Genomic DNA, 287,975 nt, shown 5'->3' on the forward strand with positions numbered 1-287,975 from the left:
CTTGTCAGCGCTTTCTATTTGCAGCCCATAACCCCTTTTCCCCTAAGACAGCAGATTTATTGCTGGGGATGTGAAAAATGAAGAACATGGCTGGGACAGTTGACGAGTGAGCTGGGGCCTTGGCAGCATGGATGAGGGAGAGTTGTCCTGGCTATGTAAAGGACATGGCTGGCTCAGTCCTAGGGGCACAAAAAAACTGGTGGTGATTAAAAAAAAAAAACCAACATCCCCCCATAAATACATTTTTCAGGAACTTTAAAGTGCCTCCGGCCATGCTGTGAAATGCACCACCCAGGCAGGTATTCCTTCCCCAGCTCTCCTCCCCTGGTTCCCCCAGGGCTGGGTGTCTCCTGGACAGAAGGATGATGTCCCCAAGATATCCTCCTGATCACCTGGCATTCAGGATGGGATTTGGGGAAGAGCCAGATGTTCCATTGCCTCTTAGTGCTGTAGGTGCTGGCCCTAAGGCTGCTGGTGTTGCGCATCTTGCAAGCGAAGGAGATGTTTTGAAGCACCCAACCCAACTCTAAGGCGCTGCTTTGTGCCCATCACCCTGCTTCTAGGCCTGGTGGTATCAAGGGAACTGCTGACAGGACCCCAAGGCTGGACTTAGGCAGACCCAACGCGCAAAAACTAGTGATATGTATGCACTTCCTACTCTTAAAAGCACCCAGAATTCATGATTCCACCATTGGGGACCTCACTGAGGTGTTCTGGGGCTGCTGGATGTTACCACTGGAGCCCACACTGTCCCTGTAGCCACCACTGGCCCTCTTGGGACCTGTTTATTTTTTCCCCCCTCAGAGTTGTACTGCGGTCAGACTTTGGCAGGCCACCCTGTTCCTTGGGTGCTATTTGGGCACGGGGTGGTGTGATGGAGCAGGGCTCCTCCATGCCTCCCTGGAGCTGGGAGAGCACATACAGATGCAGCTGAATTTCTCCAAATCTGAATATTTTGCGCCCTCTCCTGGGTCCGGACAGCGTGGCCCGCCGTCTCCCACCCTGTCACCCTTCCTTTTGTCTAGGAAGAGCTAGTAACATGAGGCTGGGATTGTCCCACTGGCCACCACTCTCGCAGCCCCCAACATTTTGTCCTTCCATTATGGAACCCCAAAAATGCATTGGAGGAGACTTTGTCTTGGATTAGCTCCAGCCAAGGGAAAACCCGGGGCTGGTTCTGCCTCCTCTGTCACTTTCTGTGCTCCAACCCAAAGCCGTTGGCACCATGCCTGATCCTCCCTACTAGGACATAGCCACTGCTCCTGCAAAACCAGACGGCCTGAGCTAATGCTGTAGCAGGTTCCCTCTCTATTCCAGCCTGCCATAATGCTAAGGTCTTTGAGCATTATCCAAGACTTGACAACCACCCTGGGCACCCTCTTCATCCTCACGACAGTAAAAAGTCAGCTTGGGATCATCAACCCTGGATCGTGGTGAGGTCCTTGGGTGGCTGGGTACCCAAGGAAGATGCCATGCCCTTGCAGGGAGCAAGTTGGGATGAAGTCACATGCTTGGCAAGGTGCAAGAGGTATGTTCATCTCCACAGACTTGAAGAAAAATTCTTAAAATGGCTTAGACATGATTGCTACACAGGGGCAACCTGCAAGAAATGCAGCAAAACAGTTATCCCTGTACATATATATGTTTGCGTCTGTAGCATATATACATACATACACTGTATAGATACATATATTGTATTCAGGAAAGAGAATCATAGAATCATAGACTCATAGAATCATAGAATAGTTTGGGTTGGAAGGGACCTTGAAGATCATCTAGGTCCAACTCCCCTGACACCTCCCTGACTAGATCAGGCTGCCAGAGGTCCCATCCAATCTGGCCTTGAACACCTCCAGGGATGGGGCAGCCACAACTTTCCTGGGCAACCTGTGCCAGTGCCTCATGACTCATCATGAAGAAATTCCTGCTTATGTCTAGTCCAAATCTGCCCCTCTCCAGTTTATACCTATTGCCCCTAGTCCTATCACTACAAGCCTTTGTAAACAGTCCCTCCCCAGCTTTCTTGTAGCCTTTTCAGGTACTGGAAGGTCGCTATAAGGTCTCCTTGGAGCCTTCTCCAGGCCGAACAAGCCCAGCTCTCTCAGAGATGCTCCTCATAGCAGAAATGCTCTAGGCCTCTGATCATCCTTGTAGCCCTCCTCTGGATCCGTTCCAATGACTCCATATCCTTTTTATGTTGAGGATTCCAGAACTGGACACAATCTCTGCATCAGGTAGCCTGTGCTGGGCTACAAATCCTCCCGTTTGGATGCATTATATGTATGTATATATAGTGGGTGTATTTATGCACACACATCTTTCTGAAAAAGGGGAGGAGATTTATTCAATACATTCATTATTTTAAAGAAGACTCATAAAACAATTAGTGGTACATCCACCCTGCGCTGTGTAAGCAAATTCCTCCTTGCTGGGAAGAAGCAGCATCCCAACAGAGGCTGTGGGGAGCAAAACTCAAGCCCGAACACAGAGTGAGGGTGGTGGAGAGGCTAAGCCAATGGTGGGATGTGTGGTCATACAGCAAAGGACACCAAGTAGCTTGGTGGCAGGGTTTTCCCAACTCCTAGCATCTTGTCCAGGTGTGCCAACTCTGAGTTTAGTAGATCCTGGTTAGGAGGTGATAGCAGGATACCAAGGATGCCGGAGTGGGCCAGATTTGGGGTGCTGGGCTAAGGAGGGAACTGGACCCAGATGATGCTGAAGGTCCCCAGGGAGCTGACAACACTGCTGGCTTGTGTCTAACCCAGCCCACAGTCATCACTTGAGTGGGAAATCCTGCATGGAAGTCCCAGTTGCCCTCATGTACTCCTTTCCAGTTCCCGGTCTGGCCAGGGATGCTCTCCCACCACTCTGCAAAATGCCCCAAGAATGCCTGTGACACTGATCTTGAGCTGGAGAAACACATGACACCATGATCCCCAGGGAAGTAAAAGCAGATCCAAACCCTCCCCAGACTTCACATGGCCCCAGCAGGGAAGCTTTGAACAAGACTAAGAGAAATCACACCCCTGAGACAGTAACTGTGATCTCCACAGTCCCACTGTGTTCTCCATGGTCCCACCAATGGCTTTTATTGCATCAGTAGCTTAGCCACCAAGGAAATATGGTGCTAAGCTGCTCAAATTGAGCAACCCAGACAGACAGGGGACGCTGAATCTGTGCCATGACGGGGCTAATACTGTGCCGCTGCAGGCTGGGGGTGGGATGAAAGTGCTGAAAGCTTGGCAGATGCCATCCTCCTGTCCTCTACCAGGTCCCCGGCTGATGCCATTTCTGCTCCAAGAAGCTTAAAGCAAAATTGCTCCATGCTTAGTCCCAGTGACACCAAAGTGACCCTCATCCTCATCTAGGAGCCGTAGGTAATGCAATGGTCGTGCCGCCACTTGGAGCTCACCTTGTCAAGGAGGTAACGGGTGCTCTCACGAAACTTGCGTTGGGTGAAGTAGAAGAGGATGGGGTCGAGGACACTGTTCATGCTGGCAAAAGGGCGTGTGCACTTGTAGGCGATGGCAAATGCCTGCAGAGTTGGGCAGGACAGGCTGGGTGAGGAACGGACAATCAGGTAGATGGTCTTGGTGAGGTGGAAGGGGAAGAAGCTGATGGAGAAGACAATGACCACAATGATGATCATACGCACGGCTTTGTCCTTTCTCTTGTGCACCGCCAAGCCAATCAGCTCGTCCTTCTGGCACAGGATCCGAGCCATGCTGCAGTAGCAAGCGAGGATGGCCACAAAGGGCAGCAGGAAGCCGGTGACAGTGAGGGTGATGCCATAGGGGAAGTAGGCAGCAGAGTGATCCGGTGGGCTCAAGTCGTAGCAGACAGTGCGGTTCCTTTGGGTGCCGGTGGAAGCAAAGATGAAGGTGGGCAGGCACTGGGCAATGACAATGAACCACACTGCAGCACACACCAGCCATGTCAGCTTCTTCCCCTTCTTCTTGTGCCACGAGGCCAAGGGGTGGCAGATGCCCAGGTACCGCTGGATGCTAATGCAGGTGAGGAAGAAGATGCTGCCATGTAGGTTGGTGTAGAACTGGAAGCGGACAAATTTGCAGGTAAAGTCCCCAAAAGGCCAATAATCCTTCTGAGTGTAGTTGTAGATTAGGAGTGGGAGGGAGCAGACATAGAGCAGGTCAGCCATGGCCAGGTTCAGCATGTAGATCATGCTGCGGCTGAGAGCCTTACGGGCCACCCAGATCTGCCCGATGACCACGGCATTCAAGGGCAACCCCACAGTGAACACCACTGAGTAAACCAAGGGCAGAAGGACCTGTTTGAACTCCTCATGGAAGGTGCACGAGTTCCTTCCAGGCCCCACAGGGGCCGTCAAGTTGGCCATGGTGGTGGTCCTCTCTACCAGCGTACTCTCTGCTGGTGTGGTCACTCAGCTGATGCTTGCAGGTTTTTTTTTTCTTTTATTCTTGCAAACAGACGAGGTGCTGCAGTACAGCAGCCACAGCACCGATGTAAGACTTGTGTAGTTGCATACAATGTTTGACTCCGAATCTGGAAGAGAGCAAACACATTAAAAACAAGGAATTAGGAAAAGCAGTGCAGTTGACATACCCGAGGGATCGGAGGCTATTCAGAGGAATCTGGACAAGCTCAAGAAGTGGTCACAGGTGATCTAGCCCAGTATCAAAACAGATTGGGGAAAATAGAGATTGAGAGCAGCCCTACTGAGGACTTGGGGGTACTGGTGGATGAAAAGCTGGACAGGACTCAACAATGTGCCCCCGCAGCTCAAAAAGCCAGCTGTATCTTGGGCTGTGTTAAAAACAGTGTGACCATCAGGTTGAGGGAGGTTATTCTGCCCTTCAACTCTGCTCTGTTGAGACCCCACCTGGAGCACTGCATCCAGCTCTGGGGTCTTCAGCACAGGAAAGACATCGACCTGTTGGAACAGGTCCAGAGGAGGCCGCAAAAATGGTCAGAGGGCTGGAACACCCTTCCTATGAGGAAAAGCTGAGAAAATTGTGGTTGTTCAGCCTGGAGAAGAGAAGACTCCAGGGGGACCTTATTGCGGCCTTTCAGTACTTAAAGGGCACCTGGTCAGAAATATGGGAACAGAATTTTCAGTAGGACACTCCCCCTACCTTTTAGATAGGACAAGAGGTAATGGTTTTAAAGTAAAAGAGGGGAGATTCAGACTAGATGTAAGGAAGAAATGTTTTACTCTGAGGGTGGTGAGACACTGGCACAGGTTGCCCAGAAAAGTCGTGGATGCCCCATCTCTGGAAACATTCAAGGTCAGGTTTGCAGGGGCAAATGTCATCTAGCTGAAGATGTCCCTACTCATGGAAGTGCAGCTGGACCAGATAAAAGGTCCCTTCCAACCCAAACTATTCTATAGCTGTATGATTCTAAACCATAATGAGGGATTTAGGGGCTCCATCGGGAAGCTGAAGGTGGAGAGGACAGGACCGTGCAGGGTGGTGGCACATGGGACAGTGTGCTGGGCATGATTGCCACCATCTCAGCTCTGCTTCCTCCAGTGCATGCACCCCACAGAAAGGTTTGCACTAGGCCAAATCGCCCTCATCCTGCTGCAGGAGGGGAAATTGCAGCATGGTGAGCCGTTAGCTCCTGGCACGGCTTCTTGCTCCTCTGCAGGGGGTGCCAAAGCCCTATGGCCAGTCACTCGAGCTGGCTGTGTCCCCTGAGTTTTTGGGAAGTGCCACCTGCACCGAGCCCAGCACGACCCACAGATGTTTTGTGGTTACTTTCATCTGGGAATTGGGATGCTCTGGTCCTGGATGTTTTGGGGTTTGTGGGCTGAGAGTCCATCCATGTGGCCTCCGCACTGCTCTGAGCTGGAGCTTTTCTTAGAGGCTGAGACTAGCACGAAAGACGTGGTCCTACAGCACCTGTAGCGACACATGACTCCAACCATGTCACTTGGCCAGATCCCTTACCATGCCACCCATGAGCGCTGTGTGCCTATGGGTTGGAGCAGCTCGGAGGTGTGGGCAGAGCCATTTCTCTTTCCTTCTCTCGCTTCCTCCATAGCCTGCAGACCTGTCTGCAACCCTGGGCACCCGCTTCCCTTCACATGCCCTGGCAACAACCCCCATGCCTGGTAGGGAGGAGCTTGCCTGGAAATGGGGTGGCCGGTGTCCCCCGCTGAGGCTGGGAAGGGAAACTGAGGCACAGAGGGGGAGTCACCAAGCTCTAGCCAGGTGCATGGCGGAGAGGGTACCAGAGGTAGACACAGAGAGGGGAGAGTGTTAGAGCGACAGACAAGGATCCCCCATTTTTAGGGGTGCTTCAGGCTTGCAGATCAATTCTCCCTGCTCCTCTCCCTGCTGCTGTATAACTTTCCTACCCCCATGCACTGCACTGAGCCCTCTGCACCCCACTGAGCCCCTCTGCACCCCACTGAACTCCCCCTCACCCCACTGTGCCACTGTCACCCAGCTCCAGGCAGTCCCAGCACTCACGTCTGCCACTGCCAAGGCAATATGTGCCCCATCACTATGAACTGCCATATCCCCCGGTCCCCCCAAAACCTGTTCCAGGACCCGAGGCCAGGCAGCACCCATCCCAGCACTCACATCCCGGGCACCCACAGGAGCCTCTGCCATCCCATGAGTTCCCACAGGAACACCATAGTGATGTCGGGGATGAGGTGGACAGCAAGAGGTGGGTGGAGGAGTCCTAGAGGATCTAGGAGCTTGTCTTACCTGCTGGGGTGCCAGGGAGTGCTAGGGTGCCACAGGGTGCTGGGACCAGCTCTAGCCAGCACCCCAGAGTGCTGTGCTTGCCCTGTTGAGAAACACTTCCCCTTCCTACCCAGCACCCCAGGGCGATGGGGAACAGAAACGTGGGTGGCAGCATGGGCGCTGCACTGCACGGCACCGTGGGCACTGCATGGCACAGCATGACAGGGTGGGCATGGCACCACGCCTCATAGCACAGCACTGCCTGGCACTGCATGGCAGGATCATAGAATTACAGAACTATAGAATCACAGAATCACCAGGTTGGAAAAGACCTCTTGGATCATGGGGTCCAACCATTTCTGTCTGCCACTAAACAGTCTGAATCTCCCGTGGTGCAGCTTGAAGCCATTTCCCATTGTCTTATGACCTGTCCCTTGGGAGAAGAGGCCAGCTCCCTCCTCTCTACAACCTCCTTTCAGGTAGTTGTAGAGAGCGATAACATCTCCCCTCAGCCTCCTCTTCTCAAGGCTAAACAACCCCACTTCCCTCAGCCGTTCCTCATAAGACTTGTTCTCCAGCCCCTTCACCAGCTTCATTGCTTTTCTTTGGACACACTCCAGAGCCTCAACATCCTTCCTGTACGGGCACTGCCTGGCATGGTATTGTATTGCACAGCACCACGGGCACCGTGGACACTGCACGGCAGGTTGTGCACTGCACTGCATGGAACTGAACGGCCCTGCATGGCTGCACAGGCATGGCTTGGCAGGATCTGTGCCAGCACCTCCATCACAGCTCCACACTGTGTGCATACAACCCCCATCCCTTACACACACCCCCGCCCCTGCCCAGGCGTGTGTGCAGCCCCCCTGTGCACACACAGACAAGCGTCTGCACACCCCCCATATACACGCCCTACATGTGTGCACAGACATGCACTCCACACCACACTCCCGAAAAAGCCACACCAGGACACCAAGGGAACATACAGAGCTGGCAAATGCCGCTGGGGCAGGGGATGTATCCTAGACCCAGCTTGGTGATGCCAGGATATGGCCAGCTGAGGCCACCAGCTGTGTCACCAGACCTATGAATTTTGGGGTATTTTCCCCCCCTCTTTTTTGTCTTTTACCTCATTTTTGGTTTCTTCCAAGAGTGGGCATCTGAGGCAGATGCTGAGGACTGGGAAACATCCCAGATGATGGCACCAAGGGAAAGACATTACTTCTGTTGCCCCATCCATTCTCGCTGCAGCCACATAAGGAAAACTGTGACACAGGCACTGGGGTTTGGGGTTTGTGGCTCACACCCCATTTTAACAGATTTTCTCCCCAAAACACCCTTCCGAGGTGTATTTGATAAAGTGTGCTGAGACATATGGCGAAGGCTATGGAGGGCATTGGTGGTGGAAGGCACTCACAGCTAGAGCTGAACCAAAAATAAAAAGGTAAATTTCCTCTTTGCTAGAGGGAAATGGGGCACTGAACCAAATGATGCCAGGTTGGGAGGGATAGGAAAGCCAGAGAAGAGGAAAATCCCCTCCTGATCCCTGGAAAAACCCAGCTGTAGAATGCGCCAAGCGCAACCTTTCTATCAGAGGAGAATCCCCAGCCCAACTGTACCCACTACTTGCAGCTGCCCTTAATTGCAGCCTGCCATTGCTCATAGACACTGCTATTTCCGATTAATGAAATCACATCAAGACACTCAGCCTCATCCAGCTTCTCTGCTTTTGGTGTGTCTCTGGGACATGATCTAACCTAGTGGATTATCTAAAAAACTCCCCTTTTTCAACCCCAAAAGACATCACAGGAAACTCTGCCAGCCCTTGGGATGATGGAGTGGGTGCACTCCCTGCTCGGACTTCCCTAAATGCAGACATCCATGGATGATGGAGAACCGTTCTGGTGCCCTGACACAACAGTGATGAGCACCCAGAGAAACTTAGCATGAAACGAGATTTGCAGGGGGGGAAATGGAGTGCCCTGATGTCACCATGATGGGCAGCAGGTGAAATCCACTGTGAAATGAGACTTGCAGTGGGAAAAATCGGATGCCTATGGTGTTGGGATGCTCTGTAGGATGGGGTCACCTCTATCCCATGGATTTAAGGTGCCTGAGAAGGAGGAATGGGGTTAAAAAAAGAGAAGTGTGGCTGCTCTGCAGCCAGATGGGGAAGAGATTAAAAATAATTGTTGGCTCCACTCACCAGCAGCCACAAGCTTCCTGCGGCACGCACTGGGGTGACTTTGCCCCTTCACTTTCAAACCATCTCAAGTAAGCCCTTCTCCAGTGAAATTAGCTTTAATTAACACCCTAATATTAATATGAAGGGGAGTTCTGCAAGCTTGCTACAGTGAGAAAATATTTTGGCTGTTGCTGTCCTCAAATAAGATATGGCGGATAGCTTCCTCCCTTGGAAACTTTCCTCCTTGGTTTGTCCTGCCATCGGAGGAAACCATGGTGGGGACATCTTGGTGGTTTGATGGCATGGCTGAGATGGTGGAGGTGGAAGCGAAAGCTCCAGCTCAGCAGATTTCAAATGGTATGAAGGGGGGATGCTCCCACTCCCTGTGAAGCTTGGCCAAAGCCACAACGTCTCTGTCCCCAGATATCTCCTGGCTGGTCCCAAAACTTCTTCAGGTGCCCATGGACATGTCCCATCTGTCTCAGGTTGTTTGGGGACCAAGGCTTGGTTGTGTTAAGGGAAATTTCCATTTATCAAAGTCTGAAGATGCAATGAAGTGAAGAATTGCACCAGAGCAGCATTTTCAGGTGCTTAACATAGACTCATGGGTACAAGGTGCAGGGATGGTCCCTCTGGTGATGTCAGGTGGCTCTGAGACCAACGTACTCTGTCCTCGGGTGACTCCCCTCACTTCCCCATGCTTTGGTGCCCCAGCTGCAAAATAAATCAGCATCTCAGGAACACTCTGAGCAACTGATGCAGTGCTTTCCCGCTGGAAATGGGAAATGCTTGTGACAGAGAAGGTGCAATGAGTCTGCCAGCTCTCAGCTAGCAGTGCTAAGGCTCTGTCTGAGCTCGTATAAACCCATATGTATATACACACAAACATATAGGCACATATACAGCCATGTGTTCTCAATACATACATAAAGATGTCTCCATTCACACCCACAGACTTATATATCTGTATACACAAATACATGTCTCTGTGCCCACATGGACTCACACATGTAAATGCATTCCTTGATCCATATATATATACAAATAAATTGATGCTTCTGTACATATGTCTATGCACACATGCTCATATATACAAATATAACTATACCTCTCTATGTATGTATGTGTAAATACATATAAATACATACAAAGGTGAAGGCCAGGCTCCTGGCACCCACAGCAGAAATGCTGGGCAAGACCAGGTCCGTTGAGCAGATTTGCAGACACTCCACATGCAACACCATCTCTGGCATGGGGCTTGTCTCTAGGGATGTCCTGGGAGATGCAAGCACATCCCAGGCACACCCCAGGCTGTGGAAGCAGAGGAACCAGGGCGAATGCACAACACTGAGCTTCATACCAGCCCTGTCATGGGAATCATGGTGTGGTTTTAGGCTCTGCTCCTCAGTAAAAGCCGCTAAACCTCCCTAAAAGAAAAGTCCAGTGGCTACCATTTGGGCTGGCTTTGTAGACCACCCCGAAGCCCAACCAAGGCAGTGATGCTTCGGATGGATCTGACCCAACGCTCTCTGCATCTGACTCCATCCTCTCCAGACCTGCTTCATCCTGTCCAGTTCGATATTTGCTTGGCTCCCATCCTGCCTAATTTGACCTGAACTTCTTGGATCTGACCCTACCCAGTCTGGGCCCATCCTGCCCAGTGTGGTCTGACCTGGTCAGGTCCCATCCTGCCTGGTTCGGTTTGACCCACTCAGGTCCCATCCTGCCCAGTTTGGTCTGGCACACTCGGCCTGATCCTGCCCTGTTCAGCCACAGCCTGCCCTGTTCACTCTGATCCTGCACCAATTCAGTCCTATCCTGTCCAGTCCAGTCCCATCCTTCCCAATTCACTCTGAATCTCTTGGGTCCGATCCTTCCTGGTCTGATCCGACTCTCTTGGGTCCCAGCCTGCCTGCTTCAGTGTGACCCTTTCAGGTCTCATCCTGACTCAGTTCGGTCTGACACTGTGGAGCCTGATCCTGCCTTATCTGGCCCCCATCCTGCCCAGTTCACTGTAATCCTCTCAGGTCCAGTCCTCCCCCTGGCTCGGTCTGACCCACTCAAGTCTGATCCTTCCCAGTCGGGTCTGACCCTTGGGTCTCATTCAGATCCGTGTCGGACTGACACGTGGGACCTGATCCTGTCTCATCCTGCCCAGCTCACTGTAACCCTCTTGGGTCTGGTCCTACCCTGGCTTAGTCTGAATCACTCAGGTCCGATCCTTCCCAGTTAGGTCTGACCCTCGGGTCTCATCTGGATCTGGTTTGGATTGACATGGTGGGACCTGATCCTGCCTGGTCTGGCCCCTTATCCTGCTCAGTTTACTCTGACCCTCTTGGGTCTGATCCTGCCCCACTTTGATCTGATCCACTCAAGTCTAATCCTTGCCACTTGGGTCTGATCCAGTTGGGTCTCATCTGGATCCGGTTTGAACTGACACAGTGGGGTCTGATCCTGCCTGGTCCAGCTGCACCCTGACTAGTTTGCTCTGACCCTCTCAGGTCTGATCCTGCCCTGGTTCGGTCTGACCCACTCAAGTCCCATTCTTCCCAGCTGGGTCTGACCCTTGGGTCTCATTCACACCCGTGTTGGACTGACACGTAGGACCAATCCTACCCGGTCCAGCCTCATCCTGCCCAGTTCACTGTAACCCTCTCGGGTCTGATCCTGCCCTGGCTTGGTCTGACCCACTCAATTCCCATCCTTCCCAGCTGGGTCTGACCCAGTTGGGTCTCATCTGGATCCGGTTTGGACTGATATGGTGTGACCTGATCCTGCCCAGTCCAGCCTCATCCTGCCTCGTTTTCTCTGACCCTCTCGGGTCTGATCCTGCCCTCCTCTGTCTGATCCACACAATTCCAATCCTTCCCAGTTGGGTCTGATCCTCGGGTCTCATTCAGACCCGGGCTGCACTAACACGTGGGACCGATCCTGCCCGGTCCAGCCTCATCCTGCCCAGCAAACTGTAACCCGCTCGGGTCCGGTCCTACCTCGGTTCGCTCTGTCGCTATCGGTCCCGCGCTGCCCGGTCCAGTCGCATCCTGCCCCGTTCACCTCTCGGGTCGGATTTTGCTGTGTCCAAACTGACCCTCTGCGTCCGATCCTGTCCCGGTTCTCTCGGTCCCTCCCGTACGCGGCACTCACCGACCCCGGGGATGCAGCGGCGCTGAGCGCCCCGGGCGGCTCCGCTCCGCCCCGCTCCGCCCCACTCCGCCCCGCTGCGCCCCGGCACCTGCGGAAGGGGCTGGGGAAGGGGCTCGGCTGGACTTGGGGGGGGGGAACGCGCACAGCTGGATTGGGGGGTGCACAGCTGGATTGGGGGGTGCACAGCTGGATTGGGGGATGCACATCAGGGCTGGTGGGGGCGACAGCTGCAGCGGGGGCGAACATCTGGCTTGGCATTATGGGCGAACATCTGGATGGAACAGGGGAATCTCTACCACTCGAAGAGTGGGATTTACAGGGTGGGGTGCTGGTGTGCCAGACAACAGCTGGATTGCTCGGACCAGAGGCTGGGAACCGGCCGAGCCGGCGGTGAGGGGCTGGGTGTTGGGATCAGGGTCTCAAGTGAACCCTAGAATGGTTAGGGTTGGAAGGGACCTTAAAGATCATCCAGTTCCAACCCCCTTGCCATGGGCAGGGACACCTCCCATTAGACCAGGCTGCTCGAGGCTCCATCCAACCTGGCCTTGAAACCTCCAGGGATGGGGCAGCCACAGCTTCCCTGGGCAGTCTGTGCTGGTGGCTCCCCACCCTCATTGTGAAGGGGTCAGTGGCTTTGGTACTCATTAACGAGGCGGTCAAGCCTCGACTCTTCCTGAGCAGAGCTATTAAAGAGCAATAAAGAAAGGAGCCTCGGGAAAATGTGTTGGATATGACAGGGCCAGTGCATAAACAGCCCAGGGATGCTGGAATTATGAGGGATGGAGGGCTTGGCCCTTCTTTTCCGTGGAAGTCCCATTAGCCCTCCAAAATTAGTCCACCCCTTCCTTTTCAGGCTTGTGATGGTTCTTTGGCGTAGGGCAAGGAGGTACCAACTGGCCTTGCCTGGATGGTGGAGCACTATGCAGGGGGCTACCTGGCGTTGCCTTGTTAAGTGAGGCATCTCTGGAGCTGGCACTCAAATATGAGGCAAGTAGTTTTGGGCAGGGGCTCAGCTGAATGTTGTGGGATGAGGAGGCTGAATGAGGTGCTGCAGCCTCCCGGGATCCCACTGGCGCCTGTGCTACAGCAGACAACATGGGCTTTCATCGATCCTGGCGCAAGCCTGCGGCCAAGCTGGGCAGCGGGGCCATGGGGAAAATGGACTCTGACAGAAACAGCCGTGAATATCTGCAACCACAGCCAGGCTGGAGCCATCACTCTCATCCTGGGGCTGCCCAGGCTTGTGGGGTTGGGCTGGCGGTGGCTCAGTGCCCTTGTGAAATTCCCCTCCCTCAGCCACCATAGGAGATGGAAACTGGGGAAAAAAGTGTCTTCCCTGGAGCAGAGCAGCAAACATGCCTTGTGCAAACAAGCCCAGCAGCCTGCAATGGGGAGCCCAGGGCTTTCCGCAAGCATCTAGAGAATGTAGCTGAGAATGGACACAACTCACTCCTCCCATGAGCCACTGGCATGAGCACTAATCCCATCTCCAGCACTGCCTCTATCTTCAGGGCGAGCTCCAGGCTTGCGAAAAGGAGCTGGTGTCCTCCTCTCTGTGGCACAGCAGGCGTCCTTGCAGGTCCCCAAGGTGAACGCCTCATAGCCAACTGTCCTGCTCTGGGGACACTGTAAATAGTGGAGGGAGTGTTAAAAAAAAAAACCAACAAGAAAATAAAATAGCATCTCCTGGCTGCCTGCCAGCCCCAACCGCCTTCACTGAACCCAGTAATTGGACCTGTAGCCTCAAGCCCAGTCCCACAGCACCTGGAATAAATGGGAACCCACCAAAAAACAGCATTCAGGAGGTTGAGCAGCGATGGGAGAGGCAAATTCGGAGGCAGTGGTGAGACTGAAAATGAGATTTCAAGCAATGAATTGTGTTTGCATCTCTTTTTATCCATGCAAAAGGCAGACAAAGCTCACTGGGAAAAATAAGCAAGGAAAGGGAAAGTCTAGGTAGCTCTTGGAGTCTCACTGATTGAATTAATCCCTGCCAGAAAGGTCTGGCATGGTGTCCGGGCTTGGCCTCACAAGTCTCTTGGGCTTTCTGTTTCTCTGGCTGGATGTTGCCAGTAATCGTGTTAGTGGTTGTGACCTTTGCCGCTTCTGCCCATGGTAATTGTGCCTTCCCACCAGGCTCCTGGTTTCCAGTCACTGGTGGGTTGCAGGATGGTGTGGATGGAAGACAGAGATTCTGTAGTCAAAGGCAGGAAGGCAGCCAGGAGCTGAGACCATGCTTCTCCAACTGATGCATAACTCTTGTTGGAGGTGAAAAGCAGCATTTTACACATACTGAATCTTTCTGAAAGCCTCAGGACAAGTATGTCCAAACCACCAGACACTGGACATCCCCATAGGGACAGTTCTACAGGGCTTTCAGGTTCTCTCCCAACCCAGACATACTGGGGATGCAGGCTGAGTCCTTTCTGCCTCAGGCTCTGACGTGGCTCACCAGACCGGAGATGTCTTGCATGAAAAATTTCATTACTTCTAAAAGCTATTTATAATGGAAATGGAGCTAATTTCTCATGTCCTCCTGACACCACCAGCCTGCCAGGGTGGTGGACCTGGTAGAGCTTGTTTATGAGGAAGTGACATTTGATGACAACTTTCTCTTTTTTAACCAGAGGAGGTGGTCACCCTAGGCTCACCTGCAGACATCTGCCACCACAGCACCGGCCTTTGGGTCCTGAAATTTTTGGCAAAGAAGGCAAAGAAGTCTCATTTCTTAAGGTCCACTCTGATGGTCCCCTCTGTCCTCTTGCTGCAATCAACATTCATCACAGTCAAATAGATGCAGATACCCCAAGAGAAGAAGCCAAGTCTCATTGCTGGGCATCTGCACTAGATAAACTGGTCTAACTTTCAACTCGAATTTCTATGATCGGTCCCAGGCCATCCAGCCTGAATTTCCTTCTAGAGGTGATGATGTGCCAGTAACAGTCTACAAGCCCAATGCACCTGTTATGCCAGGGCTCCACGGGAGTGTCGGGAAACCTTGGCTTTGATGGGATTTCAGACAAAAAAGCCTTGGCTTTGTTCCAAGTGGGATCTGACTCACCATTCCTATGACTCAACACTTTAGAAGCTGTGTGTTTCAGCTCATTTTCCTCTTCGACCCTCTTTCATCCCAGGGGATGAAGGGGTTGCTGACCTTCTTCTTCTCTCAGCATGTAGATGATTAATGTCTTGGTCTTCGCAGGCTTCCTTTCCTCTTGACAACATACCCTGGCGTAACTCGGGAGCTCAGGGCTGTTTCTGCTTATCACTTTTCTTTGCTTAGGAATCCTCAAGAAGCAGCATGGAGCACAAGGACCCAGGCATGGGTGATGTCTTGGGCTCCAGTTTCATTCACAACTTTAGCAGAAGGAAAGTAGTGGGTATGGGAGGTGGCATCTCATCTGTCTGCTGGTGAAGCAGGTGAGGAAGGGATATTCTGTGATTCACATTCATGCCTCTGTGCAGACAGGAAAACCCAGGGCTCATGGCTTAAGAGGGTCTTGTAACAGAGGTTTCGAAGTGCGCCTTCACACTTTCTAGTCACTTTGGAGAGGTCTTCTCTACCCTCACTGCTAGGAGGCTCTGCAAAGAGGGAGGCCATTGACTCATTCCCACAAAGATTGTCCTCCGCAAGGGTCTCCATGATCATGGTCCACTGTAAACCAGGGCCAAACACAAATGTCCCAACTTGCCACCACATGCTGCTGCAGGAGCACAGATTGTCATCTGCCTGATGGCCACCTGACACCTGGGTCTTATGAATGGGCTGAGGCAGTGTGAGCATGAGACAGGCAAATTTCTCACCCAACTGGGTGTGAGTTATCAGGAACTCAGACATTTTGTGCACTGAAAATTTATTGCTTTGCAATAAAAGCTACTTGTTGGTGCAACTTTTTGTTGCTTCCCCAGGAACCCCATGCTTGGTTCTGCAGCTCCTGCAACAAGTGATAAAGGTGAGTTCACTTGGGACTTCCAAGACTCAGATCAATTCTCCCAGCTCTATGGAAGTACAATTTTTAATTTGTGCAATTAGTCTGTGGCTTTCTGTAATGTGAATTTTAAGTCTTTTGCTGTTTTTTTTTTTGCTGAGTAACACACTTAAATGCAATGCTCTTGACTCAGGATGTCCACCTCCTTGCCAAGGATGTGGTGGGGACGTTGGGGACCCTTGACAAAATAACATCCAGACATGAGGCATCTTCCATAGGAATCAAAATCTTCCAGGAATTAAAACTCAGAGCATGGATCATTTTCTTCCCAGGAGCATGCAAGTACGTGCTCAACTCTTGGGCTTGTCCTCCTTTGCCTGCAGGTGGGTCCATCATACCTAGCCACTGGGGCAAATAGTTAAGCCATAGTTTCCTATTCCTTCCACTGCAAAAGCAACCAAACCAGACATTTATTTTGGGGAAAAATATGTGTTTCATGTCCTGCATGGTCAACAAAGTTTTCTGTGTGGAGCAACTCACATGTCCTCGCTTCTCACTTTCAGTTCTGCTTCTCAGAAGATCACACTTTGCCCTTGAAGAGGGCAAAAAGGGAAGCTGTGTCCCAAGTGTTGCTTTTTTAATTATTCCAAGAATTTGTCTCTTCCTTATAAGAAAGCAGCTGCTTGGTTTTTTTTTTTTTACTTTCTGGAAAAGAGCAGAATTACAGAAAGGAGGCAAAATTTAGATACAAGTTTTCTCTTCTGCCACTCACAGATGGGCAAAAACCCCACCAGTGCTTGAGGTTTCTGCTCAGCTAAACAAATCAAATAGGATGGTAACATTTTATAGGAAGATTTTTGACATTAATACTCATTGAATTATGGATCACAGGCTATTCCACACTGCTTTCTGCGAGATGATGGGACCATGACTAGCTAGAGGCTTTACCAGGAGCATTCCTCCAGGACTATTTGATATCCTCCATCTTCAAATGGAATTGATTCCCATCTTTTTTCTTCCTGGTTAATCCATCAGGAAAACACTCACAGCCTGTTTTCTGCAAGCAGAGAAGAGCTCAAAGCTCCAGCAAACCCACTTGGGGTTTGATATAGGATTTGCTTTGCATTATGGGCAACATAACCACACTAGAAGCAAGAATTAGGGGACTACGGCCAGCTTGATGCCCTGGCATAAGGAGGAGGACAGGAATAGCTTTCCTGGATGGGCTCAGTTTTTGTGTGGACATAAATAATCCTTATGCGGGAGTGCTGTGAGCAGCATTACCCTTGGCAGCATCTTCTAAACAAGTCTCAGAGCAGAGCTGGTGCCCAGACGTTTTGTACAAACACCAGGGTGAAAATATAACAAGAAAAATACAATCCTGGTGGGTCGTGGCCATCAGTTGTCTAGGTTTGGGCAAAACAAGGCATGGTTGCTGCACATTCTTTTTCTATGTGGTGACTTGCACGTGTTTGGGGTTTTGGATGCTGCAGAGAGTGAGGGTGATATTTGGGTATGCATCCAGCACTGATGCACAGCCAGAAGATACTCATGGATGCTCAAGAGATGTGGATGTGGAGTTCAGATCCACCCAGGGGGAGGGGAACGGAGTGTTAAGACTATCCTGAGGAAGGAGTTTTTAACTCATTGCTGTTGGGAGTGGGAGGTTGGACCAGGGAGCTCCCAGGGCAGTGCTGCGATGACTCCCAATCCACACCTCAGTTACCTCAGTTGCACAAGAGACCAAATGTCCAGCTTCTGTCTAACATATAGAAAACTATCTGGGACCCTCAAATAGAGGGTTGTACCCCATGTCTGCTATGGGTGAAACCTCCTGGATCACCAAGAAAGGCCCTCCTGCCCTTAACCTTCCTGTCCTGCACTGCCTGGAATGCCCAAGACCTGCCCAAGCCAAAAATGTTCAAGCAGGTCTGTCCCGTTGGGGATGTGTTGCAAAACCAAGGCAGCAGCAAAGCTCTGCACGTAGGGAGGGAGGGAGGGAGGGAGGGAGGAGGGGAATTTGACGGCAAACAAGATCAGGTCGTTCCCTCTGTGCTTGCATGTGCCGACAGGCAGAGCAGGCAGTGCTATGCTCAGGCAGAGCAGGCAGCAACAGGTGACAACTCACAACATCGCTCCAGCCTGCTATACGTTACCCTTTTTGCTGGGTATCAGCCTCTCTAACGTGTGTATTTTTTCATCCTTCTTCCTGCAAATAAGGTTATGTTATGTTATGTTATGTTACATCATATATCATATCATATCATATCATATCATATCATATCATATCATATCATATCATATCATGTCATGTTTTATATTTATTTTATTGTACTTACTTCTCTTCTCTTCTCTTCTCTTCTCTTCTCTTCTCTTCTCTTCTCTTCTCTTCTCTTCTCTTCTCTTCTCTTCTCTTCTCTTCTCTTCTCTTTCTTTTGTTGTATGAGCACTGTCAGACAGCTTAGACCCAGTGCCAGGCTCAGGGAAAGAGAGACATACAGAATTTTAAATGCCTTTATTTAGGCTTGGAGCTATCAGTGACTGGTTTCCTCTCTTTCCATGCACCTCAAACTGAAGGCCCTGATTTCAGCAGGGTGACAGCTGCTCTAACATAAACTTTAGCGATAAAGGTCCAGATGAATCTTTAGCATAAACAGAAAAAAAAAGGTGAAATAGGTTTAATTTAATATATCCAGTAATTCTAGGCATTGTCACTTCCTTCCTGTTATTATCTGACGCGATCCGTTATTTTTGGTTACTCAGATCTGTTCAAAGGAAAACTGAACAATAACAAACATGGGATTAAAATAGAACTAGAATAATAACGGGAATAGTGAACAAGAAGCTGGCTGGATTTTCAGGAAGGTTCAAAGGGAATGCCCCGCATAGGGATGTAACTATGTCATATTCCAGATCTCTGTTGAAGTGAAAGATGAAGGTGCTATGTTGCCTTCAAGACTAACTGCAATTGCAGCATCTGATGGGCTTGGACTTGTTTTGTTGGAGCCTTGGCACTTCTCAGCAAAGTGGCTGGAGAAAGATCCATGGGATTTTCTCTAAAATGTTTTGTGGTTGACTCAGTCCCCACACATGGCTCTGAGCACAATGTATTAGCAGTCAATAGGACCTTGTCTTCCAGAGGCCAAGGCAAAAGGCTGCAACTAGGTAGCTACAATTAAGCATACCTTTAAGTCTCTTTTTTCCTGGCACCTTGACACCTGCTTTTTAACAGAGACATAAGAGGAAATGCTGATTTTATCCATCAGGGTAAGAGTAGGTGCAAACAACTGTTGGCTCACCAAGACCTTTGGGCTGACACACCTCGCAGTCTCATCTTACCTTGGCACGCCTGAACGCGCCTCTCTGCTCCGTTCCTGTTTAAGGGCTGAGCTGTATCCCATGCAGTTAATTTCCTCCTGGGTGAGTGTACAAATGCCCACCACACAGCAATTATCCCTTTTGGCCATTCACAGGTGGGTAGTTCACTACCTCCAGAGACAACACTTACCTCCATAGTGTTCCTGTATGCCTACAAACAATCAGGACAGCTTGGTTCCCACCCTGCTGGCTCCTGAATGTATTCCTCTGTTTGCTCTTCTCCTGCTTCCTTGCTTTATATTTGAGCAGAACAGTCCAGTTCCTCCCTCCTCTGCATGCCTATTGCTTGCCAGGCGTTAACACAGGAGATCTCTCAGGTACTGCAGACATCACCAACCCACTCTTCAGAGGCGTCCTCGTTGGAATCTGTGTGCAGACAGGCTGATTTCTTTGGGCATCTTCCAAGCAGATATGTCCAGCAGGTTGCATATTAGGTTTACGGTTGGAATCGATGATCTTAAAGATATTTTCCAACCTAAACGATTCTGTGATTCTGTGACTCCTCCCTTACATCCACAGAAAGTCTCTGTAGGCATCGCGCAGGGCATAGCTGCTAGTACTGTCACATAGATGAGAGTGACTGTTGAGTGAGGAAGATGTGTTCACATCAGCAGACAATTTGAAATGGATCGCCGTTGTGGTGTTAATGTTGAACTGGCTAGTTTCACCTTTTCTTTCTCCTCCCCCTCAGGCAGTTAATATTGATTTGGTTTGTGAATTAACTTCACTCTCGGAGATTCAGTAGAGTCGGAATTGCTACGTTAAACAAACAGCAAACGGTTTATGAGTCATGTGATGGCTCTGTGCCAAGATAAGCATGAAAGCAGAGACCTCAGACACACTTTGGGAATTGTTCAGTGTTAAAATCTGCGTGGTTCTGGAGAAGAGAAAGGACAGATTCCTCTTTAAATTCATCTGGAGCAGGTATAAAACTTCTCTACCCAGCTCTGTTGCCCAGGAGCTGCTCATCTAGCAGAGCAGTCAGCAGAACAACCCTGCTATGGAATGCCACTGAGAAGATAAACATTGTCCCTGAGAGGCACATGGGTACCACAGATCCCATTCCCGGTTTAGGAAGGTCCCTCTTCCACACACCAGGCATCTCACCTGCTCCGGCATGGGATGATGCAACCCTGTCCTGCAGTCTCCCAGAGGTCTCTATTTTTGAGTAAATTGAGTAAGAGTTGATTGTTCTTTTGGGTGGGAATGTTTCAAGACACTTTAAATAGTAAACCTATCCTTTTCTATAGTTATCTCCCTCTTTATTCCCGCTCTTGGCTGCTGGGTGGTTTGTATACAGTTATTAAAACCTGCTTTGACATCTCTTGCAGAGTATTTCCTTTTGGCTAGCTTCTTACACATTTGTTTCCATCCAAATTCCCATAAAAGGACAATGGGGAACCAAACTACTTTTGTCTCTGACAGCCTGCCCAAAGTCCTCCTGAGCGTCACAGTTGGAGATCAGACAGGTTGAGACATCCCCAAGGTTCCACCTGAGATAGGTCCTTCTCACTGATGGTGCTGACCATGTACCAAGGAGGGAAAATGTCTCCCATACCTGTTTGCAAGAAAAAGATCTAAAGAAAATGGAAAATCTCTATCAGAAACAAGACTTCCATCACCTGGGGACACAGGGTCTTTTTGCATGAAGCCACTCTCATCTCAGCTGGAGCTGGTGTTGTGGGAGGAAATTGAGTCAAAGCCTCTGTGAAACTTTATATGGCCCAAACCAGGAGGGAAAAATCTCTTCTTGACCACCCACAGCCTCTCAGCTGTCATGATCTTAAGCAGATGACCAGTGTTCACTATCCAAGTCTCCAAGAGAACTGCAACTCATTATGTGCTCATTCATCCTGCCTGCTCCCTCCTCCTTGCGATCAGACCTGGCCACTCGGGAGAGAAGAAACAAGTGTTGAGGGCCTGAGGACGCTCATTCACTTTAATTGTCCTGCCCAGCCTCTCCTGGAGCTTCTCTCCAGTCTGCCCATGGGCCCAGGACCCCTATTTTAGCTCAGCCCAGGGCCATCAGTCCCTGCCCCAGTGACGCTGTAGGCATCTCCAGCCCCATCATGGCCCTGCTTGGCCATGAGCTGCCATGGATCAATGCTCTGGCTTGGCCTCAGACCTGCCTCATGAGCTAGCCTGGTGCTGAGAGGTTCCCCTGCCTGTCTCCTCTCCAGGTCTGCCCTAGTGATATCTCTTGTGGAGGGTGAGATGGGTTGTGGCTGGAAAGTTCCTCGCCCTACCAGTTCAGGAGTGCCCAACAGCTCCTGTCCTTCAGGAAGTCCTGACAAAGGGGAAAGTGATATGAAGCTGGGAGCAGGGGCTGATACAGTTGCTGGACATGCTGCCATCCAGAGGGACTGGCCAAGTATTGAGAAAGGGGCAGAGAGGAACTTCACGGAGTTCAGCTAGTGGAAATGGAAATCCCTGCCCCTGGGGAGGACTAACCCCAGGCACCAGCACAAGCTGGGTGCTGAGTAGCTGGGAAGAAGCTCTGCAGAGCAAGACTTCAGCATCCTAGTGGGCTTCTAGGAAAGATATGGACTTCCTGGAGCGAGTCCAATGAACAGCCGTGAAGATGTTCAAGGGACTAGGGCATCCTTCCTATGAGAAACAGCTGAGAGAGTTGAGACTGTTCAGCCTGGAGATGAGAAGGCTGGGAGGGATCTTATGGTGTATATAAATAGCTGGAGGGATGGGAATAGAGAAAATGTTGCCAGGGTGTTTTGAGTGGTGCCCTGTGACAGGACACAAGGCATTGAGGACAAACTGAAAAAATGAAACAATGAATGCTCTTTAAACATTAAAAAATTGTTTTGTTACTGTGAGAGTGGTCAAGCACTGGCACAGGTTGCCCACTGAGGTTGTGGGGTGTCCATCCTTGGAGATGCTCAAAACCCAACTTGACATGGCATGGTCACGCTGCTTGAGCACGTGGTTGGATTAGACGGTCTCTAGAAGTTCCTGCCAGCCCTAGCCATTCTGTGGAAAGGAAGGCAGGAAAGGACACCCTCTTAATAAACTCTTGTGTGGGAAGGTGGGAATTTCTCCTGTGCCTGGAAGATGACCAGGAAAATCCCTGAAACCACAGTTTGGCATAATATGGGCATGCCTGTCCCAGGCTTTGTCTACACCTTTGCAAGGTGGAGTGGCTGTTAATGCCAGCCTTTTCCAAGCCATTATACGAGCCTTTCTTCCATCTACCATAGTGCACTTTGGGATTGCAGGCAGGGCTACTTTTCCTCCTGCAGTGGACTTGTGAGGACATAGTGAGTTTGTCAGTTTCCTCCTCCCTCTCCAGTAAAATCTCCAGACATGCTGTGGAGAATGAGTACCATGTGTTTGGCATTAGATCAGAGATAAAGGATCTGGCTGAAACAGATGAACTTCTGTCCTCTGAAGAAGGTGCTCCTGCAGCATAGCAGAGCCCAGATGTTACTGCAGCTGGCAGAGATGTTAGGACTTCTGTGAGACGAGGGAGGGGGGTGCTCCTGGAGAAACATCTGCGCACAATGGCTGCTCAACCTGCTCTGCTTGGACATGGACCCTTTTCCAGCTGGTTTGGAGAGGCAGTACAGGCACAGCCAAAGATGAACAGCACTGGAAATCACCTACATTACTCCCAATGAAGAATCTGGGCAGTTACACTGAGTGGACATCCATCCTAGATGCCTAATTTTAGTCCGATGAGTCCAGGTGTATTTTACAAGGTTCACATCTATGTCTTGAGGCCTTTTCCGTAGACTAAGGGGAGAACCAGCTACCTCCAGGGGACCGGTTAACCTTCCATCTCTGGAGATGGTATCATCTGTCTTTTGGAAGAATCGTTCTCTCCAATGATGGAGACCTGGCTGAAATCTGCCTGCTGAGACCAGGACAGATGAACCCGCCCTTCCCCAAGGAGAGGGATCCACACTTAACCAGTAGCTCTGCCAAGCGAGGTTCACCATCCTGCTCACTTTAAAGATGTTCGCCAGACTGTGGAAAATCTTGAGGCTTTTGAAAGAATTAGATATCAACTCTCATAACCAATGTTCTGGAGAATGTTCACATGCATAGAAAGTAAGATGAGGATGAGGGTGGCGATGGAAGGATGGATGTGGTACATGGATCTCTACACACTACAGAAATGCTTCTCATGCCTACTTTGCTGAAGATATTTCCTCCCCAGTCTGTGACACTTCTATGGCTGCTGCCATTGATGGCAATTATCCTCCTCGGTTGGATCAAGTTAACCCCTGAATCTGGAGGCTGGTGGCTTAAGTGAAAAGCTGAGCATAAAGAGCACAAAAGTCATAGTGTTTGGGGGGAAAAAATTGAAATACTGGACTGGTGAGAAAGTAATTAGTGAAGTGGTGGCTGGAGAAGGATTTGTAGTATGAAAAGACACCTACGTTCTGCCACTCTTTTCTGCTCAAAACAGGCATCTCACACCTCACTGACACCATGGATATCCACTGGAGTGAAGAAGGGAGTAAGGTAGGGGAGGTTGCTCCAGATGGCAGACTCAAAGGGCTGAAGCTCAATCTTTTCCCGGGAGGTATTCAGGGGAATTGTGACGGTTGTGAGCCACATGGCTCTGGGCACAGAGTGCCACTGGTGCTCAAGCAGTGGTGCTGTGAGGGGGCCCAAGGAAGTTTTGGGGGATATAGAAGCTCACGAGTAATCTGGTTCCCAAAGAGCATTGCTGAGAATTTGAGGGGGTCTCAGGCAACCATAAATGCCCTAAAATCACTCTGTCCCCAGAAATCACAGCTAAAATGGACACTGGGCTACTTGACCTCAGCAGCTGGGACAGAGTGGATCCTATGTGTGTGGGAAGTTCAACACAAGCCCTCTGCTCCAGCTCCTCACCCTCACTGCTGCAGTAAAGTCAACTTTCTGAGAGCCTTGAGAAGCTCTAATCAGCCATTCCCTTAGCCCAAACAGTCCCGTTCTCACTGATTGCTGGCTCCAGCCTGTGCTTGCCCTCCAGGGCTGCTTGGCCTAGCGCTTTTGGGGGCATCTTGCACCTTTCACCCACTGCGGATAAGAAGAGAGAGACACTGAGCCCTGCATTGCTCTCTGCATCGGGAGCTGGAGGTCCCTCTCCTCCAGCAATACCTCTCAGCATGCCTCTCCCAATCCTCCAGGAATGCATCCAGCCTGGAGCAAACTGCCTCCCAGTTTGAGAAACAAAGCTACAATGTGAAAATAAAAGGTGAAAAATAGAAGAAAAATGTGTAGAACCATGTATTTACTGTCTCAAAGTACCCCTCCATGCCACCACTCTCACCGAGCCTGCAAAACCAGCTAGTAGGGAAAAGATATGCTCCCAGTTTAAAAGCAGTCCCAGTTTATAAGCACAGGGAAAATGTGAGCTGGTATAGACACGGGAAGCTGGGCTGAGATAAAATGCAGAACAGCAAAGCCCCACCAAGCTGCAAAGAGTGGAAATGTGAAGCTACACACAGTGTAGTGACTAGTGCCGGAGACAGGAATGGGACACATGCTGCAAGCCTGGGCAGCATAGACAAATCCTGCCCCTCTGGGACTAAGTCCAAAATAATATATGTTTAGACTAGATTACTTTGCTCTGCTACCCTTTGCATCCCTGGGGTTAAAAATCACCACTATAAATAATTATAACTGAGCATCCACTGGCATCTTTATCCAGGCAGGACTCAGGAGCTGATGGGAATTGGCATTAAGCGGTGTTAAGAGGTCAGAAAGGTGAAAAGTGACCTTTCAACAGGGCTTTTCCAAGCAGGTCAGTACCATATACATGCCATGCCATGCCCTGCATGTTGACACTGATCACCCTGTCACAGGGACCACAGTTCTTAGATGCGTCCTATCAATTTTGAGGTGCTTGGAGCAAAGTGCATTGCAGGGTGGAAGGGGTCTCCTCGGACGGAGCCACCAGGCTATCCAAGAAGCACAGTTGGCCAAAGAAACATCCGTGGGCTAGAAATAGCTCCCCTCTCTCATCTAGAGGGAGATGCAGATGACAAATACTCCAAACAGAGATGCAGAAGAGCTCCATGACCTGCTTGGAAGTATTTCTCCACTTTACTACAATGCCTTTGGAAAATCTCTTTTGTGTTTGAACACGCACACATAGGCAGGAGAGACCAATACATCTCTGCCCTTCCACCTATGGGATCCATGCTTTAGCCCCTTCTTCAGCTCTCTGTGGCACCGTGGCTGGATGCAATGCCAAGCTCAGTGTTGTTTGCCTTGGGAAATCACCCTGAGTGTTTCACCTCCATTGGCTTTTCCTTTGATGCTTGCAAGTCAGCTGCCCAGGTCCTTCTGCTTGATGACACATGCTGCAGATGGTTCTCTCCTCACTCTCTCCCCCCCTTCTTCCCTTCCTCCCCATCTCTTTTGATTTCTCTTTGCATTCTGGTTGATGTGCATTAAGCAGGTCTAAGCATCCCTGAGGATATCCCTTTGGCTCAAGAAAGATCTTGCATGGTTTATCCATTCTACCAGTGCCGAAGCTTGTTTTCAAAGGACAACGCAAGCACTTAATGCCAGTAAAGGGCATCAGCTAGCGATTTCTGAATGTCTGGGGACAAGGCTTGGGATTATGCAGAGCTCTCTGCTGCATACCGCTGAATTACAGTGACCTCCCACGATTGACGACAGTGGGAGCACTGGGAAAATAACAGTGCCATAGAAATAGTGCACACAAGCACGCAAACAACACATGCAAAGCCAAGTATTTGTCCTTTCACGCTCACCCAAGGAGGGTTTCTCCTGCAGAAAGCGGACCTATCCTGACACTAAACTGGGATGAAGGGAAAGGGAAAATGCAGAGAGGAAGAGAGGCTGGCGGGCAGCAAGTTGGCTGGGAAATAACAACAGGCAAACCACCAGCACCATCATTTTAGCCCGATCCTGAACAGCGAACTCCACTCCTCTTTGTGATGTTTCCTAGGACACCAAATCTTCTTCCTTGCTGGTTTAATGTATTATTTTAACCAAGCATTAATGTGTGTGGCTGATAACTGCCACATTTCTCACTTCAATGGGAGAGGCAGTTTAGTCAGGACATTTCAATGTGTTTGTGCTTGGGACACAATGTCAGAGAAGAGCAGGAAATGACAATGAAATATGGAACAGAAATCCCCACTGTGCCCACCAAGGAGCTTGGAAATAAGCAGACCTAGTTCTTCACCAGCATCTCTAACATCAGGTATCCATCCACTGCGTGGAGAGGAGTTGCTGGCTTTAGCAAGCTTGTCCCACTTCGCAGACTGGGAAGTTCTGGTTCCTGAAGTTTCAGCTTTCTGGCCCCTGTGAGGAAAAGGAATGCCTAGAAAATACTGAAAATACTGGTAAAAAAACATGGGATGAGAAGATAGAGAGAACCCAGTAAGAGAACATGTATTAAAAGATTTTGTGTTCTTGAAAGCAGCTATATTTTATTTTGGAGGAGCTTGATGGTGGATTTCCTAAGAAAACGAGTGCTCATAAGCACACTAGGATGAATAAATTCTGAGCCTGTTGGTCCATTTGGTCCCGTCTAGGGGAAGGTGAGAAGATCAGAGATGCTGATGTTTCTATCAGCATGTGGAAGAGGAAGGAGGCAGTCCCTGAATGATCCCTCCATGAGGGACATTGCAAGGGGAAACCCCTATTAGACCTCAGAGAATCCACCTATGATAAAACCTCCAGCTTCTCCAGCTCCACAGGGAGCACTTGAGCTGGGTGTTGCTGTAAGGCATGTGGTTACCTCTCTACTCATTCCCTTGCTAGCACAGCCAGACAGAGATTAAACAGTCCTCGTCTTCCTTCTCCTGGTTGCCCATGGTCTTGACAGCAAGATGCTAGATCAGGCATCCAGGATCTCATCCTGACACTGCCAGTCTATAATGTCAGATATGTCACTTCAGCCTCTTTTCACCTCTGCATCAGATGACCTCACCTCAGGAGCAAAGCCTGGTGAGATGTAAGCCATCAGGTCAGCCTGCCCTGGACTTGGTGTCCCTCTGGTCCTTGTGGCTGCACAGCTGGCACAGTCCAGGCTGCCTGGGGGAAGAAGCCACCTCGCAGCTGCCACAAGATTAGAAAACAGTCTCTCTCCATCCTCCTTCCCTCCATGCCCTGGGGAATTTCCATTTTTGCTTTCTCTCTGGATTACATTCAAAACCTCATGCCACACAGAACAACAACAAAGAGGCAAACTGGTGGCAGGGAATTGTATTTGGGGGAGAAAGGAGACATCCCCATCCTCTGTTCTCCATGAAGTCATAAAGTTGAGTTGTTAGGAAAGGAGGTAACTTCTGAGGACCCCCAAGATACCCACATGGGATTTTTATCTCTTGTTATATGCTCAGTCAGGCGAGAATTTATATATACTGTTCTCCCTGGAAAAAAAGGGGGCTGTCTGCATATCAGGGGCATCTACAGTTCCCCATAGCATTTTTGCATGAGAAATCATAGAATCATGGAATGGTTTGGGTTGTAAGAGACCTTAAAGCTCATCCAGTTCCAACTCCCCTGCCATGGTCAGGGACACCTCCCACCAGATCAGGCTGCTCAAGGCCCCATCCAACCTGGCCCTGAACACTTCCAGGGAGGTATCATCCACAGCTTCCCTGGGGAAAGAAGAAGAAGGTCTTTGGTGTAGCTGCATGAGATGGTGCTTTTGCACTCTTGTGTAAATTTGCATATTTTGAGTTTTCCTTGAAAAAAGGAAATAACTTGGCTTAGGGGTGCAGATACACCACCGAGTCAAGTCATTTTGTAGGTCTTGTACTACTAGAAGTTGAAATGCTTCTCCTTAGCATTTCCTCTTCTCTGTAGCAGACATGTGCAAGCTCCTGGTCCTGCTGCCGAGCTCTGAGCAGCCAACCTGTGATGGACAGATTCAGGGCAAAGTATTTGTCGTGCTGTCATAGTCTGACAGGTGACTCTCTAGGGATCAGGCTGAGAAGTTAAAATGTCCCAGCCAACAGCATGCTGCTCTAGGCAAAGCCAGAAACAAATATTCCTCTTAGACTAATTAGGCTGAGGCTATGTGTTGGGAAAGTCATTGCATGTCCAGATTCTGCTGGCTGGATCAGAGGTCTGGAGAGGTTGCCCCTAGAGGATTGTAGTCAGAGGGCACTGTCACCCCTAAGCTGGGTGACCACACTGTCTTTGTTAGTCAAAAACCCAACCTCCAGACTAGAAATGTCCATGAAAATGTGCTCCTGTCTGAAGAACTCTGATTCCCACCAGCTCTGGTTGTCCCAGAACTTTGTGTGTGTCAGGGAGGTTGCCTCAGGATGATCAGTTCAACCAGGCTCTTGCTATCTCCACCCTCCTTGCCCTGGGAAGATGTTGATGGTGGTGATATTCCCTGGACTCTGGCCTAGACCGTGATATATGTGAAAAAGGCATTTTCTGCAACAACATTTGCTTTCGAGATGATATTATTTCCTCTCTCTAATTGAAACAGTTACAAGTAGAGATGTCCACTGGACGTTGTCTGCTGCAAGATGCTCTGGACTTTTCTTTGTGGAGATCCACCACAATTCAACCTCTGTAAAAGCTTTTAAAGCACTCAGGTCCTGAAATCTCTCCTGATCTAGACCCAAGTGTGGGCTCCAACCTTGGAGAGGACAGCTGTACGGCCAGCCTATAGGGCTGACTGTGCTTGGGCTTTATCTTGGTGGGTTTGATTTGGCACAGGCTAAACCACTTCCTGGCCATGGTTAGCAATTAGTATGGATTTAGCAGAGGGGATTCAGTGACTGTAAAGTATTTGCAGTGAAAAAAAAGCTGCTACTGCAATGTTTAACTGCAAAAACGGAAATTATAGAGAAATGAGGAAGCGCCTCAGAATGAAGCAGCTGAACACAAGGATGAAATGTTTGCAGATAGAGTGGAAGTGGACTGAGCATGCAAATGCAAAGCACTGATTCCAAAATACTGTGAACAGGTTCCCCAGGGCAGGCAGAGCTAAACAGCAGGGTGAAAAATATCATTAGAAGAAAGAAAATCTCCTGCAGAAGGTCCATGCCATGTCCAAAGGGGAAGGGCATGGAAGAGGTCATGAACGCAGCAAGATGAATGCAAAAACCCACTTGAGAGTGCACGGAAGGTTTTGGGGAACAACTTGCTAAAAGCTGAAAAATTAGTTAATAGGAAACAAAGCCCACGGTGAAGAGCTTCATAGTGTTGAATAAAATTCATTGTGATGAATTGCGTGGTAGAAAGTAGATTCTTGCACCTCCTGTAAGCTGTCCCTGTCCTGGTCTCCCACCAGGAGATGGGCTGAAGCTGTAACGAGCCACAAGGTGGGGATGAAGATCTCCCCCAGTAATTATTCAGTTCCTCATGGTTTTAAGACCTGTCCAGATGCAGATTGTCATCACCAAGAAATGGAGGATGGGGATGAAAGCTGCTATGGCTCCATTACACACCTGGTGTTCTACCTAGAGGAGGCAGGCTGATGCATGGAGGTTATGAAAGTACAAAAGTTTCCAAGGCAGGGACATTTTTCAGACATTATTGAGCACATTAACCCCACCTCCATCTCACAAAATCCTGCAGCTGCAAAAGCAGAGTGTGATTCAGAGCAGCTATCACATTGCTCATTCCTTACCCTGTCCCTTTCCCAGTGGTCTCTGCCACTCCTGGGGCACTGGGACTTATGTAAATATATATATATGACACAACACTTTTTTTTTTTTTTTAAATATATATAACACGTTTCGCAACACATTTAAAAAGCGGTGCTGCTGTAACCAGGATATCTTCAGATACCTGTAGGAAATCCCCTGCAGGGAGGACATCTCCAATGACAGCCTGAGAAATACAAAAGAAGCCCTGTTCGGTGGTATTAAACCATGTTGTTAAACCTAAGATTACCTGGGGTCAGTTTGCATCGTGCAGGGTAAACATTTGCTCTCACTGGAAAAGGATTGCTTTATCTTATCCTGCTTTGGTGAATGCTTTATCTGCGGGGTATTAAAGCAACAAAGTCCTCCTCTCCCTCTTTTCCTACTAAATCAGGTTTCCCACAATCTTCTAACTGATTCCTCCTCCCACACAGGGTCAATGTCAAGCATGTGCCCATCAGTTTCACAATAATCCCATTAACTTGCAACCGGACAAAACCCACAAAGCCAGACTAAATAGTGAGGCTGGGGCAGGAGGCATTTTTTGACTGAGTGGTTGAACCAAAATTTGTGAGGAAAACACGATCCCAGTCAAAGGGAGGTCAAAATGAATGGTTTCTGTTGGAGTTTTTTAACTCTTGCCTATTTTGGTTTTCTTACTTAAAAACAAACAAACAAAAAATCCAAACAAAAAAACACCAGTATTTTTTTGTTAAAAAGTGTCTTTTTAAAGTGAAAAGTCAAGTGCTTTAAATTAGAAAACGGGAAAGGGGAATAATTCCATGCCTCCCAAACAAACCACTCCATTTTGGATGGGAAAAAAAAAAAATAAAACATATGACATGCTCTGGGAGTTGAGTTATTCCCCCTAAAATATCTCCATCCTCAACTAGCATTGGTCTCTGAGCAGCAGGAAAACTCTTTGGGGGAAATCTTTTTCTCCAACAAACCCTGGCATGACTCAGCACCCTTGGACATCATTGGCCACATCCCTGCCTCTGAGCTGTGAGTGTCTAGATTAATCATTGCACCATCACTGTCATGGTTTGGACCCAGACTCCTCTAAAGCAGCTTTTACATGACCTGCCCACCAGCGGGTTGGATGTGGCCACCTGGGTTAGGGTGGTGAGGGAGTAACCCCTGTGGAATGTGTACCCAGAAGATGGATCCCAGATTGTCCCACAGACTAGCACAGAAGCAGCTGCATTTGCTTATTCTGGCACCATTGCTTATCCTGGGGCCACGTTTCATGTGGCATCTCTAGAGTGTCTTAAGAGGGTACTTGGGCTCCTGGAGGGACCATCTCTTCCTGTGGTTTCTCATGGCATTAGGTAGCAGGGTCTTGCACAGGTCATCGTCAACGTCTTTCACAGGGCATTAAATAACCCAAGCCAAGCATCTGATGGGCCAAAGTGGGGTGTAGGAGAGCCTCAAAACACCACGCAACCCCATAAACCAGATCCTTGAGGAGGAAACTCAAGGGGGTGAAGCTCTCTTCCTCCATCTACAGGCAACCAAAAGGAAGAACAGCTGGTACAAATTAATTATTACATCACGTTTTAACCCTGCTGCCTTCTGGAGATGCTTGAGGAGTTACCACAACTTGGGAGTCCTTTGCCAACTGAGATAAAAAAATTGGAAATATTTTGGAGATTAGGGGTATTTCGATGCTACAAGAGGGTGTTGTAAATTCCTGCTCTTCCTCCAAGCTTTGCGCTGTGGACAAGAGAGCCTCACCTCACCAGCCAGATGCTGAAACGCAGAGACGGGTTGCAACATCTGGGAAGCATTGCCTGGGAAGGGAAAATGAATTTCTAGGAAATCATCCCAGAAAGTCTGGATGAGGCTCAGGACAGAGGGGTGTTAATCACCAGCTAGGACTGCAGCCATGGGACACGGGTGTTCGCCACTGCCCACAGCCCTGCTGGATGTATCATCCACAGGGATGCCACTCAATCCAGGGCCACAGTCCTGGAAATTTCACCTCCCTCCCAGCACTGTTGTTGCTTCCCACCCCTGACACATCACCCCAGAAGCCAGCCACAGAGGGGTCCCTGAGCCCAGACCACCCAGCCAGGAGCCCACAGCTCGTTTGCCTAACGAAGAGCAGATGGGGAGGCATCAGCAGTGAGGCTGTTCCAGGGCTTTGTGATACTTCCTTAACAAACCCCTGTGGTTTCTCAGATGCCTTCCCTCAGCCCCAGCGTGCCAACGGGGTTCACAGCCGGCATTGGTGTGCAGATGAGTTTGGGAAAACTGACATTAGTGAAGCTGCAGTGACAGCAATGCCCACCCACCCGCTGCCCCCATTGGGTTATTTTTAAGTCTTAGCCCTGCAAGCTAATCCTGGGAGGGTGCTAGAGGGGTAAGACATGGGAGTATCAGCATTTTGCTGCACACAGGGACCTGACAGTGCTGCAGATGCTCTTTGGGGGCAGTTTGTGTCATTTAACAACTTCCAGCTGGCCGGCCAGGCTTTCTTGATACCCAGTGGAGATGAAAAGTAATTTCTGGGTCATGCACCTATGGATCCTTTGAGATGCAGCTCTTGTGCCTTAAGTCATATCCAGGATGCTCTGATTTTGGAGCTAATCCTGTTCTGAGTAGCGGCTTGGACCTAAGGCCTCAATGAATTCCTTTCCTGGATCATGTATGATCCTATCCTGATGGACTCTAAGGCAGCTACCTCAATGGAGATGCCACCAATGCAGGTGGGTCTACCAGAATAGGTCTCCTGGTTACCCATAGGGCTGATGGAGGGACAGCTGGTCTCCTGTGCCCTCCACCAATACTGGTAGGTCCTCTTGGGAGGGATACATTACCCTAGGGAGCTGGACCATGGGGAATGCATCCTCCCCTTGTGATCATGGGTCCTGTGCAGAAGGATGAGGGCATGAAGGAGGTTCTGAGGTGTCCAACAGCTCCCCAAAAGCCACAGCACAGAAGTTGAGGTTGGTGAATCCTCTGCTCAAGGAAGACTACAAGCTTGTCTAACCAAATGTGGCCACTCTCTGAGCACCTTCCCCTCCTTGCAGCCTTTCTACTTGGCCCTGCAAATTGCAGTGTGCAGTGACAGGATAATACCAAAGAGCCAGCTGCCCCTCAGGAGTTACAACCTGCTTTGCAATCCCATCCTGTGGTGCTCAGGCCCGTCTGTTTGTTTGAGACTAGATGAACTTGTTCAACAGGTTGTGAGGAACAGCCATCATGCTAGGGCATTGCACCAGCACACTATTTGCAAACAGGCTGCGCTGGCACCCATGTGGCATCTCATCCTGCTGCCAGGCTGCAAAATGCACTCAGTCAAGAAGCAGCAGCAGGAGAAGAACTGCACCCAGCTGGGAGTGGTGGAGCTGTTCACCTAACAAAGGTTTTAAGAGAGGCATTACATACTCTTGCATCCTAGCAGAGGAGGTTTGCAGACACTTGGCAGCACTTGGCTTGCATCTCACATCCCAGTGCTGGGCTCACAACTTCACTAATAGCATTGCAGAAGTGCTCAGGCACCTGAGATGACCGGTCCGGTAGTCTGACGGTGGATGAAGTCGTGCAGAGAGATTCACAGCCCAGGTGAATGCCTGACATCCTTCCAAAATCCTCTGCATTTCCAAATGCAGAGATGGTGGCAAATCTCCATTGTGAAGAACACATACCAAGGTCTTTCCCAACATTGGTCCCAAACAGCCTCCACCTTCATCCACGCACTTAGGGTCCTATCCCAATGGTGGCCAGCAGGTTTCCAACCAAAAAGGATGAAAGAATGTTAATAAGCATCAGGCCTCTATGCGGCAGATAGGGATGGTGCTGGAGCAGCAGGTGGATGGCTGGATGAAAGGCAGATGGTGACCAGGCTGTATCCTTGCCCTTAAAATCAAAGGTCATGGGAGGAGAGGTTGATTCCCCAACCATCTCACATGCTGCGGCTCTGCTTATGCAAGGGGAACTTCAAAGGGAATATGAAACTTCTCCATCCCCTGGAAAATCCCGTGGATGAAAACCGAGACCCTGGTTTTGAGAGGCTGTGCGTATCAGGGTAGACATCCCAGCATGGGAACAGAGAACACTGCTGGTACCCCAGATTCTCCTACCACTAATCTGGGCCTTGCTCCCATCCCTTGTTGTGGTTCCGGGATGTTTTTAGGCCATCATTAGGAGTCTTATGGAGGATCACACTTTGCAGTGAAGACCTCTTGGTCCACCTGGGGACCCCTTGCTCCGTGCTGCCACATCCCCTTGGCACCAGCAGAAGACTCTGCTGCAGCAGGGTTCGGCCTATCCAGCTAAATGATTTACCTATTAAAAATCAGTGAAAGATGATGGCTGCATATGGAGACCACAACCTTCCATGCATCTGCCACCATCTTCCAAGATCTCCCACTGGTCACTCCACAAGCTAGAACCTCCCATCTCTTTCTTTCCAAGTTCAAGGGTGGAAGCTTGGTGGTTTGAGATCATCTCAGGGCTCGCCCAGGATTCACATTGGGGGAACTAGAAACTCTGCAAATATTGGTATTAAATCCATGAAAGCTTTAAAATAAACTCCTCACAAAGCTGCGTGATTGGTGTGTTATTTCAAGCACCCATTGGTTTGGCTTCTTCCAAAGAAAATGCTGCTGTAGCCCATCCACTTTTGAGAATGTCTGCAATAATATTACTAGTCTGTGGGATTTAGGAATCTTTCCTCACTCATTATTGATGATGGGATGGACACCTTCCCAAGCCACCTTGGCATGTAGCACAGGGAAAGAAGGTGTGGATTTTCTGCCGTTTAATATAAAGCTGGTGAGGGCTCCTTTGGCCTTTTCTTCTTTAATGGCTATAAACGGAGAGGGGCAGATTTAGATTAGACATAAGGAGAAATTTTTCCTTATGATCACACCTGAGAGTGGTGAGGCACTGGAACAGGTTGCCCAGGGAAGCTGTGCATGTTCCATCCCTGGAGGTGTTCAAGGCCACAGTGGATGGGGCCTTTGGCAGCCTAATCTAGTGGGACGTGTCCCTGCCCATCACAGGGTGGTTGGAACTAGATGATCTTTAAGGTCCCTTCCAACCCGAACTATTCCATGACTCTATGATTCTTTGTATCACAGGCCATTATCTATGAAACTTAGAGCCGCTCAACAGTGCAGAGACTTTGTCCATCTAGATCAGAAATTACTCAGAGGCAGACAAACAGGCTTGTTCCTTAGAAAATCAAGACCCAGGGAGGAAAACCAGAATCAAAATTAAGCCCAGATTCAATATTTGAAAAAGAAGTGGATGTACGCAGTGGCTTACAGTAACAACATGGCTCACTGCCTGCCTCTACCAGATTAACAGTCTGTTTCCTAGAAAGGCATGACTGAGGAGGGAAAGCTCTGCATGTGGCTTCTGGGAAGGTCTAGCAGAAGTGTGCATCCCTCCAGCCCACGTGGCAATTTTGTTTGCTTGGCAGGACATCCTCAGTGGTCTTCTCTTCCTGCTTCCAGTGCTAAGAGATGTTTAGAAAAAGTGGTTTGGGGTTGTTTTTTTTATTTGTTTCTTTGAAGTAACTGCACAATCTCTGTGTTCTCTGTCAATGGGTATTATTCTTGCTTAATTCTCATTCGTGGGTTTGACTGACTCACATGAACTGCAGAGAAGGCAGGAAAAGCCTGGGTGAGATGCTGTAAAACACAGCAACTGAAGCTACTCACCTGTCAGCCCTTTGTCCACATGGCATTCACTCCAGGTGGGACTCCAAAACCTGGGCTGAAAATCAAGAAGTGAGGTTTAAAATAGTGAAATTTGGGATGACTAATTTAGCAGTTTTGGGGCTTGCAGCTATTTCTTTGGCTTTGTGCTCTTGAGACTTCATGTTTTGGCAACTATAAGGGATAGAAAGTTTTTTAGATGAGAAACTAAAGCTGAGCTTTCTCCCTTGGTGCAGTGGGCACTTACCATGTCTGCATCCTAAAGACGTTGCTGGCAGGTTAGGTGCAGCAAAACCACACAAAACTAATTTGAAGGCTGGAGAAACCAGCCTTGGGATGAGATCAAAGGAATTAATGGCTATAAATTGGAGAGGGGCAGATTTAGACTAGACATAAGGCGGAATTTCTTCACGATGAGAGTTGTGAGGCACTGGAACAGGTTGCCCAGGGAACTTGTGGATGCCCCGAACCTGAAAGTGTTCAAGGCCAGGTTGGATGGGCCTTGGGCAGCTTGCTCTAGTGGGAGGTGTCTTTGCCAATTGCATGGGGATTGGAACTAGATGATCTTTAAGGTCCCTTCCAACCCTAGCTATTCTATGATTCCATGATTCTATGAATTACAGCTGCTCAAGGTTGTACCAACCATCTGAAAGAACTTAATTCAAGAGATGTTAGATAGCGGTTGAGATTCACAGAGGAAGTTTCACTTGGCAGATGAACTCCAGGAACAGTGGACTCTTGTGGGACATCTTCTGCTTGGCCTGTATCTTTGCCAGACCTTTAAGGGGTAAATCAGAGATTTTGAGTCAGCCCATTGCAGTTGTAAAGGGGTGCTGTAAGGGTCTGCACTGCAATGCCCGTGGGTACACAATAAAGAACTGATGAACTCACTGGGAATAGAATAAAGGGAGGTCTGAAGACCTTCCCGGTGGCTTTTGAGGTCCACAGGTTTACTTTGACCACCTATAAGGAGCCATCCTGGGGTGTACTAGGATGGTCAAACCTGTCTGCACAGCAAATTTTCACTTCTGACAGACTAGTTGCTTCTCCGCATCTCCCTCTCTATGGAATGCAAGGATGTGGAACAAGTACAGGTGTTACTCAGCTTTCTGGAAAAGGGGAGATAGCAGCAAGATAAAGTGAAACCCTCCCCAATGAGCTCCTAGGTTTGGGGTTGCTCCAGCAGCTCTCTCCATCTCAGCTCTATCTCACCATGCCCAAAAGAACTGTCTCTTGGGACAACCAGCTCTTCCATGGACTCCTACAGGAGTTTAGATGCTGGAGATACCTACTGTGGAGCCCACATGTGGACAGATGTATCTGGACCTTGAAACGTGTCTATGCTATTCAACAACCCAGTTTCTACCCCCCATATCCCCTCTTCTTAATTACATCAGAGGAGATGGTAGAAAAGGGCTCATAGTAGATATAAATTTATTTACAATAAGAAATCTGAGGTGTCTGCATTTTACAAAAATAAAAATGTACAGTTGTTGTCACAAACCTCACTTTTTTAGTGTAAGTTAGTGCTTTTACAAACAAAATAAAATTCTACATATAAATTTCCAGTTGGTACCTCTCCATCCACTCTTCAACTGAACAGTGCCACTATGTTGCGTGGGATCAGGATAACAGACGGACCCCCTTGATGTGACTGGCAGTGTTGTCCAAGACAGTAGTTTGAAAGTGGCTGATGCTAGCTCCAAGAAAGGTGGGATCACCGAGCAGGACAGCAGGAGTGAACTTTGAGCATGTTTTTGTTGAATTATTCAGAGCACGTAACTTCGTGTCTGTGCTGCTTTTTGGCAAGTGTGGCAGACCAGGCAAGACCTGGCCTGGAGTAATATTTGTACCAGTTCAGCGCGTTGGTTGAATTAACTTCTAGTTATTTGTCTTGCTCTGCTGACATGCTGTGACCCTTCACAGCAAAGCTCCTTTCACAGGCACAAGGAAAGAAAGGTGCTGCCATAGTGCAAATCCTATCTTAACCCAAATCTATCCACGAACCACCCTACAAATGTCCTCTTTTTCTTAACCAATGGTGCTCAGACGTGAGACAGTCCCCTCTCTTGCCTCCTGTGGTTGGGACATTGTTGGTTGGGATGAAAGCTGTCCATGAGACCATGATTCTACCAACCTGGGACCACAAGAACCTCCCAGTTGCCCTCGGCCAAACTCTGCCAGTTAAACTTTTATCTCCCCTGAGCCACTTCATAAGAAGGAGGGATGGGAGAAAATAAGAAGAGGTCTGAGGAATTGGTCTAAACCAGGATCAAATATTTTTTCCTCATCCTAAAATAGAGCCAGGACTACTTTTACAAACTACGACTTGCCTAGTGTTGCAGCACAAGCAATTTTCATTTTTGGGGTCAGGAATCAGCATCCTTGTGGCAAAGCTGGGCAAGGAAACCATGGACCTGGGCTGTTGGCTTTCTAACCCAACAATTACAGAGAAAAGGATCAAGTGAACCTTGTGAAGTATTTTGTGGCTATTTTCTCCAGTTTACTTTCAACTGTCCTGGCTGAGGGGGAATGCAAAGCCAGATCCAGATGGGACTGGAGTTAAGCTTAGCATCACTTTTATTGGTATGGTTCCTAAATCCAGGGTTTAACAGTGCCAAATTTCCCAGAGAAGGTCCACACTGTCAGTAAGGAATATACTGACTGCCTTCAGTGGACCACTGGAATTATTTAGATTATGAGGAGACCAGGCAGCAACACCCGGGCAGCATTTTGGGTCACAGCAAGCTGTTAAAGGTTGCAGAGGGCTGTCACCTCTGAGCAGCAATAAGGATGTGGCAGCACTCAGCCAAGGGGATGAGCAACAGTCTTTGCTTCTTTGCTGGAAATATGAGTCAGTATGGAGGCTAAAAACAAGACATGAAAAGCTCACCCTAAATTTTAATAAGCTGGAGATGATTATTAAAGTCAGCTATTGAAAGAAAGCTACAGGTTCCTAAAAGCTTTTCAAGGGTGAATGTTGCTCTTGGGAAGCACCAATGGGTCTTTTGGAAGATGCTGACCCCACTGCAGAATCCTAAAGGGAACCTGCTTTATGGTACCAGTAAAATCCAGTGGGGTGGTGCCAGTACATGTTAGTGGGATGAAAGGTCCACCAGCACCCTTCTTAAGGAGAAGCCAGCCCTTGGACTGGAGCTAAGGGTCCTCTCCTGGCTCTGTCAGCAGATGCTGGGATTTGAAGCTGGGACAACATTTCTTCAGGGATGCAGAGCTGTGGTAGACCCCCTCCCACTGTGGGTGGTGTTTGCACCTGACATTTTCATTAACTTGTTTAGCAGAACCACAGCTGACTCTTCTCATCAAGCAAAAGCCTCTTCTCCCTTGCCAAGGCAGAGAGAAACTACATTTCTGTTAGGGAACCCAGAGAAAGGCAAATGAAATTTCTTCACGGGGACCTTCTGCACACAAGAAAATTATCTAAGACATTCAGGATGTGGGGTTTTTTTAGCAGATTTGCCACCATGATAGAGGTCACCGAGCCTCACGGGTGGAGAGATGCCATTCAGCGTTGAACAGAGAGGCAGGCTTGGATGAACAGGCAGAGATCCAGGGCATGTGTATATAAGCACTGCAGCACTCTCATGAGAAAATTTGTTTTGAGATGGTGACAGGGAAGGAGCACATTTAACACAGACCATGATGAAGTGGGTGTAAACCAAAGCACCACAAACACCAAAAGCCTCGGGCCCCATAGCATCCTGACCTCCCTTCACATCTGGGGTAAACTCTTTTATGGTGGAGACAGTGCTGGCTGCGCAAGAGCAGAACTAGGATTTCACATCCTTGGATAATGTGTCTGTGTCATTGCTGGCTCCCAGGTGACTGCTGGGCACAATGCCCAGAGCCATTTCATTCTGAGTCTTCCATGGCATTTTGCTGCCCGCAAACTTCATAAATCGTTGTCCTGCTAAGAAATACAAAATAGGATCCAAGCAGCTGTTCGTGCTAGCTAGGGGACGAGTCACCTTATAGGCTAAATTGATAGCATTAAGAGTCTGACAGCTCAAGTCCCAGCTCCGGAAGGAGTAGTACAAGGTACGAGTGACATGGAAAGGAAGAAAACAAACGATGAAGACCATCAAGACAATGATTATCATCTTGACCGACTTCTTTTTGGATCGGGACAGCCGGGACATCCCTCGTGTGGGCTGCAGCAGCCTTCGGGCCATTAGGCAGTAGCAAATGATGATGATGAGGAAAGGGATGCAGAAAAGCAGCACCAGCATCACTGAACTGTAAATGACAAACTGGCCAAAGAGGTCCTTGCTGGATGTGTCATGGCAGGTGATGGTGTCACGTTTCACACTGGTGGTGACAAAGAAGAGCACGGGTGACTGGCACACAACGGTCACCACCCACACAATGACTGACACCCTCCGGGCATAGCGAACATGTCCCCACTGCAGCGACTTCAGTGGGAAGCAGATGCCCAGGAATCGATGGATGCTGATGCAGAGGAGGAAAAGGATGCTGCAGTAGAGGTTGGTGTAAAATAAGAAGCGCACTATCTTACACAAGCCCACACTGAAGGGCCAGTTGTCCCCCATGGCATAATAATACACCAGGAGGGGGAGGGAGACCACATAGAGTGTGTCGGACACGGCCAGGTTGAACATGTATGTGGTGGAGGCATTCCAGGTCTTGATCCTGAAGATGAAGAGGTAGAGGGCCAGCAGGTTAAGAAAGAGCCCCACCACACACACAATGCCATAGGAGATGGGCAGCAGGACATACTTGAAGTCCTCATCAAATATGCACTTGTAGGTGTTGTCTTCTGCGCCATCTGGGTCCACAGAACTGTTGATGACTCTGGTCCAGGCTGGAGGAGTTGTTAGGTTTGCCATCACACTGGGGGAAAGCAAAGAGGCTGTAAGGACATGGCAAGGAGTACCTGGAAGAAATAAGGTTAAATGAAAAAAACCCAGTGCCACAATACTGTGACACATTGTGTGGTCCGTGCTATCATTATTACCATATACTGTTACTATATCCTTCCTTTCTCCCCCATTAAGGTCACCATCAATGCCTGGCTGTGTTTATCCAAAAGCTACTTACAAGCACAGCTCGCTATCCCAGTGCGGGTGACAATGACCCAAGAGGTGGCGGTGTGTGCCTCCTGCCAGCACACCGCATACTTAAGAAGACCATGGTCTCACTGCACTGAGTGTTGACACAACTGGGGTAGTCCCTAGAACGGAGGAATCACAGTCAAGCAGATAAAGGGAGTTTTATTTATCCTCATTTTGCATCTGGAGCACAGAGGAGGAACTACGCTGTTTCAAAGTCACCAACAAATTCCAGGCCACACTTGGGAGCCTGACTTAGATTTTCTGCAGCGCAGCTCAGTGTCCCAGTCCACTGTTCCCACTAGATTCATGCAGAAATTTGGTCTCAGGCAGAAAGGGCAAGAAAAGGGAATTGTGCTCTTCAGAAAGCAATCCTCATCACTGGCAGGGCCCTGATTTCAGAGGTCCTCAGCTCCTTCTGACAGAGAAAACATCACCACAACATCTGGAGGCCCCTGTAATCAAACCTTGCCAAAGGAAGCTCCACCACCGGGGCTCTGCCTGGGCTGGTTGTTGACAATGATGATGGGTTTCCAATGGGCCAAGTGCTGAGCTGATGGTGGCCACCTTGCTGGTCCTTGAGGCCTGCTCCTGCACCATCACCACCAGAAAGTCTGCCCATGCCTATGCAAAGCTGGTTTATGCATGGGAATGACCATTTCAGACAAGAAAAATGGACTCAAAAGAGTCTCTGCAGACACACAGAGTCTGGCACTGTCTGTGTCAGGAGGGACAAGGGCTCTTTTGTGCATCGGGGGCAGCCCACGACCCAGCTGACACATGATCACTCAGCAAGGCCATCAGCCAGGAATCAGATTAAATTGCATTTCCCTCCCTTCCCATAACACAAGCTGGTTTGATCTCACTACTGTACCCTGTTATGGAGAGCCCCTGGAAATGGGTGACGGAGAGATGAATCCAGCACAGGATCTTAGAGACCAGGAGCTACTGCAAGAGAAAAGGTTTAAGTTGATGCCCTTTGAATGAGTATGTGGGATGTGCCCTGACCTAAATCTCACCATTATTTTAGGTGGAAAATAGCAATAACAGCCTTCTCAGTTAAATGGTTCAGCTCTAGCCTGGTACTACTATCCTGCAGGATGGCATGAGCATGCACTTTCTTGCAAACAAGCACCATTTTGACCCAGAGCTATCCTGCACCTTCCTCCAATTCAGATCCTGCAGAGGAGGTAATGAGGGTTTCCTAGAAGCTGCCAACCTGGATGACCTCTCATCAAAGTGAAGCACTATGGCATTAAAAAATACCTTAACGACTCATGGCGTATAGAAAAGATGTGAAGTGATGCCTCTAGCCCATCACATAGGGTTAGTCCAGTCGTTGCTCCAGTGACAAGATCAAACAACACAATGTGGCATGGACATGATCCCTGATGATGTTCCCCCCATTTTGCTGCTTTTCTCCTTGGAGCTGACTGCAAGCAGTGCTGGCTGAGGCTCGTGATTCTGCAGGCAGAAACCACATACACACTCACGCCCCCACTAATTTGCAACATCTGCAAAAAAACAAATATAACTTTGGGAACCACTCTGTGATGAACAGATCTTGCTCTGTCCTGGCCCCAGGGTTTTGATTTTCCTGTGTGTGGTTCAGCTTTGGTCTCTTCACACTTCATTCTGCTTCCCTCAAGACCTCAGCAACGGAGTTGTCCCTACAGATGGAGAGGGCTGACAGTGACAGGGCAGATGGGAAACCACTTTCCAGCTGTTCTTCTCCTCAACTTCTTCCTTCCCTCTGAGCTTTGCAGTGGCCAATGACACAGAGATAGCTTGCAGACCTGGTAGCTGGTTAAATGGGTCAGCTAGGCCACCATGACCAAGAAAAGCCACACAAGATGCCCTAAAAGGCACAGGGAAGTGTTACAGAGCTCCAGAGACTTCAGCCTTGCAAGTGGTTTCTCCATGCCTTTACATCTCCATCCCCTCTGGCCCCTAAAGACAACCTGTCACTCAGCTCTGAAGCACTGATGGGGGGCAACATCACCCCATCTTCCAGCCCACCTCCCCACAGGCTCCTATGACCCCTGCTAGAAAACCCAAAAAGGTGTTTGAAATGCATCCATAAGCCAAGGTGGGGAATTTCCTCCAGCATTCAGGGCAACGTGGGCGGCTCCAGGCCATGCTGCTGCCACAGATATGCCAAGACCCACATCTCCTTATTCAGGAAAAGGAGCAAACAGGGCTCTCTAGCTGACTTGATGGGGTAATCACAGAGTCAAAGCTCTGCTCACAAGGCAGCCTTGTCCTTGCCGTCATGCTCTCCCCTCCTTTCCTTCTGGAGATGCAAAAGCCTTTCTTTTTTTCAGTTTGTTTTTTTTTCCCCTACTTTTGCTCAGAATGCCTGGGACAAAACTTGCTGTGTCCGTTGAGGTCATGGCTGCAGTCCACCCCCCACCCCCAGCCCTGTTGCATCCGCAGCAAGTGAACTGGAGAGGAGACAGACAGCCAAAGCTTCTGAAGGCACAAAAGCTGGCAGCTGCTCTTTCCTCTGCCTACAGGCCGGATGGCATGAATGCCAGATCTTACACTGATGCATCAAGTCCCCAGCAGGGACAGGGGAAGGGAGAAAGCAAGTGATCCCTGAGGCTGCCAAGCAAGATAAATACTTCTACAACTACCAAAAGCAAAATCCAACACAATGCTTCAGTGAGGAACCCCTGCATTTGCTTCATCCGCTCTCCAAGCCCTTCCAGGGATCATGGCAGAAGGCTTTTCCTCTTGCCTTGAATACAACTGACTATGCACAGCTATTTAGGTGCCACCCTCCAGCCACTCACGCTCAGCAAGGGCATCACTCTGGGCACCACGACAGTTTTGGATGAACTTGGCTGCAACAGCTGAACCATCTCTCTCTTCGCAGTGTGGCCTTGGACATGTGTATCCCATGGGACACACTTCTCCAGAAAATAGGTACCGTTAGCTGTAGCAGATGAAGACGGCATGGGAGAGGAGCCCTGCGACAAGAGGGGCCCAGGCAGATTTTGGCATCGCAATCTCAGCAGCCACGTGCCCTCAAATATATATATACCCACAAGCATGTGCATGTGACGCCAACATCCCAAAACGCTCCTGTAACAGTATCTATCGTGGTCAGGCAAAGGATATTTAGATGAGTCAATATGAGGAAGGAGGAGGCTGTCATTGGAGAAGGTCACAGGCAGCCGAGGGATGGGAAGCACTCAGGGGCAACACAGGACACCATGAGCTGAACTCTGAATCACCACGTATCACAGAATCATAGAATTGTTTGGTTGGAAAAGACTTTTGAGATCATTGAGTCCAACTGTACCTGTCCGCTGCTAAACCACATCCCTGAGCACCTCAAAGGGCAAAGAGTAAAGGGCTTTAATCATGGCTTGTGCTCTATTTTTCAGCATTACTGGTGCCCCAGAAGCCACTATCTGTCCTGTGGTGTTTTGTGCTTGGGAACCTGCCAGGAGAAGCAAAGTAATGAAAGGAAACAAAGCACAACCAAATCATGGCTGCAATGAATAAGTTTTCTCCGGGGGATGTGGTGTGTGTGACGAGGACCTTTGCAAATAATTAATGGGGATTAATTTACCAGCAGGACCTCACAGATACAGCCCTTCATTCTGCTGGTGTGAAGCCCTGAGAAATCAAACTTGTACGGTGTGGATGCAGCCCTCATTGTTTTATGTAGGAGGCTGAAATCACAATCCATTTACTGCATCTTCCCCACCAACCCCTTTGTCACAGACAGAAGGAGAATGCGGGTGTTTTCCCTGCCCTAATTTATAGGCATTTAGTAGACTCATCAAAATCCTTGCTCTGCATAAAGAACTATTTGAGATGCTAGGAAGCAAATGACCTGGCATCGTTTTTCTCTCCTTTGGGACTGTGGTGAAGTCCTCTGCAACCAAAAGCAAACAGACAGGGTGTTCGGATGCTACTAAGCCTGTCTGGTTGGGAGACGTGAGATGGGGCCAGGCTGAAATTTGAGCCTGGCCACACTGCCTGGTTTTAATCTGCCCTTTCTATTTGGCTCCTTTCTGCTGCAGTGACTTTCAGCACCTTTCTCCTCTGGGCTGGCTCCCACCAGTGTGGGCTGAGGACAACCTCAGCTGTCCCAGTCTCACCATCCACATCACTCCCTGGCACTTCTCTACAACGATCCCAAGGCAAATTACCTCCAAGTAATATTTCAAATATCCCAAACCCCAAGCTTTAAAACACCTTAAGGGGTTTTACGCATCTCCTTGCCTGTAACTCCTGGCAATGTCCTTCTTTTATCCCCCATGGTTCTGATCTACTCCCTCCTCTATTCCAAAAACAGCCAGAAACCCTCATTCCTCCCAAATTAAGCTTGAAAAGAATAGGCGTTTCTCTTCTTTTCCCAAAAAAAAGCACCTCAGAAGGTATTGGGCAGCTCTGCTCCAGCTGGCAGAAATGAAGCTGCTCCACTGAAGCAGTCCTGTGCCTCAGTTTCTCCTCCTGCTCCCTGACTGAGAAGCAGCAGAGTTGAATTTATTTTGTCCATGAAAAGTATTTTTAAGAGAAAGTTTCAGTTTCCTAGAGGGTTTTCCAGTAACTTGACACAAGCTAGAAAGGGGAGAGCGAGTTTGGATAAAAGATATAACAACTTATAAAGGACTGTATGACTTTCGATGTAGGTCAGATAAAATGTTTTGCTTTGAGCAAAACGACTTCTTCTAGGAATTTCTGGTTTCCCCCAAGAAACTCCCCAAATTCCTCCCTGAATCAATCCCACTTCAAGCCTCTGCTTCCCAGGTGGTATCAAAACCTCCTGCCTTTCTCCACACCATGGGAAGTCAATCCGGATTAACCACAGCTGTGGCTTTAGAGTGAGTTAGATAAAAGCATTACACTCGTTGATGTTAGTGCTCATGCATAATTAAAGCCGCCTATGTTCGGTTGAACCTGACTCGATTCCCAGCACAGCAGGCCTCTAGGGACAAATCCTGCTGGAAGCAAGTATCACCCTGGCCAATGTTTAATCCCTTCACCAACATTTCCCTTCCTGCTACAGCAAAAGTGATGCTCCTTGTGAGTTTTTTTCCCCCTGCACCCTTACACCACTCACCCTTTGGGAGACCCTGCCATGTCCCACGGGGCTGAGGGAGGCTCCTATTGGAGCCCCCAAGCTTTGATTAGTATTTATCAGAGGGGAAAATTGGGCACTCACATCCTTTAGGATTCCTGGGGATAGAAAGGACCCCTGTGATGGCTTTCATACCAGGAATGTGACTTTGGTTCTGCCCTCCAAGATTTTTCCAGTGCTCACTGGAGGAAGTGATCATCACACCAGAAGAGTGTGGGACCAGTTTCTGGTTCATCACCTGCTTTTGGTAATTCTGTTTACACTACAGTCCCCATATCTGGGACATTTCCATGGAGACCTAACAGGCTCCTGCCCAAAACAAGGGAGTCACCCATCAACACCACAATCCCCCGGCAAAACCAAATGCACTCTGCCTGTCTGGGAGATAACCAGCATCCAACATCAGGGATAATGCAATTATCGGGCTTGGCCACAACACAAGCAGTTACTGCAAAGCCAAAGCACCACCAAACCCCAGAAAACTCCATGCAAGGTGGACTTTGCTGAGTAATTTGCTCTTCCATAAGGAGTATCCCATGGAAGCAAAACGATCTTTGCTTTATGGATCAATTCCCATTAAGAGTTTAATGTGGGATGTTCAGCATTAATGAGGAACGATGGCATGGCCGGCAGCACGCTTCACTGCCAGCAAACTATTCATGGCTTTGGCTTTATGTCAATAACCAGAGATAAAAATCACACTGAGAAGAGAAAGGGGAAAGCCAATCAGTGCTAGGACAGTCAAAAATACTTTTGGGGGGGTTTATAATCCACTAAGACCCGGGATACAGCCATGCTCCAGGGCTTGGCAGTATACTTAGGGGTCTCCTCTTTTAGTCTGGAGCTCCTTAGCCCATCAGCCACCAAGGCTGAAGGCCAAAGTTCCCTTTTCTCTGGTACATATGAGAAAGAGGAATTCAGGGCACAAGCTCGGCGGTAAAAGAGGCCCAACTCTGGCAGCCGCAAGCCTTCTGGTGAGGGGATTGTCCTCCACCGCTGGCAGCTCCTAGGGACCAGGGTTTGCTGGTCCCAGTCTTGTGCACAGGAAGACACTGAGTTGTCAGATGGGTTTTGCAATAAGTCGATAAGAAAACTGGAGCAGAACGGGAAACAAGATGTTTCACCCTCAAAGTTGCTCCTGCAGTGATGGCACCCAGTGCCCAGGAAGAAGTTTTGGGGGTTAGGTGCTATTTAGGTCTCCTTTTAAGGAGTCAAATGGTTTGAAACCAGAGTCTTACCAATTTCAGTGCAAATTAAAACACCCTCAAATAAACTACACAGGAACCTCAGCATGCAAAGAGGTGGAAAAACACAAGCTGGAGTAAAGCATGGAGACAGCTCTGTCATTTACCAGAGGGGTGTACAGGAAACTCCTGATAAACAGCCAGTGAATTCCTACCAGGAAGAGAGAAACTGAACGGCAAAAGAGATTGTTGGGAATTAATGTGTAAGCAATAAAATAACTCAGGCAAATAGGAAGCCAGGTGGCTTTCTTGAGTGCCCAGCTTGAACCATTCACACCAGCACCAGCCCATGCCAATGGCTCACTGCCTGACACTGGTCCGACCACCTCATCTTTGGGTCATCCTGGGGGCACAAAAGCCTCTGTGTGATATGTGGGGTGTGAGCTACCCCCACACCAAGGAGGACAACTGGGGTTCAGCTCTGCCTTTGCGGTGCCCCACTCCCTGCTTTGGGTGCACAGGGACCCTGTGTCACTCATGTCACCCACCCAGCAGCAAGCAACACTTGTGTGTGTGTATACGGGTGCGTGCATGTGTTCCCCCACCCCCAACCTGTGTGGATGTGTGTGTGTGCGCACAGGGATGTGTGTGTGTGTGTCCCCATCCCACCTGTGTACGTCTGTGTGTGCGCACAGGGGTGCGCATGTATGTGTGTGGGCACAGCGATGTGTGTGTGTCCCCACCTCTGTGTGTGTCTGTGTGCACAAAGCAATGCGTGTGTGTTTCCCAACCCCTGTGCATGTGTGTGTGTGCGCACGGGGGGGCGGAGTGTCCCAACCCCTGTGCGTGTGCACACAGAGGGAGGGGGTGTCCCAAACCCTGTGCGTGTGTGTGCATGCACACGGGGATACGTGTGTGTGTGTCCCAACCCCTGTGCATGTGTGTGTGCGCGCACGGGAGGGCAGAGTGTCCCAACCCCTGTGCATGTGTGTGCGTGCGCACAGGGATGCGTGTGTGTGTGTCCCAACCCCTGTGCATGTGTGTGCGTGCGCACAGGGATGCGTGTGTCTCAACCTATGAGTGTGTGCGTGTGCACAGCGATGCACGTCCCCCACGCCCGTGTGTGTGTGCGCACAGCGTTGCGCGTGTCCCACCCACCCGTGTGCACGTCTGTGTGCACAGCAAAGCATGTGTGTCCTCCAACCCGTGTGCGTGCGTGTGTTCGCAATGCTGCGTGTGTGTGCACCCCGTGTACACGCGTGTGCGCGCCCAGCCACGCGTGCGTGTGTCCCAACTCGTGCGCGCGTGTGTGTGTGTGTGCACACAGGGGTGTGTGCGTGTCCCCCCCGTCTCACCGGGCTGTGCCGAGCCGCGGGCTCCGCGCCGATCGCTGCGCTCAGGCGGGCGGCGGGGGCAGCGCCATGCCCGAGGCTCGCTCCTGCCCGGGGCTCGCTCCAGCCGCTCCTCCAGCCCCGTGTGAGCCGGGACGGGGCCGGACGTGGGGCTGCACCGCCCTCCCCGGGGCAGGACCGGGGCAGGACCGCCCCCCCCCCCCGGGGCTGGGAGCGCTGTGGCCGATGGGGTCGTAGAGTCGTAGAATCACTGGGGCGGAAAAGACGTCTTGGATCGTGAAGTCCAACCATTCCTATCTGCCACTAAACCATGTCCCTGAGCACCTCGTCTGCCCATCTCTTAAATACCTCCAGGAATGGCGACTCCACCACCTCCCTGGGCAGCCTCTGCCAGTGCTCCATCACCCTTTCTGTGAAAAATTTTTTCCTGATGTCCAGCCTGAACCTCCCCCGGTGCAGCTTGAGGCCATTCCCCCTTGTCCTGTTCCCTGACACTTGGGAGAAGAGACCAGCACCCGCCTCTTAATACTCCTTCCAGGTAGAGAGCAACAAGGTCTCCCCTCAGCCTCCTCTTCTCAAGGCTAAACAACCCCAGTTCCCTCAGTTGCTCCTTGTTCTCCAGCCCCTTCACCAGCTTCGTTGCCCTTCTCTGGAGACACTCCAGAGCCCCAACATCCTTCTTGTAGTGAGGGGCCCAGAACTGAACACAGGATTCAAGGGGCGGTCTCTGATAGACAGGATGGGAGCCCCACTGCGGGAATGGGGTCATGGATGGGATCAGGGCTGGGTTCCAGGACAGACACCAGCACCCCTCCCGAGACTGAGACCCGAGCACAACAACCCTGTGCAGCTACAGACCAGGGGAAGAGTGGCTACAAAGCTGCCTGGAGGAGAAGGACCTGGGGGTGTTGATTGACAGTGACTGAACGTGAGCCAGCAGTGTGCCCAGGTGGCCAAGAAGGCCAATGGCATCTTGGCTTGTATCAGAAACGGTTTGGCCAGCAGGTCCAGGGAGGTGATTCTGCCCCCATACTCGGCACTGGGGAGATTGCCCCTGGGAGCCATATGCCAGTGAAACTCTTCTTCCTTGGCAATGCAGGTAAACCCTTGGGAAAGGGGATGCCACACCTCTTGCATCCCGATGTTGGTAATTCCTATCCAGAGAAGATATTGCTGGAGCCAGGAGGATATGGAGGAAGTTTTGCTTGAATTTTGCTCAGTGCTCTGAACTGCTGTGGGCTGCGTTCAGCCACAAATGGGGGTCCAGCTCCTGCAGAGGTTAGCAGATGTGACGAAATCCCTCTGCTCGGATGCAAAACCTCTACAGAAACATAAAGGCAAACTGGACCATATTGTGTAACATAAGTCCTTCAAGAGTCCTATGTTTCTAGGAAAAAATGTTGAGTTTGGGTGCTACAGATGTGATCTGGGAAATGGTATCCCCCCAAGTCCCCCTGACACCCTGTGGAGATGCTCTGGGGTCTGTTTCCATTCAGCCCTGGCCTCCCACGAAGCAGCAGAAAGCTTTGGAGGACCACCACTGTCTTTGCAGCCTGCCCTAAATTCCTAGGAAATAATATATTTAAATAATAATATTGAGTTTGGGTGTTGTGGGTGTGAACTGCAGGGGTTGTGTCCCCCATATCACCCCAATTCCCTATGGAGATACTCTGAGATCTGTCCCTACTGACACCTAGCACAACACAGCCTCCCAAGAAGCTGCAGGAAGCTATGGAGGACCACCACCATCTTCATAGCCGGTCCTCTCCCTGCAGGTGATAGATGCCCAACTGCAGCAGTGGCCAGGTTCAACACTATCTCCCCAGTGGGACTGACCCACCTGGTCCGATAAACTTCCAGATCTCGGGGTGAGGGGGTAGAAGCCTGGAGGGTTTCTGTACAGGTTGAGGCCAGAGAACAAGCCCCACTAAATAATATGCAGGTGGCTCAGTTGTTTTCCACTGCTGTGAGCGCAGAGGGAGCCCTAGCACTCCCCTGTGTACTGTCCATCTGTGTCTGTGGGCGTAAGCCAGATCCTCCTTCTGCAACTGGATTTGATTTCATGTGGGGGCTTTGGGGCTCCTGGATGTGGCTGGGGGACCATAAAGCCCCCAGGGGAGAAGGAGAAGGGCAATGATGCCATCCATTATTCAAAAGCAGAAAGTAGCAGCTTGCTAAGGAGGCATTAGCTGGTGCAAAGAGGATACGATACAAACATCTGGCACGGAAACTGTGCTGCAGACATCTTGCTGACGGATCTCCATGCCAGAAAACTGCAAAAAAAAATTGCCTGTTTCCTTCTTCTGATGTAATTTGTTTGAAGGAGGAAAACAATACATCATCTTGCAGCTATTTGGGGCTGATAAGGGAGGAAGAACAAGCCTGTTGCTTGCACAGAGGGAGAGAGATGCCTGGGCAGAGCTGTTGAATGAAGCTGCCTAGCAGTGGCCCACTGGGATGCCAGCGTGGTGCCAATTTAAGCCTGTCTCTCTGGGATTTGGAACCACTTCTTGGGCAAGGGTTGAGTTAACTGGACCATAGCACCTTGGTTTCACCCTCCAAATCTTTTGCCCTGTCTCACTCCAAAGGAGGGATGATGTTCAGTGATGGAGACATGGATGATGTCCAGAGATTTTGTTGTCTATCCTTGTATGAGCTTTGGCCCGTGGGGTCATCGCTGCTGCTCAGCAGCCTTTGCCTGGCGCCATCTCCCCTACTCTGATCCTCCACTTACAGCTCTTCCGCCACAAGATAAACCCAAACAACTTATGACAAAAGCAGACAGCTTTTTCATGTCAATGAGTGATTAATTATGGCCACAACCAGCTGAGAGGTTTGTTTGGCGGCTAGTTGTTATTTGCTTCAATAAGCAAGAGGAGTTGTTTTTCTAAAATCTTATTTGGAACAGGGAAGTTGTCCTTTGGAGAGTCCTCTTCTCATCAGACCTTTTCCAAGCTTGGCTGAAATGTCAACAGCTTCCAGAAGTAGGAGCTTTCCGGCTTGACTGCCTACTACAAGGAAAAGCTTTTAGTGCCCATTCTTTTGCATTTTCTCACCTTACTCCACTCATTTGAGTGCAAGGGAAATGGGAGATGATGTCCACCCTAACCTGCCTTACTAATTTCCAGCCTTTGTGCAGGTGGTGGTCACCCATCACCCAGAGGACCCAAACCAAGAGCCTCCCTCTCCAAAAATCTCCATTTTCCAGATTTGAAGCAGCTCAAACAAGCCAAAGAAAGTAGCAGATGTTTTAAATCCAGTTAAGGCGTGAATGATTTGTGCAGCTGCAGCGCAGAAGACGGAGGCAAGCGGCGACAGCCATTCGAGCCGAACTGGAAAGCAGCCCTGCATTTCCCTTCATGGCTTCATTTTTCAACCGTTTTGGCAACGATGCAGGTTTCTAAGACGCTTTAAAAACATTTCCATGTTGTCTAGTGGGGAGGAATGCGATACAGGAATGGGAGGACCAGGAAAATCAGGGTTGCCACAGCAGAGCCCTGCACTGTACCCATGGGTGCAGCTTAAACCTGAGGAGTGGACAAGAGGACACTGGAAGAAGCACTTGGGCAAGCTGGGATATATCAGATCTAATTTTCTTGCCTTTTCTTTAAAGTCTTAGTGGAAGCAAGAAGGGAAGTTTGCAAACATGTTGGGTTGAGCCTGCAGACCTGCCTCACATCTTTTGGTGGGAGAGGGAAGGATCACGAATGCTCATCTAAATCGATATAAGTGCAAACTAGCCATGTGCATTTGATCACTTTTCATGGTCTCTTTGCTGGTAGGATGTTCGACTATCTCACTGGGAGGCAGAAATGTGCCCTGTGTGGCCATGCATGCAGGAGGGACATCCTACAGGAGTAGGAGGGACATCTCATGGGAGCAGATCTGGTTTTGCAGCTTCCCAGGGTTACTGTAATTTCCCTCCAGGATGCTCTAATTCAGGACCATCAGCAACTTTTAAGGATATGTAAGAGGCAGCAAAAACCAATCCTGGTGGAGGATGAAACATATGTTTATGTTGGTGAATTCCAGGGCATGCAAGGGATGAGATCAAGTGGGGTTAGTACCTATTCAGGGCTTTGAAAACATGGGAGGACCTTCCCAGCAGGCAACTGTACTCCAAAGCAGGGTTGATTAGGGAAAGAGTTGTTGGAGGTGGGAGTTGGGCCTGGAAAAGTGCTGTGAGCCAGTTCCTCTGTTCATCCATCATACACACGTGATCCTGTATGAAATCTCCTCCTGCCATCACTGAGGCTGATGGCATTTGGGCACCCAAGAGTCACAACCATGGTAATGGGTGGACAGGTGCTGAGCACTGAAAGGCACTCTCACTGCAAGAAGAACAGACAGGGCACAGGGGACCTTTGGCATCCAAGGCCACGTCCAGCTGGCATGGCTTGGGGAAGAGACCTGATGCATATGATGCTAGCAAGCAGCTGGAAGAAGCAAGACTAGATCTTTTCCATATTGCTTCAGTGCAGAGGGTTTGCTCTGCAGCTTTAGCCATCTGGATGTCTATATTTTATTCTCCAGCAGCAGTTGAGGTTACTTTTTTTAGCCTGGCTTCTGTTTCCCCTCCACTGGCCACATGTAATGCCCCAGCAATCCTCCATGGACTGTGGAGCTTCAGAGCAGGAGCGTGATGGAGATGCCAGGCTTTGAGCAACTCATTTTTCCAAGCTTCTATATAACCCAGCTTTTTTTTGGAGGCATTTGCAACCTCCAAGTGGATCCCCCTCCCTCAAAAGGGTGCTTGCAGAGCAATTCAGGTGCTGCCACGACCTCCCAGGTGGCAGGAGCTGGCTGCTGGGCCCCAAAGCACAAGGATCCCATTGTGGCTGACGGTGTTGCTTCTATAAAGACCTTGAATAAACACAACGCGCTGGGGCAGGCATATTAAAATTAACCCATTGGCTTGGGCTACGTGTGCTGTGGACAGTGCAGGCTGGTTCCCAGCAGGCGCGTGGTGGCAGCTGACGTGGTTCTGCACTGCAGCCAGCGGAGGGAGGGGGGTCACGACAATGCCACGAAACCCTACAGGCTGGCAGGGTCAGCCTTCCTTCCCAACAGGCATCCTGCTGCTGACCCCACCGTAGAAGTGGAGATTTTCTGCCAAATTTCACTTCTTTGTCACTTCCTCTTCTGCATCTTCCCCTGGAACTGCCCAGAAAATAGTAAATATCAGTGAGATCTGAAAAAAACCCAAACCTGCAAGTGAGTTGCAGCAACAGTTGGAGGTGCTGGAAGAGGCAGCTGGGAGGAGAGGTGTCGTTCTGAGTATGTCTGGTGCTGCTGATCAGTTGTGCACTGATCCTGGTGTCAGGGAGAGAAGGAAACGCATGTCCTGAAATTGAGTCTTCCTAAAACCAGCAGCAGTGACCCATCCACGTAACAGTACGAGCCTAAAATAGCACTCAGGGAGGCACTGCCCTGAAAAAGGCTCGTTTCTCTATTTGCAGAGCTGTTGAAGAGCCAGGCAGGCGTGGGTCCAACCATGCATGGACCCTTTGTAACAGCATCACGGGACACAGTGAGCATGGGCAGCTGGATCATGGCGTCCAGTTACTCCCCAAAACTTGTGGAGTTGCTGCTCAACTGACCTGCCAGCAACTCGGTCTGAAGATGGGAGCACAGCCTGGCACCACCGTGGATTTTGCTCTGGCTCCTCTAGCCAGACCTTAGTTTATGGCATGTGGTGGCAGGACCCCCATAGCATCCTCTGTCTTCCATTTTTGATCTGCTGTTTATGAAGGACCCAGGAGACAAGAGCCAATGAGATCCTCGGGAGCAAGTTTCAGTGGGTGGTGGGGAGAAAGCCATTAGAGCAGTTTTATGTGTCATTACTCTTGCTCTCAACTCCTAGGAGCAAGACCATAAGGGCCAGCACAGGGTTCCTTTGTTTCAAAAAACCACAAACTTGTTCCCAATATGGGGCTTCTGAATTCACTTCCTTCCCCTTCTACTCCAAAACAACCTTTGCATCCTCAGGGAGATTTACTCTGAGACACTTGAAGGTATGATGCTGGGAGGGCAGGTGGATGTGGACACACCAGAGAGCAACACCTCCCTGTGGATGCCATAAGGTGGGAGATGCTCCTTATTTAGCTCAGCTCAGAAAACAAGAGATTTTCTCAACTACAGACTGCCCAGGCAGAGCTGGGAGACTATGCACACAAGCAACACCAGGATAAGTCCTGCCTGTGCTTAGTCCCTTGGAGATGTCCATCTAAATTAATGCTTCAAAAAGGTGGAAGAACCACATCGAGACCCTCGTTAGACCCAAACTAAATGCAACTCTATTTGATGAGTGGGTAAGGATGGAGAGGGCACCATTACTCCTTCACAATATTCCAACCAACCTCCCTAAGAACTCATCCTGCTTCCTGCCTTTAGGAAGAAGCTTGGTGGCATCCTCCTGCACCCAAGTGATCCCTTAGCTGCTTCCCCATGGGTACAAATGCTGTTTGATGCAGACCAGCATTAGGACCACTTAAATTGTCAATCAAAACCTCTCTGCAGAGGATGCATACAATTCAGCTACTCCATAAACCTCCTATCATCAAGATACATTTTCTTGCACTTTTCCATATTTTCTCATTTAAAACAGCAATTTAACCCAAAATGGGCTCACAAAGCGTACCCTATGGAGGGTAGAGCTTGGTGACCCATACTTATTTCCCTGGCTATGGCTGGAGCTGGGTCGGAGCAGCTGGGGAGATGGGAAACTGGGTCCACAATGGAATTGTCCTGGTGAAACACAGCCTGACGGTTGGGTTCCCCATCATGGATGCATATTTTTGTTAATCTCCAACCAGACAAGATAGGAGACACTTGCTTTCCCATGTCCACCCAGTGATAACCCACCCCCTAGGAGGGAGACCAGCCCAAAGGCTCACTCCCAACTGGTGTCCTTGTCAGGAGGCCAATATTGTTATCTAGGGCCTGGCTGGTGTTTCTTATTTGGATCTTTGCCACTGCAGTTAAAATAACTCTTCCACCACTCCCAGCTTTTAAAGGTCATGTTCCAGGGATTAATCTGGAGTCTCTAAGGCACTCTCCTTGGCTTGGAATCATTGATGGGACTGATGCAGAGCAAGGGCATCATAGTGCCAGGTGCGAGCTCCCAGTGCTCCCGGTGCTCCCAGTGCTCCTGGTGCTTCCCGGATCCCCTAGCCAGGAGCAGGCTTGGCACCAGTGCTGGGTTCAACATCTTTGGTGAGCTGGTGATGCAGCTATCAGCAAGGCCTAGCTAAACAGAAACCAATTCCCCCAGGTCAAATGATTATTTCCTTGCAAATCTGCTTCTAGCCCTTGGCCAAGCAGCCCTGGGAAATGCAGATTTACAAAACAAGCTTTGAAGGCAACAGTGTTTATTTGACTGATTTGTACAGTTGGTCCTGTTCTTGTGTTTTGTCCATGCAAGTCCTGGAATCAAAGGAATGGGTTTCCAAACTAAACACAAGTGGAGAGTAATTGAATGCTTAATGAAATGGATATCAGTTAGGTCATCTCTAAATGAAATGATAAATTGTGCCTGAGGAGCAGAGGATGTGTGCAGAAGGGGAAGAGAAATCATGATGCTGTTATCCCCAAGGAAAGGGAGAGAAAAGTTGATAGTCTGTGGTGCAGGATTAGGGAGGAAGGATAGCAGTACCTATAGCGTGACCTATGCGAAGTGACATAAACCTTTATATCAGCATCATTTTTTCAGCTGGATGGACCAAGTTTCTGGTATCCAAATCTGTAAGAAGTAGTCTGGGACATGTATCAACCAGAATGGCTCCTTCCCCATGTCCCTCAGGGCTGCCTCTGGTGCCAGCTGGGTTTTCCCAGGAAAGGTGATGGTAGGGCTCCTTGGAATTGCTGCCTTCATCCTCTTCCTGTGACGAGGGCCAAGGACATCTGCGTGCATGAGTCTTGGTTATCATGGCAATACTGCCAACATCACCATCACCGATGCTTCAGGTTGAATATAAGGGAAAACTATTCCACTATGAGCAGGTTGTACAACGTCCTTGGAAGTTTTCAAGATCCACCTGAATAAATCCCTTCACAACCTGGTCTGACCACAGAGCTGTCCCAGCCATGAGCAGGAGGCTCAAATGGAGACCTGCCTAGGTCCCTTACAACCTGACTTATCCTGTTGTTCGCTAAGCAGGGGATCCCAGCAGGCTGAGGTCAGGCTGAAGGTGCTGACACATGCCAGTGATGGAGCAATGCTGTGGCCTGGTCTGTCACGGCTCCACTGCGCCGAGTCCTTTCTCAAACTGAGTGAGTGCCAGAGAGTTGCTGAGGCCATAACCAGCTCCAGCTTCTTCAGCTGCAACCTGAATTTCACTTTCCAAGCTTTCAAAAAAGCCAGTAGCTAGTGCTTGGGTTGATCTGCTAGAAAGACGGTGATAGAAAGTCTTGTGATAGAGACATCCATGGGGAGATTGCCTCTTGCCAACATGATCCTTGCATTTAACACTGCTTCTTCCCCACAGTCTCTGCCCTATGTATAAACATTTTGTACCTTATTTAATTTAAGCACGTGTCTGGCTTAGACATAAAATAACCAACAGGAGCTTTGACACACAGCATAGGACCTTGTGCCATGCAAGCAGGTCTTGATCTTCCTTTTAGCAATTCAGCCAGGTCTTTTAGGAAAGAAGCCGAGCTGGCCTTTTCTGGTCTGCAAAGTGAACAGATGGAGGTGGTCAACCAGCAGACACTTCCCAGCCTATTTCAAGTTAAGGGGAAAGTCCTGGGCTTACAGTTAGGGAGGGACCACACACAAAATACCTGAGAAAAATAGATGATTACTTTGCTCCCTTTCAAGATTTATCCCACCCATCATGATGTAGCCTGGACTAGGACTGGGGCACAGTGCACAGTTCACGCATTAGCAAGATGAAGAACACCCTGGATGTGGTCTGAAGCATGAACTCACCATTACTCTCAATCTGGTAGCTGTCATTAAAATTGCACTACAAACTCACATAGAAACAACTGACCATCTCATTGTCACCAGGATCTACCTCTTCTTGTTTAGACAACACCACAAGGAAGACCCTTCCTTTAGCTAAGTGCTTGCAGGTTTTTCCAGGACTGGCCAGGTTCTCCCTTTCAATGCGTCATTCATGGGGTGGCCATGGCAAAACCTTGAAATATGCTTGGAGTCACAGCAAGGACCTTGGAGGCTCTGTGATTTTCAGAATAAATAGACCATCTGATAAGAAAACCCCAGGAATAGATATTTTCAGGAGCAGTTATTTGCAGGGGAAGTGGATAGAGATTTATCTCCAGATAGAAAGCCACCAGGGAGAGGGATTGCCTCTCCTCGGTCCCTCCAGTTTCCATAGGAGTGAGTCATTCACCTTCCTGTGGCAGAAGGAAACCCTCCTGCTCTCATGGAGCCCTACACATTGCCTCTCCCCTGACCTTTCCTTTGTAATTAGGCAGTTATTCTGGAATACAATGCCTTACTTCTTCCCATGTTCCCCAGGGCCAACAGTGTGGGCTGGGGAATCCCTGGCACAGTGGTGATCCTCCATATCATTGCAACTCCACACTCCCTGTCTCCCCTGCAGCCATGGGTGATGGCAACAGCTTGGGTCAGTGGGAAAAGCTAATGGGCAAACCTGGACAAGGCTCACTGCTTGTACTAACCAGCTTGGTAAAGCCCTGGAAATCAGGGCAACATCTGCACATTCACACAATGAACTGGATGAGGGATCTGTGTTCACCTTCCATGGGCCATGAGCAGGTGGGACATTGTCATCTCACACCAACATGGTGTTAGGGCATCTGGGAGAACTACTTCCAGGCTGATGGGTGTCCTCTGCTCTGAAATTCAGCTCCCGAAGTAATGCTAACACCCAGCTGGGCCATGTGACTGGAGTGAAAGGACAGGATTGTGGGACCAGCCTCCCCAGCAATCAGGGAATAAGATCTGCATCAAACTTTGACCTTCTCCCAGACGTCCATGAGCTCTAATGTAATGTAATGGATAGAGGGTAGAACCATGGGTGGAGGGAGTGCTTAGGAAGAGGGTGTCTGCTTCGGGACTCAGGGCTGGGACAACCAGCGATATCCTCAGTCCTGTCATCATGTCTCCGCATGCTTGCTGGCTACGCTGGTCACTCACCACCAGGGAAAGCCTGTGCCTTAGTTTCCCTATCTGTTAATGGCAAGTATGGAGCAAGTATTACACCTCCACACCTCCTGAAGAGCTTAAACCAAAACTGTGTCTGTGCAATAAAGCAGAATTATTTAATTGTGTTAGCTAATTACATGAACACATATTTTCCCCTTGTTTACAACAGCCAGGGAATCATGTTGAATGTTGTCATGTTTTGCTGTCTCAGTTTCAGATCTAGGGGCGCTTTCCCACTTTTGAGGGCCTAATAAGTAGGGTGACAGCAATAGGACCGAGGCTCTGGTCTGGTCTGGGTAGTGTCATAATTTCCCCAGGAGGTTCTCTATGAGGAGGATTTTGCTGCTGATTACTGTATTTTCCTGTCCCTCTCCACCAAGAGCATGTGAGGCCCCAAGGGATGAGAGCAGGTGGAGGGGTGCAATGGAGGTGGGTGCAGGACCCGTGGGGGATATGTCAATGACAGATCTATTGACTTCAGAGCCAGCTGGCTATGGGGGAAGACAGCTTGTTGCCAGGTGGAGGAAATAAGACATCAATTGGCCTTTGGTAGAGAAAACAAAAAGCCCCGTGAATGCTGAAGAGCCATGGCACAGATGGAGCAGGGGATCTCTTTGTGCTCAGGGTGAGGTCATGCCTGTGGCCTCCATCCCTCATACTCTGTTAGCAGGACCTGGGTGGATTTCTGCCTCACTGTTGGGGACTTGTTACTAAGAAATCTCATCCATTTGAGCCCAAGCACAGTGTGGAGGACTTGCAAAATAACTGAGGCTGAGGGGTCATCTGGGGTCTCTGCTCCAAGCCTGACCTTCAACAAGGTCAGGCTGTGGTGAGGACAGGCTTGACTCTCTCCAAGGATGAAGATTTTCCATTTTTCCGGGCTATTTTCCAAGATTTAACTACACTTCTAGGATTTTTTTTCTAGTATCTAATGAAGTTTCCATTTTTGCAGCTTGTAACACTGCTTCTTGCCCCATCACTGGACACCTCTATCTCCATCTCCTCCACACCATCTCAGAAGGAAACTGCAGGCAGCAATAAAATCTCCCTTGGTCTTTTCCTCTCTTGCTGCGTACCCATCTCTCAGATTCTCCTTCCATCTCCTAAGCTCCAGTTTGGTGGTCCATCTGGGCTTATCTGTCACTCTCTGCCTGATACTGTGATGCCACAAACTGGACCCACAGAATCACACAGAATCACAAGGTTGGAAAGGACCCATTGGATCATCGAGTCCAACCATTCCTAACACTCCCTAAACCATGTCCCTAAGCACTTCATCCACCCGTTCCTTAAACACCTCCAGGGAAGGCGACTCGACCACCTCCCTGGGCAGCCTGTTCCAGTACCCAATGACTCTTACTGTGAAGAATTTTTTTCTGGTATGCAACCTGAACCTCCCCTGACGGAGCTTCAGGCCATTCCCTCTAGTCCTGTCCCCTGTCACTTGGGAGAAGAGGCCAGCTCCCTCCTCTCCACAACCTCCTTTCAGGTAGTTGTAGAGAGTAATAAGGTCTCCCCTCAGCCTCCTCTTCTCCAGGCTAAACAATCCCAGCTCTCTCAGCCGCTCCTCGTAAGACTTGTTCTCCAGCCCCCTCACCAGCTTTGTTGCTCTTCTCTGGACACGCTCCAGAGCCTCAACATCCTTCTTGTGGTGAGGGGCCCAGAACTGAACACAGTACTCGAGGTGCGGTCTCACCAGTGCTGAGTACAGAGGGAGAATAACCTCCCTGGACCTGCTGGTGACCCCATTTCTGATACAAGCCAAGATGCCGTTGGCCTTCTTGGCCACCTGGGCACACTGCTGGCTCATGTTCAGTCGGCTGTCAACCAGCACCCCCAGGTCCTTCTCTTCCGTGCAGCTCTCCAGCCATTCTTCCCCCAGTCTGTAGCGCTGCATAGGGTTGTTGTGCCCCAAGTGCAGGACCCGGCATTTGGCCTTGTTAAACCTCATCCCATTGGTCTCAGCCCAGCGGTCCAGCCTGTTCAGATCCCTTTGCAGAGCCTCCCTACCCTCCAGCAGGTCGACACTTCCTCCCAGCTTAGTGTCATCTGCAAACTTGCTAAGGGTGCACTCGATGCCTTCATCCAGGTCGTTGATAAAGACATTGAACAGAGCTGGACCCAGTACTGAGCCCTGAGGAACTCCACTTGTGACTGGCCTCCAGCTGGAGTTAACTCCATTGACCACCACTCTCTGGGCCCGGCCATCCAACCAGTTTCCAACCCAGGAGAGTGTGCGCCTGTCCAGGCCAGAGGCTGACAGTTTCTGCAGCAGAATGCTGTGAGAAACTGTGTCAAAGGCTTTACTGAAGTCCAAGAAGACTACATCCACAGCCTTTCCCCCATCCAGTAGTCGAGTGATTTTGTCATAGAAGGTGATCAGGTTAGTTTGGCAAGATCTGCCTTTTGTAAACCCATGTTGACTGGGCCTGATCACCCGGTTCTCTTGCATGTGCTTCATGATAGCACTCAAGATTACCTGTTCCATGACTTTCCCCGGCACTGAGGTGAGACTGACAGGCCTGTAGTTCCCCGGATCCTCTCTGCAACCCTTCTTGTATATGGGCACAACATCAGCCAGCCTCCAGTCTAGTGGAACTTCCCCAGTCAGCCAGGACCTCTGGAAGATGATGGATAGGGGTTTGGAAAGGACATCCGCCAGTTCCTTCAATACTCTTAGGTGGGAGACCACTACCCAGACATGGTCTCAACGCTGTGAAAGAGAGAGCAGGAATCACTGCCCTGGCCATCCTGGCTGCACTCTTGCAAATTCCATCTAGGGCATGGGCTGCTGCAGATGTATACATCTGATTTGGGCAGCAACTTGTGGCCACCAGCTGCTTCCAGCAGGCCACCACAGCCTGGCCCATTGCACAAGGTCAGCATGTCCCAGAGGTAGGACCTTGCACTTGTCCTTGTTGAACTTCTTCAGGTCTCTCCAGCAGCCCTGTCTCCAGCAAATCAACCATGGTCCCCAACCTGGTTTTGTTCCCAAACTTGCTGAGCATTCTCCATACCATGCAGGTGGTTAGAAGAGTGATGGAGGTTGTTAAAAGATCACTGAGCATGCCCTGGTCCTCCAGCCCTCTCTGGAGCATGTACAAGAGGGTATCAGAAGTGCAGCTGCAGTGGGACATTGCGTCTGCATGATCACCAGCCTGCAGCCAGACTAGTTAACTCCTCACATCCCTTCTCCTCCTGGCTGCCTGGTTTGCTTCCTGAAGAATTCATGTTGTTTCATCATCAGACAAGACAGAGGAAAAGTCATTGGTAGATTATGCTTGGATTTAAGAGGAGTTTCATGGTCCTCACGGATGTGTGCCAAGGTCTTGTGGGGTCAGCTCGGCACTGCCTGGCATTTGGGGCTGCCTCACTGTGCCAAATCTTTATCTAAAAGTCCTTCTTCACCAGCATGAAACACCCTCTTCCTTTTTATGCATTGGGCATTCCCTGCCTGCACTCATCTCAAGAACCACCCAATTGCCCTTTCAATTGAGGTACTTGTCCTGTTGCTTTGGTTCAGTGTACACGAAAATGCTGATGGATGCTCCTTGGTTGGAAACAGCTCTTCTCTGACGTTTGCAGGGGGTTGGGGAACATGGATTCACCTGCAGACCCTTCCCAGAGTTAAGATTAGAGTTAGGGCTGGGGAGAAGATTAGCAGTGGGGTTTGGCCATGTTCTCTGTCCCCTGCTTTTCCAGTGTTTCATAGAGCTCTCACATAGATGCATTACTTGGGTAAGGGGTGGTCATTGTCTCTCACACCCACACCAATTTTGGGGTTGCCCTGTCCTGATTTCCCCAGCCTTGAATGTCCCTAATAAACACACATAGGGGTCTTCCAGCTCAAATCCAGCTGTTATGGACATCATCTCAAGACATGGCAGCATCTGCATGGCCAAATTTAGTCTTGCTGTAAGAGGAGAGCATCTAGGCTATGTCCCTGTGCCACCTGATGACACTCTTACTTTGGGTCTCAGCAGTCAGGTGTCCCCAAGGGGACAGTGATGAATGAGTGGACTGTTGGGGAGGAGTAGGGCATGGGGAAGCCATGGAGAGCTGAAAAAAAACATGGGCCAGGTGAAGGGCTGAATTTAGGGCTCAGCCAGATCAGAAGTAGGTTGGTCCAAAGGACGTTCAGCCCTGGGCAATGCAACTGCAAAAGTGATGCTCAGGAGAGGAAATATGCTCTCACAGCCTGGCAAGGCCAACCTTCACCCCTGGGCAGTGTTTCTTTCCTGACCTTGGCTGGTGAATCCATCTCACCCAGGGCACAAGGACTCTCTATGCCTACAAAGTTTGTCACAGCTTGTGCGACTATGGAGGCTACTCATGTCCTATAACCACTAATATATACCCCAGATGTGATGCTGGAGCCAGGAGCTGGGAGCACTAGTGGCACAGGGCTGTTCAGGGTGTTCCCGCATTACAAGGCTCCCTTTCGTGTCCCAGCCTGAATGGGGATCTGCCACGATCAGCAACCAAGCAGGGCACAGCAAATGAGTCAGTCATTCTCTGCAAAGCAGCCAGCCCTGCACAGCATTTTGGGGGAGTTTGGGCATGTAGAAAAGCAAACATCAGTAGCAAAATATGCCTATGAAGACAGCAGCAACAAACAAGGATGGAAAACCTTATATTGCATGTTTTAAATGCATCCGTGCCATAAGCACACCTGTGAGGTCTTGGGCTTTGTGGCACAATTTTGTTCATGTAAATGCCAGCCAGATCCAGCCCTTCTGAGCTTTGTTAAGCCATGCATTTCCAGATGTGCATCTTCTCTCTATATGCCGAAGGGCCAGGACAAATCATAGCTACACCCATGTTTGTGCCTCTGTGCTGGGACTTTCCAGATACACGATTCACATTAGTGAATGGGTAAAGTAAATAGATTAAATATTTCATGTAGTTAAAAAAACAATATAGATTCTTGTTTCATTTCCTCTATGACTCAGAGATGAAAACTCACTCTCCGGAGCAGCTATTGTGTAAGAGTTGGCTTGGTAAGTGGATTTTGCTATTTGCCACTGTAACATATCAACTGTTCCTGGAGAAGAAAAAACTTTCGCAGAGCATGAGCAATGCGCACAAAGCAGCAAAAGCAATTTGCTGTGGAAAATGGCAGGTCTTTCCAGTATGGAGGGGCTGGGATTTTGTGCAGGGGATGTATAAACTCAGCAGCCTTTCAGCCAGCACACCTAAGCCCAGGCTTATTTAGTGCTGCCAGGAAGCTGTTGATAATCTATCAAGGTTGAGTGTGCTCAGCTCTGACAGAGCAAAGTGAAGCTGTTCTGTCTTTTGTACTGATGAGAAATCAGCACTGAAATTATTATTTATGCAAGTTTCATTAGTGCTTTCTGATGTTCAGGCAAGATGAACATGCTCGTAGAACTCAAAACACTCAATACATTTGCAATTTTTTAACATTTTTTGTATATTTGGAATTTAAATTAGGGGATTACCTATTGTTAAAAAGCTTTGATTAGGTCTAATAATTACAGCCACAATATCTCAGTGCATGTTCTGCTCCAGGAAAATAACAGTGTCTGGGGCCATTTGGTTTATTTTCTTTTACACATTAGGGTTTTCATCTTTCTACATGTCTCAAAGACTCACCCTCCAACTAACATTGTTTCACTGGCAAAAATAAGCAGCAGAAGAGAAAGGCAGGCAGAAGTGAGGCTGATGTCAGTGCCTTTGCTCATTTACAGCAAGGATAAACCACTTTTGGTTCCAGGCTGGAGCTTTGTAGTTACTTTGCTTCCGTGAGCACAATGCTTGATCATGGAGCATCATCTCCTTAAAGTAGCTCTTTGTAGAGAAGAGTTTAATAGGAATTAAATCAAAGCAGCTAGAGACACACCAGCATATTGTTGTCACAGTTTCTCCTTCATAGTAGAAATTTCACTTCCCTTCTTGTGTGCCCAGACCCGGCTCTAAGGCCGTGTCTCCCCCACACCCACCCTCTTGAAGGAGGATGCCAGGTGCTTCCACAGAATGGCGAAAAAACATGGTGAACTTGTTCACACCACTCTTCTGGTGTCATGCCTAGTTTTGCTTCCTTCCTAGCCTTAACAGAAGATGAGGAACTTCAAGATCTCCACCCATATGTGGATGGGTACCTCCAAGGCCACCCGTCCATTTCCAGATGTCCTCTCCTCCTGTTTCCTTCCAGATGCTCCCTCTGGAGCAGGTTCCAGTCAACAACCACAAAGGTCACCCTTTGGTTCCCCAGGGGGGTTTCTTAGGAGCTTCATCTTTGGTTTTTTGCCCTTCCTTGGAGGAACCAACGTCGCCTAAGCAAGCAAAACCTCAGCATAGCTTTGTTTGTGTGCCACTGGATGTAATATTTTCTGTCAGGGTCTCACCCCCATCACAGGAAAAGGAATTGGATGGTGACATTTCCAAGAAACAAAAGAAGAAGGAGCGTGAATGTTAGTGAGTTACACTACAGAAGTGCTGTTGTCAGTCACAGTAGAAAAAATTATAAGAAATGAATTCTTCTGATCCAATAATTACTTCAGTGATCAAGATGGTAGCAGCGTGCAAAGCACAAAGCATAGGAGAGGGAAAGATTTGGCTTGAAGTCACAATGTTGGGTGGAGACTTGCCAGAGTCACCTTTTGTTTGGAGAAGGTGCTGGGAAAAAGTCCTGGCATGATTTGAGTCTCCATCCAGACCCTGAAGCATGAAATTCCCTGTGGCTAAACCACAGCCGCTCTCTTGGGCTTCAAAGATGAGCACGTTTGGGTTGGAAGGAGCTTGTCTCCTAGGAGGACACTGCTTCTTCCTCCCTTCATCTGCCCTTGACCATAAGAAGAAAGGCGAAACAGATATTTAGGGTGGTCATGGTGAATGGAGTTGTCTGCATGCAAAAGCACCAGGGGAAACATCAGTGTCAGGAAGGCAGGGATGGCTGGTGTTGATAACCAGGGCTGCAATGGGACGTGACCTAGTGGGGAATGCTGGAAATGGGCCATCTCTGTCCAGCCCAGGCAGCCGTGGGCTGATAAGTCCCTGTGCAGCTGAGCCCTTGGCACAGAGTGGTGCTCTGATAATGCGAGGATGCCAGCATCTCCACTGTACCCCTGCTCCATGGGTCAACTGGTTCTACCCTCACCATTCCTGACCAACACGTCTGCTCTAAAAACCACCCAGTGCTGCAGGTGCCATGTACTCCCAGAACAACCTCCATGGACACAGAAAGCAATCGAACAGTCCCTTTCCCTCTATAGATGACAAATAATGAAGAGAAGGGCTTCACATCTTTTCTCCAGCCACACAACAGCCTTCGAACCCCTGTTGAGCTCCTGGTCCTCAAAACTGGGCTCAGACATAGTTCTGTTAAATCTCTCTCCAGGTGGCCATTCACCCTCTGTCCAAGAAGCACTTTTCCTCAGCTGCCCTGGAGATATCCTGGAAACCCCTCCAGTCTGGTCAGCCCTCCCCATTTGCTGCCCTTCATATGATATTGTCTACCCACAGATAAAAATACCCACGGCTGGAGCAGGCAGCGATGCACCCAGCCAGGAACAGATAATGTTGTGATCACAGAAATGTGCCCCAGCGAGTTTCAAGTTACACATTAACAAGAAATGGGGAAGAGCAGTGGTGACGCAGGAATGGGCAGGGGAATTTGTAGCAGGAAGGCACACATTGTTCAGCTCACACAGAGGGGACAGTAAAGGAGACAGCTCCATCCTGGTGTGCTCCTGCACAAGCCAGGGATGGCAGCAGCAGCTCTCTGTGAGCTAGAGACACTGAGAATACGCCCAGGGGAGCAGGGCAAACACTGCTTTCGGGATCAGATCTGTGTTCATCAGGCCAAAGCAAATTTCAAGTAAGAATTTGTCCATCTGACAACAGCTTGTATTTCCAAAGAAGGCATGGGAAATCCCCAAACGTGGAGATGTTCTCATAAAGCTAAGAAGATGATCTTACAGCTCTGACCTTGCATCTCAACACAGGCACTCGTTGCTAAAGATATAAAACTCAGCTGGAGGTCTGCCATCCATGAGCAGCACCTCCATTTTTAGAGCCTGCTGAGGCCCTCAGTTCAGCCTTATCTCAGAGCAGGATCTTGTCGTCAACTTCTGAGCAGCTTCAGGAGTCAGTTTCACCATCGCTGAGCATGCCTGCAAATCTGCCTTATTACATTGCAACCACCATCTGCCTTTCCTGTCTTTTCTCACAACAAAGTCAGGCAACTGGGAGCAATCTATGCCTCCTTGACTTGTGAGTACACCATTTGGAGTCAGGCAGACACATGAGTTTGACCCCAGACTTCACCATGGGGAAGAGGTCTCCCATGTCTTCAACAGACTTCTTTTCTCTGTGATCGTTGTGCATGTAACCATCCTTCCGCACAAATCATCATCACTGCCCTAGTCCTTCTGGCCATGCTATTTCTGGTACAAGCTAGGATGCTATTGGCCTTCTTGGCCACCTGGGCCACTGCTGGCTCCTATCAGCTGCCTTTTGAACAATACTCTGAAGTCGTTTTCAGCTGGGCAGGTTTCCAGCCGTTCGTCCCTGAGCCTGTAGCATTGCATGGGGTTGTTGTGGCCCAAGTGCAGGACCTGACACAGCATTGTTGAACTTCATACAATTGGTCTCAGCCCAGCCAGCCAGCCAGCCAGCCAGTCCAGATCACTCTGTAGAGCCTTCCTGCCCTTGAGCAGACCAACACTCTGCCCAGCTTGGTGTTATCTGTAACCTTCCTGAGGGAGCACTCAATTTCCTCTCCCAAATCATTGATAAAGGTATTAAACAGAACTGGCTCTAGTATTGAGACCTGGGGAACACGGCTTGTGACTGACCACCAACTGGCTTTAACTCTATTTACCATAACTCCTTGGAACAGGCCATCCACCCAGTTTTTGCGCCAGCAAAGAGTATGCCTGTCCAAGCCATGAGTAGCAAGTTTCACCAGCAGAATGCTGTGGGAAATGATGTCAAAGACTTTACTAATGTCCTCCTTCTGGCCCTTATTGTAGATACGCGTCATATCAGCTGACCTTCAGTCAACTGGGAGCAGCCCAGTTAACCAAGACTGCTGATAAATGATGGAGAGTCACATGGTGAGGACTTATACCAGCTACCTCAGTATCTTTGGGTGGATCCCACCCATTTACTGTCTCTTCTTGTCACCTCAGAGCTTTTCTCTTTTCTTCCATCCTTTTTTTTCTCTTAGACTTCCACTCTTCCTTACTGCCATAATTTCCAGGTGGTTATGTCAATCCCTTTAAGGTCACCTTTAGGAAGATGAAGGCTATATTAATAAAGAGGACTTCAACAATTGCCTCTCAGGAGCAGCCTAGCAGGTGTGCCTCAGCCTTGAGGATCCTGAATAGGTCTTCAAGCGATCTTGCTACTCACTGGGATGTCCATGGCACATGGAAGAGTTTGGAGGAAAGAGGCTGGTGGAGGCTTCCTAATGCCCCAGTCCCTGGACCTTATAGATGACCCTCAGAATGATGTCAAGTGGCAGCAACACTTCACATACCATACCAGCTCCACAGAAGTGATGGTGACAACTCCTGGTTCAACACAGATGTAGGTTTCTGGTGTTACATCCAGTGATGGTGAACATGCAGCCCTGGCTCTTGGCAGGAGACCCTGCAATCATCTCTGGGTGCGCACATCCTAGGGAAAATGTGACCCCACAATGTGAGCCCATAAAGCTGTGTCTGCTGTCTGAATAATCCTAAACTTCAAGAGCATTGTTGGATTGCTCTTGAAGACTCTTCTCATGCTTCCTTTACTCCAGTAGTATCAGTGACCTCCTGCTCCTGATGTACTGCTGATGTTGCACAGCTCTGCATCAAAAAAGCAATAGGTGGTTGATGTAACCCTATGGAACTGTTTTGCCCTACAGCTTCACTCCCACTCAAAGGCTAAAACCTGTCACTGGACATAACCCTTATCTCTCTTTGCCTCCTCTCATCTGCTCCCAGCTTGCAGGATGGGAGATAACACCAGTGTAAGAAGAAGGCTGCACTAGGACTTACCTGATTTATACCAGCAAAGAGGTCACCTCCATTTGAAAACACCAAGTACCTCCTGGATGGACTTGGAAACTGGGACGCTGGGACAGAGACAAAGGTCTAAGACCGAGTCCTGGTTCCGACTGGCAGATGCCTCCTGCCTCCTACGATCTGTGATGTTCATGTCTGGTTATAAGTAACCAGAAAAAAAAGCAGGAAAGTTGACAATTCTTGTAGGAAAACAAACCCTGTAAACCTGCCAAGCGTCCCTGTTCAGAAATATTTACTCCTTCAATGTGTTCTCATGGAAATTAATCCCAGCCTCACGCCTCCAGGTATGGTAAACATTATGAGTGAGGAATGGGGAGAGGCTAGGACAGCAGAGCACGTGAAACAAAGCTGCTTGGGTGTACCAGCCTTCACCAAAATGTGATGCAACAGGCCCCAGCAGGATGCAGCAGGACTGTACGGGCTCTCTTCCAGCTCAGCCAGCCCTCTATCCTCCCCCAGCACCACCTCGCCTGCAGGACAAGTCGTTCCGCTCCAGTTTAACCTGGAGGAGGCCGATTCATCCCCTGGGCTCCTAAAAAGCCACTTCAAGGTTTCTTCAACTCGCACCAGATTACAACAACCTCCAAAGAAGTATTTTTTCTTCTGCTGGGGAATGCCATTCCCCATCAGTGTAATGTATTTATTCTTGCATGCTTTGTGAATCTTATTTTTTTTTCCCAATCAATATATTTTCTCTTCTATGGCAAAGAAAATGAGTAATCTCAGTTGCTCAGGTGTTACCTTTTGCCTTGCCATTGCTGCAGGACATGGGCACCGGACTGATTCGCATCCTTATGGCACCCCCACGTGGGGAAAACCTGGAGCAGATGAATGAGCGGAGCTTTCCGAGGGGAAGAATAAAGATGTGGAAATAAAGATCAAATAGTTAATTAGGAGACATCCAGAGAGAACAGCAGTTGCTCTGGGAAAGCTCTGCCAGGGCAGTGGAAGGTGAATGCCATCATTATTACCTGAGCACATGGGTTGCATGCTGTTATGCCCTTAGCCTGAGACGTGCATATGGCATGGCACCACCGTGGTCCCCCAAAACCTGTCCTTATCAAAGTCCCAGCAAGGGCTGGAGGTGAAAGGAGGAGCTGGAAACATTTAGAGATGGCACAACATCTGGAGACTGGAAACATCTAGTTTGGTGCTACAGTGGTCTTTGAGGCCCTGCAAGAAACTCAACAAAACCACAGCCATCAGATAATCCCAAGCTCAATTGATGGCTTTACCTGCTCCTCGAAGAGATCACCTCCTACGCTGGCAAAAACACAAGCAGCTGTGCCATCCCCAGAATTTCACTGTAAATTATTACAGATAATTTTGTCTTTCAGTCATTTTTAATACTTCCATTCATGTTTTCATTTTTTCATTATTTTTTCTTGTCTATTTATCTATCATCTGCCTATCTATCTGATCTATTTGTGTGCCTGTTAAGCCTTTTATTTCCTAGATATTAATTTTTAATATAAAAATATATCATAAAATCATAGAGTATCTCAAGTTGGAAGAGATCCATAAGGATCATGAAGTACAACTCCTTGTTCCTCACAGGACTACTATGCATTTCTATATATTCATATTTAATATTAAAAAAGCTGACTTCCCCAGAGGAAACAGTTCCCATATCATCTCCGCAGGACAGGGAGACCTCACAAACCAGCAACTGCTGTGTCGGCAGCCCCCTCCTACTGCGGCTTCCGTTGGTGAGCAAATCCTTCTGCCAGGAAAACTCTTGCCAGTTCAGCAGGCAAAATCTGCTTTATCAGCAGCTGCTTGGATTTGCCGGTGGAAATGCTTCTCTGCTGAGGCTTTTGCAGCCAGAGCTGCCTCATGCATTAATCACCCTGCCCATAGCCTGGGTTAAAACATGCCAGTTTTTGTTCTGAAGTGCATCCTTATAGCAAAGATACCTTAAATGCAAAGCATTTTCCTTGCTTATGTGACTTCTTTGTACTTAAAATGGTTTAAACCCCTTAAGGAATTAAATTCAGATGTGAAGAATAAAGAGGTGCACAGGTAAGTGACCGCTCAGGAGCTTGACTCCAAAGCGATATGTTTAACACCAAGGGAACTGCATCAAGATGGGACTCAAGTGAGCCTCCGTTCCTTGGGGTTCGTCTCCATATTTTGTCTTGATGTCCAGTAACTACTCTCAGTTACAGGTTGTCACCATCAGCTAGAATTTGGCTCTTGGCGTTTCTAACCTTTATGTTTCTTCTCTGTTGGGGCTCCCTGGGTGTTATGTATCTCTTTGGGACCATATTCTTCTGTACTCTCATTCATATAAAATGAAATGAAACAAAATGAAAATAAAAACTAAAATACAATACAGTACAGTAAAATAAAATAATTTAAAAAAACAAAAAAACAAAACAAACAACCCTGTTTATTCTGTCTGGATTAGTGACACTATGTTGAACTCCTGCCTTTCTCAGCTGATCTCAAATCCCATCCCCTCCCTTACTTTAGTCTGGACCCCAGGGAAGCAACTCCCTGTTCCCACCAGCATATCCAAGGGAAAACTGGAATATTAATGCCCTGAGCATCCTCACAAGGACTCAGTCCTTCCTGGAAGGGCTGCAGGGAGAGGACAAGCCTTTGCTAATCGCCACATTACAAAAAACATTCCAGAAGATTAAAATCCAGAAGATTAAAATCAACAGGCCTGACAAATTATTCTCTTAACCACTTGGGGCACAATTGTGTTTGACTTATGTTCCTCTATGTGAACATAAATGTGCTGGCCAGGAAATCCAGCATAGCTCCTGTGGCTGTTTTCACAGTGTCCCCTCAGTGAGGTAACAGGGAGCAAGGTCAGACTTGGGGTGAAGATCTCAGGGAGCACCAGCAGCTTGGCCTCCTTGGGTTTTCCCACCATTGCAACATGTCCCTCGCTATTACAGAATCATAGAATAGTTTGGGTTGAAAGGGACCTTTAAAGGTCAACTGATCCAATCCCACCCTGCAGTGATCTGGGACATCTTCAAATAGAGCAGGTTGCTCAGAGCCCCTTCCAACCTGACCTTGAATGTTTCTGGGGATGGAGAATCTACCGCCTCTCCAGGCAACAGATTTATTGCCAGAGCCAGCCCAGGCACTGGACCTTGCACCCCAGCTGGGGACCCAAAGCAACTTGGGGATGGGGTTTATCACCCTTGAGATGAAGGACTGTCATGCACATATGGACATTATGTGACCTGATGTGACAAGCACAACAAGAAGGACATTGAGCTGCTGGAGTGTGTCCAGAGGAGGACAACAAAGCTGGTAAAGGATCTGGAGCACAAGTCTTATGAGGAGCAGCTGAGGGAGCTGGAGTTGTTTAGTCTGGAGAAAAGGAAGACGAGGAGAGACCTTACAGCTCTCTACAACTACCTGAAAGGAGGCTATAGTGAGGTGGGTGTTGATCTGTCCTCTCAAGTAACAAGTGAGAGGACAAGAGGAAACTTGTGCCAGGGGAGGTTTAGGTCTTTTCCAACCTGAATGATTCTATGACTGTATAAGCAAAAGGGTTGTGTGGCCAGGAGATGTGGGGATGGGGAAGAACACATTCTCCTTTTGGCTTACACAGAAGAGGAAGTGTAGGTACCCCAAACCCCCCGTTCCACCATTCCTTAGGTCACACTTATCTCCCTACCACTGGCACACCCCCTTATCTTTTTGCTCACCATATGTGACCACATCATGGACCTTTTTGATGGATTTTGGGAGCTACTGGATTTTGGCAATGTGTACTCAGGGATGCTCAGGCAGAGCTCCCTGCACAGACATGATCTGGCAGCATAGGCAGATCCCTAAGAGAAGGCAGATCCTTTGGGATCTTATTTCTGCTGCAGAAATTGATGGGAAAACCACCAGCCAGCTCAGCTGGAGCTGCTCCACTGCTGTCCAGGTGCCCCCTCCCTGAACTGTAAAACTCTTCCTCGCCAGCACAGATGCTCATACCCCAGGTCTTGCTCATCTCAATAACGATCATCATTTATTTGAGCAAAACCAGCTATATCTTACTTCTACCAGCCCATAATTTGGGTTGTTTCATTGCTTACTTGCTTGCTGTGCTGTGCATCACTTAGGGAATTAGGGATGTATGACTGCTCCGAGGAATGCTGGGGGAATATTTGCTCATGCCCATCACTGGGGGGCTTTTATCTCAATACCCTAAAATTTCCCTCTCTTGAAAATACACAGCCAGTTCCTGGCAAATCCAGCTCCTCATTTCTCAGTGATAGAGATTAATTGGATCCTAGTTAGCTGGGGAGCAGCTCTAAGCTGGGGACCAGGAATCATATCCAGGCTGCTGGGCAAGGATCAGTCCTGGGCTGTGATTCCCTCCTGGATAAAAGAGAAACTGTTCATGTCTCATTTTGGATGTTACCTGCCCTGTCAGGTTGATCCCTTAGGAGCCAGATAGCTGCAGTGGGTGCCACCAGCTGACCTAAGTCCCCCATTTCCCCCATGGAAAAGTTTTTTAAGAGTCCTCGGCATGCAGAATGATGACTGAAAAGTACTAATTCATCACACCATGAATGTCCTGAGTCACACTTTGAGCATCCCCAACTAAGGAAGAAGCAACACCCACCCCTAATGGCTGTTTGCTGGCTGCAACCCAATACCAATGCTTTTCTGGAGCTGTAAATCTCTTCTTAAAGCTCAGCCCAACTTCATGGAAATGGCAGTTTTCTTTACAAATGTTTCATGTGCTTCTTGTTTTCAGAAAAAGTAAGACAAATATCTATTGAGAAAACTATAAAAGTCCTTTGCCAGCACTTGTCTCTTAAATGATGCTGCATCTCCCTTTCCAACAATTATTTAACTAATCCAGCCCACCCCCTGCCATTAATAACTATTTCTGTAGCAGTGGATGCATTTATTTTATTGTTTGGGATTTCAGTTGTGAAATACATTTGTTGCTTGTGGAGACCCTGGAGAAGAAAGCCCTTAATAAATTTCCTGCACTGACGGTTCTGCTTATGTTATTACTGTTATCGTTATTATAGGTGCTGAGCAACCTCGGGCTAGCCAGCCTTAACTACCTCTTATCAATGCAAAGCAAATAAATACTGCCAAAATGAAAATTTAGCTCAGATCCTAGGCAGAAGCACATCAAAGCAACGGACTGAATATGCCTTGCATTACTATTAACCCTACAATTGCTCCAACTGTTAAAAACCTCATCAGCGGGCCCATCCTTTTGGAGGGCAGAGAAGCACCGAGCTCCTGTTAGCTGGGTGCAAACCTTCTTGTGATGCTCCAAATGGGCAGTAGAAACTCCCTTTTGCTTCTATGGGTCTGCTGTCAGTTGAGCTGCTGCTTGGAGGTTATTTTCTGGCACCTAGGAAGGTTTGAGCTTGTGCAAGCAACATCTGGTACTGCTGTATTAGTGGGTGGATGTAACAGATGGGAGTTGGTTGAGATGCAGGCCACCAAATCATCCTGGTAGAGGATTAATTATTACACTTCCAACATCAGGCCAGGAACTTTCTCACCATAAATAACTTGAGGAAGAAAAAACCCAACACATTAGCTTTACTTGTGATGTTCACATGCAGCTGGGAGGATCCGCTGAAGGAGGATGCTGCCCCTTTGTTCTGTCCCAGTGGTACACTACTATTATCTTCAGAGGATGATTGCGTGGGGATTTCAGAGAAGGCACCACAGGCGAAGGGTGGGAGAAGGGCATTCTTAGCAGAACAATTCACCACTACTTTCAGTTTCAGACCAGCTGGACTGGTCTCTAATCATTTCGGTTTGTAGGATACTCAGCTGCCTTCGAGTCCTGCTTATGTCTGAATACATGGACCCGTGTGATTAAAAAGGAGAAATCAAGGGGTGAAGACTCTGAATACACAGCCTGAAATCCATTTGTGCTGTGAAAACAAGTTTTTTTTTTAACATAGTGCACTTAGACAGTTATACTATTTATTTTGTGATCATCATCTTTATTTCCTGTCTTTTTTCCTCCAATTGTGATTATTATCAGCATTATAAAGACACTTAAGTGCTATGGGCAGCTACAAGAGGCAGCTCTGTCATCATTTATCACAAAAGATGAAAACTCCTCTGGGACCTGTATTGAACGCAGAGCCCCCCACGGGTCATGCTTCAGGGAATCTGCAGTCAAATACATAAAATGAAATTAATGAAATTACTCATGGAAGAATACAAGTAACCAGTAGAAAAACTACTGTCATGTATGATGAGAGTGATGATGCATCTGTTTTCAGCTGTGGTACCCTGTGTGAAAAATCCTGTGGATGATTTACACCTTTGCATCAAATGGTTGCACGCACAGATGCTACTTTGAGGCATTTCAGGAGGAAGCTCCTTTGGGCTGGCTGGAAGAACAAGGTGTGAGATGCAAAACTTTTGCAGGATGACTTGATTTGGGGGCAATGACTTAAAACACTGGGAGCTTGGCAGAGGTTGCATTTCACTTTGGTTCAGTGCGATTTTTTTTGCTGGGGAAGCAGATCATTGCAAGTTACACCTTGACTTAAAAGTTTATCTGCAAAAATCCACTCCCCCTACAAGCTCTGGCTACCAGAGCACCAGCTAATTTTTCTTATCCCGGCAAAATGCTTTTTTCCAGTCCACTTTTCTGCCCTTCTACTTGAATGCAGCATCCTCTATATTCCCCGAGTGCATCCCATTGCATCTGCTCACCCTGACTTTGAGCACCATGCTGCATGGAGGAGCTGCAATATATACATATATTAAATACCAATTGCACTCAATGCTTCTGTCTTCCCAAAGCACTTTCCGAGCTATATATGGGTGTGTAAGGAAACACTATGGATGCATGTAAGCTTGCTACTGGGCACGGTCTCACACAAACTCCTTCAAGGTCTCCAGATTGTGCAATTCAAATAGAGAGACACAATATATTTTCACAGCATCCACTGATGCACCCCACCTCACCCATCATTTAGAGAAGGTTTCCCAGGGAGAATGAGTTAGACTAATTAGCGGCACTAAATAAACTAATAGCTGGAGGAGAATGGAGAATGCAAGTTGCATTTTAGTTTTTAAAGTGTTAACGATGGTTAAAGCATCTTTAAAGGCGAGGGGTCATTTTCTGGGAGCTGGAGTAAAGCAGTTCATCAATAATACAGGAGCTGGCGATGGAGCAGCAGCAATGCTGGAGCACTTGGGAAAATGCAATTATGAGAATTGCCTTATGCTCTGCAAACTGTCCTGGTAATTTGCTTAAAGGAAACATCATCCAAATGCACTTTAATATTTCAAAGATTTCATGGCAGCAGCTCTAATAAGGTAGGCCAAGGAACCTAAGTACCGGGGGGGAGGGGGGGGGAGCATGTCTGATCAGGGGGCTTTAATTCACACCCAGTGAAACACGACATTACATGGCGGCGAACATCATTTCTGCCTCCTGGGCTCTCCGGCATCTCACCAATGCCAGCTAGCGGTCAAGGGTTCAGCTCCATTTTACTTTCCTTTCGATTAAAAGCAACCTCCTGCAAAAAGCTCGCTGGCTGTTGTGTGTTCATGTGCTGCGCTCCTGTGTGCTGGCCTTGGGATGGACCATGACCTGGGTGCCAGCCTCAAAAGACTGCTCCAGCCACTGTCCCCAGGGACTGAGGGTCATAGTACCTTGCGTATTTGAACCCCAGGTCAAGTCCAGCTCTTGCTGCCCTGCTTTGCTTGGGGAACCTAAAAAGTGGTGGGGGAAAGGTGATGGCTGCACTTCGGTGCACCCTGTCTGCATGGTGCTTGGGAGCGCCGCCTGGGCAGCAGGGGTGTACTGTCTGTACCCCAGTGTGTCACTGGATCCTGCTGTGGACACCTACCTTGAAGGCTGGGCCAACACACAGCATGATGCTGGTGACCCCAGGCAACACCACTGGGGGGTCTTTGTGTATCCCCTTGTGCATCCTGCTGTGCACACCCTGCACCTCTCCATGCATTCCCCTGCACTCCTATGTGCAAACCCCTACACACCTTGTCAGCATTCCCGTGACCCCTGTGCACCTCTTGCACCCCTCTATGCAATCCTCCACCATACACTCTCTGTGCACTCCCCACAGCTCCCCCATGCACAGCCCACACACCCCGTGAACCACTCTCGCTCTTCCACGAACAGCCAGAATCCTCCCGGGCACCTCTCCTGGCATCCCCCTGTAAAACCCCCTGAGCACATCCCCACCTCTCCTGGGGCACACACTGCACCCTTTGCACCCCCCTGCACTGTGTCCACACCCCTGTGCACCCATGCACACCCCTGTGCCCTTCCTGTGCAGCCCTCGCATCCTCTGTGTGCACCCCACTGCATCCTTCCTGTGCAACTCCCTAAGCCCCTGTGCACCCCTGCCCCCTCCCTGTGCCCCCTCCTTATGCAGATCCTTGTGCATGACTTGTGCAACGCCCTGCTAACACATTGCACCTGCCTTGTGCATTCCTGCACCCTCCCTGCTCACCCCCCTGTGCAAAGCCCTGTGCACCCCGGCATGCCCTGCACACCTCCCTTGTCACCCCTCGTGTAAATCCCTGCGACCCTCTTGTGCACCCCTGCAGCCTCCCTGTGCAGCCCCTGTGCAACCCCCTGCACACTCCTGCGCCCCTGCACCCCCGCCCCTCTGCACTCCCTGCACCCTTCCTGTGTACCCCCACTTGCAAGCTCCTGTGCACCCCCGGGTACACCTCAGGCACACCAACACAACCCTCCGCCACCCCCACCGTGCACCTCTGACCCCTCCCTGTGCAGCCCCCGCTTACCCCTGCCCCCTGCCTAAGCAGAACCTTGTGCACCCCCATGTGCAAAGCCCTGCACACGCCTTGTGCACCCCTGCAGCCTCCCTGAGCACTCAGAATCACCAGGTTGGAAAGGACCCACTGGATCATCGAGTCCAACCATTCCTAACACTCCCTAAACCATGTCCCTCAGCACTTCATCCACCCGTTCCTTAAACACCTCCAGGGAAGGCGACTCAATCACCTCCCTGGGCAGCCTGTTCCAGTGCCCGATGACTCTTACTGTGAAGAATTTTTTTCAGATATCCAACCTGAACCTCCCCTGGCGGAGCTTCAGGCCATTCCCTCTTGTCCTGTCCCCTGTCACTCCACTCTGCTCCCCTTGTGCACCCTACAACCTCCCTGAGCAGCCTCGTGTGCACCCGACCCCTGCCTGTGCTGCCTCCTGTGCATAGCCCTACACCCCCCTTGTGCACCCCTGCAGCCTCCCTGTGCTCCCCCGAGCACCCCTGACCCCTGCCTGTGCTCCACCCCCCGCACACCCCCTTGTGCACCCCTGCAGCCTCCCTGTGCTCCCTCCTGTGCACCCGACCCTTTGCTGTGCAACCCCCCCGCGCACCCCTGCAGCTTCCCTGAACACCCTCGTGCACCCCGACCTCCCCCTGCACCCCTTGCACCCTCGCTGTATGCCCCTGCGCCCCCCCCCCGCCGTGCAAAACCCTGTGCACCCCCGCGCCCCCTGCACCGCCCCCTTCCCCTTGTCCTCACCGTAAAACTCCTGGCAAGACCCCTTGAGCAGTCCTGACCCCTCCCTGTGTTCCCCCCGTGCACCCCCCGTGGACCCCTGACCCTCCCTGTGCTCTTCCCCTGCACCCCCTTGTGCACCCCTGACCCTCCCTGTGCTCCCCCCCTGCACCCCCTTGTGCACCCCTGACCCTCCCTGTGCTACCCCTGTGCACCACCCCCTTTGGGCACACCCCCTGCACTCCCCGCACCCCCCCGTGCACCCTTGCCCCCTCCCTGCGCCCCTCCGTGCCAACCCCTGCACCCCCTGCCCCCCGCCCCCGACACCCGTGCACCTTTTGCACCTCGGCGTGCACTCCTGCCCCCTCCCCGCGCGCCCCCGTGCCAACCCCAGCGCCCCCCGCGGTGCGGCTGTCCCCGCTGTCCCCGCTGTCCCCGCCCCCTGCGCTGCGCGGCGGGGCTGCCGGGGCTCTCGCCCCCTCTGCGGGGCGCTCCCGAGCCGCCACACGACGCCTTTGCTTTTTTTTTTTTTCCTCCTTTTCCCTTTTTTCCTTCCCCCCCCTCCCAGTCTCTCCCTCCTTCCCTCCCTCCGCCCCGTCCCCGCCTCCCCCCGCCGCCCGCTCCCTGCCCGCTCCCCGGGGCCGGCGCTCGGGACGCTGCTCGGCTCCGCCGCTGCCCGCCAGGAGCAGCAGGAGAAGGAGGAGGAGGCGGCGGCCTCGTCCCCCCCTGCTCCCGCTCCTCCCGCCGACCGGGACTCGCCCCGAGCCGGGAGGGAGACGGAGGCTGCCCGCTCCTCCTCCTGCAGCGGGGGCCGCGTCCTCCTGCCGGGGGAGAGAATTGATGTGGAGACCCCGCGCAGCACCATGCAGCCCCCGCCGAGGAAGGTGAGCGGAGGGGGGGGGTTGTGGATGGGGTGCACGGGGTGCAGGGGGCTCACAGGGAGGGTGTAGTGGGGTGCGGGGGATGTAAGGGGACTCATAGGGAGGGTGTGGGAGTGCACGGGGTGCGGGGGGTTCACAGAGAGGGTGTAGGGGGGTGCATTAGGCTGTGGATGGGGTGCAGAGGGGGCACGGATTGCAGGGGGTGCACAGGGAGGGTGTAGGGGGTTCATGGGGAGGGTGTGGGAGTGCGGGGGGTGCACAGGGAGGGTGTAGGGGGTGCATCAGGCTGTGGATGGGGTGCAGGGGTTTCAGGCATTGCAGGGGGTTGCACAGGGAGGGTGCGGGGGTTGTAAGGGGTATAAGGGGGCTCATAGGGAGGGTGTGGGGGGGGCAGCGGGGGCAAGGGCTGTAGGGGAGTCAGAGGAAGGGTGTAGGGGTGCACTGGGAGGGTGCACGAGAACACTACTGGGGTGCCCAAGGGAGGACAGAGGGCTCATGGAAAGGGTGTTGGGGAGTGCATCAGGCTGTGGATGGGGTGCAGGGAGTGCATGGATTGCAGGGGGCTCACGGGGAGGGTGCAGGGGGTGTAGGGGCCTCATAGGGAGGGTGTAGGGGTGCAGAGGGGTGTGGATGGTGTGCAGAGGGTGCAGGGGGTTCAGAGGGAGGACGGAGAACGTTGCATCAGGCATGGATGGGGTATAGAGGGGCAGGGGGCTCATAGGGAGGGTGTAGGGATGCACAGGGAAGCTGCACAAGGGGGAGCAGGGGTGCAAGGGGTTCACAGGGAGGTTGTAGGGGGTGCAGTGGTGTGTGGATGGGGTGCAGAGGAGTCAGGGGGTGTAGGGGTTGTACTGGGGGGTTGTAGGGAGTACAAGGGTGCATGGGGTTTAGGGGACTCACAGGGAGGGTACACAAGGGCACTACAGGGGTGCAGAGGGGTGGGAAGACAAGAGGGTCACAGGGAGGCTATGGGAGTGCACTGGGGTGTGGATGGGGTGCAGGGGGTGCACAAGGGAAGGTGCAGGGGTGCACAAGGCGGGGTTGGGGTGCAGAGGCGTGGGTGTGCAAGGGTGCATGAGGAGGGTGTAGAGGGTACGGGGTAAAAGGATTGTAAGGAATGTACAGGGAGGGTGTAGGGGTTCACAAAGGGGCTACAGGGGTGCACAAAGGAGGATAGGGGTGCAGAGGGGTGGGGAAACAGGAGGTTCACAGGAGGGGTGCAGGGGTGCACAAATAGGGACAGGGGTGCAGAGGGGTGGGTGTACAAGGGTGCACCGGAAGGTTGTAGGGGGGATAGGGCTGTACGATGTGTAGGGGGTTCACGGGGAGGGTGTGGTGGTGCCCTGGGAAAGGACGGGGTGCACAAGGTGGCTGCAGGGGCGCACAAGGGAGTGGGTGTACAGGGAGTTCACAGGGAGATTGTACGGAGGTGCACCAGGGTATGGATGGGGTGCAGAGGGTGCACGGATTGCAGGGGGTCCACAAAGGGGCTACAGGGGTGCACACGTGGGGGACAGGGGTGAAGAGGCATGGGTGTGCAAGGGTGCACCAGGAGGGTGTAGAGGGTGCACAGGGAAGGTGCAGAGGTGCACAAGGGGACTACAGGGGTGCACAAGGAGGGGCAGGGGGCAGAGGGTTAGGTGTGCAGGAGGTTCACAGGGAGGTTGTAGAGGGGTGCAACGGATGGGGTGTAGGAGGTGCGCAGGGAGGGTGCAGGGATGTGCAGGGGGTGCACAGGGAGGGTGCAGGGGTTCAGAGTGGTAGTTGTGCAGCAGGTTCACAGGAAGGGTGTAGCGTGGGTGCACCAGGGTGTGGATGGGGTGCAGAGAGTGCACAGGTTACAGGGGCTTCACAGGGAGGGTGTAGGGGTGCATAGGAGTTTGCACAGGGAGGGGTTGCACGGGGAGACTGGAAGCAGGTTAGGAAAGGGAGAGAAGTGTTGGGAGGGAAGTGAGGGGCAGTAGGGGCTTGGTGAGGGCAACCCAGCAAGGTGGGTAAAAGGAGGGAATGTCTGGGGGTGTGTGTGGCACCTGGACTTGGGGGGCCATGGTTGATGGGATGGAGGATGTGGAGGATGAGGTCTGGAGGCAGGACAGGGTGTGGGAAAGGGCTGGCAGGGAGAGAAGTGTGGGGGTTGGTGTTAGTGGGTATTGGGGTGGCCGTGGCTGGGCCACCCATATACCCAGTGGAGACTCTCCAAATGTGGGAGAGAAATGGTTGGTTGGGCTGGAAGGGAGTCAGTGGCTGCAGAGGGCTTGGCTGCACAGCGGTGTCAAGGAAGTCCGTACTGTTTGTGGGGTGCTGCCGGCTGTGGTTTGGAGTCTCAGCTGCCTTTGGGTGCTAGGGTGGGTTGATACCAAAAGAGATGGGTTGGTTGTCTTGGAGCAGAAGGTCACGTCTGGAGTTGATGCAAGGATGCAGGCTTTCCCGGCATGTATCGGGAGTGCAGGCAACCAGGGGCAGCCAAAAATGTGCAACATCTGTGTGATGGGAACAATCTGCAAATGCAGCAGGGAGGGTTTTTTTTGTCTTCATGCAGTCCATGGGAATATGGGGTGCTTTGCATGAGGGGAGGCTGGTGCGGAAAGAGATGTAAGACGGAATGTAGATTTGGAAGCATGGCTTGTCTTTGTGGGCAGGTCATCTTCTGGGGGACTTGAGCTGTAGTGGGGTCTTGAGCTATGTGTAAGTACTGACGCATGGAGATTTATTGGTTATTTTGAGGGCTGTGTGCAGCGGTCAGTGTGTGGGGAGAAGGGGAGAGCTAGAGACAGTGAGGCGGATCTCAGGATGGAGAGGCTGCTCCTTCACAGGCACCGTGGAAGGGAGTTCTGTGGTTTTGAGATTTGTGTGTATTATATATTCTTTGTGACGTTGTCCTGTTGGGTGGTTTGGGCTGTAATCATTTACAATCTGATTGTCATAGCTCACTGTAGATGCCTGAGATTTCATATGTGATGTTGAGATTTCTCAGTGAGGAGAGGAGATGGCAGGGGTTTGCTGGGTGAAGAAGTGTGTAATAGTGGCTGTGAGAGATTGGAAGGGGAGGAAGGCTTGAGAGGGAGTGTAAACAGAAATCCCTTGTCATCCCCGAGCTCCCCAGTAGCCCTGGTAGCAGCTGCAGTGGAGATCTCTCCTTCGCTCCTTCCTGCCTCTTGACCTCTTGTTTTGCGGCTGGATTCTGCTTTTGTTAAAGACTTGTTATTTCTGTTTTAGTTTGCGTTTGGCAGCTTATTTATATTACATATTTGTCATTTTTTTGCCTATATTATTTCATTTGAGATTATTTCCATTACATGAGCCAAATTGTGTGGGTTTATTTATTTTGAGTAGGGCTTTTTTATATAGAAATAAAAATGCTTCAAATTCATATTAAAAATAGACGCTTTTCCTGCTTGAAGTCAGGGGCATACATGTGATTTTTTTTTTCCTTTTAATCAAACGAAAAACTTGTCTTTGTGTAATGTAATTAAAGTATGCTTGGAGCTGGAGGTTTGTTTTCACTGTTAGAATCAAGGAGGCTTTTGCTAGCTGATGAGATCTGAATTACTTTTTTTGCCTGGCTATTGACGAAGAGGGAGATCTATGCCTTATTCCTCTTTAAAGTTTTCATCTCTCTTCACCCTTAATTACAGTAACTGTTTGGCATTTTTGTCCTCATGAATGCGTAATATCTTCAGATACGCTGGTGATCATTTTTTAGGTGGATTCCCTGTGATCACTAGAGGGCTTAAGTGCCAAAACCTCTTTTTTTGTAAAAATAGGAACAAAATGACCCCGAGGTTCCCTTCCAAAATCAAATCATTCCCGTTACCTGTGCCAGTGGTGCTACCTGTCAGTTATCAAATAGGTTCCCAAAGTATTGAAACTTCAGCATCACGATCGCAAGGTTCAAAGGAAAATTTCATCAGTGCTGAAAATATAAGGCCAGATTTCTGAAGCCATTTATAGAAGGTTCTTTTCATCTGATGCACAATCAAAAAACACCTCAATGTTTAAGGTATCTTTAAATGACCGCAATTGTAGGACAGTTTCATGCGTTTTGAGATTGTGTGACTTGCACTGAAGTGCTAAATGTATACACTATAACTTAATTTTTTCCCCCCTGTGGCCTGGTTTTTGTTTTTATTTTTTTTAAGTAGGCAAAACTCTTTTGTTGCACACAACACGTTCCAAATCCTCCTAGATTTTGGAATAAAATTGCACTTTTGTTAACGGCTGAGCATAAGGATGAGGTTCTTGCACTGCCAAGTGCAGTGTAAGCCTGCTGAGGTGACAGCACTAATTGAAATCAGCCTTTATGAATGTTGCGTAGGGTTAAATGCACTCTTAACTCTGTGTTTTCATTTTCCACATAGATGTGCAATTTCAACATAGATTAAGAACCATCAATTTTTTTTTTTTGTTGAAATTTGACTTAAACTCTACAGAACATATATGTGGTCTGTGGTTCTTTTGTAGGTGAAAGTTACACAAGAGCTAAAAAACATTCAGGTTGAGCAGATGACAAAGCTTCAGGCCAAGCATCAGGCAGAATGTGAGCTACTTGAAGATATCAGGTAAGGATACAGAAAATGCTACCAAAATTCCTTTAAGATCCAGTTTTTGGAAGAACATTTGAGTTACAAAACTTCAGGAACTGACGATGGAATTTCCTCTTTGGATTTCCTGCTTTTAGGCTGTTAAAGTTTTGACACAGCTGGAAATTATAACTCGAGCTAACACAATGCAAACCATTTTTTCTTCTCTTCAATGGAGGAAATGTTTAAAAAAAAAGTCACAAACAACATAGAAGAAGTATTGGTCTTTCCAGCATTATTTCTCTACTTAATAGGCTATGACTTTGATTTACTGGTTGTAAAGAGGCTGCTAAAATTATTAAAATATTTTAAAACCACTGATGATTTATATCTTGCTAGAGATAGCTTTGAACAGCACTTTTAAATAGATCATATTTTTTTACCGGAAACTTGTAAGAGAATATTTGCATTTACAGTTTAAAACTCTGCACGTGTTAAGATCAGTAGGGAAGCATTAATTGTGGGTGTTTTATTATTAATTTTACCTAATGTGATTGCTTCTCTTGAAGTTAAAAGTTTGCTTTTAATAAAATGTGGTAGTAGGTACCTGGCATTATATGGAGGATTGATCATTCCATTTGGAGAGGATCAATTTCTAGGATGGTTCTTCTGTAAAATATTCAGCAGTGAGTCCGTTGCTCTCCTGCTCTTTTTGGCAGTGTTTAGTCCACCTGTTAATTATTTAAATGAGTTTTCTTGATTTGTATTTGCATATAAAATGCAAATGCGGCAACACTGACAGATGACATACTGTTTGTCTCGCTCTCTATGTCCTTTCTCTGCATAAATCAGAATGTCGAGGCTTGAGCCTTCTCTCCCATTTTTCTTTTGTGGGTGTTTAAACACTTTTCTGTATGGGAAAGATCACAGCTTTCATTTCCTTAGATTAAAATTATCGGCTGTGCAGTGTTTAACTAGCAAATGCTGAGTAATAAGTAACAGACTGATTTAAGGAATTTTCTCCCCTAGATAGAAGCCTTTTTTTAGAACATCTAGTCCAGGTATTGCTGCTCTAGCCCAGGTTTTGTTAGCCTTTCCTATTTTTCAGGAGCTTGTAATTGCTTCAGTCTGTATTCTGCTGAAGGACGTCATAAGCATTATTAGCCTGTGGATACAAGAACAGGAGAATGTGAAAATGCAGGCTTAAAATATTTTTCTTTAATGTAATTTAATTTCAACAGTTTATTTAATTTGTAAATTTTAATGTTATGCATTAAGAAACTAGGTTAATAGATGTAATTTGCTAGCATGGTCACTAAATGTGCATAGTCTCTGTTCAGCGTTCTTCTTGAAGGCAATCTGCATTTGCAGAATCACTGTGTGGATTTACAGATTAAACATTCTTTAAACATGGAATGATATGATAGGATATGACAGCTCCATCGTGTCGAGGATTTGTTCAAATATCAGATAATGGAGTAAGAGAGAACAAGAGAATTTTTGCTTAAAAACATTTGCTGAATCTCCCACCCATCTCAATATTGGTTTTTGATGCAGAGGCCTTTTAATTGCATCTGGCTGTGAAGGAGGAGCTGGGCTTTGAAGACTCGGTAGTGTTGATACTGTGCTGGTCAGTATGGGACACTGGTGTGAAGAGTTGGGTGTAAACTTCGTCGTCCCGTTACTTGTGTAGTTATGACTGTATTCAGGATATGCAGCCACCGTGATTCCGGAGTGTTCGAGAAAGCAGCGCTCGCTGGAACGGCACACAGGATCTTTTTGTCTCTGGAATGAAGTTGTTATTTTTATAGAAAGCACCCTGCTGTTATCCAAAAGTATTAAAATTTAACTGAATGCTGTTTGTTTATCAAGACTTCGAGACTTGAGAGGGTTCTGGTCCTTTCGTAGCACTGTTGGAGCTTTCAGGCACTGCAAGATTACAGCATTGTGCTCTTGCTTATGCTGCTCTGAATTCTAGAAACTCAACTGCTGTAGTGACAACAAGAAACATTGAATACACGGTTTGCAAATTAGTGATTAAGAAGGCATGTTTTAAAATGTTAAATTATTACAAATAATTACTGTATTTGTTAGCATATACATGCAAGTGTTTGAATCATATGCAATACTTACAAACCACAGTATTTGTGTAGAATTTAAAACTATTAACTACATTTTTTTATATCAGTTTTGTATAAAAAGAAACGATACAAAGAATAGATCAGTAAGTTCTCTTGTGAGTTCCAATAGAATACATCTATTGTCTAGTATATTAGCAGATGATTTTTGGCAGCCTACCAGACCGTAAGCATACTTGCCATTCCAATAGCTTTGATATCTTTATGCAAAACTGAGCACTGCTTTCAATGTTTATATTTTGAAGGCTTGAACTATGTCATTTGGAGAGGATGAAGACTGAATTACTATTTATTTCAAATGGGATTCTTCTTTGTCAGAGTTGAGGCATAAAGATCTAACTACCTTTTCTCCAGCCCATCTGCAGATACTTAATCTCCTTGAGGGCTGTACGTAAACAAAACCACTATGTTTAATTAAATCTATAATATGTCTTCTTTTTGAGTGATAATACAGCATTTTGTTTGCAGGGATATAGATGAAGGCCCTGGAGGCTGGGGAGAAAAGGCAATGTGTTTTGCTTGTGGAAAGCATAGCTAGGACTTGACAAAACTGTGTGCTGATAGTTGAGTGGAAGGCTTTTCTGGGAGCTGGATGACTTTTGGCACAACATAAAATTCTAATATTATTTAAAAAAAAAATAAATGTCCATTGGAGACTTGCAAACTGTTCTGTTTCTTTTCTCTGCGGGAGCTTAGTAGCAGTAAAGCCTGAGTATCTTTTTATGACTTGACAAGACTATAACAAAAAGGTATATTTTGAGATATATTAGCAAATAGGTTTAAAAAAACATTTCTGTGTTTATAATCTCTATTTGGCTCTTCATGTTACATTTCTTCGCAGTTGGTGACTGGGGAATATGTGGAACTAGTGATTTAGTATGGTGTTAGGATCATTAGCTCAGTTTTAGGCGTGACATATGTTTATCTTTTGTAGCTCACTGAAGCTACCATGTTCTTTCATGTGGTTGATCTGCACTGGCATTGCTATAAGGAGAAAAACAAAAAAGTCTTTCTGCAACTGTGATGAAGGAGTTTTTCCCCTGAAAGGCCAATGTAGGCTTTGTTGCTATGAACCAGACATCGTTCAGAGTTCCTCTGTGGCTAGCAGTACTTCTTTACTCAGTTAGCACCTGGCTGCTTTTAGGCAACAAGGTCTTTTTTTGTTGTTATTTTCCAGAGGCCAGTGCTATTATGTGTGGCTGAATTTATCAGAGATATTGGCAATTTACATATATTTCATTTTGAATTTAAGGGTTGCCTTATTTGATTGATGGTAGTCACACACAGTAGTCTGAAATTGTCTTTAGTTTGCTGGGACTTCTGTGTGTGTGCACGTGTCTGCAAAATTGTAAAGAACTCTGTGTGATCTACATTTTAATTCTATTTGGTATTTATGTAATGCATTATGTGCTATAGACGTCACAAACTTGTTAGGTGATAGCTGCTTTACGTTGAACATTATCTCAAGACCTACTTTTCAAAAGAACTTAGTAAGCGTTTAGTTTTTGCTAATGTATTCTAAAATGTCTTTTTGTTAAACTGCTTCGCTTTCATGTTTTGCCAGCAAGAACAAGGCTGTGGTTGCATGGCTGTTTTAATCTGTTCTAATGTCTGGACTGCTGTTGAAGGGTCAGCTCCACTTGCTGCCTATTTCTGCTCCCTCCCTGTAGGGAATACAAGGATGGGTGAGCCCTATGGATGAGGTTATTCACCTACCTGAAATCAAGTCTTCCCTGACTCTTCTCCCCAAAAGGGATAATTTTTGGATAAATCCATTCCGTGGCTCAGCTTGTTGCATGGCTGCACAAGCGCTGCTGCTAGCTCGAGAGGTAGGGGGAATGAGTACCTGAGAAAGGAGAGGGAAAGCAAGACTGTGCAGTAGCAGCTCTGGTTCACCTGGGATGAAGGTCACTGTGTAACCTCAGCCTAATACTCCTGTCGAAGGCACAGCTGCTGTTTTGTGAACTACAGAGCTGGAAAGGCCATCTTATTTAAGTCATAGCTAATTTTTGCTGGATATGTTGATCCTATGTTGCTTCATCATCTTAAGTCAGTTGACTGTACAGTGTGTTGAAAGTAGATGTAAAGATTGCATTATTTCTGGCTGAGATACAACAGCAATACGGTCCCTTCGTTTGTGGGGTCCCAAGTTTAGGTTTTTGTCATTTTCAACTAAATTCATGTTAAAGGAATTACCAAAATTGTAGGCTTATAATCTTCATTTTGTCTTGATATGGATGCAAATTATACATACAAATACCTCCTTCTCTTTTTTCACTTTTCTGCTCTTGTGGTTTCTCCCTGCTTCCCTTTTCTTCTTATTTAATTATCTTCACATTGTTCAGTCTAGCATATATCACAGTGCAATGTATCCTATACACTCATTTGACTTTTCAGAAAGCCACATTCTTCTCTCACTCTTTCTTCATCATTTACCTTTCTTCTTATGCTGTCTTGCCTTTGCATGGTATGTTCTCTTCCATCCTGTCCTCTGAAGTCCTGCCCTCTGAACATTGCTTTTTTCCTTCCAGAACATTTGTCAACTTCTATTTTTTGGGTTTTTTTTTCCTTTGAGATACTTATCTCTTCCCTAGTCCTTTCTTCATCCAATTCTAAGCTTGTGAATTATAGTTCTTGGTCATCACTGCTGTTTCTGAGATGCTTTTGTATTTAATGTTCAGCAGTACCGCTTATGTCTGCTACGTTTACTTGCTAAGAGGGATCTTTCTTAACAAGCTGAGCCCTTTCTGATCTCGGATGCTGTTGTCTTGTCAACTGGGCTGTCACCTGCTTCTCCTGCAGTGAGGCACAGGAACTTACTGGGCATTTGTGTTTGTGTTCGATATAAGGACAGAGTACTTATTTGACATCTCTAACTTGGTGTCTCATTCCTGCCATAACAAGCCTTGAGTGAACAGCACAGATATTTAAAAATAAAAAAGTATGAATGAATATGTACTTGTAGGTAGCTAGTTGCTGCTAGTTATAACATGCCATTTTATGTCTTGAATTATGCTCCACTTAAGAAAGTTGCACGTAACTTTTTGCTGTGAATATACTTTGTACTCTCTGGTGGAATTTGACTGTGCTGCTGTAATTTCACCAATTACGTTGGTAGGTTCGTGATAAGGTTTACAGCAGCTTTGGCTGTGAGTCAAGCTAGTGAAGTAGAAACTAACTGCAGTTCCAATCCTAAATACGGCAAATCTAATACAGAAGCTACAACACAGATCACTTAACAAGTAATGTGTTAGGGAAAAGTCTTATCACAGTACGCATCATGCTGCAGAAGGGTAAGTAACTGTAAAAGAATATGTAATTCTGTGTGCATATGGCCGTATACATTAGGATGCCATAAGAGATTCTGAAAAATTATGAGAAGGCTTTAATTTTTCTGTCCTGAGGCAAAGTGGTAGTGAGGAATTTACCTTTTTGCTGTTCTTTCTGGTCTTCAGCTTCAGGGAATGGAGCCCATATTGGGCTCTGGAGCTCATTTGCCTTTGGCTAGTGGATATCTGATAAGGTCTTTTTTAAAAATAACCCTGTTCAGAACTTAATCTCTGCAGTCACTGGGAGGTTTGCATAAGGAGGTCATCTTTTTTCCTTGATCCTGCTCAGAAATTTTTCCTTCATTGCCACCTTCTTTTTTTCCTCCAAGGTCATCCACTCCATTCATCACAAGTCATGTTCGCCTCTGGTGCTCACGGCTTTAAGTAGGAGCAGAGTGGTTTTTCTGTGCTTACAGGTTCTGAATTCTGTAACCTGACAGAGTGGAAGTCAGTAGAAGGATTAGAAAAACTCATGAAAACTAGGCACAATAATGTTTTAGTCTGGGTTTTGACTCACACTTGAAAAGGCTTTCCTTGTGCAACTAGTAGATCTGGAGACTTATTTTTTTTTCTTCAAAGCTTGCAATTTTCTGAGAAGTTAATGGTGTTTTCTTTCTTCTTGAGATATCTTTCTCACCACTAGTGAGCATTGTGAGTTCATTTCTTTTGTTTTCAAGCTCTGTTAATGAGTTGAAGAGACACAGCGTTGTGCTAAATACGCAGAAATTTCAGAAATTTTGAGTAAAGCTGGTGGTGTTATTTCTGCATAATACTCCATATAAAGATGCCACAGAATCTGTGGTCTGGGCACGTTACCTATAATTAGGCAGTCCTTTAATGAGATGCTCGCATTCTTGACGGAATTAAAATCTGGTGATGTTTTCACTGGAACTGTTTGAGGGAAGCTTGGAATGTACTTAAAAAAATGTTGCCTACTGGGTGTGGAAGTCCAAGTTTGGAGTGAAGAAAAAAAAAAAAAAGAGTTTCAGTATAAACACAGCCACAGTGTAATGATTCAGACCTATCTTGGCCCAGTGAAACTCAGAAATGGATGCCACTCCTTTATGGTTTTGGGTTTTTTTTTATTCCTGACACATAAAAAGTAATGGATCTCCTGTTTCAGTATTTTTAAGTAGCTTTACAGCTTTTGGTTATCTTGAAAGTTTCTTCTTGATGATTTTTTTGTGGTTTTTTTTTTCTAGCCGAAGTAATAGTGTAAAGAAACCCCAAAGAACAATCCATTTCTCACATCAGAAAGAAAATGAATTTTCTTTTCTCCACTGCAGCTTTAAGGTTTACATTTGAATGAGCTTTTGTTTATTAAAGCAATTACAACGCATGCTTTAGAATTCTGATTTTTGAGGATTTGTGTTTTCTTATAAGCTTTCAGGAGAATTCAGGTTTATAATGTGCCTTTAGTATGCATTTGTCTTGAAAGACAGTAAAAGGTTGATTCTGGTACTAATTACAACACATGCCTTTTTTTTGCCAAAGGTTGCATTTTCATTTTTGACTTGATGTCACCTTTTTAAGAATGAATTCTTCAGCATGCAGAAATTTGCGTGGGCTGTTGTTCTTTTTTTCCTGAATTTTATCTGAATATGGCCTTTCCTGGAGCTAACTATCATTTTTTCATCACAATGTTACTTGGCAGAGCTCTAGAAAACCAGTAGTTGCAATGTAGTCCTGTAAAGTTGCTTTTGTCACAGATATTTTTTAGCCAATTATAAGGCATAGCTGACAATCAACCAAGCTTAGTATGTGTATTAGAATATATGGTACAGGATAATTTTAAAGGAAGAGAAAGCTCTTCTGTTGATCCACTTGATCAAAGCCAAGCCTGATTCTGTGAGGAAGGCTTGCCCTTTGAGAGTCTACATATTTTTAATCCCAGCTCTTAATTCCAAAAGCCTGTATGTAAGGGGAATTGAAGATGTTTGGGACATACCACAAATGTCATGATACACTGTACTGGAAAGAGGAAGAACATTCTTATAATTCCAGACACAATGAGTGTAGCCTGGCTTAATTTCTTATGGTGTTTTGTTGTATTTGTTTCATCATGTTTGATGGGAAAAGGTTTATTTTGCAGGTTTTGCATCCTCTGCCAATAGCGCTTTCAGCATCTTTTGCAGACAGTGCTTTCAGCCTTTTAACATATCCTACACAAAGACTTCCGTAAATAATACCTGCTGTGGCTTGGGACATTGAGGCTGTTGATAGAAGTCACTCCGCCCTTCTCATTTAGCTTTGTGGCTGAAGATGCTATTTTTTATTCCGTTCCCTTGCCTTCCCTTCTATGCCAGCCTTGTCTTTCCTCGGGAAGTTATTTTAGATGTTCACAGGTGGACATGGCAATGTGCATCTGCTTTGCATTAGTCTGGTTCATGGTCCATTATATTACCTGGCTTACGGGTATAGATTCTCGCTTCTTGCCTCTGCAAGAAGGGTGTGGTGAATTGCAGGAGATGAATTACAACAGCAGAACTGGCTTCACACAAGTGTTTTTGACCATGTGTCAAACTGGCTCAGAACAAGCTCAGTTTTTGCCGTGCTGAAAATATCCGCTGGCACGCTGTGAACACTGATTCTTGGCAGGGCTGATGTTTGTGCCACAGAACTGCAGTTAATCACAAAGTAAAACCTTGTCCATAGTCCCTAGTGCAAACGGTGTCGCAAGCTGGTGTTCTAAAAACCCCAATAATAATAAAAAATATACCCTATTTCATAGAAGCTGATAGTTGTTGTTGTATCTGAAGTGGATTTTATAGTATATTTAGTGAAAATTATGATTGGAACCTGTGTGGGTTTTGTGTCACATAAAGGCCAGTTGAACTTCGTGTAAGCAGTGCTGAAGAACCTCGTAAGAAATGTACAGAATTTACCTGTTCGGCCAGTGCAGGTGCATTGTGTGAATTTCCCTTTATTATTTGGGTTTCTGCATTCAGGTCAAGTTTGGCTTTGGAATCAGAGAAGAGCGGCTGGTCTCATCTCTCATAAGGAGACCTTGAAAACCTTGTGCCTTTTCAATGCTAGTGAGTGGGAAATTTGTACTGACAAATGAGGGAAACTATATTATCAGACCATACCTCATGTAAATAGTCTTCATGGGGGAGGCAGAGTTAAAAAGAGAGATTGGTTTGTTGGTGTTTTTTTTTTTCCTTACAATAGGGGCCAGATGTAGTGTGGTTATCTTGACTGCAGAGAAATTAGTACCATGTTACTTTGCTGGTCACTGAGATCAGCTTCTCATGCTCCTAGTGATCTTTTAACTTAGTTGTTATCTTGTACTACAGCTGGTGATTTTAGCTTTCTGATGACTATCATCTGCTTTTTCTTCGGCCTCAGTACAGTCAATGAGCTTTTTCAATCTTATTAGTTGCTTACTGCAGTATGAAAGCGCATAAAAAGGGTGTTCTGCAATCATATTTTTAAAAATGGACTGTAAAAAGAGGGGCAAAACCTAACTAAACCGTAGTTATTCCAGTCAAGTATTTGCAGTAAATGAAAACGGTCTATAATAGTTCTAAGTAGTGGTTTTCTGTTTGTTTTTTATAGTAGGTTTTAAAATTTTAATAACATATTTTCAAAATGCATGGTAGAAATACATTAGGTTAGAGGCCTTTTATTGAGTTAATGTTTGTAAGTGTTTGGTTTTGTTTATTTCTGAAATAAACATAATATTTGCAATTAATACTTGGGAAAAGATAGTAACAGTAACTAGAAAAAGAAATCTGAAGCCTAGATTTTTTTCCTGTGTGCTATTGTGGATTCCGTTCTTAGATTTTTACATGCTTAAAGTTGTTTCTTAATGTTCAAAGATGTTCTTTGTAACAGTCTTAAGTTATTTTAAGTATTCCTTTATTTGCGCCTGTGAGAATGCGGTTAGGTCCAGTCTGCAGTGGCTACAGGAGGGTTGTTCACACGCATCTCTGTTCTCCTGTGCTTTCTCCAGCAAGCATCCTTTTGAATGGGAAAGACAAAACGCGTTGGTGTCTAATTTTATGAGAAGAGCTCAGCCATGCAGAAGACTTGAAGATTTATGGTGGTGAAGCCACTAAGTATAGTTATTTCTAGCTTGTGTGCCAGATGCGAGACCAGTGTTAGTGAAAACGATTTTGGCACTTGTGACCATGTTTAACTACATAGAACACGGAGCATAAATAAGTATAAAGAAGTTTGGTATTTTGAGGGGGTCTGCTGTATTCCTTATGCATATTTGGATGGGAGAAAAAAGGGATACGGCAAAAAAAACAAGCCACAATTTTTCTTAAGGGTATGCTATGATCTCATATCAAAAGTGCTTTTAAAGATGTTTGAATACAAGAATGAATGAATTTATGTTTTGTGAGACATTCCTAGCAATATTTGGAAAAGCTGGAAATTTGAGCAATTACTTAAACTTACTTTCTAACGGTATAAAAGGCAGAAGTATTTTGGTTTTAATTCAGAGTGAGAATGGAAGAGACAAGGGCCTGAATTCTGTAAAGAAATGAAATAAAATTGACCCAAATTTTTTCAGACTTCCTGTAGCATAATAAAACAGTTGTATTGCTTTATGTAATTGTGAATTTCTATCTGGAAATATTACCGTGTATTAGGCTGTCGAGTTTCTGTTAATGTTTCATCTAAAAGTCAATGTTTGTCTACCCCAAAACCAGGCAGAGGAGAGAGGCTGGAATGACTTGTGAATTCAAAGAAGAAATCAGAAGAGCAATAATAGACAATGTTATGGAGTTGATTTCTAGCAGCAGCTTTTCATACTCTTGGTGACTACACAGCCTGGTTTTGGCCCATCTTTTCTCTAGGTGTACTTCACTCATTTTCAGCTGTGTTGCTTTTAGTGAAAAAGGGCGTAGATGACAGTGGTTTTGCATGCTATTTTAATGTGCTTGTTGTGTATGAATTTTTCTTTCATCTTAATTGATTTTGTGTGATTGTTTCTAATTAACTCTGTGATCTAGGCTGACAGAATAAGTAAATATATCTGCCTAGTAACACGAAATTAGAAATAGGCCTTGCTTTTAGATTTCCCCTTTATCTTCTCGTTCTTACCCTGTTCTTCGCAACACTGTCTGTCCGCATAGTTGTGCAAGAGACATACTGCACAGGTAAAGTGTTCGCACTTTCTGTACTAGATCTGCTGTAGTATTTGTATGTTTGTATAGTTGGAGAAAACCAAACCATTTCTGGGAATGCTAGTATGATTTTCAGAATTCAGTTCAATCTGAATTACAGGAAGAAGGAGGAATAAATTGAGAGGACCATCAGAAGATTTTTTTTTTTGACATGAGTTGTAACAAAGCCCAGACCTTTGAATTTTAATATATTTATTTCAGCAGCTCCCGTGGTAAAGGTGATAAACTTAATCAATTTGCTATACCAGCAATGCCAGAACGCATAGGTGCTCTTTAAAAATAGATGTGTCTCCACGGTATCTTGCCTGGGGTGTCTAACCAGTAAGAATTTCAAACCCTGCCCCACCTTTGTTCTGTGCTACAGCTACTACCTTGACAGAAACAGCTGTTTTCTACTTACATGAGGAAATCAAACTGCATACAGCAGTTTCTCTTGCTGTGTCCATTTCTTATTATACCACTCTTTTATTTCCACGTAGCACTGCTTTACTATTAGGCGTTTGGGTGCAAACAGTGGTAGTTTGTTGTTCCTCATACAGGTTCGAAGGAAATAGTTTGGCGACCGGAGTGAGCTCTACTCTTTCCCCACTCCAGTATTGAGATGGCTTGTGTTTCTCTAATGTGTGTAAGTCTGTCTGGAAATATGTTCAGACAGAATACTGGGGAACAGATCTGGCTGGGTTTGCTCTCTAAATTGGTAAAATGCAAACTAACTGCAGTCCACAAGTTTATAGAATCATAGAACAAGCCATGCTGGAAGGGACCTCCAAAGACCATCCTGTGCCAATCTTTTGTGGAAAAGGTAGCCTAGATGAGATTACCTAGTATCCTGTCCAATCGCATCATGAAAACCTCCAGTAACATAAAAAACTCCACCACATCCCAGGGGAGGTTGTTCCAGTGATTGATTGTTCTCCTGTAAAACATTTCTTTCTTAAATTGAGAGGAGACTTCTCCCAGTGCAATTTCTACCGTTGCCTCATGTCCTCTCCCTGTGGCTCCTTGCAAAGAGAAGTTGTACGACTATAGTAGATAACAAGGAATCGAAGAGGTGAGGGACCTTCTAGTTTAGGCTCAGTGGTAAGACGGCCAGTAGTGTTTGTGTTTTCAACTAGAGGACTACAAAGCTCTGCTTCTTAAAGTTGCCTCCCTTCAGTGCTCTTGAGGTGTGTTGAATGGGAACGTGTGTCTGGAGCAGTAGCAGTGTTGAAATAGCATATCTATGTAGCAAAGTGATGTGGTCTATGAATGTGGGTTGTAAAAGCTGAATGTTGTACATTTCAATACCTTATCATATCAGAAGATTTAATTCTGTTTACTGGAGTTATCCTTAGGTTGTTAAAAATCCTTTTGATACTAGACAATGTTGTCTTTTTTACTTTTTTCTATATAAAAGCAACAAATAAATCTACTAGAGGTGATCTCTTTGAAACTTTGAGCATCCAGACAAGGGAGAAAATGCCTATTGTGTGGCTTTTTTGGTGGGTATTTTTTTGGGGAGGGAGAGTTATCTTTTTTTATGCGTAAGCAGGATAACAGAAAGGTGTGTGCAATTTGTGAGCAAAACGATTCAAGGCTCGTGATTTGGTTTCCTCTCTAGGGCTTTGAGCAATCTTGTCTTTTCTTTGTACTTACAAGAGCGCTCAGATCTCTGTATAGCAAACATATTAATATTTTGGGGTACTGAAGTATTTCATATAACTAAGTCTATTAGTTTGTAAGTGGGAGCTAATGCAATAGCGGAAAAGAGATGAAAGTGATTTCTGCAATTACTTTGAGCAGTTGCAGTAAGACTAGCTCGTGTCTTTTGCTTAGCTAACTTCTGTGTGTTTTAGATACAAATGAAGAGCTCAAAAGTTTCATAATCCAGGAGGTGTTGAGTCTTTTGTATCGCTACCTCTCTATATAGTGACAGACTCAAGGAGTGCACTAGTTCTTCTTCCGTGTCTGAATGTTTTCTATGTGTTTGCTATGTAAAAGGTGTAGAAGTAGTTGAGCTGATGTGGTGACCACTGTGCAGCCCTTCAGGGCAGCATCTGCCTAAAAACTTCTAATTGATCAAAATGTATGCAGAGCTTAAATGCTGTATGTTTATGTTCAGTTAGGTTAAAAAAAGCAACCAACCAAAAAAAGCAAACAAAAAAAAATCCCCAAATCAAACGCACTTAAAAAATGTTAATTTGTATTTCTCTTAATCTATATGAAGCAGATTTTGGTTAGTTACCACGATCTAGTCAGTTGTGTGGGAAAGAAAGGCCAATATACTATAGTTTTACTAAGTGTTTGAAGCTTAGGCTTTTCTACTGAAGAGGTGAATGTAATCTTTGCTATTACACGAGTCTTTCATTTATAAATCTGCAGAAATTTGATGCCAGTGTCTGAAGACTGGTTAAAGTTGGTGTTCCAGTCTGCCTTTTGCTGTGGAGAAGTGACTTGATTATCTCTGATGCCAGGGGAATTAAGTCCTCTATGTGTCTGTTGTTTCTGTAGCAGCTACTGGGCATTAGATACTCAAGAAATATAAAAATCTACATAAAGAGTGTGGGCATCATCTAGTGTGTTGTTGAAGCCTGATAAAAATGTTCTTTAATTATTTCTTCCGCTCACACTTCCTGTTTGCACTCGCTTTTCTTTTGGTGAGAGGTTGCTCTCTTCTTTTTCATCTTTACAAATGTGCTTGAGTGCAAGTAGGAGTGAAGGTATGTTTCTTTTACTTGAAATCAAGGATGGTGATGTTGTTATTCCTGGTTTCCTGGGGAGACTTGGACTTATGACTAGTCATGTCCTGTGTCCTGCAGCCAAGTTTTACCGTTACTGCAGAGCTCTGCTGTGTTTGCAGAATGTGTCTGTAGATAGTAGTCTTTGTTCTGGAGTTTGGGGTAGTCTTTAAACACCCTGGGCCTAGATTGTGGAGCTTTGATCTTCCCCAAAAAGTTCATTTTCCTTAGTAGGGGTGCTTTGATGTTTTCTGTTTGCTGGAACTGATCACTGCCAAGTCCTTCACATGGAGGTGCACTGCAATGCTGCTGTCCAGTTAATAACTGAGACCAGATCTTTTCAGCCAAAGTGATGCTATTATGAATCCAGACGCATCCACTTTTCTACTCTCAAGTCAACAAGTGGATCTCTCTGCTGTAGAAGTTGCAAGTTCTGAAATATTTTTTTCTTTCCAAGCTTAGGGGGTTAGTTTAATATTGGGCTAAATGAGGGCTGAGGTGTATTTTGTTGAGATAGCTAGCTAGGTAGTTATATGTGTTTTGCCTTTTCTTCACCTAACTGTGATGGAAAACTGCCAGCGAAGAGGCAACCTGTTAGCCACTGTGTTCTGGTTTTACTGTAGCTTTTTATTAAGGAAAAGGAGTCTAACGGTATGATACTCTCGCTTCCTGGTAGTGCCATTTTCATAAATTAATTTCCGATTTACTTATATTAAAAACTGATTCTTAATTCCAGTTAAGCACCTGAGCTGCATTTGCCCTTGGGGAAGATTATCCTCTGCTGGGCTTCCGGTTTGAATAGGATCATAGAATCATTAAGGGTGGAAAAGACCTCTAAGATCATCAAGTCCAACCGTCAGTGCAACACCACCTTGCCTCTTAAGCCATGTCCTGAAATGCCACCTCTACATGTTTATTGAACACCTCAGGGATGGTGACTGCACCAGTTCCCTGGGCAAACCTGTTCCAATGCTTCACCACTCTTTCAGTGATGAATTTTTTCCTAATATCCAATCTGTTCTGAGGAGTTGGTAACAGATGATGCTAATCAAGATCAGGGAAAGCTGGTGGCAAGAAGAAAAGGTTGCTCATCCTCTGTTGAATATCTTTTCCAGGAGGCTGCTCAGCAGTAGGCTTAAGTTTCTGCTTTTTGGAAAAAGGATGGGGGTGGGACTCTGTCTCCTCTTGCTCTGGGGAGGGAGTGATCAAAGCAAAATCTGAAATGACTGACTGTACTCAGAAGAACCGTTCTCAGGTGAAATGGGTAGAGGTAAGGAATGCCGCCATCCCAGAAAAGGAGATGAGCTGAACTGGAAAAGAAACAGTTCAAGGGTAGGCAGTGCTCTGCTAGACTTGGTGACAAGTGACATTAGTACAAAAATGCTAGGGTTCTGTCTCCACTCCCTTTCTCATTATTTCAACAATAACACCAAATTCAGAAAGCGTAATTCGGTTTCGATGTCTCCCCTGTTGCTTCCTCTGAGTCCTGCGTGGCTCAGGGATAACACACATGAGCTCAGTAGCGGGAAACTGAGCATTGCTCAGTTCTTTTCCATTGTTTATTTCGAACAGGCATTTGTGGTGGTACGAATAGTCTGTTTTCCATAGTGTGTGGACTGCAGCCTTGTAATAGCAATGTAGCAAATTATTCTCTTAGGGAAATGAGAGGATGGTGGTGGGAGGAAGCATGCATTTTGCAGCTCTTGGTGGCTGAAGGATCTGACTCTTGCATCTGAGGTAGGGGCAGGTTTAAATTTCCTTTGAAGGAAAACTGTGAACAGTATTGTTTAGAAGCTATACGGTGAGCAGGAATGTGCTTTCTTGTTATGACATCTGTGTGCAGAGTAGTGTACCCAGCTGCAGGTAAGCGGTTAGGTTGGTTCACCTGGCTTGTGAGGTGACCACCATTCTTTAACGTCTTAAACCCACTGTCTTTGGGAAAGTTATGAGGCTTTGCACCGAAGTGGCTGAGGTCTGGGCACGTTCCATGCTGTCTGTTGTATGGTGGCAGTGTCTAGGAGAGATGTGCAACAAATAGCAGCTGTTTCTTAAACAACAACAGGTTTTTGTGAAGGTACAAATGGGTTAGCACATAGAGCAGAATTATTGGGGTGTAAAGAGTGTGTGAATGTTGCATTCACACAGATACACCTTGTGAACGGTATTTTAGTTTTGAATGTGCTGAGGGTCTGCACATTGTATGAAAAGTAGAGACAAATCATTTTCAGTGGCAGCTTGTTTTTTGGCTATAAAACTTTATAAGGAATACTCTGACCTATACCTACAGATCTATTTTAAAAATTAGACCACATATTTTCAGCAAACTACTACGTTTTATTGACTTAAAAAATAACAGTACGTGTACTGTGTTCTTATAAGACAGGACAAGTGTGCTTTGAGGGAAAAAATTATGAAGAAAAAACCATTATGTTATTATGAATAATAACAATTATTATTACTTGTCAATTGCATGAGAATTCAGAATTTGACTTACATCAGTGTTAGTGACAGCAAAACCTTGTTAAGGGCATAATTAAAAAATGAAGTGCCTCTGTTAAAAATATGGGTAAAGAAGAGAGAAAAGTCTTTGTAGTAAACCTGGGTGGCACTGTCAAGATTTATAGTGTGACAGATGAGTAAGGTGAAAACTGTAAGGTAGTTGTTGCTGACTAGAAAACAATTGGCAGATCCAGGATGAATTAAGCTGCTTGAGTGATTGAGACTGTCTTGGCTTCTTCAGAGAGTGATTAAGGAAATGGGGATCAAAGAAACTCCTCATTCCAGTTTTCTAAAAACTCCTGGTGGACTGTCTAAATTATGCTAATATTTTTTTTTTTCCTAAATAGGGAATATCCTGAATATGATGAATCAGGTTTGAGTAAGCTGTAAAAAAAGCTTTGTATTTGTCTAAATTATATCTTTCCCTATTGTGTGCTTGGTTTCACATTTAAAACAAAAGGTCTTTAGTGATCATTTTTAATACACTTAAGCTCTAAAACCAATCTTCGTATTTGTTGTAAATGCTAATGCTATCAAGACAGCTTGCTTTTATTTTGAAGAGGGTGAATGAAATGTTCACGCTCACCAGCAGATTTCTGATTGTTCTTTTTGTTTTCATTTTTATTCTACTAAAGGGAAAACTCTATTGTTCTAGCATTGGCTGGTGTCTGGATGTCACGTTTCTCTGATCACATGCTGGACTGCTTATACTTTCCTGAGATAAATTGCTGAAAACATTGACTACATTTGAGGTTACAAGAATTCTCTATATATAGTGACAGAATTGATTTTTTTGGCTGTGTTGCTAGTGGCAACTCATCCTAATCCCAAACTGTACAGTAATGTGATTTATGGCGAGTACATTTCTCGCTGTTTAATGTTGTCTGGAAATTTTTCTGTGTGCATTGCTAGAGGGTCATTGTTCAGGCACAAGGTAAAGATATTCCATGGTTTAAGAAAGACTTTTTTGTAGTATGTCGGGTGGGCTAGAACATTTAAAATGTTTAATAAAATCTTAGTTCGAAAGCATACTTAAACTTGGGAGAAAATTGCTTTGTCATTTTTGTTAGGTTTATGAAGGAGAAACTTCTCATTAAGTGGAAGTTTGTCCTAATAACAGTCACAAATATCTCCTGTTTAAACTCCAGTTTGCTTGTGGGTTTGTGCTATCCCACTAAGGATTTTGCATGTATGTTAATATTTTTGTTTAAAACAGACAAAAAAAAAAAAGCATGTTTTACACACAGCATTAAAAAACTTGTGTTATAAACGTTGCTGACTTGTGTGCTAGGCTTGTTATAGTGAACAGGTAAGCTTGCACCCACTGGCCTGTGCCAGCTACGATTAACCTGCCGGTGTCCTGGTAAAAATGATGACTTCGTAACACATTGTATGGAGAAGTCGTAGGCTTTGAGCATATCAGTTATCCTGTTGTGAGTAAGGAATTTCCTTTTAATATATATATGAATTCTTATGGGGAGATACATTTTAAACAGCAATAAATTGTTCACATGTGAGAACTTATATAAAGTCAAAGAAGTTCAAAGTCAGGCTGTCTGGATTTTGTGTTTCAGAGTAAGATCTTGTTTGCCTGCTCTCTGTCTGTGGGCATGGAAGGCAAGTTAGGTTTTTTGCTCCTTTGAACAATGAGGGTAGAAGAACGTTACTGCCCAGTTTGTCAAAAATACATCAGTTGATCATTTTTAAACCTATCTGCCAATGCAGTGATCAAAAGGTAATCACAGAGCTGAGTCTCTTGACTTTTGTGATGCTGGGGGTGGCAGTACCCGACTAACAGCCTGGGGTGAGTTGGAGGGTCTCTATCTACAGAAGCTACACAAAACCAGATAACTTCCGTTATTTACTGAGACCTGTTTCCTAGTAAAAAGGTTGAGGGACATTCAGGCTTGTAAGCATGCTGCCACTTGTTTCTTGTATTGGAGGTTAAGCCTTCTCTGGTTTAGTCACCTCTGAGTCCAAAGTAGACATAAGCTTCTCCTGTGCCCAGAAGAACAATGCTGATGAAGACCTATAGCTATGTTTAGATACTTTATGTCAAGAATGGGGCTTGGTGATAAGGAAGCAGAGACAGATCATTTCTAACTATGCCTTCTCTTCTAGTTTTTTCTAATTCCTCTGGAATCAGTGCCTAAAAATCTTTCTTCCCTTTCAGAGAGTTGCTTGAAGGGAGGGCAAGAGGATGATCTAGATACTACAGTTTTCAGACACAATTTTCAATAAAACAATTATAGATGAATGGCAGCAGAAAAGGCAGAAGACTGCTTTTGGCACAAATACACCATGCACGACTTCGATACCTTGATTGAGGAGGACCTTTCTGTTGTTCGCTGTATGTAATTTTCCTTTAGTTTTTCTTAGTTGAGATAAGTGGATATTTAAAGAGTAAGCATTCCAAAATACAAATTGTAGCAAAGCTGCCTAAGATGATTAGTTTTAGAGACAGGAAAAGCATACTTCTAATTGCAGCATTGAGATGTGGAATTGGACGCAGTTGGTGAGCTACTGTAAATCCTCTGTGTTGTAGAATAGGAGTAGAAAGGTGTAGTAGGACTCCTCAGGGTGGTAAGATGTTCTGTAAGAGCTGAATCAACAAGGGATTACTGTTTATTTGCCATAAAAGGGATGAGTCGGACATTGTAGCTTCTGTTTACTTCTGGAAAATTACTGTTTAAGAACAGTGATAGGAGTTACAGCAAGGAATTTATAGAGGACAAGAGAGCTCTGATACTTTACAGGATGTTTGAATTGTCAGTTAATAGCTTTCTGTAGGAGCTTAGGAAGCTGTATTCAGAAGAGGTGTCTGTTTTAACATTTAAGACTGAAAAGGGGATAGTACAGAAAGTATGTATATTAAAACCAAGTTTCATAAAAATCCACTTTTTATTTTCTTTTATACTTGCCAGAAAACTGTTGAAGTACACTGAGGTGAGTAGAAAACGTGAGGAATGACTTGCCAATGAACTGCAAACACAGTGTCCTACAGGGAGAATAGTTGAATTTCTTGGCTTAGCAAGCAAAGAATTTCTTGATATAACAAATATTTGTGCTTTAAGAGTTGTAAAGATGTCCTTCAGACATCTGCTGATCTCAGGCAGACCTCCAGTTGATTCATAAGCAGGAAATGTCACTGGCTTCTCATGGTGGGTCATAGAGCTTCATTGTGGGCAAAAGTTTAGGCTGTGGGTGACCTCTCGAGGGTGGGTTTGAGTTTGTTCTTCTGCTTTGTATGCTTTCACAGCTGAAGGAACTTTGCCTACCCAGCTATGATTGTATTAGTATACTCTTGTTAAAAATCTTGGCTTGGAGGCCACATTCACAGTGCATTAAAATGCTTGTGGTATAAGAACTGGAAACTGTCCATACTTGCCAGGGGAGGAAGGCTGGTATTTTTAACTTGCTGTCCAGACTAGTTGCAGTTTGGGCTTCTATGACCACCAGTTGACTTCAGGACCTGGAGACAGACTGCCATAAGAGCAGAATTCAACTTTTGTGCAACTAGTGGGCAGAATCTCCTGAGATGCAGACAGCAAGGGGAGAACTATGCCTGGATTTATGGTTTTTGATCAGTTTTTCTAAGGAAGGCATCCAGAAAGCTAAGGAGCAAAGCACCTCATTGTGTGGGAAGATCAGGAATTTCAGCGGAAGCCCTAGTAGGCTGAGCAAGGAGCTAAAGGGCGACATACAAGTGAAAATGGTGAGCAGTAAAGGAGGAACATTAAAACTTTGCTTGGCTGCTGAAGGACAGTATCAGTTGCATCTGTAGCTGGTCAGGGACATGAAGAGTAGTAAAACAGGTGCTATGTGAGTGGTAGCAGCAAGACGTTTAAGAGGTAACGGGAGGAAGCCCGATGATGGCTTCTAGGGAAAAGACTGCAGTACTAAATCCTTCCCCCCTCCCCATCCTTGCAGGCAAAATATTACCTAGGCTTATGTGCTTAATGTATCATTTGGAGAGATATTGCTCTGATATGAATGTTAATGGACATCTTTCTACAAGATCTGGGGGGGAAAATTGCATGTGTCTATCTTCATGCAGAAAGGCCTGGCTGATGATCTTGTGCTAATGTGTGAGACAGCAAATTTAGCTGGAGATCAGACAAATCAAGGTAACCCAAAAATCAAAGCAACAAAACTGTGTTAGAACAATGCTATTAAATGCTCAGCACAGTACAGAGTGCTATTCTAGAGTTTATTTAATAGGTGGTACAAAGTCATCAGCCCGAAAGGCAACAGTAGTAGTGCTGATGTTATTCAAACCTGGTATGGAATAGGAAGTGTGGGAGGGCTCCAAACTTTTGCTTCTTGGTAAAAATATTGGTGATTTTTATTTATTGTCAGATAGATCTGGAAGGTAACTGTGCCTATGAAACAGTCACCTTTCTAGGAGAAGAATGTGATTCTTTCAAATGATATAAAGTCATTGACAACCAAATGTAAAGGCTGTTCTTTGCTGTAACATAGGATCTGGTAATTATTTTATTGGAGTAGCTGAAAAGAAAGCTAAAGTACACTGTGGCAGCGAAGAGTACAGTCTTAAATGCAATGTAGGTGCTTGCTTACAACTTTGTAATTTCTTCAGTTGCCTTTTTCGCAAGAGGAAGTGCGTGAGGTCTAGTCTTACAGAGGTAACCGTGGTTTGACTGAAATACAGGGATGTTTAACTCAAATGCAACTAGCCAGAGAGTGATTGGAGGCAGTGCCCTCCCTGGTGAGATATCCTTGATTGCTGATGATTTTCAGGTAGTCTGACCATAGAAAGAGATGAGATAAAAGAGTTGATTCTTTTGCATGTGAAGTATTAAGGCTAAACTTCTTGCCTGTTCGTGCTGAAAGAGGGACTTAATGCCTTATTGCCTAAAGAGCCTTTGAACTGCTTCCCTGTCGGTATCTCTGTATCTCTGCCATTTTCTGGGTGGATTCTGTGAGGAAATATCCCATTAGGTTGCTTGGATAAGAATTTTTTTTCTGCTAACTAGTAGAGAATATTTAAAACAGGTTTGTCCTTACTTTGCGAAGACACTTGAGTATGGCTATCTAGGTGGATGCAGATGTATAAGCTCTTTTGCCCTGTTCTCAGAACTAGCAGGTTTGTTAGACATGGAACATCCCGATCAGAGCTGTTGGAGGTTCAACCAGCTTGGCCTGTGACCAGAAGAACTGTCAGATTTGTATGAGATGTATGGGATAGTCTGTGACACTTGGGATATGCACTGTGCCTTTTTTGCTTTAAACTTTGCTGCTTTCCACATCACTTGCTTTGTTTTATTGTAGTGTTATTTATGGCTGTCAAAGTAGAAGTTAAATTTGTTTTGGATTTAACAGATTTTAAAAAGGTACTGTATTTGTGATGGTAGAATGATAGCAATAGTGAATGGACATGTTGTCATAAACTTAGTTTGAAAAAGCAGAGTATTGGTCATGATAAAAGCTTTGCTGTAGAATTAAGTTTGCATGCTTTGTCCTAGGTGAATTTTTTGATGTGTAAGTAAAATACCATTTGTGTTGTTCAGTGATAAATGTAGGCATGGTAGGCAAGTAGTACTTGTGCCAGGAAACATGCTATGGCTAGAAACGGCTGAAATAAACTGTGCGTTGGCACTGATGCTACTTGCTCAAACTTTCATATGTAGGCTTATTGAATACAATTTTTCTTTATGTTCATCACTGGATTGGTTGTTTATGATCTTCATGTATACTATTCTATAAATAAGAGGAACACCCTAAAACTGAAAAAAGCCGCAAAACCCCAATGACTGCTGTATGGATTTTCGAGTTACTGTTCTTTATTTGGAAAAGCAGATAGCCTGATGACTTTGCAGCTGCATGACTAGGTGTTCAAGCGGTGGGAAAATATGCTGTTGAGGAGAGAAGAGAGGACTACACTGCCATTTTTGCTGGTAGCTCAAAGCAATAGCCAAAACCTACTGTTGGTGTGATTTTGGTCATTTAAGAGTGCAGCTTTCGCTCTGTAATACCACATAACCCTGCCACTGGACTGGCTTGGGGTTTCTGTTTTGCAGTAGATGTAACTTAGAAAGTTGCTTCAGCTTACCTTTAGCTCAGTGGTAAGGGAAGGAACAGTCAATATCTTCTGATACTTTTTCCCTGTCAATGCCATGTTTAAACTTTATTTAAGCCTGAAGAAGCTTAGAGAGCTTTCCAGTTGTTTTTCAGATACTTGTGTTGAATCACAAAGCTGATGGTGATTTTTAGATGCTTTAGGGCCCTTAAATCATCCTGTTACTGTATTACAGGCAAGGCTGCTGGATTGCCTTAAGACTATAACGTTTTCTGTGTTCAGAGGAGTTCTACTTGGAAAAGGGAAAGCCAGTCTTTTATGTAATTATGTGAACTCCACAATTTACAGAAGGCTCTGAATTCGAAGCTTTGGGTTGTTTGTGATGAAAATAGCTTCTGATCATTCTACCTCCATTGTATATAGTGTTTTAAATTGCTGCTTTGAAGTGGTGCATTGCACGCTATTCTTTTTGAAGAATCACTCATGCGCTTACCTGGTGGAAAGGAGTTAACAGGGCACCTCTTCTCGTGAGAAGTATATTTCTGATTTTAATAACCTGAGTTGTTGTGCTCTGGCTGACGCTATGGCTTCTGAAGTCTGTATGTAGATAAATGTAGGACTCTGTGCTTTTCTGTAAAATAATTTATCCTTCAGACACTCAGAATTTTAAAATGCTTTGGTAGTGGTAATTCCGTTTAGTGTAAACAGAAGAAACACAGAGGAGCCTATTACATGCAGTGTTTGAGAGTCTTGTCATGATGAATAATTTCTGTGGATTAATTATTGCTCCAGGTATATCATCTTTGTCTCTGCTGGACATGGAAAGGGAATATTAATGCAGTCTGGTCCTGCATATATGGGTGTTCTTGAAGTACATAATTAGGCATGCAGCTGCTATTGTGCTATGTTATCTGTGCATTTATTGCCAGCCACTGGCCTAAACTGAGCTGCGGCGATGATTTATGTTAGCTGAAGTACTTTGAATTCAGTTGTGCCTTTGTTAGTGACACACTTATCCTTAAAGTACAAACCACATAAAAGCACTTGTTCGGTTGTATGATATTGATTCATTATGATGCGTTTTTCATGTTACTGCAGAAAGCGGGATGAGGCATCTCGATAAAAACAGTGAATTAAACCTCCAAACAAGAGGGCCAGCATTCCTAAAGAAATCCTGTTTTCCTACAAGAGGGGAGAATGATTTGGCTCTTCCCTCCAAGCATTTCAGGGTTGCTCCATTTTGATTTTGTAGTGGCAGCTGGAATTACAAAGAATGAAAAGAAACTGTGACCATATCAAATGTAACTATCAATCTAGTAACACTTCAGTACGACAACAGCTAATGTTTAAGGTATTTCTCTGGTATGCTGCGCCTTTTGCATACACATAACTTGTGCTTCCAGAGGGATTTCCCTTAGCGTTGGCTAGACAGAGCAAGCAGAGTTGCTACTTGACATAGCAGTTGTTACAGCAGTTTTCAGGCTGCTTGGTCAGTAGTCATCTTGTGGTCACTCATATGCAGACAGCTTCTCTTGGCTGTTCTTTGACAGGGGAGTAGTTAAATCTTTTGTCTTCAGCAGACTGACCAGGGAGTGTCAGGGGACTCTAACCAATACTTTGAGTGGCTTTATAGCTGCTAACCTGCAGAGCTAGCAGATGGCACAGCAAGAAGAAAAGGTGGGCCAAAGACTCTGCTCAAGATGTGCAGTTGCTTGAAATTGAGCAATGGTGGTGCTGAGAACATAAATGGAAGTAATTGCTCTCAGCACAACTGAGATCTTGGCCCAGACAGAGGATGCTGCCGTCCAGGTCTTGGGCTGCAAGGTGTTCATGGTGCCTCTCCCTAGGGCTCAGGTTAACAGTGGCCTCTCCTATGGGGGATACACTGATAAATTGCCGAGTAAAGGAGCTGTGGAAGGAAGTGCACAGACTGCGTACTATCAGAGGCAAGTGATGGTCACTGGAGATTCCCTACTGCAGGAAACAGAAGCATCCATGTGCTGAGCTGACTTAATATCTTGCAGGGGGAGATTGTTGTTTGCTGGGGAGTTAGATCAAGGATAGTGCAGAACAGCTACAAAAGCTCGTCTGACATGGGGCTGTTACCCCATGTAGGCACGTAGGATGCTACTGGAGATGACCTTGAACATGTAAAGGGTGATGGCAGAACTCTGGGGACAAGCGTGAGGAACACGGGGCCTTTGATTTTGTTCTTAATCCCTCCTCTGAAGGTGAAGGGCTTGGGCAGGAGTGGACACATCCAGCAGGTCAGCACTTGGCTGTGCAGCTGATGTTGCAGACAGGGCTTTGGATCTTGTAAACATGAGAGCCTCATTGAAATGAGGACTACTGAGGAGGGATGGGAACCATCTGACAAGGTGGGGCACCAGCACCTTTGCCAACAGCTAGACCTAGTGAGAAAGGCTGTAAACTAGGTCTGCTAAGGGAGAGTTACCATAACCTGAAGCAAAGGCATGGGACCTGATGAAGAAGAGTCTAGGGGACAGTGTCCTGGAAGAGGCTTTTCCCATGCAGATGGGAAACCAACAGGAAGAATTAGAAATGTGTGTGCAGTTGTAGAGATGTGAGCTTATTGGGACTACAGAGGTGTGGTGAGATAGTTCATGCTCTCTCATCTCCAAAAGGTCATGACAATCAGGAGAGGTTCCTGATCACTGGAAAAAGGCAATTGCCATACCCTTTTTCAAAGATGGGTCAAAGGAGGATCTGGGCAACAGCAGGCTGGTTGGTCTTACCCTAGTCCCTGGGAAGATTATGGAGCTAAACCTCCTGGAAGCCATTTCCAAGGTTTGTTCTCCAAGAAGCCATTTCTTGAAGGGACAAGAGGCGGTAGGGAGCAGCCAGCATGGACTTACTAAGGGCACAGCACACCGAATTGGGGAAAGCTCACAATGTGGGCAAGGTGATAGCAGTGTATGTGTTGACCTTAGTAAGGCTTTGCACACAGTTTCCTTTAGTGCCTTTGTAGTCACATCAGGGACGTATGGGCTGATAAGTGACCAGTGAAGTGGGTGGAAACTTGGCTGGGCTTCCCAACTCTAAGTGGTGGAAAACAGCACCAAGTCCAGCTGGCAGCTGGGTGTCCCTCAGAGGTCAATACTGGATCAATACTGTTCAATGTCTTTTAATAACCTGGATGGAACATGCTCTCAGCAAGTTGGTGAAGGGAGTCAAATTGGGTGAGACTAGTTGATAGTTAGGCTGAAAGCAGGGCTGTGCTCAGCGCAGCCTTGACAGATGGGTGACATGGGCTGGCAGGAATCTAGTGAAGGTCAACAAAGGCATGTGCCAAGTCCTGCCCCTGGGACATGCTGACCTTGAGCAACAGCCCAGGCTGGGACGGCCAGATGGAGATTTCAATGCCATCTTATACGTAAATATTGAATGTGCGTGTAGTTCACCATTGGGGTTCCTCCTCCCCTGTTGCTCAGAATCTATTTCCCTCCTTTAGAATAAATACATCTCATCACTGTAAAAGACACTGTAGATCTGTTTATCATTTAAGGAAGACAGGGAATTGATACCTGACACTGTATTTTAACTTGCTCTGTGCAAGTTTTTTCTTGAAAGCTAGGTTGGGAGTTTTTTTTCCTGCTAAGAGGTTGTGTTCATGCATGTGCTCAGTGTTAGATAGGTGGGATTTAGATTGTTCAGTAGTGATTTTGGTTTGTCTCTTCTCTGAATGGGATGAAAAGAATGAACAAAACCAGTAATGTAGTTCTACTTTATATGTAATATTGGTATTTGAGTTCTCTGGGGGTGCCTTTCTTTCCCCCCCCCCCTTCCTTGCTTTCTTCCTTGCTTTCTTCCTTGCTTTCTTCCTTGCTTTCTTCCTTGCTTTCTTCCTTGCTTTCTTCCTTGCTTTCTTCCTTGCTTTCTTCCTTGCTTTCTTCCTTGCTTTCTTCCTTGCTTTCTTCCTTGCTTTCTTCCTTGCTTTTTTCCGAGAGCTGTCTGTTTTAATTTTACTTGGAAAGTTTTGGAGTGAATATATCCTTTCATCTTGCTGAGCTTGAGAAGTGGGCCTGCGTGAACTTCATGAAGTTCAACAGGGCTAAGTGCAAAGTCCTGTCCTGCACCTGGGTCAGGGCAATCCCAAGCACAAATACAGGCCAGGCAGAAAATGGATTGAAAGCAACCCTAAAGAGAAGGACTTGAGTCTGTTGGTAGATGAGAGACTGGACATGAGCCAACAATGTGCATTTGCAGCCCAGAAAGCCAACTACCCTGGGCTGCATCAAAAGCAATGAGACCAGCAGGTTGAGGGAGGTGATTTTGCTCCTCTACTGTGCTCTTGAGAGACATCACCCAGAGCAGTGTATTCAGTTCTGTAGTTCTCAACACAGAAAGGACATGGATCTGTTGGAGCGAGTTCCAAGGTCGGCCATGGAGATGATCAGAGGGCTGGAGCACCTCCCCTGTGAGGACAGGTTGGGAGGGTTGGGGCTGTTTAGCCTAGAGAAGAGGTGGCTCCAGGGAGACCTTATTGCAGTGTTCCAGTACCTGAAGGGGGCCTACAGGAAAGCTGGGGAGGGTCTTTTGATCAGGGTGTGCAAGGATACGATGAAGGGGAATGGTTTCATTCTGAGAGGGGGTAGATTTGTATTAGCGATAAGGAAGAAATTCTTTACTGTGAGGATGTTGAGGCACCGGAACAGTTGTGGGTGAAGTTGTGGCTGCCACATCCCTGGAGGTGTTCAAGGCCAGGTTGGATGAGACTTCGAGCAACCTGATCTAGTGGGAGGTGTCCCTGCCCATGGCAGGGGGTTGGAACTGGATGATCTTTAAGGTCTCTTCCAACCCAAACCATTCTCCGATTCTCTAATGATTGCACACTGAGGGTGCTACCAGTGTAGTCTGTAAGCAGAAGTTGCAAGTTGTAATTTTCTGCTGGTTTATGATCTAGATGTTGTGAAATATTTATCTACTTTGTGAGTAGCTGGAAATCTTGGAGTGTTTTGTAATTCACTGATTCACCTCCTTGAGTGCTGGGGGACTGAGTCGGTTTAAAATCAGTTGCAATATGCTCTATGGTTCCTAAGTAGATTTACTTCAATAATTTTTGATGGCATAAATTAATTTTTAAACTGAATTTCAAAATTGCCCCATTAAATTGAAACAGTGGAAAATCCTCTATTCCTCCACCATTTTTCACTTTCCTTTTCTCATGGTATTGGCGCTTTTACAGATCTACTCTATTGATCTGCATCTTTATCGCTTAATATGGGTTTCAGTCTTTATTGACTTGAGGGGATCTCAGCTGGTGAGGCAAAGAGAAAAGGATACCGACTTTATTATTTTGATTCTGTTAGGGATACTGTATCCTCTGTTTATTAAAAGGATTAAAAACAGGTCTTGGAAAGTTACCAAGACCATGCAGTGTGTGTGTGTGTGTGTGTGTAGTTTCCCTTCCCCCATCTTTCAGATAAACTGCATTGAAAATGTCAATTCTGTTGCTCTGTGTTCTGCTGACCTGTGAAATCCAGCCTCTGTAGAGCTGAGCACGTTATTAGCTGAATGTCCATAGCCAAAAAATAACATTAACTCACACTTCTAATGTTGGGTGAGTTGTACCCATTTGCCGGTTCATGCACCTGTTTTTTGATCATTACATATTGTGATTGTGCACAGGGACTTATTCCAAATGTGGCTGAGCCCCGTGCTTGGCATGTTGTGGAATTTCTCAGTCTTTAAATTGAAATGAATTCACCTATGCAAATTTAGTCCTTTCTTTTATTCAGGAGATGGGGACACGAAGTATCTGTTTACATTTTTGCATAGCTCTCTAGATGTGATTAAATTAGTTTTCTCCTGTAGAGAGTAATTCACTTTCTGATTTTCAGGGTGTCACTGTGTTTAGCTGTTCTTACTGTACAAGCTGTGACTTTTATCCTTAGATTTGTATGACTGGATAATTGTGGCAAATATAACAGTGTTTTACGTAACACTAATGTATATTTTAATGTTTGTACTGATTTTTCATAAAAGTGGGAGCTTTAGACTTTTCCAGCCCAAGTGGCATCCATGTACCAGATTGAGCACATTTGTGAGTGACTTCTTGAAGGGTTGTCCTCTGCTGAACTGACTCCTTAGTTCACTTTGTTATGCTTATTTACAATCAAAAGTTAAAAATATACCTGAATATCTCATAGCATCTGTTATATTAAATTGATATGAGTAATCTAAATACCTAGCAGTTGCTGGAATTCCTATTTGGGAATTTACAGTGACAGCGAGTGTTTGGCACTAGTAGAAGTAGTATTGACAAAGTGGGGATGGTAGTAAGTGTAGTTTTTTTTCCCCTGCTCCCTTACGTTCCACTGTTTCTCAGAGCCCAAGGGAAAGTTAGATCATGTAGTCTTATTTCTTTAATATGGCAGTTCATTACTGCCCAGGTATTTTTTCTTTTGTCATGTAAAGTCCTGTAAATAAACGTTAGACCAAAGAATTTCCACCTTCGGGAGAGAAAGCGACCAGCTGAGCCTCATGGTGCATCTTGGATGTTTTGTCCCAAGTCAGAAGCCTGGTGAGGAACGTAAGGACATGATGTAGGTGGGCAAAGTCCTGCTATACAGCAGAAAAATCTCCACCCTCCTACTGTTAAGATATTCTTATTAGTTCTTAGTCTGAAAGAGAAGTCCTTTTCAACTCCGCATTTAGTGTTTGTTGTCCTGATGACGACAGAAGCGACTGTTCTCTTAACCCCACTCCTGTGTTTTCAGCCAGGCTTGGCCAATTACTGACATTTCAATGGAAGACAACCCTTCTCTGCAGACCTTCTCTAGCTGGTTATGCTTCAAAAAGAACATTCCTTCATAATCCCTCCAGGGCTAGGTTCGTTCTAGTCATATGGAGCCTTAAGCAGTGGAAGGGGCTGTAGACAGCAGCATGCGAGGAAATGCTGTGGGCAGCTGGCATTGCCTCTTGATATTAAATCTTGTATGTTGAAACCACTGAAATAACTTTCCAGAGCGTGACTTTTCCTTCAGATTTGCAGTAGTCTTTAATCTATTTAATCTTTCTAACTCTCTTTTTAATCTGTCAAAGACTTTAAATGCTTTTGAATTATTTTTGGGGGACAAAGAGAATAAGCATATTTCATGCATTGTTTTGCAGGATTGAGATGATATTCAGGAATTACTGTCCAGAAACAAAATAAGACACTTTTCTGGGTGTGCAGTTCTGGTGTTTCTTGCACTTAAAATTAACGGTCAATTTGAGAAAAAGATATAATAGTGGATATTAATACATCCTAGTTTAAAGAAGTCCTAAATAACGTTCTTGATTTCTTGCAGACCTGTTAATTCATTTCTTAGAAAACTTTTCAGTAACAGTTAGAGAATATTGTATTAGCTTTAGACAATCAAACATTTCCTTATATGACTGAAGTTGAAATTCCATCCTGAATGACAATAAGGTCAAGAATAATCCCAGCTTTTGCACACAAAGTCGAGATATAAACATGAAGGTTTTCAGGTTTCCAAAGTTAAACTATGATGCGTTTATTAGTCAGACTTATTTTTTTCCTGCTCAAAATAATTTTCTCCTGGGAAATTTGTCTACTTCAGTCTCATATTTTGTCATGTTTTGTAATATATTTATGGTTCTCATAAAAGGATTCCTGTATAAACTGTCACGAGGTTAAAAACAGCTTTGTGTTTGACTAATCGAGGGAAATGCAGTCACAAAGCAGCAGAGAACACAGCTTCAAGGAATGCAGATGGCTGATCCTGCTGATCTTACAGTACTTACAGTTTTCTTCATTCACAAAAACATAGATCAAACACAAAATTAGAGTATTGTATAAATTGAATTGTGTGCTGTCTTGCCATCTCTTTTGCAAAATCCCATTTAAGGTACTGAACAAAATCTAAAACTACTCTAAAATACTTCTAATTTATGGAGGTGCTACCGTAAAATAAATTTTCTTCATACTGGAGCTTGCAGTTGTTCCAAGTCCAAGTTTTCTGGTGATTCTGTGAGTAAATTTAATTTGCACGGTATTTTGTAATTCTACACTAGGACCAGTTGAATGCTTTCATTTTCCCTCTCTACTGTAAACCTTTTAACATAGAAGGTTTTCGGGGGATGTTTTGGGCTTCCAGCTTGTCACAATTACTGTTATGCAATTAGTTTAAGTGGGATTTGTTTTGTATGGGGAAAAAAAACTCTCATGGTGAAATATACAGCTCCATATCCAGGTTTTGTGTAAACTCAGTATCCTTAACATTTATCTCTGATCAGGTGTTTTCAAATAGGATTAGTTTAGAGTTGAAAAACAGCAGCCTTTGCCTGAAGTCTTCAGAGATTTGTGTTTTAAAGACAGCTATTTGTTTTCTTTTACCTTTTCAACTTGTTTTCTTTTACCTTTTCAATATTGGTAACCTGTTACACTTTTTCCTAGTAGTTATTTCTGCAGTTATTTTTACTTTTAAGAGTAGGTTCTTTTAGAAGGATATTGTGGTTTTCAGATGTTTGCTAAACTGATTTGGATATTGGACTTGGGAACAGGAGAGCCAAAAAGAAATTGTTTTGTGATATTAGATGAAATATCTGGAATTTACAAAGTAGATTAATTTACAGGCATCTCAGGTAACTTTACCTCCTCATGTAGAGGTGTTTCATATGGCACAGTCATGCAACCCTTTGTACCCACCTGAGCTACATGGAGGGATTTAGGAAGGTAGGATGTAATTATTGGAGCTGGAATATGGCCAGCTCTTTGGGACTGTCGTTCATCGGAAAGAATTTTAAGCAATCACAGTGCATTTAGACTTTTGTTTTACATCCTGTTGGAGAAACTGAGCCTGTAATGCCACAGTGTGGATGCTCTTCATGGATGAAATGCAGTAGACAGCAGTAGAAAGGGCCTGTTCAGAGCTCCTTTTGTTTGTGTTTATTGAATTAACCTTATTATAGGATGTTCCTGAGGATTTTTTTTTATTGACATGTCACCATAGTTATTCTGTAACTAATTTAAATACAATTAGATTTTCCTTTGTTGATGGTGTACACTTAAGCTTTGTAGTTTGTAGTATAGCTTGAAGAAAGTGACTGCTTTGACGGTTCAAGGACTAAAGAAGGACTAGCTTAAGCTACTGAACTAAGAGCCTTGACACATCTAGGTATTTGAAACTTCTTCCTGTTACAAGATGATAGTGTTGAAACCTTCTGTTTTAAAATGCATGGAGGTGGTCCATTTTGAGCCCCCACAGCGCTGATGTTAATGTGGAATCACAGAATCACAGAATCACAAGGTTGGAAAGGACCCACTGGATCATGTGCTATGATTGGCACCACTCGAGTTAAGTGGGTCTAATGTGATCTAGCAACATTAAGGGGTAAATTGGGATACTGAGGTGGGTTTGAAGAGAGGCTGTTAGTCTTTTGACTACAGCTATGAATCTCGTGTGTTCCGTTGCCATTGAGGAAACATGACTTTCCATTTTTTTTAAAAAAGATAAAAAAATGAAAAGATGGAAAAATAAGTAAGTCTGTCTAGATGCATAAAGCCAAATTGTGTTTTGTGCTACCAAATTCTTTGCTAGGCTATGCCAGTGGAAAGCTGATGAGCCTTTAATGAAGTAAACTGTATTTACGCTGGTAGTCCTGGGAACTGACTTGGTCCAATAAAACTTGGAAATTGGAACACTGCATATGTGAAGTCCACATGTGCCAGTTGCTAGGCTACTGACATACAGTTGTCAAACAATCTCCCTTTTTTGTTGCTTATTTAACTATGAAGACTGTCTAGCAAAATATCCTTTTAAATTAGTTGTTGAATTTATAATCATTTGCTGTATGTATTAATGAAATTTTTTTCCTCTTTCAGAGCATTCAGTCAGAAAAGAGCTGCAATTGAGAGAGAGTATGCACAGGTAGGTCTGGAATAATTTTTATGTCTGTGGCGTTGTTCTCTTGAGGTAATTTATTCATTAGCAAACTTTCCACGTATGCTTTTTGTTTATCCTTTCTGTAAGTTGCTTAGTATGAAAGTACCTGTAGGAATTCTGAATCAAGCACTTTGGCCTACACACACTTAGGCTCATTCTGTGTTTTCATGGACATTTTGACTTGAGGAAGTTCTTGGGTGCCAAAGACACCTTTAACATTTTTTTTCAAATTGTTACAAGGTCAATCAAATCTTTGAGGTTTTCTCAGATGTTCGTGTGAAACTTGAGTAAAAAAGTAAAATTGGGTCAATTAGAGGAAAGGAAATGTGTTCTGGCATAGTCAGTACAAAATAAATTCGCATTCTTCAGTAAAAGCAGCTTCCCATTCATCTGAAATAAAAGCAGCCAGATTTGGCCTCATGCTTGTGACAGGGAGTGGAATGAATTTTGATTTGTTTGTGAGAAAGGAGGGAGGACTGATTTTTTCTCCCTTGTTCCGAAATTAGAAAGCATCTAATAAGGGGCAGCTGCCTACTTAATTTACAGTAAAGGCTCTTGGAGCTTAAGTCCAAGTAAAACAGATTAAAAAAACATTAATTCATTTCAAAATAGATTAAAGGTAGAATAAAATACAAGTAAGGGAGCTTTTGGAGCTGAATATACAATAGCTGCAACTAGAGATGTTGCTGACGTTACAGTTGTTGATGTTGGGGCAGTGACAGAAGTGAAATGTGAAAACACAAGCTGTTGCTAGGATGTTTCCAAATGTAGTTTTAGGCTGTTGTGATAGCATCCTTTTAGTCATCAGTGCTGCATCACCCGCAAGTACATACAGAGCAAATGTTTTCTGTGGGTCAGCCTTTGCTGTCAGTCTGTGAAAGAAGATTTCTGTATATTTTGACACTGCGACGTACACGTTTCCTAGTCCTAGGTTTTCTGCATGTAGTCTCAGACCAAAACTTGGCTGAAAATACTTAGTAAATCAAATGAAATTTGTACTGAATTTAATCCGAACGCTCTCAATGGTGCTCTAAAGGTCTGCAGTTACTTGTGCTCTGGTTCTTTCATTGTATGTGAATTTACATTAGCATACATTGATTACATCAGCAGTAGCACTTAATTTGATTAAATGTAGCAATTTTTTAATGTCAGAATCGATATATGCCTGATGAAACTTTGATTAAAGTATGTATTCTTTAGTGATTTTTGTAATGACATTGCAGAGAGTTTAAGATCAATTATTAATACATTTATCCATTTTACTTTGGGTATGTTTTTTATATGCAGAGGCACTTAGAGCAGTTGCTGCATTTAGGGAATAGTCCTGATAAGCTGGAAAAATAATTACATTCTTGGATTCGGAAGGCTCAGTCTTAACAACCGAGGCTTTCAGTTGCTTGCGTTTGAAAACCCCCAACTTTCCAGCAATACAGCTGCATCATTTGAGATTCATTGAATGGCTGCTTATATGAATGAAGTCTTGTGGAATTGCTTCCTGAGTTTGTTGATAAGTATACAGTTCAAGAACAATGTTGGATGTTTTTTCTCGGGCCTGGATTTCTGTTTCTGAGATGGCAATGAAATTTCACATGGAGCCTTTTGTTGAGAGAAATTGTAATAAAAATAAATGTGAAGTTGTATTCATCAACAGTGGGTTATTCCTTTTGAAACAGTTATAAAGGTAACTGGAAATTCTTAGTAGTTAGTTTCTGGAGCAAGAATTCTAGATCTTTTCACAGGTTCTGTCCAAATACCTTTTGTCACCTTAGGAAACTCAGAATATTCTAACTTAAGAATTTGTTGGCAAGCTGAGGAAGAAGTGGAAGGGTGGACAGTGAAAATAAGTCTCCCTAGACTCCCCAGAACTGAATGCTTTGTTGGTTTAAAAAATTGTATGCTGATGCGCTGCACTTGGGTGCCACATTTTTATACACAAGAGTGCTTTTGTTCGGAGAAAGAGAACCTGTACAAATGCTGGTGCTACACCCTGATTCAGTCTTTATAATTTATTCCTAATTACATGGTGGATGGCTTGAATGCACGTGATGAATTACAGGATCTGTATGTAGATTCCTCTATGTCTTATTTTATCAAGGAAGATTTTTTACTAAGTCTTTTCACAGTATTGTACCTGTTGCAAAAAGCGGTACTGTGGTATAAATGGGAGAACTGGCTGATGTATCAGCCCTTGTACTGCAATTCTGCAGTCCTTTCTAGATCTGGTGTGAATATGTACTAAGCTATTTAACTTGTATTTTCAATACCGCGTTATTTAATATACACATGAATGCTTATCTTAATATTCAGAATTGGAAGTATAGAAAGGCTCTCAGTTCCTATTAACAGTATTCCTAGTAATACTATTTAAATTATAGTTTTGTATCATTAGTATTAGCTGTTCCCCTTGATTAATAAGCTAGCTGAAATCAGTGGTTAAGAATACTCTTGTTAGGTGGAAGCGGAACGGATGTTAAATAGATAAAATAGTAGTGAGTTGGGTTTTTTTCTGAGATGGTAATTGCATCTCTGCTAATACTCCTCATGATTTTTTTTTTTAACACTTTCAACTCAAAAGCAGTCTTTCACAGTCTGTGTCGTGTGCCGGGAACACACGGATTACCTTCCTTGTCATGTTTTATCATGCTTTGGTTTTGCTCGATGTTTAGTGATCATTGTTTCAGAGTGAAACGTGACTCTGGGCAATCAGCGTGGTCTGTCTCTTTGGGTCTGCAAGTAACCTCAAAATGCTGGAGCTGTGAAATGTGCCATTAATTTCAGTGTGTGCTAATTAGTTGCAAACTGTAGCTTCTCAACTGAAGGCATCAACAACATAGAAAACAGGTAGGAAAATCCATTTTGTGTGCTACACAAAAGCATTAAATTTGAACTAAGATGCACATGATGCCAAGCTGAATGGTGCAGTTGCCACACTGCAAGGACTGGGATGTCATCTGGAGGGCCTGGACAAACTGGAGTAGTGGGCCTGGGTGAACCTCATGAGGTTCAACAAGGCCAAGTGCAACGTCATACACCTGGGTCAGGGCAATCCATGGATTCAATACAGGATGGGGATTATGTGATTGAGAACAGCCCTGAGGAGAAGGACTTGAGGGTGCTGGTCGATGAGAAGCTCCACATGAGCCGGCAGTGTGTGCTTGCTGCCCAGAACGCCAACCATGTCCTGGGCTGCCTCAAAAGAAGTGTGGCCAGCAAGTCGAGGGGAGTGATTCTGCCCCACTATTCCTCTCTTGTGAGACCTCATCTGGAGTATTGTGTCCAGTTCTGGAATCCTCAAAGTAAGAAGGATATGGAGCTGTTGGAACGGGTCCAGAAGAGGGCTACAAGGATGATAAGAGGGCTGGAGCACTTCCCATACGAGGACAGGCTGAGAGAGTTTGGCTTGTTCAGCCTGGAGAAGAGAAGGCTCTGGGGAAACCTTATAGTGACCTTCCAGTGCTTGAAAGGGGCTACAAGAAAGACGAGGAGGGACTTTGTAAAAAGACGTGTAGTGATAGGACTAGAGAGAACGGGTATAAACTGGAGAGGGGCAGATTTAGACTGGACGTAAGGAGGAAATTCTTTACAGTGATGGTGGTGAGGCACTGGCACAGGTTGCCCAGGAATGCTGTGGATGCCCCATCCCTGGATTTGTTCAAGGTTGGGTTGGATGGGGCCTTGGGCAGCCTGATCCAGTGGGAGGTGTCCCTGCCCATGGCAGGTGGAGTTGGAGTTAGGTGATCTTTAAGATTTGTTTCAATCCAAACCATTCTATGGTTCTATGAAGTAGAAGTTTTTGTTTAGGTTTTCTAAAAAGGCTCTAATTTTTATGATTTTTCTTTCCTGTCTTTTTTTCTGGAGGTCAAATTAACATTTAAGAAATTTGTGTGCTCAGTAAAAAATAGTTATCTGTGATCTGGAGAGAGTGGACATGCCACTTGGTGTTGATTGGTCTGTTGCGATGAGAAACTTGATCTACAGTAGTTCGTATTCCACCCATTCCTGTTGGCAGCTGTGAATGAAGTGCCAGTGCATCCTCCAGTGTTGTTTATATGGATGATAATAATCGGGAGAGGGGCCTTAAAATAAGGTTAAATGAATGCTGGAGAAAAAAAGTGGATGGATCGAGAAGTGGTGGACAAAAGAGCAGAGCAGTAAAGGCAAAAGGAAAGGTGGGTGTCAGCAGGTAGTGTGAATACCGGCTTCTCCTCACCCCACGAGTGTCTCACCAGACTTGAAAAAAACAGTTCTTTCAATGCATCATAATATGTGAATGCCTGTTTTCTAGAAAGTTGCAATATTCCAACAGCAATGTATAATGTATTTTTGATATCTAAATAATATCTATGGGCTGCAGTGCCCAAATAGTTGCTTGATTTTTGTTTTTCTTACTATATTAGTTTTCCATTGTTTAAAATCAGAAGGTAGAAGCTGACTGTTTCTTTTACCATTTTCTGACAAGGATGCTGGGTGGCTTTACTTAAGATACATTGGCATTTATAACAATTTTTCAGTGGATTAAAATTCTAAGGGTTGAAATCAGAGATTTCTCTCCCATGCCTTGCTAACTTGTGCTGTGGCTGATTTTTTTCCTGACTGTTCCTTACCACGTGGTCCAATACTTTGCAAATGTTAAATGATTTGTCATTATACTGTGGAGACTGCAAAGGTGATAGTATTTCACTGATAAGGAATTAGAAAACTTGAATGTATTTTAGCCAACATAATATGGATCTTTTTGATAGAGTGGAAACTAGAGCACTGCTCTTTTGAATATTTTTAGTTTTCTAAACAGAAGCCTTTGGCAATTAGTGCAACTTTGGCTTTAGCAATAGAATTCCCATAACTTTTCCTCCTTTGCCTTCTAAAATGTGTTAGGGTTTATAGAGTAGGAGCCCTGTAGATGTATTTATTTGTAAAGTACCTGTGCTGGCATATTAGAAAGAGGTAGGATGTGCTCTAATAGATCACAGACAACTGTGTTGAGAAGCAAATTGCTCCACTTGTAGTAAACGTAGAGTCTTTTAAAAGAGAAAAGTAAGGTGCAGGGCAAAGTACTTCTCTTTGAAAGTACAGTGCTTTATTGCAATGTTGCAGTGTTAACTGTGGGAGCAAAAGGATGGCAGAGACTACAAAGGAGCAGCAATGCCTGTGAGGCTTGGGGAAGGTGCGAGAGCACTCTGTAAGTGCAACCATTTCGACATTAAACACAATTCGTCTGGATCGATTCAGAAATCCGCCGTGGAAAAACAACTGCAGCCTGGCAAACGTAACCTTAGAGTTGGTTTAGAATGAAAAAAAGCGTCAGGGTGAAATGAAGTCTTCAGCAGCCAGCAAACTCCTGGGGCACCACTAAAATAAACTTGAGGTACCTGCCTTGAAAATCAGACAAGCGACTTTCTATTAGTTCATTTGCTGTAGGCTGGACGGAATGTTTCTTTTTTCAGCCCAAAGGATACAGGTTACTGTGGCCTCAAGGAGAGCAGGAAGAGATTGTGGACTTTAAGGGTGGGTCCCCAGCTTGGGGACAAACAAGAAGCAGCCCTAGGTTGACTGGTCAGTAGCCTGTTTTGTTCACTGATGGACTTAAATTATTTGTTTCTTCCTTTGAGGATGGTATCAGCTTTACTGTTGCAGTAAATCTCTCTGGAGTATTTCCGTAATATTTTAGTCATTTGTCTTGGTTTTGCTTTAGAGCTAAAATTGATGACTTTTGTAATCAAGCAGTAATTTAAAAATAACTAAGAAATAAGCTTTTGGGGCTTGGGGAAGATGTATTTATCTTTTAGGGAATTCAGAGCTTTGACTTCTGTACTCCAGATCATGTGAGCAGGGCTTTAGTTAGTAATTAGCACACATACGGAAACTAGTTTTTTCTCAGGCTTATCTTTTGAAGAAACTTGGCTATCATTCCGTGGTCTCTCTGCAGAGAAACTTCCGCCTGTAGTAAATGAGTAGACTATGTAGAAATTTCCGTACTGGGCAGAGAGATGAATGGTTGCTATATCTGGATGTACTTGATAGCATTTAATGTGGAAGACAGCAAATTGCTTTTTAAATCCTTCTATGTATTTTTTATATTTTCAAATTTTCTGTAGGAAACACTAGGAAAAATTCACAGTGAACTCTTTTTTTCCCTATAAATGAGCTCACTGGATGTCTGCAGATGTTAGCTTTATCATAGCTGTTTATTCTGAAAGATAGACAAACGATTCTAAAAAAAAAAGCTTTAAAATTATGAGTTTTCTTTTATATGATCCCTCTCTTCACATTTCCCTTATCTTAACTGTCAGATCTCTGTAGAAAGCCATGTCTAGGCTGTCTCATGTTGACTGCATGAACTGATCTTGGAGGCTTGAGATGGCCCAGGTGCATTATTCAAAAGGATGCCAGTAGGTTTGAGTTAACTTCATTCTATTTTATCAGTAGTACTGCATAGCATTTTCATATTTTTTTTTTTTAACTGAATACAAACCCCACATTTTTGTCTGCCAGCGCTGGGGAATGTTCTCCTCCCAAGCCAGAGCTGTGGCCTCACCATCAGAGCCCAGAGGGAGATTTTCTGTGTGGACTTTATCCAACTTCATTTTTTTTCCCGTAGTGACTGTGTGAATATGGCACATCTTTAACTTAGGACCCGAGTTCATTTCTTACCTCTACATAGATAAGAGCTACTGAAATATTATAATCCAAGGTCTGTATTGAATTTTCTGCCTTTCTGTTTGTAGGAATTTCTTTAGGAAAAGTCAGCAGACCCACTGAAGCTTCATGTGTGACTTTATTTTGGTTATTGCTCCCTTAAGCCTTCTTGGCACAGATATTTGAGGGAAGGGGGAAAAGCTATATCCAAGTAACCTCTGGATCCAAATGCAAAAATGTGGAGCCATTCATGCCTATTTCTGCACCGAGTGGTATTTCCTCATGTATACTTGGGGGCTATGAGGCTCCTATGCTTCTCCCACTTTGGAATCTTGCTCTGGGTGATCCCATCTGTCATAGAAACAGTGTCAAGCAGGTTTGCTTGTAAATATCCTGCGCTTCTTTCTAAAGACTTCTTCCTGCTTTGTGAATAAGAATATAAAATATTTAGTGAGTTTCGGGGATTGGGGGGGAAGTGAGAAAAGTACATTATTCTACTAACCCTATAAACTAGGGAGGATGTAAAGCCTTCAGAAATAGCTGGTGCTTTCTGGTACATTTTCTTTGATTGACACTCATGTTGCCAGAACCACTTGAAGCACAGGACAACCTATGAGAGTTCTCGTTCTCCACCTTCCAGCTCCAGTGGTCCCATCTGTGGGCATCTGTTACTCCTGAAGCACTTTACTACCTGCATGCTTGATGCAAGCCTGGAGAACTATATGAGAATGCATTTTGTTTGAACTTTGCTAGTTTACCAAGTGACTAAAATTATTTTTGTGAATGTTTTGCCCTCTTGGTTAGTTATGTCCTTGCTGACTTGTACTTGATTTAGTTGATGAAAGCACAGAATAATAAGTGTCTTGTGCAGGTGCTTGGAAAACTCAGCTGAAAAAAGCTTACACTGATGATTCTTTTGACAGCTGCTTTTTGAAGTCTTAGTTATTGGTATCTAGCAGTGTTTTGTCAGAACTTCGTTAGGTACTAAGATAAAAGCTTCACGAAAATGTGTTGCATCTACCTCATTGATGCATTATGGATTGACAGTCTTCACGTACAGACCTATGATGTCATTTGCTGTGACACACTGACATATGAATGAAGTGGAAAAAAATGCTGGAAATTGTTCAGGAGTGATTCTTGTGAAAATATTACCGATTTTATTTTTTGCAAAAAAGCAGAATCCAGTTGTTCCCAAAGTTTATTAAATAATGTTTTCTTCTATGAGGAAGAGCATCTCCATGTACATTTATGTTGTCCTGTGATATTCCAGCATTTATAAAAATGAACATCAGTGGCTCACCAGTTTTCTACTTTATGATGGGAGTTTCATGAGTGTGTTGAGTAGAAGGTGCTTTTCCTCTCTACTGTCACACATTTTCCATGGTACTAATGTGCTGGTTTGTGTTAAAACATAGGCAAACTACTGCTTCCCAAATACGGATTATAGATACTGACCTTTTTTGCTCTTTTAAAGTCCATTTGTAAATTTAATATCTGCATCTGATAGTGGATGTGTATAACCGCTAATTCCCACTCCTCCTCCATCGTGCCATCAGCCAGCAGAATTTCCACCTCCCCAGTTTGGATTTCTCAATAGCCTCTTTTTCTTCTCTTTGTCATTTTGTGTATGTTTTTTTCTTAAAGCCTTCTATGTGAATTGTGCCTTTTGTTTCGTTATCTGATGAATTTATTTGTCCCAGTCTGTCTAAATTTTTGCTTGTTGGTTTTGCTCATTTTTCTTATTTTGCGGTTACTAATTTCTTTGTCGCATATCCTTGGTTGATACTTCCTCTGCTTACACAAACGAATCAGGTTGAAGTCAGTGACCTATGAGGCATACCCGTTTTCCTGTCCAAGAATTTAATAATCTGTGTTTGTCTAAATGATAGCCTAAATAGTTGTCTTTCTGTGTGCTTTCATTTTCTGTTCTAAACCTTCCCCGTAAGTTAAGAACCTTCTTAGGTTTTACTTTCTAGACATGTCCTCAATTAGTAATTACTTTCAAGTATTTTTTTTCTGGTAGAAAAAAAAAAGTAGCTTTCAAGTATCTCCTTGGCAAAATAAGTTTGGTTACTTTTTTATTCTATGCCATAGCTTAGTTTGTGATATTTATTCTGGATAATCCATGATCTCCAAGAGCTTTGGATTCATTCATTCATGGTACAAAACTAAGAGGAAAACCTGTTTTTCAACGTGGATGGTGATATATATATATATATATGTATGTATGTATTTATTTCTTCAGGAGTAATCTCTCTAAGTGTCTTTGTTCCTTGCTATTTTCCTGCGAATCTCATAGTTGGTATGGAATGTGTGTATGCACATGATTCGACATACACCTGGAGCCTGGACTGTTTTTTGTCTTAAGTCTTAGCTCAACAGATTTTCCCATTTTTCAGGAGAGGATCTGTACAGCTTCCTGGTCACTGCCCAATGTCAAGATCATGCATATTGATGACCTGGTTTGGTCTGCTAAGCTGCAGTGCTGCACAATACATCAACAGAACTTGCTGGTTCCAGAAAGAAAACACCTGCTTGATATTACCTTTGTATTATATTCTCTTATAGTCAAACACCATTCACAACACCAGGATATCAATAAGAGGTTGAAGAAAATGAAGTGTAAGACATAGTAGCTATTCATGCCATTCTTTCCAACAAAGCATGGAGAATCAGTGGCTGTGAATGCTACAAAGACGTGATCTGCTCCATTTCATAAATGGTTAAGAACGCTATTGTGAATTTTAGAATAACTTGTCTCTACAAGTTTGACAAATCAGGTGTTATAATGGGATTATTGATACTATTCTGCACTTGTCACAGTTCAACCTCTTAGTGCACGTTTCCCTTTTCACTGTGAAGCAAGAAGCTTTTAGGAACTCTCTGTATTAAATGTCCGTTTAACATTTAATATAGTATACTTCTCATGGAACAAATACTGTGGGTCTACATGTGACATTCCAAGGAATATTATCAGGGACCTTCTCTTTTCATGTAGGTTTTGTATTCTGTTGTTCGTGTACTTTTTCTTCTCAAAGAAACACATCAGCTCTTAAAGGGAGAGAGGGAAGTCAGGTATGTGATAGAGGTTTTGTCTCACTGACTGTTCTGTTACAGGAAAAATTAAATTGCCTAATACTGAAATATTTGTCCATTTTAAAAGAATTTTAAAAGGCAGCCTTTTAAAAATGCTAAGCTATCTGCTACAGTTTTTATGGAATTCTTTAGGTTAAAATAATATTTCTCTAAGAACAGAGGTGGACTGTCAGCTTCTATTTTCAGTGAAAACATCTAGTTCCTTATAAAGAGGTTGCTAAGCTTAGAATTATGCCATTTCTACAAAGAAAGCCCTTCATAAAGAAACTGCATTTTTTTCTGAACTGATGTAAGCAAATTTCTCTTAGCCTGCTTTTAGCAGTTATTTTTCTTTCCAATTGCTGCACTCATAAGCATCCACCGCCTGGAATTTTGATACTTGTAGGTGCTCTACTTGCAGATTAAAAACCTGATTCTTAAGAGCTGTTCATTTTTACTTAGTCTTTTAGTTTTAGTGAACCAGGTAGTGTATCAGTCAGCCTGTGGAGTTATCTGTGAGCTGCTTCTGAGTGCGTCACTGTTTTTGCTACTGTATGTTGTGCATGTTTTGGTTTTTTTTCCAGCTGCATTTCAGCTTTTTTTTCAGATTCCACAAGAAGTGTCATTTTTTTTCCTAGCACTCAGTCCAGGCAGTCATCCTTCCCAATATCTGCTTTTCTCTTTCCTGTGATTTAAGAAGGCAGGCTAGTCACAACTCCATGCTTTAAAAATAAACAAAATGGAAACTTTGAGCCTCCAAGGTAGTAGCCACACCAGCACTGAGTTATAACTCCATAGCAGCAATACCTTATCTAGTCTTTTCCACCTCTATCTGGATTCCTTTTTCATGCTTGTCTCTTCGCATGTCTTGCCCTGGGTATGCAGGAAGAAGGCTCTTTTTTATTTCTTAGCTTTCCATACCACTATGACTTATATTCATTGAAGAGTTATTTAAGTTTGGCTTTCTGTCACCCCCCTAATACAGTAGCTATTTCTTTTAAACCTTAGGAACAACTTTGGAGAATACACTTACTTTTTATTTTGAAATGTGAAAAATTACCACTAAGGCGAGGTATGGAGTTCACAGTAGAAGAGCCCACATCTAGGAGGTTATTCCAACCATATTAAAATATGCCTGGTTGTTTCATCCTAGTTCTCATGCCCTTCCTTTCCTCGGTCAAAAACTAGTTCTTTCATCCAATGGGGATGAGCAGCAGGATTATCCCTGCAATGTTTCTGGGATGTAATAAGAGAGGAGGTGGCTGAAGTGCAGAAGCACATGGGAAAGTGGACCAGAAAGTGGATTAGAACATGATGTCTTGGTCAGGTATATAGTGAGAACACACTTGAGGAAAATTGGACTGGAGAACAGGCAGTGGTGGTGGGATAGGCAGCTCATAGGTCAGGACTGAAGATGGTATCATCACCATAAGTTGTCCCTCTTTCACTTACAGTCATGACTGCCTCTTCCTTTCCTAGGACTTTTGCTAAGTAGTGGAACTTTATTTCTAATCTTAACATGAGGATAATTTTGGGTGGAAGAGATTCCTGGAGGTCATCTGATCCAGCCTCCTGGTCAAAGGTGGACTGACTGAAGTTCAGTGAGGTTGGCAAGGACCTCATCCCTTTTAAGTCTGGAAAATCTTGAAGCATGAGAGATTCCCAAACCTCTGTGGGACTGTTTCAGCATTCAGCAGCCCTTGTGAAAAACGTGTATTCATTCTCACAGCTGTTTGATAGCCCACACACTATCTGAGGCACCTCTGTGGCTGTTAACCCCCCTCTTTTTTCACAGTCCTGTGGTAATGGCTGTGCCTTCCTTTCTGCGCTTTATTCTCTTCCTGCCCTTGTTCTCAGCTTTTGGGCTGGCAGCATTTCCTCAGGGGTGGGAAATGCATCCTGGCTTTCAAACCACTGCTGGAGGTTTCTGCGCCGAGATCTGGAATTTGTGAATAAGCCCATGAATGCTCTGAGGTGGGTTGGGTTTTTGTCCTCCTTAGCTTCTAGGTAAAAAGGCAAATATTTATGGATGAGCATCACCTATCTTCCCTTCCTCGTAATTTCTAGCATACCACAAAGAAGTAAAAAGCCATTTGTCTTTTAACTTTCTTTTGTATTCTCTTTGCGTTTACGCACTCTCACAGTTAGCCCTACATTTGTTCTGGAATCTAAAGAAAACCTTTTGTTTTCCAACATACTACGACTTCTTCACCTAATGAGCATGTTCTGTGATGCAACCAAAAGGCCATAATTTAGGGAAAAACAACAGTCACTGAATCGCCTAAGAATGGTAATATGGAGAGTTCAATTAAAATGAAAATGTTTTTTAAATGAAACAATCTATGCACAAATAAAGGTATGTAGAGCTTCAGTCTCTGTTTTATCCTGAAGTTCAGCTACTTAATTCAGCTGATTAATTTTCTGATATTCAGCTAGTTCGGTGGGTTTATAAATGTTAGGTAGACAAAGGTAATTTATAAGAGTTGTTATGCCTTTCTTCTGTTGGACTTAAAGAAATGTTGGCTTGCACCTTGTGCACGGTAATTAGACTGGTTTGGGATACTCTGTATGAATCCGTGTGTTTTAAGTAATGGTATTCCTGAGAAGTTAGTCTTTCCATATTTCTCAGTTCATGTTACCTTAATTTTCGTAAAGTCTCCGTTGGTTAAAAAGAAAATGAAAAGCTCGTTTCACCCACTGTGCAGTAGTTAAAGTGGATGAATTTGTACGTATGCTGTAAAAATGCTTGCACACGCTTTCACAGGCACGGTCTCTCAACCTACCAGTTCTAGAGCAGTCCCTGACCCCAGATTTTATGCCTGACACTTAGCAGTTTACTAGATGGATGTAAGGTAAACTGGGCAGACCTCCTTGGCTACTAAGGCTGTTTGTCTTAAACCAAGGATTACTTTAAAGGGTAGGTAGGTGTGTTCTTAACTGTTTTTAAAAACTATACTCCCTGCTTCCCCTTTGCAGCCTTGGAAATTATGCTTTCAGACCTGTGTAAACCAGAACATGTTGACAACTAAAAAAAAAAAAAAATAGAGACTGTTTAAGTCAAATCTACCGTACATGATTATTCAGTATAAGACCCTGCATATACAGTAGTTGACTTATTCAGTTTCATACAGATAAAAGGCCTTTTATCAGCCAGTCTTGCCTACTCTCCTGAGAAAGAGGAGGGAGAAAGGAAACTTAAGGTTACTCAGGCCGGTGCAGGAGCAGAGTCCAAATGGCAGCTGCAAAGTAATAAAAGATGTGTTACTAATCTGACAAATATGTCCTAGCAGCAAAGAAGTCTGTCTATATGGTCTAGGTGAGTGTGTGCTGCTGTTTGCATGGCTTACTTCTTTGGTAAATATATAAATAAATTGCTAGGATGTTTCTTGTGTATGTTACCAAAATGAGGCTTATTCTTCATGTCCTCTCTGGAGCTACAACTGTGTAACCCTCATTGATTTGTGTGTTTTATGATAAAGACATGGTGTATTCATAAACTGTAGATGAGAAACTCTTACATCTTATTCTTTCCCAGTAATATGTAACTTTTATTTAAAAATAAAGTGGCTTGCCCATATTTAAAGGAGCCGTTGCAAAATGCAAACAGAAAGTGAATATCATGTCAGCTTTTAGGTCCTAGAGGATTATTTCTGGTAGTTCATCAAAACATGGCTGTTGCTGCAAACATTGTATTTTCAGGTCTGTGTGGCCAGCAGTGAAACACACCTCAGCTGGGTCATTCTCTTAGACCTTGTTTTAGAAGAAACAAGTAATACTATCTTAAAAGCTCAAGGCTCTAGTTTTTTATCAGTGCAGTGCCTGAAGATCTTGAAGATGCCAGTTTAGAACTGCTTTACAATAAATAAACAAATAAAATAGTGGCATCAAGGTGTTTTTTTTAATACAACATGAACTCTGAACACGCTGTCAAGCCAGATTCTGTAAGAAATACATGGCCTGGTGTACAGTCTGTATGGATGATGTGCCCCCCTGCGGATCACACTTTAGGAAACACTAGGGATATATCCGGTATTAGTGCTTCTTCTTTCTTCCCTCCACCATACCTGTTTCAGAACACAGTGTGGGTATTGTTTACTGGATTGGCAACATCACTAACATAATAATAACAACAGTAATAACAACAAGGACGACAACAACAACAACAATAATAATAATAATAATAATAATAATAAACAACCCTGAAGTGCTTTATAGAGCACTTAATGAAATTTCAGTGTCAGCAGTTGCTTGCTACCTAGGTGAAAGGTTTTACCCAAATCATGATATTTTGAGTGGGTAAATTTGGCAAAACTGTTATTTACCTTAGCTATTAAAACTTGGGATAGATGTAAGCATGTGCTTGAAGTACAATACCGAATTAAAGCCAAAATGCAGAAGAGATTTATGTTCTGCCGTCCATTCTAATTATGTAACATTCATGTATGCAAATAATCTCTTAATTACAAGTATGAAGTAGCGGAGACATACTGTAGTTGATTCTCTTGCAGTTTCAATGAAAATGACATAGTGTTTATTTTCTAAATCTCTGAAACGGTTGCGACTTATCTTGGTTTAGTTGTGTTCATTGGTTTGTATCCTGTTAGTTGCAGCAATTCCTTGAGAAACTGGACAATCATTTTTCATTATTTTCTTGTTTTGATGAAAAATAAAATTGGTCTGTGCAAGAAGCTTTATATTGTGAAATTTCCATGCATATTAAAATAAATTAGCTCTGTACTTCTGTTATATTGAGCAAGCAATTTAAGATACAATTTGACTGGTAAGTTAGAATCATAGAATTATAGAATAGTTTGGGTTGGAAGGGACCTTAAAGGTCATCTAGTTCCAACCCTCCTGCCATGGGCAGGGACATCCCACTGGATCAGGCTGCCCAAGGCCCCATCCAACCTGGCCTTGAACACCTCCAGGGATGGGGCAGCCACAGCTTCCCTGGGCAGCCTGTGCCAGTGTCTCACCACTCTCATAGTGAAGAAATTCTTCCTAATGTCTAGTCTAAATCTGCCCCTCTCCAGTTTATACCCATTCCCAATGGTCCTATTCCCACAAGCCTTTATGAGCAGCCTGTCTCCAGCTTTCCTGTGGCCCCCTTCAGGTACTGGAAGGTCGCTATGAGATCTTCTCTGAGCCTTCTCTTCTCCAGGCTGAACAAGCCTAAGTTAGTGACATAATGATCATCATCACCAGTAAACATGAATGCCATGCATGAAGTGGAAATCTAGGGTAAGTGTAGTGCAGGAAGAAATCCTTAATGCTGATTCACATTTTAACTCATATATATAAAACATTCTTTTCAGTCACCAGAGTTGTTTTGAGGATTGCATGGAATTGTTCCTCCTACGCCTTTTTCATTTTTTTATTATTCTATATTTTCTGCTTGACAGATATTCTTACTGCTGTTCATTTCACTAGCAATATACTTACTCCATGGTCTTTTGCAGTGTAAAGGGTAGTTTGTCATACTTTCAACAAGAATAAAAAGATATTTCATACTGGTTGCAAACAGAAACTAATTGAGTAGGAGTAAGCCTGCGGATTTATGAGAAAAAAAATTCACCGCTGGTTTTTCTTAGCTCTGATTATGTACAAATGTGGCTCAAAGGGGTTTTTTACCTTCTCAAACCATAAATAGATGATTTAAAAAAAATACTAAGGACTGGTCACGTTTTTTTGAGATGTGAAATTTGTGAGCTACTAGATTTCCTGGATTTATTTCTGGTCAGGATGCCAAGTACATCTGTGTTTGCTTCTTGATTGTTCGGCCTGAGAGGCTAGCAAGAAATTTGCCTTTTTCCTGTCAAATTTTTTTCTTTGGTTTGTAGTAATGTCTTGAAAGACATTTTCACTTCGGTTTTATGTTTTTATTTTTCCTGATAATTTCTGTTTTCCTAAGGTATAGCAGAGCATCTGTATGAATGCCCTCCTGTGAATGTGGCTGAGGGTAAGGTTTCTTAGTGGGAATACTTTTTTTGTGTACTTATAATAAGTGTCTTCTTCTGGATAAGAGGGGTAATACACTATCTACCTTTTGAAAAAAAAGCTTTCAAATACACAAATATTACCAGATGCAGTGATGATACAATTTACTTAACTTTTATAAGACTATCTCATGAAAATTCAGGGGGAAAAGTAAATTTGTGGGTGGATTTGCCCATTTTAGACCATTGGTTTTGAAAAGATTCTGTAAATGTGCACATGCTGCTGTTAGATGGGTAGAAAGCATAAAGAAAAAAGGTGAACAAATTCATCCAGGGTGTGGAGGCTCTGACAGAACATGAATGAAACCAGAATTGTGTATACTCACAGAATCATTACGTTGGAAAAGACCTTGGAGATCATCAGTTCCAACTGTACCTGTATACTACTAAATCATGTCCCCCGGCACCTCATCTGCCTGCCTTTTAAACACCTCCAAGGATGGTGACGCCACTACCTGCCTGGGCAGCCTCTGCCAGTGCCCGATGACCCTTTCAGTGGAGAAATTTTTCCAATCTAAACTTCCCTTGCTGCAGCTTGAGACCATTCCCTCTTGTCCTATCGCCTGTCGCTTGGGAGAAGACACCAACACCCATCTTTCTGCCACCTCCTTTTGAGTAGTTGTAGAAAACAGTAAGCTCTCCCCTCAGCTTCTTCTTCTTCAGGCTACACAACCTCAGTTCCTTCAGCCTCTCCTCATAAGACTTGTTTTCCAGCCCCTTCACCAATTATGTAGAAATAAGCTAAATCTTCCACACAGATGTTCATTTATGTAAAAGAGTAATTTTAGATTCATTTTTTTTGAAAGATCATAATTCACCTCTACCCTTAAATCTGAAGTCTGAAAATTGAAGTTATTCTGCAACTGATTCTGCTATGTTCTGCTTCAGTTTTCTTTGCCAGCAAAGCTTCCATGACTGACTCATCAGTTTTTCCTCATAGTTGGGAACAAAAGATTTCATCCCAGTTGATAGCAAAGGGAAGATTCTCAAAGGGGTGTGAGGATCAAAGATCAAATTTTCCTTTAAACATGGCTTTCCATTTTATCCCATCATGTTGTGTGCTTTTAACTAAAAGGCATGGCATCAGCATGAAGATCTCTGTTCGTCAGCTGCTAAACCCTTGGGTGCTTCAGAGACAAACAGATGAAATCCATCAAAATGTTTATTTCTGATCATTCTTTTAGCCTATAGATAGGATGCTAGACCTTGTGTCTCCTCCATTCAGAACCAAAATCCCCCTTGTGTAACAATCTAGACAGCAACAAAAAAAAGCTCAAAGAATTTGACAAGGTGCACACAACTTCTGGAAAGTCTCACACAGAAAGCTTTTGGATGAAAGATCTCTACCATGAGTTCTTTAAACATCTTTAAGAAGTATGAAGACCTTGCTAAAACTTGCAGAGAGGTAGGTGTACCTCTACCCCAGGATGATTTCAGGGAATTCAATGCATGTGAGATCTGGCCTGTTCCCTTTTTCACTTTACAAAACCTAGATGGTGTTTCTTGGTAGGTACCAGAAGGGCTCATCCAAGATGTTAGTCTGATAGCTCAACCAGACTGCCTTGGGAAGATAGATTGAGGAATTACTTTACTGCCTTACCCAGAAACACTTGCAACAAACAAATTTGCTTCCAAAAACTGCTTTTTACTAATGTTGATAGCTTACTCCTATAGTAAGTAGGAGTATAGTATAGTTGTAGGGTTTTTTTTCCACAGTAAAAGAACAAGAAGTGTACAGCATAGTGATTATCTGGAGTAAAGATGCATCTCTTTTTCCTTTAAGCAGGAAAGAAATGAGGGTTCTTAACTTCAAAGCTGATTTAATGTCTTTTGTAGCAACAAAGGTGAAACTTAGGTCAGCAGACCTGAGGTGTTCAGTAATACTGCAGAGTTCATTTCTGGCATGAATGCTTTTGCTTTTGACATGGTTTTTGTTCATTGCATTAACTTGCATTCGTGCAGTGTACTCTTCAGCGAAGTCTTCACTCACAGAGGAGTGTCATGCCATACTGGTCTTGCAGTAGGCTCCAGAGAGAAATAAAAAGGTTTGATTGCAAGAAGTAGTCATGGTACTTAACTAGCTGTTTTAATATGTGCAGACTGCTTTGTAAAATCTACAGTAAAGATAAGCATTTAGTTCCTTCTCTTCTAGCCTTTAGTTTCTCTTGAGATGTTTAGTTTTTTCCTGTGACGATGGCAGTGGAAAAACTGACAAACTGAAACCCTTTTTGATTGTCTGTTTGAACATCTGTGAAAGAAGGGACAATAATGGCATCAGCTGTCAGGACAGGTAAAACATAAACATTATTAGCATATTTTTTTCTAAATTTCAGTAAGAACATAAATTATATCTTCTTGTTCTTCTTTCTAACACCCCAGGTGGTGAAAAACATTTGGATCAGTTGCCATTATCCTTCTGTACTTGATCTCCTTTCTATTTAGTCTGTTTCCATCAAAGTCTCTGCTTCAGTTTATGGTTGAAAATAGATCTTTTCTACAGTTGTACTGATGCATTTTGCTAGCTGTACTTTCAGAAGTCCTCCCCATATGATCTGCCTTGACCACTCAGTCCTCTTAAGTCTTGATTTTGGGCTTGTCACTGATGATCACAGGAACTAAGCTACATGAAAATGAACACATAATTCTGTGGGATGAAACGAGTCATTGGGTCTGCTGAGGCTGATGTTTGAGGACTGTATCAGCATGCATAGGATGGCAAGACCTTCCTAACTCACCATTTCTGTTAGAGATAGCTGGTGTCCTCCAAGTATGAGCCGGATCATATATTCCCTCTATGAGGTACAACCTATGTGTTGTGGCTGTTGGACAGATTGTGTGTCAAGAAAGCCACACAAAATAGGGACAGGGAACCCTGCAAGTCCCTGAGCTGTGATCAGGGTGTTTCAGCATACAGGAAGGCTGATGGAACCAAAGTAGCAGAAGCAAGATGTGCTGACTATCTGATCAGAAGCGTTGCCTGAATACAAGGCAGTATTTCTGCCTCCTGGCAAGTTTTCTTCTAGGTGCTTTATTATAGATGTTACAGCTCACAACTCACCACTACTAGTATTATTGCATGACATTGAAAATTTGCCTTCTGTTCTTGGGAGCTGTATGCTGCCTGTCTCTGCTTGTAAATGACCTGCTCATCATGCCTCTTTCCCCTGTAACTGTTTCACCAACTTTGCAAAGCAACTTAGTACGGAATCCCTGATATCCTTCGTATTCTGGAGCAGTGCAAGTGTCACTTATTCCTTTAAAAAGATAGAAGGCATTAGGACAAACCCTGAAGAAAACGCCTGTGAGAAGTTTGTTGTTTGGCTGACACTCATGACATTACAGCACCTTCTGCTGTTATGCAGCCTGGCTAATGTATCATTTGAACCTTGTTTCTGCTAGCTTCATCTGATGCCCTCAGTGTATTGGAGAAGACAATATCTGTTGTCGCTACATTGGTCATAATGTCAGGTACCAGCATCTTATTTTCCTGTCCCTTCAGTTGTCTGGTTTCCTAGAAGTGAGGAGTCCCAGCTCTCCGAGTTGTTCTGATGTGACTGCTAATCCATGCATTTTTACCATCCTTGTTCTTTGTTCTTCTCCACCTCTTCTCTGTTTCTCAGAGATTGGGGGAGGGAAGGACCATAACAGCACACAGGCTTCCAAGATGCTTCTCCATTTATTCCTGCAATGATAGCAATATTCTGTGTTATGTTCTTCCTTCCTATCTTATCACTGTTGCATTTTTTTATTTTGGGTAGGGAATTTTTTAACTGCTAATAGATATTCATGCTTTTCATGCATTTGTCTGTTATGAATTCAAGATCTTGACTCTGTGTGGAAATGGTCCACCTAACATACTGGTTTTGTCCTTATATTGAATTTCATTTGCATTTTGTTATCCTGTGACTCAATCTCATTAAAATCTTTTTCCAGTTCTTGATATTAGCCTTTACTGCTCTGAACAACTGTCATCAGCAGATGTTGTCAACTCGTTGATACTCACCTTCTGCAGCCCATTCATAAACATATCTAACAACTGAGTCTCAGAGTAAAGTCCTGTCCACTGGTGGAGCATGTCTGATCCCTTTGCTTGCATCTTATAATCCATTATTTGTTTTACAGCAACCTTCCTGCTTTTGCTGTGACTGCTTTAGTTTCTTTAAAAGTCTCTGGTGACGCATCTGTGAGAAAAGAGTTGTTGCTACTCAGTTGAGCTCTTGCGTTTGTAAATAAAATCACTTATCTTACTACCAACTTTGCAAGTTTGTACAGCTTATCAAAGATCTTTTTCCTTATGTCTAAGGCAGTAAGAAGTTTGACAAAGAACTTGTAAGGTAGAAATTTTGAAAACAACATTCTGAAATATTTTTCAATTCCTGATATATGTGCTCTTTTTGGTGAGCCACAGAGCTGAAGTGAGGCTTAACTTCCATAATATTAATCTTAATTAAGATATTAAATGTAGCTAAATTTGTGTCATAGATTGTATTTAAAAATAAAGTACTGTCTGATTTACAAAAACATCTTTTCACTAAATGGTGATATTTTCTTCACTAAAACTATTTACACTAATCAAGCTGTAAAATTCCACCAACTCCAAGTTTCGCAGGGTTTTATGTAACAGGAATAAACACATTTACTCTTTGAAATGATTTCTAATGTCGTGTTTGACAAAGTTTCTCCCTGATTATTCATGCAGTTCATCCAGGTTCAGGACCGTAAAATGCTTGGTCATTCATGGCAGGATTAGGACATGCTGAGGAAGCATCACTGGAATTTAGACTTGGTGTGAGCATGGGCGTAGCGAGGCTGGTTGATGCTGTCAGCATGTGTGTTCAGCACTGTGGGATGCAGGAATAGGTCTACGCTAATTCTGTTGTTTGCATGAAATTAATGGTTTTTTTCTGATATTGTCTGCAGTCTTAAATCCACGTGTTCAGAGTGTTTAAAAAGAAAAGTATCTTTCAGTACAGATGGAAGAACATCTGAGGCTGTTCTATTATGCACGTGTCCAACCCTGCTCATGTAATGTTGTCTGGTTTTCCTTTATTTGGAGTTAGGATTGAAAGGAGTGCCAGCGCTTCTGAAGATATTGCCTCTATTGGTTGTCTGTATTTTGTGCAGGTTTCTGATGCTGAAATTCACTTTGCCTTACCAGTTTTGGGAAAAAAAAATATCAGTTGTCCTTAAGAACTGTTGTGACTGCTGCGTTGAGAAGTGCCTGGAGTGAGATTTTCTATAGGTGTTAATGTGAACTGGGTTATGAATGCCACTGTACAAAGGTTATCAGATAGGCCAGTAATTAATTTGACGAGACTAATATACGATTTCAGGTTTTTAAAACCATCACCAGAGGCTATTGATGGGATCAGAGATATTTTTCTACTGTTCGAAAAAGACAAACCCAACCTTGAAACAAAAAGAACTGGTGCGTCCTCCGGCCAGCCACTTGTATTCCTTTATTATCCAATAAATCTTCATACGCTCCATGGGTGTGTATCTGTGTACTAGAAGTGTTTCATCAGCCCTCTCTGAGTGCGGCAGTGTTGTTTAAATAAATGATCCTGAGTTTTTTTACAGTTTTTCTGATGTTGGTCTGCAACACAGGAAAGGATAGCTGTGGCATTATTGAGGTACTCCGGGAATGCTGCCTGTGCTGAAGAAAGCAAGGATTCGTTGGTTTGCCAAATGGTAAACTAAAATAAATAGCATTTGTACAGCATTATTGCTGTACAAGAATTTTCTTTTTGGGCTTTCTCTATCTGAACTTTTTCTGTATTTTACTTCTCTGAGTCTTTTAAGGAAACTACACTGCCAGCTTGTCTCTACACACAAAATCATACTGTCACTGGTTCCATAAACACAACAGAAAAACCAATTTTTTATTAAATTCCTTTCACTGTACAAATGGTCAGTGGGACTGGTAACCAAGTTACTGAAGAATCAGAAGCAGAGTAGCTTTAATTAAATATCATTTGGCAAGATGCCCAGAAATTTCACTGTTGTGGGAGTGAAGAATGAAAAACAAAATGAGCTGCTACGGCTGCCTTTCAGAGTGTCTGGAAGATCTATATGTTTGTATATGCAGATACACTACCAAATATTAATGCTAATGAAAATAGAATACATTAGCCAAATACACAGAGCAGCTACCACATGAAGATGGCCTTGTGTACATGTTTTTCATAATCTCAGTAATGATTGTGATCACATTTCACAGAACGCCATATTAGCAAAAGAAGAGAATACAAAAATAAGTGAAGGAAAATCCGTGCATGGCTTTAGGATATTGTTTAAAGGTGAGAAGCAGTTTAGTCCCACTAATTGCCCCTCGTTTACATCAATATTGCATTATACCAGAACATTTTTTAATCATCTCTGCTTGTATGTGGGCTTGTTAAATTTTTCATATGCTGCTGCTGATGTTGTTTCGTGTATGTCTTTAGGAGGTGGCGGCTGTTTTTAGGATGCTTGATCTATCTCAAAACTCCTCCATCAATGATTTGGGTTTTGGTCATCCATGGGTTTTTTTTCCCGTACTTTGTTTTTTTTTGCCTGTACATTGTCTCAGTGGCTGAGCAAATAGTTTCAGTGAACCCTTTTTTGCTGTATTCAAGTGTACAGTGTTGTGATTTCAGTCCTTTCTTGGGTGGATCTTCCCTGCCTTTAACCAGCATTGTATTTGGTTTTAATTTCGAAATCTGTCCTTTCGCCTTTCTTTTTCAAACAAATTAGATCCTAATTTGGAAAACAGTGAGAGATCATCTTTCTTAGTGATCATTTTTTCATATTTCACATATGTTTTGATTCATTTTTACTTCTTTATTACTGCCAGAATGTCTTTCTCAGTGGTCAAAGTCCTAACTTCCCTTTGTATAGCAACTGGAATGACTCGAACAAAAAACTTCTTTCAATATTCATGGCAATATTATGGATTCCTGTGCTTTTCTTCTGCACACAAGTGTTTTTCTCTGCCTCACTGTGTCACAGCTAAGCTCCTTGTCTATGAAACTCTAAAGTGCTGTGCCCATATGTTTTGGCTTGCCTCTGCTTTTAGTTCACTTCTCTCAATCTCTTGACTATTCTACTTTCAGTGGTAGTGGTCTGTGCCCCAAACACACTCCCTAATTTCTGCCTGCTTACAATTTACTCTGGTTACCAAGGTTATTGGTGGGTTTATTTGTGTTGCCTACAGGTAGGCAATGTTTCCTTCTGTGTTTGTACAGCACTATGTAAATTTGCAACAATATATAAATGTTTTCTAATGAGGCACTCCTGTAGAAGTTAATTAAGTTGCATCAGAGCTGTTTGACATATTGTATTCAGAAACTCATGGTTTATATAAAGACCAAGGAGTCAAAATGAAAAACGTTATAAAGAAAGGTTTGAGTGGAGAGATGAGACCAGACTGCTAATTTGAAGCTTGCCCTACACTATGGAAGTTGTTCTTTTAAAATCTGGAGTCTAGCAATGATGATTGTAGTATGAATACAGTTCATGTTGGTTCTGATTTTATTTCACATCTTTTAAACACAGATTTTGTTGGATTTTTTAGCAGAAATTTGTTCTTGATGCCTTTGCTTAAAACAAGACTTTAGAAAGCCCCTCTGCATTCTCCAGTCTCTGTATACAGTACTCTCCTTTTTGGCTTCAAGCATTCATGTGAAGACCATTTTCCTTTGCAGAAACTTTGAATTTTAGGCACACATTGGCTAGTGTGTAAAATCTAGTACCGAATGAAATTTCTCTAAGTGATCTATTTAATTTCCTTGCTTTATCTTGGTTTTTAGAGCCTTATTCACATCTTTGTGTCTGGGATTAATTTGACTTGGCACACTGTAATGTCTCTGTCTCCCAGGAGCAGCTGATTATTTACAATGAATTTCTTTTTCCTCTTCTGTCTGTGGCTTGTAGCAAAGATTTTTCTCTGCACAACTCCAAATAATACGCAAAGACCAAAAATATTTTGAGAATGAATAGCTGAGTTACCTGTGATGACTGGAAACATGAGTCACTGTGTAATGAGTCCAAACCTGTTATTTACCAGGACATCTCTGGTTTGCAGCAGAAACCTTTGAATAATGAATGGTGGCACTATTTATATAGCTGAACAGAAAATATTGGGCTAGTGGCCTACAGTGAAACTAGGAGTTGACAAACATATCTTAATTATATGATAAATCAATCATAAGATTTTTGTATGCCAAAAAAAGGTGAAAATACATTTTCTCGCCTCCCAGGTATGTGTATAATGATGATGTGAATAAGATAAAGTGGCTACTTGGACTTCATTTGGAAAAGAATTTGTTATAATTTTTTATTAGTGCTTCCTTTTCCATTTTTTTAAAGTGCACTGTTCTCTTAAATTGGGGAAAGAAGTAAAGATGTTGAGGGTACCTGTAAGAGTCTGTTTTTCATGGGGCTGAGGGGACATTAGCTGGAGCAGAGGCATGTCCTGTGCCAGTTCCTGGCTGTGTAGTTCAGCAAGTCTCTCTTTAGTCAAATTAACTTATCAGGTAACTGCAAAGGAGGAAAGAGGGGAGCATCTACGTGCTGGTCCTGTTATGGATATATTCTTGGTGATGTGCCATTGTCGTGGTGGAAGAAAGGCAGTCTCAAGAGGGAGGGCACATGCAGCACTGCAGCAACTCACGTGATGTGATTTCTGGTCATGGTTAAGGGAATTTTGAGTGAAAGAGAGGTGATGGGGAGAAGACTGGATCCATGGACCAGACTTTGTTGTAGCGGGCTGGATTTATTTCCGCTTTAGTAGACAGTACTGTCTCTGTGAACCTATCTTCATATTCTAAATGCTTTTTGTTCCTCTGTCCATGTATATTCTGTATACCTAGAAAAAAAGGCCAGTAATAATTAATATATAAAATCTACTAAATGAACATTAGAGCAGAACTTTTAGTAATATGCAGTTATATACGCTCATATAATTACAACCAATAGAGGATTTCTCATATGCGAAATTTTTTCTAATGCAGAAATAACCCCTGAAGCTATACAAATGCTGCCATGACCTGCTGGCAAGCTTTAATTGAAATAGGAAATATGTATGATTTTTTTTTAAGCCATGCTTGCACTTACCTTTTTAACTCTTTCCGAAATTCCTGATTATTTACATGATCATTATATAGTTCACTCTCAGAATAATCCCTGTCCTCTGAAGATTCCGTGAATTGCACATGACAATGAACAAGAATTGGTAACTGCAGGATTACTTTGCAATAAATCAGGATATGTTCCTAAGGCTGTTGAAGTCTTCCTCTCTCACAGATTTACCTCCAGAGCTGGCATCAGCAAAGCTAAGAGCAACCAAAAAAGTGTCAAGAACAAAGATCTACGATGAGCACAGATGGAAAGAGCCAGATACAGGAAAGAAAACAAAGGAGTTGGGGGTGGAATTTTGTGTCTGGTGAAAGAAGAAATGAATGGTGAAGAGCTGTGGAACAGCATAAAAAATGAGATTATGGGAATGGCTGATCAAGTTTTGTGTTACCAGGCCAAGACAAAGTAATAGATGTGGGTAAAGAGAGAGGAGCTGCTGAGCTGGGAAGTGTTAGAAGGTAGAAGAGGGTTAAGAAAAAAAGAGATTCAAGAGGTTGACCAGCTAGTTGGTGTTGAGAATGGAAATAGAAAAATGCCTGAGGAAGGGGAGAATGTTCAGGTTTCTCTTCTAAAATGAGTTATATCGCAGATAAGAGAAAGTGGAACAGTTGAATTGAGGATGTCAATGCTGAAAGACAAGTAATAATTAAGAACAAGCAAGCACACAAAAAGAAATGGTTGAAATATATTTGGAAGATCTACAAAGCGCCCAGAAGCCAATAGGTAGGCTGATCCCAGAGGAGCTTCCTAGAAATAAGAGGTAGATAGAACAGTGGAGTTAATGGAAATGCAAAACACTTGATAGCTTGGTTAAAAAGTAAGAATATAAATTCTAAGGAGTGTCAAAATAACCACAGAGTAATTATAGACAGGCACGAGACACGATGAAGGCAGTGTACATGTGATGAACAGATGAGCAAGAGTCTTCACTCAACACTTTTATTTGTAAATTCTGTTGAATGAAGAAAAGTAGCAATAACATCAATGGTATAAGGAGGATTTTATTAATCAGTTTAAAGCAGTGGCAGAAACTGCCAAGAAATTCTTTTGAATTAAAGATCAGCGTGAAGTCTTTCAGTTGTTGGGAACTGAATGAAGAGGTAGTGACCAGAAAAGGATGCAAACTTCCAGCAAATGAGAAAGCAAACCATGTATGCTTTGGAAATCTGAGTCAAAGGTTAGGTGGTCTTGAGGTGAAACAAAAAGAAACATAAAAACCTAAGTAATTATAAGCTGTACTTTGAAAAGTAAAAAAAATCTTTGTGTAAGAGGTAAATGTTATCTTTACTAATTCAAATTATGGGGCTGGAATAGGGTGAAAACCTGTGTTGTTTTACTTGAAGCAGAGCAGGTAGTGGTCTTCGAATCACCAAATACAGATTATCCTTAACGCTACTCCTGTAAGTTCTACTCAGCAAACTTTGAGGCTTGCTGTAACTCTGTTTGCCATGTATTTCTCAGGGAATGAGAGAAGATTTTTCTTTCACTTTTAATTTGAGCAAGGTTAACCAGATGATTATTTCTTATTTTAGTCTCCTGATATCAGCTGTAGAAACCTCATACTTTTGAAATAGTATGAGTAAAGAATAAACAGCTAATTGAAGAAACCCAATGATTATTGAATCAAGTATCACAACTCATGGTAGTTGCCCAGCTCACATGAAACCAGGTACTGGAATAAATCTCAGTGGAAGGCAGCTGGCTTGGCCCTGTTAGTACTGGTGGATGAGGACTCTTACCTCTGACTAATGCAGCTGCTCCTGTACCTGGTTGCAGCTGGAAGGATTCAGTTGCAGAGCTGAATTGCCAGCCTATGTAGAAGTTAATGCTAATGGGACAGTTGGTTCATCTGGTACAACTTCTAGCCCGTTAAGGCTGCTCTGGATCCACTTAATACCTGATGCTTTGTGGGAGCAGAGGGACAGTCATGCCTTTAGTATAGTAATTAGTTGTGCCTAACTTATAATTAATAAAGTTGCGGGCTCCTGGTTGGTTGTATCACATTCGTTTGCCTACTGTCTCTTTTGTATCTTGCTGAATCCTATAAGATAGAGTTATTGTATAAGCAGAAAGGATTGCTGAATTGTTTAAATGGGTACTTGGGTGGAAAATTTATATTTGGAAGAAGTGAAAAGCATTTTGTGTAGAAATGGGTGATTTAAACCATGAGTTTTGAAGAGCTATATTTGAAATACAAGAACCATTCGAGTACTTTTTAAGAATAAATTTTATGTACCTTTCACCTAGTCTGTGCTGTGATGCAAGGTGCTGTATTTTAGTAAAATGTTTTAAATTAGTAATCATTGAAGAACTGAAGTGAAGCAGATGTGTTGACTTAGATTTCACATTTGTTTTTTAATTACTGTGTGTTCAAGATGTGGAATTAGAAAAGATCCTCAGTGGTATGAAATCTGGACAAAATTCAGGCTCCCAGGTAACTAGATTATCTGCTGCCCATCTTTTACAAACTTGCTGCTTATTCTAGCAAAGCATCATGCGGCCCCACCACTTGCACTTAAGTGACGTATTGCAGCCAAAGGAGAGTTACCATCTTTAAACTGCTTTGTCCCTCACTAGAATACAAGGGAACATGTAGAATAGCTGCATCTGAAGAATACATTTCCTGGGCTCTGAACTCTGTGTCTGACCCCTGCTATCTGCGCTCCAGTATGGAAATCAAGTTACTGTTATGATCATTTCAAGCATTTTTCAGTGAGAGAGAGCACAAGACCAGCCTGGTAAGGATATGTGTTGCTATCTCCTGTTCATGTTCCCTCCCTTCTTTCTCTTGGTTTGTTTTCCACATGACTGGGAAACAATTGCTTCTTCCACATGGAGCCCTTCTCCCATTCCTGGGAAAATAGCAGGGAATAAGGAACATTTGCATAATCGTCTTTAGTGCTATTGTGGGCGGGCTTTGGATGCCGGCACGGAGTTGCAGACTGGCCACCTGTCCAGAACAAATGAACTTAGCTTTTGTATAACGTTATCTGGTTTTCCACAGTGTTATTTTTGTGTAATGAATAACTTGATTAAAATATTATAAAACCCCATCATTCAGTAAATGTTTGCATTGGGTTTAAATCCCCCCTTCCAGGGGCGAGAGGGGGAGTGAGAATTTCCTCTTTCTGTGTTAGCACAACTATATTTTCAAGCTGCCCCTGACATAGTTTTATAACTGCTTTTGTGAAATTATCCTCATGAATATTAATTAGGGGTGTGGGAAGAAGAAAACTCAAACCTCAAAATGATTTGCATTCATCCTGGTATAAATGATAAATTAAGTGTTGTCTAATGTTTTCTGATGGTCCATTTCACCTATGTAACACAATTAATTAAACAATTGAATTCTTAGCGAGGGAAGAGGAGGAGGGTAGGAAAGGGTGCTGAGGACACTGCCCGTGCCAGTGCTTCATCACAAGAATTAAGCTTGTTCTCTGTACACATTATTTTGACTTTTGCATGTACGAATGTTATTTCTTGATATTGTTTTTTGTACCCCTATGACTAAAGATGCAGTAACAAACTAAGTTTAATTTCCACTTTTAAGGAGAAAACTATAAAATGCATTCTTACGTTTGGTTTGTTGCTTTTTGAGGCCGAGTTGTAGGAAGGACAAACTCTTGGTGCCACGTTTCATTGCACATCAACCTTAGCACCAAGAACATCTTGGTATACAATGACTGAGTTTCGATTGCTGCTTTATGATACTTTTTGGCCATAAACTTCTTGTAACATAAACCTGATAGTGAGATTTCCGTATTGCTTTTTTTTAGCTTCTATTTTTTATTGCTTGGGTCTTTTGTCCATATTGCAGAACAATTGGGCAGAGTTTGGTCAAATAATCATTACTAAGTTGAGAATACAGACAGGCATGGTTTTTTAATTCCCCCACCTTTTTGTCCTTCCCATAGCAGTTAAACGGGAAAGATGTATTAAGTCAGTAGAACAGTATTATTTTAACTCTGTTTTTGAACCCTTAGTCAATACTCTGCAGCGTCTGTGGCATTTATGCTTGCTGTTTGGTGGCAGTGGATAAGTACATGGGGATTTCTGTCAATCATCAACTACTCTTGTAATTATATTCTTTTTTCAAGACACAAACCACGTACATTTTACAATGTTGTTTTGCTGCTATCTTGCTCCTGATTTCAAGTTTATTACCATTTGAGTAGGTATGGAGCAGCTGCTCCTCTTGTACTTGCCGTAGTTAACAGTCATTTTGGTAACACTTCTGATGAACATCGCACATTGCTACTTACAGATCACCTGTATGTTGATAATATCAGTTGTACAGGTATTTGAATTATTGTGGACTTTGGTATGAAAATTGCATGGAAATACAGGCTGATCTGTCTCTCAGGTTGCTGTTGGTCAGTAGGAAAGGAAAGTTTAAAGGAAGCCACGTATGTCTGCCAGATTACATGGGGTTTTTTCTGAGAGAACTCTAAAATCGATCAATGATGTTGCTACAATAAAAAATAATTCCATTACTGTGAAAGATGGTAGGCAGGAAAAAATAAGTACTTAACATCTCTAAATTAAGAAGACAAGGAGTTTTGAGCCCAAGTTCTATTATTTCAGCAGTTAGTATTTTCACATATCTTTTGGTTTTATGTGTCTGGATGGTTTATTTATGTATTTTAGAAAATTATGAATGCTGTTACTTACAGCAGTAAAAAAAGAGATGTTTTGTTTGATTTCCAAAGCATGGTATATTTTGCAAACCCTGAGTCATTAAATATGTGTTTTCTGTGCCTGAAATGTGTTGTTTAAAAACCAACAAAGTAGTGAATTGGAAAATCTGTGCATGTTGATGGATTTGATGTATGCTTTTTTATCGTGTGTTCCTTTTTTCCTGCTTTGCCTGTCTCTTCTGGGTATTGAGTTCACTTTTTCTACTCTCGTCCTCTGACTGAAGACCTGGAGGTTCCCTAATTCTTAGTTTAAGATTCTGATTACAGCTGTGGTTCAGAGCAGTTTTTATAGGAACAGTTCTCAATGTATGACTTAAATTTGGGGGACTTAAAATCTGAATGTTTGGTGTAATACGATTCCTTTCTCCATTGCTTATTGATGAGGTTTCCTAGGTTTTCCAGTTGTCAGCTTGCTGATGTAGCTTTGAGATTTAGGATGTTATGTGGGTATGGGAATCTCACTCTTTGTTTTCTTATTAGGAGCCTGACCCCTGGTACCTCATTTTAACATTAGAGCAGACTCTTGTGAATAATGGTCTGTGTTGAAAGTGCATCCAGCTGGAATTGCGTCTTGGGATGGGCGGTAAGGGGGACTGGAATCTTTGGAAGCCATCATGAAGCAATTAGACAAGCTACTTAATAATTTATAGCTTGCTGTCTTAGAAGTTGTAAGCATTTTGAGTGAAGAGGTTTTGTTTAACCTTTCAGTGCTTTCTATGAAGCCTGTATTTAGGTTAGAAATTATTTGCCTTTGAAGAACAGTGGAGAATACAGAACCAGATGACTTTGTCATCTATTAATTAATGCTTTGTGTTGCTACCTAAATGTAACAGTTTGCTCAGATCTCTTCAGAGCTACAATGTATTGTGAATACATAAAACCATTTGTGAAGCAGAAAATGAACACAACAGAATTTTTTGCAAATCTTGACAGATATGTTTGTTAAATCCCTTTAAATTTAATTTGCTTGTAATGAGTGGCTTTTTTCATGTTCTGTAACCTTAAATATTATATTAGACTGGGAAAAATATAATACTGAGGAAAGGAGGAAAGCAGTTGCTTGTCTGCTAGATTGTAATTTCACTATACGTGATGTTTATATGAGTGACCGTTCTTAGCAATAATATGGATACCTTGCAGCAAAATAATTTCTAGTTGTTTAAGAAAAAATACTGAGATTCCCAACCTTTCCTACATCAAAGAGAGAACAGTTTTTAGGTGCAGGACAATGAAACACTATTCTGAAGATGCACAAAGGAAGAGAGAACCAGAAATACAGCCTAGGGCTCCTTGTACAAAATCGTGTCTGTAAACACTGTCTCTGTTTTCATAAGTAAAAGAGTTTTTCTGTAAGCTTTTTTCACTTCCATGAATGTTATAAAACTAAAAAGTTTCAAGCAGTTTCTAGTGACTGTCTCTCGAGTATTCATGTAGAGAAGAAAGATTTGTAAAATGTACTGCTGACGTTCTAGGATGTAACTTTTCCATCTCCAGTCGATGAGCACTTGGTTGCTCAGTTTGAATAGTTCTGTTGTCATTATGTCTCTGAAACTGTAAGTCATTAGGAGACTTATTTAGTGGTACTTTGTTCAGCTTATTCCACTTGTTGCAAGGGTATTATTCAAGTCATAGGCCTCTATTTTCTTTTTTATTGCTTTGAATTTATTTCTTATCACCCACATGGTTTCTAGAATTATCATATGGATTCACTTTTCCTTACTTTGAATGTTCCCTTCTGCAATCAAACTCGTCTGTTTTTTCCAAGGGCTCTCAAGTTTGGTGGGGAGTTGGTCTTCATTGCACAGTGTGTCCTGCAAATCAGTGCTAAATTTTGTTGTTTTTTTCCTAAAAACCTTTACACTTTAATTCTGCTGGAGCTCCCTCCTCCTCCGCCCCTTTAAGTGTGCTTAATGGTGCTTTTTGGATAATATTATTTCTACTTTAAGGACTGGAGTATTTCCAGTTGAGCTATGGTGCTTTTTCTGAAGGCACTGAAATGCAAATATTCGTGTAAAAATACTACCTTTGATGTACTGGTAGTCTTTGGAAGGACTTTGCTGGATGTAATGCTTATGTTGATTGTTGTACATACTGATAACAGTCAACTCTAGATAAAGAAATAGTGGAGCTCATGGTCAAGCTACCATGCTGTAATGTAGTACTGCGCATCGGCTGAGCCTGGTTAGTTCTTGGTGTGCTTATGTCTAGCACAGTTGGCTGCCATGAGGGCTTGGCACACTGTTGTTTTGGACATTAACATCAAGTAGTCAAGTCATTAGAAGAATAAAATGCTCAATGTGCTGCTTAGCATAGGAATGCAACAGTTTCCCAGAGCTCAGCTCCAGCTGCTGATCACTGTATAGCCACATTTCTCATTAAGGAATTACTTTTCTAACACATCTCCTGGGTCAACAATAGTGTTTGATTCTGCATTGAAAGAATACGGTCTTGTATTTGTCACTGGTAAGACGATGCATACAGTTACGGTGGTTTATTTGACACAGAGTAGTCTTAATTTTATGGCTGTTTCATCATAAGTACATCCTGAAAGTCTCCTCAAAGTTTTGAACAGTAAGGCACAGCATCCGGAGGGATCAGTCAGTTCTGCTGGCCACATCTTTGCAAATAGAGTTTTCCCACTCCATCCAGCTAGTCTGCATCATCTTTGACAGGAACAATTTGTGGTTTTCTAAGCAGGCTTGCGCAAGGGTATTCCTGTTGGACTAAAGTTGTAGTAGTTGCTAGTGCTGGAAGTTGTAGATTATTACTTTCTTTTAATCCTTGCATCTTTTTAGAAAAGATACCCACTAAACTTTGCAAAGTGAAAGTTGCTGCTAGATTAAAGAAAACTACACGTGAATCCTTATCAAAGCTTTGCTTTGAGTACATAATAGCTGAATATACTAAAGCATGAAATACTGCAACTTCAGATAACTGCTGTGTTCTGTGAAATGAATTTAAGGTGCTGATGTTCTGAGAGCAGTGTCGTGTTAACTGATCTTGTGTCGTTCTCTTCTATGCTTGAATAATTTATATTATGTTAATCTTTATGTATATAATATGTGTTAAACTTGAGCAGTTGTTACTATATTAGGTGTTTGGAGGCTTTGGTTTATATGTTTCCACACTGAAGTTGTAGAGTGCTGATCCATTTGGAGGGTAGTGGTGCTCCCAGGCATCATAGTAGTCCATGTGGAAAAAATAACAGTAGTATGTATTTATCTCATTTAAATTGCTGAGCTAAAACTATAATTGAGAACTCCCATTTATCATTGAAGCAAAACTTTATGATAAACCGGATGGACAAAAAAATGTGAAACACTGCCTTTTATACTAGCGTGAATATCTGAAATATGAGTCTGTTTCCAAGTAACTCCTTTCAGTCCTGGGCTTAGCTACTTCTATGTTAAAATTTAGTATATTTGCTACCAGCATAGACTTTTAAATCTTCTCTTTGTGGCAATTTCAGACTTCTCTCGTGCTCAAGAACTTGTTTTGTAACCTCTAGTAAATGTACAAACAAAAAGATTAACTTTGCTTGTTTGAGAATAAACTTACTCTGACTCCAAATAAATTTGGCCCAAGGAGTCTCGGTATGATTTTACTGCTATATTTCAGTCCTGCCCTTCTCCCTTAGCATCCTCTCCCCCCCTTCCTTTTTTTTTTTTTTTTACCTGACCTGGAAGGAGACCTGGGCATTTGCCATATCTATTTTTGAAAACAGTATCAAGAGGACATTGTATGCATCTGGTGGAGAATTAGCACACGACCCATTTAGAAAGCAGGAAAAAATACTATCACAACAATTTCGAAAGATTACAGAGATTTTCAGACTTGTTTTTCCTACCTACCGCACTTCGAAATTACCTAAAGCAAACAATTCTGAGCCTCTCTATGGCTTAATTTTCATTATGAGAATGCTTAATACAAACTACACAAGGTCTGTTAAGGTTCTGACACAAGCTAAGAAAAGCCAGAAATGCCCACTAAAGAGGAAATGTACCATATGCTTTCCAGTCCTTAGCTGCCAAACTCAACTCTTTCCCTATTGTGTTAGCGTGTTAGTGACCAGATGGTCCGCTTCCCCCATCGCCAGGCGTTTTCTTGCATTTCTCAGTTGTTTTGTTTGTTGGATAATACTAAGTCCATGAGTTTCACGTGTGAAATATATCTGTATAGAAGTTCTTGTGGGCAGTCCTACACTTTGCAAATGTTGAGACTGAATAAATTTGTGTTGTAAATATCCGAAGACACACTTTCCTCCTGTTCTGGATGGTTTTCATCAATTCGTTTTCTGTGCAGATTAGCTTGATGATTTTTTTTATCTTCTGAGTTGTTCCTGTTAAATTCTTTCTTAAATGAGCAGAAAAGAAACTTGTTTTCTATATGAATGAAGTCAAACTGAGTTGGACTTGGGTGATCTTGGCAGCTCTTGTGAGAGGTGGCTTGCCTTGTAACTTCAGAGAAAAATATTTTCGAATAGACTGTTTTTTCCCTTTGGTGAGTGCTTTGACACCTGGATCCTGGGCTGTGGAGGGTATTTTTTGCTACAGATGTTTGAACATGAACACAAGCTTTAACATTTCAGCAATATTGGAACAGCCTGCTTGTCTGTCCTCTTGAAAACAGAGATTTCTTTTTTAAAAAAGATACTCTTGATTTAAGGTACAAAGATACCTTGTGATACCAAATATACCCTTAGTAAACTTAAAATGCTAGTAAAGACAGTTAAAGGTTACTCAAACCTTATTTATAGTTTCACATAGTCTGAATATCCATGTTCAGAGTTGCCTTCTGCTGTTTGATTTTAAAAGGACAAAATAAAACACAGTAAAAATTCCGAACTATATACTAGTACTTCTTAAGGGATGTGGATGGCATCTCAGAGTTTTGTTGTATGAGCTGTAGGATGTATGAGGACAGGTGTTCTAGGGAAGTGTTTTTTTCACTAGATAATATTCCTGTTAATGGTGCTCCTTCCACTTGGAGTTAATGTGGAGTCTTAGGAGGGTGGGAAATTTTTTATGGTAAGGGTTCTTGATAAGGGAAATGCAGAAACTGCAAATCCTGAAATTCACTGCTGCTTTTTGAAAACTGGATGTGAGCTTTGGAGCGACCTTGGTTGGGGAATGCTATCAGTGATCGCCCTTAGACCTTGTTTAATTGTTTGGAGTAGCGTTGGCATGGTGCGTTCACCTTTGAACTTCTGACAGCAAACTTCTTGTTTCTGCACAGGTATTATGGGTATTGCGTACTTTTATGGCTCTGCAGAAGAAAGTTCCTGAAGATTTTTAATAAGCAGAGCACATGATTTTCATGGACTTAGAGTGGATTTGTTTCTTTAAAAAAAAAAATCAATTATGCCTTTTCTATTTGCAGGGATAGAATGAGAGACATTGCAAAATACAGTGCAACTTGTGCAACCATCGAACAGTTGAACATATCTATGTGTTTTAGAGCAGACAAAGGAAATATTTACCTAAAGCTGCAGATAACTGGGACTGCAGATAGCCAGCAGCATGCCCAGGTGGCCAAGATGGCTGATGTCATCCTGGCTTGCATCAGAAATAGTGTGGCCAGCAGGACCAGGGAAGCAATTGTCTCCCTGTACATGGCGCTGATGAGGTTGCACCTCAAATCCTGTGTCAGTTTGGGCCTCTCAGGAGGCCCAAGAAAGACATTGAGTTGCTGGAGTATGTCCAGAAAAGAGCAATGAAGCTGTTGAAGGGTCTGGAGCACAAGTCTTTTGAGGAGCAGCTGAGAGAACTGGGATTGTTTTATCTGGAGAAAAGGAGGCTGAGGGGAGACCTTATTGCTCTCTACAACTGCCTGAAAGGAGGTTGTAACGAGGCGAGTGTTGGTCTCTTCTCCAAATAAAGAAGTGATAGGACAAGAGGAAAAAGCCTTAATTTGTGCCAGGGGAGGTTTAGACTAGATATTAGGAAAAAATCTTCATTCACATGGTTGTGAAGCATCGGGACAGGCTGCCCAGGGAAGTGCTGAAGTCACCATCCCTGGAGGTATTTTAAGTGACTTGTAGATGTGACAGCTGGGGACGTAGTTTAGTGGTGGAGTTGGCAGTGTTAGGTTAACCGTTGGATTTGATGATCTTAAAGGTCTTTTCCAACCTAAACAACTCTGTGATTCTATGACTCCACCACTGCACTGGGCAAGGGGCAAGCACAGACCCACTGCCTCTCTAGGACAGCTGGACCTACCGCTTACTGCCACACCCAGAAGAGTCAGGATGTGCAGAGAATCCACTGTGCAGAGAATCCACTGTCTTTTCTTACCACCATCAAAATGAGAGAAGCAGGAAGCTTGGTTTTCTAAGGTTGATTTTTATAATAATCCCAGGAATGTAAAATGGAATTTTGCATTTAGCGTTGCAAAATCTTGACTCAACTCTGTAATCTTGGGATGTGAACATTGACAGTTTCAGGCAAACAGTTCATTTCTTGTCATTTGAACTTGAATACTGTCTTGGCACCTAACATTTTGTGAGCTGCAGTGTCATGTATGTGATGTTGCAATCTACTGGTAGCGGCTCAGATGTTAAGTGGAGTGGTAGACCAGGGGTTAAACATTCTAGAGAATGATATTTTTCATCTCAGCTCAGCAGAAAGAGCGAAGAAACTTCTGTTGTTGTTGAAACATAGAAATGGCAAAAATTTGAGCTGTCCTAGGAAATCAGTGGTGCGTTGCTCTGACGGATGCATAATAAAGGCTGAAGTTTGAAGTTGTGGGAAGCAAACACTACTTGTCTTTTGTTGTTGTTGAGAATGTCTTCCAAAATCTCTTGCCTATATAAGTGGAAGGTGAGATTTTTTTTTTGTTCTTAAAGGTCCATGAGTCTAGTGATCAGCTCAGATCAATTTGCAGATCGGCTGTTGTGAGGAGGCCCGTCAGAGACAGGAAATAAAGCAGTCATTGCCACATTTCTCCTGAAATTTTATTTCTTGAGATTATTAGTTTCCTGTATATTTCCCTGCAGAGCAGAATCTCATCAGTTTTTGTGACTTTACAGAATGCGAATTCTTCTGAAAAACCACTTAGATGGAATTCTCATTGTCGATAATGTATTTATTCTTCCATTTCTCTACCACAACACATCATCTCCACTAAAATTATTGATAAATAGTTCACCAGTTCCTTCTTCTGCATCAATTTTCAAACTTCACTAACTAGCAGAAGAAAATTGCTTTGGTGTCTGCTGACCTGGAATGTTGAAAATAGTGTTGGGTATGGCTGGACTCATAGTTCCCTCCTCAAGCTCGCTGATTAATCCAGCTGTTTTACTTAAGAACCTAAGCCTTTGTTTTCTATAACTGGTCCATGGTGCCAAAACGTACTTGCAGATGTTAGCGTGGACATTTTTCTTTCTGATTTCAAGAGAACAGTTGGGTTGTTTGTTCAGCTGACAGAGTTGTCCAGCCAAGGTGAATCATCTTTGTTTTTAGAAATTTGCAATCTTTATGTCTCTTTGTCTTCCACCCTTAACATTTGTAACCATACCTTTAGTATATACTTATTCATTCAGAACAAACCTAAACTGTCAGTCCAGAGATGAGATTTAATCTCTGAAGCAGCCTCCTGTAGTGTTTACACTGCAGTTAATTCTTTTACTGATCAGTGCGTAACCAGACACACAGTGGCAAACCGTTTTTCCTCCTTGGCTGTTGTATTAGTCAGAAGAAAATAAGCTGGGGGGTTGAAGTAAGGGAAGATAGTACTGAACATGACTTGGAAATTACTGCTCTTTGCTGAGTTGGATAGGTTTGGCCTTGTGCTTCCTCATATCATCAAATTGTATTGTACAAATTATGTAAGTGTTCAGATTTAATGTCTATATCTCACAACAAATGTTGTAATTTGTCCTTATCAGGCTATTCCTTTTCCAGTAAGAATGTATGAAATACTCCCCAAACCTAAAAGAAATCTGGTATCAAGGACACTTTTATGGAAAATACAAGTTTCTTAGAGAAAACTGCATTAAATGATTAAACAGTTTGTGATGGTTGTGGGGCAGAGTGAGGAAATGTGCTGCTGCAGCAGGATGGGGCTACGAGTAACACTTGTGATGCTTGAATGTAGAATTAGGTGGTCTCTTTTCCATGCAAGTATGAGTTTCCTGAGATACTTAAGGGAAAGGTGCTTTGCTCAATTAGCCCCAAACTATGAGTTTATGATCACGTAGCTATGGGAACAGATTGGCTGTGCACATTCTTTACTGTCATCATCTTGTATTAGAGTGCGTAATATTTCAGCACTGCTAAAAGGAAACTTTCAGGGTTTACTATTTAAAAAAGAATACTTGAAACAGAACGGACAGGAAATACTAGTTAAAAAAAACACTAAGAAAACTGTGGATTGTGAATAGTGATGATAATGATTTGCAGAGTGAAATTTGCTTATGTAAACTTTGCCAGACATGCCAAATACCAACCATACCAACTTCATTTAAAAGACAACATTGTGTTTTCAGACAGATGTGTTTTCCCCCACAATATGATGTATGCATTTAAACTAATGCCAAAAACTGACCTATAAATCTTGAATATAAAAGATGACCCAATTATGAGCTCCATATTCTGAAGCTGCAACAAGCTCAGAAGCTAATTACCAAGTACAAATTTAATTTTGACACTGTAGTGTGATAAACTTTAGAATAGTAAAATTTTGGTTGTTATAAACTGATCGATAAGCATCATGTGATGCACAACAAGTTTCATAGCTATTTGCCAGCTGTTTTAGGATGGGAAAAAAATAAGCTTTGTGCTATATAAAACATGGAGCTGTGTCAATGCTTTGTAATCATGTGAACGTTTAATTAAGAAGTTCCCACAGAATAGAAAATGCCAACCTGCTTAGTGGTGAAGACATTTACAATGACTAACACTGAGCAACTTCAGGCTGGTAACGGTGCTTCAGAGAAAAAAACAAATTCAGAAATGTTTTTTACAACATGGAAGAAAGTGAATGTAGGGTGTATTCCTCTGCAGATGGAGAACGGAAAGAAGTAATGTTTTGCAGTCTGTTTCTAGTGCAATAAAATACAGACTCTTTGAAGAAATGCTCATTACAGATGAGCATTCAGATCTACCAATTAAGAGCTCTAATAACTTGGAAGGAATAGCTGCTAGAATTATTTTGCAGTTCTTCACCTTCTGAGATTCTTTACAACATTAATATATCCATGACATTAAATGCTAGTATTTCCAGTTGTTACACTTTTTCAAAATATTAAATATTCAAAAATTCAGTTACCAAGAATGACTTTATTTAAACCCATACACACGTATTTATGGCTTGTTTATAAATGCAAATTCGCACAACAAGGATGAGAGAAGAGTAATTTTACAATCCCAGGCTCTGAGGCTGACTTGGTGAAGTCTTAAATGCAGTTTTCAGTAGCAGACTGTCTTTGAAACAAGATAGAGAGGTCACTAAATAGTCTTTGTTTTAGTCCAACATGCCTATATGCTGTCTTTTTAGCTCTCTGTGGCTTGAAGTAGTTGAGAGTAACTTCAAAGCAAACAAAAATGTTAAGGTAACACAGTGTGCTTGTTTGTGTGTACACAGAATATTTTAGCAAAGCTGTTACTTTAAACTAGACTGACATCAGTTAGGTAAAGAGATGATGAATCTGTATTCCTGCATCCTAACTAATAAAAAACCTCAACTTGCATATTCTTCTGTATTCTTAATTTCTTTGAAACGTCACCTTCTGCCAAAGCATCTGAAATGCAACTGTAACAGGTATTACTGGGGGACAGTTGCAAAAGTGAGTTGATCTATAGTGAGTGGTGCTCACCTAAGGGCAAAAAGTAGCTTTAGCACGGAGACTGAATTTGTTGGGCAGATATAGGTGGGTGAGATGCCAATGCTACTACTGATCAAGCTGGAGAAGTCCTCTTGGCAGCTTTACACTCCTGTATTTATAGAAATATCTCTATAGGATCTTCACTGAGCTTATCTACAGCTTTTATACTTCTTGTATGTCTTAAGAAATAATCCATTTTGTCCTTATCCCGATAGATGTATTTACCACTTCTCATGACGCAGTACTGAATGATTTCTAGCTGACCATTAATATTAACTTACATTGATGGCAGCTACTGAATTAGAAGTGTTTGCAATGACAATTTTTAATGTTATGACTTACACTGAAAGACACTGTCATGCTTAACTTGTGTCTATCATGCTCATATGTGTTAATGTCTGTGAAGTTTCTCGTAAATGCATCAGGTAACTTACCTATTGCTGTACATTTACTTTCTTTAATTTCTAGCTGCTGATACTTTCGTGGGTTTCAGCTGTATTTGCCAACATAAGTAATTATCTTTAGCAGATATTATCACCCTCTCTTGACTCCTGTCCCATTGTTCTTAATTACATCTCTTTCTATATAGATCTGTTTTCTTTGAATAAACTAAAGATTAATGCATTTGATTTAGGTAGAGTTCTTAGTTCATAATTCTGCATTTTATTAATTAAATTAGTTACTAGAGTATTGTCATCTTTCTGTGATACTGCACTTACCGGCTTTTAAAGCTGGTTGCAATTTGAACTTCCCATTTATTTAATTCTTTCCTGAAACACTCTTATTTCACCACATCAGGATTCAGCTGCATGTGTTTTATAACCGTGTGATCAAGTGGAAGTAAAATTAGACTGTGGAATTTTCCTTAACTGCACTTACTCAGTTAACATACTACTTCTGATGTCACATGCGTGCCTCAAGTTTTCTTATATTTTCAAGTAATTGCCAGCCTGTGTTTTCAATTTACTCTTTCTTTTCATATCTTTCTACATTTTAATGGTAGTATGTAAGAAATACATACGTTATGTAATGTTACATTATACTATGGTTTACTTGTGTTTTTGCTGTCCCATCGCAGTGTATCTCATTCTTGTATAGTTCTCTTCGTTTGCTTAAATTTTTTGTGTGTCTGCATGAATTGGACATACTTTCTTCTCCCAGAAAATCGCTACAGAACTGACTGAACAATTAAGTCACTTCAAAAAACACATTTGAACTTGCAGTGTCAGAATGTGCTTTTCCTGTTTTCAATCACTTCTCTGCCATCAAGAACCAAATGCTATTTTGAAAGCAAAAGTTTTGATTTTCAGGTTCATTTATGAACCAAGCATGACCAGTGTCCTCCAAAAACAGTTTGGTTAGGTTAGAAATATGTCTTTTTTTATTTTTACTTTTTCTGGGTTGAGGAGGAGCGTGGGGAGGTAGGAGTGTTAAAGAAAGCATTTCCTGCTTTAGAAGGAAAGAAATAGCAAGTGTTGACCATGACTGGTTGAAGTTACAAGGGTGAGAGAGCTGCATGAATGGGTTATGAAATCTGGGGTAGGCAGAAAGCTGTATTAATCAACATTTTGGTACTACCTTTAATGAATGTTTTGGATCAGAAACGGGTTCCAGTGCTGGTGGTGAAAGTGCTCATGTGTTCACTGGTGCGGATCAATGCTGCTAGAGGTGTTTCGCTGAAAGGTTGAGAAAGGTTTGCTCAAATTCTTCTGTCAGGCAGGTGAACTAGTTAATGTCTGGTTTTAATCCCTAGTGCAGTCTTTGCCTGTGAGATTCTGTCCTGAATCTTCTGTTTTGTAGAGAAATTGGTTGCCCCATTATTCTCCAGCAAAAATACTGTAGAAGATGAAATTGTTGCTGTATACCATCAGCCATGCAAGATCTGCATTGCTGGAAGTTTGGAGTTCAGAATTACACTAAATCTTCACACATTACAAAACTGGGACATGCCAGGTCGTGGTCTCACTCAGCGGAACAGATCTTTTTGAGATGGTTTTAGGGAAGGGGAAAATTTGAGAAGCTGATTATTTTTTTTTGGTGGGCCTAATGGGTGGTTTCCTTTTTCCCCACATCCCCTGAAGGTGATCCTCATCTCTCTCTCTCTCTCTCTCTCTCCCTGCTAACATGGACCTCACACTTGGGGCAGGGGCAAGTCAATCAGCATTTCAGGGGTCCATAGAGTCCAGTTTTGTGCATGCTGCAAATGATGTTTTCCAGAACATCAAACAGAAAGTTGTGCACCTCTACCTGACAGCAGTGCTAGTTCAGACCCCCCGTGAGGTGCCTTCAAAGTTGTATTAAGTAGCACCTTTTTGTGCCTTTGGCTTATATCCCTTAAAAGGGCAGAAAATGATGGTGAGGAAGTGATACAGATCTCTCCCATCTCCTTCTTCACAGGCAGTGCTTGCTCAGATAAGTTTTGTGCAAGCTACTTGTTTGGGACAGAGGAAGGATGTGGCATCTGTTTCACAGAGAACAGGGGAGACTGGTGGGTCCAGTAAGTGTGAGAGTGGTTCCTGTTCTGAATGAATGATACAATTCTTTTTTACTGTCACTTTTACATGTGATATTTGTATTATGTTTTGCATACATGATGGTGCTGTGTCCTGAGAAACTTTACTCTGAATTAATACTAGTAATCAGACCTATAAATGGAGCAAACCAGGTGTTTTTCCATGACTTTGTTCTCTTCAGTCTTCTAATACCAGTATTATATGGTCTGTGCCTTAAAACTTAGAGCAGGGGAATCTTTATAAATGGTGGTTTGTACTTTCTTGATTTACAACTGTTCTGGACCCTTGAGAAGATCTAGAATAATTTGAACAGTTTTGAGTGGCTGCAGGAGGTGCAGCAGTCTGCAGTGGCTGCTGTGAGCCACAGAGGTGGTAGCACTTCTCTGCTGGCATTTTAGAATGTTCCTCTCCAGTGCTGGTAACGAAGGGGCTTTTGGAAGAAATTACACTCTTCCTCCTCAGTGCTAGTGCTCCTCCTGTGCTAGTGCTTCTTGCCTCCTCTTTGTGAAGTTTGAGGGTAAAAATATGTTAATGTGTTCCATCTACAGTTACAGGGTTCTGCAGAGCTTTCTGTTGCAGTGTGGCGCTTACTTTCTAACACTTGCTGATAGATGGCCAAGAAAAAATTACCAATCATTCTCCACGCTGAATGTTCGTGGAATACTAAATGGAATTCAGAGGCTCTGCCCTTGATGTCTAGGTGTGCTAGTCAAGATCCAAAATTGCAAAAACTTTAACTAAATGTATAAAATTAACTCAACCAAAAGCTTTATTGTCTAGTGCACTATGAAGGAAAAGAGATGATCTTTTTAAGAAACTATGTAAAGCAATGGTACCTCATTTAGTAATACTGTACAGGGCTTCATCTGGCAGGAAGCAGGATTTCCCCCAGAAGCACAGACTATTGAACCAAGAAGCAAACAAATTTCTTCTCCAGAACTGCTAATCTGCCTTCAGCTACACAGAAAATTGGTTTAGTAGGAGTTTCCAAATTTATTTAAGATAATCTGAGGCTCTGCCTTTTCCTGAGGTTTTCTAACAGTTTATTAGGGACTTTAAGCTATGAAAAAGGACTCTGTATTTAGGTTTATGAAGAGCAGCTTTACAATCTAGAAAAAGTTACTGCAAGTATAGGGAGGAGTAATTGTAGATGGTCTAAATGTAGGTTACTTATATTTTGAAGAGTAAAAATTTTTTAGGAGTTCCCCACATTTCAAACTTGAAGACTGGGGGATAATTCTGTTCAACCTGCTTCTGATGTCTTGGAGAGATATGGAATGTCTGTTACCTCCTCGTAGGTTGAGGAGCTAAAAATTGCTGTGCTGGCAAGAGGAGAGTCACTAGACTTGAAGCTGGCTCTCAGTACTAGTCAGGCAACCTTAAAGTGGATTCAGAGGAGAAAACATATTGAAGTATTCAGTGGGCCATGCAATAACACACTTTTGCATCAATGTAAACATTTTTAGGAGTAATTCAGCAAAAGGCCTTGAAAGTAACCTAGAATGTTTCTGGATGGCAACATATCTCAAGTTTAGCAATTTTAAATATATTATTTAGAAAGTGAGAATAATTTATACAGATTAATACCTACCTTGGTCATTGTAACTGGTTTTATTCTAGTTTGTAACTTGCTCAGAGTTGGAAAGATCTGCAGTTTAGTTATGGACATGGTCCCACATCATGAAGATGGTTTGAAAGCCAAAACCAGGAGAACTTGGAGAGAAAGCAAATAATTTGAAGCTTCGTAAATGGTGGTTTTATCACTTAAAATTTATTGAAGTGATCTGTCAGGATATTCTTAGTAACCGAGATACTCAGATATAAACTTCCAATATTTATTTTTTGCCTAATGAAGTAGAGCACTGTGGGCAGATTGGCTCATATTAATCCTTAGGTTATATATGTCTGCCTTGGCCTGATGAAAGATGAGAAATATAATAGGTTAGGGGATATTGTGATGAATAAATCTGAATTGGCTGTAGGTCAAGTCAGCTTGGCTGCAGAGAGTTTACCTTCTCAAGATTTCCAGTCTCAAAGATGTGTGTCTTGTCTTTTAAAACTTTCAAACCTGTGAAAAAAAGGAACCAACTTAGTGCCAGTTTTCTTTAAAAGCAGTTTTGAAGGAGTAAGACTCAAGTTATATAACTTGACCGAGGCAACAAAAGGACCCTTGTGGTTGGTATATACAACAGGCCACCTGATCAAGGAGAGCCTATCAATGAAGCTTTCTTCCTCCAGCTCCAGGAGGCTTCACGCTTGCAAGCTCTCATCCTACTGGGGTACTTCAACCACTCTGACATATGCTGGAAAAGTAGCACGGTAAGCTGTAGGCAATCCAGGAAAGTCCTAGAGTGCATTGGAGATAACTTCTTAACCCAGGTAATAAACACCCCTGCTTGAGGGGATGCAATGGTCAGCAATGCAAATGAGCTTGTCGGTGATGTCAAGATCGGAGGCAGCCTGGGCTGCAGTGATCACACACTGGTGGAGTTCAAGGTCCTGAGGGATATGGGACAGGCAAGGGCATATTCAGGACCCTGAATTTTAGGAAATCAAACTGCCAGCTCTTCAAGGGGTTAGTCAGTAGGGCTGCCTGGGAAACAGTCCTCAGGGACAGGGGAGCAGAACAGAGCTGGCAAATATTTAAGGGTGCTTTCCATAGAGCACAAGAACACTCGGTCCCCAGATGTAGGAAATCAGGCAAGGAAGGGAAGAGACCAGTGTGGCCAAGTCAGGACCTGCTGGTCAAACTGAAGACTGAGGGAACTGCACAGGCAGTGCAAGCAGGGACAGGGAACCTGGGAGTAGTATAGCGGTGGTGCCAGGTTGTGTAGGGATGGGGTCAGGAAGGCCAAGGTGCAGCTGGAACTGGACTTGGCAAGGGAAGTGAAGACTGACAAGATGGGCTTCTACAGGTACATCAATCAGAAGAGGAAGGTTAAAGAAAGCTTACCCCCACTGATGGGTGAAAATGGTGACCTCGAATCAGCAGATGAGGAGAAGGCTGAGGTACTTAATAACTTTTTTGCTTCAGTGTTCACTGACATCCACTCTCCTCACCCCTCCAGGATCAATGGACAACAAGAAGGGGGTTAGAGGGGTAAAGGTGTGCCCTCCTTGCACTGTAGGAGGTGTACCCTCCTTGCACTGTAGGAGGGGATCAGGTTCATGATCACCTGAGGAACCTGAACATAGATTAGTCTATGATAAGATGCATCCCAGAGTCCTGAAGGAATTGGCAGATGTGGTTGCCAAGCCACTCTCCATGATATTTGAAAAGTCATGGCAGTCAGGAGAAGACGCCAGTGACTGGAAAAAGGGTAACATTGTGCCCATTTTTAAAAAGGGTAGAAAAGACGACCCTGAGAACTACCGACCTGTCAGCCTCACCTCTGTGCCTGGGAAGATCATAGGACAGATCCTCCTAGAATTTATGCTAAAGCGCATGGAGGACAGGGAGGTGATTCGAGACAGACAGCATGGCTTCACCAAGGGCAAGTCCTGTCTGACCAGCCTAGTGGCTTTCTATGATGGGGTAACCACATCAGTGGACATGGGAAAACCAATAGATGTGATCTGTCTGGACTTCTGTAAAGCCTTTTGACATGGTCCCTGACAACATCCTTTGCTCTAAATTGGAGAGAGATGGATTTGATGGATGGACTGTTTGGTGGATAAGAAATTGGTTGGATTGTTGCATTCAGAGAGTAGTGGTCAATGGCTCAATGTCCAGCAGAGGGCTGGAGCACCTCTGCTGTGAGGACAGGCTGAAAGAGTTGGGGTTGCTCAGCCTGGAGAAGAGAAGGTTCTGAGGAGATCTTATAGCAACCTTCCAGTACATTAAGGGGGCTACAAGAAAGCTGAGGAGGGACTGTTTACAAGGGCATGGATTGATAGGACGAGGGGGAGTGGCTTTAACTTGGAAGGGAAAAGATTGAGACTAGACATTAGGAAGGAATTCTTCATGATGATGTCGATGAGACACTGGCACAGGCTGCCCAGGGAAGCTGTGGATGCCCCATCCCTGGAGGTGTTCAAGGCCAGGTTGGATGGGGCCTTGGGCAGCCTGATTTAGTGAGATGTCCCTGCCTACAGCAGGGGGTTGGAGCTAGATGATCTTTAAGGTCTCTTCCAACCCAAACCATTCTGATATATCATTGAGGTTAGCTTAAATTCCTAGAAAATCATTGCAGCAATAAATACAAGTGTTAAAGAGAAACTGCTTAATACCAGTTTAGCATTTTTTTTTTTACTTTTTTGCTATTACAGGTTAAGAGGTCTATAAATGGAGAAGGTGCTAGTTGTATTGACTTTAGAGAACTTATTGATTCTTTTATGCATGCTAGGGAGATGAGGTCTGCATAAAATGACAAAACCATGATGAAAAACATTTGGAAAATCATGTAGGTATTGAATAGTTCTTTGTTAAAATGAATGAAGTTTCTTAGGACCTCTTCTAGTAGTAAGCATTATCAGTGGTAGCCTGGATAATGAAATAGGGTGTTTGCTGATTAAATTTACTGATATTCACTCAGTATGGGGCAACAGGTGAGTCTGCCAACTATATTGGCATTCAAAATCAGCCTGGAAAATGGGCATACTGTCCTTCAAGAGCTGGCTGCTACGTTTTAAGGAGGATTTGGAGGAGCTGGAGAGAGACCAGATAAGAGCAGTGAAAATCAAGGGCAATGAAAATAAGCAGGTTACAAATTAAGACTGAAAAATAGAGTTTTTAGTGAATCGGTACATGTTTACTCTGAAGCATTAAGGAAGTCTTGAAACTAAAAAGACTGTTGTAGTGTTTTGGTTTATCTCCTGTGTAACAGGTTGCAAATTGAGGTCAGTGATGTTAAGCACATAAGAGTGAAAACAGTGAGGCTTTGGGATAAGGCTCCACAGTCTTTCCTGAATGATGCTCAACTGGTGTAGGATCATTCCTGATGAACCTGGAGGACTGCCATGTAGATGGCCTTTTGCCTAGCCTTTCTGTAGAATGTCACAGATACTCCTTCTGGCAATGAACTTAGCAATTCTTGGGAGGTTGTTTTAATTTTTTTTTCACTTTTAAGGCTTAAATATAGAAAGGGATGCTAAACTTCAGGAGCAAGGTGTTTTGGAAGTAAAAAACATGCTTCCACTTCTAGTGAAGTAATGGGTTTAACTCTTAACTTTAAATTAGGAAATGAACAAAACCCATGAAGGATAAGAAATTTGACATTTCCTTTGCTAAACCCAATTGGAGGAGTGCCCAGGATGATATTTAACTGCTGTAAATTAATCTTTCAGTTTTCCACTTTGTTTTCTTTTGCCTGCTTGTCATGCTACAAATATTTAGAAAACAAATCAGAAGTTAAGCAGCTTGGAAGGATATCGTGAATGAAAGAATAAAACTGTGTATTTTCTGGACCTGGAATAATTCAGTTTTAGGGAGGAACACCCTGTCTCCGGGAAGGAAAAGCAGTGTAATCAGTGATGCATCTTTTCATTAGATAACCAGCCTTTTTGCAGTGTTTCTAGAGAGTTTTAAATTGATGCTGCAGGCATAGAGGAACCTCTTTTATTGATTGTTTAACTCTATAAAAGGCAATACAGATAAACAGTCCCGGCAGGTTTTGATCTGTGCCTTTTAGAAAGTATTAGGGTGCATTATAGAAGTCCATGTGCTGCCTGTTATGTGGTTTGTTTTCGTTTTTATTTGTGCTGCAGCAGCACTTTAGTCATGCTCTCGTTGCCTAAGGCTCTGTGTAAGCTCCGAGCAAAATAATTTTGTCTGACAGCATTTTTGTCATCAGCTTATGATGTAAATTGGGCCAAGTCAGATCCTGTGTGGAATCCCTGAATTGAGTCTGTGCTGAACGGACTTCATTCTCATGAAATCATTAGAGTTTTATTGAATCTAACTCCAGTAAATAAAATACCACTTCAAATAATCACTGGGAAGACTTAATAACTATCTTGGAATTTAATATTGAGACTAAATTGTTCTTCTCTATTCAGGAGCTGGAGTCTTCTTCCCACCATGCAAGCTGCATTGCGTATTCCCCTCCCACATGTTCTCTTCTCCCTGTCCAAATGTTTTGAAGAGATTGGCAACAGCGTAAAATATGTTTCAAGTTACTCTTCAAACTTGTGAAAAAAAAATCTGTATGATTGATAATGCTGTCTATGAAATTTTCGGCACTGAGGATTTCACTGTTTCCGTGAGTCAGGCTCACCGAGCTTGAAAGTCATATAAAATCTTACTTAGGAAAAGAATTTGAGAGCATTGGGGAAGCAAAAGCATCTGATTTTTTTTTGACGCATTTAGGTTTTTCATTCTTGTAGTATTGTAGTAGAAGCATTCTTCAAAGTATAGAAGTTTCACATAACTCAATTGTGTGGCGCTTTTTTTTTCCCTTCTCTTTTTGGAGGATCCTCGTTATATGGCAGTTTTTCATTCTCAGTCAGTCTTACTTACAACTAAAAATGTGATTTTGAAAATACCCGATATCAGTCAAACTGTTGTTTTTACAAAGACAAGGAAGTCTTAATGTAACTCTCGATTTTATTTTTTAAGAACCTACAGTACTGAAATAAGTTTTCCATCTTACATGCAACTCACAATAATGGTTCAAAATTACTGAACTTTTTTTTTTTTGCATTTAAACATAAAGCAAAACAAAACTGTCTTGCACTTAAGCAATTAAAGGGTCTGAAAATAAGAATTTGTACATAATAAACCTATTAATTTTTCTTGCTGCTATTGGAGAGCCCTGGATTGCATATTAAATAGTACAACTGGCTTCTAAACTTCTGTGAAGTCAGTTGAATTGGGAATAACCTCACTCATCCTGGAGAAGAAGTCAACTAAGAAGATAGATACTGAAAACCTCTCCCTTGAGGAGTATTTGCCTGCCAGAAGAGTACTTAGCAAACAAAATAATGCCATTTAGTAAACAAAATAATGTCAGAAAGCTGCTGCTGTGGCACATGATACACAGGCAGTGATCTCAAGGATCAGTCAAGCAAATTGCCATGTGTGAATCTTTGGGGAAAGAAAAGGTGACCAGTGCTTGGAAAAGTTTTCTTCAAACTAGAAAAATAGTGTATTAACATCATGTAGTAGCTAATAGGTATTAAACATATGGGATTGGCTTCCCAACTCGAGACTTGGCTTCAGGTGGGAGCTCTTCCATTTTCTCTTGCTGTAATTCTCCTTTGTATCTTCTCTGTCACTGCTGTCTCAGGTCCCACCACCGCTGCTGGAGGAAGATCTTAAGTCTTAGATGTGTTACAGCAGTTGCTGTCCATGTGCTTTCTTATCTGCCAGCCTCAGATTTAGCATGTTGCTGAAGGTCTTACTTTCTGGCTGTTTTTTTTTCTTCCTAATCTCCATTTCCTTTTTCCTTTTCCTTTTTTTTTCCAAAAGGTTGTTTGGGCCTGTTGCTTACAGCCTGCATAGGAGTTCTTTGGATTGCTGGATCTTGGAAGACAGTATTTCTCTGTCCTTCTCAATTCACAGTTCCTTTTTTTTCTGAAACGTTAATAGCAGGGTGTAGATTTATTTGTAGAAGTGTAAGTTATAAGGGATTGATTGGTGGATTCTGCTCTGATAAAGAGAAGTGATCAAAATGATGCAAGATATTGAAACTGCCTAAATGAAAGAAAGCACTAAATCTATCTGGTTGATACCTTTTCCAAAACCTGGTGTTACATCAGCTACCATGCTTTCTGCCGTCAGTGATAGGCTTTAGGGGACCTGGCTGTCATCAGTACCTCTCAATTATTACACATAAAGATCTTAGGGCTGCTTTGAAAAGTGTCATTAATATATCTTTTTAAAAGCTGCATACTTTTCTATCAATGATCTTTTAATTTGGGACATCTTTCTCTTTCCTTTTCTATCTTTTCTGTTGATAATGAATTTCTGTTAATATTATAGCAATTTTTTTTTTCCTCCCCCAAAATCTGTCACGACTGGCCTTACAAGAAAATTACAATAAATAGACATGAGGTAAAGTCTGGTAATAGGGAACATCAAATGCTGCAGCACTGGAAAATATGAAGTTGAGCATATTTGAAACTGTGATGATTTTTTTTGATAGTCTTTCTTTTCAGCAGGATTTCATTTCTAGCTGTTCATTCCTTGGATGATCAGTCAATACAGTTTTATGTCCCATCCATCCATCTGTTAAGCAGATTTGCAAACCTTTGTGATACCCATGAATGTCTGATGTTAATGTGTTTGTAGCTTAGCAGTGCAACATGCGTTTTCATGGGGGGAGGAAGGGAAAACCAAGACATGGAGGAATTATAGGCATCTTCTTCAGATAAGTAAAAATTGGGTTTATGTGACAGCCAAGTTTGTTTATGCTATTTTATATTTTCTTTTTCTAAATCCTGTGCAATGTGATAATAACACACATAAGTGGAGTCATCAAGTAAATTTCTTTTGACAAAGTGTGAGCTAGGTTTGCACAGCGTTTGTAGAAGGTTTCAGGCATTTTTGACCTTTCATGTCCATAATTATTGATTTAAAATCGTGCACTTCAAAATAAATTGCTTGTTATTACCACACAAAAATAATTAACTTTTTTTCAAATGCAATGATCTATTCCTTCGAATGAAGTGGAAAAATGAAATAAAAAACTTTCTTGTTTGAAAGCCATCAAGGAGCAAACTGTTTTTATAGTTTTGATGTACTGTGGGCTTACGTAGGTTTCCTAAAATTTGTTTTGGTGAAGGCAAAGTTGTGCTTTTGCGCAGAACATAGAGGTGCCCAGTGCAGTGGGACACAGGGCTCATGAGCCATGTGGCACTGGGGACACAAATACACTGACCTTACAGTATTGCTTGTCTGAATAGGATTTTAAGTTGTGACACTCCAACTGCCTGTAGCCCAGTGAAACTGAGAGGAAGGAGAAGTTTTATGGATTTCAGTCAACTTTGAATTGGGTTTTATGTTGTAATTCTTGATAGCGCCTTTACTCAGTGCAGCTCAGTTCCATTTCTCCAAAGTTACTTGTAAATAAATATTTAGGAGATGTGTCATCAAACAATATTGAAATCAGGAGAGCATCCTTCACAAACTTCTGTTCTTGCCTCTCTACAGATTTATTCTTCCATTTAAATATCGTTATTTCAAGCCTGTTAAACATGATCGATGTGCGCCTTCAAGGAAGAAACAAGCACGCTCCTAGGCTGAGGGTGAAGTCAGGCGATGCCAAAGGTTAAACAATCAGTTGACCTCCCTGCTTGAGCCCAACAGTGGTATTCTTTGTTTCAGTACAGCAAAACAAGAAGTGTTATTGAGAACAGAACGAGGAGGATCTCATACCGAAAAAAAGACACATTCAGCATAAAGCTGAAGAAAGCAAACCTACTGTACGGGTCTAATTGAAAACCATACGTTCACCTACAGCAGTTTTGTATGAAATGCCAACACTTGGTTTATCAGTTTTCATGAACGAATACTAAATGATCAGACCTCTTTGCTCTGCAGCTGGAGACCTCCCTTCAGTGTTTCATTGATTTTCATGGCAAACTTGTTCCGTATGAAAATAAATGATTAGGCTCATTTAACCATGCTAGTTTTATAGCTGATTTGCTGACATCAATAACAGGGTTTCTGAGTGCAGAAATGGCTTTATTTATCCCTGTTGTGACTTTTTTGTGTCTTCAGTTTTGGCATAGCTTGTGCTCAGCTGCCAGTGAACTTTCTCCGTGTTTAGTTCTGTGTTTGTGAATGTTTGTTCAGCATCTTGGGGCAGATCTTGTAGGCGGAATCGGATGCAAAAGGGATGGAAACATGAAAATAGCACCAGATGGGGGTACCTAATAAAGCTGCAAATCTCAGAGCTAAAGGAAATGCTGGTTTCCCTTTTTTTTCTGGCATTTTTAACACCTATCTGGCACAATTTATGCATCTTTTGAAAAAATAGAAGAAACTGCAATGGAAATTAAAGGATTTATAGTTACAGACCTGAGTTTACCTGTGAAAAAAAATGCTGACTCTATGTGTGAATTCGTACATTCAACTATTTCATATCCGCAATGAAATATTGACGTGGAATTTGAAAATTATTGTTAACTGAGCAAAAAGTGCAATGGAAATCACAGAAGGTAATTTGGGAAGATGTGGATGCTCAGAACAGGAAATAACAGCCCTCAACAATTGATTTTACAAGGACTATTAGTGTAAACCTGGCTGTAAGGATCGTTAACACTGAAAGCTAGTAGCCAGCTCAGCAGATCAGTTCAGACCAGTTGAGTTGTACTCTAAGGTGAAATAGGTTATTTAGTAGAAGGGAGTATAAGTTTGCTACTATTGATATATTAGCAACAGTTAACATTTTTCTGTGTGAATGTGTCAATCAGATTGTAAACTCAGTAATAAAACTTTTGCATCAGGTGGGCTGGGGGGACAAGAAGGAAATCTGGTTCTGCTTCCTGAGATATCTCTGATATTGTCTCTAAGAGAAGGTAAAGGGTGTCCTAGCAGGTGATGGCGTCTTATATACAGTCTGAAAACTTTAAACAATTGATACTGCGCCTTGCCTCTCGATGAGTGGGTCAGATGTGAAGAACTCTCACCCCAGGCTTTTCTTCAGGATGCACTCTCCTGGAAAGCATCTGTAGGATTGCTTTTTCTTAGCTGGGAAGGGAATTTCAACCCAAGTCTCCCACTTCTTTGCTAAATAGACTTTTATACAGAAGCTGAAGAGTACTTCTCTGATGATGGCTCTTTTGAAGAAGCAGGAATGCTGCTCAGTGTTTGTAAACCTGTTATTTAACTCCATAGGTTGGATAATATACATCCTCTTTTCCATTTGATGGTACTCAATTCATAAGTGATGGATGCTGTTAAATGAGATTACAAGATGAAGGAGGGACGGCCACCACAGCGACTCCCCCTCCCTTGCATTGTTTACAAATTAAATATTGCTGCTGTCTGAACCTGAATATAAAAACGTTGTTATTGATTTTCTGAGACTGCGCAAAGTGGAACATAGAGACTAAAGAGTGTAATTAACATGAATAATTAAAAATGAACTACATTTTTCAGTCTACTCTATTGTAATCCTCTGAGCAAAGGCCTGATCCTGTGAGCAGGAGAGCTGCTTCAGTGCACTGATAATGGTGCGACATTGAACAATCAAAGTTGACATTTCAGTCTGGGGACATAAGTGACCAGATATTTCGTTGCTTCTAAGAACCCTGTGTCCTCATTCAGTTAAATAAAAATTCTGAATCTTACAGCTGTGACAAACTCAGACATTTTACTTGCAGTATTTCTGCCTAATTTCACATTGCTCAAACATCTTCTGTATTATTGGTTCTGCCGGGGTTACTCACATGCAAAAATATTTTCAGTGTAGTTCTCACCTAGAGTCCCCCTTAATTGAAATAGTAACGTGAAACTCATTAATTGTTCTCAAGAGAAACTGAAGTCAAACAGAGATATAAAAAGGGATAAAAATAACAGTCTTGCACTGTTGTAGTTTGGTAATACTATAGATTGATTGCGTCTTTATATGTCGTGTTATCATTTGTCTGATATAGGAGCAAAAATGTTACTTAGGTACCCTTTATTTGTAACATTTTCTTTTCTTCTTTTAACAGAGCATTCAGAAGCTGGCTAGTCAATACTTAAAGAAAGATTGGCTTGGAATAAAAGCTGATGAACGAAGTGATTATAGGTAATTTAACAGTTGGATATCTCAAAATGTCTTGATAATTTCAATTTGTGTAATTATTTTACTCAACAATGAAACACTGCTTTTGTGTAGTTAAAGTCTTTTTTTTTCCTTTTTGGTAGAGCATTGCCAGTTAAAAGTGAAGCTTTGTTTTGCCTGAAATTCTGAGACGAGTCTTAAATAGATGTTTATTACTTGAATAATTTAGGAATATTGGAAAAACAAAATGGCAAGACAGGACAGCAACTGTAGTTACGCACCCTGTTTGGGTATTAATGCTTGTGTCTGAATATAGATTTCAGTAAATAGCTTTAAAGTTAGAGTAATAAACATGGATTTCTTCATAGAAAAGGACAGCAACAGATTTCTTTTTAGGAGGGTATTCTTCATGAAGATCACATCCTACAGCAAGGAGGCAAAGCAAGGAACAGTTGTTTACTAAATGTAGTTTTGGTAACTTGAAAAGTGGATCACAATGTGAAAGCAGAAATAACTCAGTTTCTGAAAGCTTCCCACATCTAAGTTATGCCTCCTAAATATTTTGCAGAAGTTTCAAGATACTTGATTTTTGATAATGTGTTCTTTGTATTCTGACAAATTTTAGTTCAAACAGGAAGAAATCGTTGGTAAGTTTGAGTTTTGTACTTTCAGTACCTTCTCATCACTTGTGCGTTTAGAAAGAAATAAACTGAATTATCAGTCTTAAGTGTATAAAAATGCTCCCACAACACACAGACCCCTCCCAACTGCAGTTTTCTCCCCACCCAGCAAACTTTTCATGCTATCAGATACACCCACAGTGCCCACAAGCACCTTCTCTAACGGTCTTCTTCCAGTTCTGGAATCCTCAATGTAAGAAGGATATGGAACTGTCGGAACGGGTCCAGAGGAGAGTTACAAAGATGATCAGAGGGCTGGAGCACCTTCCCTACGAGGACAGGCTGAGAGAGTTCAGCCTGGAGAAGAGAAGGCTCCGAGGAGACCTTATAGCGACCTTCAGGAAAGCTGGGGAGGGACTGTTTACAAAAGCTTGTAGTGATAGGACTAGGGGCAATGGGTATTAAACTGGAGAAGGGCAGAGTTAGACTAGACATATGGAGGAATTAATTCACTATGAGAGTGGTGAGGCACTGACACAGGTTGTCCAGGGAAGTTGTGGCTGCCCCATGCCTGGAGGTGTTCAAGGCCAGGTTGGATATGACCTTGAGCAGCCTGATGCGGTGGGAGGTGTCCCTGCCCATGGCAGGGGGGGTTGGAACTAGATGATCTTTAAGGTCCCTTCCAACTCAAACTATTCTGTGATTCTAAATACCTGCTGCCCCCTCCCTCCCTATCACCAAATACTTGGCTTCTGAAAGCTCTAGCAATTGTTCTTTTCTGCCAGCTGCAGGGTAGATCTTGTTGCATTCTTTCCCTGCTCTCCTTGCTCCACCTTCTGCTTCTGGCTTGGGCACTTCTGAGCTTTTGTGGTGAAATATTTGGGCCCTACACAGCCCTACAGTATGTGTAGCTCACTACACAGCAGTGGTTATTGTCTTTGACCTGTTACGTGTGATGAAGAGACTACAGTCAGCTGAGGCAAAATTGATGGGCAGTCTATAACTGTTTGCTTGATTGCAAGATACTAAAAATGACAAAGTCCCTCATCTTATAAAAATTGTGAACATCTGATCTGGCTTTGGCTGTAGGGTTCTGTAGGGTCTGTCCATTGGAGCAATACGTTTACCAAAAAATGTTTGCTAAAAAAATTGAAGCCTTATACAGGACAGAAGAGAAAACTTTTGGTAAAGCGTCAGTTAAAAGTTTTGTTTGAAAGTGTAGATATTTTCTAGATCAGCATGAAGAATTGTGCTCTAACTTTATTTTTGAAAGAAATCCTTGGAAGAATGCGTACTACTGTTATGTAAACCAGCCTGTATTTTCAGCATAATGCCTGGCCTCTCTTCCTTCCTACCCACAACCTTTTTGTGTTTCATTATTTTAGGAGCATGTACTCAGTTTGGAAATCACTTTTAGAAGGCACAATGCAAGTGGCCCAATCCCGCCTGAATATCTGTGAGAATTATAAAAACTTGATTTCTGAACCAGCCAGGACTGTCCGGTGCTTTAAGGAACAGCAGTTGAAAAAGGTATTTGCGTTTTGTTTAAACGCTAGTTGGTTTTATGTAGAAAAAATGATTATTAGAAAACTTTTAGTATGGCACTTCTGAAATACATGTGTACTTTTCAGTCTCCTCTTATGTACATTGTTATAAAAGTAAATAGCTTGTTGAAGAGGGATCAAAATTCTAAGCTATGCTATCTGAAATTAAAATTGCTTTGAAATGAGTCATAAAATGAGATACACAGTTGGTCAGAGCTATCTCTGCAAATCTAACATCATACTGTGGCAATTAGTTTGAATTGGTTTTGCAATGACAGTTGCAAGTGGGTTTTTGTTAGAATAGGTTTTAACTTTAAGAAAAGGCTTATGTTAAACCTGAAGGGGTGACTTGTGCAGTCTTCAAGATGTAGAATGTGGTTTATCCATCCACCTTCTGTAAAGACATCACAAGTTAATATTCCAAAAGCTGCTATAATTGATCTGTTAATCCATGCAAAGTGTCATTCAAGGAAAACAGTAAGCTTGACTTTAATTTAATTGGTTGTTGCATTTTATCTCTTTAAGAGATCTCTACCATACCTCTTATTACAGTATGCATTTCAAATAATACGCAATGTTCCATCTGTTTCCGTAAGGTAGTAAGACATGTTTTAAAACTACAGTGATGTGTATTTATGTAAAGCTAATACACATTATTAGCTTCATTTTCGAATTATTTTGTGTTTGTGTTCTATGGATTTTGCTGAAGCAAGGAGAAAGCCTTCTGTTTTAAAGAGTGAGCATAGCTTACAAAAAGTCACTACTGCACCAAACATACATTTTTGGAAGTTTTCAAGAATGATCTTTTGAAATGGAATGGCTTGGAACATAAGGAGGGAAGTGCTTGAGAGCAGCCCTGCAGGGAAAGACTTGGGGTGCTGGTTGATGAGAAGCTTGACATGAGCCGGCAAGGTGCGCTCGCAGCCCAGAAGGCCAACCATATCATGGGCTGCATCAAAAGAAGCGTGGCCAGCAGGTTGAGGGAAGTGATTCTGCCCCTCTATTCCTCTCTTCTGAGACCTCATCTGGAATCCTGTGTCCAGTTCTGGAATCCTCAACTAAGAAGGATATGGAGCTGTTGGAATGGGTCTGGAGGAGGGCTACAAAGATGATCAGAGGGCTGGAGCACCTTCCCTATGAGGGCAGGCTGAGAGAGTTGGGCTTGTTCAGCCTGGAGAAGAGAAGGCTCAGAGGAGATCTTACAGCAACCTTCCATTATCTGAAGGGGCTACAGGAAAGCTGGAACAGGTATAAATTGGAGAGAGGCAGATTTAGACTGGACATAAGGAAGAATTTCTTCACCATGAGAGTGGTGAGACACTGGCACAGGTTGCCCAGGAACGTTGTGGCTGCCCCATCCCTGGACGTGTTCAAGACGAGGTTGGATGGGGCCTTGGGCAGCCTGAACTAGTGAGTTGTCTCTGCCCATGGCAGGAGGGTTGGAACTAGATGATCTTTAAGGTCCCTTTCAACCCTAACTATTCTATGAGTCTATGATTCTAATACGCTTTCTCAGACATTGGTTGGTAGCTGTAAATATTCCTCCCGTACATTATTGTTATTGAGACTCTGGGTTTAATTTGAGGAACGCTGAACGAATGATCCATTCAAGGTTCAAAAAGCCCAAACAACACACCATTTCAGTTTTATTTGCTAAAAAGTGAGAACAGCTAACTGTAGCTTCCCTGCTTATATGTTCTACAGTAGCATTTTGTAAAATATTTGGCTACAGACTTTTAAATAGATTTAGTGTAACATGAACTCACAGTTTCTGATCAAATTACCGTAGAGCTTCTAGAAATGTGTGCAATATATGTTTCTGTGGAAGAAAATTTAACTTCATTAATGGTGTTGTTTTATTGTCCTATGGAATTTTATTTTCCTATGAAGCTTTCCAAATGATACTGTAGGAATTTTATAGTGTCTTTACTGGGTAAATAATCACCATTTTAATTTTTCTGCAAGGTTGGTAGTTCACTGTTTATGAATCAGCAACAGAAATTATGTTTTTGCTACAAGTAGCCATCCACTTGGTATTAATTTTCCTCCACAACAAATTTATTACTTTATAGAGTGCAGTCTTTCACTCTTCCTTTGGATTTCCAAACAAATAAATAACACGTTATTCTGCTGACCTCCATCCAGACAAGCTTATCAAAACTGAAATTCATTGTCAGTAAAATACCTGTAACTTTACATTGAAATGCCCATCTAAAATTGAGTTATGATTCGAAGCAATATCTCCATCCAGGATTACAGTAGGTATTGAGTTGCTCTTGCTGAGAAGACATCTTTATTTTCCATATGTTTCTGTAAGCGTGTATTTCCTAGGCTTGATGGCATATAGAAACTTTGCTTTTATGACCCATTTTAATAGTAAACTGGAAAAATTGCAGAAAAACTCACAATAATTTGCTGAAAGATACAGCTAAATCACAAGGTGACTCTGGAATAGGGGTAAAATGTGCCTCTGTAAACCACGTCTGACCTCTTAAGGAAAGTAATCCTTGTCCCTCCGTCAGCAGCTCTTGGACACAAACGAGAAGGCTCTTTTGAGGGCAGCAGCCCACCCCTTGCCATTATCTTTCCCCAGAGACTTTGTAAGCTTATCCCGTAGCTGATGTATGGTTTCATATGTTGGGCTTGGAAGAGAAAGTGGAGAGCTACAGCATACATTCATCACGTATCTTCAGGAAAGATGATGTGTCCACCACTGCAGACGTTTGCATGGATCTATATCAGAAGACTGAAAGGCAAATAGATTACAATTGCTCTGCATAGAGGCAATGCAACAAGAAACCATCTCTCAGCTCTCTGAAACAGCTTTTTACAAACAGCCAGTGTCTACCCAACCCAAACCCCTAAATGGCATCCAGTCTCCTGACAGTTTTTTTATCCTTCAGAGATGCAAAAGCAAGATTATTTTGTGCTTTTAAAATGATTTTCTTAACAACTTTGGGTTATTTGATATTTTTGGTTTCTTGATACCAGCAGGAGACTCCGGGGATCAAAATACCGATTGAAGTAGCAAAAACCTAGTCCTTTTGAAATTATTTTAGGTCTCTGTCAGCTGTCCAATATATACAGGTTTTTATCTTTCATTTTTCTGTCATACACTCAAGAGGTTTTAAAAAACTCAATCCTGCCCTTCGCCATTCCCCAAACCACCCACCATGAAGCTTACCTTATAAAGCCTATTACTTTACTGGACTGCACACATCAAATACTGGGTTTAGTGTGAACTTGTATGAATTTTTATGTACATAATAGCCAGAAAGGAATTTGATTTTTCGATAGAGCAGAATTGTGTGCAGAATTGTGTGAGAAGATGAGCAATTTCTATTGAATGAAACAAAAAGTGGGTTTGTTTTTTTTGCAGGTGGATGGATATTATTCTTAACAGTTGTTAAAGACTGTGAAATTAATGTTTAATTGTTGGACTACATCACCTTATTAGTCTTACAAAGCTTGGAAAGGAGGTTACATGCATTAATAATCAGTGTAACGATAAACTTCAGTTGTTCAGGAGTGGTGTTCAGTAAGAGGAAAACGTGCTGCTCCTTGAAAGGGAGAAGTCAAGTATGTGATAATGATGAGAAAAGAAGTGTTAGGATCTTGTGTCTGGTCTTTGAATGACAGAAAGGCATATTGAAAGGCAAATTGTTATCCTTAATCTTGCTTGAGGCTCTGCCTGCCAGTGATGCCTGGAGCCTTCATTGACCACATCTAGTCTGTAATATCTATAATTAAGTATAAATGCATTCTTACATGTACTTAAGGTAGTTTGGGTAAAAGAAAATCTTTACAAATCTCTTTTGAAGATAGTGTAATTCTAGACATTGATAGTTCACATTTGTGTTGTTAAGTAAATCCTTTCTACTTAACAAAGATCCTTTCCCAGAATATTTTTTTTAAGCTGATGGAATGTTTGAACATTGCTGAACATTTTAGTAATTGCTGGGGTTAACCACAGTCAGCAGCTCAGCCCCACACAGCCGCTCGTTCGTTCCCCTCCAGCGGGATGGAGGAGAGCATTGAAAGGGTGAAAGTGCAAAAACTTTTGGATTGAGATAAAGATAATTTCATTAGGTAAAGTAAAGCAAGGAATTAATTCACTCCATTCCACTGGCAGGCAGGTGTTCAGCCATTCCCAGGAAAGTAGCATTCTGTCATCCGTAATAGTTACTTGGGGCAAGAGACATCGTAACTCCAAATGTCCCCTGTTCGTCCTCTTTCCAATGGCTTTTGTTGCTGAACATAACGTCTTATGGTCTGGGATGCCTCTTTGGTCAGTTGGGGTCAGCTGTCCCAGCTGTGTCCCTTCCCAACACCTTGTGCACCTCTAACCTCCTTGCTGGTGGGGCAGAGTGAGGAGTAGAAAAGGCCTTGGCACTGTGTAAGCACTGCTTAGCAGTTAACTAAGATGTCCATGGGTTATTATCACAGTTTTGGTCACAAATCTAAAATGTAGCACCATAATATCTGCTACATAGAAAAGTGCTTTCCTAGCCAAAACTAGTACAGCAAGTTTTCTGTTATTCCTTCGAATATTATTTTTGACATTAAAATATATGTCATAATGCTGGTTGGGTCATATTGAAAATGGATGGAAATATTTTCACTCCTTGACGAGCATGCTATGCATTTTAAGCCTCCAGGTTTTCTTTGTGAATGACACTGATTTCTCATGTAATCCTGTTTGTCAAAAAGCTCTTGAAATAGTTTGAGAAAGATGAGCTCTTAAAATAAAGTTTCCCATATTATTATTGTTGCTGTTGTGTTGTTGTGTTCGACAGGGTAGCTTTTGCCTTGTGTTTTAAATTTTAGAGAAGAAAAGATTAATCATTTTTTTTATCATCTCCTGTAGATTGCCTTTGGATTTTTCCCAATTGTATTCCAATTACTTCAGCTACTTACCTCATCCAAAGTTTTCAGAACTTTTACATTTAATTTGTGAGTTATCATTGAATTTGAATAGTTAAGCAGCAACAAAAAGAAAGAAAGGAATGTGGCTGTGTGTTCTGATCTCTTTAAAAGAAAGACATGAATAATTGACCAAGAGTGACTTGAAGACTGTGTTGTTCCATATGAAATGTAATATATAGTAGTAAAATTATGATAATGATGATAGTACTATTTGGATGCAAAAAAACATTAGTATTTTGTTTCCTGAATGCTTTTTTCAGTGCGTGGACCAGTTGACAAGGATCCAAGCTGAATTACAAGAGACAGTAAAAGATTTAGCTAAAGGCAAAAAGAAATATTTTGAGACTGAACAGATGGCGCAAGCAGTGCGGGAGAAAGCTGATATTGAGGCCAAGTATGTTTTTATAATAGCATATGTATAAATAATTGCATGCGTATAATGCAGACTTGTATTACTTCTTACACTTATTATTTTAGAAGAAAGGTAATTGCTTTCAATGACCTTGTGCCAATTTTTTTGTCTTTTTACTTATATACATTTTTGTAACTATTTCAGGCATGCTGCTACCCTGACGGTCAAGTGTTACTCATTGAGGCTGGTTTCTTGAGGAAGGAAGTTAAACTAACTGCTTTAGTTTGACCTTTTCAGGGGACATGTGAGAGCTGGCACTCTTTTTGATAGTAAAGGCTGCTTCCATCCATTTCTCTCCACAGATCTCAAATTTCTTATCTGTCTTCTTGGAGAGGGGATAGGATACTGTATTCTATTTTTTAAGATAAATTTTTGAGACTTTAGGGTTTTATGCTCCTTGACATCCGGAACCTTGATTTTCTCCCTTTCAGGAAAGCAAGTAACTCACATGTTTTCAGTTTGGGTTTTGGCCCGTCTTATGGCAGTTTGCCGTGCCCTTTTTTTAAAATGTATTTATTTTTTGAAATTACTCAGAATTGTTCTCAGGGAATGAAAAATTATGGTTTCACTAGAGAATTTTTCTGTCTTTCACTTTGAGGGCTGGATGATGAAAATAAGAATTTTAACAAGATTACCTATAATACCAGAAGCAAGGAAAAAAACCCAACCAAACAAACAAAAAAAAAAAAAAAACCCAGCCAAAACCGTAGGCTTAGAAATTTGGGGATAGATTCATACTGCAGTATTGTTCAAGTTAAAATAGCTATTGTCTTGATTGTTTTCTTATTTACTCTTTAAACCACCATCGTTCAAAGAGCTAAAAAGTACTTCTCTAATTTCTCTTTCATGAATCCAAATGTGAAAATCAGACCAATTCTGCTTTTAAATATATGTGTGTGTACATGAGTACTTCTCCAAAATTCTCGGACTGTAATTACTCATGATTTTCCATTAATATTTTTTCAGATCACCAGGAGTTCAAATTTATACCACTTTGAGCTAGCAGTTGCAGCTGCCACTCAATTTCCCTTTCAAGATATGTTTAGATTTTGTTCCAAAGCTGTGCAAATATTTCAGAACATGCAATGAAGATAATGTTGATGTAACTCAACGTACTTTGTAATGTTTTCCTTGATCCTTAAGCTTTACTTAGAACTATACCAATAAAAAAATTAGGCAATTTAAATTTAAATTATTATATTATTTAAATTAAATTATTGTATTATTTACATTAAATTATTAAATTATTTAAATTAACATTTCGCAGAAGTGAATTGCAGTGGCCTGTTCATCCTGTACTTTTGTAGAAATGGTATAAGACAGTAATATCTTCTGTTAATTTCTGTTTCAGGTCCAAACTTAGTCTTTTTCAGTCAAGAATAAGCTTGCAGAAGGCAAGTGTAAAGGTGAGTATAAGAAAAGCTTATGTTTTGCTGATGATTTTATGAGACATATGGCCAAAGTTGTCTGGAATCTAAAGATGACTGACATTTTGGAAGGTGCATTGCTTGAACAGGTGATTAGATGAGCACTCGTTTGGCAGAGTACAGATTTACATATGACCAAGTTTGCAAGGAGAGCTTTTCTACTGGGAGTTATGACCCTTCTTTGAAGACCGCTTGTTAAATTACAATTGCATGAGCGAAAAATAGATTAGAAATCCCTTTACCGCTAAGAAAAGTGTTAAGCTATTAATCCTTTGAAATTTTTTTTTTAATGTTAATACATATGCATGCATGTTAATCTACCATTAATACATGTTTGGTCATTTAACTTCTTATTAGTACCTGTCTTATAACTTCCATTTCTTGTAGTTAAAAGCACGACGATCAGAGTGCAATTCCAAGGCTATCCATGCAAGGAATGATTACCTGCTCACCTTAGCAGCTGCTAATGCACACCAAGATCGCTATTATCAAACAGATTTAGTAAACATTATGAAGGTAAGGAAACTAATTTATGCGTGGGAGTTGGGAAGTATGAAAATTTGGAAAACAAGATGAGTGAAGTACAAAATCTTGGATTGCCTTGTGACAGCAATGTTGACTTTTCCAGTATGCTGCAATAAATGAGAGCACAGTGCATAGATAGATCCTGCAATGCTGTGCTGGATACTTGGTACCAATTATCAAACCTCAAAAGTAAGCAGTCACCTGTATTTTCTAATTCACTGCTTCTGAAAAAATCACTTGGTTAAAGGAGTCAAGTTTGTAAAACTGTGACCCGTATTTTCCTATTGTGGTTGATCTTAAGTAAGCTGGAGATTTTTTAGGTTTTCAGTAGCATATCCCATATTCTTTTATTTGTATCCTATTATCTGATCAGAACATTTCCTTGTAGTATGATTAATGAAAACATTATCATTAAATATCTTGGTTTCAAACTATGAATTTTGGAGAATAGCAAATCACCATTGCTCTACTTGCCCATGGCAGCTTGCCAGGTCAAGCCAAGAGCAGATATTTGAACTCATAGGAAATTACATACTTAAGAAGTTCAAATAGTTCAAAGAGTTCACAGTTGGTTTGGGTTTTTTAATATCTTCCTAGAACTAGTTACTGCTCCTGTAACTTATTTATAGATAAATGGTAAAAATATGTAAAATCAGCTATTTAAAGCTGATTCATGTTTTTTGTAGTTGTATTTCATGTATTGACTTTTTCAAAGTTTATTTAAATTTGCTATCTACCAACTGTTTCAAGGTGTTGCAGTCAGGCAGGACAACTTAGAATCTGTTTGTGATTTACATTTGAAATTGCTTTATTGAAGGCCTATCACAGTATTATAACAAACCACTGTATTGTCATCTTGCTTTTGCAAATGGAGGGCGGGGGTTGAAATATTGATCTAAAAAGCAGATAACTGAAGTAGAAAATGAGTGTCAAATGAGGCCTCTGAGGGAGTCTTATATGTAATTCCATTATATCTTGACTAAGTTAACCTCTCCTCCAGTCCTCCTCTGTCTCTTTGAATAAATCACAGCCTGTGTTATAAATTCTTTGCTATGCCTAATATCTGACTTCCTGAAAGGCTAAATCAGCTCTGGATATCTCAGAGGCAATGCAGAGCTGATAGTCCTTGAGGCAGCTCTGTGTGTATGTGTTTTTGTGCTTTTCTCTTAGTACAGCATGAATATTTGTGCTGACTAAATGTTGAATACATGGAAATGGTTATAAAGTAAATATTTCCCTATAATACTGGAGATGAAATAATTTATTAATGCTTACACAAGGTAATTCCATACTTACATGGTTGGTTAGCTGTCATCAGTTAATGCTCTTAGTTGGAAGTAATGCCAAAAGTGAATTTAATATGTTCATGATAAAACAAAAAAACCAATCATTTGAAATACTATAAAAATGAACAGATAGCCCAGGTAAAGTTATGGCTGGCTCTGGTGGGTTATGACTCAGGGCATTGTAACATAAACCCTGCAAATGGATTCTTGTTTCCTCTGCATGTCTGGCTACATGTTGTGTATATTACAAACTAAGCAAATAGCGAGCTAGGCAGGATCTTAATCTCTTTGAGTTTGCATAAACAGTTATATTTTTTTGGATGGTGTGGCTTTCCGAACTGTGACATTAGAAACATGCGGACGCCCCAGGGATGTGTAGATTTTTATAAGTTGTGATAAAACATTAGAATAAAAACCATTGAGTCATTTCTGCAAGACTGAAAAATAGAACAATGGAAAACGAAGTCACGCTTGCGCTGTTCCTCTATGTGTGTGCCATTGCCCATTTCTACATGTATGGGGGGCAATTGCTAAAGCCACTGCTGATCTGTGATGGTTTCTTCCCTCTTATCCAGTCCTTTCTTTTGCAGAACATGCTTTGAAGCTTTCCTGAAAGTGAACCTCTCTGTGCAACCTATTCTTCTATATAAATAATTTTAGTTTACTGAAAACCTAAATTGCAAGTACTTTCATTGATCCAAATTACTTTGGAAGGAAAGGACAACATTCAGAGTTCTGTATCTGCATCTCTCTCAGACATTTGTAGTAGCTGAATCTCCTCATCTGTTAAAGAACTGTATTCTTAATAAAGAATTGTAAATTCAGCGGTTTTGCACTGTTGTTGATGAGCAAAAATACATGGGAGCATACCCACATGTCCTTGCTCAGGGTCATTCTTTTGAACAAGGGAGAGAATAAGTCAAAGGCAAGGTTTCAAATTTAAATGGCAACAGAGGGGGGAAAATCCTCAGGAAGATCAAGTGTAATGTGTCACTGGGCTTCAGCTGCATTCATCCTGGAGCTCTAATGTAAATGCAAATGTGAAAATGCTTAAATATAAACAACAGTGTGTAATCTGGTGCTAAAACTCACCTCGGTGCCAGCAGAAAGCAACTACTATGTCCCAACCTTTGAAAAGGGCTATGGGAAGAAATCTGACTTCCCTGCCAACAGGCTGATAAAACATGTGCAGAGATGAATGGAGTCAATTCACAGGCAAATAGATATGATACAGTGGGAACAATTAATGTGATTTTTTGAAGAGGGAAGTCATTCTGCAAAAAGAGATGTTAAAGGAGTCAGTAAGCCTGGGGATAAGGGTGATTAATCTGATTTAATGTCTTGAATTTGCCCGGAGGTCTCAAGAGACCTCCCACTCAGTCTCTGCTTACGTAAAAGAATGATGTTGTTACAGGTAGGGTGGTGAGAGTTTTCTAAAACACAGATTAGTAACTGATGAAGAGATACAGATGATGTGGGATTACAGTAAATACTTGGGTTTTATAAGGGAAGGAGACTTACTGGCAAGGTCCTGGTTTCTCTCTTACTTATCTCCTCCTCCTGAAATGCATGTGGGAACCATGCTGTTTAAAGTACTGAGAAAATAGTTATTTTACTTACCATCATGATATAGCATTAACAATATGGACAAGGAGCTGAAAAAAGAGATGATGATTTGAAGATGAAGAATCATTCAGCATAAGCAAATGTAAAGCTTATGACCAAGAGGTGTAGTAAGACCTTGACAATTTTGGTTGACGAGGCAAGAAAATAGCACATAAAATTCATGTTAAAAAGAGAAAAGCAGTCAACTGGGGAGAAAATTGCTTCTTACAGAATAAAGAACTCTGAATGGCCAGTGCCATTATGAATAAGATCCTAGAACTGGAAAATGGAGTGAAAGATAAAGAAATGATGAATTTGTCTATTGAATGTTTCTAATCCTTCCTCTAGGTAACATCACTGGGAAGGGAGGTATTTTGAAAGAGTATTAAAGCCCTGTCAAGGCAGCACAGTTCTTCATTTAATAGGTTATATGGCCATATGACTCAACACACATTAGGTACTATAATACAGTTGTAGTGACTAAACTGTGTTCCTTTATATGTTGAGATTAACATTCTAAAACGACATTTTTTATCTTAATACTAGTAAGCCCTTAGGTATTCCTGGAGTGGTGGCCACTTGGTATCTGTAAGTATATTATTGTGCAAGAAAGTAAAACTTGTGCTTGTTTACAAGTGTTTCAGGGACTGTTTCTGTTTGCGTCCATCTTGAACAACTTCTTTGTTGGTTTTAGTTCTAATCAGATTATTGTTTCCAGAATGTGGATTGCACTGTGTGGTTTTTGTTGGTGAGAGAGTAGTTGGCCTCTGGCTCGTTTGAAGCCAGGGTTGGCTTGGCTTGAGCACAACCACTCTCTGGCCATGAAATGCTGCCTGCTGCTGGCTTTGAGTTGTAGCATTAGCACCCTCCGAAACCATCACTTTAGAGCATCTGATTCCAAACAGCTTTCACTTTCCTAGAAAACTTGAAACTTCACTAACTTTGATGTCAGCTTGTACACATTGATAAAGAGTGGATTAAAATAAATAAGCTGATTTGGCTGTCTATTGCTGTCTGTTTTCTTCTTGTGTTAAATTAGCTTTGATGTTAATTTGCTAAAACCTACGTGTAACTTAGTGACATTTGAGCCAAAGGTGCCAATTTGTGTGACTTTTCTTAAAGGCTTTCACACATTTTACCAAGTTGTAATTATGCTTTCAGTTTTATAGTAGCCAGCTGCCAAGAGCTCTTCTGCTACACACGTCCTTTGACTTCTACTTAGTGAAGAGATCAAAACAGTGAAGTTTATTATGGGATGTGTGTGTGAAAGGTTTGTTGCTGCGTCTTGTGCAAGTGACCACAGACAGGTAAAGTTGAACTGACCGCAGACTGCTAACGTTAATGCATAATTTGGCTTGCTGACAGCCTAGACAATAGCATGTTCATCAGTGGTTTATAAGCAATAAAATCCACTGAAAGTTCATACTGTTGTTAAGAGAAAGGAAGGATGGTGATGTTTTTGCAGTAACAGTGCTGATGTATGCCGGCTGTGTTTGTGGAACTTGTCTGGAAAGCGTAATGTATGTTACGCCTAGGTTACTTCATGTTTGGAGGAAGCCAGTGTTGGTTTTGTTGCATATGCCTGGCTCAGAAATGCTGCTGTTGTATGGTCCTGGCCTGGGACAAATGAATCACAAATATACATCCTGGCCTCATGTAGTTTTCTGTAACAGGCAACAAATCAACACTTTCATTAGCAGGATTCCTGCTGACATGCAGCTTCTGGTAACTTTCAGTAGTTTAGAATAAGTTACTTTAGTTTGTGATGTTTTTGTGCAAAAAAGAAAAAAAAATATTCACGCTGCTGCATTTGTAACTGTGAAAACCATCACAAACAAAGCAGATGCTCAGAAACAAAATACAAAATACTTCTAGAGTGCCATCCTAGTTTATCAGTTACACCAGTAAATGAGAATCTAAATCACTGTAGATCTCACTTTAGACAAAATATGAATCCTACTGCCTGTTTCTGTGTCTGTGGGTTTTGTCCAGAATTTACCTCTGAGTGTAACAAAGTCGTGCCACAGTCCTGAGCTCTGCATATCAATCTCTGTAGTCAAATTTAAAAGACAAAATAAAACCCCCGCAGACTGAAGCATTGTGATGTTTTATTCTTTGCCGGTTTCCTGACAAGCTGCTTAGGAACAATTGCCATCACCTGATTGCTAAGATACAGTTTGCAAACCCTTTTAAACCCTTTTCTGCCCGGTACTCAGGCTTCTGCAGAAGTTTAAACTGAGGTCAGAAGAAAGTGTGAGATGATGGCTGGAGGGGCTGTTTTGATAGCTGTTGTATTAGAAACTTTGTGATTTGCATTTCTTTTTTTTACTGCTCTGCTTTTCCCTCCTCTCATGAACTACCTCTGAATGTTACTTTATAAAGCAACTTATAATGAGGAAATGTTGATCTAAAAAAAAAGAAGTCATGAACATCTTAAATAGTTCTTGGATTTTTTTTAGTAGAAAGAGGGAACTAAAACTTAAATTGATTTCAAAGTCTAGACTTTTATAGTTGACATGAGCATCAGCTCAGCAGCTTATTCCATTACAGCCCGTGGCAGGTGTGTGTGTGTGTGTGTGCGCATGCGAGTCATGGGGCTCAGGACTGTCTCATTTGAGCTTCATGCGAATCAGAGTCTTTGACACAATGTAAAATATTTTAATAAAGTATTTTATTTTCTCTGATAGGTTTTCAAAATTGATTGCTCTCAAGGGTTTCACTTTTAGTGCTTATTTAGGGCTACAAAGATGATTGGAGAGCTGGAGCACCTTCCCTACGAGGACAGGCTGAGAGAGTTTGGCTTGTTCAGCCTGGAAAAGAGAAGGCTCCAAGGAGGTCTTATAGCGACCGTCCAGTACCTGAAGGGAGCCTACAGGAAAGCTGGGGAGGGGCTATTCATAAAGGCTTGTGGGGATAGGACCAGGGGGAACAGGTATAAATTGGAGAGAGGCAGATTTAGACTGGACATGAGAGTGGTGAGGCGCTGGCACAGGTTTCCCAGGGAGGTTGTGGCTGTCCCATCCCTGGGTGTGTTCAAGGTCAGGTTGGATGGGGCCTTGGGCAACCTGATTTAGTGGGATGTCCCTGCCTACAGCAGGGGGCTTAGAACTAGATGATCTTTAAGGTCATTTCCAACCCTTACTATACTATGATACTATGATTTTAAATTTGATATCTTTAAAGAAAATCTGCATTAAGATTTCAAAAGTATTTTGGAGTGCTAGGTTATCAGCGAAGCTTCATAGTTGATGCCAAACAGACAGCTCACCTTTGCAGCTAAATGCTCCATAAGGATCCTAAATGTTGTTGGAGGGTATAATAAAAAGAAAAACAAAAATAAACTTGGGAACTGTATACAGATAGTGATGCGTCTCTTACGAACAGTGACAAATTCTCAATAAGGAAGCAAACACTAGCAGCAGGTATTTATAAATAAAGCTCTCTCTCTTTTTTTTTTTAAATTTTCATATTGAACCTCATGCGGTTTTTAGTGTTTGAGGACTGCGTTGGAGGAATAGTGTCAAAAGATAGCGTGCTTTGCTATTTTTTTGTCTTTGCAATTTCAGTAAGCTTTTAAATATTGTTGTAAGTATCAGTAATCTTTTGTTTCTTTTGTTTCTTCTGTACTTTTCAGTTTGCTTGACATGAGGAAGTGCAGTTGTATAATTTGGCTCTTGTTCTTGATCAGAGTTCTTATGTTGGTGTGGCAGGTGTGAATAGAAACTTCATGTTACGTAATTTCCCTGGAATGGATCATTACTTACACATTGGGTGATGATGCCAAGACATGCTACAGCATTGTTTTTTCAGTTTGAGACATCAGCCTTTTAAATTACAAGTGATGTTTACGATTTTGACATCTTTGCCTGTTTTTAAATGTTTCTGAGAGAGGAAAAGACATGTTTGGTTGCAGAGGGGTGAGCTGGCAGTCATAAGGGTTAGTGTGAGTAGCGATTGAGCCATTGCAAGAGAACACCAAGAGTGAGTATAGAACCTGGAGCACATGATGAAGACTGAGACACTGAGAAAACTGAGTTTGCTGAGCATAAGAAAAGAAAGGGAGATCATAAGAGTCTTGATGAGTTACAACCACCTAGTGGGGAGGGTGTGGGGAAGACTGAGCCAGGCTTTGTCTTTTGAAGGCGATGTCGTCATGGGCAGGGAACAAATTGGAATGCAGGAAATTTTTGCCATGAAGGTGGTCAAACGGAAACGCGGAGTCAGGGATGGGAGAAGTGTCATACCTTGGAGATATTCAAAATTTGAGTGGACATTGCCTTGAGCAACCTGATCTGTTTGGCCCTGCTCTGAGCAGAGGTTGGACCGATACCTCTCTTTCAACCTAAATTATTCTATGATTCTGTGAAATAACATTTTCTGTTAAAAAGATTCTACTTGGGAACCTGTGACTTGTAGTTTCTGGGGTTTTTTTCTGCCGTTAACTGGAATAACCGAATGAGCCAGCAGTGCTAGAATACTCATGTTTTGATGAACCCTGTTTTTTCGTTATTAACATTGTTGGGAGTTTTTGTGAAGCTGAGCTGACATCTGTGTTTTCAGTATAGTCACCCATCACTTTTACTAAGCACTTTTAATGATTGTTTAGAGCAAATATAAATACAGACTCCCAACATGATTTGTACAAATGAGATTCAGTTGAAGCTGGCAGTGTTTATAAAAATGACCCAAGATTGAGGACTTGGTGGTTTTCAGTTAATAATTTGATTAATGCCCAGAAATTAATAGGATGTATATGGCAAATGGTTCTTTAGTGACTATTTAATTTGAAAAATGGGTTGACGTTAGCTGAAGATCTTATCTCAGGAGTGTAACCCTAGCATTGACGGGCTACTGTGCATCCTCTATAAATAAAAGGTTAGCATTTGCATGAGTGCATATTTCTGTAGACTCCAGAACAAGCAGAACCAATATTATTGTTGTAGGAAGTCATTTCACATACATGTTATTGTTTTATGCTTTTTAGAATGATTTAGAAGCACCCAGGGAATTACTTCTAAAATGGAGATGATGTCCTAAATGCAAAAATAGCATTAAGATAAAATAATTCTGAAGTCACTAAAGATTTCCATGTTCTTCTATAAATCTCTTTTATTAATTCAGTAGCTATTCTTTTAAGATCCTGTAATTCTCCCTTTAAAATGTAGAGGGAATTTATGTAAGTGAAAGAACTATTGTTTCACTTCCCATTCTTGTCAGTTGCAAGCCACAAATATTTTGTAATTACAATTAAGCCAGCCATAGATTGTGTTATCTACAGTATCAAATGAGCACAGTAACTTTCCTTTACAGACGATTGGTGACTGTGCATTGCTTTCTCATCCCCATTCCTATGAATGGAGGATGAGTGAAATGAGGCAGTTGCCCAACACATGATACCAGCATTCTAGAAGGTGCTTATTGCGGGCTTCACAATAGCTGATACCGCGCTGTTTTCCCTTCCATGGACATCAGTCTGTGTGCGTATGTGCAGATAAAACCTTGGAGAAATTACTGCCTGTAATAAGGCCCTCTTTGTAGTGTGATTATGCATCCACATAAATTGTTTGAGCGTTTGTGTTCTGGCTGCCTGTGAATAAACATCCAGAGAGAAGTGGAGAGAGGCTTCCCCCTGGAAAGACAACGACTTCTGGTGGTGCTGCTGGCAAAATCGCAAGCAAGGGAAGTTTTAGATGGCCTTAACAGCAAGTGCTACTGCCACCGCTAGCTATGGTAGCATCTCGTATTTTCAGTTTCAGATCCACTGCTTGCACCCTGAAAAATCACATTACTCATCATGCAGCCTTTCCAAGCTAACATGAGACAAAAGAGTGGGTTTGAATCACTACTATGAAAAACCGAGTGATGGTCACATTTGCCTGATGACTGTCAGTTCTGTCCCACCTCGTGTTTTAACCACAAGTCAATTCCTTGGTTAAGGATCTGGTCCGAAAATGCTGTTTATTTCCAGGGGACTAAGTATTTGTATCTCCAGGGGTCCAGAATGTATAGTGTAATTGCAGGGCATAGCAAAGCCTAATATATAAATCAGGGCAATTGACTTAATTATCTTAGAACAATATTCATTTTTCCTGGGATAATAAAACTTTCCTGATAATGCATCTTGACTTGTCAGTGAGTTTTTCTTTGGCATTTTGACAGAAATAACTTTAGGAAAGGGTCGATTGGAAAAAATGTGTGATACTACAGATGCTCATGAAAGGTATTTCCTGTATAGGAGATTACATAGAAGAGGTCATGAGATGTATTTATATCAAAAAGTTAATAGAAGGCTGATATTGTTGGTGCAGTGAGTGGGAGCACCTTGGGAAGGAATGAAGTGAAATAATCAGTGATGCAGGTTGAATGTAGTGCAGTAGAACAAGAAAAGTTACTGGAAAGCAAAAAAAAATCAAAATCACTCTTAGGAAGAGGACACAGGGAAAGCAGTACCAAGGGTTAGGATCAGGAAGAAAGTACTTCACAGGAATCCCAGAGGTGGTGTTGGGAAATCATTTGAAGGAGTTAACAGAAAGCTTTCAAACCTTTTTTTCTTTTAGCTATTTTATGGAGAAACCATTTAGGAGTTGGATTGAACCAAGATTTTTTTGTTAAATGTCATATTGTCCATTTTGCACAGGAAGGGAAACTTTGTCATCTTGTTTCAAAGAAGCACTGTAGTACAATAAGAACAGTTCCTGAAGTACTTTGCCAAAAAGCAGCCTGAATGCCTTCAAGTCACCCTGTAGCTAGTGCAGAAAAATAACCACACTCAGGAAGCACCTGGTGTGCTCCTGTTGGGAGGTAGGTGGGGCTATGTCAAAAAGTTATAACTAGAAACATGTGACATTCCTATTTCAGAAGTCATGGAGTCAGACATCCTGAACAGATCATTCACAGAGTTTTGTTTGGTTGGGGTTTTTGCTTTTTGGCAACTCCAGATTCCCTTGAACAATTGAAGATGCATGGGAAGAAATACGTTTTCTTTTTAGCATTTATATCTGCTATTGCTTATAACCACGCAGTGTTTCAGTTAGTTACCTGAAGTTTACATGTATTTACATTGAAACTATGTGGAAAGCTTATGTACCCTTTCTAGAATGTGTATGCACAGGTTTTGCCTTGTTAAGTGAGATAGTAACTGTAAACATTACTGAAACGGTGGGCTAATAATGTGTAGAACTTGAATGGCAGTCCGTGGAACTTAGTCTGTATGAGAATCAAGCTGTACTGTGGCTCCCAAGTGGTTATTTAGAACCAAAGTGCTATTGCAATAACTTGCAGATGCTCAGTTGGATGACTGAAAGTGAAATGCAAAGGTTTCTGTGGAAACCTTTTTCTTCCATCAACAATGAAATAGCTAATTGTCTATCTGTCTTGCTAGATATTTCATTTTTGATGAAACTTAGCCAATATAGGTTGCAAATTAAAAGTGGTCATCTGAATGCGTTAAAGCCAATGGCAGAGGTGAGCTGCTTTAAATCCTTTCCCAAAGCCTGTAGGAATGGTAGAAAAATTCTAAAAAGTGCTTGAAGCACAGTCTTAGTCATAGATTTTATTCTGTTCAAGTAACATGGAAACCAGTTCAGAAGGCAAAACATTCTAATGACCATCTTTTGATTGAGACTGTAAGGACTGATTAATCAGCTTGTATGTCAACAACAGGAAAATACATGTCTGGGAGACTTACAAAAGAAGTAGAGGAATTATAAGGAGGTAAGATCCAGAATAGCACAAGCTGAGTAAGTGTAAGATAGACTATGTCACACTGAATGTGAAGGACAATTAAATCCTTAAGAAAGTTATTAGAAAAATAGCTTCTAATATGTGATTTTTGTGCATCTCATTGTCACCCTGGAGGGAGGCAGACCTAGTAAGATCTGTTATTGAACTGAGAAGGGTAGGCTGTGGAGTTGAGATCGATGTTATTCTTTCAGCTTTGACAGCTTTGCTTATCTGTTTCAACATGAATCCGTTTGGTGACAGTGGAGGTGTTTACTAGTAGGGATGGAGGTAAGGAGTTGGTCATGACTTGTCAAAGCCTGTGAGGACAACGGCTGTTTGGTCTATGTTTTTGGCATAGTCTTTAGAAGACTTCCTTACCTTGGGATCCCTCCGTGAAGTGGAATTCTGGGCTCGTGTTTGTGAGACTTTACAGGTGCCATGGCTTGCAATGCACACTCAAAAGGTGACACACAAGATTGGATTTCAGCTCCTTTTGAGAGGTCAGTAAATAGCTCAGGTCTTCATCAGCAAGGAATGGGGTAGAAACTCGTATCAGAAGGGAGAAATGTTCTTTCACTGTGAGCTGGTCTGCAGGGAAATGAACAGAGCTGATCTGTGGGCCATTGGAATTAGGCCACAGAAGGGCATTAGAAGGCAAGAAATTCCTATTTAGCATTTACAAATTGCTAGGGAGATAATTGATTGGAAAGCTGGCCGAAAAGCTCGGTCAAGGGAGGAGGAGGGGGAATCCTGCAATATGATTTGTTCATCTACCTGCTAGTTTTCATACAGGGAAAAAAAAAAATCATCCCATCTGTTCAAGTTGTCATCTCTGCTAAAAAGGCTTTATAGCTAGGATAAACCCCCTTGCAATGGAAGGGAAGCAAATATTCCCTACCAGCAGATTGATTAGATCTGTAATGCCAGACGACTGCCTGGCTGGAACAGTGTAGTCCAGCTGAACAAGGGTATTATTTTGTAATGTGTTACAAATTATTGAAGCACCAAGGTAACTCTCATGGCATTTGGATGCTAATGAAATGAAATTGTCTCTCTGGTATACCCAATATTGCTCATCGTTATTGGGTAGAACCTGTTCAGTTGCAGCTGGTTCGTCGGAACCCCATCTGCTGTGTGCACACTCACTTACCCCTTGGCAGCAGCGTTGTCCAAAGGCATCGAGCAGCATCCTTCAATTAGTACCTTTTAAAAATCTTAATGGATTTTAAAAATTTGAGGGAAGTCTAAATGCTTGGGTTCAAGGGTTTTAATCTCACTTAACTCAAATTTATGGAAGCTGAAAGTGATCTAAAGATTTTGGAAGAAAATTTGAAAGAATCATAACAATATCCATTTTTAGGTGCCTAGATTTATTTGGAGGAGCTTCTTTTGACTGAAGTATGAAACCAGGTATGTAGAGATAGGTAGAAATTAGGTTCTTAGTTCAAGCTGAAGAATATTAGAAATAAATTTTTTAAATTGCTCTTATCAATCACAGTGTTCAGTGTTTTATAATACACCATAGAGATAATGTTTTAATTTAATAGAGATGAAAATTCAATTTAATAAGTAGAAATTTAAAAAGATATGGAGCAGTAAGAAAAAGTTGGATGAAATGAAGATGGCAAATCTGAGTGAGAAGCATCTTTTTTCGAAGTAAAATCTTTGCAAATATTTGTGATTGTGTATACGCAAATAACAGAGTTTTAATAGTTGAATATCATTTCTGCTGTGCTTCCCTCTTCTCAATGGGCATTCATTGAGTTGGATTATAATAGTGTATGCATATGTGATTTCAGCTATGAATGTCTGTTTAAATTCTGTGTATCAACATTCATTTAGCATGGACCCTGCCATCCAGTTGAGTCTAGAAGCCCCATTTAAAATTTAAAAGGGAGTATCAGAGACAACGTTCATTGAATTAGCTTTAGTGAAAGTCTCAATCTATTTATTAGCAAAGACTGGGTATTAAAAATAGCCTTGTATCAAAGAAATCCTAAGGCTGCCAGATTCTCGGGACACTTTTCCCTATGTGATTTTGAACTTTCCTTGTTCTATTCTGATCATAGAGTTTCATTAGAACATCTGAGCACTATTATTGTGAAATAAGTAGTTTTTAAAAAGGTTTGGGCATTATTCATAGTGTGTGCAGCACTGTTGAAATAAGTTTGAAAAGAAGCTTACTTTAATGCAATTATGTTAATCAAATTGTATTATGAGAGTAAAATACATTTACATGTTTCCATTCAGACCGCACTTAATTAAAAGATAGTTTAATACCACTAGATCCCATTTTATTCACTTTTCTATTGATTTTTGTCACCAATCACTGTCATATATCAAATAGTATAGAAGCTTATAAGATACTGTCAGCTTCTGAAGAAAATGATACATCCAATGAACCCATCAATACTTGTTTAGGAATATTGCTTGTAATGTTTTAGTGGTGGGTTTTTTCGTGCCATACTTTACGTTGCAGGTGAGGAGAATCTGTCTAGAATGGAAAAACCTTTCACAATATTTTTAATTACAGACTTCAGACTGAAATTGTCTCTCTCCCACCCACTGATGCTTAGAAGGAGTGCATGCATAAATTGTTAGCATCATTCCCCTGGGAATAAATGAGAATGGACTACTAAAAGTAGTAAAGCATAATTGGCATGTGGAATTCCCGAGTGATATTTGGGAAACACAGATTAATGTTCCATGCTGCAATGCAGCTGCTATACCTTTAGCACCTCTGTGATGTTTTTTCCTTTATTGTTCAAGATAATTTCTTTCTTTGTTCTGTGATTCTGTAATTATTACAGTAATCACAGCACTGTGATTCTGAGCCATTTTCCTTTTAAGAATGTGTTACTCATTTGTGTAGGTTACAGAAATTCCTAAAAATGGTTTAACTTGCATTGGTCCTTAAATTTTAGTGTGACTGGTAGAGTATTTAGTAATCCTTTAGTAGAGTGCCTTTCAGGAACATGGGGTTTTCTATATGAAATATGCTCTGCCCTTTCATACTGTTTAATTAATTGACATTTTAATCTAAAATTTTAAAAACACATTTAAATTTCAGTTGAAAAAGTCTTCATTTTCCTGAAAAGACTCATGTGTTGTGGATTAGGCAATGCAATATTATGTTTATAGGACTGCATCAAACTGAGGTTATGTCCTTTTGGCATGATAAGAATCTGAAATGCTCAGAGATACTAGACCAAAAATTACCCACTGTTAAAATGATAATACAGAGATTAACTCAACTGGACGAAACCTAAAAATATGAACTGCAAAATAGGTGGTTAAAAAAGGGAAGGATGCAGAAGAGTAACTGAAAGCCCATACATACAATTAATATCTGGGGTTTTGTTTGGTTGTTTTTTTACACTTTTAATGTGTTTTATCTGCCAAAGGAGTATCTTTAAATATCAAGAAACATGTCATTTGGTATGAAATGCGTTTTCATGTACACATTTTTGTCAGTTTAATGTGTCTGTTCCTTAGTCTGTACTCTTGTAGAATGCAGAAGATTTTGAGGCTTGTCCAGAAGAGCTAATGTGTCTTCAGTTAAGGATGTTTCATCTGGACTGTAAAGGCTTATATGGAGACTTGCTGATAAATCCACTCCTTTGACACAGTGTGAAGGAAAAATTTCAAGAACTTTCTTGGAGATGGGTCTTAGGTTTGTGTGTGATTAGATCTTGTATGGGCTAAGAATCGTCATAGTTCTAGCCCATTCTCAAGCAAAGTACATTTCTTTAACCTGCCTTCTAAACCACGTGAAATATGTTAAAAGAAAAAAAACAAAAGGGGGGGGCAACAAAATAATTCATTGTAGGGTACATTTCCTGGTGAAGAAAACCAAGAAAGCCAGCTGCAAATGTTAGACGTACCACATACTGCACTGCTGTTAAACAGTCGTTATGATGGTGAGATCAGCATAAGAATCCCTGAATAGCAGAAATCAGTGGCAAGAGGCTGAATGACTAAAGCATACGTTTTTCTGCATGAAGGAAGCCAAATATTATTGGCAGGAACATTACAGAGTACTCTTCAGATACAAAGGTAACATGATGGTGACATTTTGCCACAAAGCTGCCTTTTGAGTGTTGGATTCAAGCCAGGTTCTTTTTTTTCCCCCAAGAACAAGGAAGTACAAAGAAAAGACGATTGCGCCATTGCAATTTATTGAAAACTAGTCGTGTCAGAAAAGGTTCCCCTTGGGATTTATTCCAGTGCTATGAAAAAAAAAAAAAAGCAAAATAGGTCCAAGAAGTCTTTGGGGATGATACTTAAAACCTTTTAGTAAAAGTAGGTGTATTTCTAGGCTATAAAGAATCTCTTTACTTCTTCCAGGGTTTTTTAAGCCTTGTAAGTAGAATTTTTGTTCAAAAAAGATCTGATTTTTCTGTTGTCATGGCAGTCTTAGGTCAGAGTATTCCCACTCATTTAAGTGGATTTATTCTTCAACTTCAAAGTGTTAATTTAATGCTGTCTCAACAGGTAACTCTCTTGGCTGTCTGCCTCATAGGGCAGAGAATTCTAGGGGAGATTTCCTTTGGTGCCTCTGTTCATTGTTAAAATGTGACAACTACAGCCCACCACCATGACACCTCTGGAGGCAAATCTTGAAGCGCTGCTTAATATTATAATGAATTTTGCTTATACTTTTTTTAAAGGAACTTTGTCTCTGGATTGGGGGAGGATGGTGGTCATCTGTTGTGGCCATTCCATGTTTTTCTGTCCTCAGAGTAGACTTCGGTGCACCAGCAATAAAGGTTTTGTCATGAAAAACAATGACATGGCCTAAATTGTAAAGGAACAGAATGATGTGCAGAACAATCATCAAGTGACTAATGAGACCAAACAAAGAACTTGCAAACAACCCCCAAACTACTGACACTAGAAAATACAAAGCTCTGGGGTAAGGGAAAGTGCAAAGTGTGTTTGTGAGCATCCAGCTGAAAGGCAAGCAAACAGAAGTCAGGGCACTTGTTGTCTTCTAGTGTTTATTGTTCCCATGTTTGCCATGATGAAAGGTGCTTCCCTAGGGAAGGGAAAAGATGAGGAAACTAAGATAGATTCTGAAGCGTTTGTTGATTTAAATACTTCATATGTTTGCAGCCTTTTTCATCATATTCTCTTCCTACCTTTTGGTCTGGTGTTTTTTTGGTTTTTTTTAATTTCCACTTACTCCCAGATTTTTTAATATTTCTCTGCTGTTGAATGGTATAGATGTGTCCTTGGAATATCTTCCACTTTCTTGTTCACAGCTGGCTGTTGATGAATGAACTTCTGAACAACATGCAGTCATGCAGGATATTGATTTAAGAAAAAGAAAATAATAAAGAGGAGAAACTAATTAGCTTCACAGCAACAGTACAGTGAGACAGTTATAAAAATTCCCTAATGCTGTTTTCTATGAAACTACAAGAAGGAGCAGAAACCAGAGAGGTGGCAGAGAATCTTTCTGTGGGGACTCTTGAGTTATTGGGATAAAACATTCTTCATTTCAAGGAAATATGAACAGGTTGGTGGCTGGGGAGACAGAAGAGTTTTCGTGTCTGACAGTGGTGGACATTCAAAGAAATGATGCAGGAGTTGAGGACAACTGGGGTGCTCAGGACACTTGGCTGTCCACCTGTACTTTGGGGTTGTTATCTACTGAAATACTTCAGGAGTAGAGCTGAAGATGCTGTGTTACAGAGGAACATGTTTTACATAGGAAATTCTAGTAGAAGTGGAATGTTTTTACTGCAGTATTTAACTTTTACAAAGTGTTGAAGGGACCAGCATGAACAGATGAACAGTATTCTGCACGGCAATGCAGAAATGAGGTAAGGAACAAATGCCTGGGGCATCCTGTTGTTTCTGAGAAAGCTTTTCTCCCCGTTCACATCCCAGGTAGCTGCATGGCAGCAGTTGTCTATTAAAAACCAAGAGTTTCAGTCCCATCCTCTGTTTTACACTTGCCTCTTTGGGAGTGGTCTCAGTCTTCCTAGTTCTGTGCTTGAGTAGCAGCTGCCTGCCCCAAATTAATTAAAGGCTTTCCTTGCTCTGTCCGGATGTATCTTCTTTAGGATAATTGTGTTTCCCTTTTGTGGGACCCACTAAATTCCAGATGTTCACGGGCAGAACTAGCTAGGGTTACTTCACCAAGAGGGAGTTGGACCTAGACCTCACTGTAACGCAGGCTTATCACTAGCGCAGCTCTGGATGTGCAAGTTTATCCTGGAATGCAGATAATTTTATGGCCTTAACTTCGCACTATTGGTTGCAAACTGGGGCTGTACGACTGTGTAAATTGAAATTCTGATTTTACAGTTAAGCAGATTTTACAGATTTTCTCTATGTAGGCTGAGGAAATCCAGCACTAACTTTTTGATCCAGCAAAGAGGGTAGGTTTTTATCGTCAGCTTTTCTTAGCTGTTTTCTTTACTTGCACATATGGTATAGCAGGAAAAAAAAAAAGATTTTCATCAAATGCTGAGCCTGTAAAGGGCAGGCTAGGCAACAGGCTTCCAGTTATTTTTAAGTCGGACTTCAGACTTCAGTGTCGTGATTGGTGCAGACACTGCACTGTTGTTTCTACAGGATTGCAGTGACTGGGAAATGCAGAAGATTGCACTAGTTTTGTGTCAGCCAATACACTCAGTTGCTGCAGGCATGCTGTTCAGGGACACTTCTCTTGCTTTGATCTTGGTTTTGTTGGTAATTTATATCTAGAAGTCGCATTTTGTTGACAAATACTCACAGACCTAATTTTTATATTAGAATGTCTTGATGGAGAAGAGTGGTATTTCAGCCGTGACAAATACTGCAGCGATGGAAGAATTTAAAAAGAAAAAGACTTAGGGAAGCAGGCTGCTTTTTGGTATCAGGAGAAGTTGGTGCCTAGAATAAATTACTACCAGAAGTGAGCTTTTTTTAAGGGAAAATTTCTATAGAATGTAAGTGTTAAGTGAAAAGGATGGGTTTTCCTCACCTTTCTTTCTCTCCCAGTGTCCTTGGGAAATGTTACAGATCACTGATCCAAATACTGCTGAGTTCAGCAAAGCCAGCTGATTCAAGTTGTTGACTTTATTACTTCTGAGTTTTAGATGAGTTTTTAAAATACTCTGTCCTTTGCTGTCAAATAACCTGAAATCCATTGCCCCACTTGGGTTAAAATAGGTATTAACTACTTTTGTTCTTAATCTCTCAGAGACCCTGAAGGATGCTGAAGCTAATGTCTTAATAGTAGTAATTCCTGTTAACAATTTAGCTAGTATTGTATGTATCCCAACCTTTCCTTGATATTCTTTTTTATATTCTGAGGTATTTGCATATAAAAATTAAAATATTTAGAGTCTCATTTACCAAAATAATTTAACTCAAAATCCTAGACTGTACTGTCCATGAGATCACTAATTATTTAATGGATTATTGGCCTAAGTTTTAAACACTCAAGAATCTTCACTTGGCATGAATGTTCTGTATCTTCTGTTGTGTGGGGAGTTTAAAGTTAAGTCATAAAAAATTGAGAGTAATATTACAGAAAATACAAGATGAAAAATACAGTCCCTGTTCTTAATGGCTTGCAGTTTGTTTTAAAAAAAACCAACAAAACAGATGAAGGATACAGAGCTTCTTATATAATAGAAAACAGTGTGGTTTTTATTTAGTTATAATTTTTAATAATGTACCTAAAATAGAGAACAGTCTCCCTTTTTATTTGAAGGGTTTGCTTTGGTTACTGAACAGGAAAATATGTCACATTACCATGATGCAATACCATTGACTTCATAGAAAAGTTATCACTCACAAACACAATGATTTTTGTTCAGTTAATTTAATACGTTCCCTTATCTTTTTATTTTCAGACTGTAGTCCGGGTGGGGCACGGTCTCTAATTTTGCTGTGTTACCTCCACCCATGTAAGGAAATTCTTTGCCTTCAACATCAGCTATATTGTTTCCGTCAAAGTGGTGGCAGCTTATGAAGCATTTCTCAAGGTTTTCAGTGGTGGTTATAGGCAAAATTAGCACAGGTAAACTACTGAGATACGTTAACTCACAAAAGTTTGGATGTTTAGAAATGAAAATTTCATTTGCTCCACAATCCAGTCTTGCAGAAAGAGTCGGGTGCCAGTGAGGGTTACAGAATTCAAATATGTATAAAAACATAAATGTCTATGTTTGAAAATATAAAGTCATTTCTAGGTGGTGACGATACAGGTGAGACTACTGTAAGTTAGTCAGTGAAAATCCATGTGGCTTTACAAGTGTGGTTTTAGTTGTGTTTTTTCAAACTTAGTATTGTAAGGTCCAGGGTTTGGTGCCTGGTGGATTCACATTGCTAAATGAGAGGTTTAATTTGAACACATGAGTTTAAATGGTATAAAAATACTAAGTAAAGGCTTTGGCTTGGCTTAGCAGTTTCCATGCCAGGCAAACATTAATTGAATAACAGGAATATTTCAGAAATAAATGAGATAAAATGGAAGACCTGCCTTGGTACCTTTGCAGGACACTGGTCTGCAGTATGCATGGGTCAGATAGTTTCCATTTTTTTCTTTGGGAATTGAGAAGGAATGAGTCTTTTAAAATAAAAAATGTGTAGTAGTTTAGGTTGTTCTCAGTCTTGTCCAAGCAATTGGAATGGTAATTTTTAAATGGAGTATAGCTGAGACCTGCAAATGTTCTAGTGAAGAGACCTCAAAGTAAGTTACATGAATAAACATGATAGGTTCAAGCACGATGTCTTTTCTACATAGTGCATTATCATCTTAGATTAAGAACAACATCCCAAAGGCAACCAAATATACTAACATTATCTTCGCTTTTCAGGAAAACTTTATGTAATCTAGAATGATTAAAACCAACACATATGGGTTAGAATAGAAGTTGCTTCCTAAAATGTTTAATATAGTCTCTTGAATTATAAGAGGAACACCTCCTTAAAATAATGATCTAAATCGAGACTGATGTTTTGTTCCTAGGAAAACTACGTTTTGTTATACTTAGAACTTTATGTTGAAATGAGAAAAATGTTCTCACCTCTCTCATGTCATTTTATGATTGAATTAACATACGGGATTTCTTACAAAAATAGACTTTAATTTGGTTGCATATCCATTGCTTTTGTTAACAGTTTTGATTTTTGTCAGTCCTTATTTCAACCATTATCTGCTAAAGCTTGGACTCGAGTGAGGAAGCAGTCTTTTTACCTTTAGTATGAGGATGTCACTGTAAAGAAATTATTTCTTAAAAACCATTGACTTTTTTCTATCCTTGGAAATGATAATGCTGTGGTACTTAACTTCATATTATCTTAGTTCTTTTGCCAGATTTGTTTGAAAAAAAAAATCTTCATTTCCTTTTGTGGTTGAGAAAAGACAGGTTTCTCAGTCTGATTGTAATACAGTAAGTCATTTAGTAATCTTTTGAGATTCAGAAAGAGAACAAAAGCCATTGTAGTGAAATAATGTCTGTTGGGTTTTTTTTTTCTTCCCGTTTTCCTCTTCAAGTTGTGTGATCAGGAATTTTGAAAAGACTTTTTATTTCAAACCTAAATTGTGATGTTCAGTGGTTTGGGTCAGAGTGCTTGTAAGTAAATGAGATTCAAATTAGGTATTATAAAATCCCATGCGTATGTTAATTTATATTGTATAGTTCAGCAAATGAAATCTTTTTTTTTTAATATTAACATATCCAGAATGATACAATAATTACCATTTTATAGAATGAATAGATACGTTGTCATTGAAAGCCATTTGTAACCAACCAGCTCTCTAATCCTGTAACTGAAGGGACTGTCACTTTTCCTGTGCAACAATGAGGTTTTTAGCACATGTTGGGGTTGCATGCTTAGCCCTGGGTTTACTTGGCTGAAAAATGTGCCTGTTTTGTACTGCACTGACTTTAATAACTTCAATTCTGGCAACTCTCATCGGTATTTAAGAACTTCATCTTCATCAGACTGCTTTTAATTAATGAAAGGCGAAAGGTGGTAATGCAGTTTTCACGTGCTGACAGATTTGTATGCTTCCTAATGTTTTGCCATGCTTTTCCTTGATGTTCTTTCTTATATATATATATTATATATCTCTGTATCACAAAGAGGGGTGTATTCTGACATCTCAGGACAAAACTTCAGAGCTGCGGTCATTGCAAGAGGAGTGAGGAAACAACAAAGTTAGTATTTGTATATATTTTTATATTCCTAGAACTGCAGAACTGCAACTGTAGATTAATTAATTCCTGATGCTTGGTAGATAATTGCAGAGAATAAACAAGTGTTGAGATGGGCTTCACCTCACCCAGCTTTACATGACCACCATGTAGACATGTATATCTAAGCTAATTGCGTGGGCGCTATTTGCAGTCAGTGAAGAGGAATAGGCACTTAGCATGCGGCGTTTCGTCTGACCTATTTTAGCCATCTATCTTAGAGGGAGATGAATTACACCACAGAAGTACCAGCTTCTCTCCATTGACTCTAAAAAGGACCTCGAGTGACAAACTCCAACATAGATGTCTGCACTGTAGAAGTCTTAAGTTAAATGACACCAATCCCTCCTGCTGGGCTTAACATAAAAAGAACATATGGGCTTGATATGAAGGGGGGGAGCGGGCTCTGAAATACTCGTTTATAGCAGACTGGAATAAAAAAAATCACAGCTGCTTTGCATACTGAGCATTTATAATTGCTTTGCCAAGTTTAAACTATTTATTTACAATTATTAGCAGAGTTGCACTCCAGCCTCGTGTTTGATCTTAAAAGCATTTTAGGAACACAGGCTTGATCATAAAAGGCTGCAAGTTCTGGTTTTGGGGTGTTTCAGGATTTTCATAGTCGTGCAGCATTTGTCCCAAGAGCACGACCAGTCTTGGCGATTTTATACATCATTTGTATTCTCTGAAAGCACAAGACAGACCTGCTATGGGGACTGTGTGTATTTGATGTGAAAATAAATGCCCTTGAAATGGGATGCTAACTTTCGCACTCGTGTAACTATGATACTGAGGGCTTATCCGTTTAGCATTATAAAAGCTCACAAAGTGTTAAAATTCTCATGCTAACCTGGGACTATGCCTTATCAACTAAACGGGCGTTGCAAGATGAATTAATGTAAAGCTGTGCCTGTACCAAGAGAGACAAGAACTGAAGCTGCATATGTGTTATCACTGTAAGTTCTTATGGAATTGCAGTTGGGATTTCCTGACACCTCTGTCAGACGAACATCCCAGCCATAAGCTGACATTACGTAACTATTTTAAGAAGAATTCTTTTTAAAATGATGCTTAACAGCACATTTGGTAGAGCTGACGTCACTTGTAAGAGCCTGGAGAAGTTAACTTATAGCTCTTCCCAAGCCATATGGTTCATCTTCCTTCGCTTAACAGAGCCTTCCCGTGGCTGGGGGCCTCACGTAGCTGCCCTGGCTACTGACCCCTCGAGAGCAGCCTTTGATACGGGTAGCTGGCAGCACGGCTGAGCGAGCTGGCTTCATTGTGAGGGCTGGAAAGGAATTCCCATGCTTGCTGCTGGTTTGGCATGGCGTCCTGTCTGTTTGTTTTCCGACGGCTGTAGTTTTGCACAAGCAAGTTTGCGGCAGGCTTAATGTCTAAGGTTGAAGGAGAAACTCAACTAGTGTTAGGAAGTATTTTACACTTGGTAGGTGGAGGATGGAAAAAGGTGGAATATGAAATGGATTTTGGAAATAAAATTTTGGCTACGAGAATTCCAGTCACACAATTTTATTCTTTTCCTCAAAGCATCCTTCACTGAGGATGTCTGTCTGTTAAGTTTTAACTTCATCTGGTGGTTGCTGTAGCTCTGTGTGGATCATGGGTAAGACTTCTTTTGTGGAAGGGAAGTCTTTTCTGCTCATCGTGAATGATTTGTGTCTGCTTTACATGTGTCTGTTAGCCTTGCTTTAAATGTCGGGCTTGATTTTGCTGGGGCAGAAACTATTTCTTAAGGCTTAAACAATTTCACGTTTTTTCCTCTGCCTGACTTTCCAAAGTGATTTAAAAAATGAAATGCAATTTTATATGGAAATGCACTCTTGCATCAGTTGAGATCTGACAAAACACTGTTTCAATGAATGTACTAGTGCAATAATTATCTGCAAGATTTGAGTTGTACTATTTAAATGAATATTTGTGAAATGCAAATGAATTTGTCTGTCACTGGCAAAGTTATACATGTTTAATACAGAACTTGCATTAAACCTACATGTAGCCTAAGCCATGCAGTGTAATTTTATGACTCTGGTTACAGTAGGGCTTTTGAGTTCAAACTTTGGTGTCATACGTACATTTTTGTTATCTATTTGGTGTTCCTGTGCATGGAAGGGATGTAGTCTGCATACGTAAAATGCAGGTATTGATTAGCACTTCTAGTAAGCAAATAGCTCATATGTGAAGCCTACAGATGGTGAGTGCCTCAGGGCACAGTACAGTGACTCGAGGAGTGCTCTGGCTGGTAGAAGCCCCATACCCTTGCAGTTACTAGGTCCCTTTCTTGACATAAACAGCATCTCCCTGAGTGTATTCACTTATCTAAACCTGACCTCACTGTTCTTCTTTGGCCATATTACACAGCTGGAAGGAAATCATTTAATATAAGGCGGTCCTGTTATGGTGCTCTGTGGTGCCATCTAATGGAAATAAAGCACTGTCATTCTTCCTTGTCAGAAATGAAAGATGTCCACCTGTCACTTGGTTTAACCTAATAATTATAGGTGAATCTGTGTTAAAAAAAAACCACCTATGTGACCATTTTACAGATCTAATAATAAATGCTGAAAAATCTTATACAAAATTATATATTGCGTTTCTTAATTTTCTTTTAATTCTTTCCCCCATACAGGCTCTTGATGGAAATGTATATGATCACCTTAAGGATTATTTAATGGCATTCAGCAGGACTGAACTAGAGGCATGCCAAGCTGTACAAAACACATTTCAGTTTTTACTGGAGACCTCCAGCAGGGTAAGTTTTAACTGAATGTTCCTTTGTAATTGAATACTTGGAGTATATATAAGTTCCCAGGCTTAAAATTTGCTTCCAAAATAGTGACAAAACTGAAGGGTTATTATTTTTGGTTACTTCTGAGTGATATTAAGTTAAAAGATACTAGACAGTTTTCTTGGTGAGAATTTTTCCTGTTGCCACCCAGACTGCATTCTCATGAGTGCATTTGCACAGTACAAAATCTTTAGGGAACAGCGATCAAGAGATGTTCGGTCATACTTGCTCTGCATGTTTGGAAAGAGAAATTGCAGCTGAGAGTTTTGCACTGTGTAATCTGGAACCGCATTAGTCATCCATCACAGTAAAGCCCTGTGAAATTGTTTGGATAATTTCTTAATAATTGACTGTCAACTTAAAAACCAAAATATTACGACGTTTTCTCCTTTGAGCTAAGAATGGGAAATACAGAAAACAGATTAGAGTCTTGTCATTGATGTGGTTTGTTTACTTTGTCGAGCAGCCAGAATGAGAAATACGTGATCGCTTCCAAGATAATTTTGATATTTAAATAGTTCATCTGCCGCACTAAAAAAAAAAAAAAAATACCATTGAGCTCAAATGAACTGTGTTGGTACAGTCATAATATTCCTTTATATGTATACCTTAACCACCTGCATGAGAACAGAGCTCATTTATGCATGGACTTATGTAGAAACAATATATTTAACACGTTTCTTATTCACCTGCAGGCATGTGAACTCACACCTTATTAGATCTAAAGTGAGTGGATTAAAAATTGACTTCACGCTAGTTTGTCTTTGAATTTACTTGGCAGCCGCTGTAAAGATAATGAAAATACTGTTTTAGTTCTGTTGGAGAAGGACTTTCAGTAATTTACCTTGGTCTGTATTATTCAGGTCTGCTTAAAATATATTCCCTTAAAACAGTGGGTTTGAATTTTTTAACTAAATATGTAATGTCTACATATTCATAATTAATTTCTCGATATTGTATTAAGTCCTCTGATTTCAGAATACCTGGAGTGCTGCCTGGCTGGAATTTCCATCTAACTCAACTGTCATTTCTAAACAGCTAATTTGCATAGGAATACCTTTGTTGAATCCGTGTGTGTGCTGAGCTTGTGATAGCTTGTGTTAGCAAGCTTCTGTGCAGCCAGCAGACTGCAGGTCTAGCTTAGTTTATACAGTAACAGTGTCATGCTGTATGCTTGAGGAAAATAGTTCTGTTTCTGCTTTACTAATTTAGTACAATGCCTGGAGAAGGAACAAAAATGTAAATACAGCTGTCAGGTCTGAACAGGATTTTTACAACTGGTTTGTATCTCGTCGGTACCAATTTTCTTCTCTCCTTGCAGTTCAAGAATGCAGAGAAGGAAAGTTTGTATTACATCACTACTGAACGTGTGTCTTGCTCTGAAATACTGAATTTATGAATCGGTAGCATATTCCAGGGATGTAGGCTTTGGTCATCCTTTCTTTTGAACTTGTAGCATTTCCTGTAGGTCCGCGTTGTGAGAATTGATCACCTGAAAAAGGAGAGGTGAACCCAGAGCAGAAACTGCATCAAAAGCTATGCATGTGTTTCAAAAGTAGCTTAAGTGTTAAGCTTACAAAAAAACTTGTTAGTAATTTAGTAATGTGGAATAAAAACCAGCCTGCCATCAAAGCAAATTTTTTATTTATTGGAAGTTTTAATATTTCACCTGTTCTTTGTTAGTTTTAAGTGCAAGATGACAAGGTTGCCAAGCTGCTTTTAGAAAAGACCCTTTAGCTTATTGGTAGCAATGCTTTAGGTTTGTTCGGTCTGCACCACATCTGTCTTAACAGACTGGAATTAAGTGGTATTTGCTTTAGAACAGGATGGGTTGCTTCCCAGAAGTGCCTGCTTGCCTCTTGAATGTCAGAGAGACAGAGGTGGCCGCTGCGGGTGGGCAGGGCTGTGCTGTAGTCAGCCGGTAAGGAGTGTGTCAGTCACATAATGCTAATACAGATTAAGGGAAACATCTCCAAACAAGTTTTCTGTATGAAATTAAGGTTTTTCACAGTTTACTGGAGCATTGTTTGTTGCAGTTTTGGAAGTTCCATTACTCCTAGGTTGGGGTTGTCATTCCTCTGGCACATCCCTCTGACACCGAGTGCAATTTAACTTCCTTTTCACTTGAACAGTCCTATTCAAGACTCGTACTTCTGCATTACTCTTTGGAAAATAAAATTATTTTCTTTGGAACATTTTCTGAAATTCCATTTGCTGTTTTGAATAACATTTCTGTGAGGTTTCTGGTGAGAATCTTCACCAGTCTAGGGCAAATAATTTCATTTAGTCACATCTCTGACTGTGCCTTCTTTCTGCATATTGTGTATATTTAACATTTGATTTTGAGTCTATTTTAACATGTCAGTTGATGTTGACTTCATAAAGACTGTGTGAGAACACTGACTAAATTTCTGAATAACAGGAAGTCCATTTGGAAAAGTTTCTGCTTAATCCTGAGAATACTGTGTTTCTTTGGAGTCTTTATTTTCTTTTTAACAATTGTCAACTACATCATGCAGAATGCTCCGGAATATAAATTTGCTGGACTTGTACACTCTCTCAAGTCTCACGTTATGATAATAGTTTCTCTCTTGTTAATAAATATTGTTGCTTTGAGGGAAAATCTCTTCAAGTGCTGTTGTAAAGATGGGTTTTCTTCTTTGTAGAACTGAGTTGCTTTTGAGGTAGAGGTCTACAGTGAAAGCTTATTGCATTAAAATAACTGTTTAGATTTTCATGTCCTCAGTAACTGCACTTTGGGAATTTTTCTAGTTGAATTTGGTTTAAAATAGTTACATCTCTTAGACAAGGTGCAGATTTGTGCTGCCATCAGTGTTCACATATAGCTCAAGGGCTTTGTGCAGGCTGGAGCTTTTTGACACAAATGATCTCAATGCCACGGTCAGTGCTGAGCATCATCTGAAGCTGCAGATGATTCCTCCTTTACTGCTTTCTGAATTTCTGTTTATGGGAATTCCTAACACAGACTCCCTGTATGCCTTCTCTGTATGTTTTCTATGCATTTGAATGTGGTTATGTTCAGCTGCTCAAATTGGTGCAGTAATTATGTACTTTACTGTTTTAAATGAGTGCATTATTGGCCCTGAGCAACTATTTACTTTCTTCAACTGAAGATTAATTTTTTTTACAGTTCAGTGTTTCATTAATACAAGTATCAATATTTTGATGCATTAGAGAGCATGTTGTATTTACCATTATGCATACAGTGTAATCAGAATTCTTGATCTTATACAATACTCCTGCTATTTCTGGATAAATACCAGCTTTATTATATACTTCTGTACATTTAAACTGTGAGTTTAGTAATAGATTTTTATAATTTCATGCTGCTATTTGCGCATTTTCATCAATTGAAGCTGTGAATACTGAGTTCTTCAACCAGTGATACTCTTTTTTCATACTGCAATCACTGAGTTTTTCTTTGTACATCTGTGTAAATTGTGATTTAAGATATTTGTTTAGGGATATGTGTCACACTATCATTAAATAAATTTAGTAGCTGAAGTAGTTTTGGTTCAGCAAAATGCAAGTTATGAGGGTTTTCTCTGAAAGCAATTTAATATAAAGAGATGATTTTGCAACTGATTTTGTATGCATTATTCCAAATAGTCTTTTCAGCTTCTGCTACTAATAATTTGTGTTAAAAATAAGACATTTCAGATTAAGAAAGAATAGTGCATAAGAAATTATCCACAGAGGAGAGAAAAATATTTATGGTAGTGACACCAGATGCTGTATACTCGGTAGTTGGCTTTTTCCGCCATTTTATTTATAGGTTAGTGGCAGATATATCTCAGGTCTTTGTCATCCAGTGTGTGTCCTGCCAGTTACTGCTGAATAACTATAGGTAATGCTGTCCAGAATCAGGTCCTGTGTTTCCTTTTGTTGCATTCAAAGTTCTGCTACAGATTTGATCTCTTTTTGAAACACTGCACTATGCATTTTTTTAAGTTCACAAAGTAATGACTTTAAATGGTGTTTGTTGTTTTCTCAGGTGGTGCGGGATTACAATCTACAGCTGTTTTTACAGGAGAACTCTGTGTTTCACAAACCACAGCCTTTCCAGTTCCAACCAAGTGACAGTGACACTGTAAGAACCCTGTGGAATTCCTTGATTTATTTGTTCTTGCTCTGTTTTTAAGAATGTTTTTATAAATGGGTAAGAGAAAAGTGCTCACTGGTATCCCACTCAGGTTTAACCTAATGCTGTATTTTTGGAAAAGAAATGGAAAGTGGCCTGGTTCCACCAGCTCTGCTTGCAGTAGGTGGGTAATCATAACAAAAGCATCACACAGGCTCAATGTCATCCGCAGAAGAGCCGAATCTTCTTTTATTTGCAGATTGTGCCTAGTAGTCCTGCTTTTTCTGCTTTCAGCACAATTCTTACTACATTTTGTGAGCTTTGTATCATGCTGCTGAGGTTCTTATAACATTCGCTAATACTGGGTTGCCACGTGTGCGATGCTATGCCACATAAAGCGTTCATATGCCTCTACATGACTCAAAGAATACCTATAAATACATATAAGAAGTTACTGATTTAGAAGGAATAATGTTAAAACATTGTATTCCAAAATAATCTTGGAAAATGTTATTTTGGTGTATATGTTGCTTCCGGAGCAGTCATTAATGACATTAAAATTGAGTAAATTATGGGATGTAAAGACATTTTTAAACAGCACTTTAGTAACAGTGGATTGTTGATGTCCCACTGACATTAATAATGTTATTTTAAGAAATAACAGTTTTAAATTAAGTCTGTATCTTTGTAGAGCTTCTTATTACTTGAATTCATTAGTAAACTGACTTGAACAGGAATGTCTGGAGCTGCGGTTCAGGTAATTTACTTCAAGCACCCTGTTAATAGATACATAAGAGTGATTTTTCCAGATAAACTAACATCCCTGCTGGTATTCTATGATTCTGTGGTAACGCAGTTTCCTTTGTCTTTTCATTTTTAACAAACTGTGATGTTGATTTTTCTTCAAGCTCCTTTGTATATAGTCAGTTATTTCTGTAAAGTTTTAGGTTGTTCTTAATACGGTGAGCAGAGTCTTTCTAACTGTCTTTGCCCTGCTTTTCTAACCTTTGCTGCTGTGTGTTTTCACCCTTGTGCAATCTCTGCATCTAGAGTTTTAATGCAGTTCAGCTGGTGGATATCGAGCCCTCACCTGTCAGTGCTATGAGAATGACTATAGCAGAGGTATATGGTAGTATTTACGATCAGCCTTTGGCATTTATCTTGTTATTCATATGCATGTGGCTTGGGATGCTGAATTTACACACATGTAGAGGTGGCAACAGAATGCATAATATAAATATATCTATATAAAACGGAGGAAAAAAAGTTTTTTCCACAATGAGACTCAAGTTAAAGAAGGAAGAAGCAATTTAACTATGTTATTTGTGAGGATCAGCTTCACACTTATCTTTAGCACTTGTACACATTTGTAATTGATATTCTAATCTTTTAGGGGCATGAATTAAAATTTCACAGCTCAAGATAGTGATGTGTATAATTGATTACTTCTCTAATGTGAATGGGGAAGCTTGTCTAACAACTGGAGGCTATTAGTATGCACCGATGAAATGCAGTCCCATTACTAATTTAATTTTGTTCTTTTTCCAGAAGGCTATCCCCATGTAAAATAGAACTGTAATTCACTCTTATTAAACTCTTCAACATTAAAAATTACATGATTCTTTGACATGGCTCTTGTGTGGTCTGACAGTGTACACGTGCGCTGCTTGTACTGCTTAGTGTCAAGAGCTTTTTAGGAGGCGGTGAATGGGTCGTTCATGTCTGAAGCTGTCTCAATACCTCAGATGTAGTGACTTCTTTACTTGGCTAACACACTTAGACTGTAGAGCAATGGCATTTCTTCTTTGCACTGCATCTTTTTAGCTTCTAGCTGCTTACGCTTTACCATTTTCCCCAGGAGTAAATAAATGATTCAGGCTTGGTTATGGTCTATAGATTTATGCTCAGCTAACAGGATCCTACCTGGGCAATTGCAGGTTACGCGTTAACCATTTTTAATCAATAAGTAAAAGAGAAAGAGAGCTTCTGCTCAGGCTTTTGAGTTTGTCAGAAATGGTATGTTTTCCAATTAGGTGAACAACATTTAAGTGAAGAACAATTATCAAGCATTCTTTTGCCATGTATTCATGTTGTGGATGATCTGCACAGTTTATCAGTTGGCTTTTAGGTTTTTTGGGTTATGCATGATAGTTTTCACACTGAAGACTGACACTGAAAGAAATGCAAGTAGTGATTAATGCATCTAATCAAATGTTTAATATTAAGCTTTTACAAGAACAAATTACAGCCTCTCTTCAACTACCTGGTACATTGTGATGGGGCCAAAGTTTAGAGCATTTAGATATTAGTGGAAACTGAATATTTGGGGTTGAATAACATTTTAAACAACATCTATGTAGAACTCTGGTATAGAAGCAGCTCCAAATGCTGTTGTAAATTCTTATTTAACATGGTCCATCTCAAAATTTTCTTTTATGAGGGGAGAGCTGTTGCCAGAGTAATGCAGAATGGATTGCCATGCAATCCTTGAGTCAAATACAAAGCCCACAACTTAATTTATTTTCAAAATACTATCAACGCACACAGTCAGACCCTCCAAAAGAGATTATTCATAGAAAAGGTAGGTATGAAATGTTTTTCCATCATATCAGCAAGTCCAGAATTTTTGTTTCCCCACCATCTCCTTAGAAATCTAGATTCTTGCTTGTCTCCAAGGAGAAACCCACTACAAAATATTTTGCAGATTTTTTCCATTATCTAAAAAACCTGCCTGCATTCATCGTACGGAAGTATTCAGATTGTTGCAATGTCTCAGATAATTTCGTCATAAATTAAGTTTTAAAAGTTTAATTTATTTTTTTAAAAAAAAAAAAAAAACCCAGTGATTTGTTTTTAAAATACTCAATAAAAAATCATTGATAAATTCCCAACCGGCTTTAATCCTTTCAACAAATGAATGGTCAAAATGGATTGGGCCTTTTCACGCAAGGTGGAAAAAAAAAAAAAAAAAGATATTTTGAATTACCTTTAGCCTTGCAAGAAAAAACAGTCAGCACATGCTGACCTTTGATGGAAGCTGCTGCTGTGTTCAGTGTAGTGACAGTTTAATCATCAAACATCCTCCCATGAGGCAAGTGATATTTATTAAGTCTGCAGAAATCTCTTGTGTTGAAAACATACTGTCTGCATGCTTCACAGATAAGCCCTAGCTTATAAGAACAGGGCAAAATATAGAGGAAATTAGCCAGCTTTTTTCTGTTTCCTGTTTGGAAAATATTCTTTTTCCTTGAACTGTGTGTTATCATGTGAGAAAATGAGCCAGATGACAAAAGCATGTCCACAGTGCGGGAAAATAATGACAACAAAAAGCTGACACTAAACTTTTGAGGTCTATTTCCTGTTTTTTGTCTACATGTCGCCTGTGACTGTAGTTTCCCCTGTGCATTACTGAGGCTGTCGTTTTCTTTGAGCACGCAAGTAAAAAATGGAGCCAAATTTGATTTGTATGACGGCTTATCAGCATAAAAAAAAATATAGTTTTCTCACTGTAATTTGCACAAAACCTACGTATCGGTGAGATTGGTGGAGACTTGCAGTTTCACCCCTTGTTACTTGTATAAGCAAGTTTTATGAATATATTGTGAGAATAAGGATGGATTTCACTATCACACGCAGAAGAGTATATTGAAATTCTGAGTAGTTTATATTAAGCTATATAAAACAAGGGATATAAGCAATACTTACAAAAGGACTTCATTCTTGCATCTAGCATGGCATATTTTCTCATTTTTGCCAGTGCTCAGACATTTGAAAGTAGATAGAAATTCCTGTCTAACTGAGAATCAGGACTCAGTCGAGGGCTATAGTTTATCAGACTTTACTTCCAGCGGGTTTCTCTGTGCGAACAGGGTTTTGCGCATTTCAGCATTTACTATTGAATTTATTTAAATATTTCAAATAGATTTAAAACTTACTTAGTATTAAATATGTTTAAATATTTTAAATTCCTTACTTTCTAAATTAATGTTATATTCTGCTTTTGTAAGGATTGTATATAAATGTTTGATGTTTGATATAAATATTTAAATCCAGAAAAAATCCTGAAATATAAACTGCTAGAAAAAAATAACCCCTCATGTAAGTAAGACCAAACTAACAATTCTGGAGAATGCACTACATTTTCTGTATTTATATTAGTATGCGCTTTAATACCAGAACAGAACAAGTGGTTGTATTTAAGTGTAACTTTTTTTAAGCTATATACACACACAAAAAGTTATGGTTTAATTTTATCAATGTATGAAGTATTGGGAATTATTCCTGAGGAGAAACACAGGAATGTACTGCCTTACACAGGGTAAAGAAATGTTAAGAGAGATGCAAGCAGGAGCCTGGTAAGGCAGTACATTCTCTGTGTAACATGACATGTCTTGTATATGACCAACATGACTAAAACCACTTTTACTTAGTTCTCTCCACGCTAGCTAAAATAAAGTCTGAGTTGTTATACTCATATTTGAGGTTCGTACTGAAAGAGTAGTTTGAAGTGAAAGGAAAATCCACACGATAGAATTACTGGTTCTCTTATTTTGTGTTGAATTTTAATATTGTTTCTGGTTTCCTTTTAGGATAATGAGCTGAAATAGGCTCACTACCTAATTGATTTTTATTTTAATTTAGAGAGCATGCTGTTAGCATTATTTTTTTTACAGTCAGGAAGCACTGTTTACACAAAACTCTGAATAATTTCTAACGGGGAAATGGGAGAACAGAGTAATTCTTGAAAGAAGTGGCCACTTAAGAAGTTTATGTTTATATTGCATTGAAAATATTTATAAATCAATTTATCTGTGTCAAAGCTGATTCAAAAGGTCCGCCTATTTCCTTTGGTTACTTAATGAAAGTAAATTTTCTGTATTTCTAGTTATAAGAGAAACCATTATAGAATTTTTTGAAAGTTTGTGTGAATTCAGTTGCTGTGATATCTGAGGTAAATGAGAATAATTATGAGGGTGAGAATGGAAGTACATACATGCAAATATACTGCACTCTAATTTCAGAATCAATTTCGGCGAGAAGATTAAAAACTTTTAAAATAAGATTAAAATTAAAAATAAAAACTTTTGCGGCTTTCAATCTGCTGCATAACAAAAGTGCTTAATACAAAACATCGAGCACGAGGAACAACAAAGGTGTGTTAATCACTGACATCTAACAAAAAACAGTAGTTTTAAGATTCTTGTTAAAACAAACCAGAGATGGGGGGGAAAAAAAGAGCTGCAAGCTTTGCAGTGGCGCTGTCCTAACACATTTGGCATCAGCTGCTACAACAATCTGTGCGCGTGGTAGGTTTCGGAGGAGATTTCTAGCTAATGGTCATTTGTAGACTAGATGTGAACCCCAACAATAATTATTGAACCAGAATGAAAAAGAAACAACTGCCTAAAAGCCGACTAGATGAATTATTTCACATGTATGGCTGTACAACTTTTCCTTTCATGGGTACTTGTGGTAAGGAGAGTTTTGGTTACACCAGATGTTAGAAAATAGCTTCAGTATTTGTTGGGAATTAAATAATTTGCTATGGAAAATTTCTTTGGTGAAGAACATGCAGTCATGGTGTGACTGGTTTTCAGCCTAGATGATGTCAAGAAGTCTCAAGATCCCCTTTCTCTATTTAGATATCCCAGAACAATCTTTCTTGAGATTACTTTACAAGTAATTATTTTCTTTACTCTCTGCCTCATAGGATGCCCCTTACCCTTCTGCAGCCCCCCCATTACTCACCACAGTGTAGAGAAATATTAATTTATTAGATTAAAAAGCAGACTGTGGTTATATAAAGCAGTAATAGTAGGTTGGTTTGGTTTTAGCTTTATCATACCACATGTACAGAGGTTTATGTAACCTATTAATAGTGGGTGTAGATCTTTTTTTATTCTGAGTATAAAAAACTCTATATATATATATAATTTTATTTTTCACGATGAGGCTGTCCTGTTTGTAACATTGAAAAGTTGCTGAAATGCAAGTTAGTCCTAGCTCACTATTGGCTAAACTAAAATTAAATTTAGTTCTACAGTAATAGAATAAAATGAACACCAAACTTCATTCTTGCCTTACGATTTTCTAGTAACTGCTGTTAGTGGTGTGAAAAATATCATGCATATTCCTTCCTTCTTGATGATTGTGAATGATAAAATTGAGCTTGCTTTTCAATTTTGGCATGGTAATCTTTTATTTTCACTGCTTTAAAAGAAATGGCTGTGATTTGTAGATGTGTTTTGTGTTGGTGATTTGCATGCAATAAATGTTTACTACTTTTTTACCTTTGTTGAAGTGGACTTTTTTAGTCTTCAGCTACAAAAATAAGGAGCTTTTAGGCTTATTTTGTGCTCTTAAAACTGTACGTGTGCTGTCCGCATCCAGATATAACTGCAGAAATAAGAGAATGCAAGCTGTGTGTTTGTCCCTGTCATAAGGCAACTTCTGCAACTACAATGACGTTTCAGACAAAACTGGGGAAGCGACGTGTCTACAGACTGGATGCATTTGTTGATTTAAGAAACAGCATTGCTGGCCTCTAAGCTCTTTAGCTGTTTGGAGTCATATAATACTTTCTGTTGATTTACTGATTGAATTTTTAGCACTAAACACTGCTTTCGCTGTAATCCAAACCCTGAGAGAACGGCAGAATATCCATCTATGTTTAGCTTAGTTTTTTTGGCTCTTCCTTCATTCCTTGGCCATCGTAAGTGGCTTTGGTTTCCCTCCTTTTTGGAGGAGGTTAAATTGAGTCATCGGACATCTTGCCGCAACCAAGTTCTAGTCCTGAAAACACTTAAGCAAGTGCTTAATTTAGAAAATCAGATTAGGACCAGACACTTCAGTTCCCCCACCTTCTTCCCTACAATTTTGATTTTTATATCTATAGCAGATAAATCTCTGCTTTATCTCCTTTTTCATACCTATTTAAATGGCATTTGGGTTTTCATTTCTTACTTGATGTACCCCTCTAGTCTATCTTTACTGAGGTTACAGGATTCTCAGGTCATCCTTGAAGTCTTCCTGAAGTGTGTACTTTTCCATGACGGTTAGCTTCCCTACTGCTCTTCTGCTTATCAATTCCTTCATAGCCTTCTTAAGTGCCAGCAACTTGGTCTTTTCCAGGTCAGGTGGAAGTTCACCCATGCCATACCAGCTCCATTTATTCAGGAATCATTCCAAGTCCTGATGGTCTTGAAACTTTTCCATAGTATTCTCAGCCAAGTATTCAGACTGTGCATTCAGACTGTGCTCTATAGCTATGTCCAGCTTAGGAGTCCCTGTTTTCAGCATTTTCCCCAGGAGACTAATTTTGTTTTTTAGATCTTGTCTCCTGCTTTTGCCTGCATTTCTGATATTCACACAGACCACAGCTCTAGACTTCTCCTCGACTCTTTTTGTTATCCCATTTTTATGTTATTTTTAGACCTTATTTAAGCAAGGGTGAGATCTGCTTGGATACAATACTGTTTAATGAATAAGTAATATAACCTCTCTCATCCAATAACAATTCATTTCTTTTTTAGTATGCCCTTAGGAGTAGCCACAAAGTTTGCATTCATTTTTCTAGTCAAGTGCTTTTGATAAATAGATTAAAAACTGAAAACACACTTGGGATAATGCAGAAGGTTTTCAAGCGACTGAAAAGAAGTCTATATTCTTTCTTAATGAAAATGAGATGCTGAGTAGGAGCAAGACCAGTGGGAACACTGAAAGTTCGTTATTAGATGTTTTATAGGGGAGAGGCAACGTTGAACAATTCTGCTCAGATTTGCAGCTGTTAACTCAGCTGGAAGCTGTGGAAGAAGCCGTACAAAAATGCCTGCTGCAGTAAGCTGGGAAAAACCAAAGATGAAATGTTAGGTCAAGGATTGGATGTGCCTGAATAAATCCATGTGGTTTTTGGTTTTACATTTTGCAGTGACCTAGTCAAGTAGCTTAAACGTACTTAATTAAAGAGGTTAAACAGTGATGAAACATACTAGTATAAAGCCTTTTGTCTGCTCTATAAAAGCAGACAAAAGCCAGTGTAATGTTTAAGCTGAGGAGGTGGGTAAAGAGAGCTGCACCTGTCCTTCGCTTGGTAGGCCACTTTGCCTTCCTACCTGTCATGCCAGAGCTGTGTATTTATAACTTGCTGCCTCCTCTTTTGGGCCGCTCCACGTCTTGTCTTAACAATTCCTTTTACTTCAAAATTAACATAGGTTTTGTGGCTCTGTCCCATACCAGTGTGTGAGCTTCATGGAAATGATTATTTCTGGTTTTAAGCTAAAGTATCTTGACATCTTATACTGTATTGTAAAAGTCTCGGGAGTTTTCTTTGCTCTCTGTGAGCAACACTGGGATGCTGCCTCCCCTCCATCCATCTTTTTAGGTCTATTGACCTGAAACATGAGATGCATCTCAGGGCACTGTGGTGGGAATATGTATGTTTGTGTGTAGAGGTTGTCTTCCTTTCCTTCACTTGCCTCTACCACTGGAAATCATCTCTTCCACAACCCCTTGAATCTGCTACCTCCAGCTGTCTTGTAAAAAGAGGATGAATAAGAATAAATGCCAGATTCAATTTTGATGAAAAGGAGCTTAGGTGAACAAAATAACAAGCTGAACCAATTTTTGTCTCATTTTCAATTAAATCTGCTGATGTTAGCATAATTTAGTATTATCGACTCTCCCATGAGGGCAGTGTCATCCAAAGGCGTAAAAATCTTACTTTCAAAATCACTGTGATTTACTTCCTAGTATCTCTTGAGTTTAATCCAGTCTGTACCAAATGCTGTTATTAAAATTGTCTTCCTTCCTTGACACAAATCATAGCACTTTGTCTGCTAAAACACCTGCTAACACCATCTCTTCTGCATCAGCTGGAGGCTTCTCACCTAGCCTGAAAATAATTCCTTGCCTTTCTGCTTTCTTACCCTTTTCCTGCTTGCTGACCTTGAGTTTATCCTTTCTAAACAGCTTTTGCAAACTTATGGAATCTTCTGTAGTTTCAAACTAACCCTAATGAAGAAAAATTGTGTCTTTTGAAGCACAGGGAGTGAGAAATTCATGAAACAATCATTTCTTTCACATGTGCATACACAGTTTGTTTGGGGCAGTTCTGAGCATACTGTCTCTTCTTGAGTGATAATTTATAAAGGGGGATGTGGGGGGGGCTGGTTGGTTTTGAAGGTTATGCAAGGTTATATTAACCCAAAGAGGACTTCTGATATAAAAGGTGCCTCTGGGCTGCAGTTTTGTCTCAGTAGGGAGATACTCATGAGTCAGCAAGTCATCCAGGAAGAGGAGTTGTTCTCGAGGATTGCCTTTGGAGTACTGATTACCTTAAATTGGAGAAACCACTGAAATGTATGCTCTAAGAATCAGTTCTGTCATGCCAGGAGGACACTCAGGGAATGTGGGCTGAATGTAATGTCTTCTCACAGCTAATTTTAGTTACTGTGGCAGTAATGGGAATCATATCAGTAACTGAATGCTGGGAAGACTGTCTTCAGAGTTTCAGATGGGTTCTGTTCAATCTGTAGACAGCAGAGAACTCCTTCATCTTGGTTTAGTTGGCATTTCTTGAGTAGGAGAAATATTTTTTTGGTTATTGACAATAAAAGCAGGCATAAGATGAAAGTGTATCAATAAATATTTTAAATTTGTGTTACTGTTTTGCAGACAATTTTTTTTTGACAGAAATGGCTGTGTTGTTGTAAAATGTTTGATGACATGATGATTCCATCACAAGTTACAAAAAATGAGCCTAAATGGCCAATTGGATGACACTTCACCTTTCATCTTTGCTTTCTGTAATGCGTGCTTATGTTAGAAATTAGGTGACTTCCTTTGCTAGTTATCCTTCATTGTTTTGATAGTGTATGGGTGAAATAATATTAATAAAATTTCAGTTTTATTCATTGTCAATGTCATTCATTGCAGTAGAACTGTGGTGTTCAATGTCTCACTGATTTTCCTGAGACATTGAGTTGTTACTTCTTTTGCAGTTTGATTTGTTTTCGTAGTTGGCTTTCCATGACATGCTGCCATCACAAAGTTCATAAGGAAGAGAATTGTGTTTGTTGAATCTTTCTTGTTCTGTATGAAACAAGATCCCAGACTGATATATGTACTCTCTAAAGTCATCCTATAACTAAATATCATCATATCCACAAAGGTAGCCCCAGGTCTATCTCACAACTTGTTCTCTTGGCTTTTTCTTTTCCAGAGTCGACAACTGGAATCAGAAACTGGAACAACTGAAGAGCACAGCCTCAACAAGGAGGCTCGGAAGTGGGCTACCCGGGTAGCCCGTGAGCACAAAAACATCATACACAGTCAGCGGGTAGGTTAGGAAAATATTAGTTTAAAGATTTTATTTGTTGCAGCTCCCCGGTGCATGAAAGAGGAGCTGGTGCAAGCACTAAGGAATTGGTTTTGTCCTATTATCTCTCCAGGCAACCTGCCATTTTCATCCTAGCCTTTCTTGATATAAGACACTCAAAATTACCAAGTCAGCAGGTCCTCAAACTTTTCGGGTTTGTTGGTATGTTTTATTATTCCCATATAAATCTGAAGTTACAGAATAACTGTTTGCTGAATAACTTTTAGATGTATCTCTGTTCTACATAGCATCCTTCTCTTCGAACTAAAGTTTCAGGGATTTTCTTATCTTTATTACCTCATGTATATATTGCCTGTAGAAAAAAATTTATTCATTCAGATATCAAAAGTCTTTTCAACAGTGGGAAAACCCATGAGTAATACACACTTTAATGTGACGACACAAAATTGTGTGTTGACAAATTTATTTCTACATATGTGGCTCAACATAGAAAAACCTAGGGCTGTATTTGGATATCCCAAATGGGGCTTCAGGTAGCTGTATTTTGGAATGCGGCTTAAACTGCTTATGAGTTGGAATAAAGTCAAGCCAGTAGAAATGTATAACTTGGGTCACATAGTTACTTTAATGTCTATAGCAAGGCTCTCATGCTTTTGTTTAAAGAGAGTGTTGGGGCCCAAGTTAACTTCTTGTGCTAACTTCTGCCTAAAATCTGTGTTTGACATGCTCAGGTCAAGCCCAACTTGCAGGATGTGTCTGTAGGACAGTGTTTATAATATTGTATAATATTCAATGAGGTGCTGCCCAGGAAGTGAGGGGTCTGGCTTCTAGTTCCACTTTAGTCTTTTGAGATTTAAGCCGTTCCTCAAACTACCCAGGAGAATGCACTGGGCAAGAAGCAAGAGCAAAGTAGGTGTTTACAGGCTTATCAGCCCTCTGCTGAACCGAGGTCACTATGTGACATAAAAAACAGTAGTTCTAGCATCAGGCAGAGGGTGTTAACAGAGCCTGTAACCAACACATAACAGGAAAGACTCTCTCCGGAGGAATGACTGACTCTCTTCAGAGCAAGGAGGGAGTATCCTCAGTTCTGGTCCTAGCACCTGATGTTCCTTCTGCTCTTTCTCCAAAGACTGTTTAATACAAAAAGTATAAACAGTCACTGAGCCAGGCACTGATTTGCAGGTAACAGGTGACTATTTGTGCAATCACATGCTTTTGTTAATTTTTATTTTGGTCTGTACAATCAACGTAGATGTACGTGAACCTCAGAAACTCCGACATGTCTTCCACAATTCAGCAAATTCTTCTATGGACACAACATTCCTGCAAATGTGTCCTGGCTTCCCCTATGGCAAGGCTACCATTAGCAGCTTTTCTCTCCATGTTTAAAATGCTCTGTTTCACATTAAGGTGGATCAACGTAGAGATTATGTGATTCATACCACAATGTCATGTTTTCGTGAAGCTGGTGAAATGTTCCTGTAAGTGGAATTTCCATATGAAGTACTGTGCTTTTAAATGGTGTTTTGCCCTGGTCATCATCTGTTTTCTGAGAATGGACTCTTGTTGGTCAACCCAGCATCTAATCAAACAATAATCCTCCGATTTGTCATAAATACTTATCATGTAAAGGGCTTGGTGTATTGTCTTATTTGTGACAGACACTTGAAGAGCTGGAATGCCATGGGCCTGTGATGTCTGAGCAAACCCGAGCAGAACTGGAGCAGAAAATAGATGAAGCCAGAGAGAGTATTCGCAAAGCTGAGGTAAGAAGGAAATTATTTTGGCATGTTCAGCTTCTTACAGAAGGATTTATGTTATGGCTATTTCATTTTGTTCCTGGAAATGTAAGTTTTTAGCATCAAAAATTGGAGAAATTTATGATGTCATTTTTTTTTCCTTGATTGCATTCTTCTCAAATCACTGAATCAATTTAATGAAAGACTCAAGATTAGAAGAGTAATATTAAAAAAAGTCCTGATGAAGAGTGATTAAACTTGCTGCATTTTCTGCTATTGTGCAAAGGTCAACAATCTCTTATTTTTAGGGGCTTTGTCTTAAATAGAGAAAAAACAATCTCTGTTTTCTTAGTTTCCTTCTGCTTGAAAGAATTAATACCAGAAAATGTTTGATCATATTGTCACGCTCTATTGTCACACTTTTTGGCTTCTAGAAGGAACTGTCAGGTGCTCATGTGCCTTCTGTTCTAGTATTTTTTTATACACATATTAATTTGTAATGTTGGTGGGAAAACATGGTTTGTACCTCTTTCTACTTTTACTCTGAGGTAGTTTTGAAATGGTTACAGAGCTTTATGAGACTTCTTCTGTGTTAAGAAAGGCTCGTGAAAAGATGAACTAGCTTCAGACTTGACTGCCAGTGTGGGGTTGGTGAAAGTTAACTGTTCTCATGGCCAGTGATTAAAAAAACCTACTGCAAGCAACAGGAACTAATCTATTAGTTTTCAGCTGAGTGGGTTGCTTAATTAAAACTGTAGAGCAAATGTAATTGTTTCAGTTAAGTGCTTCTCATACCATTAGATATTCAGAGTACCTGATGTAATTAGGAATGTGATTTACAGTTCAAGAGGTTAGAAAATATAGAGCAAAAATATTCCTCCTACTGGTGTAATAGATGTTAGGCTCTCTTTTTAAAACAAATCTAGAATATGCTGTCTTAACAGAAATGGTTTAAAATGCAAGAGCCTTTTCTTTTGACTAAACTGTTTCAAACAGACTGTACTCCAGAGTGCTTCAGTGTATATAGAGTTAATGAAATATGGAAGAACAGAGAGCACAAGAGTGAAAAGATAAAAGCAGCAGCAGAAAGAAATAAAGTGAGGATAAGAATTTGCAGAGGAGAAGGTTCTCACACAAAAATAGTGTCAAAGCTACAAGTGATATCAGTCTGGAACTTAAGTGTTTGCAAATCTTCAGAATGCATAATTAACAGAACCCAATAAATTGGTGGAAACTGAGCAAAGAGATAACATGTTTCCTTGAGGGATGTGATGGAGAGGAAAATTGACAGAAGTGTTTTTTATTTAGTAAATTCTGGAAAGTTAGAACTTTGAAAGTAAGTGCTGCAACAGTAATGGCTGAGAAGGATCTCTGGAGTAGAATTTAGGCCATAGTCCTGGGAGAATGATACAGAGAGCACAAAGGTAGGGATAACACACTGGTTATGGTCTATGCAGATGCAGCAGAGAAGAAAATTAAGAGCACGTGAGGACTTTTAAATAGCAGAGAATTGGCTTTTCTGAGAGAATTATTTGAAAGAGCTTGAGACAAAATTGCAAGTTGCCTTGGCCACAGCCACAGACTATAACTGAGGAGAGAGGGAAGGTGCCAAGAAGTGGAAGGTTGGAAGGTTTATATATAAGAAAAAGAGATGTGAGATCTGAAATAAACCCTGTGGTGCGGTGTGCTGCAGAAGGCAGTGGTCCTTTCCAAAAGCAGAGGGAGGGATTGAGTTCCATTGGGAAACTTACTGGGCAAGAAGCATGTGGCCAGGAAGGCGATTCAGAAAAGCGGTGGGGGGAACGGGAATAGCATGCAATTCTCAGATCTAATGAGGAACAAATGCAGTCATATATGCGCATCCTTATAAGCCCCAAACAGTACTCTAAAGAGGTAGAGAACACGGATATTTTTCTCCAGATGCGTTTTACAGTATTTGGTAGAAAGGGTTTAATATAGGTACATAATGTATTTCCATGGTTTTCCAGTGCTAGTGGTGCATTGTAGTTAAACCATCCCTTATCTTTCCAATACTTAACTCATATTCTCTTTTATGATAGAGTATGGTAAAAATGTGAAGTACTTGAGTTTAAGAGGACTTAGTGGCCGGGTGATTTTTCTAACTTTCTCTTTTGATATAAGTTCTCTGCTGTATATTTCCTGTGTGCTAACTAATACATCATGGGCTGAACCAGGACCTTTTGGACATTATGTGTATGGGCAGTGTGGTTTCTCCAGGGTGTATTGTGCATAGGTGTATTCATCTCATTACCCTTCTCTTCTGAGACCCTACATACTTTGAAATCTAAAAGCTGAGGGGTACTGAAGAACTGTACTAGAGGTATAACAGCTTTTTTCTTACAAGCATGACAAGTGTGGAAGCAGATGTAGTTTGAAGGTACAGCAAAGAAGCAGAGTAAAAGTGTGCATAGTATCTAGACGTATTGGAGAAAACAAGTTTTTTTGTCTTCTCTGAAATGTAGTGTCTGAACATAAAATCTTAGAATGGCACACTAACAGCTCAGTGGGTTATTTTAATCTTTTTTCTCACTGGGATAGGAAGAGATTTTCCTTGAGATGTTTCATGGAGCAGACTCCTTGATTAAGGTTTAGGGAAAAATACAGCTTACGCGGGAGTGCTCCTGTACATTTAATACATGGCAGATGATATACAATGACTGTAACTGATAACCAAAACATGTGTTTTCTTCTTAAAAATGGAAAGTTTCTCTTTCGTTAAAGTTTTTTTGTTTGTTTTGCTCACTTGTTTTTAAAGCAGATATTAGAATATGTCTGATAATACCTCTGGCACTGGCAGTGCACTAAAATTGAGTGTTGCTAATGCTACACTGTAGAGTTTAGATCCAGAGGAACTCTGTCCTTCTCAAAGCAGCATTTAACCACTGCTGCTCAGAGGCTGGATTTGATAAAGAAAAGCACTGAGAGCAGAGGGTCTTTGTTTAAATTGAAGCTGGCACGAGTCAAGCATCATCTGTAAAGGAGGCCAACACCTTTGAAATTCAGTAATTTGAGAAAATAAATTATTCTCTTAGCTTCTTTGCATTTACTCAGCCAACTCACACAACTGAGCCAGAACTTCTGTATTTTGAGTTTTCATTTTTGTGACAACAGTAAGGAAGATTGCTGGGCGTTTTACGGCTGTTAATTCAGGCAGTGGGATAGATCTGATTTCCCTTAAAATAGCTTTCCATTTCTCCACTGCCTGTGTCCCTTTCTCTTTCAGCTGTTGGGGACAAAAATTTACCGTCTCCACTTGATCTGTGTTGCAGAAATAAGGGAAAAAAAAAAAGTTGAAGCTATTTCCTTGGTTTCTATCAGTCTTCTTTGAGCCTGCATCCTGGGCCCTGTGGCTGAGTTCCTTGAATTCTTCCTCTCATCTTACTTTGTCTTTATCAAACTAAAGAGACTGATATTTTGGTAGCCTGGTGTGAGTCTCAGCATGCAGTATTGTTGGTCCCAGGGCTGAAATAATTTTTCTCAATAATGATGGGAGATTTCCCATTGGTGCTCAGGTCTGTGGTCAAGGAAGGTCTTGGAGCCTCCTGAGCGATTAATCCTATTTCCACTTAATTATAGGAGGATACATTTTGTCTCATCATTAAGATATCTACAACTCTCGAGAGAGTATTTGTAGCAGGTAAGATTTGATTAAGACTTATTATTGTGCTGTTTACTTAATTTGATTAGTTCAGAAGCTTAGGTCCCTTTTTAATTGCAAATGGAGGGCTGTTTTCTCCCTCCCCTTATATTTGGCTATGTATATTTATTACTGTGCTGTGGTAACAGTTGTGTTTGCTGGCTGAGCTCCTGTTCTATTATAAGATCTAATCTATTAATCGTATGCTGCCTGCGGTTCTACTGCATCTCAAGTAGACATAGCTACGTTTCAGCCGTTGTTATTTGTGTGTTCTTGCAGTTGAACCTTTCAGGTGTCATTCTCTGCTCATAAGAAATGTGAGAAAAGCTAATTCCATTTACTTTACTGAAATAAATGAAATGGAATAAGGCTACCAACCCCCAAAAAGTTGAATTTGCGAAATGTCACTTGCTGCCATCTATGGCTTTGCTCAGGAAACATATGCTTGGAAGAGCTGTGCTAAGTAAACAGATTGCCTTCTCGGTATGAGATTTGTAGGAGCTGTTAGTCTTTCCAGCTAGGCAGAATGAGGACTAGCCTGGAAAAGTGCCACTGACATCCATAGATCAGGAATTTTGAACTCGTTTGGTGAAGAACAGTTTAGTGAGGACATCTGCAGAGATGAGAATCTTGTCATCAAGAGGAGGATCATCAGCCCCCTGAAGCTATTTTATGGTATTAAGATGTGTACAAGTCTTAGTACTTTATCAGCTCTATCAAAATGTTTAACCATTTTGACTGCGGTGTTGCAAAAATTATACTACCATATTAGAGAATTTTTATCTTGAATTAATACTTTCTGATAATTATTTTTAAGGGACTTGTGAGAAATTCAGATAGCTTGCAGTATGCTCAGATCCCGCCTTATATATTTCACAGCATGTTTTTTTTTACAAATTTGCCTGTTCTGATATGAACAATGAGAAGGGAAGTCTTGAGAAGACTGGGTTGTAGGATTCATGAAAATAATTAAGGATATTTTTTGCATTAGTGGACATTTAACAGAGGAAGGTATTTTGTGGAAAGACAGGGGAGGAACAAACAAGGGGATGCTTTGAAGCTAATGATGAAATAGCAGTCTCAAAGATTCTTGCAATTATATGGTCAACCAAAGAGCCATATTTGCTGTCTATTTTTCTTACGGATCCCTATATACCGTAAAGGCTAAATATCCTTATATATGGAAACAAATGCATAAGTCATTTTGAAAACATCCTAAAAATAATAGTCGTCATGGCTTTGAATGTTGCTGAAATGATGATTAATTGCTGTAGGACTTCTGGCAGTACACTGTCTCTCAGATCTTTTAGTAAAGGGATCAGGGATTAATCTGGGCTACAAGAATATTCATGTTGCCTGTTTTGTAGAGTTTTGGTTTGTATTTTTTTAATTGTTATTTTTAAAGGTGGATCACACTGAAAATTCAGCTCAGTGCCTTAAACTGTGTTTTGAAAGTGGTTTCATTTTGTTGTCAATCAAGTCAGGGGCTTTCGGGGTGTCTCTAGTCCAGCCTCTGCTTAAATCTTATTGAATCTTTTCATGTGAAATCTTTTGACTATGCAACATCTTTCACTAAACTAAGAACCAGTATTCATTACCCAGAATGTAGAGAAATGTGTGGATTAAGGTTCGCAAACATACATTTTACATACTTTTTTTCTACTTACAGAATTTGAGTCGTTTCCTTTCAGTCCCATTAGCAATAGCCTGGGAACAACTTTGTAAACCCGGCAAAATGCTTCAATACTGCTCTCATCTACTCTCCCGTAGTTCCCTACTAAATGCTTCGTCTGCTTAGGAATCTTTAATGTTTCTGTATGCTTGAGCTTGGGAGAAATGAGCCTGCCAGTTGGGCTGGAGCTACGCAGGTGGGCTCTTCTTCTTTAATAGTTTCACTCACTGTTTTCTTAACCTTGGCATTCACCCTTCAGACGTTATCTGTGTCAGTGTTTCATTTCCTGTTTGCTTCAATGTAATAGTCTTATTTGATTTAACTCCATGCAGAATATTTAGCATATAAATTAACTAACTCTGCTGTAATATCCCACTCATCCTCACACTTTAAAAAAAAACCTACTCAGTGTTGTGTTGGAGAATGCCATTTATTAGCTAGTTCCCTAGCTGGTGCAGGAAAAATATTGAGTTTGGGGTTTTCAGTCCCAGCCAGGTGAATTCACAGGGACTGGTAGTTCCAAGTTGCTGCAGGACTCGCTGCAAGTAGCGGCTGAGCTTTGCCTGGAGCCAGGTAGCAAGTGTATTTTTCTGGCTGCAGATAAGACAAAGGAAACACAGGCTAGAGCAGAATGAATATCTTTCTACCTGTTTTTTATAAATTTCTGGCATCATATAGTCATGATTTGCAGTACTGTACATGAACGCTGTAAAGCTAGAATAAATGATAGACTCCTCTTTGAAGGCTGAGCTCCAGTTTGTGCTTCAGGGATCAAAATTTTAGGTGAGCTGGATAGGGTAGGATTTTTTTTTTTTTGGTTGGAGGTGGTTTTGGCATAGCTAACTTTCCACCCCAAACATCTTTTATGGCAACAAGGCAGTGAAAGTTAAGCTTCTTGAATTATTTGCCCATGCATCTCTACTTTAATAGCAGTAAACTGCGATTTAAAACTAATTTGCAGAGGAGGGCTTACATTGGGTTTTGAGAAATTTGTGGCAGTCCAATATTTGTTTTACTGTACTCATAGTTACTTCTACCTATTGCCGTGTGAATAATTCTGGTGGCTCAAAATTTAAATGATACAGTATTTCTCATTAAAAGAGTGTTTCATTTTCACAGTTCATAAATTTAAAAAGCCTAGAGTTTAAACAAAACATACTCTAAATTGGAAAAATTAAGATAATATCTTTCCAACCTTTCCATGTTGTTTTCCTTCTTAGCTAAAACAATTTCCCAAACAAGGACTGTCCCAGTCCGCTAATGATTTTGTTCCTGCCACTAGAAAAACATTGCTGGGGAGCGAAATACTTCTCACAAATGATGATTTAGGTCTGCTTGTAACCCTAATTTAATCTGATTTTAATATCTGAACATGCTCATAAGTATAACCTTTATCTAAACCAAATAATTCTGAATTCTTCAAGAGCAAAAAATATGTACTGAGAAGTGGGGTTCGGGTGGCTTTAGTGCAGCTCAAAAAGCACTGGGAATGCACAGCAGGGAGAGAAGTACTCTCTAATGGGCAGGGGTCACAGTCCTCTCTGCACCCTAAAAAAACATGGAAAATAATAGCAACTAACTCCACTTTCAAGAAAACTCCATGCAAGAATGATATAACAGCCATAAACCAAAATTATTTGAGGGGCTACATTAGATCAGCTTTGATGGATTTCTTTGTGTGCTTTTTACCCAAGACTTATTTATAAATGACTTTAAGAGACTTATAACCAAGGTGTTTGTGAGATGTAAATGAACACTTGGTTTCTTATAAGCCCTTTTCTTTCTGGGAACAGAGAACAGCTATGCTATGATTTTGATTTCCATTACTTCCAAAGCAGTTGTTTATCTTCATCATGTGCAAGCTGTGGGTCTAAAGCTTTTGGCTTAATTAAGACTGGAAACAGTAATAAACAAAACTGTGCCTTGTGCCACATAGAACAACGATTGGTATGTGAGAAATAGATAACAGTATTTATATTTTAAAAAACTTTGGAGTTTTTTCCTTTCATCTCCTTTATAACTACCATCAGCTTAGGCAATAGAACAGCTCAGAGAAGCAGAAACCACCCAGAGCACTGTTTGTAAACTTTGTGGGTGGCTGCCGGTTTTAAATCAGTGTAAAGATATCCTGATCCTTAGCTATTAAATAATAATTCACCAACAGTAATTGTAAATACCAATTTGACTATTAAATAGAAAAATATTGTCCTACAGTGAGACTTAATGAAATTGGGCAGCACCCAGGTTTCAGAGCGAGTGCTGTATTCCAGCATTCCTATGCTCTCAAAACTCAGCTGCCTTCCTGGGGATGCTTAGTATTGCTGGGAATGCAAATGCTTCCTTGATTTTAAATATTTTCAAGTCTATGAGTTTCTGTCAGTAGAGTTCACTCAGTTGGGAAGTGCGGGATGAGTGTCTGCTAGAGTCCATTTCGTTAAGTGGGAAAATCAATTATTAAAGCCTTGTTTAGTTTTTTAATTGAACTATATGATCTTTTTGCAAGGATCAAGGCTTTGAGAAGCTGTAATGAAAGCATCAAACCCCAGCTGATTTAGACATAGGATATTGAATGAAGTGCTTATGTTTTTAAACATGTAGCTGTCTCTCTGTTAGAAGCAGAATACAGTTACACTGCTATCTGGTTATTTTATGGGTTTTTTTTCATATTTGGTGAGAAGCTGTTAATTCTGGTCTATCAGTATAATTATTTAGGTAAAATATGTGTGTATGCTCATACAGTAGCATTATACATCTTTCAAGTGCAGCCTGACATAATACTGTAAGTACTTTGTGGCTTGTCTGCAGTGGAATGAAACTCAAACATTTGTGGTTTGAACAAACATTTGTTGAATATTAAGACTACTATGTATAAATAGAGTAGGGAAACTTGATTGGATTTGCTGGGTACCTTGAATTAAAATCTCATCTGACCCTTGGCAAGTACAGTCAAGGATCTTGGAGCAGCTTGTTTATTTTAGCTAACAAGTTTGTACAAACAACATGGTTTACAGCAGAGTGAGTACTAATATGAACTACAAACGTTTATAGCATGCCTAGACTAATGTTTATTGCTGTTGCATAATTCAAGTTAATTGGAAATTGCATAACGAGGTAAAACAGCTAAACAACCAGGCTGATCGGTTTCCTAGGCAACTTTTGTTGAAGGAATATGAAAAGTCATCATAATATAATGTTGGAATATAAAGGACAAGTTCAGGGACAGTTACTTTATGTCATAAGTACATCCTAGAGATTGGAGGCACCTCAGCTTGGTAACGTGATAAAATGGGGAGTTTCTCACTAACAAACTAAAGCAAATGACTTGCAGTGACCTCCATTGACTCCATCTATCACAGTCACAAAAAAATCCAATAAAAGGATGATGCATCCAGTGAAGCTGCTAACCCGCCCATGCCCTACCACTGTCACAGATCAACGCTGTATGAGTCAATTGCCTTTGACTAGGTTGTTCTCACACTATAGATGTCTGATCAGCATGTTAGTATGTGGCTGCTGAGGTTGGAGCTGACTGTGCTCCAAGATCATGCTGGCGGGTAATTCATGTTGGGTGTAAGAGCATCCCACATAAGAGGCAGGATCAGTGCTTTTCTTCACGGGATGCTGTAGATCCACTCCCCTTCTCTCAAAGCAGGATGTGGTTAGAAAGTATTTTTGTTCAAAATCTTGACTACTTATTAACAGGCAAGAGTTGTGTTCATGTGAAAAATTGACATCCTGGTTTCAGTTTTTTGGTTGCAATGCTTCTGTGCTGACGTCTTTGGTTTAAAAGTATATTTGCTGTTTAGCTTGAAATAGTGGAAAATACACTTCTCAATTTGGTAAGTGGTCCTAAAAAATTTTTTCCAAAGAAAAGGTTTAATTATTAAGATTATTTTTTTTCATGTTCTTACAGCTTTTGAATATATGTACTAATGTAAGTAGGAGCAAAACTGAGTGACACGTATTACCTTTCAGTAGAGCAATAAAATGCCTATTCCATTTAACCCTGGAACTCAAACTATTGACACTGTCTAACACTTTTAGTTTCAAACCTTCTCATAGGAATTGCTTTTGTAAATATTTACAAAGTTCAGGTTAGGACTTGGACCACTCTAACTTAGGTTTTCAGAAGATGTTTGATGCCACAATTAAATTGAAATGATCTGCTTCTCAAAGATAAATGCTGATGGGTTGATCTATCTTTGGACTTTTTATTCTTTTTAAATCTGTGGTTTCTGAATCTTGACTGAAGTATGTTTATGTGTTCTACTTTTTTCCTCATTTTCTCTGCTTTATGAACGGTATTTACAGTACATGTTAATCATTCACCTGAAGACTTGCACGGAAAAGTGGAAACTTCACTTGACTAAGTGGCTTTGGCTTTTCCCGTGGGAAAAAAAAACTTGTCTGATCCTTCTCAAACTTGTCTGATCCTTTGGTACCAGGTTAACTGGGAGAGCATGTGCATGTAGGTGTACCCATATGAAGACATATTTCACATAATAAATTTTACTCTAATAGCTTACCTGCTTGTTAAAAATCACATTTTCTCTCAATGGAATTTAAAATTATATCTCTCGAAAGGAGTTCATTGTTGTGAAGCAGGTTTAAAGTCACCTTTGTGTTAGTTTTAAAATGAAAATAGATCCATGTTTGGGCATTCAGCTGAATAAACGTTATAGTAATTTATTTTCTGATTGTCTTCTCTAATAGAAAGATAATAGTAAAGTGCAAGAGCATGTCCAGAACAAGAAAAATACCAGTATCATATCAGTTTAACACAAAATTTTGTATATAGTAAGGCTATTCATAAGAGAGATAAAAATCTGTGTGGCACCAATTGGCATTTTAATTCACTGTACATAGAGATATACATATATATTATATTATAATATATAAAAAACTAATTTCCCTCTAATTTTTGCGTAGACCCATCTGGTTTTGCTGTTTTCCCAGTGCCACTGGCAACTTAATGTGTCCATACAGGCAATGATGCTGGAGAAGGGTGCTTGTGATCCCTGTGGAAGGGCCTGGAGGGGTGTGGATAAGAGCGTGAAACTTCGCCTGCTCGCGCTGTAACTTGCTAAGAATAAACAATGCTGTGAAAGGAAATTCAGGGAAAGCTCCAGAGTGGTTCAGTGGCTTTCAGTTATTGCCTCCATCAGCCACTCACTGAAAAACTTTGGTAAATTGCTTGGGTGTTTTACTCTGTGCGAGTGCAACAGGATAACAGTGGTGATAGAGCTGAAACTGTACCTAAATATCCTCATTTTTATCCTAGGTTTGTCCTGCACTTCTTGATCTTTGAAATTCTACTTTTTTTAAATTCTGAGTTCACTTTCTTGACATCCTGCATTTCCTTATGCTACTCTTTCTATTTTTTCTAATTAGATTCTAAATAAATTTTGGATCATTACTGGTGGTTTGCCATGAATTTGTTAAAGCCTTGGCTCCATCCACCGGAAAACATGCCAGGATGTTGAAGTGAAACCAGCTGTCAGAAAACCTAAATTTTCATTCTCTCTAAAGGCAAAAATCATGAAGTGTGATATTTGATTAATTTTTAATTATAGGATATTCTGTTTCCATAGCAAATAAGCTTCCTGTGATCTCTGGCAAACGTTGATAGAAAATAGCCTCATTTGAGCATTGGTGGGTCTGTGTGTGCTTGTTGCGTCGAATTTATTTGTGTATTCCATCCAGTTTAGCCACCAGCCAAAAGGCCATCCAGGGTCTGCAGCCTGGGAGTATTCCTAATTTAAAAAATACTGTGAAGGACAGGGTTTTATCTGGTTTTTTCACATTGAAAATAATCTAAACTGACCAACCATTAGAATATATGAATAGAAAGTTAGCATAAGCTAATAGATGTTATTTTAAAAACACCAACTCATGAAATACATCTCTAGAAAACCGTTCCCTGTCTCTTGGCTCACACCACATTCATGCAGGCAAGGAAATGAAGGACTGGGCTCATTTCTGCATGAAGCAGCTTTCAGAGCCACCTGAGTAGTTTGCGGATCAGGAAATAACACATTTGAATCATGACAACGGATGACATGTAGTCTTGAAAGAATTCTGACTTCTGCATGTTTATTTCCTCAGATAATTAAACTGAAAGCAGAAGCTCGTCTTGATCTGCTGAAGCAGATTGGTGTGTCTGTGGACACATGGCTAAAAAGCGCAATGAACCAAGTGATGGAAGAACTGGAAAATGAACGCTGGGCCAGCCTGCCTTTGGTGACCAACAACGGCTCTTCACATCCGGTACGGCTTCCAATGTGTAAAACCCACTTCATCTCCATGTGGCTTTTTTCCTGGTAGCAATTCCTAACTTAATACTGAATATAAAACTAAATTGATACTATTTAGTTGGTTGATAGATAACCGGAAAATTCTTGTAGCTTCATGTAGCTGGAGCATGTGTCTGAATACTTCGTGCAAGAGACCAAAAAAAAAAAATCAGGATTTCTGGGTTCTGCTGCTGTGTTTACTTTAGATTAATTTTTCTGACCTTGGATAAGTGCCATAACATTTATTTGCCATCTCCTGAAAAGAAAAATGTCTGTATGTTTCTTTGAAGTTTCATTAATAGCTTGTGATGTTATCTGAGATACTTGGATGAAAGGCTTTATTCTTCCAAATGTTTAGAAAACTGTAGACCCTACATCGTCTGTTAAAGAGTCATTTATGTAGAGGTTGCAGTGAAAGTCATCAGGAGAGCAAAGCCTGTTCTCCAAATAGATTTGGGTATTTGAGATGAAAATTTGATTCATTAAAAATCAGTGAGAGGCTCTGGATAACAGGCTGCCCATTCCTGGGAGCAGCGTTAGATGTTTGCCTCAAAGATTTGTCATAGATGTACGTGTAACCACTATTCACCTGCAAGTTACTCCCTGTTATTTAAGCTACATTAAATATTTGACTTTTTCTTTATGAATAACTAGTTTTATTAAAGCAGTACCAAAGTTAAATTAGAACAGACCACAAACCAGATCACTACTGCAATTCATCCAGAGAGCTGGTAACTTCTTCAGCTGTTACATTGAGTTGCAGGAGTGTATTCTTGCCGAGTCCGAAGTCACGCTAACTCTTTTGAAAATTCCATCCAATATACCGAAAACTGAACTAAAAGCAACTTTGTTCAGTGGAAGATCACTAATGATGTTTTATTCAGTCGTATGTAAGAATACTGCATTTTTCATGTCTATAGCTGGTTTGCAAAATAGGCCGGAGAACATCTCCCATCTGTTTAGCTGGAAGAAAGCACATTTTTATGTAATTCAAGAAAAAATAAAAGCAAAACTCCCATTTCCTTCCCTTATACCCCCTTCAAAGAACGATATGTTTCAAAATAAATAGTGATAGCTGAATCAAACAGCTGCCTGACTAGAAGTCCCTGTATGGAAAAGGAGAACTGCTTAAAGAGCTCATAGTACCTTTTTTTCCCCTTAATTCCCCTACATGGCACGCAATGCTGAGCTGTCTGCTTTGGCTGTAAAACTAACCAATCTGTTGCTCTTCACCAGTAACCAAGTAAAATAAAATTCCTGAAGGTTTAGTCAATTTCCCTCAAACGAATTTTAACTTTTTTGTGCATGTTTAGATATTTAATATTTAACAAAATTTAGAAGCTTTTTATAAGGTCTTTGTTGGCATGTGGATACTTTCCTAACTGTAGTCTTCACACAACATTAATATTACTTAATTCACACTTTTTTCTTTGATCTTGAATGCCTTGGACAGCCAGAATAATTTTCGGGATTACAAAACTTTCAGGGGGAATGAGGATGTGGTTTTTCATTGTATCACAAATGATTTGGAGAGTGGCTTGCTTTTGCTGGACTGCCTAGAGAAACAAAATCTCTGTTTCAGCGAGTATGTGGTATCTATACACAAAAATCCTGCTTGTTCCCATGCTTCTTTGTGCTTTTCTGCTTCTTTACTGTTTTCTTGGTAATGGTGGCAAACCCTTTGAGGGAAAGTTTTTTTGGATATACGGATATTTTTGATCTGTGTCAACTTTAGTTCAAAAAAGGGGAGTGAGCTCTGAATGGTGTCTCAGCAAATCCTGAGGCTCCTGAATCCAGTCTCTTGCTTTCTTCAGGGTGTTAAGAAGTTTCTTCTAGGGTGTTATATACAGAGCTCAAACACAGTGACAGTGATTTGCAGTGCTTCATTCCCGTGGTTCATAGTAATAGTGAGTATGACAGATTCAGCTCAGCCTTTCCCAAATCCCAGATCGAGGTCTGGTGCTGAATTTCATTTTCAAGATCCTTTCTAGCCAGGATATATGAAATATCGGTTACATAGCTGTGTTTTAACAACTGTTTTTTCCCTTTCTTCTGTACCTCCACCTCTAAGCTTCCCATTGTGTACTGTTTGATTTGCACCCAAGTACCTTCTTTCTCCGTCTCATCAGACATGCCACACAGTTGGGCCCTGGAGCCAAACCCCGTGCTAGTCACTGCGAGCCTAGCAGATGCCCTACAGCGTGGGAGGTTAAATCTCTGATTCTTATTTTCCCTCCTTTTACACTTACATATGCTCCCACATAAAAAAGATGCTGTTGACCTTGGCAGCCCAGATGAGGACAGCCATGTAGATGGAATTCTTAGAACTGTTACTGAAATTGTTGTTGCTTGCAATTGTTTAGCAGAATTACTGCGGCATATAACAAACAGTACTTTCACTTCATCCTTGATAACTGGGCAGTGTTTAGAATTCAGAAACCAGCTGTCTGTCGTCCTTTACGTTCTTGCACAGCTTCACTCTTTGTGCAAGTATTTTCATGACGTACTGATATAATTTGTTCAGCAAGCTCTTGATAGATTCTCTTTTGAAGAGTTAAAAAGAAGAAAGCAGCATTGATGGCTTGATACCATGGTGTTTGTTTAACCTGCTGCCAGTAATATAATGAGCTGAAGGAGTTAATATCCCATCACCTATTCAGTTGGCTGGCTTTCTGATACAGGGGACGATGTCTTTATGGGATTTGTGTTTTGTTTTCTATTCACTGAGACTTGAAGCAGTACAGTTTATAAGAACTTTTTCAGTTAGAAGTACAGTATCACAGTGTTAAGAGTATTGTTGCAGTTGGTAAATTTACTGTAAATGTGAAAAATGGAATGCTTTTAGCTGTAAAGGGGTATAGCATCATTCAGCTGGAAAAAGTCATAGCATCTTTCAACTATTAGGTTGCTGGTTCATATTCAAGCCTGATGTTCGGCTGATACCAGCAACCTGTGGGAAACAAATTGTGGTTTTCGGTCCCTAAATGGACGTATTGCAAACTGCCTCTGACCAATACTTTGAGGCACCTGGCAGACCACGCTGGTGGTGAATTGGCAGGAAATTCAGCCTTTTTTTAGCTCCTACAGGTCATGCATCCAAATCAGACTGGAGTTGGTTTGGTATAAAGGTATTCTCTGTTATTGCCAGGGTCTCTGCATTTCTGAGGATAGATAAGCCAAAAAAGAGCTGCTGATATCAAATCTCTGTTTATGTAGGATATGCAACAAAACAATATATATATTTTCATACCTTTTTTGGTATGTATAACCAAGCTACCTTGTCACCTTCTTGGCTGCGTTTATTCTAATGTTTGTTTTTTGTTACATACCTTCTAGCATAGTCATGCCTCATGGATTTGTTCTTTGCTTGTGCTGTCTTTCACTACCACACACTGTAGAAGGATGAGCTTTATGAAACAAACTGCTAAGTTTTCTGCATTGTTGATGCCGTTTTCCATCCCTGTTTCCTACTTTGCAATGATCCTATTGAAAGGAGTTTGAGCAGCCCACACACTGAAAATTTAAATGTGTTTTTCCTCCCCATGAAACCAGGACCAGATGTTTTACGAACAAGCCTCTCTAGACATGATACACTAATTTCCATGATGTTTCGTGTGGCTGTCAGCTGAATGTCAAGTTTGTGTGCTGGGACATAGACCATGCACAGCAAAAGGCAGTTAGAAACTGGAGGGGGAAACCTTAAATTTGCCATGATTTAAAGTTGGTTGGTAATATGCCACAGTATTAGCTAGGTAGAAAAGCAAAATTTTTGTTACTGCAACATCCATAAATGTGTTTTAAGTAACAGTGGCTGCAGACTGCACTTGGATAAAATACATGAGTGCGAACAGTTCATACAAATTACAAGGAAGTATTCTAAAAATTGTAACATAAAAATAATCTTAGTCAGAAAGTGATGAAGTGTTTTGTGCGCTTCCACTCCAGGTCTAGAAGAGCAAAGATGCTACAGAACAGAGGTACAGCTGATGTAGGGAGCCCGCACACTGCCTTTGTGGTCTCAAGCCCAACTTTTTGTTGATTTATCAGCCTTTCAGTTTTCCTGAGGAATACCAAATTTCACTCACAAATTAAAAGGAATAATAAAAGAGAGATGGCAAATACATAACAGTGTTACCTTGGTTTCAAAGACTTGCCTATTTTCACGTGAGATTAAGTGTTTATTCAGAATTTAATCCAGGGCACAAGGCCAAAGCACAGGCTCATGTCAACATTGCCCGAACTACAATTTATAGAAACTTGGATTATTTTCAAGTGTGTTGACTTCAGTTTTTATTAAACTTCTATATAGCTAGATTTTAATCATCATTCTTTCTCTAAGGATTTTCTTTGTAATAAACTGCAGCAAATCTATTGTGCAGAATACACCAGCTGGAAGGCTGTTTTTTTTTTAAAAAAACTTTGTTCGAGTTTTAGCACTTCCACTGCAGTTCCATTTTATTATTTGTGGTACTTTTAACAGCATAAATTCTCAGTAAGTTACTTTTCTTTCCATTAAACTGCTTGCTCTTCCTCTGAAATGGCATCTCCAATGAAGAAGTAAAGCCAAGTTAGGCAAAGATGGAATTTGATGACAGCACTTATTCTTTTGCTGCCCTATATTTGCTTTGATGACTGATTTCCTGATGTTATTTGGGAATCATGTGTTGAATATTATTTAATTATTGGGTTTTTTGGTCTAGTTTCAATAATTATAAGCAGGAAAATAAACTGAAGAATGTTGGTAATTTCATTTTTATTGCTATTTCTTCACTTATTTTTATTTGATGGTATAATGCTAATATAATTTGCTTTTTATAGATTAATGCTGATGCAGAGAAGGAAGAAGGTGAAGAGTTTGATGACAGCATGGATGTTTTTGATGACAGTAGTTCTAGTCCTTCTGGTACTCTAAGAAATTATCCTCTCACCTGCAAAGTGGTTTATTCATATAAGGTTTGTTATTTTATTTTAAAAAAAATAGAAAATGAATTATGCAACAAACAAATAATAGATATAACTGTTCTGTGGGAGTTTGAGGTAGAATGTCTGCATTTGGCTCAGTAGTGGTGCACATCAAATGCACCTAACATCTAGTTGTGAAAACCTGTGGCAGTCTAAATCTATACCATTGTGAAACATATTTGAACAACAGATCAGGAAAGTATTTAAGTCCATGCATAAATTGAAGCATGTAGAGATGTCCTCCTCTGGCTTCAAGGAGACTGGTTGTGTGCCTGCCATTAGAAGATGTTCTGATTCCTGTTGCTGAGTTGATGTGGCTCTATCAGAAATACCTTCTTGGTGTCAGGCATGCTTGTGTGCTGTACAGCAAAGCTCTTCTGTGTCCTCTAATAGTGAAACCACCATTCATGAGTTAAAGCTTTGCTGATAAACTGCATTTATGCTATTTGTTTCTGCTAGCACTGCTAGGTCAGTTGTAAATCACACCACTGCGGTAGCCGAAGCTGGTGGCAGGCTGAACCTTAGAGTATGGAGTAATTAGGGCTCCAAAAGTAAATAGAGTTTGAGGGTCTGGGTGGTACGGTGTTTCTGTTTATGCTCTTGAGTGAAAAAAGACTTGTGAATCTCAGTAGGTATACAGAACCCTTATTAATATGTTTTGAAGTATGCTACATCGTAAAATTTTCAATTTTTAATAAAATGTAAGTTTTAGAAAAGTCTAGGTGAGAATGTTCTTTACAGTGCCTGTCCCGTGCACCTGAAAATACATTTATTTTGTAATCTTCCTGTTACGTACTCCAGGCTTCTCAGCCAGATGAATTGACCATAGAGGAAACATGAGGTATTGGAGGTTATTGAAGACGGAGATATGGAAGACTGGGTAAAGGTATTGTTTTCAGAGATTGTTTCTTTTCACTATTATTATTATATTTAGAAGTAGAACTTTAGATGAGACAAAGTATTTGGATTCTTTGCAGAGTAGCATGCAAAAGCAGAGCATCTTTTGTATTGTTTACTTACAGGCGCGGAATAAAGCAGGTCAAGTAGGTTATGTGCCGGAGAAGTACCTGCAATTTCCAACATCCAGCAGTTGCTGAGCATGCTACAGTCCCTTGCAGCACTGGACAGTCGATCACCACACCTCAAATAACTCACTGAGGCTGACTTAGTCTCAGGCACCCTGAACGGAGATTCCAGTGGTAAATACCAATAAAAAATATGTAATGTGTTACGCTTTTTCTCAAAATCATCCTGCAAATCAAGTTTGGATGTCACATATGACGATTTCTCATCTCTGACCTGTGTTTTTGAGTACAATTGTTCTCAGTAATTATCGTCTTGTATCAAATCTGCTGACTTTACTGGCTATCTCATAGAGTTGAGATTAACATTTTAAGGAGAACTAAAATGATTGACTCAGCAATTACAGAACCATTGGATAATTTAGGTTGGGAAAGACCTTTAGGATCATCAAGTCCCACTGTAAAAGCATGTATAATACTTATTATTTTTCTTAAGCTCATGCCTGTCAATTGTACTTATATTTCCCCTATTCTATTCTTCAGTCTGTTTTGTAAAAGCACTTTATGATTATGAGGGCCAGACAGATGATGAGCTGTCCTTCCCGGAAGGAGCGATCATCCGCATCTTAAACAAGGAAAATCAAGATGATGATGGCTTTTGGGAAGGAGAATTCAATGGACGCATTGGGGTGTTCCCATCAGTATTAGTTGAAGAGCTTACAGCCTCAGAAAATGGAGAAACTCAGTGGATTGGAGATGTTCAGGTATGTAAAGAGCTGAGGTGCTACCTTGCACATGTGGTATTAATTTGTTAGGGCAATTTTACAAGGCTGCAGAGATCTACTGCTTCTTTAGGGAAAAAAAAATCAGAACCAACTTAAGAAAAAAAAATAACCCGAGTGCTTACCTTTTAGTTTCTTACCTAGCCTAGTAATTATCAACGGATGTGTTTTGGCAAATGTTACAGATTTGTGAATAAAGGCAAGTATTTGAGTAGAAAGGAAACGAACCAAAGAAGAAAATTCACAGTCTGCTTCCTGTAATTAATTTATGGTATAGACTGAGACATCAAACAGAACTGGCAAAAAGAACCTACAGGCTCTCTCAGCCCTAATTTAATGTTTCCATACTTAAATCTGTTCCATATCCTCTCAGTTTTTGAAGGGCGTAATACTGCCAGATATTGTATTACAGTAATTTTTTGAAAAAATGTCCTCATTCCAGTATAGTTCTGTAATCCTTAAATCGTATTAGGAAATCAGACACATTCTCAAGTGTAATTGTGGTGCTAGAGAGTGGACTTCCATGTTCCCTACAGAGTAATTTCTCCATTATTTTTATTCTTTGATTTGAGAAGACCGTGAAATTTTTTTTAATTTATATATATGTAATTGAGTTGGGATAAAACTCACAATCATAATGCTTTTTGTGAATATATGTGGAGAGGCACATTGGCCAAATGACTTTTTTTCAAATAACCTTCAAAAGGTCTGTCTAACTTATCTGGAGAGGATGAAAAATTCTGCTCAGTGGCGACCTATGATTTAAAAAGTACATATAATCTCTGTTGGATATCTTGGCTTTCCTTCCCAAGTGTACCTGATGGCACTTTTGACAGGTAGTTTTTCTCCAGATTAAAGTTCCTAGCATACTGATGTGTCAGGGAGCTCAGTGTGTACATAAAAGCTGTCAAGGAATAAGGTTTTCTGCAGCCCGTCTCTCTTTTTAACACAGGTATCCCCAACTCCAAAGCCTAATAATGCCCTTCCACCACTGCCACTGTATGACCAGCCTCCCACTAGTCCCTACCACAGTCCGGATAAAAGAGGTTCTCAGTACTTCCCTAAATCACCATCAACTAACGGTAAGAAAATCTGTGGTAGTAAAAGGCACATTTCAGCTAAATGCTTAATTGAGATTGTTCACGTCTGGGAGGAGGGGGAAATTTTTTTTTTTTGCAACGTAAAGTTTATTCAGCAATACTGAATGGATTGTTTGTGATGGGGCGTTGCTCACTCTTTCAGAAAACAGCTTCAGTTCAGAGTCCCCTGGATTTTCACAGCCTCCGAGAATTCCTCCTGAAACCTCATATGGCAAACTGCGACCTGTAAGTTAAAAACAGATGCTGTTGTTTTTATTGATGCTGTAAAGTTATAAGGCTGCACATGGGTAAATGGGTATAGGTACATTCAAAGCTGGGTGGTGATACAGCACCTGATGATTTGGCGCTCTTGTGTTCTGCAAATCCAATTACGATGTATAAAAACACGATATCTCTGTTGAATACTGTGAGGAAAGGTCTGTTCACTCCCCCTGGATGTGTCAAAAAGCTACAGAACATGAGAACTATTTGAGCTTAAATGAAAACTAGAACAAGACAAGGCTGCGCTTGTTTAAACAGTGAGTCACTGTTTAAAGATGACCTTGAATGCTATCCATCCCCAATCCTTCGTCCTTCTTTATCTACCTGCATGTCTCTGTGAGGCATATGAAGCATGGAATCTAACCTGGGAGGAAATTACATCTCTAATGGTAGTAAACCAGATGTTAATCAATAAACTTATGTTGCCTTTTCAGGCATTGGGAGGTTATTTCTGTTCTTGACACATATAATAACCTCTAAACAGAACTAAAAAGAGGTGGTGAATAAACACCGTAACAGTTTAATTGTAAGGTTTATACAATTCCTTCTTGTCCAGAGGTTGGGTTGCCAGCCATGCAATGCGCTGGCAGCCAAATCTTCTTGCCAGCAGTTTGATGTAATAGCAGTTTGACAGAGCCCTTGGGACTCCATTGCATTTAGGGTTGAATTTATTTCCAAAGTCCTTGATTTGAGGATTTTGGATTAAAACTTCTTAATTATAAGATCTGTATATTTTATGATGTCTTTGCTGCCTAGGAAGAGATTTTGCAGAAAAATTAGAGGAAGAATTTAATCACATGGAACTCACAAAATCCATCTCCTGGGTCTAATTTTCAAATCAAGTTTGGGGGATTTCAAAGTCCTAAAACAAAGCATACTGAAATGTAGTATTTGTATTTTCTTGGCATTTTCAATTAATGAGGTTGCAGGAAAAGAGCATATTTTGATATTTAAAAATTGTATTCTAAATATTCCAATATGAGTTAGCCTTATGGATTGACATACACAAGGTAGAGGTAGTACTGCACCATGAAGTATGCATGTATTAAGCACGGAAGTTTTACGTTATCTTATTCCCTTGTAAAAAGATACTTGATTCAGCTTTTCCATTTTGTAGATTAATATTTTCTTCATGAGCTTCTTGCAATTTACTGTCTTTTCAACACATTAGTACACTGCTGTGCCTTAATTGAAGGGATTTTTGTTAGTATTACTTTTAAAATACGCCTGGTTGGAAAATACTGTGAAGCCTGTTCTGGTATTGCTCCACAATTCATGTTTTCCATACCCAGTCGCTCTGGTGTGTACTGAAATCATGTGATTGAAAACCCGGCACGAAATGCTGTTAACGCTTAAGGTAATCTCTTTCAGGAGCAATAACAACTTTATTGATGTGGCTGAGTGTAAAAGTAGTATCAGATTTCAGGTGTATATCGTTCAGGTCAGTGATTGATTTACTATGAGTAAAGCTGGTTAGATAGAACAGGGAGTTCTTGAAGTTTCCAGTCCACAAAATTTCCAGGCAGGGGCATCATCAGATTTCAGTGTTTGATGTAAAGTCTGTCCCAGGTATACGTACTGGATTATCCATGGGCACAGGCAGGACAGATAGGTTGTTTCCTTCAGTCTATTTACGCTGTCATGGTTGCTAGTCATCCTGGAGAAAAAACACCCAAGACTGGTGGCATTTTGTAACAAAGAGCCCTGATGGCTTAATTGGAGACTGCTGGTCATGAGTTCAGCTGGTTATTCACTGCAGTTCTGTTGATCTTAATGTGTGGTCTGTATATTTGCATGGTTATGAAGTACACGCCCAAAATTGCAGTTTTAGTCTATACAAGCTCTGAAATGTTGACAGTTTTCTGATAGTTACAGGCTGGTTCTGGCTGTTTCAGGTGCGAGCAGCTCCACCACCCCCTACACAGCATCATCGCCGGACAACAGAGAAGATAGAGGACGTGGAAATTACTCTGGTGTAATGATTGGACTAGTTAAGTAGTAGTGCTACAATCAAGACCAAATGCGGTCAATCTCGGTTTTAGGCACCTTTGCATGATGAAGACTTTTAATAGAGCAAGAGATAGGGAGGATTTTATGTGGCAGTGACATGGTGGATTCCTTCCCACAGTCATGACTATTTCGTGCCTTTTTTTGTTGTTTTGATTTATATACATCATTCTTCCTCTCTTAGCATAAACCAAGATGGGCCAAACAGCAAGCAGAGCGTTGCCTTGGAGCAGGTTTCTCTCTTGGCTGAAGATGGTCAGTTTTTATACGGAGGCCGAGGAAAGAGCCTCGTTCATGCAACTTAGTCATAGCGTATTTGATCACGTGCATTAGTACAGTATATTACTGTTGCCATAGAAATGTGTTAAAGATTGTCAATTCTTCAAGTAGCATTACCCATCTGATTAGGTATTAATCAGATCTTGCGGAATGAAAAAGGGAACTGAAAAGTTAAGTATAAGGAGAGGCTGGCTCCTCTTTAATCCCCTTGCAGAAAGGAAGAAACAGGAAAATAATCTTATAGATAAGGAAAACTGATGCAGATCATATGGCGTTAATTACATTAATGCACACCTCTTCAATAATTAACAGTTAAACAGAACTAAATGTTCTTTGTATTAATATTTATGCAGTACATTTAGTAATAGAGTATCTAATATGGAGGTGCTGAATTAGTAGCAACATCTTGTTCCATAGCATAAACCGACTGGTAGAAAAGTAAGTGAGATTTTGTCTAGATCTGGAAATTGAGCTTCATTTTTTTCTTAGCAGATTTTGGGGGTTTTGGTCTTTTTTTTTTTCCTAAAGTGTTTGGGTCACTCTTATCCCAGTTATTGCCGTGTACTTTATTATCCAACGTTAGCAGTATATCTTTGTCATCAAAACATCTGGCTAGAGTTAGAGGTTACATTTAGAGTATTTACATGCATTGTTTAGTTTTGCATTGGATGGTCCTGTAGCATTTTCCCAGGCAAAGCCCAGTAACGAGCCAAAGCCAGAGAGCCAGGAAGAGCCCTGGTTGCTGCGAAGCCTTCACCCCACCTCATGGCCAAGACTATGGTCTCAAATTACTCTTGGGCAAGAAACAGAGAGTAAAAGAATTTGAAAACACATTTTCATTCGGAGATCTCTGAAAACGAAGCTTTTTTTTCTGTTTGAAAGAAAAGGGAAGAGGATATTCAGAGTTGTAACATGGAGAGAAACAGTCAAGGGAAAAGGGAAAACTGGATTAAAACAGTTTTTTTGTTATGTACTTATTAAATTATTGTCAGCAATCTCCATCAGATCAAAGCTGCAGTTAAAAGGCATCACAGGTTGGGGGGTTTTGAGCTGTTGTGTGAGTTCTATTGAATGCGCTCTTATGTCTTTGATTTTTTTCTAAGCCAGTAAGTTTTCTAGCTTTAGTTTACTAACAAGGGCTGTGTTTTGAGGCTGCATTTACAAAAAAAAAAAAAAAAAATCATCTAACAAGATTTTATCATAAACTTTGCACATACTTGTAAATCCCAACCTAGACTGGGTCTCCGAGACATTCGTATTTGCCAATCTCCTTTCCCAGTGGGATCTTTAACCAAGAGTGGGGCTGTTGAAGAAAACGATTCATGGATCAGTTACAAAATCGGTGACTGTCCAATGAAGTCTTTCCCATATTTTTCATTCTTTTGCACCTCTTGTCCTGTTGATCTGTTGAGGTCTTTTATGTGTTTATCAAACTATTCTTAAGTTTAAAAAAAAAGTTTTTAAAAAAGATTTAACTGTTTGCAAAAATTTTGAAAGCTTCATAATGCAGAAGAAAAGCAAGTATTGCCATAATGTTCACGTTCACTTTCTTTGGCCAGTTTTTCTGTGTCCTTCATACCCGGACTTTCAAAATTCAGAAAGTGTTATTTAAAGTCTCTTTAGTTGTATTTTAAAATATTTTCTGTAAGAGCTGCTAATTTTATTTAAAAAAGAAAAACAAAAAAAAAAAAGAAGAAAAGTTGTAAAAAGATGCCTCCTTTTTAACTATGATTTCTTCATACAGGGCATGTATTCGACGTATCATCATGTACAGCGTCAGTACACTGAAAGCATAGGTGCAAATGCTTTCTTTATATTGGCTGTAAAAAGTTTGTATTTATTATGTATAAAAAGTTGAATAATAAAAAAGTGGAACTAAACCCATGATGTTGCCTTGGTACAGACACCAACTAGGCCTATGGCGAAATATCAGTGGAAGGTTTGGACGTAGAGGTGTGGCTGAGGGAGAACCTGGCACTGGGGGATAAAAATGTAACATTTCTTGGGTATCTGTGTTATGGGGTTTCCTTTTACACAGACATTTGAACCTCCTGCTCAGGAAAACATTTCTGCACATACTTAAAGTGATCTTTAAATACAGAGTCATAGAAACATCATAGAATAGTTTGGGTTGGAAGGGACCTTAAAGACCATCTAGTTCCACCCCCTCTGCCATGGGCAGGGACATCCCACTAGATCAGGCTGCCCAAGGCCTCCATCCAACCTGGAAATGAACACCTCCAGGGATGGGGCAGCCACAACCTCCCTGGGGAACCTGTGCCAGTGCCTCATCACTCTGTGCTATTTATATGAGGAACAAAATTATGCCAAAAATGGAGAGCCAGTAACAAAGCTCCAGTTATCAAAATAAGTGCTTAATAGCCTTTATGCAATTAGGATAATTAGGATAATTGCATAAAGAAAGCAAGGGAGAGTGATTGATGATCACTCTTCAGTGTGATTGCCTAATTGTGTGAGGAGTATTTCCACTGCACCCCAAACCTCACCAGCTTTAGGATCCCTTTGTGCTCTGGCTTTCCCTACTATATTTTCTTGCCGGCTCTTGGAAGCCACTGCTGCTGGCTGGCTCCTTCAGGATCTCAAAGGTGAGTGCTTTTTGTGTTGAATGCAAAGCGCTACGTGAACTCTGCATACTGATTTCCTCCCGATTTTTGCTTTCAGCTGCTTGGAATCCAAACTGTGTTTTACCCTGTTTGAACTCAGTGTGCTGCAATAGGGCTCCAGCACGATCGGCCGCTGGGCATTGCCGCGGCATCGGGTTAGATCTTTAATCTTCCCTTTCCACTGTTCACACACAACTGTTAAACAGGCTTTCATCATTTTTCCCCTGAGCTCCTGCAGCTTCTGCTTTTGAGAAATCCCATCTTTCCCTGCTTTTTTTATGCATTCACGCTTCTCCTCTAGAAATTATTGTCCTAGCTTACTGCTTTGTCCTTTTCTTTTAGATGCTTGCTCATTGCATCTCTCCTGCAGCCACACAAACCTCTTTGCTTCTGATTATTTTCACTGTCAGCATCGCTTATAAATGATGTTAATCCAAATCCACCAATGATCCTACTTCTTATTTCTCCCTTTTTTATCAGACACCCTTCATACCTCTGCTTTTTCACCTTCTCCCTTCCTTAAAAGCTGTGCCGTGACAAAACAAACCAAGCAGATAATGCCCGTTCAGCAGGTATGCTGCGATTGCATCATTCTTCCATTATCATGACCATAACTTATATCCATGAAAATCTCTTCACCCTGAAGAGCTTTCCCAGCTGAGCAGCAAGCCCCCGTTGCTGCCGTTTCCCTGCAAGTGGGAGATGACTATGATTTTAAGAGCACACAGTGGCCATTTGGAGGCAAAAGAAGGTGCTGAGTGAAAACAAAGATGCTGTGGTTATGTATTCTGCTTGGGATAGTCAGTATGTGGAACTCGCCCAGCACAAAGGTTGAACTTGGGCTCTGGAAGTCGGTAGCGGGGCCATCATTGTCTCTATTAGAGCAGGGGTTTCTTTTGATGGCTGTCTTTCCCAGATTTTTAAAAGTGATAATGAGACTGAGACTCTATAGAAGTAATGGGGAAATGATGGAATCTACTTTACTACAAATTAATTGCGCTGGGGTTTCATGGAAATATTAAAAGAAATGCAGGCACATGGGTGAGTTCTCATTCCCATATAGCACAAGCATCTCTCACTGCTAATAGTAATTAAAAAGAACACCCTTTTCTCCAAATAAAAGATCCTTTGCTTTTCTGCGTGTAACTTGGAGGACTGACTACTCTGCACTTATGTCCTGCTTGTTCTTCCAGCAAGGCCCCTGTAATTAATAACCTGCGAATCTCAGTGCAGCAGAGGCAGGAGGAGCAGGAAGTCTACCTCCATCAGCCTTTCCTTCTGCTGAGCCTCCGAGGAAGCTGGGACAGAGGATGTGGCTGCCATGGAAAGAGTCCTGTCTCCTCACATTTTGTCTGTGTGCAGATCCCATGCCCTACATAAAAATGATGGGAGGGACGGGAGGGAGAATGCTGCCCACTTCTGTCCTGCATCTGGCAAGCTCTTCAAAAGGTGAGCTCAGGGCTATTGAGACCTCAGTTCAAGGCACGGGGAGGTTGGAGAAGGTAAGGGATAAAAGGAAAGAAAACTGGAGCCAGGGATGCAGCAAATGAGCCAATAAAAAATGCAGCTAGGAAAATGCTGACGTGCTTACTATACCAAGTAGTTCCCTACTCCAGGCATTACCCAGGGGGATTGAGGATTACAGATCTGGTAGAAGGATCACAGTAGGAAGTGAGCCTCTGCATTGCAGGTCATTTCATCCAGAAAATAAAAGCGCTGCAGTGATATCGGGGCTGAACTGCAGAAGGTGAGAAATCTCTCTGGTTGGCAGAGTTGAACTGGAGCAAACGCCAGCCATGCAGTGAATAACCACCCCTTTGTTCGCAGCAATGAGAGGCAGAGGATAAGGGGCTTGCTGAAGTCCAAGCACAGTTGCTCATCATTTCAATGCAGCAGTGTTTGTGTGTGGAGCCCGGGTGCAGTCGCGTTACAGCGGTACTTCCCTACGCAAGCTGAAGAACAGCAGCAGGCAGCAGAGGCAGCAGGTAGCCAGGCTGTCATTTAACAGGCTGGAATGTGCTCTGTGTCCCAAAGGAAAACTCAGCCCTCCCCCCAGCTCAAAAATACACCCTGGAATTAATTTTATCTGTAGCAGACCACGTCAGAATTTGTATCGTGTACAGCAGAATCAGTGGGGGGTAAAATTGAGAGTGGCTGAGTGAAAAAAAAAGTCTCTCCTGGTAAATTATTAAAACTATTTCTTGTATACAGCCATCGCTGGCTTTTCTGACTAAGTATGTGGTGCTGCTTTGTTTGAAAGCTGATGAGCTTGTCACCTGGAAGAGGATCATAATGTCACGGGCTGGTTGCAGTGGGAAGGGATCTCTGGAGGTCTTCTGGTCCAACCCTCTGTTCAAGCAGAGCCACCCAGAGCCGCTTGCCCAGGACTTCACCCAGACAACTTTCGAATCTCTGAGGATGGAGGCTCCACCACCTCCCTGGGCAACCTGTGCCCAAGCTTGGTCACTCACACAGGAGAAAGTGTTTCCCGATGTTCAGAGAGACTCTTGTGTTTCAGCTTATTCTCATGGCCTCTGGTCCTGGCACTGGGCACCACTGAGAAGAGCCTGGCACCGTCCTTCTGGCGTCCTTCCTGCAGGTATTGATAGACATCAGTGAGAGTCCCCTGAGCCTTCTCTTCTCCAGCCTGAAAACTCTTTTCACTGTACTTCTCTGTGTGCATTCCCTGCAAAGAAGAGCTTTTAAATCAGCCAGACCTGTTGGAAAGTAAGCGCTGTGGACTTTGTGTTTTATGTGGGTCCCAGATTGCTGCTTCAGCTGCTCTGGAGTCTTGTAAGTCCAACACAGAGGAGCTCCTGTTGAACAATGCGTTGGGCTGGGTGCTGTGCAGTCACCACAGAGACTCAGAAATCAGATTACAGGATTACGCTTCATATTGTACCTCCCTAATGGTCCACAATGGTTTCCTGACATGGCCTTGTTTCTGTTTCCAAAACGCTTTGGAAAAAAAGCATATACTGTAGAAACTGGCTGCTTCGTACCTTGGAAATGGCTTGTGGAGGCTTTCAAATCATAAGCCCAGACCACATTACCAGTGAATGAGACGTGTTGCAGTGTCTGCTAGATGAGTTTGCAGCCCAATCTCGTTCCTCCTCCTCTTCCCACTTCAAGTTTGCTCCCTGCAATCAATTTTCCGGCCTATCCCAAACGTGTTAAGCAGTGGTTCTTCCACCACTTTGTTTAAAACCCTCTTTTGCTGTCTTCTGAATTTCACAGCTGGTATCCAAAGGGGCTATGGTGAAGGAAACGGGCTAAACGATCTCCATCCAGCTCTTTGGAGCAGGCATCGCCTGCCATGAAAATTGTGATTGCTCCTGTCTCTGCTACTGGACAGCCTGGATGGTGGCTAAGGATTAAATGGACTTTGTGGAAGGCTTTGGATTCTCTTACATCATTTCACCCAATAAAAACATAACGCTGTGAATATCTCAGACATATTCTCTTGGGTCATCCAATATTTGCTGTGAAGAACAGGAGACACGGGTAAGCTTGCCTTTTCAGTGTTTCATCTTCACTGCAAAAGAAGAAGCTATTCAATCTTGAATGTGCAAGCTGAGCTCCACAGATGGTTCCACCAGCCACTCCAGTTGTTCTTGCACCTAAATAGATTGTTTCAGCCGAAAACGCATTTGGATGCAGAACAGGCAGAGTCAATATCCACAGACGGAGGAGACTGGATCCTCTTGAGGACTCACTGGGAGAGAGTGTGCTGCTGAGGCTGGTGGTCAGGCTTGGATCCCTAATGCGCCTGTGTCTTGTCACACAGCTGAGAAATGAACGGTTCCATTTCGACCTGCGGGACAGTTCTGCGGGAGGGCGTACTGTTTACCGTTGCATTCTGAATATGCAGCAAGGACGAAAAATAAACCCGATGATTTGGTTGGGCTGACAGAGCAGCACTACCAATCAACACAAGAGTCATCAGCACAAGTGTTAATGCTGTGGCATTAACAAGACGAATGTGAAACGGGCCCAATCAAGGAAGAGACATTTACGTTAAAACATTGGATTTAGGAGCTAGGAGCTCATGTCTCCCTGCTCCAACATTACCCTCCCTGGACAACTTCTCTATGCCCCTGCATCCTGCTTGCATCACCTGAATGTTATCTTTACAGAGATAAATCTGTATGTTACCAAGCTGCGTGATGAAGTACCCTTCTGTTTTGAAATTAGGTTTATTCCACTCCTGAATTTTTACCTTTTTTTTTTTTAATTGAGTGGTTTTAGTTTAGATTTTTATTTTTTTAACACAGATTCAAGAGCAATTGCTGCGAGATGTGCTTCTGCTCTGGTGTAATTAGTTTTGTCTACTGTAATTGCTTATCCTTTTTCCATTGTTTATTGAAAGATGAGTGAATTTCCAGGTCTAGTTGCATTAGGAATGCTGACAGCAGCTTTTTTAAAATCCCAAAGCACAGCTATTTGTCTTTTTTACTCAGCTGAATCCTGCAGAGTGGGCCAAATTTAGTTTCACCTCTATCCCAGGCAAATTACTGCACTAATCAATTTCTTGAAGACTGAGGCATCCTTCCTACTTAACATAGAAGAATAATGAAGTGAGGGCACTCTGTCTGCAGGCATCAAGTGTGAATAGAAAACAGCAACAACCTCAAATTAACTTGCTGAGTAAACTTCTGTGAAGAGTCATGAGGTGCTTATCACTTCAAAGTAAGGTTACAGGATTTAAAAACAAATATGCTCTATTATTAATTTCATGTCCTCTTTCATAAGAACATCTTGGTTTCTGAGAAGTGAGGTACGATCCATTGCATTGTGTACTTTTCTCTTTATGCTCCCTTAGTTCATCGCTACAGACATTGCTATGGAGTGAGCAGAGATGGAGTTTTTCTCGGGAATTAGATGACAGAAATTATTGCTGCTCCTTAAAAAAGGAGGAAGAAGTGCTTTGTACGGCAGCAAGAGAAGAGACAAAGAGGGAACTGTGGCTGAAGAATGTACGCGGTTACTGAGAATGTCAGTAATCAAAGAATTATAGAATCACCAGGTTGAAAAAGAACTCTTGGATCATTGAGTCCAACCGTTCCTATCTGCCAGTAAACCATGTCCCTGAGCCCCTCATCTACCTGTCTTTTAAATACCTCCAGGGATGGGGACTTAACCACCTCCCTGGGCAGCCTATTCCACTGTCCCATGACCCTTTCTGTGAAAAATTTTTTCCTGACATCCAGCCTGACCCTCCCCTGGCGCAGCTTGAGGCCGTTCCCCCTTGTCCTGTCCCCTGTCACTTGGGAGAAGAGGCCAGCACCCTCCTCTCTGCAACCTCCTTTCAGGTAGTTGCAGAGAGCAATAAGGTCTCTCCTCAGCCTTCTCTTCTCAAGGCTAAAGAACCCCAGCTCCCTGGGGTGGGAAAAACAAACCACGTGGCAGAAAAGGGCTGCCCAACAGCACTCAACTCACCGGCACATTTAGATGCCAGAAAAGACTGCAGAGGAAAGCTCCTTTTGGCAGCTTTGGAAGAAGGACAGAGGGAAGCGGTGAGTACTTGGACTTCCCAGGAACTTCAGTGAAAGGTTCTGAGCACTCCTTTTGGGGTGCTTGAGCCAGCAGAGCTGACACTAAGCCAGATAATAATCACTTGTTGTGGCGTGCAAGTGACAGAAGGCTTTGTGTGATCGTGGTTTGGGGACAGAGTAAATCCAGCTTTAGGGCACCTTGTGCTAATCCAAGAATACCATTGCCCTGTAAGTTGGAGTTCTTGTCCAGATAAACTCCCTCTGCCAGCTTCGATGTGTCCACAATACTTCAGTGAGTTAAGTTCTGTACCAGCAGACCAGGTTTTATCTGTCTGTGTTGCCCTAATATACCAAACCAGGTTTACACGTCACCTTGCAGGCAACATGGTGAGGGAAAGCTGGAAGGAGTTCTGTGCTGTGGGTTGTAGCTCCTTTGTCTTGGTGGACACTGTGCCAGGTCCTGCTTCTGAAACAAAAAAGCGAACCAGGAAAACGATTTAAAAAATTTCTAATGAAGCAGATTTCATTAGGAGATGCTGGTTTGGCAAAACCTTTTAGAGATTTGTAGCAGTAGATAAAACAGGACACTTCACTCTTCCAATCAGTTTCTTCAGTGGAAGCTTAGGAGAGGACTACCCCAACCCCTGGTGAGAGTTGTTGGAAAGTTTTGTCTCCCTGTGGATCTGAGGCTCATAAATCCCTGAGTCCCCCCACACACGGTTGCCCTCCTGGGGACTCCTGGGCTTCCATGGAGGGCAGGCTTCCTGCCAGGGTCAGGGAACATCGCAGCTGCAGACTGCCTGTGTGGAGCTGGAATCACAGAATCACAGAATCACAGAATCACAAGGTTGGAAAGGACCCATTGGATCATCGAGTCCAACCATTCCTAACACTCCCTAAACCATGTCCCTAAGTACTTCATCCACCCGTTCCTTAAACACCTCCAGAGAAGGCGACTCGACCACCTCCCTGGGCAGCCTGTTCCAGTAAAGCCTATGAACGACGTGAAGAGACAAGGAGCCTTTGATGCCTCATTGAGCTTCCTTGCCAGTAATGAGGACTCCTCCCTCCCTCACACTACCAAGGGTCTCTTTTGGGCCATAGCGTCCAGGATTCACTGCATCTTCCCCCATTTTTTCCAAAACAGGTGGATTTTTCCCCCAGAGTTTTAACAGAAATTTAATTTGAAGTATTAAACTTTATAAATATCTATTTTTGATGTGTTAGACTTCTGAGCAGGACAGGAATGCCACATTTTCAGCCTCCCCTTGGTGAAAAGCCTGCACGCATCTCAAGTGGAAGCCACTGCAATGCAGGACACAGCCCCAGGAGCTGCGTGGTTGTGAGACTGAAAGGGGGAGTGCTGAATTCTTTGTTCAGAGTGACATTTGAAGGGTTGCAGCAGAGGAGACAGGTGGGTGGGCCAAGAGGCGCAATGGTAAATCTACTGTTGCGGTCTCCTTTAATCCAGCTCTCATCTCTTGAATAGTAGCTGGCTTTTGATATAGGCTGGCTTTGCAAGGCCAGGTCTCCCTGCACCTTAAATCAGTGCTGCTTCCCTCAAACGATGTTACTGCATCGCTGCTCTTGCAGCAGAGAACCACGATGTGTGGGAGAAGACTACATGCCAGACAGTTAATGTTCCTGGAAAGGAAACCTGCATCACATCCGATTCTCAGGCTACCACAAATTGTTGTTGAGGTCAGTGCAAATTATTACCCAAGGACACTGGCAGACTGCGATTGTTCTTGGATAACAAGGGAGAATCTCATGTTAATTCAGCTGGCAGAGCTGTTACAACTAATAGCGGGGAGCTGCTGCCACTGCTTTCGAAATTATCTGACTGAGCTAATCCGAGGATAAGAAGACGATTTATTGATTGAAGTCCTAGCCAGACATAGATGGAGATAATTCTAGGATGTTAGGGGTATTATTCCTACAGAAAAGCAGGCTTGGTAAATAGTTCTCATTTATTTATTATCTCTTGCAAAACATTTGTGTTGTATTGAAGCTTGACTGCTTTATTTAGAGATGTGAATAGCTGAGATACGGAAAATAAGAGCTTTCTGGATTGCAGTCATTTGATTTTTTTGCTGAAACTGCTTGTTTTCTGAAGAAAATAGCCACTTGAACTGCTAACACTGGTTTGAGCTCCCCCTTTCTTTAAAGCTATTTTTGAAAGATAACAAAAAGACGAGTTGCGGCTCTGCTTTTGCATTCTGGTCAGGTGTCTTTTCACTCTTCGTGGGTCTCTTGCGAGCCGGCTTCTGAGGACTCTGGTTAATGTCCTAGAAAATAACCTTGTACTTAGATTAACAGCCTATCACGGCTGCTCTCTTGCTGTTTCTTGAGGGTGGAGAATTGCCTGTGGGAGCAAGGCAAAGTAACAACCAGGCTATTGCTAGGCTGCTCCCACTCTGCTGCTGCACTGCTGGTCCAGAGTATGATGTATTCCTGCCCACCACAGCGGGCACACCCAAGGATTTCATTGAGCCAGCAGCCCAGCAAAGCATCAGTTACAAAGATCAGACATATATATTGTGAAGGAAAGGCTCAGACCCCGAGGCTTAGCTGGTGATGGGACCTCAGAGAGCATTTTGCCCCAAGACTACTCAGTCTGATGTCCTAACAGCACCCATTAGAAGGAAACACAGGAGGGAGGTCAGCCAGCTCTGGATCAGAAGGCCTCCCTGAGGAGCCCTGTGTTGGATTACAAGTAAGGATGCTGCCTCTTTGGTGCCTTCATCTTCACTCTGCATTGCAAAGTAGCCCAAACAGGGAGGGGACACAGCTGAAATCTGTTGAGGTGCAACTCTGGGACCAAGGGTCTGAGCATCAAGACCTGCCCTTCCGCTGACTCTTTCTGCAGCCTTATTGAGTCACTTCACTGATACTCACTTCCAGTTCCCTTAAAATGTCTTGTGAGTGTCATCCTCCTAGATGAATGGTTCCATGGAGAAGTGCATTCCGAGTCTTGGAGACAGAGCAAACATTACTGATCCCTGGCCCTTTCAGGCCTTGTGTGTTATTGCTCACCACCTGGAATCTTTCACCATCAGTATTGCTTTCATTTGCCATATTGCACTCAGGCTGGGATGAGCACTGTTCCTCTCTAGTTCCCTGAGTAGGAAAAATCTTACGTGCTCCAGATCCCCAGAATCCCATGAAAAAGAAGACAAAATCTGTATCATAGAATAGTTACGGTTGGAAGGGACCTTAAAGATCATCTAGTTCTAACCACTCTGCCATGGGCAGGGACATCCCACTAAATCAGGCTGCCCAAGGCCCCATCCAACCTCGTCTTGAACACCTCCAGGGATGGGGCAGCCACAACTTCCCTGGGAAACCTGTTCCAGTGCCTCACCACTCTCATAGTGAAGAAATTCTTCCTAATGTCCAGTCTAAATCTGCCCCTCTCCAGTTTATACCTGTTCCCCCTGGTCCTATCCCCACAAGCTTTTATGAACAGCCCCTCTTCAGTTTTACTGTAGGCCCCCTTTGGGTACTGGAAAGTCACTGTAGAAGCTCCTCTGAGCCTTCTCTTCTCCAGGCTGAACAAGCCCAACTCTCTCAGCCTGTCCTCGCAGGGAAGGTGCTCCAGCCCTCTGATCATCTTTGTAGCCCTCCTCCGATGGACCCATTCCAACAGCTCCATATTCTTCTTGTGGACACAGTACTCCACATGAGGTCTCACAAGAGAGGAATAGAGGGGCAGAATCACTTCCCTCGACCTGCTGGCCACGCTTCTTTTGATGCAGCCCAGGATACAGTTGGCCTTCTGGACTGCGAGCACACCTTGCCAGCTCACGCGAGATGTAAGTGCAATGTGGGGCTGATCCACAGCCCTAGTGCAGCGGCTGCTGTAGAAGCTGCTGGCTGTATTTGGCTCATGCCAAACCCCATGGAGGGTGACAGCAGGTAAAGGTGGGAACAATTGGAATGGGATCTATAGCAGTGCTGCCGGATCTGTGGCAACTGATTGTGGCCACAGTCAGGGTTGCATGAATGTCACCAAGGGCAGCTGTGCAGGAGGAAGCATGGTGGAAAGACCCTATGGATCCTGTTCTTGTTTGTGAAGCAGCCCTGAAGAGCTGTTGCAACTGCTTTGCTTTGCACTAAAAAGAGATAAAAAATGAGGCCAGTTAAGCCACTTAAAACCTGGTATTTGCACTCCCATCTGATGCTTGCAGTAACAACGGGATCCAGGGCCCAGTGTGCAAATTGGCACGGGTGTTCCTGAGCCGCCTGCGGAGGCTCTGCTCACTGGTGCCACACGCTGAGCCCAGCACCGGGGAGGGCTCATGATCATCCCCAAATGACACAGCACCAGCGTGGGATGTCAGCGGGTGTCCTGTGATTCTCCCGTTGGAGCTGGGGCCAGTGCTGACATTTTCCATTACCAGAAGCACGAGTGGGGGAAGGTATTTTAAAAGTGTATTTATAAATCTGTAGTCTTACACAGTTTCCCAAATTTTGGGTAAAGAATGGCAGAGACAGGGATTTGTGTTGGGTCATATGGCTGCTGGTGGTTAGGAACAACAAGAGCATGACTCCTGTTTGAGAGAAAAGGAGAATAATACGGGCTGAGCTGATTGAAGTTGGTGATGGGAAGCATGGGGAGCAAAACCAACTTGCAAAACCCTTGTGCAGTGGATAAGGCACCAGTGTTCTGTCCTCCACTGAACTGCTGCAGTTCCATGTGTGCTGTTCTCCTGCCAGTCCACTTCCATGACAGTGATACAAACGACACTTCCATCATGAGGGGGACACGTGCACCAGGTAGGTGTGCAAAACACATGCCACTGCTCTGAGAGAGACCTATGTGCCCACAAGTGCATCACAGCTACATCTCCTCCACCCATATGTAAGAGGGAGAGTGCTTTTGTGCTACATCCAGAGATCCCACCATGATGTTTGGGCCTCTGGACTGTTAGGAAATGTTTGCTGGCAGGAGGAAAAGCTCCTCCGCAGCTCATCTCCCACGCAGCATGACGTCTTTTTGAAACATATATATGGGGTGCAATTTTCTGGTGCTGTATTTCTCCCGCTGTAACTATGGCTTTTAATCACTTCATTACCCAGCACAGAAAGGAGTGTAAGGCTGCAGGTAGCAACACAGTGGGGAGAAGGCACATTGAGGTTTCAGGCTGTGTTTTTTCACTCTGTGCCTTGGGGCATTTCTATTACTTCCCTCGAGGACCAGCTTCTCAGCAGAAAATCAAAAGCCACGTGAAGAGGTAGCAGAAAAAACACAGCAGCAGCAGGGAGAGCCCTTGTCAGCCTGGCACTGCTATGGCCAAGATTGCTGTCAGCTCGGAAGGCTTCGTCCAGATGAGCTAATGAGGCATGAACATCGTGGTTACAGCAGCAGGAGCACTCCAGATGACACTGCTGAGAGCAGGCTCCATGTGCTGCTGTGGAGTGGGGGAAAAAGCAGCAGCCAGATCTGTGCAGACTGGAAAGCACCATAGCACTTTCCCCTATTTTTCAGTACAAAGCAGCAAAAATGCCTCCTGTTGGATCTACATTGGCCTGGGGTGTGGAGCACCTGAGCTGTTCCTCGCTTGCCAGCCAGAGGAGCAAAATCAAATCCCTTTTCCTTGCTTTATCTCCATACTGAGTGCATGCTCTATGTATACATACCCACATCTCAACAGAGTCCTGAACTCTCCTGGGCTCTCCGCATCCTCCTGTGTCATTTAACCAAGGCGAGCAGTTAAACCATGAGCTGCTGTTTCGGGGAGTGCACAGAAGAGCAGGTAATGCCTTTGTGACTGGACACATCTCAGTGCCTCTGATACAGATGCACCCATAAATCATTATAAAATGTGGTACGCAGGGGAAAACAGCCACCTCCTGCCCTCTGCTTATTTCCTGGAGCCTGAAAGCTGATTAAGAATCACTTACTTAAGCTGATGGGTTTCAAGTGATACTACCAGGGCAAACTGCTCTCCTCGACTGCCCATTAAAGTTTCAATTTACGTACCTTGTACAGAGCCGTAGGGCCAGGGTGAGAGCTGCTGGAATGACCTCTGCTAGCAGCCAGTTGGTTCATTAAATAGTAAAGAGCAGAACAATTTCCAGCTAAATAGCACACTGAATGTCCTTATTTCATTTCCTGTTTTTAAAGGAAGTATAAATTATTTACTAATGTGCTTAATGTCCTTTAAGTGAATCCAGGCAGTGAAGCAAAATCTTGTTTACCAGGGCAGATGCCCAAAGGAAAGTGTTGGGGCGGTGAACCCATTTGTGAACAGACATATAATAATGCCAACGATTTATCAACTTTACTGGAGGTAATGGGCCAGGATTGAGATCGAGTCAGTCTGGTGGATTGAAATTCTGTCTTTTGGTAACAGCTCGGCGATTGCTGCAATTTATAGATCAGGTCCAGAAATTTTCTGATGCAGTTCACCCATTTGTAAATTTAGGGATTCTGTTTTCACGCCTCGCTTGAAAATTTTAACCACGTTCTCACATGTGGGAAGTCTCCACCTGGAGATTCACACCTCATTTCCAGAGACTCATTTCACTAGACCAGTTATTCAACCTTAGTGTGGATAGGAGCTGTTTCTGCCCCAGTTTCAATCCTCCTCTTGGATTCCGGCTGCAGGGGAGGAGACAGGACTGGGGCAGCTGAGAGCCACCTTGGCGTGGAAGCACAGCGCTCTTTCCACTCCCTGTGCTGCAGGATTGCTCCACCTTCCACTGCTGGACTTAGTCCTCTGTGTTCTTGCCAAGCCAAGAAACAGTAAATCCTTCTGCATGTGAAATGTTTACAAAAGGCCTGTAAACGTGGCCCTGACTCCTGCTCCTCCTGGCCATGTTATCATTCCTTTTTGCCCTGCTCTGATGGCTTCCTTGGGCTGCTCCATGCGGGAAAGGACTCACCAGAGCAGGGCTTGGGCTCCCGGTAAGGCAACCAGCTTCATTAGGGCAGGACACATTTCTCGGGAACTTTTCTAGAGATGCCAGAGAGCTGTGAGTAACTTGGTGAGGGGACTTTCAACAGACACGGCGATTCAACTCAAACAGCAGCAGCTGCTCCAACTGTAGCAATAAACTATAATACTCTAGCTCTTGCAATAAATCCCATCTGAGTCAGACTTTACAAATGCTTTACAACTGGTGCTTGCAATTCATCCTATCTCTACTTGAATTACTTTCCAGGACCAGTCTCCATTCTTTTAATGCAAACTATCTCATCTTGTCCATCTCTGCCCTGGGTTTTATTTTCCATGGCCACTTGCTGGGAAAATTCATTAACTCTGTGGTGCAGCTGAGAAAATTGCTGGTTGTAGGAATAGTGATTTGGATGTTTTTCTTTTCCAGGCCTCCAGCTCTTGTACAAAAGGGTGGTGGGATGTAGGCTTCACTTGGAGTATTGACCAATTTCCTCGGAGTCACAGAGAACCTGGGAGCTTTGGATGGGTTTAGGCTCATAGGAGTGTGGGACAGGCAGCCTGTACCCCTGAGGATGGTGATGGCCCAGTTTGAGGACTGCTTGCAGGGCATGTAGAGAGAGCAGCATCCTCAGGATTCAAGGTTGAGTAGGTGCATCAAACTGTTGCATCTTGTGCCCTGTCCTGTCACTTGGCCCTTGTCCCGGCTGGGCAGAACTGATGGAAATGAGTCTGAATGATGTGTTTGAACAGATATTCTTCCAAGCCACTGTTCCAGATTGCTCATGCTCAAATTACTCAGCTTCAGGAGAACGGCTCCTTTTGCAACGGAATACTCCACGATGAGGCTTCTCAGTGCCATCTGTTAGAGAGGTGAAGAGAACTTCTGCCCTTGGCTTCAGGTACCTGGTACGCTCCTCTGGTTCTGGCAGCTCCCAGCCCACAGCAGGGCCTCTGCTTGGGCTGAGGTTTCTGCTTCATGCTCTGTTTCCCATAGAGGACATTCTTCTCTGGGATCACCCTATTACAGAACTTCCTCACCACCAAGAAATGTGGTCAGGAGCTGAGTGGCGTAAGTGCATTTATTTTTTCATCCTTTAAATGATTCAATTGTTCCCAGAATTGTCACCATCCGTTTTCTTGCTGCTGAGAGCAGCTCTTTCCTTGCAGAGGCTGTCTGAGACCTCCACAGCTTCCCCTTGCCTTCCTGCAGGTGAAGGGCTGTGGTGAGCCCTGGACTAGCCCTCAGTTCAGTGTCACAGCTCCAGGAGTTTCTGCCCCAACAGCATGGGGGTGTAGTACACCGTCCTGCTGGGAAACAGCCAGCCTCAGGGAGCCCCTCTGTTAGAGACAATCTATCATCCTCACTCACCAGATTTATATCCAGACAGTTTTCTCCAAGCAGGCACAGTTTCCTTTAGCACCAGTTCCATCTCCTGCTGCTCACAGCTGCAAGGAGAAAAGCTCATCTGCTGTGAACAGAGTGATTTTAGAGGCAGGAGTGACATCCCTCCAAAACCCTAAAAAGGTTTTTCGGGAAGGAAGCACGTCCTCGGGGCCAGAGCTCAGAAGAGGATCTATAGCCATGACCCGCTCTCAAAGGGCTCTGCTGGGGTCTGTTGTGGACAGAGACAAGGTCTCTGCTGAGGCAGTCGAAATCCCCCCATAGCATGGCCCCAAGGACTGTGCCACAGTATGTTTTAGCAGGGAGAGAAATGGCAAGAAACGGGCTCCTGAGGCATGTCCAGTGAGATGGTGGGACCCATACTGTCCTGGTTGGAGATCTAGCTCATAACCTAAAATCTTGCAGGCGTCTGTACATGAGGGACCATGGGGCCAAGGTTTTTACCTTGCCTCCCTCCCTCTTGCAAAATTCAGTTTGCCTCTTGCTCTGCGAGGACAGGTGGAAGGGGCTGGATTAGGCTGTGGTTGTTCCCTGGTGCTGTCTCAGCACAGTGGTAAGGGGCAGGCCAGGTGCCTCTGCCCATGCCAATTTGTCTGGGGGAGGCTTTGATGACCCCCAAGGCTGTTTCCTGATCCTCTCTTCCTTTGCAGAGCCAGCACAGCTTGCAGAATCTCCCTGCAGTGCCAGCTTTATTTCGCTTTGTGAAAGCAGCAGCAGCAGCAAGGGCAGTCGGGGACCTTCCCAGTCAGGACATTTGCTCCCAACACCAACTTTAGCGATCTCCCAGGAAAAAGCATAGGGTATCCCCAAAATTCAGCATGCCTGTGAGCTGGGAAAGCCGCTGGCTGTCCTGGCCTCTACACTGCAAAGGGCTGCCAGCCCCTACTGGATGCTCTGAACAGGAGCCAGGTTCCTGGGGAGAAAACACAGGGATGCTGGCTTAATTGAGCCTGTTCAATGGCCTTTGGCTGCCATAAACCATGTTGCTGTCTGGGCAATGAAAGGGGCTGGGGTGAAGCAGGACAGCTTCTGATTCCTGAACCTGCTCCAAGCCAGCAGCCCCCACAGTGAGGAAACCCTCCACTAACCCTCCGGCACCTGCAAGGGGCCCTTGGTGAGGGCACAGCGGCATTCCTGGTGCTGCCAAACGCCACATCTGGGGGCAATATCCCTCTTCCACGCATCCTCTGTGTTTACTCCTGCTCATGGCTGTGAAAGGCAACCTGTTTTGCAAGTGCAAGAGGAAATCCAAATGCTGTGCGCCAGACTGGGGGCTGCAGTGGGAGTTTAATACCAACTGGGGGCAGGTGGCATGTTAAGGATGCCTACCCTGTGCCTGAGAGCCGGGTAGACGGTCCTGCCCAGAGCCATAACCAGTGGCTGCATTGTTGTGGTACCTTATAGGGACTCAGCCCAGGTCCTCAGCAGGACAGCAAGGACAGGCTCGGCTAAAAAGCTGGTACCTTCCTGACCAGCAATGTTTATCCTACTCCCAGAGGATGTGGGAACGTTGAGGCCAGCCAAGGCCAATAATCTGGGGGCACAGCCAAGGCACAGCCTTTGCTGCCACAACCCCAAGGGTTCTTCCATCCACCTGGGGCCTTGGGGACAAAAGGAGCTCCTTTCTCTGGGACAAGGCAGCCCCAGCCCTCTCATGACTGGCTCCATGCCACTGGCGGGGCGGGGGGGGGGGGGAACAGGAGACAGCAGGGCTGCATTCCCTGAGGGCGGCAGCCCCTTCCCCTGTTCCCTCCAGCTTGAGCAACAGCTGCTCCTGTTGGGGGGTTTATGGATAGTCCTGGACCTGATGCACATCCAAGCCACTGACTGGCTGGGAAGCCACCAGATCCCTTTGCTTGACCAGATTCAAGCACTCTGGAGTAAAGAGTGTGGGCACATTGCAGCTTGTGGGGGATTCTCCCTTTCAGCAGGGAAGTAAATCAGTGGAGGTAAATCCACCCCCATTTATCTGCAAACAGCATGTCCGAGCATCACCACATATCTCTGGAAGCCGTGCTGGCTGGCTTGGGCTGCAGATGGGGATGGCTCGAACTGAGGGAGGAATCCCATGTTGCTATTTGTAGAAGAGACCAAAATGTTCCCAGCTGTGAAGGCTGCAGCTCGGAGCCCACTGGCTTAACCAGACTGAGTTTAGGGGGAGAGGGACATTCCCTTGCTGCCTAATGCCACTGAGGTCCCTGCTTTGTACCAGGGTGCAGATTGACCCTGGCTCCGGTTGTAGATGCTGACCCTGAAATGCTGATTCAACACATAGTTTCTCCTTAATAGGGCATGGAAAAGGCAATTCACATCAGGGCCAGGCTTTTTGCTAATGTTGTGCCTTTCCCTGTCTTTATATGATCCAGAAATACATAGGCTGATCCCCTCCTGGGTAAACTCAGCCCCCAAAAAAAGATGATATTGGGCAGATGCTTCCTGCTCTGGAAGTACTGTGGTCCCAAGCTGGAAACCAGCAAACAGAGCAGGTTTTGTGCAGGTTGGGAGGGTCTTTCCTTAAATTTTTTTTTAATGGGGTCTTGGGCTCAGATCCCTGCACAGAGACATCCTCAGCTCCCGTCTGCTTCTCTAAAGCCAGCATCTCATGGGCCAGACATTACCCTGAGGGGAGGACCTCAAACACAAATGTCCTTTCAACTTGTCACAGTGTTGGGACTGTGGGTTCCCTGAGTGCCACCCCAAATCTGACCATCCTCATGGTCTTTTCAGTAAGATGTTCCTGCCTGGCCCCATCCCCCCACCACAATTTACTGCCCTCTCACTGGTGCTCACAGGCTGCTGTGGAGCTGGGCTGGAGCAGAGAAATGAGCAGGGCTTTAAATAAACGCCTCCAAAATATATGTGTGTTTGTGTTGGATCGTTTCTGGGAGCTGGTTCACAGACGGGCTCCAGAAGCAGCGGGATGGGCCAGGGAGGGAGGGAGGAAGGGGGACTCCTCTAAACCTCTTTGCTGCCAGGGAAAACGCATGACCGCTGCGCTGGAAGGAAAAAGGAAAGCTTTCCTTAAAGCGGAGATTTTTCCTTCTCATCTTCTGTCTGGGGAAGGGCTGGGGAAAGCTCACATGTGCATTCATGTTTGTTTGGGTCTAGAGTTTAAATGCTGTGTTGGTCAGCTTCATGATCCATCCAGCTGGATTAGGGATGTTGGACGTATACCCCTGGCCTGTTGGCTCTGATATCTCCTCATAAGGTGGCTACCCCATGCCCTTTTCCTGCCCACTTTAAATCCTGAGCATCCTCCTGAACTCCCCTGCAACTGTGCTGTAGCTCCATGGAGCCCAACAGCCTCAGCTCCTCTTGAGGATACTGCTCAGCTGGTCCCTATGAGGGGTCAGTTCAGAGCACGGCACGGAGCAACCTGAAAGCTTAGATGAAGGGACAGAAATTAGAGTGCTTTACACCCAGGCCAATTTGTTGCAGATATAGGCTTGGATGAAGTGTCAGTATTGATTTATACAGCACTAGGAAGGGACTAGACTCTCTTCTGCCATCTGGACATGAGCTGGCTTTGTCTATGTCCAGAGATGCAGCTGGAGAAGAACACCAGAAGCTGACAGTGCCCAAGCAGGTATTTCACAGCCTGTCCTGCTGTGTCCCTTCTCTCTGGAGAGACCACAGCTCTGCAGAGGGTGGAGGGTGAGGGACAGCCGCCCCTGGACAAGCCCAGAGAGAGGGGACGGAGCTGGCTGAGAGCAGGGCATGACAGTTGGGCACATCATCAGTGAGAGATGTTTGGTGGCAAGAGAGGACACAAGTCCCTCACTGACAGTTGTCCTTGTAAAATGGACCAAAGGCTGCTCTGGACAGGCTCTGTCTCGCTGACGTCTCCGTCATCACTCCAATCCTGGAAAAATGAATCCTTGGGGAAGAGGGGGGAGGGAGGTGAGGAGAGACGCGAAGCTTTTCCCACCGTGGAAACCGTCTCCACTGACATCTAGTGGCAAAATTGCCCGTCTCCCGGCAGAGAGGAGAGCTGGCTCCTCCAGGTGCTGCTGCCTCCCCGCAGGCGATGCCAGGTGGGTGTTTGAAGGAGAGTCATTTTAGAAGCCCTGCACTGGTCATACTGGTATTCCCTGCATAGTTCGTCTGGCTATGTCTCAATGAGATAGCAAAGCTGTGCCAAAACCACGGGCCCCAAAACACCATCGTTGGTGCTGTGACTCTGTTATCAGGGACCTGGTGGGGTTCAGCCAAGGAGTTTTAGACCAAACCTCAACAGGGGTCTGGATGTAGCCGCTGTGTCTGGGAGAGAGCTTAAACAGCTGGACAAGGGCTGGGTTGTGTCAGGCACCCTCACCCACACTGCCAGGCAGTGGAGGTCCCAGTCCACTCTTTATCCATCCTTCCAGGGTTGGTACCAGCTCTGGAGCAGAGATGCCTTCTCCACCTCCCTGTTCCCAGAGTGATGCTGATTGCTGCCTGGTGTGTTTACGAGACCTTGATCTTTGCTTATCAACTATGCGTGACCTGAGCAGTGCAGCCGGAAAGGCAATGTGAGACACAGCTGCCAGGCAGATCAGCCTGTGGCAGTGCCTCTTGAGGGGGACAGGAGTCATCAACTGCCACTGGCCCTAACCTGCAGTTTACTACTGTCAGCTACCTACAAACAAGAGCAGCCGCGCTGGCTCAGAGGACATCTATTCCAGAGTTTCTTTCTGTACGCAAAAGCCCAAATAAAACTGAAAATATGACAAGCTTATTTGCACCAAACACTCAGCTCCTGCTGCCTTCAGCTACTCTTTCTGGGATGGTGAAGACCTAGACCCTGCCCATCCTCTCAAAGCTTGTGTGGGTTGGTACATCTCAACCATGTTTTCTGTTTCCCAGGTTGAGACGCAGTCTGCATAGCTTACTTCATGCAGAAGTGCTCCCAAACCTGTAAGCATTCCTGCTGCGCTGCTCTGACCCTCTCCCACATTGCCTCTACCCTTTTGGAGACAGAGGATCAGATGTACCCAGTGGACACACAGCAGAATTATTTACAGAACCATGAAATTATAGTATTATGGTCTCCTATTTCTTCTTATTTTTCTTTTTTTTTGATAATTCTAACATTAAATTTCTTTTGCCTCATAGATCCCTGCAGCATCTATGTAAGGAGCAGAGCTGTGCAATGCTCCCACCTTCACCTGCTTCACCTGCTGTTTCTGTAAAGCTTCTAGCAAGGCTTTCCAAGAGAAGCCTTCCAGAAAGAGAAGCAGCATATTTCACCCTTTTTCACAGAATCACAGAATCACCAGGTTGGAAAGGACCCACTGGATCATCGAGTCCAACCATTCCTAACACTCCCTAAACCATGTCCCTAAGCACTTCATCCACCCATTCCTTAAACACCTCCAGGGAAGGCGACTCGACCACCTCCCTGGGCAGCCTGTTCCAGTACCCAATGACTCTTTCTGTGAAGAATTTTTTTCTGATATCCAACCTGAACCTCCCCTGGCGGAGCTTCAGGCCATTCCCTCTTGTCCTGTCCCCTGTCACTTGGGAGAAGAGGCCAGCTCCCTCCTCTCCACAACCACCTTTCAGGTAATTGTAGAGAGTAATAAGGTCTCCCCTCAGCCTCCTCTTCTCAAGGCTAAACAACCCCAGCTCTCTCAGCCGCTCCTCATAAGACTTGTTCTCCAGCCCCTTCACCAGCTTCATTGCTCTTCTCTGGACACGCTCCAGAGCCTCAACATCCTTCTTGTGGTGAGGGGCCCAGAACTGAACACAGTATTCGAGGTGCAGTCTCACCAGTGCCGAGTACAGAGGGAGAATAACCCCTTTTGCCCTTATCTCTCTATCTTCTGGCAGGTTTGCAAGGCAGGCCTCCTCTTTGTTGACTCTTCCCAAACAGAACATATTTGCCCACTAGAGTTGTGGTATTTTCATGTTTCAAATTCTACGCATTATTGTTATTTTTAATTGAAGTGGCACAACCAAATCACTGTAATCCCCGTTTCAAAAAAACATTGCCACTTCCCCCATCTTTGGCCACCACAGAAATGTCAAGGAAGAAATTCCATCCTGCTTGTACTAATTTAACCTGGTGCCCAAACTGCAGAGGTGACGATGCCATTGTAGGAGGGAAAAAACCCCAAAATGTGAAAGATTTGCATTGGACCCACAACAGTCTTGTTCACAGAATCACTCATTTTGCAGCGAGGCATCAGGACCACAGCCCTGTTGCTTGAGATGCTGCACACACACAGCAGGAAAGATGTGCAAGAGCTTTAAGATTACAGTTGGCTGTCATTTATATTTACAGTTAGCTATGAGCAGTTAATAGATACTGTTAAAATTTACATAAATCAGCAAATTACTGGATGATAATACAGTGAAGGGGCTGGAGAACAAGTCATATGAGTAGCAGCTGAGGGAACTGGGTTGTTTAGCCTGAAGAAAAGGAGGCTGAGGGGAGACCTTATTGGTCTCTACAGCTCCCTGGAAGCAGGTAGTAGTGAGGTGGGTGTTGGTCTCTTCTGTCAAGTAAGAAGTGATAGGATGAGAGGAAGTGGCCTCAAGTGGTGCCAGAGGAGGTTTAGATTGAATATTAGGAAAAAATTCTTCACCAAAAGGGTTATTGGGCACTGGCAGAGGCTGCCCAGGGAGGCACTTGAGTCACTACCCCTGGAAGTATTTAAAAGACCGAGTAGAGGATATGGTTTAGTAGCGGACAGGTACGGTTGGACTCAACGATGTCAAAGGTCTTTTCCAACCTAGTGATTCTATGATTCTATGATCCTCTGGTAGCAAAGACTCTTGGAAATAACCAAATAGCCTATGATTTTCACATTTTTTTTCCCTGATGGGCATTTCTTTCATCTATAATTGCCTAAAAAAAGGCTGAAAAGACAGACACAGCCCATTAGGAGCAGGGCTCTGCTCGCTGCCCTCATGCCTGGCCTCAGAGCCTAGAGGGGAGGAATGCTTCACCACCAGAGCGGACATCTAAATTGCAAATTGGGTTGAATTATAGAATCATAGAACAGGTTGGTTTGGAAGGGACTTTAAAGATCATCCAGTTCCAACCCACCCGCCATGGGCAGGGACACCTCCCACCAGATCAGGCTGCTCAAGGCTCCATCCAACCTCGCCTTGAACACCTCCAGGGATGGGGCAGCCACAGCTTCCCTGGGCAACCTGTGCCAGTGCCTCACCACCCCCAACGTGGAGAATTTCTTCCTAATATTTAACCTAAACATGGGGGCAGCCACAACTTCCCCCTTCAATTTAAAGCCATTCCCCCGTGCCCTTGTAAAATGTCCCTCCCCAGCTTTCCTGTAGCCCCTTCGGGTACTGGAAGGTCGCTATAAGGTCTCCCTGGAGCCTTCTCTTCTCCAGGCTGAACAACCCCAGCTGTCACAGCCTGTCCTCATATGGGAGGTGCTCCAGCTCTCTGATCGTCTTTGTACCCTTCTCTGGACCCATTCCAACAGTTCCATATCCTTCTTACGTTGAGGATTCCAGAACTGGACACAATACTGCAGATGAGGTCTCACAAGAGAGGAATAGAAGGGCAGAATCCCCTCCCTCGCCCTGCTGGCCACGCTTCTTTTGATGCAGCCCAGGATACGGTTGGCCTTCTGGGCTGTGAGCGCTCATTGCTGGCTCACGTCGAGCTCCTCGTCAACCAGCACACTCACGTCCTTCTCTACAGGGCTGCTCTCAATCATATCATCCCACATCCTGTACTGAAATTGGGGATTGCCTCAAGCCAGGTGCAGGACCTTGCCCTTGGCCTTGTTGAACCTCATGAAGTTCTCACAGCCCCACTACTCTACCCTGTCCGGCCCCTCTGGATTACATTTTGTCCTTCTGGAGTGACAACTGCACCCCTCAGCTCGGTATCAATCCCCGTGCCCGTTTACACTGCTTTTGTAGCCGGTTTAATGCCAAATGTGGGCGCTAGCAGAAGTCCGGTAGCGGGGGACAAACCCACCGGCATCGGTAGGGTTAAGCCTCCCCAAGATGGCGGCTCCCCGCTAAAACTACATTTCCCATCGGCCTTCGCCCCAGAGCACGTGACACCGACGGCCCAATGGGGAGCGGCGGAAGGAGGATATAGCCCGCCTCTGGGGAAGCGCTCCCTCTTTTCCGCCGGGCGGCGCGGCTCAAGATGGCGGTGCAGATCTCCAAGAAGCGCAAGGTAAGGGCGGCCGCCACGCTCGCTGCGGCTGCCAGGCACTTCCATATCGGCGGCATCGCGCTGGGGGCGGCTCCGCGCCTCGGCGGGGCGGGGCGGAGGCGAGGGGATGGCGGCGGGTGCCGGAGGATGGCGGCGGATGCGTCTTGGCCCGGCCTGGCGGGGAACATGGCGGCGGGGGGTGGCCGTGATTCTCCCCTCACAGCCCTACGTGGGGCTGTCTCGGGCTGGTGTGCGCAGGAGAGGCGGGCTGGGACGCGGAGCTGCGAGTGGATGAGCTTGGTGTTATTTTCCTTTTTGTTTTAGTTTAGGTTCATTGACTCCCTGCTTCTGTGGGTCAGAGAGGCTGGGAGGGTGCAGGGCGCTGCCTGGCTGGCAGCAGGAGGGAGGCTTGGGGCCTGCGTGCTGTCAGGGGGGAGTGAGAGCCCTGTGCGACTGGGAACGGGATGTGACCTCGCTAATTATTTCACGTGAATTCACACTGAGTCGAAGTACCAGTACAAAATCGTAGAATCATAGAATTCATTACGTTGGAAAAGACCTCTTAGATCATCGAGTCCAGCCGTTTCTGTCTGCCACTAAACCGTGTCCTTGAGCACCTCGTCTACCCGTCTTTTAAATGCCTGCAAGGATGGTGGCTCAACCACCTCCCTGGGTAGCCTGTGCCAGTGCCTGATGACCCTTTCTGTTAAAAACTTCTTCCTGGTATCCAGTGTGAACGTTCCCTGGTGCAGCTTGAGGCCATTCCCCCTTGTCCTATCACCTGTCATATGGGAGAAGAGGTCAGCACCTTCCTCTCTACAAACTCCTTTCAGGTAGTTGTAGAGAGCAATAAGGTTTCCACTCAGACTAGTCTTCTTAAGGCTAAACAACCCCAGTTCCCTCAGCCGCTCCTTATAAGACTTGTTCTCCAGCCTGTTCACCAGCCTCATTGGTCTTCTCTGGACTCGCTCCAGAGCCTCAACATCCTTCTTGTAGCAGTGAGCTGGTTATTTCAGCCTTCTGCACAAAAGTGACTGTAGCAAGGTGGTTCAGGCAGTGGCATAAGTTCCTGGCAGAAGTGAGTTGTCTCTGGGAACTTTAAGGAAGACGCTTTTATTTCTTCCTGCTGCTGCTGCTGCTTCTCTGTGGGGCCAGGGACTGCCAGAGTGCAGGATGATCCCCAGGATTAATTGCACGCAAACTCAGAATTTGAAAGTCTTGTGTACAGGCCAGATACTTTCAACAGAGCTTGACTTGATCTGTTTGCTTTATAGTTTGTCGCTGACGGTATCTTCAAAGCTGAGCTGAATGAGTTTCTGACTCGTGAACTGGCTGAAGACGGGTACTCTGGGGTAGAAGTCCGGGTCACTCCAACCAGGACTGAGATTATCATACTTGCCACCAGGTAACTGAGATGCTGCTGTTGACTCGCAGATGCTGTGCAAGGCTGTCAGGGATGCTGCTGCAGGCTGAAGCTTGAAGTGGTAAATATTACAGGAAGCTACACAGGAAAGAGATCCTGAAGTGATCTTTATTGATATGGCAGTGTTACAATCCCTCAACTGAATTAGATGGTCAGTCTGGAAGCTATTTGGGATATTTACTGTCTCAGACCTGAAGGCACTTTTCTTAGTTGTACTGTATGGGTTTTTTTTCCAGAACTCAAAATGTCCTGGGTGAGAAGGGACGCCGCATCCGGGAGCTGACGGCTGTCGTGCAGAAGAGGTTTGGATTCCCTGAGGGAAGCGTTGAGGTAAAACTGTCTCAGTTAAAAGAGTAAGTGGGTTGTGCACTGTCTGGATGGTGTCAGCTGAAAGGCAGTTTGACTTAAAGATAACTTGGGGCACGTTTTACCTGTTCCTACAAAGTACTCTTGCACTGAAGTATGCTTTGCTCTTTGTGGTATTTTGAATGATGCTGTATTGGCTGGTTTTCTCTAATTTCCCAACAAAGATGATGTAGATAAAACTTTTTAAACTTTATATGTAAATATCTTCTAGAGAATATTGCTGTCTCGGTATTCGAGTGAGAAGCTAATCTAACAGCATGATGTTTGGCATTCGTGTTACCATTGCCCTTGTTGAATTTATAGTGCTTCTGTCCTTATAAAGAAACTGTTTCGGTGTAGAAGGATTTCTTGAGGTTTTTGAGTGTGGTGCTCTTGTAATGCAATAAACAAAAGTAACACAGCAGTAGGTTCCAGTCTTTCAGTGTTTGAAATCTGCTGCCCTTGCTAGTATTTGCCTCTGAAAAAAATTGGAATTGTTGGAGTGGAGGGGAATAGGTGGTCAGTGGTGGTGCTCACATTATTCCAGTGTTGCTGGATCACATTATACAGTGAAGATTGTCTCCAGTGGATGCATAAACATACTGAACGGCACAAATTCTCCCAGAGCACATTGCGATTTGTCAGCTCTAGGAATACTGTATGCATGATTTTGAACGCTGCCTTCTTCTGGACTATCAGACTTCGGTCTCTTGGAGATATTAGATTTAATATGCCTCACGTTCCCAGCTTTCAAAACTCAAACCTTTTCATGGATTTGATTTTGATACTTAAGCAGACTTACATAACTGATGTGTTGTGAAAACTGTGACTCAAGAGACGTTCTAGTGATTGTCTGGATGCCTGTATCCCATGATACCTGATGTTTTGGGACTCTTTGAAGCAGCAGCTCTATGAGACTGCATTGTGAATGTGTTAAATCTCCTGACTTTGACTGGAGTGTCATCAGTGTGTTGCAGCTCTGCCAGGGGTAGGAGATGGGCGTCAGAGGAGCTAGGGGGTGGTAGTGTCTCAGAATAAAGATGCATGTAAATGTGGAATGACTAGCTGAACTGGGTGTAGAGGATGAGGCATAGAGACCAAAGTCCTATTTTTTGTTAAAGTACTTCGAAATGCAGCTCTGTTTCTGAGTTCGCTTCTTTTCTCTTGTAGCTCTATGCCGAGAAGGTGGCCACAAGAGGTCTGTGTGCAATCGCCCAGGCGGAGTCGCTGCGATACAAACTTCTGGGAGGTTTAGCAGTGCGTCGGTGAGTGGGGCAAGTTGATGTGATGACACCGTGAGGAAGTGTGGGATCTAAATGCCGTTTAAAAAAAAACCCTATTTCCCAACTTGTCTTTAGTTTGAAAATTTAACCTAGTAATGCTGCACTTGGAAGGGGCGGTTATCATTTTAGATAGTTCTACCATGTAGAAAGCTTCTGTTGAGTAAACAGTTATTTTTGATTGTAATTGCTAGATAAAATATTTCGGACTTGAAAGTTGGAGTCTGAGTAGATCACATTACAAGTTGTGACTGGTTTGCTTGCATTTATTTCTTTGTTAAAAAATGAGTGGAGCAGTGAAACACAATTACATGCCTTCTGGTTGAATTGTAGTTCAGGTGACAGTGGCCTAGCTTTTCAGATCCCTTCAGTGATGATAAGATGACGAGTCAGAAGTGGGTAGCTCTTGTTGCAGTGCCTCTGCAGCATCATGTTCTGTGATGCTGCTTGTGGTCCTTCAGCAGGAGCATCCTGTCATCATTGAATGATTTAGAGGCATTTGTCTGAGAAGGGATGGGGAGCTGCACACCTGATGTGGGTGAATTGGCCACCTTCAGCTGTGGAGCTGCTTTTGTGTCACAAAGAATGTCTGCTTGTCCCTGTTCCCACCACCTTACAAATACCATTAAGTCACAAGATTTTCCTTGGATGAATTTGACTGCTAAAATGGTGTGAACGCTTGCTGCATTGTGTAGCATTGACAGAGTGTTGGTTGCACACCTGTGCATTCTGAAGGCTTTTTACAAAGAGAAGTTGAATTGTGATTACCTGTGCTTGAAATTGGTGTAGAATACCTCCACGGAGCTATGTGGGTTTGGGAGAGTGGGAGTAAGGCTGTGCTGTTGCTGCTCTCTTCCTCAGAGCCTGCTATGGTGTCCTCCGCTTCATCATGGAGAGTGGTGCCAAGGGTTGTGAGGTGGTTGTGTCTGGCAAACTCAGAGGTCAGCGTGCCAAGTCCATGAAGTTCGTGGATGGCTTGATGATCCACAGTGGAGACCCAGTGAATTACTACGTTGACACAGCTGTGCGTCACGTCCTTCTCCGGCAGGGTGAGTGGCTGACATGAAGACGCTTTGCAGATCTGTTGATTCCTTCTCTCAGTGCTTCAAAGCCAAAAGATCACAGCTCCTGCTGTCCTGTGTCTGTAGGCTGGAATTGATAACTCACATGATTCTGATGTACCACCAATGTTGCAGAGTGGTTCAGTTGTGCTACCAAGAGTTGTACTGACTCTGAAAACCTGTTCTCTCAGGTTTTTGCAACTAAGCTCTTGCTTGAGTTTGCACATTTCATCTGAAGCAGAGATTTCTTTGGCATTTTAATGTGAATGGGAAATAAAGAAGAGGCCTTCAGCAAACAACAGAATTTTGTGTACTTATCCGAGGTCATCCACTTTTCTAGTGGTGGGGATTGAATGTTTCCAGTTGAGAATATGGCTTTAGATTTTCCAGGTACTGTCATTTGGGTCCTGTGGCCTCTAAGCGAAACGGTTTAAAAATAAAACACACATTGACTGCATGTAAGAGCTGTTGGCAGTTTGGATTCTGACTTTCTTGGTTCTTTGAGGTAGGTAAGCAAAACATGGGTGCTGTGAGACTCACAAAAAAGCAAGTGTCAAGACAGTTTTCCCTCATAGCTGTGCCCTGGCAAGGCTTCCCAGCTAAACCAGCCAAGCCTGCTTCCACTTTTCCTTCCCTTGGTAAAACACAAATGACTTCTGCATCTTAACTGACTTCAGGTTACATAACTGCAGAACACCTGGTGTAGGGATATTAGCATAGACAAAGCTATTCTCTACCTTCCCTTCGGTGATGATACGATGACGAGTCAGAAGGGATGTCCTTGTGTCATTGCAGCCTGTTCAGTGCCATGTTCTGTGGTGCTGTGCTACGGCTACCTTGAGCAAGATATCCTACTCGTTGAATGATTTAGAGGCATTTGTCTGAGAAGGGATGCAAAATAACCAGTGCAGTTTCCTAGGAAAGTGAGCCAGGTTATCCCAGGAAGGACAGGATTTAAAACCAGAGTTAGTGTGACTTAAGGATATAGCATATTTTCATCATAGTCCCAGGCTGCGGTTAGCAAAGGCAGTTAATTGGACAGAGGTAAACAAGCTGATGTAAATTCACTGTAATTGGATTTTCAAGCTATAGCACATTTGTATTAATCTGCTTGCACCTTCAGTATTAGGAGATGGTTTTGCTGCAGATAGGATAGTTTTTAACCTTGGGGCTTGTCCCCACTGAAGGTGTGCTTGATATTTTTTGTTCATTTAGCACGTCTGTGTTGTCCTGTCACTCTTTGCAGGAGTACTGGGGATCAAAGTAAAGATTATGCTACCCTGGGACCCGAGTGGAAAGATTGGCCCCAAAAAGCCTCTGCCAGACCATGTCAGCATTGTGGAACCCAAAGAAGAGATCTTGCCCACCACTCCCATTTCAGAGCAGAAGGGTGGCAAACCAGAACAGCCAGCCATGCCTCAGCCGGTTCCCACTGCCTGAGGGTAAGTGCCTATGAGTGGTGGGAGGTAGCTTTGGTGAGGATCTGGGTGAAGAGATGTCAAAAAAAGCTGTTGAGTAGCTGGGATACTGGGGAGAGAAGCTGCTGCGCTGTACCAGGTGCAGTGACCAGCTGGGTTAGGTTTGGAATACTGCCCTGGATGAAGGGGAAGGGGGCGTGGTTTAAGGCATACTGCAAAACAGCTAAGCACACTCCTCAGTGAGGATGAGGCACAAGTCTGAAAGGGAATATCCTTTTCCAAGTGCCTTGTTTCATGGTGTGTTCTACAGCATGGATTTGGAGACCTTAGGTCATGATTTGAGTGATGTGAAGGCTTTTTTTCTGAGAAAGGTTCAGTGCTTTGAATGTTTACACCTTGTTCCATCTGCTTCTGCCAATGTGCAGTTGACAGCATAGAGTATATATTCCTCATTCGCCCATCTCATGGGATCCAGTTTTGGATAAACTTAGAAGACAGTAATGTTGAGCACAATGTGTAGAGTAGTTCTGTAAGTAAATAATCAAGGTTTGAAATCCTTCCTCCCTGAATGAGTAGCTCTGGGTTGCTCCCAGTGAAAACATGCAAGTTACTGTTCTTAAGATTTTTCTCATTTTGTCTGATTAGTGCAACAGGAGGCCCAGGGCCTCTTCCAGCAGGCTTCCTTAGTCAGAAGGTGTGAGCCAGGCTGTAGTGTTTTCTGACTGAGGCTGGTTTTGTGTGAACAGGGAGTGCTCAGGGATTTTGCAGGGCCACAGTGAAACAGGAGTCTGACTAGCAAGATCTGGCTGTGGGGAGAAGGAGGATCATTGGCTAAAATGCAGGAAATGAGACATGCCATTTAATTTGAAAACTTTGAGCCTGTTTGAGTGTTTTGGGTGGAAAAATGATTATGGGAAGTGTTTTACTGCCATCTCACTCGATATTCTGGGTTGTTTTTTTTTGTTGTAGGTTTTATAACGTCTGCAACCAGAAGCTTGACTGTCCTGAAAACATCTCTTAATAAAATCACAAAAGGCAGTGTTTGTCAAGGTGCTTTTTTTTTTTCTCTCCTTCTGCAAGATGTATTCCAGGAAAGCCTTGCTCTCACCTTTGTATGGAAGGAATAGTTTGCATTTCTTCCGACTTGTGCTACCCTGTTGGATTGAATTTACCAGATCCTGATCTACACAAAGTGGGGACAAAATGCTGATTTCTAGGTAGAGCTGGAGCAGCAATGCAGAATTTAGTGAGTCATAAATTACACTCCATGAACTGGGGTAGTACTGGTAACTCTTCACTTCTTTACCAGTGCTTTTCTCCGAGTTTCCAGAAGGGGGCGTTTTCTTAGTAATGTCGAAAGCAGTTGCAGTAGTTTATATCTTTGTGGCTTCAACTGAAGTATTGCTGCATTCTAAACACTTCGCCTCTCTAAATCCATTTTCCTTGTCACTAAAGAGATGTTCACTGTGTGACTTCCAAGTCTATAGACCCTATAGGGAAATTACAATTCAGGTAACCTTACTTGGTGGAGATATGCGGTGAGATAAACTTCTGAGCAGGTACTGGCACATTAGTTGGGGGAGGAAAAAGTGTACACTGGATTTCAAACCTCCTGTCCCAGACTTTGAGGTGGAAATATATTTAGGCTTCGTTTGAGACTTGAGTAGACAGCCCATTAATTTGTCACTGTATTAATGACTGACTTTAATGAGCTGTAGGAGAACATCAGTAGATCCTGAAGTTGATGATAGGTGACAAGGCTACTTACGCTACTGAAAGGCATGCTGTTTATGCAGGGATGCATTTTCACTTCTGTTCCATTGCTCTATTGCATTCTTTCAATGCTGTTGTCTGCAGTGATCAAGCTATAACCAAATGCTCTCTGCTTCAGTTTCAGGGGTTTGGGTTTTGGGCAGAAGTTGTAGTTCTGTTATCTCCTTTCCCAGTGTGATTTTTGAAGTCTAGTGCAGTAATGGGAAGAGCCTGTTATGTGTATTGTAAGAGTTCATGTGTTGTGCAGCATCAAGGCTTTGTTTTGTTAAGATTTTGAGACATTCAGAACCTGTTGCGTTAACAAAAAATGTACAAATCTGCAAAATTTGGTGCTTAGGAATAGCTTCTACATCCACTTTTCCATTTTCAGGAGGCTTCTCTGCAGGAGCTAGGCAGGTAATTCATGAACTGGAGTTTTAAACTGTTAGAAACTGGTCTGCCTGGCAGTATGTGTGGATGTGTAAGCCTCAGCCTTCCTGTTCCCAGCTTTTCTGGCAGGCCGCCTGGAAACCCAGCCTGGCAGGGTGCTGGCTGGGAGGCTGGTTAAGTCTGTCAGACAGATTTGCTTTCTCAGCGTGTCAGAGTGAGTCTGATTTCAGGTTTCTGTGCACATCTTTCAGTGGAAAGCTTAAAAAAAAAAGTTACTACATGGTAGGTGTTAAGACATTAAGGTTTTTTTAATATGAATTCTATTTGGAAAAAAAAATTTAAAAAAAGATGACAGACCGGCTTTGGTACTTTATAGGAGGAGGAAATCTGTGAAAGCTGGAAGACCCGAAGCAATAGAAGAGAGACATGCAGTGCAAGGCCTTGCATGTTGTGTCTGTATTTTTAAGGTCCCAATATGCTAGATGATGAGCTAGGAATTTCCCCTGCAGTCCTCCAGTGAGGGCTGGCTTTCCTGCAGGTCGCTCAGTTTCTTTCTGGTTTAACCCAGTCCATCAGCCTATTAATCTCTCAGTGCTGATGACTGGTAGAATCAAGAGATGTTTAGTTGCTTGTGTGTAAGATCAAGAGGTGCGCAAGTAGTGTGTTTGAGAATGGTATTGCTGGTCTTTTCTTCCTGATAGGGCCATCATGTTGTGGGGAGTTGAGTACATCATGGATTATCGTTCTGGTGAAGCTCCACCTGGAGAACTGCATCCAGCTCTTGAAGTCTTAGCACAGGGAAGACGCAGACTGGAGGACGCTAGAAAAATGGTCTGAGGGATGGAACATGTCTCCTGTAAGGAGAGGCTGAAAGAGTTGGGATTATTCAGCCTGCAGAAGACTCCAGGGAGACCTTATTGTGCTCTTTCAGTACCCTAAAGGAGGCTTGTAAGAAAGAAGGAAACGGGCATCCTAGTAGGGCCTTGTAGTGATACGACATGGCGTACTGGTTTTAAACTAAATGAGAGTAGGGAGGTGATTGTGCCTCTGTACTTGGTGCTGGTGAGGCTGTACCTCTTTAACTGTGTTCAGTTTTGGGCCCTTCAGTATAAGAAAGACATGGAGTTACTAGAGTGTGTTCAGAGGAGGGCAACGAAGATGCTGAAGGGTCTGTAGCAGAAGTCTGATGATGAGAGGCTGAGGGAAATGAGGTGGTTTAGTCTGGAGAAGAGGAGGCTGAGGGGAGACCTTATCACTCTCGTATACTACTGCGTGGAAGGAGGGGTGTAGTGAGGTGGGTGCTGGCCTCATCTCCTAACTAAAGTGATAGGACAAGAGGAAATGGCTTCAAGTTGCATCAGGGAAGGTTTAGGTTGGCTGTTAGGAAAAAATTCTTCACTGAAGGTGGTGAAGCATTGGACTAGGCTGCCCAGCAAAGAGGTGAAGCCTTCTTCCCTGGAGGCATTTAAAAAATGTGTAGATGTGGCACTTCAGGAGATCTTTTAGAAGGCATGGTGGTGTTGGGCTGACTGTTGGACTCTTATTTTAGAGGTCTTTTTCAACCTTAATGATTTTATGATTCTAAAACGGCAGATTCAGGCTAGATAGAAGGACGAAATGTTTTACGGTAAGGGCGGTGAGACACTAGCACAGGTTGCCCAGAGAAGCTGTGGATGCCCCATCCCTGGAAACATTTAAGGTTGGTTTGGATGGGGCTCTGAGCAACCTGATCTAGTGAAAGATGTCCCTGCTCACAGAGCATGAGTTGGACCTGATGACCTTTAAAGGTCCCTTCCAGCCCAAAGTGTTCTATGATTATCCCACAATGGTAGAGGTTTGCAAGAGTGAACTGAAACACTTTTCTAGCATGCTTTGGTTGGAGTTTACCACCACAGTGAGCTGTCTGAAGGAGGTGTAGGGTGTTCATTCAGTTCCCTGTGCCTTGAGGGTGCCATCTTCCCTAGGGTGAAAACCATGAACATTTAAAGCTCTTTGCAAGTCATGCTGGGGGTAGGATGAGCTCAGGAGCTCTGGAAAGCTTTTAACTTGCAATATTGCTGTTCCAGGTTGATGGTGTTTGTGGGGTGACGAGATAAGTGCTGGAGATGGCTTCTGTAACATTATGCAGTGAAAGACTGATCTGACAAGCACACAGTGCTTATTTGGTCTGTGAGGACCTCCACGTGGATGTGTGCGCCTGCCAGTCCCAGACACGTGCTGTTTTGGTGCAGGGAAAAGGGCTTTTCTGTGGCTTTAGTTGTGCTTTTGACTGAGTGGCAGAAGGTTAATCCCTTTCCAGCAGCATAAGGACATGGGCCAGCAGGGGCTGTGGAAGGCATTTTTAGCAGTATGGCAATGGTGATGGTGCAGGTACTTGCAGTTCTTTTTTCCTTCTCTGTTTCCCTCCACTGGATCACAGCTAGAGAAGCTAAGGATTGTAGTGTCAGGGAGGCTGGTGCCTGTGGCTAATGGCTCACTTCTTGTGCCTATGCTGTTTTATTTTAACAGCCATTTGGTACTCTGTTAAGTGACAGAGCAGGGCAGTGGCTCCTTTACCTGTGAAGCATTCGATACCAGATACTTGCAGTTTCAGGAGGAAAATTTAAAAGTGAAATGAAAAGCTGACCTGTTAATAGCTTTCCTCTCCCATGACTGACAGACATGTCATGGGAATTTAGCTGTTAAGTGCGATTTTTGCCCATAATTACTAGATTAAGAAAGGTGTATTGGATTTAAGAATGACAAGAAACCTCTCTAGTTAAGAGTATTTTGTATCCACCCAAACTCCACCAAGCGACTGTGACTACTAGAGGTTCATTGAAAAAGTTTTATTGCAAAATTATAGAACTGTCATGGTGTGGTGCAAGAACAGACAATAAAAGCCATCAGATGCCTGCATCCACATGATGCAAATAATTCACAATATCCCACAGTGTGTTCTCGCCTCGCCCACCCCTTTTACCCACCCACCCCCATCCTCCATATTGTGCTACAGCGTGAGGGTTTCAGTGCACTGGTTCACCAGGCAGTGTAGCATACACATGGGGCTTCAGGCTTCCTGTGCTTTGGGTACATCCTTGTGGATTGCCTCCTACCTCCCGACACAGCGGGGAAAGCACCTAGGAATACAGTCTGGGAAGAGGCTTAAGGACAAGAATCTCCCATTCTGGCTGGCTTGGATAGGAGTTGGGGCAGATGAGCTTTTCTGCAATTGTGTAACCTTGCAAGCCTGCAGAAGGCATGGTTGGGTCAAACTTACAAGGCACAAGCTGCTGCATTTTTGCCTGTAGGAAACACCCAATAAGAGACTTAGTTGTAATTTAATAAATAAGTGGAAATAGTCTTTCTATGGTCTGAGGAAAATGCAGTATTGGGCTTCTGTTTAGCAACCTAACGGCAAGCACACTGGCAGGGAAATAAAAGTGATGCAGTCACCATCCTTTGCCAATTACAAATAACTGACACTTAAATTGTGACGCGGAGATTTCTCTCATTTCAATAATCTTGTCATTACTTGCTTTGGCTGTGTCAGTGCGTAGCAAGGCTTATCTGGAATGAGAGAAGATAAGAACAGCCTCCAAGTATTGGGTGGAGCAGCCTGTGAAACTTAGTCATTACCAGACATAAATAAAAGTATAAATAAATCTGTTTTTTGGCGTGCCCTTATCAAGGTCAGCTAACTGGGCACCAAGTATGGAAGAGTGAAGCTTCTGAAAAGGGTCATTAGGAATTCAGGTAATGGCAGTTCTAAACCTTTGTATTTAAAGAAGAAAGTGAACTTGCTCCACCTTCCTATGAGAAGCCAACAGGGAGTCCTTTGGCCTGCGATGGGAGCTGATACGCACCAACCCTGCTCGTAACTGGGAGAACTTTCACAGTGGTAACTGTCTCTTTGCCAGTTGTAGGTGCTGATACAGGAACACCCACAGAAGTGAGTTCCCCCATTTGCCTGGTTCAGGATTTTAATTGCAGCTGTTGGCCCAAGGGCCCCCTTCATGGTCCTCAGAGAGGTGGAACACAGCCATTTCTGTCATGAGAGAGTGTTGAAGGGACCTCAGGTTTATCTTTCCAGAAGCCCATCTGCTCTTTGGCCTCTCTGCTGATACCCCTAAGCCACTTTACTTCTCTGTAAAGTGCTGAGCAAAAGCTGCGCTTGGCTTTGCAATGCTCTAGCTAAGAGGCTGGTGACCTGCTGCAGTTGAAGCATCCAACAACATCAAAAGCAAGCGTGGGCAAGACAGAGAGCACAACTCCAATCACCGTTCCTACATGTTGCCAGGGTCCTGCTCTGCTCCCAAGGCCATAGAGGGGGCTGGACCACAGAATTGGCCCTTTGTGCTCTGACATATACCACTGAAGAAAGAAGAGAAGCAAGGAGCAACTGCAAAGTGACCAGAGCAGCTCTGATGTGGTGCCACATATAGCATCAAAGGGGAAGAAAAGCAGCAGAGCTACATGTGCAGATTCATTTGAAGGGTGAAGGGCTTGTGCCTTTGCAGGGAGGCTTAACTAGTGCAGGGAGGAGCTAGACATCAGCCTAAACATCTCAGCTGAGGATGCCAGTAGCTGAGAGAGCGCCTGCCAGTCCCTTTCCACTCCTGGTGACCCTCTTGTGCCAGGCTGCCCCGTTCCTCTCTAGAGGTGGGCTTGTGCAATAAGTATTTTGGGGTGAGGTAAAGTGTATGCTGCTTTCTCATCAGAATGCACCCTGGTCTGAATAGCACCCATAGTTCGAGAAGGATACAAAATAGTGTTTCCCCTTTTTTTGAAATCACCCACTAAAAAAAAACCACACAAACCAAAGCTCTGCGGAAAAAAAAAAAAAAAAAACAAACCAAAAACCACAAAAAACCCTGCCTACAACTCATCACGCATCTTTTCCCCTTTGGGCCTCACAAGCCTGCCGATGAAGAGAACAGAGTTGGTTTTATTGTCCTTGATCATGAAGATGAAGGGGTGGTCAGCATAGAAGAGCCTGGGGTTCCTCATCTCCTCCCGGCCATAGATGTCAGCATCATAGGGGTTCCCATCTGTATCCCATTCAAGAGCAGCAGCATGGAAGACATTGGACAGGTAAAGGTCTTTCTTGCCAGAGATCTTTGACAGGTCAGCCTTGGTTTTGTCAATGGCTTCTGTCAGGCCCAGATCAGCCAAGTGTTTCTAGGAGGAGAAAAGAGGTCAGCAACCATCCTGGAGATAACACAGTCTGATCCTCTCCAGCCGTGGTTACACTAGCTGCTTGAAAAAGGACAACAGGGGCAGATAACCCATCATGCCACTATCCCACCCCAAAGAGCTGTAAGGCCCAACTGTTTTCTGTAAGAACCTCCTTTACCTGAAGGTCATGGCTAACTTCCAGGATGACTTTAGGCAGAGAGATGGCCACTGATCTCTTCTTCATCTTGCCAGCCCAGGTCTTCAGCTGCTCCCTGTTCAGCAGTTTCTCAACCCTCTCCAGAGGCTCCACATGGTTTGGCATGATAAAGATCATGCTGGAGAGCTTGTGAGCAAGTGGCATCTCTACCACCTGGAGCTTTTCTGTCTCATCATCATAGTAATTGTAGAGGCCTTGAAATCAGAAGTAGAGGTACGAAATGGTGAAATGTGGGGCAGAGACAAAACTACCCACAACTTTGTTCCAAATTCACCCTGGGTTCTCCCTGACCAGCAAGAGAAGTAACTTCAAATGCTCTTCTGGGAACCAGCCCAGCATTCTTGGAGTTGGCAACAACTCAAAATTGAGGTGCTCATTTGCGTGATGAGCTAGATTTTATTCCTAACAGCCAAGTACCCAATAATAAACATGAATTCTCTGTGCTCACAATGAGACTGAATTAGCAGAACAAGCACATCCTGCTTTGTTCTCTCTCACTTTATTGCCTGTGAGGCAAAACAATCTTGGAAGCAGTTGGAGAAAAACTAGGTAACGAAGCAGCAGTGAGTGTAACTCCAGCTGGTCCTAACACGGGGCAGGTTTCAACTTACCTGTGCGATGCATCATGGGAACTCCCACAGTGTAGGAACGCGTCACCATGAAGCCACGGTTGTCCACCATCTTATGATGGAACTTCTCATCCCAGTGAGCTACAGGAAAGAAACTCAGATTGTAAGAAAAGCGAACAGGTGAGAATTTCATGCAAAGTGCCTAACTACTCACTCCGAAAGAGCATGCCTCAAGTGGGCCTTTGTTCAGCTTCCCATTTGGGCTGCTATATATTGGCTCAGGCTAAGTTTTGGGTCACTTGTATCAAGAATTGAAGGTAGAACTTACGCTTGAAGAACATGGCATTGACAATAAGGGCACCATCGGTTTTCTCAACATCTTTTGTGACCTCTGGGAGTTTTCCATCTGTGGTCTGGGCTGCCCACTCATTAATGGATTTCAAGGCGCTCCTCTTGTCTCGGAAGTTGATTTTGGAGTGCTCATAGTTGTAGTGTTTCTTGCTGTTCTTCACAAAGTCGTCAGCAAAGTTGATGGAGGCAGGGCCATACAAACGGTTGCCAATCTTCCAGGTGACATTGCGAGCTGTGCTGTTGCTGACTTCATTCAGGAGCTCGGACAACCCACTATGTAAGTAGTCGTCATTCAGTTTGTCTGCGCTGAGCACTGCTTTGGCTTGGGAGGCAGTTGTGGCCTTGCCCCCAAGAGACACGAGGCCAAGGGAAGAGGCCACGACTACAGGGGACAGCAGAATGTTCTCCATGTTCTTGTCTTTCGCCATGGCATGGTAGAGGTTGAAGGCCAGCGTTGTGCTGCGGTCAGCCAGTGTTGTTGCCTTGTCACTCAGCTTCCTGTCCTCCGAGGGCACAGCTGCAGCAAGGCCGCAGAGAGCAAGCACCAGAATAATCCACATGGCTTCAGTTGTACCCAACACCTCTGAGGACCTGCTGGGCAGGAAGAGCTCACTGTCAGCATGATTCAAGCCCTTTATGGAACATGCAAAGATCCCAGGGGCTCTTCCAGTGAAACCCACTCGTAGGCACCAGTGATAGCCAGAGCATCTACATAACCGCTTCACTTAAGGTACAACGATCCAAGGTACACACTGGGATTTCCCCTGAACAACAATTAATCTTCAGGAATCCAGGCCGCACTCTGGCATGCAGTGCCCGTGCATTATGAATGAAAGCTTCCTTTCAAAGCATTACTATATCTGCATGTACAGTAAGTGACCTAAGGAGAGGCCAGGGAATATAAGAAACAGGTACTTCTGTCCCCACAGTAGCAGGTCAAACTTCTGCCCTAGTAAGGAAAAGCTACAAGTGGGGTGTTTGTGCTGCCCAAAGGCCACACAGCTCATGCTGCCTGTCAATCCGGGGGCTGCTGCAGTAAATGAATCTCAAGGACTGTCCTCTGTTGGGACCCCAGCTTTCTAGACACTAGATGGAGCACATGAGCTTCCACCAGACTAACAGAGGGGGCCTTTGATAGATCCAACTCTATCTGACTTAATTTTGCCTGTACAGCCCTGCCAGAGAGGTACTGGGTGAGAGGAAGGTGTAGCACCCCTCCTTTCCCCCAGAGACCCTGCCCAATAAGCACTACATGGATGCAGCCCATCACAGAATATGTGCGGGCTCCTCAGTGAGGGCTCTGAGCTCCCAGCTTCGCTAGTTTCAGTACATCTACAGACCGACTAACCCTAAATTCTATGCCTGAAAGCTCTTTGGAGCTTATTGTACCTGCCTCCGAGGCTATAAACCGTCCCCAGACCCTCCTTCACTCCCCAGACTTTGCTACTCACTGCTAACCTTCCTGACAACAGATCCCCAGGGCTTAAATTCCACCTTCACACCCATTTTTCCCTAGACAGGGTGCACCACGCCCGAGGCGACATTTCCTTGGTTCTCTCCTCCTACCCTGCTCCGGGCCAGCCTCAGAGGCTGCTCCTTGCATCTGGAGACAAGAAGGGACTGCAAGAAAGGGCAGCAGCAGGGCAGCTTCAGGGTTAAGGCAAACAGAGCAGGAAGCGAAGGGCCCGCTGGGATTACATATGGAAGAAAACATGCACAGAGCCTGAAGCAAAGAGAATGCGCAGTTGCACCAGGGACCCTTTGCCAAAGTAGGAATTGCGAAGCCTTGGAGAGGAAGGAAATTTGTATCCTAAAATCCTTTCGGAAGCAAGCCTTCTGCTGAAAGGAAAAGCCATCCCAGCTACCTAAGAGTAAAGACTTGTACAACAGGCTCAAAACTTCCCCTGATGCACCTTTACAGTGCAGACAGCATTGTGCGCGGCAAGCATTTAAAATCTGAGGCGTTTCATTTTGATTTTTTTTCTTCCCTTTTATTTCTAAAGATACCTTGAAACTCTTTCATAGTGAGGTCAACGTTTGCCTTTTTCATTCTGAAAGAAAACAGATACATGGAGTAGTTCTCTTGCCAGTAACGAGTGGTCCATGCTACTTACATCTTCAGCTTAAAAAAAGTTTATTACTTCAGAGAGTGGTGAGAAATTTGGCTGGGGTGCTGCGCTGTGATGAGTGTTGAGACAGAGAAATTTCGCCCATCCTTACATTATAGCTGAGGTTATTGGTGAATTCATAACCCAGGGTGAAAATAGAGGGAATGTGGGGGATGCGTAGCTAGTAACAGTCTTCTCTTGTATCAAGACAGCCCAGCTCTGCAAGGGGACGCCCCATGCCAACGTGGCATCCTGCAGACCTCCTTGGGACTGTCAGGGACCACTTTCCTGGCAATATTTCACGATGCCACTGCCCACGCCAGCCAGCCAGAGGCACACTCCCCTTACAGGACTGTATTCTGGACTGCGCTTCAGCCCAGAGGCCAACAGTATCCTGGGCTGTGTCAAAAGAAGTGTGGCCAGCAGGCTGAGGGAGGTGATTCTGCCCCTCTGTTCCTCTCTTGTGAGACCTCATCTGGAGTATTGTGTCCAGTTCTGGAATCCTCAACATAAGAAGGAGATGGAACTGTTGGAAGGGGTCCAGTGGAGGGCTACAAAGATGATCAGAGGGCTGGAGCACCTTCCATAAGAGGACAGGCTGAGAGAGTTGGGCTTGTTCAGCCTGGAGAAGGAAAGGCTCCAAGGAGATCCTATAGCGACCTTCCAGTACCTGAAAGGACTACAAGAAAGCTGGAAAGAGACTATTCATAAAGGCTTGTAGTGATAGGACGAGGGGCAATGGCTATAAAGTGGAGAGGGGCAGATTTGACTTTGTTGTAAGGAGGAATTTCTTCACCATGAGAATGGTGAGGCAGTGGCACAGGTTGCCCAGGGAAGCTATGGATGCCCCATCCCTGGAGGTGTTCAAGGCCAGGTTGGATGGGGCCTTGGGCAGCCTGATCCAGTGGGATGTCCCTGTCCATGGCAGGGAGGCTGGAATGATCTTTTAAGGTCCCTTCCAATCCAAATTATGCTATGATTTCTCCCATGAACAAGACTAAGCCGCAGGATGGAGACAAGCGAGTCCAAGGCCAGTTCCGTGTCAGCAGAGGGACAAGAGGCTTTGTTAGGGCAGGCAGAGGGCAGCGTTAGTCAGTCCTGCCGCAGGGAGGCTGCAGTGAGCGGGGCTGCTCCCGGGGTCCCGCAGGCTCCCAGGCTGGGCCGGAGCCGGGGCTCCTCCGGGACCACTTGCACCATCTGGTGCTTATCCCCCTCACCCCTTGCGTGCAAAACCAGGGCAGAGTTTTGCTGCAACCACCTCTGGCAAACTGAAGGTGGTGTGGGTAACTTTTAATGCCCTTTGTCACAAAACAGAGCCAGCCTGCAGGGCAGCCTGTACCCTCCCCGTATCCCCCACTCCAACCCGATGCAAACCAGCCCCACGCAGCTCTTCCCCCCCGCGCAATGCTCCCCACCGCGACTTCCCTGCCCTGTGGGGCCAGCCAGGAGCAAGCAGGATCCCAGGACACCCCCTAAGCTCCTCTTGGCTGCGTCCCTGCCCCGGTCCCCCCCTCCTCACCTGCAGGATGCGCTGCACCCAGTGATGCTCGGATCGACCCCTGTGCGCCTCGCGGTCCCGCCGAGGGGGTATATAAGGGGCCGGGGAGAAACTTCTGGAAAGTTGGGAAAAACCTCTTAAAAAAAAACGCCTGGGGAGGGAGAGGAAGGGGAGGATCCGATCCAGCTCTGCCGGGCGCCCACCAATGGCAGCGAGCGGCCGCCGAGAAGGGGGGGACGCGTGGTCCCTCCTCTGCCCGCTCCAGCGCTGAGGGGTTGGAGAGGCTCTTCCCAGCTGAAGCCGGGCTCTGGCGTTTTCACCAGCCTCTGACCCGTCTGATTTCCCTTCCTCCGGGCACCTCTTGAGGCGGAGTGCTGTGTGATTGATTCGAATTTCTTTTCTGGGGTGTCATCCTTCCCGGTGTCAGGGATGTTGCTGATACAAGAAGTAGTTACTGCTACAAAAAGTGGACTATTTTTGATTTAAGCTAAGCCGAAGTTTCATCTAAGTAGTATTTTCAGAAAGTTAGGCAGAATGTCCCTGCCCATGGCAGGGGGATTGGAACTAGATGATCTTTAAGGTCCCTTCCAGCCCAAACTATTCTATGATTCTATAATTCTATGTTTCATGATGAGATGTTTTCTTCCAAACAATGTTTTTCCAGACACTGTTCATTCTTTGAAGATGATAATGTCTTGTGTTCAGTATGATCTGTGTTGAATAGATGTGTCTTTTTCTGTAATCACCTGTTTGTAGCTTTTTCCCATCTCAAATGAAAGGACAAGCAGAGTTGGAGCCAGCTCGGAATTAGCAAGAGTTTTGACTGTTGTGGAGTGCATTTAATAACATTAAAATTAATCCTTGGAAAGTAATAGAATGATAGAATCATAGAATAATTTGGGTTGGAAGGGACCTTGAAGATCATCCAATTCCAACCCCCTGCCATGGACAGGGACACCTCCCACTGGATCAGGCTGCCCAGGGCCCCATCCAACCTGGCCTCGAACACCTCCAGGGATGGGACATCCACAGCTTCCCTGGGCAACCTGTGCCTGTGCCTCACCACCCTCATGGTGAAGAAATTCCTCCTTATGTCCAGTCTAAATCTGCTCCTCTCCAATTTATACCCATTGCCCCATGTCCTATCACTACAAGCCTTTGTGAACAGTCTGCCCAGCCTGTAGCTCCTACAGGTACTGGAAGGTCACTATAAGGTCTCCTTGGAGCCTTCTCTTCTCCAGGCTGAACAACCCCAACTCTCTCATCCTGTCTTCATATGGGAGGTGCTTCAGCTAGAGTTGCACGTGATTGATGGAGATCGCTCCCTCCTGTTGTCTTGGCCTAATAAAGGATGCTTGCTTTCTAAAACTCCAAGACAAGTCTTAGGGGTTTTTTGCCAGCATTTTTTGTATCATTGCAAAAGGCTTCAGCCACGGCTGCAGCAGTCCCAAGCAACAAATGTTTAATGTCTGCACCTGGTACAAGACGCATCTTGCCATCTGAAATGTCCCCCTGTTTGGTGATACCCAAAAAAGACCCATCATTTGCTTTGCAGAGATCTGCCAAGTTACAGGCAGCCGGAGAGCTTCCTTCTATTGCTGTATCCCACAGAGACTGGTTTTCTACCCAGCTCCCCATCTGTTCTAACATCCTGTCTTTTTCCTCTGTAGTAGGGGGAGAAAAGTGCTGGAGAAGTGAATTTGCCCATTGCATCTTGCACACTTCCAAATCTCCCTCTGCACCAGAGCTGTGCAAGCAGCAGGTCAGTTGGAGTCTGTTCTTCAGTGTAGCATAACACTGTGGCAAAATCCTTGTGTCTGGCAAACTTAAGCAGTTTAGAAAGGCAGCAAATATTCGCAGCCCCAAAGTAATGTTGAAGGAGTTAACGCTCGTGCTGCCCAGCGCCAGACTGCCTGGCTGAGAGCGCTTACAGCAAAGTATGTGCCATAGACAAGTTTCTGCGCTGAGTCACGAGTATTGAACGCTGCTTGACTTCAACCCTGTCACATTGAAGCAGGCATGGAATATTTTAATGGCCATCTGAGATATAGAGATATTCTAGGTACCACTCGGTAATTAAGCACCATCTTTACTGGTGGTTACTGTTAGCAGAAGGATGCTGCATCATTGTGTTGTTTAACTGATATCTTTGTCTTCGCTTGCTTCTAATCACCACATAATTTCATTTTCCCCCCCTATTAATGCTGGTTTTGGCTCTGCAAATTTCTCTGCTTCCTTCACAAGACAGTGGGTCTCAGGAGGTTGCTACGTCTTATTCCTGTAGTAGAAAACAGCATCTGATTTAGTCTTCTGGCTTTGAATACTCTGCCCGCAGTACTGGGTTTTGTCTTGCAAGCACCTTGCATTGCAATCATCTCATCTTCCCATTGTCCATTCCCCTGCACAACACTGTTCCACCGGTTCTAGAAAATGGCATCAGAAAGTGACATTTTTCTTCTGTCTAAATTGTTCAGATGATGCCCTGTGAGTAGATACTCCACACCTCAAATGAGGGAATGTCTTTGAGCCCTCCATGTACAAAGTTTTCCACCAGCTGCAATAAACCAGCTGCCCAGAACTCTAACAGCAAAACAAAATGTGTGTTTCTACGATGATTTTGCTCATAGCATGGCTTGCAGCAACAAGACCTTGATAACAGCCGTAGCAGATAACAGAAGGTTTGTTGTGGTCACCCAGTGTTTGCTTCTGGCTATGAAAAAGATTGTCCCATTCATCAGTTCCTAATAGCCTTTATTATGGCTGAATTGATCCATGTGGTGTTGTTTGCACAAAAGCTGTTTACAGGGGAAAAGTGCCAAAGGGGTTTCACTCACTGGGTGATCTTTTGGGTGCCAAGCATGAAGTCATTTCACATGCCTGAAGGCTCCTATATTTCTGTGATTAATTTATTATTTTTTTTCCTCTTTTTTTGGTGGCATGTATGGTGAAAAAAATATCTGAACAAACCCCATTTCCAATTGACATCTTCCCTGGGCATTTTGCATCCTAGCAGGTACCTTACACTGCAGTCTTTAATGATAATGTGCCTAAAGGGTCCTAATGGCTTCACAGAGGTGATGTTCAGAGATCAGCTTCCTTCTGGGAGGGATTCAGAGAGAAAGAGAGTTTTAAAGTACCTTAAGAATTGTATTTTTGTGTACACCAGTGTATATTTGGAGCAGTTTTCTTGGATTTGTGTCTGCATAAATGATCGGAATGTGGCCCCAGGGCTTTTATAGCACAATCTTGGCTTTATTACTATGTTACCATAGCAAAAAATGAATTTGCTGATAGCAGAGTCAATACACAAGTGAAAAGTTACTGGTCTATATCAGCAGCATGTACCACCTGAGAAATAAGAATATCTCTTCTAAACTTGCAGTGTCAGCCTGTCTTCTCTGCCAAGCTTTGAATTGCTCCACCTTCAAACCCTTCTGTGTAATTACTTCCCGTGTAAGATTTTTTTTTCTTCTTAGTGAAATTGAAAATAAACTCTCAAAATGTTAATCTTGATCTCTTTCAGTGCCTCCCAGCACCAAACTCCTTTGACACAAGTCCAGGGCTCTGTGCTTCTGTCCTTTTAAATGGCTTTGCCTCAACAGTGGGGCTTTGGAGTTGAATAAAAATAGTCCTTTGTGCATGAGGACACGCAGCCCAGCATAAAGATTGATATTTAAATGTATATTCCTCCCTATTCCTGCTGTTGCTAACTGTCCCACACTACTAATTCATCTGCCCAGACAACACAATCCTGAAGGCAGTGCTCCAAGAACAACCACAATAAATCGCAGGGCTTTAGGATATGACTTTGCAGAAAATTAGCAAATCCTACCAAAATGTCAGCTAACAGCTTAATCTTGACCATGAACATATTTTCTAGGGTAAAAACATGAGGAATTGGATTGATCTGCGTTGTGGAGGGAGAATTCTGTCGCTATGGAGTGATTTCCAAGTGGAATTGGACTTTGCAGGCGCTCTGGGCGGTGCTCCCTGCCCCCACAGTGCCACGTAGGAGATCCTACAGCAGTGGGATGGGGGAAGAGGACCGGGAAGGGGGAGCGATGCTGGGAGTTGCCTTCTTCCGTCTTCTCTGTTCGTTTAATGAGAGGGCCCAGCTGCCAAAAGACACATCCACTTCTCCAGCACAACTCCTCCCCTTCAATTGCCCAGCTTTAAAACACACTTGCGCGTAGGACAAAACTTGCATTTCTTTTGTCGTGAGTTATTTCAAGTGCAGTTATCCTCCCTGGGGAGACTTCAGACAGCGAGCTGCAGATCCACTGAGCTATAACATACTTGGATTAAAAGACCCAAACAGTGTGTGGTACAGGCCTGATCCTACACACCCCAACAAGATGGCTGGAAATTTACTGTCTGTTGTGGCAGCACCTGGGCCGGGTATGTGGGAGCTGCAGGGGTGTAGGACGGTGAAATCCAACTGATACTGGGAGTCCTGCACCCAGCTTTGCAGTAAACAACCCACATGCTGCTGTAAAATACCTGGACTGATGCTGTCTTGGTTATTTGGCGTGTCTTATTTAAAACAGTGTTATTAATTCACTTAATTATATATTAAAGGAGCGCTTTATTTCTACAAAAGCAAAAGAAATCAAACACTGCAGTCTAACAGCCTCTTTGAACAGAGCTTTTAAATATAAACTCCCGCTGCTTTGCACATTCACCCTTTCCTGTAGGCTACATGACCCAGGAGACTGACCCTTGTTTTCCTGTATCAGTGACAGTCTGTCATCTTCTAAGCTGCCACGAAGCAGTGCTGGTGCCAGATTTCTACTTTCCAGGATCAAGCGTGGTCCATAGCAAGGACAGCAATGGAGGCAATTTGTAGAGAAGAGATATTTAGTCCCTTCTTGTGGCTCTCAGTTTTAATGGGGCGGGGGATTAAGAGCATGAAGCTAGGTAGATCGCACAATTAAGAGCATGGAGCTAGGTAGAATTTTGGTGAGTTTTAGGCGATAATTTTTAAACAGATCCCACACAGTTCTTTTTCATGCACTTGCATCCACAGCAGGCAGATGGGATCTAATCTAGGATTAGACAAATTAGACTAATTAGTTCCAGAAGTAGATACTAACGGGCATGTATGCTGAACATCCCTAATTGAGCAGGTGTGGGTACTGGGGTGACACAAGCACAGACGATGGCAGGCAAGCTGCAACCAGTTGTTTGCCATAAAGGTGCTTGCCTCTCCTGTGGTTGTTGGCAGAACAGAGCTAGTTGAACCATATTGACCTTATGAACCTCAGAGTTTATAAGTCTCACCTTCCTTTCTGGGTAACTCACCTCTGATGTTTCTCTGTGCTGCAGTTTAAGAAGGCAGGGATGCTCAGAGCCACCGTGGATCTGGCACTGAAAAGCAGTTGAGGATGGCTTCTAACATCTCTTGGATGGATCACAGCACACGGCAGGATTAGGTCTTGGAGGATTAGAAACTGTAGGACCTGCAAAGATTGCAGTGGGGGCAGCAAAGGTGATAATGCAGCCTCCACCTTGAATGCATCTAGTCTTCCTGCAGAGGTTGCAGCACACCTGGGATACTCCTTGATGTGTGGTTAATTCCCAAATTTGCATGCCCCTGTTGTGTCCTCTAGCCTGGTGACACCGCTATCCTGCCTGCCTGAAAGGCTGAGACAAAGGCAGCACTGATGTGAATGCTCCCCCATTTCTGCACTGCTTCTCTGTTTGCATCTGCTGGGCATTGTTTTCTTAGCTAATGAGCAGGAATGGGTAGAGAAGCTGAACCAGACTTAAAGAACACCCCCTCCCTAGGTCAGCTCAGACCTTCTCAAATCAGTTCAACCCTCTGTAGACCATCTCTCAGCCGCAGGAACAGTGTTATCACTGATTAATCTGGGATTACCAAGGAACCTGCAAGTGTCTCATTTTCATTAGCCAATTTCCTCCCCAAAACAGAG

At 43.1% G+C, this 287,975-nt stretch overlaps 5 protein-coding genes and 2 non-coding genes across 17 annotated transcripts; 4 read left to right on the forward strand and 3 right to left on the reverse strand.

Moving 5' to 3' along the window:
* Positions 1–1,611: 1,611 nt before the first annotated feature.
* P2RY6 (pyrimidinergic receptor P2Y6) lies at positions 1,612–12,134 on the reverse strand. 5 transcript variants are annotated; one of them, XM_054054024.1, is made up of 3 exons: positions 11,859–12,134; positions 8,890–9,582; positions 1,612–4,524 (listed from the first exon to the last, which is right to left on the reverse strand). In XM_054054024.1, the coding sequence occupies exon 3, from the start codon at positions 4,355–4,357 to the stop codon at positions 3,365–3,367; it is 993 nt and encodes a 330-aa protein (XP_053909999.1). In that variant the 5' UTR covers positions 4,358–4,524; positions 8,890–9,582; positions 11,859–12,134; the 3' UTR covers positions 1,612–3,364. The 5 variants fall into 5 exon arrangements, with proteins under 5 accessions (XP_053909999.1, XP_053910013.1, XP_053909990.1 ...); XM_054054038.1 differs by lacking the exon at positions 11,859–12,134 and adding an exon at positions 10,017–11,829; XM_054054015.1 differs by lacking the exon at positions 8,890–9,582.
* A 24,881-nt stretch (positions 12,135–37,015) lies between these two features.
* On the reverse strand, positions 37,016–48,471 carry P2RY2 (purinergic receptor P2Y2). Of its 6 annotated transcripts, none has more exons than XM_054080612.1 (4): positions 48,317–48,466; positions 41,554–41,627; positions 40,669–40,801; positions 37,016–40,461 (listed from the first exon to the last, which is right to left on the reverse strand). In XM_054080612.1, exon 4 carries the CDS (start codon positions 40,455–40,457, stop codon positions 39,381–39,383), a length of 1,077 nt encoding a protein of 358 aa, XP_053936587.1. In that variant the 5' UTR covers positions 40,458–40,461; positions 40,669–40,801; positions 41,554–41,627; positions 48,317–48,466; the 3' UTR covers positions 37,016–39,380. The 6 variants fall into 6 exon arrangements, with proteins under 6 accessions (XP_053936587.1, XP_053936609.1, XP_053936580.1 ...); XM_054080634.1 differs by having other exon boundaries at positions 41,554–41,624; positions 48,317–48,447; XM_054080605.1 differs by lacking the exon at positions 40,669–40,801.
* A 30,072-nt stretch (positions 48,472–78,543) lies between these two features.
* Positions 78,544–241,797, forward strand: FCHSD2 (FCH and double SH3 domains 2). The gene is given in 22 exon segments (XM_054080180.1): positions 78,544–78,828; positions 83,287–83,384; positions 115,057–115,102; positions 168,579–168,655; positions 170,637–170,781; positions 175,982–176,115; positions 177,485–177,539; positions 177,948–178,076; positions 201,548–201,670; positions 205,722–205,817; positions 216,028–216,144; positions 217,809–217,913; positions 229,322–229,483; positions 234,328–234,462; positions 235,273–235,305; positions 235,307–235,357; positions 235,494–235,557; positions 235,560–235,670; positions 236,037–236,257; positions 237,228–237,357; positions 237,518–237,600; positions 239,532–241,797. Coding segments are annotated over 22 exon segments (2,220 nt in total). The 5' UTR covers positions 78,544–78,807; the 3' UTR covers positions 239,616–241,797.
* A 22,605-nt stretch (positions 241,798–264,402) lies between these two features.
* RPS3 (ribosomal protein S3) lies at positions 264,403–271,038 on the forward strand. Its single transcript, XM_054073632.1, has 7 exons — positions 264,403–264,494; positions 265,748–265,878; positions 266,133–266,226; positions 267,412–267,506; positions 268,383–268,570; positions 269,829–270,024; positions 270,970–271,038. Exons 1-6 carry the CDS (start codon positions 264,465–264,467, stop codon positions 270,020–270,022), a joined length of 732 nt encoding a protein of 243 aa, XP_053929607.1. The 5' UTR covers positions 264,403–264,464; the 3' UTR covers positions 270,023–270,024; positions 270,970–271,038.
* LOC128851031 (small nucleolar RNA SNORD15) lies at positions 267,887–268,033 on the forward strand. Its single transcript, XR_008448320.1, has one exon. It is a non-coding gene; the product is annotated as a small nucleolar RNA SNORD15 (small nucleolar RNA).
* LOC128851030 (small nucleolar RNA SNORD15) lies at positions 269,325–269,472 on the forward strand. The gene has a single exon (XR_008448319.1). It is a non-coding gene; the product is annotated as a small nucleolar RNA SNORD15 (small nucleolar RNA).
* Positions 271,039–275,094: 4,056 nt separating the features above from the next.
* On the reverse strand, positions 275,095–282,222 carry SERPINH1 (serpin family H member 1). 2 transcript variants are annotated; one of them, XM_054073616.1, is made up of 5 exons: positions 282,064–282,222; positions 278,414–279,027; positions 278,128–278,226; positions 277,478–277,710; positions 275,095–277,302 (listed from the first exon to the last, which is right to left on the reverse strand). In XM_054073616.1, exons 2-5 carry the CDS (start codon positions 278,994–278,996, stop codon positions 277,000–277,002), a joined length of 1,218 nt encoding a protein of 405 aa, XP_053929591.1. In that variant the 5' UTR covers positions 278,997–279,027; positions 282,064–282,222; the 3' UTR covers positions 275,095–276,999. The 2 variants fall into 2 exon arrangements, with proteins under 2 accessions (XP_053929591.1, XP_009564711.2); XM_009566416.2 differs by having other exon boundaries at positions 278,414–279,030; positions 282,064–282,220.
* Between the last annotated feature and the right edge of the window lie 5,753 nt (positions 282,223–287,975).

The sequence above is a fragment of the Cuculus canorus genome, chromosome 1, assembly GCF_017976375.1.
Source record: "Cuculus canorus isolate bCucCan1 chromosome 1, bCucCan1.pri, whole genome shotgun sequence".
NCBI classification, from domain to species: Eukaryota; Metazoa; Chordata; class Aves; order Cuculiformes; family Cuculidae; genus Cuculus; species Cuculus canorus.

Excerpts from the sequence above, each read along its gene's own strand:
- P2RY6 (XM_054054015.1), bottom strand. The coding sequence starts at position 4,357 with ATGGCCAACTTGACGGCCCCTGTGGGGCCTGGAAGGAACTCGTGCACC.
- P2RY2 (XM_054080597.1), bottom strand. The coding sequence starts at position 40,457 with ATGGCAAACCTAACAACTCCTCCAGCCTGGACCAGAGTCATCAACAGT.
- RPS3 (XM_054073632.1), top strand. The coding sequence starts at position 264,465 with ATGGCGGTGCAGATCTCCAAGAAGCGCAAG. Across the intron at positions 265,879-266,132 it reads ATTATCATACTTGCCACCAG|AACTCAAAATGTCCTGGGTG; the intron begins GTAACTGAGATG and ends TTTTTTTTCCAG. Across the intron at positions 268,571-269,828 it reads TCACGTCCTTCTCCGGCAGG|GAGTACTGGGGATCAAAGTA; the intron begins GTGAGTGGCTGA and ends CACTCTTTGCAG.
- SERPINH1 (XM_054073616.1), bottom strand. The coding sequence starts at position 278,996 with ATGTGGATTATTCTGGTGCTTGCTCTCTGCGGCCTTGCTGCAGCTGTG. Across the intron at positions 278,227-278,413 it reads CAATGCCATGTTCTTCAAGC|CTCACTGGGATGAGAAGTTC; the intron begins GTAAGTTCTACC and ends TCTTTCCTGTAG. Across the intron at positions 277,711-278,127 it reads TCCCATGATGCATCGCACAG|GCCTCTACAATTACTATGAT; the intron begins GTAAGTTGAAAC and ends TCTGATTTCAAG.